Raw genomic sequence first — 288358 nt, forward strand, 5'->3', positions numbered from 1 at the left:
CCTGGTTCTGCTCACTTCGCTCAGCATCAGTTCCTATAAGTCTTTCCAGGTTTTTCTGAAGTCTACCTGCTCATTTCTTATAGCACAATAGTATTCCATTACATTCATATACCACAACTTGTTCAGCCATTCCCCAACTGATGGACATCCCCTCAATTTCCAATTCTTTGCCACCACAGAAAGAGCTGCTATAAATATTTTTGTACATGTGGGTCCCTTTCCTGTTTTTATGATCTCTTTGGGATACAGACCTAGAAATGGTATTGCTGGGTCAAAGGGTATACAAGGAGCTTACATTCTAATGGGGGAAACATCATATATAAAGTGGAGAATACAAAATAAATACAGAGTCAATTCAAAATAACCAGAAGGGATGATGGCACTAGTAGTTAGGGTGGAGGTGGGGGGCAGGTAGGGTAGTTAGAAAGGAAAAAGGAACCAGAGAAGGTATTTGAACTGAGTATTAAAGGAAGCCAAAGATTCTAAGAGTTGAAGGTTGGGAAGGAAAGCATTCCAGGGGTGGAGAAAGAACAATTAGTGCAAAGATACAGAAAAAAGAAATGGAGCATCCTGTGTGAGAGAAAAGAGAAGAAGCTCCAGTATAGAGCCTTACAGAACACTCAAATTAATGTATATGATATGGATGAAAATCCAGCAAAAGAAACCGAAAAAGAACAATCAGACAAGTTAAGAGGAGAATCTGAGAAGTCATAAAAACTCAGAGAGGAGAGAATATCCAGGAGGAAAAGGTGGTCTGCAGTGCCAAATGCTGTAGAGGTCAAGAGGGGTGAGGATAGAGAATATAATCTCTTAATTTAGTAATTAAGAGATCACTGGTTAACTTTGGAGAGAGCATTTTCAGTTTCTAGCTGGAAGCCAGATTGCAGAGGATTAAATAGGAGTGAAAAAAAAGGAAGTGGAGGAATGGAGTGTAGACAGCTTTTCAAAGGAGATTAACTTCAATAGAGAAGAGAAAATTAGAACAATAGCTGGTAGATATGGTAGGATCTAGGGAGAGTTGTCTTTGTGGTTGTTGTTTTTTATTTTTTAAGTATGGGGGAGATATGGGCATGTTGATAAACACCAGAGAAGGAGTTAGTAGTTAGGGAGATATTAAATATTAAAGAGAGAGTGAGGATATGATGAAGACAATTGGCTGGAGAAGATGGGAGGGAATAGGGTCAAGTGTGCATGTAGGAAAGTTGGCCTTGGCAAGCAAAAGGGCTACATCATCATCAGAGAATGGAGAGAAGGAGGAGGAAATGGAAAATGATGTCAGAGGGATGTGAGATGAGGAGGAGGAAGGAAAAAGATACTCCTTTCATGAACAGCCTCAATTATTTTTTTTCATATATATTTTTTTAATTTTTAAGATGTGTTTTTAAAACTTTGGGTTACAAATTTTCTCCCTTCCTCCCTCCCCACCCACCCTCATTGAAAAGGCCAGCATCTCGATGCAGTTTATAGATATGTAGTCATGTAAAACACTTCCACAGTAGTCATGTTGTGAAAAACTACGTATATTTCCCTTCATCCTATCCTACCCCCCATTTATTCTATTCTCTCTTTTGACCCTGTTCCTCCTCAGGTTTGCTTCTGATTATCCCCTCCCCCAATCTGCCCTCCCCTCTATCAACCCCTTGCTCTCTTGTCCCCTTCCCCCCGTATTTTCCTGTAAGGTAAGATAGATTTCCATACCCCACTGTGTATGTTATTCCCTCCTTAAGCCAAATCTTATGAGAATAAGATTCACTCATTCCCTCTCACCTTCCCCTACTTTCCCTTCCATTGTAAAAGCCTTTTCTTGTCTGTTTCATGTGAGATAATTTACCCCATTCTACTTCACCTTTCTCCTTCTCCCAGGATAATCCTCTCTCACCCCTTAATTTTATTTTCCAGATATCACCCCTTCATCTTCAACTCAACCTGTGCCCTCTATCTATCTATCTATACATAAATATAATTTTTTCCCTCCCACTACCCTAATACTTACAAAGGATTCCTGAGTTACAAATATCATCTTTCCCTGCAGGAATGTAAACAGTTCAACCTTAATAAGTCTCTTATGATTTCTCTTTCCTGTTTACCTCTTCCATGTTTCACTTCAGTCTTGTATTTGAAAGTCAAATTTTATATTCAGCTCTGGTCTTTTCCTCAGGAATGCTTGAAAGTCCGCTATTTCATTGAATGACCATTTTTTTACCCTGAAGGATTGTACTCAGTTTTGCTGGGTGCCTCAATTATTTTTTGATGAAATGTGAGTCAAAGTCCTCAGCAAAGAAAAGTTTGTGTGCTCCATTTTTCTAATGGTAGCTTTTAAAATATTTGAATATAGATATCACATCTTCCCCTAAATCTTTTCTTCTCCAGGTTAAACATTCTCATTTCTTTTACCTGGTACTCCTATGGCCTGATTCCCAGTACCTTAGTATTTAGGTGGCCCTCCTCTGGACTTTCCCAGGGTTGCGAATGTCACTCCCAAAATGTGGTGACTAAAACAGGACACAAGAAGCATTTAAACCCTTTGACCCATCAATAGCACTTCTAGGGCTGTATCCCAAATAGATCATACAAACAGGAAAAGGACCCACATGTACAAAAATATTTATAGCAGCTCTTTTTGTGGTGGCAAAGAGTTGGAAATTGAGAGGATGCCCATCAATTGGGGAACGGCTGAACAAGTTGTGGTATATGAACGTAATGGAATACTATTGTGCTATAAGAAATGATGAGCAGGCAGACTTCAGAAAAACCTGGAAAGACTTGTATGGACTGACTCTGAGTGAAGTGAGCAGAACCAGGAGAACATTGTACACAGTAACAGCCACATTGTGTGATAGACTAACGTTGATAGACTTAGCCCTTCTCAGCAACGCAAGGGTCTAAGACATCTCCAAAGGCCTCATGATGAAAAATACTATCCACATCCAAAAAAAGAACTATGGAGTTTGAATGCGAATCAAAGCATACAATTTGCTATTTTTTTCCTTCTGTTTTGTTTTGTTTCCTCTTTCTGGTGGTTCCTCTTATTAGTTCTAATTCTTCCTTACAACATCACTAATGTGAAAATATGTTTAATAGGAATGTACATACATAGCCTATATTAGATCGTGTGCTGTCTTGGGGAAGGAGAGGGAGAAAAATTTAAAACTCAAAAGCTTATGGAAGTGATTGTTGATAAACCAAAATAAATTAATTTTAAAAAAGCATTTAAATAACTAGCATTTATGTAGTACTTTAATGTTTACAAAACACTTAAAAATAACCCATTTTATCCTCACAGTAATTCCTAATGTCAATGTAATGCCAGGCACTATGGTAAGTGTTTTATAATTAATACCTCATTTGATACTCACAACAACCCTGAGAGATAGGTGCTATTATTATTCCAAGTTTACAGATGGGAAAACTGAGGAAAATAGGAGTTAAGTGACTTGCTCAAAGTCACACAATTAGGAAGTATCTGAGACCAAATTGGAACTTAGATCTTCCTGATTCCAATCCTAGTGCTCTATCTGTTCCACCTAGCTGCCCCAATATGAATGTCACCCAATATGGATTCTGGTTGGGTAGACATCAAAGTCCTTCACTGCCTGCCCCCAACTTACCTTTTCCAAACTTACCCCCTTTAATACACTCTCTGGTCCAGGCATCCTGGCCTTCTTACTGTTTCTCACACATGATACTCCATATTCCATTTCCATGCCTTAGACTGCCCCTCATTCCTGGAATACATTGCCTCCTCACCTCTACCTTACTGAATCCCTGGTTTCCTTCAAGAGTCAGTTCAAGCACCACCTTCTTTATGAGACTTTTACTCATCTTCCCAGATGGTACTGCCTCCTTCCTCTAAAAATCATCTTGCATCTGTCTATGCAAATATATATACATTTTTACTTTTCCCAATTTTTACTCGGCTCCTTGAGGCCAAGTCTATTTCTTTTCTTTTTGTCCTAGCATCTAGTACAAAACCTAACACATAGTTGATTATTGATTGATTGATAAAAAGAAGACAGAAGAGGTGCAGGAGTATCTTTAAAAACATGGGACAGTCATGATGGCTTCCTTTCCAGGTCCCAGGAAAAAGTCACTCATTAGCTTAAAGTGCTATGCCAAGAAGCCAGCACTCCCAATTCCTGTGGTTGGTTTCCCTTAGCACTTACCTTAGTATAAACTGACACATTCCCTCTCCTAAGGTATGGGGAGACAGAGTGCTTAATTGGAAGTAGTTAATAGTTCTTCCAGGAGTCATGGGGAGGTGGAGGTAGGGGAGGTAGTCATTTGGTAAGGGGCCCTCAATGTTTTTTTCACCTGATTCAGTTCCCTGTAATTACTTTGCTATTGTGTTTCATTAAAGGACTTTTGATTCATGTGTAATCTGGCTTAGTATGATATTGAAAGAAATCAGTGGGGGCACAAGAATGTTTTGTGGAATGACTTGTGGAAAAGATCACAAGATTGAATCGAGTCTATATGAACTCAGAGTTTGAGGTTCTAGGCCATAGGTGACACAAACTTAAAGTGATATAGAAATTGAAGCTGGCATTGAAATTTAGGGACTGATAGAGAGGAGGGGTATTTGGGGTCAAAGCTGAGCTTGCTGACTCCAGTCCTGACCTGGTTGAGTCTCAGTCTTTCTCCTCAGCTCCCTTTGTGGGAGTCTGTATTGCACCAGCCTCCTGGGGCCAAAGGGTGGGTCATCCCCACTTATCATCACCTGTGTTAATCTCCCATTCCAGAAGCACCCCGCCTGGCCAAGCATCCAACCTCTCCCTATTGGCAAGCTGGCTGACTGGCTGGGTTGGGTGATATGACTTGAACTGACCTGACCCCATCTTCAGTGTCATACAAGGTTTGGGTCACCCCAGAAAAGAGATGTGCAGAGGTCAGAGGTCAGTACCTGGGATATACACACATGTAATAAGACATAGCCCCCACCCTCTGAGAGTTCCAAATCTAGAAAGGGGTACAGGCCTTAGCCATATTCAAATAACTACAATGATAACTTATAAAGGCATAAGAGAGGGGCAAAACAAAGCATTACCTGAAGCTTACTGGAGTTGGGGGAGGATCATTATTGATGAGGGTAAATAGGAAGAACTTCTTGGAAGAGGTGATATTTGAACTGGGCTTTAAAGTCCTAATTTGAAGATGAACTCAGATAACTATTAAGTGTCTGCAGTGAGATCTGAGCCCCAGTCCTTTTGACTCCTAAATCCATTGGCCTATCCACTATGAACTACTGCTTCCATTCAAGCTCCCTACCCTGGATTTCATAAGAAGTTGCCTCAGGTAATTTAAATAACCTAGTTGCCCCAGAGGGACCAAAGAGTCCCCAAAAGACAATTGGGGGTGGGGGAGGAAATCCACAGTCGCTATTGAGTCACTAGAGCTTTAGGACGTGATGACTTGCTTGGGAGGCACAGTGCCTAGTAGCTTAGAGGAGAAGAAGGTATAGGACTGTGGAATCAGTTTGACCTGTCCTGGTATGAGGAATGGAAACACGCTTTGAGGTTGCAAGGGGAACTGTTCCTGATCATTGACAATGTTTCCATAAGACTATTACAGATCCCTGAAAAAGGAAGCCCTCTTAAAATCTGCTAGGGAGAGAGAACCAATTGTTAAATTTTCAGTGTGAGCATTTACACCTTTGTTGTTCTTGTTGTTCAGTTGTGTCGGACTCTATGTGAGTGAAGATCTTGGCAAATATACTGGAGTGGTTTGCCATTGCTTTCCCTATTTTACAGATGAGGAACTGAGGCAAATAGGGGTTAAATGACTTGCCCAAGGTCACACAGATTTGAACTCAGAACTTTCTGTCTCCAGGCCCTGTGCTTTCTCCACTGCACCCTCAAATGGGAAATTGGACATTGACAAACACTACAAATCAGAGCTTGATTTATTGTTTGGGGATTGTGTAGACCTAAGAAAAAAACGATGGAGAAAATGTCAGTCACATAGATTAAACTTAAAAGTGTTTTTCAGAAAGCCAGTTGTTAAATATTTACCAGCACATCTCTGTCCTTGAAGTTCTGTACTATAGATTTTCTTTAAAGTCAACTTCAAACTATTAATGACTACTCTTTGAGGCTAGTCATTCAAAAAGTTCTGAATCAATCAAACTGTACCATTGTCTAGGGAGTAATTTTATCAAATGTTTGGCTTGAATGTCGGTGAACTATATCTATAATCTTCTCTTAATCTATCAGTTCAGCAGCCCTGTCAAAAGCTGTTCTTGATGAAGTCATGCTGAGATCACCACTCCTTTTTCTAGAGGTTACGAACCTTTAATTGTATGTCCTAAAAAATTTCCCCAGGAATAGTAGTCAAACTCACTGGCCTATAGTCAGCAGACCCTACTCTCCTTTTTTTTTTTTTTTTTTTTTTTTGCAATGCTTGCCTTTCTCCAGCCCTGCAGCATACTGCTTCTTCTCTGCAAGAGTTCAAAGGCTTCTGACAATCATAGTTCTTTCAGTAACATGATACCAGCAAGTGTATCTGCCAGTTCTTTCAGGATCCTGCGATGTCATTCATCTGGGCTTATGACTTCATTATGACAGGAAAGCTAGTGACTCCCTTACCATCCCCCTACAACCAACTCCCAGTTGACCATTTTTGTTGCAGGCCTTCCAGTCCAAAGATTATTCTCTCTGACACAGAAAACAAAAGCAAAATGAGTTGAACAGCTCTGCCTTCTCTCTGTCATCCATTATCATCACCCCATTTACCATGACCACCAGTCCTGCAGGGACTATCTTTTGCCATTCTTTGTATCCCCATTGCTTAGCATAGTGCCTGGCACATGGTAGGCACTTAATATTTATTAATTGGCCCTTTTATTGTCAGCTTTTCTCACTAGCCTCAGCATAAGGTGAGCATTAGCATCACTGCTACTATTTTTACAGGACTATGCCGTAGTTTTGTATTCATCTTATGTTACCAATTATTGCTTCCATCTTTTGTACATATCTTTTTAAAAATATTTTATTTTTCCCCAAATTACGTGTAAAAACAATTTTTAACATTCTTTTTTTAAATTTTGAGTTCCAAATTCTCTCCCTCCTTCCTTCCTCTTCCCCCCTCCCCGAGACAGTAAACAATCTGACATAGGTTATACATGTGCAATCATGTAAAACATATTTCCATAGTAGTCATTTTGTGGAAGAAAACTCAAACTAAAAAAAAGAAAGGAAGGAAGAAGTAAAGAAAGAAGGAAGGAAAGGAAGGAAGGAAGAGAAGAAAAATAGTATGTTTTGATCTGCATTCAGACTCTATCAGTTCTTTGTCTGGAGGTGGACAGCATTTTTCCTCATAAGTCCTTCAGAATTGTCTTGGATCATTGTATTGCTGAGACTAGCTAAGTCATTCATCATTGTACAAGATTGCTACTGTGTAGAATGTTCTCCTGGTTCTGCTCACTTCACTCTGCATCAGTTCATATAAGTTTTTCCTGCACAAATCTTCTTAAAAACTTAGTTGTGCATCCATATTGGTCTCTTTAGATAACTCTTCATTTTTCTCCTTATTAGAATTTACTTTGTGTTTTCTGAATGTCATTCTAGAGAACTTCCAAATCTTACAGGGTTAATTTACCTTGTAAATTTTTAGGCCACAGGATCTTACCAGCTCTCAAATCCTAGCGTGCATGTCAGTTTATTCCTGGTTTTCCTTTCCTTCCTTCTCACAAATTCTAAGACGGAGGGGTCACTTCCTACCCTACCCTCTTGGTTACACGTCAACAGCCTGTTCCTTCTTGTTGGTGAGAATGAGATCCAGCATAAAAATTCCTCTCTTTGGTTTTTTTCCCCTTTGAAAGGTGGAAATGGTCATTAAGGCAAGTCGGGAAATTATCAAATGCTCTAGTTTTTGTATAGACATAGATATATGTGATGTATCTTCTTGATATAAAATACTACTTGTCTTCCTACCCCTCCCACCTCCTTTTACCTTTCTTGGTCCTTTTTGAGTAAGCTACCATATAAGCTCCCAGAATCATATTCCAGTCATAGCATCCACCCCACCAAGACTCAGTGATACCTGTTGAAATTAAATTTGCCTCTTTCTGCATTACTATATTTACTTTATCTTTACAACACATATTTTGTGTTTTTGATTTGATTATAGATTTGATCTGATTATAGATAACTAAGGCTATTGTTTTTATTGCTATCTTCTTTTGGAGATTTTTGTTTCCAGTAAATTCCTGGGCATCTCTATTGCTATTATTATTTTTTAAATGTAGCTTTTATTTTTTAAATGTATATATATATATATACACAATATATATACAATTTTTAAAATGTACATATATACACACACACATCTACATATATATATGTGTGTGTGTATATATATATATATATATATATATACTCACACATACACACACTCTCTCTCTCTCTCACCCCCTTCTTCCTTTTTAATTTAAAGTCCTTTTGTTTAGATTTGCAAGACATCAAGCAAATACATGTTTGCTAACCGTTATTAGACGTACTCCATTCCTGGCTGGAACCCCATCTAAATTCTGAGATTTGAAGCTATCAAACAAAAATCCAAAACCCATCCTTACCACCTATTAAACTATCTGTTCAAACCTGCCTTTCTTTGAAGTTCTTATCTCTTTAGAGCAGCTAGGTGGTACAGAGGATAGAGCTCTGGAATCAGGAAGACCTGAGTTCAAATCCAGTCCCAGACACTTAGCTGTATTAACATTGGCGAGTCACTTAACTTCTGTCTGCCTCAGTTTTCTCAACTGTAGAATGGGGAGAAATATAGCACTTACCTCTCAGGATTGTTAAGTATCAAATGTGATAATATTTGTGAAGCACTTTGCAAACCTCAAAGTACTACACAAATGTCAGTTCTAATTATTGTAAAGGTATGGGGATGGGTTGTGTTGAGTGTGAGGAACAGAAAGAAGGTCAGTTTGGCTGGATGTAAAAGTGTGGGGGGAGGAGTAATACCCAATGAGGCTGAAAAGAGTAGGGCCAGGATGTGAAGAGTTTTCAAAGCTAAACAGAGAAATTTATATTTGATCCTAGAGGCAATGGGAATCACTGGAATTTATTGATTGAGTAAGGGAGTGACAAGGTCAGATCTAAGCCAAAATTTTTTCTTCTTCAGAAAGAGCCTCAGATCCATTTAACACTTGTCACAGAGTCACAGAGTAGGGACACATGGATGGTGTTTCTATTGCAGAGTGTGTCACCTCGAACAGCTATTCAGGGTTCTAATATCCGTGCAAGCTAGCAGGTGGTACTCAAAACCTGAGCTATGCCTTTTCACTCACTGAGCATGTTTGAATGAACCTGCAAGTCTCAGCCTTAGTACCAAATGACTATTGAGAGAATTTGTGCAAATAACTTCGCAACAACTCTAGTCTCTTTCTAGTGTTCTAGGTTCAGCATTCCTATTTAAGGGTATGTTATAATTGGAAACAAATAACTTAGAATCCATTTGGCTTATGATCAGTTGGATCCCCAGTCTTCTCCCTTCTCAACAAAGCTAATTTGCTTGTTTGACTTATGGGCTCAATGGATTTTTAATAATGTAGAATAAAGAGAAAACTAATTTTGTTAATATCAAATGTCATTTAGTGAAGCAGTTTCCACAGTGATAGATTCTGAATTTACAATTGCCCTCTATCTCTGCCCCTTTGCTCTTTAAGTGGGTCAACACACCCAAAGGCTGTTGGTAGAAAAGTCCTGCCAGGCATTACGGGTTTTAAAAACAAAGAAATAGGGCAAATGCTCTCCATGTAATCACCTCACTAGAAGGATTCAGTACCTGGTCTCAAGGAACTTGCCTTCTGGGGGTACCTAAGTTAAGTAAAGGCACAGCACAAAGCAATTGAAATTAATTTCAGGAAAGATTGAATATTAGCTAAGGAGCTGAAGGGTATAGAGCATTAAGACTTCTGGTTAGAGGGGTTTTAAAGAAAATAAAGGATTCCTAGTTGAAGTGAAAAAGGAAGGAGTTCTAGACACATGCACTCCACCTCCTAACTCCCTGTATTTTCCCTGGCTGTCATCTATGTCTGGAATTCTCTCCCTCTTTGTCTTGTCTCCTGACTTCCTTCAAGTTTCAGTTGAAATCTCACTTTCTAGAAGAGAGCTTTCCTGGTCCCCCTTAGTCTTAGTTCAGTCCCTCTGAGATTACCTCCAATTTACCCTCAATGTATTTTGTTGGTACGTGGTGGTTTGCCTGTTATCTCCTCCCATTAGATTGTAAATTCCTTGAGGGCAAGGACTAGTTTTGTCTTTCTTTGTATCTCTGGGGCTTAGTATCCCGCCTAACACCTAACCTGCCAAGTTGTTATTGTTTATCCTTCTCTTGAAGAGGAATAAATATTTGTTGACTTGACTTTTACAAGGCCAAGAAGCAGTATCCCGTTTAAATAACAGCTAGTAGGCCAATTTGACCAAAATGGAAAGGGTGAAAAGGGGAGTAATATGAGACTGACAGAGGACAGAAACAGAGAGACCAGAGAAAGAGAGACAGGGAAAGAGACAAATAAAGACAGAAACAGAGACAGAGGGAAGAGAGATGGAGACAAACAGAGATAGAGACAGAGAAAAAGAGGGAGACAGAGATAGAGAGACAGAGACAAAGAGCTCCTTATTACTACTAGTTCTTTTTTCTGTGCAGAATCTTTTTTCTATCTATATGAAAGTCCTTCAAATTCTTGGAGGTAACTTATGTCTCCCCTTTGCCCCTCTGCCCCTTAGTCTTTAGGCTCAGTATTGTGTTTTCTTTCAGCTGACCCTCATATGGTGTGGTCTTCAGAATTCTTATGGTTCTGGCTAACCTCTCCTGGTCCTATTCGGGCTTGTGAACACCCTCCCTCTTCTATGGCCCCAGAACTGGAAAGTGAAGGGAGGCTTCTTCCGCAGAATTTGGACCAACGGAAGAGATAACAAACAAAATAGCTAATATTTATATAGCGATTTCAGGTTTTAAGTGATTGGCACAGGCTAGCTCGTTTGATGCTTATAACAACCCTAGGAGGTTGGTGTTAGTTTTCTGCTCATTTTACAGTTGAGGAAATGGATGATCAAAGAGATTATGTGAATTGCCCATGGTTGCCATGATTAATAACTACCAATGACAATTCAAATCCAGCAATCCAAGTCTAGTGTTCTACTATATGCCACACTGCCTCTTAATTATAGATAATAATAGTAACTATTACTATTATTAATGATCCTTCATATTTGTACAACACTCAAAGTTTACAGAGCCCCCAAATTTATAATCTCTGTTAACTCATTGAATCATCATGACATCTCTATGAAGTAGGTGGAGTTGGCAAGTATCTTTATTATTCTTGTTTTATAGATGAGGAAACTGAAGGCTAGGGAAGGAAGACAGCATTGTTGGTGGAGGATATAGCATGAATTCATTGGGAAGGAGGACTCATCTGTCTATCGATGGTCTAAGTTCGGTACTTTGTCAGTCCCTTCCTTTAGCTGGTTTTTTTCAGTGGGCCTGGTCTCACACCTGGTGGTTACTCAGTCATTGTTGTTTATTATTGTTGTTATTGTCACTGATTGCTGCTACTTCTGCGGTTATTAGTAATAGCAGATGGATTGCCTGGAGAGCAAAGCAAAGATAATTAACACACTATTATTTAGGGTAATCTAAATGCTGATTATATTATTCTGCCATGAGGCAGTCACTGTGTGGGAATCACCTGGCAAAAGGTAAAATTCTGGCCCAATCATTGCTGGTTGGTCCTCAGATTCTATTACTTATTAACCATTTGCCCTTGTACAAATAAATCACTGCTTTGGGTCTAACTTTCCTCCTTTGTAAAATGATGGATCTCATGATTCTATGTTAGCCCATTATTGCTATTTCAGACATTCAATTCAATTCATTTCAACAAATACTGATTAAGGGTGAAAAGCATTGTGAGAGATACTGGGATTACAAAGACAAAAAAAAGGAAACTTTGCCCTCAAGGAGCTCACACTCTAAGAAGGGTGAATACACCACCTACAAAAATAAGTAAATACAAAGTAAATCAAAATAATTCCAAGAGGGACTGAGCTTTAACAACTGAGAAGATAAGGAAAGGACTTGAGTAGGAAGTAGAGCCTCAGTTATGCTTTGATGGAAGCTAAGGATTCTACCCAGGAAGGGTAAGGAGAGGGAGGGCATTCCAGGGAGGAGAGCCCACTTATACAAGAGCACTGAGGCAGAAGAATATTTTCCTTTCTTCTCTAGCCTCCAAACTTACCATCTTCCTTGACTTCTCATTTTCACCAAAAGCCATAATTTCCTTCATCAGTCATTCAGTAAGGGACATTTCCTTCCTAACTCAGTTCCCTCCCTTCTCAGTTTTTATAGTTATCAGAAATTCTGGATTTCCCTAGCACTTTAAGGTTTGAACTATAACTTTCTCACAAGAGCTCTGGGAAGTGGAAAATACAGCTCTTATAATCCCATTTTATAGAGTAGGAAACCTAAACTCTGAGGGGTAAGTGACTCACCCACAGTCACATGGCCAGTCAAGTTTCAGTATACAGTAGATTATGAGCTCCTTCAGGGCAAGGGATGCCTTTTGCCTCTTTTTCTATCCCTAGAGCATAGTCATGGTTCCTGGCACATAGTAGATCTTAATGTGTATTGACTGATATTGATCAGTCTCAGAATTCAAAATCAGGTTTCCTGACTTCAAGTCTGGCACCCTACCTTTCCACTATACCTTGTGATATCCTGTCCTTTCCTCTTGGCTCAAAAAAGAGGTGGCCCTCATTCTTTTGAAGGTTCACACTTCTACCTATGCCCTAATTTCATCCCTTTCTGACTCCTGAGAGATCTTCCACAATTCTCTCTTTCCTTTCCAGTGACTTCAATGTTTCCCTCTATTTTCTCCTTCCCTTGTGCCTACAAACATGTGCTGATACCCCTATCTTAAGGGAATCTTTCTCTGATCCCCACTGCCCTCTGCTGCTTTTTATCTCCATGATATATCTGTTATATTTCCAGCCAAACTCCAGAAATGAGTGTTTTGTACCTACTGCCTCTATTGCCTCTTCACACACTTCCTTCTTCTCAGGTCCCTACAACCTGGCTTCCATCAGCCCCACCTCACCTAAATCCAATTCACTTGGAAGTCAAGACATCACCTACCTGATGCCATTGGTCCTCTTTGAGAAGGAAGGACAAACAACAACCTGTACCACTCTGTTCAAATTGCTCTCTCCGAGTCGCCAAAGATTTCGTAGATTCAAAGGGCTCTAAGGTACTTTAGAGGTCATCTAGTACAAATGGGGCCCCAAAGAAAGGAAATGACTTACCGACTTGCACAAGATCACACAGCTAACTAATAATAGTCCTGGAACTATATATATCTTGGTCTCCTGGCTATTAGGTGGATGTTTCCTCTACTTCCCCATGCAATGTCCTTTCTTCTGCTGGCATTCTCTTTGATCACTCTGCTTCCTCGTCCTCCTTGAAACTTATTATCCACATCCAGAGAAAGAACTATGGAGTCTGAATGCAGATTGAAGTATACTATTTTCTCTCTTTTTTCTCTCTCATGGTTTTTCCTTTTTGTTCTGATTCTTCTTTCACAACGTGGCTAATGTGGAAATGTTTAATATGATTGTACATGTATAGCCTATATTAGATTGCTTGTCGTCTTGGGGAGAGGGGAGGAGAGAGAGAGAGAAAAAAATTTGGAACTCAGAATCTTGTAAAAGTGAATGCTGAAAACTACTTTTACATGTAATTGGAAAAAATAAAATTCTATTAAGGAAGGGGAAGAAAAAGAAAAAAAGATAAATGTTTTGTTGGACTCTTGCCTCTGACACTTGCTTGCAGTATGACTATGGACAAGTCACTCAACCTACCTGAAAACTTGTGGGTCACAGGAAGCAATGGAGAATTTTAGTGGAGGGTGGGTGGATATGCATATTATGATAATAGAATAGAATGTCATATATAATTCAAATAAAATGGAAATCTACCAGAGTTCACATACACAAAGTGTGCCAAAAGTCTTAGTAAGCACCTACTATGTGCCAGGCACCCCAGGCTAAGCCTTGGGTATACAAAGAAAGGCAAAAGATAGTCAATGCCCTTGAGGAGCTCACAATCTAATGGGGGAGACAAAGTGCAAATGAGAATATACAATAACAAGCCATATACAGGATAAATTGGAAATAATTAACAGGGGGAAGACTCTTGAGTTAAGAGGAATGGGGAAAGACTTCCTGTAGAATGTAAGATTTTAGCTGGGTTTTGAAGAAACCCAGCAAAGTCAGGAGTTAGACTGAGAAAATACCTAAGAGATGGAGTGTTTCTGAAGAACAGCAAGCAAGCCAGTGTCACTGGACCTCAGAGTACTATTGGGGAGAAAAGAAAGTAAGGTGTACTGGAAAAGTGGGGGGTGGAGGGGGAAGAGAAGGTTATGAAGGGTTTTGAAGGCCAATTAGAGGATTTTATATTTGATCCTGGAGGTGATAGGGAGCCACTGGAGTTTACTGAGTAGGGGAATGTGTGTGTGTGTGTGTATGTGTGTGTGTGTGTCCATCTGTTTGCCTGTGGCTACTAGCACAACATGGTCAGACCAGCCTTTGGGAAGCTGAAAACTGCACTAAGACTTTTGAGACACCATGCATGTATAGATTCCTGTGTATAATTAGATGATACAAATGAGGCAGTTTTCTGTAGTAGAAAGAGAATTGCCTTTGGAGTCAGAAGACCTAGGTTCTTACTCTTTTCTGCTACTTACTACCTGTGTGACCTTGAACAAGTCATCAAACTGTCTGAATCTCAGTTTCTTCATGTCCGAGTTGTGAAGGTTGGACTCAATTATCTCTCTAAACCTATGAACTTATGAACTAGGACATTAAATAATATAGTGCATTGAATAATGTAGAAGGAATATCTTAGAAGGCACCTTGGTGATGATCTAATGAGACACTCCTGTCTGATGCCTTACATTTTTTAAAAAATACAACTTTTCAAATACATAACCTTATTTGAATTTCACACTCTTTGATGTAGGCAGGACAGCCTCCAATCGTCCCCGTTTTACTGGTGAGGAAACTAACCCCAAAAGAGATTGAGTGATTTGCCCCAGATCTCAAAGTAGGCAAGTTACTTATCAACCCCAGGTCACCTTGACTCAGAGTTCAGTACGCTTACCTGAATTGGACTGCTTATTTGTATCAACGCAAATATATCACGCTTAGTCTAATAGAGATGTATATACTCTTAGCCCCGATAAAGGGTGGAAGAGGAGGGGCGCTTTCATGCTTCCTTCCATCCTCGAAGAGAGCTGCACAGAAAAAGCCAGCCTCCTTATGCCTGCAGATGTAGCAAGAGGTGGGTTGCCTGCCAAGGACAGAGGGAGCAGGAGGGTTTGGAGACCAAGGCCTTGGGGGATTATTTATCCTCATCTGGAAGAAGGGCTTTGTGTGGTACTGCTGGAGTCCCAGACGGGGAAGGCAGGGCTTGCCCAACCTAGGTTGGGAGGTGGACTGCTTATGGCACAATAGGGGCGGGGGTCCTATTTATGGAAGGGGGATACCTTCAGGGAGGGGCGCTTGCCCTCCTTCTGTGGGAAGGGGAGAGGGGAGGAGAAGATAAGGACACTCAAGGGGTGCAAGGAGCTTGTTCTTGCTCAGTTGTTGGGGGGGGTTGTCTTGCACGCTCGGGGGCGGAGCTAGCCCTCCTTTCCTAAGATGGGATCAAGGGATCAAGGGGTGTATGAGTAAGGAAGGGAAGGAACATAGTAGGGGTGGAGCTAGCCTTCCCTCAGGTGTGTGTCTGTGTGTGTGTGTGTGTCTGTGTGTGTGTGTGTGTCTGTGTGTGGGGGGGGAAGGGGAGGAGAGAGAGAAATTGGGGGAACAGGCTAAAAAGGAGGGGGACAGGGGCGGGGCTTGCTGTCTTCACAGATCTGGCTAGGGGCGCAGGGGGTGGGGCATCTCTGGGCTGCGGAGCCAATGGGCGAGACAGAGCCGGGATTGGGGCGGAGCCTGCGCTATGGGGGCGGGACCGTCAACCCGAGGCTCCGCCCCGTCTTCGCGCCCCCCTCCCTTGTGCGGCCTGCGGCGGCTGCTGCATAGTCATGAGGAGGCGCAGGGGCTGGCGCTGCGTCAGCGGAAGCGGCGCGGAGCGGCTGTTTCCGACCCGATAAAGCGGCGTTGTCCCCGCGCGCCGGCCGCAGCCTCGGGAGCCGCGTCGTCGCCTCCAGTGCTGCTCCTGCTGCTGCTGCTCCTCCCCTCCCCCTCCGCTCCTCCCCTCAGCGCCGGGCGCGCGCTCATACAGACTGACCGACGGACCGAGCAAGCGGCCGAGCCCCGCGCAGCCCCCGCCGCCGTCCCGCTGCCGTCCCGCCGCCGTCCCGCCGCCGCGCCCGGGGGCTCCCCTGCTGGCCTCGGCCGGGGGCCGGGTGTCCGCGGAGCCGCCTTCGCCCGCTGTCCGCCTCGTCTATTTCCCACCGCGGCCACAGGAGACAGGTAACCGACCGGCCGCCCCGCCGTTCATTCCGTCCTTCCCGTGTCTGTCCGTTCTTAAGTCCGGCCCCGGCCTCGCCCTCGGCCGCCTGCGCTGGTATGTGTGTGTTTATGCTGCTCGCTCCCTCCCGCCTCCGCGGGCTCCGCTGCTGCCTCCGCCTCCTCCTCCTCCACCTGACGGGGTTGGGGGGGGCGGCCCCCCATCCCTTCTCGCTCCTGCCGCTCAGTCAGTCACCGGGCGCCCCAAGCGGGCTTCCTTCGTACGTTCTTCCCCTGGGGACAAACCTCCTTCCCAGATGCCCCCTCACTCCTCGAAACCCCCGAATTTGCCTCCCTGGATTTCTACCCAGGCCTTTACAACACTTACCTAGCTCCCCCTTTCCCCCTACACCTTAGAGCCTTCTCCACCGCCCCCACCCCCAGCTTCTGCAGGGGAGCCTTCTCCATTGTCCCCCCCAGTCCCTGCAGGGGAGCTTTCTCCACTGCCCCCCGCCCCCAGCTCCTGCGATGAAGGTACTGCCACCCTTTCTATTCCCCCCCAGCAGTGGAGCCTTCTCCACAGCGCCCTCCAGCCCCTTCAAGGGGGACTACCTCACTCCCCTCATTTATCTACTACTTGCCCCCAACCTCTGCGGTGAAGCCTTTTCCATCCTCCGCCTTCTCCACTGGTCTCCCTTTTAGCCACTGCGGTGGAACCTTCTCTATTACCCCACCTACTCCACTGCTGACCTTCTCCCCCAGCCTGTGCAGTGGAGCCTTCTTCACTGCCGGCCCCTCCTCCAGCTCCTGCGGTAGAGCTTTCTTCACGGTCCCTCACTTTCTCCATTGCCTGCCTTATTCCTCCCAGCCCCAGTGTGGAGCCTTCTCCGCTGCCTGTTCTCTGCAACCCCTGCAGTGTAAAGCCTTGTCGACTGCCCTCCCGTCTCCACTGCCTGTCTTCTTCCCCGCCCCCACCCTCAACCCCTTAAGTATGGAGTCTTCTCCACGGTCCCTTTTCCTCCACTGCCTGCCCACCCCCCACCCCCTAACCCCTGCAGTGTGGAGCTTTCTCCACTGTATCCCTGACCCCCCCCAGCTCCTGCAGTGGAGACTTTTCCACTGCCTTCTGTGCCCCTAGCCTTCATTACTGCCTATTGTGTTCCCTCTCCAAGAGCGTTTTCTTCACTGCACTACCTGCCTCCTCTTCCTCAAGCCCTGCAAGGGGACTTTCTGCACTTTTCACCCATCGCTGCCCCCTCCCCCACCTTCTTCTTCCCTCCCTCCTACCTCCAGGAGCCACCTTGTATTGTCTGTCCCCTCCCTATCCTTTACTCCACTGACCCTGCAAAGGGGCGCTAGCTTGCATTGCTTCTTAATTATCTGATGGGAACTTACCCAGCAAGAGTCTTTTTTCCTTAAAGGCTGGCATACTAACTCCCTTCAGCCTAGAATAACTAGCTTGCCCTTGAGTAAGCAAACCTGGCTCACATCTCTCCACTGAATCCTACCCAGTCAGACCCTATTTTCTACAGATTTTCCCAGTTCCTTTTATTCTACCCAAGAGACAACCACCCAAGAGATCCAACCAACGTTGTGTTGCCTTATCCCTGGATTTTTTCAATTCATTTCATAGTCTGTACACTGTTTCCCTTTCTCCCGCTTTCCCACATATAAACACACAGCCACACCACACTCTGACCTTAAGGGGCTTAGTGTGGTAGTAACCCTTCTCCCAGTACCTAAAGGGAAAAAGGAGACCTCTATCTAAATCCTTAACAAAAAGAGACCTCCAAATCCTAACACACACTCCCCCCTTCCTATCTTCAATTTGTCCAATTTTATTGGTATTGACAAAAGCCCTATCATCCATATCCTGGTTCTGGAGAGATTCTCCTATCTTCTCAGGTCTCATCTTACTGTCTCTTGGAATTTTCCTTTCTTTATAGTTAATAGGTAAATACTCTTCATTGATTAAACTATTTCATTTAATCCGTAGAATCCTTATTTCTTATCTATTAGGCTGCTCTTCTAATACAGTCCTTCATTAATTTCAGCAAATAAGAACCTATAGTTCTTCCATTTGCAATTACCCATACTGTGCTTTCTTAACCCAGGCTGGAGCATTGGAGAGAGGTAGAACAGAGTAGCTGAGGAGAGAGACACATATAGGCAAAAACACTTACTGGTCATGGAACAGCAGGAATGACCTAAGAGGGTTTCACTTGTTTTGAGTGTTAGAAAATCTAGGATTGAATCTTCTGAACAACATTGAATAGGTCAGGCACTTTCCTTCATATTTAACTCTATTTTAGTTTCAGTAGTATCTCTAGGTTGAGTATGGAAATATTGTCACCAATAGGAGTGGTAGGGAAAAATAAGAGTGTCTATTTATGTTCGTTATCTGAGGAATTAGTATATTTTTTATTGGGAAAAAGTATTAACAATATTGTGGTCCCATTCCATCTTGACTTTTGAATTATAATCTTTTTTCTGTTTTTAAAGGTAGTGATTTTCTTTTAATGTAGATATTACATACTATAAATTTGAACCAACACTTAGTGAACTTTTGCATGTGATTGTAGATGGTTGCATACAGATGAGTAGATTTGAGGAGTGTATCACTGAACTAGTGCAGGCTGTAAATGGAATGAAAGATTCAGTGATGATAAATAGCTATTAAGTGTTGCAGGCAAGACAGAAGTTCATTATCCAAAAAATTAGAGTTTTGGTCTCATTCAAACAGTTTTTAAAAAATTGAAAATGAATATAAAGGGTTTGGCTCATGCTTCTCCTAAAATCCATTATTCAATTGTCACACAGAAAAGATACATTATGTCAGAAAATTGTTCAAGAGGATGTGTCTGAAGTGGGGAGATGGTCATTACAGAGCAGTCTTAGTGAAGGAGATGGATAGGAGATTCTCCTTTACTTTGCATTGATTTTTTTTCCTCCTTTAAAAAAAATCAATTTTATTTTATTTTTAGTTCCAAATTCTCTGCCTCTCCCATCCATTGAGAAGTTTAGAAATGCAAAACCTATCAAATCACTTTGCATTGATTTTAATGTTGCACTTTCAATTTCATTTCCCACCCTTCCTTCCCTTTTGTAAAATGAAGGTTGGACTTGGATCTCTAAAATTCCTTTGTGCAATGGCATGTGGCAGGTACTGGGGTGATATCCTTAAATGGATCACTTCATTGATACAGAACACCGTTCATATCTTATCCTGTTTGATTCTCACCTGTTTTCCCCTATGAATCCTCCACAGAGGATCCACCTAACATCTGGGAAGCCTTCATTATCCTGTGGGCACTAGGGTCATGTTTGCCCTCATTCTTGCTTTATGAATGGCCTATGAAGTAGACTGGCTGTGAAATCCAAGGATCTGGGTTCAAATCCAGCTCCACTGCTTACCACCTTGTGTTTCTTTTGTTAATTAATTTTGTAATCAATTAACCTTAGGCTCAAGTTTCCTCATCTATTAAATGAGGGGGATAAGTGGAAAAGTCCTTTCCACTCTAGGTATGTGAATCCAGTCAATCAACAAACGTTTTAAGTGCCTGTCATTTACTTGCCGGACATTGTGCCAGGTGTTGGGAATACAAAGACAAAAGTAAAACATTCCTTTCATTTAAAGGAACTTACATCAAATGGGAGCGATAACATGCACATATATGTAGGTGTATACAAAACATAGCAAGCAGATAAAAGGTAACCGTAGAGGAGAAGGCAGCATAGCAGGTGGCAAGATCAGGAAAGGCCACATGCAGAAGGAGCTTGAACTGAGTCTTGAAAGAAATCTGGGATTCCTAGAGGCAATGGTGAGGAGTGAGAGTGTTCTAGTCTTGGGACATGTAAGCAGTGCAAAGACAGAATGGAGATGGAGTATACTGTGTGAAGAAGAGGAATGAGGTCATTGTGGCTGGATCTGTGATCCCATTTCTTGTATGTCAGTATGCAGCCAACTACCCACCGTGTGTACCTGTATGCCCTAATTACAAAGGGTAGATGGTGATGGTAGAAGTGTCACTGCTGCAAGTTTTGAGCCATCTCCCCATTTAACATAGTCTCCAGAACTGGAGAATGGGTCAGGAGTTGCTTACTTGTGAGGTAAAAGGAACAGGACAGGGAAGGTATGGAAAGAGAAAAGACAGACAAGTCTGTTATCCCAATCTTTTTTTTTATTAATTTATTTTGATTTATTGACAATCACTTCTATAAACTTTTGAGTTTAAAATTTTTCTGCCCCTCGCTCCCTACCTCCCTCCCCAAGATGGTGTGCAATCAGATGTAGGCTATACATATACATTCCTATTAAACATATTTTCACATTAGTGATGTTGTAAGGAAGAATCAGAACCAATAGAGGGAACCACAAGAAAGAGGACACAAAACAAAAGTTAAAAAAAACGGCAAATAGTATGCTTCGATCTGCATTCAAACTCCATAGTTCTTTTCTTGGATGTGGGTAGCATTTTCCATCATGAGACCCTTGGAGATGTCTTAGATCCTTGCATTGCTGAGAAAGGGCTATATTGAAATATGTGTTTATAGTTGATTTATTATCAGGCAGAATGGTGGTAGGGAAAGGGATGTTAGGTTGATTTTAGTGCTTAACTTTTTACCATTGCCACCAATCTTTTTGCCCTGTACCCTCTCCATCCTATCATATAGAGTCCAAAAACTCATCTTCATTGTGCAAGAATGGGTTATGACTAATACCAGTTAACACTGACCTTGTGTAAGTCTGTTAAACTTTGGGCTTTAGTGTCTCCTCCATAAAAAGAAGGGATAGGCCTAGTGATTTTAAAGGTCTCTCTCTAGGATCTTGTTAGTTTGATGTTCAGTGAGGTGACTTGGTTAGGACTTGTGGACAGTTTGTAATTGCTAGTGTAATTTTAAGAATACTACTTTTCAAAAGGGGTGTGTGTGTGCCCAAGTGCACATCTGTACATGCATGTGTGTGTGTCCCTCCTAAGGAGGATGAGAAATAAATGTGTTTTGTATGCTTGCTTCATGTGATTCAAAGACTAGTTCAATGCCACCTTCTCTTTGTAGCTTTCCCTGATCTCTTAAGCCAGAAGATTGATTCTGTTTGTTTTTTTAATTCTCATGGTACTTTGTTCCTCTCCTGTGTACTTTGACATTTTATTTTGTAGCATACTTATTTGTTATTAAGTGCTGTTCTTCTTCATTAACTGCTTGACATCTCAAACTGAACAGTTGGGAAATGAAACCCCCTGAACCTTCCAGATTTCCCTTTTTCTTGGTGTTTTTTTGTTTGTTTTTTGCTAGGCAATAGGGTTAAGTGACTTGCCCAGGGTCACACAGCTAGTGTCAAATGTCTGAGGCAGGATTTGAACTCAGGTCCACCTGACTCCAGGGCTGGTGCTCTATCCACTGCATCACCTAGCTGTCCCCAGATTTCCCTTTATCTGTTGAGAGAACTGCCATTGGTTGTCACAAAGGTAAAAACCCTGAAGTTATCCTTGACTTCACTGATCACACACTCTCCCTATATTCAACCAGTTAGCAAATGGATGTCAATTCTTTCACAATACTTCTTGCTCATTGTTCATTTTTTTTTTTTTTTTGAGGCCATCGGGGTTAAGTGACTTGCCCAGGGTTACACAACTAGTGAGTATTATGTATCTCTCTTGAGTCCACTGCGCCACCTAGCTGCCCCTCATTGTTCATTTCTCTCCACGTAGTGGCTATCACCATAGTTGAGGCCCTCTTCATCTCTTGGTCATTACAACAACAGTTACAACAACCATTACAACAAAATTTAACTCCTGACTTCCAGACTTTCCCTTCTCCACTTCATCCTCCAAAGTGACAATTTATAGTCCTGAAGCATGAATCTGATCATGGTACTCTCCTGCTTAAGAACTTTGAGTGACTCCCTCTTGCCATTAGGATAAAATGCAAATTGTTTTGTCACTTAAAGCCCATTACAATCTGGCTCCAAATAAACCTTTCCAGGTTTATTGCATGTTATTCTCTATCACCCTTTTTCTGTTCCAACCAGACTGGCCTATTTGTAGTTTCTTGACCTTGACATTCCATCTTCCTCTTCATTAGCTGTTCCCCGTACCTGGAATACACTCCCTTCTCATCTCTGCTTTTTAAAATTCCAACTTCCTTCAAGAAACCCTTGAACCCAATTTCTGTGGGGTAGTCTTTTCCCCCCTTAAAAAATTAACATTTTATTTTTTCCTAATTGCATGTAAAAACAATTTTTAACATTCATTTTTAAAAATTTTGAGTTCCAAATTCTCTTCCTCCCTCCTCTTCCCCCCTTTCTGAGACAGTAAGCAAGTTTATATAGATCATACATGTACAATCATGAAAAACATTTCCATGTTAGTCATGTTGTGAAAGAAAACGTAGGACCCCCTCCCAAAAAAAAACCCACAAAGAAATAAAATGAAAAATGGTATACTTTGATCTGTATTCAGACTCCCATTAGTTCCTTCTGTGGATGTGGATAGCATTTTTCTTCATGAATCTTTTGGTATTATCTTAGATCATTGTATTGCTGAGTGTAGCTAAGTCATTCACAGTTGATCATTGTACAATATTGCTGTTACTGTGTACCATGTTCTCCTGGTTCTTTTCACTTTACATCAGTTCGTATAAGTCTTCCCAGATTTTTAATCCTGCTCGTCATTTCATATAAGAAATAGCATTATTATATATGACACAATAGCATTCCATCATAATCATATACCGCAACTTGTTCAGCCATTCCCCAATTGATGGACATCCCCTCAATTTCCAATTTTTTGCTAACACAAACAGCTGTTATAAATATTTTTGTACAAATAAATCCTTTGAGGGGAAGCCTTTTCTGATCCCTCTGATTAGTGTTCTCTCCTTTCTCCAGTTTTCATTTACATAATATGTTCCTCATAGACTCCTTAAGGCAAGAATAATCTTTTGGTATTGTTTTCATATCTCCCGTGTTTACTAAATGCTTGTTGGGGTTAGATTTCAATATACTTCTCTTACTGTCCTTACTAGATTTACGCTTCACATGAGGAGGAGGAGTTTTACATAATGAAAATCTAGCAAGAGGGAAAATTACAAAAAGAATGATGTAGAAGGGAAGGAGGCTGGAGAGGAACATCTTAGAGTGTCAATACTTTATTGTCTGCAGTAGGTTTAATACATAATCTAAATCACCTCCCCCCTCTACCCTCATGGCAAAAAGCAAGGTCTCTTTAATCTAGATTAGTTTAATTACTGCACTGAAATCTGTGAAAAAACATCTTTTAGAATATGCCAGTTTCAAAATATATTTTGAGTGAGAAATTTTTCTTAGTCTTCTTAATGCTTAGTCTTTGCTCTACTAGATACTTATGTTGTTGGTAAATGACTTTTTAAAGAATTGAAATATTTACTGACTCAGGGTAAAAAATCACTTTTTTCTCCTTCCCTTGAATAATAACCACCAGTATTTGCATATGTCGTCTCACAGAGCTTACAGGAGTGAACAGCATCAGTCACAAGTTATCTGTTGAGCACCTAATATAGGCTCAGTCCTGTGTTTTACAAAGCAACATACTGATAATGCAAGTTCATATGCTATATAAATAACTGGTAAGGGGAAAAAAAAGAGTGATCAAAATGGGTTAAGCTTAATCCAGGAAAAGTCACTCTATGAGATGAAATAATTTACCTACTTTTCCATTCTCTTCCTTCCAGGTTTTAATTACTGTTGAATTGTTTTTAAATCATCCTCACTTCTCAATCCCTTCCAAAGCAAGCCAAACCTTATAACACAGAATAAAAGAAAAGAAGAAAGAAAAAATAAAATTAAGTAACATATCAAATAAGTCTGATTAGTATATAGCCCTCCACTTCAACAAGGAAGGGAAGGAGGGGTTTGGTTTTTGGAATCACATATCATATCGTTCTCATTTTTTCGAGTTCTTTTCTACTAACGTTGTTGTAGTTGTGTATATTGTTTTCCTGCTTATTCATGCTTATTTATTTATCATTTATTATTATTTATGCTTATTTCATTCTGCATCAGTTCATTTGTCTTCCTATACTTCTCTGAATGTCAGTCATCATTTCTTATAATTCAGTAACAATTATAATCAAATTCATTTATCACAACTTGCCCATTCCCCAGTCGATGTTACCTAGTCTTTCCAAGGTTTATATGTGTGTTTGTATATCACCTTAGAATCGCGGAATTCCTTTAAGAGCTAGAAGTGACACCAGAGGCCATCTAGTTCTATCTGTAATTGACCCAGAATGCCTTTACAACATCCTCTAAACTATGGTCGTGTAACCTTTGTTTGAAGTCTTCCCAATAAAGGAGAACCCACTACCTCCGAAGGCAGCTTTTTCTGCTTTTGAATGATTATTTTCACAATTCTTATTTCTTTCTTAAACCATTCAAGAATATTCTGCAATAGTTTCATGCTCTCTTGAGAATTCACAGGGTCATCTACCTCATCAGGTTATATATTAATTTCCCTTTGTCTTGTATGGCTGTCTGGACTTGTTTAGATATCTGGAAGTCATCTTCCCTTTTGTTAGTATATTTCTTGTTGGTTTATATGTGTTCAAGGTCATTAACTTAGTTTCCTTCCTCCTGAGATATCTTAGTTTCAGTCTTTTTTTCCTTATGTTCCTCTATACTTCCTGATTCCTTCCTCTGGATGGTTTGAGGCCTGGGCCTCAAAGTTATCTCAGTTTCCTTCCATATTGGGCAATTCAAGTTTCACCATTTTTGAACTCTGCCTCAGGTAGCTTCTGAGATGTACTGAACTGGTCTCCTTTGTTTCAGGGCTGTACACATATGCTATCACTGCAATAGCCTACTGGTGCAGCTCCTTGTTGCAAGTCCCTCCTCTCTCCAATCTATTCTCCATTCAACCACTAAAGTGTTTCTTTTAAAACTCAAGTCTGATCATGTCACCCCCACCACCACCACCCCCACCACCCCCAATAAACTCCAGTGGCTTCCAGTTGCCTCCAGGATCATATACAAAATGCTCAGTTTGGCATTCAAAGCTCTTCATGACCTAGCCCGCTCCTACTTTTCCTGTCTTCTTACACCATACACACCCCCCAATCCCCCATAGTCTTTCATCTAGTGATACTGACTTCCTGGCCGTTCTTGAACAAAATACTCCATCTCTTGGCTCTGGGCATTTTCTCTGGCTGTTCCTCGTACCTGGAATGCTCTTTCTCCCTCCTTTCTGATTACTGACTTCCTGGCTTTCATTAAGTCCCAACTGAAATCCCAACTCCTACTGAAGCCTTTCACAACTCCAATTCAGTGCCTTCTCTGTTATTTTTATTTATCCTGTCTCTAGCTTGCTTTGTATATATTTGTTTGCATGTCATTTCCCCCATTAGATTGTAAACTCCTTGAGGGCAAGGACTGTCTTTTGCCTCTTTTTGTGTTACTAGCTCTTAGCATAGTGCCTGGCACATAGTAGGTGCTTAATAAGTGTTTATGGAATTGAAGCTTGCCCCAAGTTCCTCTGTTCCTCAGTTTTCTAGCTCAGCTCTTTTGTGTCACAGAGCACTGCCACAACTCAGTCCCAGCCATGGCAAGCTTCTTGCCTTTTGATTTCTTGGGCTGCAGGAGGGTGTGGGGTTCAGAGTTGAGTTCTGTTGCAAAGTTGCAACAGAGTACTGTTAGCTGGTTGGGTAGGAGAGGCTGAGATAGCCTTTGGAATTAGGAGTATTAGCCTCTTCTGGTTTTTATCTATTTAGGGTTTAGGAGACAGCTTTGTACATATGTGGGCATAATTCTTATTTTGGAGGGGTTTTAAAAGGTGAGAATTTGAGAAAGTGTCTAGCCCGCTAGCTTATTAGTCATGTGACTTGGAAGTCCTGATAGTTATCATTGTTAAGAAGTTTTCTCTTTATAACAACTCTAAATTTCATGTTAATGTCTTACTCTCCTTTTACATGACAGCCCCGGTCATGCTATTTAAGTCTTTTCTTTAGGGTAAATACTCCCAGTTCCTTTACCCAAATCTTGCATGGCATGTTCTTTAGTTCCATTATCATCCTGGTTGCTCTCTCATAGACTCATTCTAGTTTGCTTGTGGTTTTCTTTACTTTTTTTTCATTTTTAAGAATAATTTTTCCCCAATTACATGTAAAAACAATTTTTAATATTTCGTTTTTTTTTAAAAGGGTATTTTTTGCTTTTTGGTGAGGCAGAGGTAAATGGCTTGCCCAGGGTCACATAGCTAGTAAGTGTCAAGTGTCTGAGACTGGATTTGAACTCAGGTGTTCTTGACTCCAAAGCCGGAGCTCTATCCACCGTGCCACCTCACTGCCCCTTGTTTTTTAGATTTTTGAGTTTCAGATTCTCTCCCTCTCACCTCTCGTCTCCCTGAGAAGGTAAGCAATTTGTTGTACATGTGTAATCTTGCAAAACTTAATATATCATGCATTAATCATGCAAAACAGGGGCAGCCAGGTGGCACAGTGGATAGAGTACTGGCCCTGGAGTCAGGAGGACCTGAGTTCAAATGTGACCTCAGACACTTGACACTTATTAGATGTGTGACCCTGGGCAAGTCACTTAACCCCAATTGCCACACCAAAAAGCAAAAAAAAAAAAGCGAAACATATTAATCATGTTGTAAAAGAAAACACAAATTTCCCCTTCTCCCCCCCCCCCCCAAAATAAACCCAGGAAAAAAAAAGGTGAAAAATGGTATAATTTTATTTGCATTCAGACTCCATCAGTTCTTTCTTTGGAGGTGTATAGCATTTTTCATCACAAGTCCTTTGGAATTGTTACATCATTGTATTGCTGAATACAGCTAAGTCATCATACAGTATTGCTGTTACTGTGTACAGTGTTCTGCTGGTTCTGCTCACTTCGCTTTATATCAGTTCATGTAAGTCTTCCCAGGTTGCAATGCTAAAGGAATTAATTACTCTCTGGTAATCTAGTCTCTAGTAATTGCCCCAATCTCCATTTTGAAGAACAGTTTTCCCTGTAATACACAAAAGTTCTTAAGCTGCTAAGAGGCAGACTGTAATTAGGAAGACCTGAGTTTAAATCCAGCTTACCCAATAGATATGTGACTTTGGAAAAGTCACGTAACCTCGCTGTGCCTCAGTTTCCTCAATTATAAAATGGGGCTAATAATAGTGGCCACCTCCCAGGGTTGTTGTGAGGATCAAATGTGATAATTTGTAAAGCTTAGCATGTTGTAGCAGCTTAATAAATGCTTGTTTTCTTCCTTCCTTCTTTCCTGTACTAAATATTTTTAGCTAAAAGTCCCAAAGAAATTAATATTAAATTAAACTTAAATAAGCCAAACTTAAAGTCCAGAAAGTTTAGTCAGTTGAATTTAACATTTATTAAACACCTATGATATTCACTGTGCTATGCTGGGTTGGAGGACACTAGACTGCATTATTATGTAATAATTTTATGACATAAAGGAGATTCTAACAATTTAGTAAAATCTAACAGTCCATTTTTATGAGTGAAGACAGGAAGGTATTTTCATAACACTGGATACTTGAAGTTTATATGATTCTTAATATTAGTTATATTATCCACTGCCTTCATAAACTGGCCTATTAAGAGTTGATAAAAAGTCCTTTTATACAAATTTTATGAGAATATTTTGGGAATATCAGTTGCTTGTAGTGTACTACTATAGCAGACACTGTAGTGCTCTGTGTGTGTGTGTGTTTTCTGTAAATGAAGATCATTGCTTTTTAGCAAGATTGTATCTGAGGAATCCTACATTCCTTCCTTTAGAGCAGGGGTTCTTAAATTTGGGTCTATGAGCTTCAAAAAAATTTTTTTATATAATTAATATTTCAATATAACTGGTTCCATTTGTAACTCTGTATTTTATGCATTTAAAAATATTATTCAGAGAATTGGTCTATAGACTTCACCAGACTGCCATGACACAAAAATAGTTAAGAGCCTTTGATCTACTTCTGGTATATGGTCTAGAGCAGAGGTGTAGAACCTGAGGACCACTTGAGGATCTAGAGGGCCGTACTTGGCCTCAAGGCCACAGGTTCCACACCCATGTTCTAGAGCTTAGGAAGGTTTAACCTATTCATACTTTTACTGTGGGATAATAAGACAAGTAGTATGAAAGAATTAAACAGAACCCCACATGAATTTAGGATTTTAAAAAAGTGGTTATTTCTAAAAATAAGCTCAGACTTATTCTCTTTGGTAATTACTGAACTGTTTCTCAGCTTTCTTTGCAAAGAACACCATTTGAAAGGTAAGTTGATCTGTTCCTGACAAGGCATTTGTGAAGCCCAAAAAACTGAAGAAAGCTCCCGTTTATATTTTAACTCTAAATATTCGTTGTGAATTTACAGAATTTCTGAGAGTAGATTTAGCAAAAATTTAAATGCTATCTTTTTTAAAGATTCTGTGCTAGGCTGTAGATCAGAGCTGTTGTTCAGTCCTGTCCGACTGTTGGTGACCTTATGGACCATAGCTGTCCATGAGATTTTCTTGGCAAAGATACTGGAGTGGTTTGCCATTTCCTTATCCAGTGGAGCCAGTGAACCCTTTTCTCTGACAGTCAGAGGTTAAATGATTTGCCCAGTGTCACACAGTTAGGATGTGTATGAGGCAGGATTTGAACTCTGGTCTTCCTGGCTCTAGGCCCAGTGCTCTATCCACTGAGTCACCAGATTCTTATAGGTCTTTTTATTTTTTTGCCTGTTTTTGGTGAGGCAATCACCAAAGGATGTGTATGAGGCAGTATGTGAACTTGAGTCCTCCTGACTCCAAGCCCAGAGCTTTATCTACTGTGCCACCCAACTCCCCTCCACCAGATTCTTAAAGCTGTTAGTTATAGTTCACATTTATATAGTGCATTTACCACTATATAGATTTTATTTGTGCTTTGTAAAAAGTGCTTTCCTTGCAAAAGTATGTGTGAGGTAGTCAGTATTAATGTTATGGTTAAGAAAATTGAGATTCAGAGTTGATAGTTTAATTTCAGTCCAACTTTCCCCTTACCAGGCCATCCCATATATGCCTATATTTCTAAACCACAGGTCTTCTTATCATGTCACTGGTCTACTCAAAGAGCTCCTGTGGCTTTTTTTTTTGCCTTTAGGACAAAATACCAACCCCTCTTTTTATAATTTAAAATCTTCCACAATCATAGTATCAGCCTACCTTTCTAGACTTTACACATTTCTGCTTTTCATTTGCTTTCTTGGTGGCACAGTGGATAGAGCATCTTCCTGACCTCAAATCTGGCCTCAGATACTTACAGTGTGACCCAGGGCAAGTTGCTTAACTTGGCTTGCCTCAGTTTCCTCATCTGCCAAATGAGCTAGAGAAATAAATGGCAAACCACTTTAGTATCTTTGCCACGAAAACCCCACATGTCACAGAGAGTCTCTAACAACAAATAGCAAGCTAATCTAGCCTACTTGCTGTTACTCATGTGTGACATTTCATTGTCCAGCTTTGACACAGGCCTAGATTCCAGTCTTTCTTCACTATTCCCTCCTAGCTTCCTTCAAGGTTACTCTAAACCTCTCCTATAAGAGGCCTTTGCTGATTTCCCCTTTCCTTCCCTGCCTTTCTCCTCCTCCCCATCTCCCCATTACCTTATATATTTTTTGCCTGTACTTGGTATTTACTTATATTTAGGGGGTGTTTTGCAGAATAGAATGTAAACTACTTGATCAGGGACTAGTTTGAGGGGGTTTTTTGGTGGGCAGCTAGGGATGATGGGCTGTTGTTAGTTTTTTGGTCTTCCATTCCCCAGCTCCCTAGTATACTGGCAGAAACATGATAATAGTTAATAAATATCTGTTCATAGGCTAACAAGTATAAGACTTGGGACTTTAAGTCTTTTTTTTTCTGTACCATGCTACTTTTAAAGGGAACTTTCCCCTTTAAATCTGAGAAATAACCTTGATAGCTGAAAGAAAATAGAACAGTGGGGGGGGGGCAGGAAAGTATCATATGACAAATAGAAGATTAACTGTACAAATGATCCCATTTGTAAAAATCCTACCTAACCTGAATTTTTCACTGGAAATTCAAATCCAGTCAGCTTTCCTTTTTGAAGTAGAAATACTTTAATAATACTTTAGCAGATTAGTTTCAATTTATGTAAAATGTTTTGATTTTTAAAGCAGTAAGGTCAGTATTAAAGCACACAGATATACACACTGCCACCCTTAAATGGATGAAATCAGCTTTTCTGGTGAATTATTGCTTAGGTGTGCTGCTGGTAAAATAAAGCTTTTTTTTTTTTTAAAGAAGTTGATAGGAGTCAATTCAGGTCCAAAAATTATTTTTGAGTTCCTTTTGTAAATAAGGACCATAGAAGTTGAGTTGGAAGCTGAGTGACTGCTGTGCCTGTTTTTGCCCTTGTTTTGCGGACAACCATGGATTCAGTAGTAATATCGACTTATGATTTGTAGCATTCTAAGACTTAAAAAACATTTTATTTGGGTATGTAGCATTACGGGTAGTTTAAAACTTTTAGAACCAAATTCTGTTACAGAGCTATCCACAATTATTTTAGTTTGGAAAAAAAGTTTTTGTGGAAATAGCACGTTTGTTTCTAACAGAATGTGTTATGCGCTACACAACCAAGTTTGTTCATCTAAGGCAATAAATGCCATTTCTTGTTATTACTTTCAGGTAACAGTCATTATAGCATGCAAAATTTGAAATGGCTGTTTGATTATATTGATTGTATACTGCATATGTGAAATAACTCTTCTCTGTGGTCAGGTACTCTTTTTTTGGCGGGGGGGGTGGCTAGGCAATAGGGTTAAGTGACTTGCCCAGGGTCATGCAGCTAGTGTTATGTGTCTGAGGCCAGATTTGAACTTGAGTCCTCCTGAATCCAGGGCGGGTACTCTATCCACTGTGACACCTAGCTGCCCGTCTTTTTTTTTTTTTTTTTTTTTTTTTTAGTTTTTTTTTTATTTTTAATTTTTTTATCAATTCCATAAGCTTTTGAGTTTTAAATTTTTCTCCCCCTCCCCAGAATGGCATAAGATTTTCACATTAGTCATGTTGTAAGTAAGAATTAGAACCAATAGGAGGAATACTCTTAAGTACTCAGGTACTCTTAAGTTTTTGAATTGATTTTTTTTTTTTAAACGTAAACTACATTTTCCAACATGTCCCTTCCCTCCACCTTCCCAGTCAAATCCCCTGTCTGGCACTTAGTAGCTGTGTGACGCCAGGCAAGTCACTTAACCTTTCTCAACCTCAGTTTCCTCATCTGTAAAATGGAGATAATAATAGCACCTACCTCCCAGAATTGTTGGAGAATCACATGAAAATGAGAGATTTGTAAAATGCTTTGCAAAGCTTAAAATGCTATGTAAATGCTATTGTTCATCTATTTTTTTTCAGTTTTGTGATTTTTGTTTTAATATTCCTTGTCTCATAAATTTCTGTTAGATCTATTCTAGCTTTCAGAGATAACATTTCTTGGTTATGATTTACTTCATTATCTTCCAAACTATTTTTTTTCCTCTTCCCTTGAGAACTTTTATTTGATTTTTATCTTTTACTTTATTTCTTCTAGGTGTTTATATAAGCCTTGTAGAAAAATCCATTTTTTCCTTTGAGAGTCACTGTTTGCAGTTACTGAAATACTTGCTCCTTTTTGGTGCATCTCTAGATCTATAATTTTCATACTGATTTATTCTTCTTGGTTTATTCATCTTTCCAACTTTTGTTCCTGGCTTGGGGCTTTGTACCAGGAGCTGGCTTCACCCTTGCTGTGCTTTTGGTGGGATGGTTGGCCCTGCTTGGTTGTTTTGGGTCACCCAGGTTCTTGGCTGATGGGTACTTCCAATGATCTTTCCCTCCCTCTCCTGGAGTTAGACCTCCCTGGACCTTTGAGATTTGATCTTGGGTCTTCAGAGCTTTCTATGGCATCTCAAAAGATAGTGTTAGTGCATTTGGAGCTCTGGGATACTCAGGTCAAAGGCGCTGCTTGTCATGGTCACTATTAATTCCCCCACTATGAATTTACAACCAACCTAGGGGTAGTGGGTGCTTCTGCTTGTGCTCCTTCCAGGCAGAGAGTCTTGCAGGGCCACAGAGGTTTCTGGCCTGGTAGCTGATGCTGCTGGAACCCTTTTCTATGGCCCTTGGGCTGCTGGCTGATATTTTTTTGCAGTGTTCCATGGTGGAAGAAGTTATTAAGAGGGATTTCTTGATCATACCTATCTGGTGTGAATTTTAGGTTTTTGCTGGAATAGGTGACGGGGGAGCAAGCTTGACAGCCAGATTCTGTCCAGGAAGCCATCTTGGCTGGCCCTCACTTTTATTTACTGACCTTGTAACCAAAATCAGTTAAATCTTCATTGCATCAGTTTCTTTACCTGTAAAATCAAGTATGAGAACAATTGTATCATCTGTCCTAGAGAATTGTTTTGTTCAAATGAGGTTAAACCTTAAAGCATTTTGTAAATGTCAGAGATTGTTATTGCCTTTAACTTGAACACATTTGCATAGTGTTTGCCAGTTTATGCACCAGTTTCCTTGTTATATAACAACCTCACAGATGAGGTAGAGTAAAATGATTCTGATCCCTGGTTTTACAGATGAGGAAGAAAGTTCCAGAGGGGTCATGACCTGTCCATGGTAACAGGCCTAATCAAGTGGTAGAGTTAGAACTTTAAACTCTTCTAACATAGGATCTAGTGTTCCTGCACTGTGATTATCTTTCTTTTGAATCAGTATTAATAAAATTTACTTTCTAGTGAAGTAGAAGAGCTGTTGTTATTTTTTAACTTTAGAAACAGGAGCAAACTTGGAGGTCATCTAGTTTAACTCCCATTTTTCTGATAAATAAGCTATGATCTTGAAGTGATTTGCAAAAATCCACACAGCCAGCCAGCTAAGCTAGTAAGTAGTAGAAGTTTGTAGAGCCACAATTTGAAACCAACTCTTTTTTTTTTTTTTTTTTGATAGACAATGAGGTAAAATGATTTGCCCAGAGTCACACAGCTAGTGAGTGCTATGTATTGAGGTCGGATATGAACTCAGGTCCTCCTGACTCCAGGTGCTGTATCCAGTGTGCCACCTAGCTGCCCCTGAAACCAAGTCTTTAAGGGCTTACTTACATGCTTTTTAGTAACGTGGATATTTTATGATTTTTTTGCTCTCTTATAGGTTTATATTTGTGTTGGCAATTTTTAATTGTAAGCTAAGGGTGGCATTTATCTTCTATTTATATAGTATATAGTATATGCAAACCCTAATTGTTTTTTAAAATAATTTATTATAAAATTGGAAATACTAATTTTTTTTTCCTTCTCAATTATGTCATCTCCAAAGTAAAAGGTAGCACATTGGGGATTCCATTTTGTGAAATATTTTGGCAGTCTTGACAAAAAAGATAAAAGTTTAAATGAAATTCTAAAATTGTGTTTTATGAAGAAATAGACCAGCTGTAATTAATGTTAACCATTCCAAAAGTATGGGAGAGGAGTTAAATATGTTGCATCTTACATTAGAAAAGTCTGTACAGCTTTCCTTAGGTAGGGATATGTAAAAAATTGTCACTAAACTGGTTCATCAGTTTTTGGTTAATTCTTGACAGTTTGGTTAACTACTGAGGCAGTCCAGCTGCATGTTGATAAGAGTCTTGTGGGTGATACCGGTTTACGGTTGTAAAATTCAGATGTTTTTTGATGAATTATTGGGGGAGAGAAGGGAGGAGAGTAAAAGCCAAATAAATTTTGATTTTTGTTTTTAAGACTGATAAAGGACCAGGAGTTAATTGATTTTCTCTTCTCTTTCCCCCCCTTCCCCCCATTTATTCATCAGTAATAACTTTTCCTTATCTATATTGGCCTGTTTGGAGAAATTCCTTTTACTTATTCCATAGCATACCTTTGTTCTTTAAAGGGCAAGTGTTTGTCAGTGGTTTAGCACAGACCAATACAAGTAGGTCTCTAATACTTTATTCATGTTTAGTAAGTGGGTCTGGGTCTAATGTTTGCATATAGTGTTTATTACATCCAGGTAAGGAATATTGGAATAATAGCAAAAGAATACTGCTTCTCCCCAGCTCTTAAGGTTGTATAGCAGATAACTCTTTTTTCAAGTCAGGTTGTTTATTTTAATTTTGCTGCTTTCCTACCTTTGTTCATGCCCCACATCAGATGCTACCTCTACTGCCAAGCTTCCCTTGTTCCTCTTTTTTCTCCCTTAATTCTTGAGCAACATTTTGTGTCTCTCTTTTTGTGTGTGTTTTTGTTTGTCTCTTTGTAGTTGTTTTCATTTGTATTAGATCACCATTATAGATTGTAAGCTCCCTGAAGGTTGGTAACTAATCTTCTTCCTCTTTATCTCCCCCAGGGCTCACAGTAGAGCATTGTGCTAAATAAATATTTGTCAAATTGACCTGCCTTATAGTCTTGTAAATGTCATACACTTAGTGACTTACGGTCCTTTGTGATTTATGAATCCATATAGCATTGCACAGCAACCTAGTTTCATGTATTTTTAATGTCAAAATAGTTTAGTATTTTCTCTTTACATTTGGGGGGGGAGTCTAGAAGGAGACTCACATCTTGATTAAAAGAATATGGTTATCAATTCATTCATTTGAGTACTCTATATTCATAGCTGTATGCTGTAGGGAATACATAAGGAATAAGACATAGCTCCTTCTCTTGAGGTAGCTAGGTGTTGAAGTGGATAGACCACTGGGCCACAAGATAGGAAGTTGTTTGTTCATTTTCAGTTGTGACCCCTTTTGGGGTTTTCTTGGCGAAGATACTGGGTGGTTTGTCATTTCCTTCTCCAGTTCATTTTACAGATGAGGAAACTGAGGCAAACAGGGTTAAGTGACTTGCCCAGGGCATCTGAGGCCAGATTTGAACTTACATCTTCCTGACTCCCTGCCGGGCACTCTATCCACTGCATCACCTAGCTGCCCAGGATAGGAAGACGTGAGTTCAAATAAGGCCTCAGACTCTTAACTAGCCTAATGATCCCGAGGAAGTCATATAACCTCTATCTGCCTCAGCTTCCTCAACTCTAAAATGGGGATAGTAATAGCACTTGCCTCTTCCAGCTGTTGTAAGGATCAAACAGGATAATATGACTGAAAGAATCAGACATACCACTGGGCAAGTGTGTAATGCAAGTCATTGATGCATCTCACATTACATCAGCAGACCATTTGATCCCGTGGTGAACTCCTGAGAGAGAATTGCTCTGGGGGTGAGCCATTTTTCTCCTCCCTCTCCTCTTAAACAGGTCATTTTATTCCTACTGCCTACAAACATGCCCTTGCCTCCCCATCCTGGAAAAAAAAACCTCACTTGACCCTTCTATCCCCATCAACTATCCTGTATGTTTTCTGCTCTTTGTAGCTAAACTCCTCAAAAAAGCCATTAACAATAGGTGCCTCAACTTTTTCTCCTCTCACCCAGCCCTTAATTTTTTAGACTTTACTACCTTGGATGTATCTCAGGTCACTCATTTAACCATTTCCACCTGTTCTTAAGTCCTAGGAGTCCAGTGATGTATGGGGTATTGCTGAGCCTGCTTTAATGTCCACCTTTCATCCACCTCTCACCTATGGGTCCACTAAGTTGTAGCATGAGCAGTGGCCACATCCTGGTACAACTGTCTAGGCAGACAGGCCAAAACCTGGTTGAGAACAGGTCTAAAACATGTTAGTGAATTGGGTGTATCGTGTGAAGACTTCCCCTGGCAGAATGGGCAGATGAGAACAATTTTTTCAGTGGCCATGAAGGCTGCTGAAGCAGGCTCTTTGTGGTGGAGTCCTTAGATCTTGGTCAGACATTGAAGATGCCATGGTCATCCACTGCATCCCTGGCCATCACCAGTCATCTTGACGTTTGTCTTGCCACTGGATTTTAATGACTGGAAGAGAGAATGAGATTGATGACTTGTGTAACTCACCTTCACTTAAATCCCGGTTCACACAAGGCTAGACATCACCCTGTGATATCTTTGGCCCCCTTTGAAATGAAGAACAACTAAAAGGCCAGTAAATGTGGTGCCAGGAATCATACCCCAGAGCTTACAATCATTGGGTCATTCATTCTTCATTGATGCTGTTGTGACTGAAGAAGGTAACCTGGAACTGGCTTCTCCCATCCATCCCCCTTCCCACCAAAAATACCTTTAGGTCCCTCTTTTTGTTGTTGTTTAGTCATTTTTTAGTCCTGTAACTCATGACTTCTTTTGGGGTTTTCTTGGCAGAGATGCTGGAGTGGTTTGCTATTTCCTTCTCTGCTCATTTTACAAATGAGGAAACTGGGGCAAACAGGGATAAGTGAGTTGCCCGAGGTCACACAGTCTGAGGTCAAATTTGGACTTCCTGACTCCAGGCCCAGCACTCTACTATGCCCCCTACACCTGTCTTTATTTGGGCCAGGACAAGAGGTTGCCTTTTCTTAAGAATGTTTTAAAGTTTTCCGGTTTGTTATTACACGTTTAGTGAACATTAATAAACTCGTACATTTTCCTGTACAAAAATACTGAAAAGGAGAACTGCATAAGGAACCATGAATTTGAGGGTCTTTTTTTTTTTTTTTTGTGAGGTAGTTGGGGTTAAGTAACTTTCCCAGGGTCACACAACTAGTAAGTGTCAAGTGTCTGAGGCCAGATCTGAACTCAGATCCTCCTGACTCCAAGGCTGGAGCTCTGTCCACTGTGCCACCTAGCTGCCCCCTGAGGGTCCTTTTCAACCATTGTATAGATCCTTGGCAATCTAAAAAAAATTAATTTACTACCCAGGGTTGAAAACCAGTGCTATGTATGTGCCCTTGTGTGCATGTGTGTGCCACATAGGCAAAAACTTAAATAAAAGATTGTCCATTTTACTTCCTTTTAATCTTCTATTTCATTTGGTTCCATACTCTTCCCATTTCTATAAATCTGACAGGTAATTTCTTCATTGCTCCTCTCACTTGTTTATGGTGTCACCCTTTATGACCCAAGTCATGTACTCATTTGGAGCCTCTCTTGGTGTAAGATATCTTTTGGTTTATTTATACCTAGTTTCTGCTAGATTGCTTTCTTATTTTCTAAATAGTTTCTGTCTGGTGTCAGATTCTAATGCAGTAGATTTTTGGGTTTCAAATACTAGGCTACTGTGCTTGTTTGCTTCTGTGTATTGCATATCTAATCTGCTCAACCTATCTATTTATTAACCAGTAGTAAATTGTCTTCAGGATTACTACTATGTGGTATATAGTTCATGATCTGGTATTGATAGGTCCACTTCTTTCCCACTTTTTAAATTTCCCTTGAGTTTATAGACCTTTTGTTCTTCCAGATGGATTCTCCCCCCCATCTCTATAAAACAATGCTTTGGTAATTTGATTGGTTTGACACTGAATAAGCAAATTAATGCATGCAGCATATTTAAAATGTGTTTTTCAAATTCCATGAGTAACTTAAGTTTTCAGGTTCAGATTGTTGAGCAGCTGCTTTTAATTCGACTCAACTGTGTATAGTTATACAGTGTTTTTAAAGTTTCAGTTTAAGGATTCCAGTTTGAGTCTTTTGATAGCTCAATTGTTAGCTGAGGTGTCAGCGCTATCACTTTCTTTGGCTTACAGGGAGAAGAAATAACTCTCACTTTCGTGAGGATCTTTAATGCTGATATATATATTTTTTCTATTCAAATATTACTGCTCAACTTGGAGCTACTACTGTCTTCTCTAGCTATAGAAAGGGCGGAGACCCACACAGGCTCTTCTTCAGCTGTACTTCTCCCCCCTGCTGCTTCTTGCCACAGTTAGTCTTTCTTTTAGGCCCTGTGATCTCAGTATCCTCTAAAATTTCTTCCAATCTCTAGGACTTATCTTTAGCTGCTGAACATCATTCCTGTGGAGGAAGTTGGGTTTGACTTTCTCAGTTGCCATTACCATAGTATTTGATTCTACAGTGAGCTAGCTAAACCTTGTCCAGCTTAGCAAACATAAAAAAAACAAAAACTAATTTTCTGTTGCTCTACAATTCAAAAAGAAATCTGACTTTAAAGTGGAACATAGAATACTACTGTGCTGTAACAAAGAATGAGTAGGTTGATTTTAGAAAAATATGGAAAGACTTGCATGAAATAATAGAGTGAAATGAGGAGAACCAAGAGAATGTTGCATACAGTAACAGCAATATTTGTTCAAAGAATAACTGAACAACTAAGCTATTCTGAGTATTATAAATATTCAGCTACTAAGGACCAGTGAAGGAAGATGCTGTCCACCTCCAGAGAAAGAACTGATAAATACATACACATACACATCTATCAAATTCTGGTCTTCTCTAGTGTGATGTGGGGTAGAAGGGGAGGGAAAGTTCAAACGTAAAATGTAACCAAAAAAAAATTTTAAAATAAAATGGAATACATACATAATATTCATACCAGTGGATCATGGTAGAGAACTATAATTCTCTAAGGTGGCCAGAGGCATTCCTAATGATAAGCCAAGTTAGAATTAACCTTTTATGTGAATCCTTGCATTCTTATCCTTGCACTTTTCCATTACGTATATGTGTATATATGTGTGTGTGCATGTGTATATATACATACTGCCTCTTGAAAATAACAATAAAAGTGATAATTATTCACATTAATATGTTTGTTTAAAACTTTTAAAACACTTTCCTCCACCCTGCAAAACAGTACAAATTTTGTACCTCTGAGTGATTGAACTTATTGCAGGATCACTTAAGTCTGAGGCAAAAATCGAATTAGATAGGTATGGGGGGGATCCTTTATAGAGAATCTTAAATGCCACAATCAGGAGGTTGGGGGGTGTTTTGTTTGTTTTTTGTATTTATGCTATGGACTTTGAGAACCAGAAGGCAAGAAGTATACTGTTCAATTAATCCAGATGGCTTACAGTGATGGCAGTGGAAATAGAAAAATCACTTAATAAATGTTTTTTCATTCATTCATTCACAAAAGAGAAATCGTTAAGACTTAATGATTTTATAGGTGATAAAAGAGAGGGAAAAGTCAAAGATAGGAACATTTTTAAGCCTAGGTGACAGGACAATGTTGCCATTAATAGAAATGGTTGAAGGGTGAGGGAGCTTTGAGATCAGCTGGTGGACTTCATTTGAATCTGATTAATAGGTTGACAGCCTTTGGAGTACAGTAGTTATATGACTGAAGGAAATGGATGTGAAAGCCACCTCTCGCAGTGTTTAAGAGGAAGTTTAACGCAGGATGTCATTTGAGAAGGATTTTAAAGGTTCTGTAGAGTCAAAAAAAAAGGAAAATTCTAAGGGAAGGTCTAGAAAGAAGTTGGTGATTTGAAAGTTGTAAAAAGAGCATGCTGTCTCTTTCAGGTTTAGGGGGAGATGCTTCAATGAATGAATGAATGAAAAAAGATATAAGTACTTAACATGTGAAAAGTGTTAGAAATATAAATAGAATAAAACTGAGTAGAAGGGATAATCATGTTGCTAATGAAGAAGGGTTTCTGAGACAGTTTTGTATAAGTCTATTATCATCCCCAGTAGATCAGAGATGATACTGAACAGTGGAAGAGGTGTTGAACTGTGCCGAAAAGCAAAACTAATTTCCCACTGTAGTTATTCTCAGTCCACATTCAATTTGAAGTTATCAATTATGTTTATTTAATAAACTCAGTTTCCATTGTTTGCTCTTCTTTGAATTTTTTTTTAAACAGACTGGCTTTTATTAGATTGGCATTGTTTTTTATGTTGTCACTACCCCAGTTCAGGCCTCAATTCAACAATTGTTAAGCAGCCTCCATCCTTGTCTATCCATTCTTATTCTCTCCCCTCTCCAAACTATTATTCATCTGCCAAAATAAAATTCCAGATGCGTAGGTGGTCTGATCATGTCACTTCCCTGAGTAGTATCCTGCCATTTTTTTGTGGGATAAAATACAAACTTCTTAACCTAGCACTAACAGCCTGACTCCAATCTGTCATTGAACACTAACCCCATTGCACTCTAAGAATTTTAGTCAAGCTGGACTCTTTAGCTATTACTTGATTACCTACCTGTCCTCTTCCATCTCCTTGTAGGCTGCTCCAATTTACCTACAAAATAGCATATCTCAAAATTCTTCTCTTTTGTAGCTGCTCTTCCCCCTCCCCAACTAGAAGAGATTTTTCCTGTCTCAGATTTTCACACATACTCAAGAGTTGGTAGGTAAATTAGGACGTCAAGACTAACCAAGACTAACCTGTATCTGAATAAGAAGCCACCCACGAGTGATCATTTAGTTTTGCTTTTGAATACTTACAGTGAAGGGGAACTCCCACTACTTTTGAAGGCAACCAATTTCACTTCTGGATAGCTCTTTATTTTTAGGAAGGGAATCCTTTATTTTAACCTCAAACCTGCCTAGAGAGGCAACTCAAACTCTTTGTTGGAGGTTCTGCTACCTGGGGCCAAGCTGAAAAATTTTTTTAAATATTTATTCCATATTATAATTCTTTATAATTTTTTAAAATAGTATTTTATTTTTTCCCAATTGCACATAAAATTTTTTTAATGTTCATTTTTAAATTTTGAGTTCCAAATGCTCTCCTTCCTTCCCTCTTTCCCCTCCCTCCTCCCTGAAATGTCAATTTGATATGTTATACATGTACAGTCACGCAAAACAAATTTCCATGTTAGTCATTTTGCCAAAGAAAACAAGACCAAGAAAAAAACAGGTGAAAAAGGCTTGGGTTTGCATTCAAACTTCATCAGTTCTTTCTCTGGTGGTGCATAGTCATTTTCATCATGAATCCTTTGGGGGAGTTAGAGGTTGTAAGAACGTGGAAAAGGTTTCAAAAGGAATGTGTTTGGAATGTGGTATGGAGGCAACAACAGCTAAATAAAAGGATTGTCTGTAGTAAAGAGGGTTCATTTGAGGTTATCTTGAATTTATAGTTTGTAGACTCAATTCAGTGGGATTTTATAACTTTGTCTGTCAGAGCCCAGAAATCAAGATGATGGAGTTATCCAGGATTAAAGATTATAAAGTAAAAGTTCAAGAAGGTTGGGGGTACAAAGTGGTAAAGACGGTGTTGAAAAGGTTGACCGTGAAGTGCAGGTTAGGTAAAGGCAGAAGGGAGGTGATGGACAAAGGTCATAAAGAAGACCAAAAACATGGTTTTTGAGAGCCAGGGAGGAGGAGAGGTGGAAGAAAAGAAGTCCAGTTATGAGCAAACTTCCAAGTGAAAAATATTTGATGCTTTAGTGTTCCAGAAGAGAACCTTAATAAGAAATTCTAAATATCAGAACTCTCATTTAATTAATCTAATTTTTTTCCCCAAATGGAGGTTATTGAAGCTTTGGCAGCTCTCTCATTTCATTTGTGTAAATTATAGGCCTTATTATTTCAGTATCTTGTGGGTAGCATTACAAAACATTTTATTCACATTAGACTTATGGGTAGATTAGTACAAGAATCACTATTTTTTTTTTTAATCTTTATTTTTTTTTTCTCACTGTCTTCATTTTATAAATGTAGATGTGTTAACTAAGACTGAGACAGAAAGTGAATTGCCCATGGCTACATAGCTGGTGAGGAGTAGAAGTAGAATGAGAGCCTTGCTAAGACTTGTGTTCTTTCCACTGAAAGTTAGGTTACCAATTGGTCTGTCCATCTCATGTCTCATTTTTGCTACATGACTGGTTATCTGTGTTTTTGTTCTTAGGAACATAATGGTAATCTTGATAATATTGCTTGCCACTTCTTATACATAATTCATGAGTAGTGTTCTATAGCCTGAGTAGTTCTGCCATGGGGATTTTCATTGTTTTCTGGCTTATTTGTAAATTTCATTCTTCTGAGACCATAGAGTGGTTTTGGTTTTGGCCATGACAATCCATAAATAGAAAGCCATTGGAGGGAAAAACTTGTGGCAAGATCATTTGTGCAGTATGTTCTCCCAACTCCAAATTTGTAGATTCTTTTGGATATTTCTTGAAAAGATTCTCTTTTCAAGTATGTAGAGCGAGGTGGTAAAATAGATAGAGTACTGGACCTGGGATCTGGAAGACCTGAGTTCAGATCCTACTGCAAACAATTACTAGCTGTGTAACTCTGGGCAGTTATTAATTTAATCACTTTCTCCTTCAGTTTCCTCATCTGTAAAATGGAAATAACATCTACCTCTCAGTGTTTGTGTGAGGATAAAACAAGTTAATACTTGCAAAGTACTTTGTGAACCTTAAAGCGATATATAAATGCCAGCTATTATTATAACATTTGCCTTCAGTTGTGAGCATTGGTAAACAAAAAAAATGTCCTTCCCATGGAGTACAACAGAATATAGTATAGTCTGAATTTTTGAAAAACATTGCCTAGGGAAAAACTGTAACTAAAGGAATCTAGTTCAAAGCACATGGTACATTGATGGTTCATTTTCTGTGTGAAATCAGCAGGTTGCTCTGTCTTCTGCTCTGTGTGTATGTGTGTTCATATATGTAAAACTTTTATGTGATTAACTTTGCATTTATAATGGTTGATAGGTTTCTTTCCCTTACTTTTATGCCACATTAAAAAAAGTTGCCCTAAAATGTCTTCTCAAGTGGTTTACTTTTGTTCACTCTTCTGCTTGAATGATATAACTCCAGAATAGCTGGAGGAACATTTGTGTATTCTTTAAAGCTCACCCCTTTCAACCTTCTTTACTAACCTGAGTGTTTTTATTAATAAAATGGTTGACAGAGTAACATTTAAAATTTATGTATCTTGGTTCACATGTGGTTTCTTAAACTGTTGCTTTGGCAACTTTCACTTCCTCTTTAAGCAAGTCACCGAACTAATATTTGTCCTGTAAAATATCTTAAAAATGCCCTAGTATAGCTTGTTTGTAAAGTATTTTCTTTTAAAAGAAAACTGTTACATATTAATAGACTTTTTTTTTTTTACTATAGTCATATAATGTTTGAACTTGGAACCTTTAATTCAACAGTTAATCTTTTTGTCAATAGATGGTATTTTGGCTATTTTTTTTTATAAAGGCTTCTTTATCTACTTATATATTTGTTACTGGCAAGCTTTTAGGATGCCTTTGGGGGGCAGGGTTGGAAATCTTGCCTTTTCTGTGATGTATTCTGTGATGTGTATTTCACCTTAGGGGCCAACGGTTTGAAGAATGTACCTCATCTACAAAATCTAATCTTCTATGAACTTTCACTATAAAACTATTCTTCTGTGGAGGAAAGTGGCTCACAGATGCTTAAGAAAATGTAAAAACCAAAACAAGCCATTAGCAAATCAATACTTAAAGGTATAAGTAAGTAGTTAGGGTTGATCTTTCTGTTGGTTTGAGGCTAAGAGTTTGTGACTTTGCCTAGTGTCACATGGCTGGGAAGTGTCAAAGTTCAGACTTGAACCCAAGTCTTTTTTTTTTTTAAAGGCAGTTGGGGTTAAGTGACTTGCCCAGGGTCACACAGATAGTACGTGTCAAGTGTTTGGTCTGAGGCCAGATTTGAACTCAGGTCCTCCTGACTTCAGGGCGGGTGCTCTATCCACTGCACCGCCTAGCTGCCCCTGAACCCAAGTCTTTTAATTCTGTCTAGTGCTCTTTGCATAATAAGCTGCCACTTTGTAATAAAATAACATAAAGTTTATAGAATATTAACAGTTGAGAGAAAGTGAAAATGCAATTAGTTTAAAAGAACACTCCTGAAAAAAATGATTCAAACCCACCTTCCACCATATTCTACCCTAGAACATGTTCCTATTTGGTGCCTTTAACCCTTCTTCTTGGCAGTTAATCATAAAGCATTTAGTAAGTACCAGTTGTGACAGGCAGTGTGCTTGGCATTAGGAATACAAATAGAAGACCTACATATAGCATCTTTACAGATGAGTAAATACAATATATATTACATGTATGTTATATAAAATTCAAAATTCATTTTTGGGAGGAATCAGGAGATTGTGGAAAGCTTCTGGAAAGAGGGGACCCTGAAAAGAGCTAGGCATTGTGAGAGGTCGAAGTGAGAAATAAGTGTTCTTTTGGGAAAATTGAAGATTCCTAAAAGAGAAATGGTGTAAAAGAAGGAGATGGAATGTCATCTGTATGGAGCAGCAAGTAGGACAGTTTGGCTATAATACAGCATGGGTGAGAGAGAAGCAGCTGATAGCCCAGGAAATAGAGCACTGGGCTTAGAATCAGGAAGACTGAGTTCAAACCCAGCCTCCAATGCTAAATAGCTGTGTGACCCTGGGCAGGTCACTTCTGTCTGCCTTAGTTTACTTATCTGTAAAATGGGGGTAAAAATAATAGCAGCTACCTTAAAGCATTATTGTGAAGATCGAATGAGATACTTTTTATAAAAAGTGCTCAGCACAGTTGGCATATAGTAGGTTCTATGTAAATGCTTATTCCATTCCATTCCATTGAGTAATGAGGTTGTGAGTCTGGAAAAGTAGGCTGGAGTTAAAATTGTAAATAACTTTAAAGGCAACAGAGGAGTTTTGTATTTTATACTAGAAGCAATAAGTAGCCACTGAAACATTTTGTAGAAGCTTCTGGCTCTTAAGCATAAACAAGTTTAACTTGGTTCACAATGAGGAGATAAATAAAAATGTATAATTACTTTTGAATGAAGTAATGGAGTACCCTTATTGAAATACTTGACTGTTGTAGTAGAAAGAATGCTGGATTTGGAATCAGGATCTGGGTTCTAATCTTGGCTGTGACTTGGTGGCTGTGACTTGGTAGCTGTGACCTTAAGCAAGTCATTTTAGCAGGTTCACTCTTAATCTCAGTTTTCTCATCTATAAAATGTATTAGATGTTCTCTAAGGTTCTTTCCACCTATCTGATTATAGGATAATTTTCATCTTGGGGATGCATTGGCATATTTGTAAGAGCACCAGATTTGAACCGGGGCTGGATGGTCTCCAAGTGCAGAAGTACTTAGAGAAGACTAGGTGTAATGTGTGGTAGGGATGAAAGTGTGATTAAGGCTAGTGAAGAATGCAATAACTGTCCTTCTGCATTGGAAGAGTTATTTTACTTGGTCTTGTAGATAAGAGCTATAGGAGGTATGGGGTGGAAAGTTGCAGAAGTGCAGATTTTGACATAATGTAAAGGAAAAACTTCCTAACTATGAGAGCTATCCCATAGTGGAATGTACTCCCCTGTGAGATGGGAAGATTTTCATCACTAAAGGTCTACAAGTAGAGGCTGCTTTTCCACTGTCAGGAATATTGTAGATCACATTCCTGTTCAGGTTTGGGTTAGACTAGATAACCTCTGAGGTCCCTTCCAACTCTGAAATTGTGGTCAAAAAGCCAAGTCGAAAGCCTTGGTTTAAATCCCAGCTCCATCTAGTTTATGAGCAAGTAAATTATCCTCATCGAATCTTAATTTTCTCATTTGTAATACTTAACTCTCCCAACTCACAGATTTATCGTGAAGAATAATGTTGTGAGGAAAATGTTTTGTAAGTGTTAAAATGCTATTTAAATACAAGCTATCACAAGCATGGCTGTGGGCAGGTCCATAGCAGGTGATATTTCTACCCCTTGTTTAAACGCTGACAATATATTTAAATTCTCCAGTTCTTCCATTTGGTCAGCTGATGCTTTTCCCCCCTTCCCCAAACACTATCTGCTGCTGACTCATGCTGATGAGCTAGGGTAAATACCTAGTCAGCACTTTGTGTGCTCTAGCCTGTTGAGAGCTTCTATCAAATAAATGACTCCCCCATTTTGGCAGTGAATGTGTTGGATAAAAAACTGAGCTTTCTTCTAGGTTCTGTTTTTCTGTATTCGTGCTCTTATACATAAATGTATTGACTGTACAACCATAAGCTTTCATTATTGGTTAAATGCTGGTCTTCTTGTTCAGTTGTATCCAACTTCATAACCCTGTTCGCCATACTATTTATGTTGGTTTTGTTTTGTTTTGTTTTTGTTTTTTTGCAAGGATGCTGGAGTGGTTTGCCTTCTCTACTGAGTACTAAAACCTGTGCTAAAAAGTTGTTTCCTGAATTTGTTGCATTGTGCTTCTGAAAGGGCTATATGGCATTGGATAAGTCCTTTAACTTAATCTGAGTTTATTTCTAAACTTGTAAAATTAGTGTAATACTTTCATTGCCTTGGCAACAAATTGGATATGAGGGGTGAGAAAGTGAGAAGTCAAGGATTGATACCTACATTGTAGCCTAGGCTGCTGGGAGGTCAGTGATGCCTCAGTAGCAATAATGGAGTGGGGTAGAGTTTGGGGAGAAAGATAACTCGATTTTGGAAGTGTTGAGCTTACAAGACCTGTGGGATATCCAGTTTGAGATGTCTAACAGCTGGAGATAGGAGACAGAAAGCTAGCAGACAGTTTTGACCTGGATAAGTAGATCTGAGAATCATAGAGATCATAACTGAATCCAAGGGAGCTGATGAGCTCACCAAGTCAAATAGTGTAGAGAAAAAAGGACAGGTCAGAGTTCTGTGGGACCCCCATGACATGTAGGGGGCATGACTTGAATGAAGATCCAGCAAAGGAGCAGTCAGACAGGTAGGAGGAACACCAGGTAGAGTAGTGTCTCAAAACCTCCAGAGAAGTATCAAGAAAAAGAGCATGACTGAAAAGTGAGTGTCAGAGTTGTAGAGAGGTCGGTGAAGAGAATTGAGCTTGAAAATTAACAGATCTGTTAGTAATTTAGGAGAGTGATTTCAGTTGAGTGGTGAGGTTGGAAGCCAGGTTGTAGAGAGTTAAGAAGAGTGAGAGAAAGAAAGTTGAAGCACATATTGTAGATGACCTTCTCCAGTGGTTTAGCTACAAAAGGCTTTGCTATTTGAGTTGAATCTATATGGAACATTAAAGTTAATAATATTCAGTGATTTCTATCCTGTCTCATGACACTATGTAGACTGGGAAAGTTTGTATAACATGAATTGTGTAGAGTTATGCACATGTTAATTTGATGCATATACGTTTGAATAGCCTTAGTTTGAGGGATTGTTTTCTAGATTCTGTTTTCGGCATAGTGACTTTAAACCCTTGTCTAGCCTGACCTCAGGAGTCTTACCCCAAGTCACCCCTGGCTTTTTCCTTGACATCATCTGGGATTGCAGGTGTCTTGCTTCTGACCTCAGAAACTGTGGCTTCATTGCCCAGACAAGACTGCTAGCCTCTTACTATATTTTTATGGCATTGCCTGGAGCCTCATTTTCTTGTTCGTTTTGTTCATGAAGGTGCAATTTGATCCTAGTAGAATATACTTGGATCTAGGAGACAATACCATCACTGAATATATGTATGATAAAAGGTAAATTCAGTTTTGTGCCTGTGATAAAAGCACAAAAGCAAGTTAATCATAGTACCCTTTTTCTTGACTGCAAAGAAATTCTTACCTGTAGCCATTGGAGCATGATAACAGAGTGACTGTTTCTCTTAGGTCTCAGTTGAAATCCCACCTTTTACATGGAGCCTTTCTGATTGACCTTAATGCTAGTGCCTTCTCTCTGGCATCGTTTCCAGTATATCCTGTACACATCTTGTTTGTATATTTTCTTCTCTGTTAGACTATGAGCTTCTTGAGGACAGGGAGTTTTTTTTTTTTAACCTTTCTTTGTATCCCCATTGCTTAGCACCTAAGTGCTTGTTAAATGGCTCTTGACTTGCTTGCTCCCTGCTGCAAGAATAAAGAGCACTGGACTTGATAGATCTGAGGGAGTCCTAGTTCCATGACTACCAACCCAGTTTCCTTATTCAACTGTTTTGAGGCTCAGATATGTAAAGTGTTCCTATAAATGTGAATTGTGTTAACCAGTCAGTATTATGTTCACTTTGGGTGTTTCTGATGTATATATGTCTATGTTATTGACTATTTAAAAGCATATATACATGACCATTGCAAGAATCTGGCTAACTTGTGGAATCTCCATACTAGGAGATGTTTTAAAAGTAAAGTCTTATGTAAATTGCTACTATGAAAGTAAAATGATTCAAAACAATAAATGAGAAAATTTAGTAATAATGAAGGTGGACTTTGGATAGATAAACTGGTAACTGATTGAAGTATGTTATACTAAAATTATTGTAGCTGAACTTTAACCACATTTTTATGGGCTTAAACAGTACCGTGACTGTCCTGTAAATAGCACAAATATGACTCACTGATTAAATATAAATTCATCAACCTTAGCGTCAGGTGAAGTTTTTGCTGTATAGGAGACTATTTCTTGCCACTTGGAAAGTCAGAATAGATTTAATCTGTACTAAAGCAATATTATATACACATGGAGTTCAAACTACTCTCCTTTCCTATAAAGCTATATACAAACATTGTTGAGGGGGGAATTAATGCTTTGATTTAATCTTAACAGCCCTCCTCTACCCAAAGCACATTTATAATCACTATGACGAGAAACTTGATTTAAGAATCACTTTTACAAAGGCAATCTGTCCTACATATGATTATGGAGGACAACTAACTGTAAAGGAAAGCTATGTGACTACATTACTAATTTACTTAGGTATGAAATTTATTAAATATTCTAAATGGTTTTCTGTGGATACCAGAATATTTAATTGAAGTGGATACCCTCTGTGAAATTTTTGTAACACTTTCCTCTCCTTAGCTTCTTCCTGAAAGTAATTTCTTGCTCATCTGATTTCATAACATTCTGTACTCTTCGGTATTTTAATTTGTGATGATTATTTTTGGGGGGGAGGGCTAGGCAATGGGGTTAAGTGACTTGCCCAGGGTCACACAGCTAGTAAGTTTTATGTGTCTGAGGCTGGATTTGAACTCAGGTCATCTTGACTCCAGGGCCAGTGCTCTATCCACTGTGCCACCTAACTGCCCCCTGTGTCCTCATCTTTAAAATGAAAGGATTGGACTAGATGACACTCTTTAGCACAGAAATCTAGATAATCTCCAGCTAAAGAAGCAATTGCAGTTACCACAGGGTTTCCAACATTGATTGCTACCTTTGACCAGACCTCTTTGGTGTTTTCAGTGTTCAGGATTCTTAGAGGCTGAGGTGTGTGTGTGTTTGTGTTTGTGTGTGCGCGCACGCGTGAGCTTTCTTCTATTTTTTCTTTTGTTTTATATATGAGCAAGGTCAGACAGTATGTAGAAGATGTCTAACTCAGATTCCCAGAATGGAAGTCTAGGTTTCTTTCCTTATATCACTATTTTTCTTACATCACAGATTAGGAAACTGAAGGCCTAGGGACTGACTAGTGGAAGGTCTTACAGTGAGTCTGTAGCAGAGCCAGAACTAGAACCTTAGTCATGTCTCCTGACAATTCCTGTTCTGTTTCCATTACATTTGATAGTGCCATCTGTTGGATAATGTTTGATTATAATTAGTTCTGTCCCAGTGAAATGTAAGATTCTTGAAGACAAGAACAATTTTGTCTTTTTCTTTGTTCTCAGTTAAAAACCACTTGCTCACCTGAATTAAATTGGACTTTTAGTAGACAAAGAATCAGGAAAAATTTTTGCAGATCCTTGACATCTACTAGTTCCTTACCCCCATCCCCTTTTCTCCCTTTTCCTTGTAGTGTCAAATTGCTAGTGCAGAGGGTCAAGATTTATTTTTTTGTTTGTTTGTTTTTTTGGTGAGGCAATTGGGGTTAAGTGACTTGCCCACAGTCACACAGCTATTAAGTGTTATGTGTCTGAGGCTGGATTTGAACTCAGGTCGTCCTGACTCCAGGGCCAGTGCTCTATGCACTACACCACCTAGCTGCCCCGAGGCTCAAGATTTAGAAAATAGCTTTGGTTTGATGCCTTGAGTGCTATTGAAGTGCTCTCTCTCATTGTCTTTTAGTAACTTTTGATTTTGCTACTTAGCTATTTCAACCTTTGAAGTCACTTCTTAATTCTGGTAAGGTTTTGTTGAAGTGGTTACTAGTTTTATATGGGCTACTTGTTTCAGTTTTCCATGTTGGCCATGTGATGGAAGTTGGATGTTTTTATTTTTCTTGGTATTTCAAGATCTCACATGAGGTTAAAGATCTAAATAAATACTAGCTTGTCTTAGAAATTGTGACAATTTTAAATTAATTTTGACCCTATTATTAGGCTGTATTTAAATGCAAAAAAGTGACTGATCTACCTCTGTTTCTGAACTGTACACTTAAAGTGGCATGTTGTTTCCATGGTTGAAAGATATTTCTGTAAGATGAGTGCGTTATACTGAGATTTTAGCAATTATTTTTTCTAATTGCCTTTCAATTAGTCCTGACCTCCACCCCTTACTTTGTACAAACAAGCAAACAAGCTGGCACATTTATTGAACCTTTTCAGTTGATCAGCAATATCAACTTATGGGAGTAGATTGGGTAGTGTTATTGTGAATCCTAGAAGAAGCTAGAAGTGTTTTCTTATGGGGGCAGAGGTTTGGGTTTTTTTGCCCTGTATATGTGTGTGTGTGTGTGTGTGTGTGTATACATATATATATAGTATGTATGTGTATATATATATGTGTGTGTGTGTGTATGTTTTCTGATAGGTGTTAGGAATTTGTTTCAGTAGATGAAAAGAAAGTATATTATAACCTTTAGGAAGCACTTTGTTCTCAACAACATTGGTACTGATATTCCTATTTTACAGAAGAGGGATTGAGACTAAGTGATGATTGAGGGAACAGAGGTAGAAAGGGTGGTGGTAAGAGTTAAACCCCAATCTCCTGATCCCAAAGGTAGTGGTTTTTTTTACATTGTACTTAGTACTATCCTGTTGAAAATCACCCAGGCAAATAGAGTTGTTTTGAGTGTATGATCTGTAGGAATGAGGCCATTTTTGCCTAACTCTTCTTGGTACCATCCCAGAAACTGAGAACGGGATTGCTCTATTATTTTTTTAAATTAATTTATTTTGAATTATCAACAATCACTTCCATAAGTTTTTGAGTTTTAAATTTTTCTCCCCCTCTCTCTTGACCTCCCTCCCCAATCTGATATAGGCTATACATATACATTCCTATTAAACATATTTTCACATTAGTGATCTTGTAAGTAAAAATTAGAACCAATAGGATGAACCACCAGAAAGAGGAAACAGAACACAAAAACAGAAGAAAAAAAATAGCAAATACTATGCTTCTATCTGCATTCAAACCCCATAGTTCTTTCTTCATATGTGGATAGCATTTTCCATCATGAGGCCTTTGGAGATGTCTTAGATCCTTGCATTGCTGAGAAGGGCTAAGTCTATCAACGTTAGTCCATCACACAACGTGGCTGTTACTATGTACAACGTTCTTCTGGTTCTGCTCATTTCATTCAGCATCAGACCATACAAGTCTTTCCAGGTTTTTCTGAAGTCAACCTGTTAGTCATTTCTTATAGCACAATAGTGTTCCATACCATTCATACACCACAACTTGTTCAGCCATTCCCCAGTTTATGGACATCCTCTCAATTTGCAATTCTTTGCCACCACAAAAAGAACTACTCTAAATATTTTTGTACATGGGGGTCCTTTTCCCATTTTATATGATCTCTCTGGGATATAGCCCTAGAAGTGCTTTTGCTGGGTCAAAGGGTATGTACATTTTTATAACCCTTTGGGCATAGTTCCAAATTACTCTCCAGAATGGTTGGATCGTTTCACAGCTCCACCAACAATACATTAGTGTTCAAATTTTCCCATATCTTCTCCAACATTTATCATTTTCATGTTTTGTCATCTTGGCCAATCTGATAGGTGTGGTGTGGTACCTCAGAGTGATTTTGATTTTCATTTGTCTAATCAATAGTGATTTAGAGCATTTTTTCATATGACTATAGATGGCTTTAATTTCTTCATCTGAAAACTGCCTGTTCATATCCTTTGACCATTTATCAGTTGGGGAATGACTTGGATTCTTATAAATTTGACTTAATTCTCTATATATTTTAGAAATGAGGCCCTGATCAGAGACACTGGTCGTAAAAATTCTTTCCCAATTTTCTACTTTCCTTCTAATCTTGGTTGCGTTTGCTTTGTTTGTACAAAAACTTTTCAGTTTAATGTAATCAAAGTTTTTGCTTTTCATAATGTTCTCTATCTCCTGTTTGGTCATGAATTCTTCTGTTCTCCATAAATCTGCTCTCCCAGTTTGCTTACAGTATCAGCCTTTATATCTAAATCATGAACCCATTTTGACTTTATTTTGGTATATGGTGTGAGATTTTGATCTATGCCTAGTTTTTGCCATACTCTTTTCCAGTTTCCCCAGCAGTTTTTGTCAAAGAGTGGGTTCTTATCCCAGAAGCTGGGACTTTGGGTTTATCAAATAATAGATTACTATAGTCATTGACCACTGTGTCTTGCATATTTAACCTATTCCACCGATCCACTGCTCTATTTCTTAGCCAGTACCAAGCAGTTTTGATGATTGCTGCTTTATAATACAATTTAAGATCTGGAATGGCTAGGCCACCTTCCCCAGCATTTCTTTTCATTAGTTCCCTTGATATTCTGGACCTTTTGTTCTTACAAATGAATCTTGTTATTTTTTCTAACTCTATAAAATAATTTTTTGGTAGTTTGATTGGTATGGCACTGAATAAGTATATTAGCTTGGGTAGAATTGTCATTTTTATCATATTAGTTCGGCCTACCCATGAGCAGCTGATGTTTTTCCAGTTATTTAGATCTGACTTTTTATTTGTGTGAAAAGTGTTTTGTAATTGTGTTCATATAGTTCCTGGGTTTGTTTCGGTAGGTAGACTCTTTTTTGTTTACAGTAACTTTAAATGGAATTTTCTCTTTCTATCTCTTGCTGTTGGGCTTTGTTGGTATATAATATATAGAAATGCCGATAATTTATGTGGGTTTACTTTACAGCCACAACTTTGCTAAAGTTGTTTATTTTTTCAAGTAGTTTTTTACTTGATTCTCTAGGATTCTCTAAGTATATCATTATATCATCTGCAAAGAGTGATAGCTTTGTTTCTTCTTTGCCTATTCTAATACCTTCAATTTCTTTTTCTTCTCTTATTGCTAAAGCTAATGTTTCCACTATGATACTGAACAACAGTGGTGATAATGGACATCCTTGTTTCACCCTCAGTCTTATTGGAAATGCTTCTAGCTTGTCCCCATTATGTATGATGCTTGCTGAAGATTTTAGATAGATGCTATTTATTATTTTAAGGAAGACTCCATTTATTCCTATACTCTCTAGTGTTTTTAATAGGAATGGGTGGTATTCTATTATTTTTTAAGTGCTTCTACATCCTCCAAACTCCCCACACCCTTTTGTAATTGATGAAGTCGTGTTTCATTCTTTACCCATTGATCTGTCAGCTTTTGGGAACCAGCTTTACCGTCAAGTTTTCCTTATTTTTTAGAAGAAATTTTATTTTGATTCAATGGATAGTTTCCAACAGACAACCAAGAAAATCCTCTTATCGAGTAAATTGTCTCAGATTATTTATAGGAGGGCTGTGATCTGTTAACTTGGGTAGAAACACTAACATTAATGGTAATGTTTTATCAGACTTATGTTGCCTTTCCACTTTGACTTCATTTATACTGTTGTAGTCATTGTGTATGTTGTTTTTCCCAGTCTGCTTATTTTACTCTGCATTGTTTAATAAAGTTTTCACATGTTTCTTTGAATTCTAACTATCCTTTTTGGTGCAGCAATAGTCTGTTTAATTTCTATACCATGATTTGTTCAGCCATTCCCCAGTATTTGGGTACATCTTTTCCCCCCAGCTCTTTGTTATCACAAATAATGTTCATATAGTTGGGGTTTGGGGGGGGAGGTGTGGAGTGCGTCAGTAACCTGCTTGGGATATGTAATTCTAGTGAAACATCTTGGGGTCAACATTTAGTAATAACTTTCAGAGTGTTTTTCAGAAGATTTGTATCAATTCATTGCTTAACCAGGGGTAAATTAGGATCACAAGAGGTAGTGAAGACTAGAGGAGCCATCAAGTTCATTCTTCTTCTTCCCCCGCCCCCATTTTACAGATGAGGAAACCAAGGCATAACAAAATTATTAAGTGATTTACCCAAGGTTACACAGGTAGGAAGTGGTAGACAAGTTAGCCTAACTGGCCTACTTACCTCTTTACTTTACACAGTATTTCATCTGTTCCTGTCATTCATCCTATCTCCCAACTCTTTGCTTCTACACCTTCTGGACTTCTCATAGAATCCCTGTCTTCCTTTCAGGACTCAGCTCAGATAATACTTCTTAAATTAGGCCTGAATTTAGCCTTCTAGGCAATCTCCACCCATCCACCCCATTTACTTAGTATTCATTCATTTATATATATACTGTATCCCTCATGTAAAATGTAGGTTTCTTAAGACAAAGACTGGGTCATATTTCATATTCATAGTAGTAGGCCATGTAGTAGGGCCCTGTAGTAGGCCCTTGATAAATGCTTGTTGAATTGACTACCAAAGAAGTATAAGATGTTAGAATTAGAAAAGGCCCTAGAGATTCTATTAAGAGAGATTCTCAAACTTTTTGGTCTTAGGACTATTTTACATTCTTAAAAATAATTGAGTATTTCCAGAGATTTTTTTATGTGAGTCATATTTATCAACATTTACTGTATCAGAATTTAAAACATTTTAGTTGTTGTTCAGTTATCTCTGACTGTTTATGACACCGTGACCATAGCATGCCAGGCCTTTCTATGTTCCACTCTCTCTTGAAGTCTGTCCCAAATTCATGTTTGTTGTTTCCCTGACATTGAATATCCATCTTATCCTCTACTGTTCCTTTCTCCTTTTGCCTTCAGTTTTTCCCAATGTTAGGAGCTTCTCCAATGAGTCCTGTCTTCTCATTATGTGGTTAAAGCATTTAAACTTCATCTTCAGTATTTGACCTTCCAGTGAATAGTCTGAATTAATTTCAGTATTGACTGATTTGATCTCCTTGCTGTCCAAGTGACTTTCAAGAGTCTTCTCCAGCACCATGATTCCAAAGCATCAATTCTGCAGCTCTCAGCTTTCCTTATAGATCAACTCTCACAGCCATATGTTGCTACTGGAAAAACCATAGCTTTGACTATATGGACCTTTGTCAGCAAAGTGATGTCTCTGCTTTTTCATGTGCCATCCCGATTTGCCATAGCTTTCCTTTCAAGGAGTAGGTGTCTTTTAATTTTATTGCTGTAGTTGCCATTTGCGGTAATCTTGGAGCACAAGAATATAAAATCTGATACTACTTTCATTTCTTCTCCCTCTGCCACGAAGTGAGAGGGCCAGTTGTCAAGACATTAAGTTTTTGGTGTTTTTTTATTTTTGTTTTTTTATGTTAAGCTTCAAGCCAACTTTTATACTCTCCTCTTTCACCCTCATCAAGAGGCTTCTTAATTCCTCTTCACTTTCTACCATGAGTGGTATCATCTGTCTGTCTAACCTAAGTATTGCTTAGCATATTCTCACCCTCATGGTCTCCTTTTTCAACATTGAAGGACCCAGAAATGCCATTAATATGTTAGGCATGTGACTTTGGCTAAGTTACATTTCCTTTCTGGATTTCTCTGTAAAATGAGGTCATTCACTGCTAGCTTTAGTGTGTCTCATGTGCTTAACATCATGTGTTAATAGTATCTACCTCTAACCTTTGACAATTCAATGATTTATCCAAAAGACTGGTCACTAAAAGAAGGAATATGGCAAGGTATTGCTACCAAGGCATAATCCATCTTGTAGACAGGAGAGAGTGGACCTGTGCAAAGCCACAGCATGACTTTGAAGATTGAGGGGGAGGGGGTAAATGTTGGGAGAGGTGTGAGGTCCTACAGATTGGTCTTAAGTTCTGAGCTCCAATTCTGTATCTTAATAATATAAGTAATATAATCTTAATAATATAAGTAATATGACCTCAGTGTCTACCTCTATAAAATCAGAGGAGTGAACTAGATCTGTAAGGCTTGTTTCATTTCTAGGATTCTAGGATTCTGTTTCACTTAGCTGCAAATGGCTGTCAGGGATACCCTGAAGTTCCTCATTCTAAAAGGGGAAGGTTGGTAGTGTCTAGGTGAGCTTAATGTTCCTGACTAAATCAGATCCCTACTTGTGGTGCTTTAAGCCATAGTAAGCAGCTTTTAGGGAATCCTAATGCTTGAATTTAATTTTTCCTTATGAAGATATGCTAATAGTTTCAGTCCAATATTTTCTCACAATATGTCTGTCTTAGTTACTTTCTTTCTGTTACCCAGTGTACTAGCTACTGAAAACACATAAGCTTATTTCAAATGCTACCTTGGAGAACCACAGGCACTTTGAGAGAGACTGGCATCTTATGTTTGTAAGGTATGAAATGAAAAGGAATTTCTATTTATTTCCTAAGCCACCAGATCTTGATGTAATTTCCCAAATGTTTCCTTGAGTACAGTAGTAATGTTTGTATACGTGACTATGGAATTGTTCGAGCTTTATTTAAAAATGGAGTGCTTTATTCAATGAAGTATTTTTTTTCTGAGAAGTTTCATATTTAATTTTAAATGAAAAAGTTTTAAATCTTTAAGCAAGAAAAAATGGTCATTTTTGTTGTACTTTTATAGCAGTGATGGTATAATGGAGCATTATGGCATTAGCTTATGAGACCGAAGATAAATTGTGCCACCTAGTAATGAACCTTATGACCTTGGAGTAAAGTCTCTAAGATCACTTCTAGTTCTAATAGTCTTTGAAGGCCTTGGGTGAGTCTGTACTCCAGCTTCCTAATCTCATTTCATGATGCTTAGAAATGCTTTCCTTGACACAACCTTGTTGTCAGAAAGATAGTGAAAGTGTTATTTTCCTCATTTGGACTTTGTTCAGTAGAAGTCCATTGAAAGTTCTTGACCAGAGGAGTGATTTGGTGAAAAAAAAACAACTATTTTAGAAAAATGAAACTGCCTGGTATTCAGAATAGTTTAGAGAAGAGAGACTATAAAGAAAGTACCTAGTTAGGATGCTAGTGAAATACAAAAGGGGAGTAGGGTTGGGGGGGAAGAGGGGAAGAATCTAGTGAGAAAGGACCAGATTGAGATGGAATGAAAAGGTAGAAGAGATGTTAAGAAGGAAAAAATAACTAGATGTGTTGCCTGGATATGAGGACAAATCCAAAGCTAACTCTGTAGTTAGTAACTATAAAACCTATCATTTTGTGTGTAAACTTATCCAAAACTGGTAAAGGGTGATAAATTCTTCCAATTAATGTGATTCAAGAAAACCTTGAAAAGAAGTTGATGGAGCCATTTTGTGCATTCAGTCAAAAACCACTTATTGAGTGCTTATTGTGTGCCAGGCACTGTGCTAAAGAACTGGGGATACAAAGAAAGATATACAGGAGCTCAGGATCTGGAGGGGTAAATAAGACTTGTAAATAACTAGGTAGAGGGGCAGCTAGGTGGTGCAGTGGATAGAGCACCAGCCCTGAAGTCAAGAGGACCTGAGTTCAAATCCAGCCTCAGACCAAACACTTAACACTTACTGGTGCGTGACCCTGGTCAAGTCGCTTAACCCCAATTACCTAAAAAAAGAAAATTTAAAAATAAAATAACTAGGTAGGACAAAATATATAAAGAGTAATTGGAAGTAATCTTAGCCAGGATTTTATATTTGATCTGCAAGGTAACAGAGAGTGAGAGATGGAGTCTTTGGAGGAGAGATGTGGAGAGATGAGGCAGGTAGAACAATTAAAATGATTACAGTACAGTAGATGGTGATGTAAACACTGTTAGCTGTGAGGGAAGGGAACATATGGGAGAGATATTGTGAAAGGTACAAATCATAAATTTTTTTTTTTAGGCAGTTGTGGTTAAGTGACTTGCCCAGGGTCACACAGCTAGTAAGTGTTAATTGTTTGGTCTGAGGTCAGATTAGAACTCAGGTCCTCCTGACTTCAGGTCCTTCCTGACTGTGCCACCTAGCTGCCCCCAAATCATAATATTTAACAATAGATTAGGTATGTGGAATGAATGAGGAGTCAGGGATGTCACTGAGGTTGCAAGCTTTGGTAACTAGAACAGTAGAGCCCTGGACAGTAATAGGGAAATTCTTCAGAAGGGATAATTTGGGAGAAAAAGGAGTTTTGTTTTAAACATATTGAGTTTGAGATACCTACAGGGTGTCAGATTTGACGTGTCTAAAAGGCAGCTCATAATGCTGGACTGGAATTCAGAAGAAAGAAGGTTTATATAAATTGGGGAATCATCAGTAAAGATCATCATTCAACTCATAGGAGTTGATCACCAAGTGAAAAAATATGGAGGGAAAAAAGAGGAGGCTCCAGGATAGAGCTTTAGGAAACAGATATGGTTAGTAAACATGATACAGATGAAGAAACCAGCAAGAGACTAAGGAAAATAGGCTCATAGGAGGAGAAGTAGGAGACAGTAGCATCACAAACCTAGAGGGGCTAGATATACAGGAGGAGACAGTGATCAACGGTAGCATATGCTACAGAGAAGTAAAGAAAAGAAGAAGATTGAGAAAAGGTCAATAGGTTTTTTTTGTTTTGTTTTGTTTTTGTGTTTTTTTTTTGTTTTGTTTTGTTTTGTAAAGAGATACGGGCTCATTTTGGAAAACGAATTTTCAGTTGAATGATGATATCAGGAGCCAGATTGCAGAGGGTTTAGAACAGAATAAGAAGAGGATTGTAGAGAACTTTTGTCAAAGACTTTATTTGTGAAAGGAATGAGAGATACAGGGGATTATAGGATCAAGTGAGGACTTTTTAAAGGGACTTGGATAAATTTTTAATGGGGGAAACTTGGGGAGGGTTTGTAGGCAATAGAGAAGGAACTAACAGATATGGAGAGATTAAAGATAAGAGCCAGTGGGGGTTGTACTGGGAATAATCTTCGGGAAATAGATGGGAGGTAATGGGTTTTATGATGCAGTATTATATAGCTCCTGTTTCAACTCCTGAATACTAGAATTCCCATCTCTTACCCCCTCTCCCCCCAAAAAATATAATAGAAGAAAAGCCTGGCCTGTAATTAGTTTCCCTTTAACAAGCCTTCCTTTTTGATTTGGTATAGTGGAAAGTGTGCTAGACTTGTAACCTGGGTTCAGATTCTAATGGTTAATAGCTGTGTGACTGTGGGAAAGTCACTTAAATTTTTTAGTTGAGCTTCAGGGGAGGGAGTCAAAAAGACACAAGTAGACAGACCAACCCTTCAAAGAACTTTCATTCTAATTGGTAGAATGAAGACATTTCTTTGCCATAAGGATAGTTTAAAAATTATATTCTTACATTCGTTCATTATTGAACATGTACGTTATGGGCAAGTAGCTTAATCCCAGCTGCTTCACAAAAAAAAAAAATGAATGAATGAATGAATCACAAGTATTTATTATGGGGCAGCTAGGTGGCACAGTGGATAGAGCTCCAGCCTTGGAGTCAGGAGGACCTGAGTTCAAATGCGACCTCAGACACTTGACATTTACTAGCTGTGTGACCCTGGGAAAGTCACTTAACCCTGATTGCCTCACCAAAAAGCATGGGGGGGGGGAAGTCAGCCTATTGAAGGAGTCTCTCTTGTTAAACAGTCCTTTCATCTAACTCCATTCCTCACACACATGTTGTGCCCTTATCAGTCATTTATTAAGTGCTTTGTATGTTCTATGAACGTTGCCTATGCTAAGATACATAGAAAAATGATATATGCCCTGCTTTCGGTGTGCTTATATTCAGGGTATTGAGGTTGGGGGGGTAGGGAAGAGACACATGTAACATCTATATATAAAATTAATGCAAAGTAGGTTTTTGAAGGGAAGACACTAATGGTTGCGAGGGAATTAGGAAAGGTTTCTTGTAAGCAGTGGCACTTGAGCTAAGTCTTCTGGGAAACCAGGCATTGTAGGAAATAAAGGGTAAAGGGAATATATTCTAGACATGGGGAGACAGCCATTACAAAGACAGCAGAGATGGAGCATACTCAATGCAGAAAGAATGGTGGGTGGACCAATATGTATGGATTACCGAATGTTAAGAGAGGAGTAATATGTAAGAATATTGGAAAAGTAGTAAAAGGTCAGGTTCTGAAGAACTTGAAATGTTAAATAAAGGATTTTATTTTTTTATCTTCCAAGTAATAATATGGACTCATTGGAGTTTGAGTTAGGAATACGGTGTGATCAGACCTGCGCTTTAGAAAAATCACTTCAGCAGCTGTGTGGAGAATTGATTGGAAATTAGGAGGCTCTTGCAGCAGTCCAGGTGATTAAGTAGTAAGGGCCAGAATTTGGGTCGTGGTTGTGTGAATGTAGAGCAGAAGTTCTCAAACATTTTCATCTTAGGAAGCCTTAAGAGTTAAAACTATTAGCCGTCACCCCCCCCCCCAATTACTGTATTAGAAATTAAAATATTAGTATTATGAAAACTTTCATATTAATTTCAGTTCAATAAACCTATCCAATTGATTGTATATATGGGATGAGTGAGGAGTCTAGGTGAAATTGAGGATGCAAACTTGCATCCTCAGTGGATTGGTGGGATGGTGCCCTTGACACAGTGATAAGGAGATTTGAAAGAAGTAAACATAATGAATTCAGCATTGGACATGTTGACTTTGAGATAGATATTGGGTATACACTTAGAAATGTTCAGTAGGCAGTTGATGATGGGAGTACTGAAGTTCAAGAGAGATTAGGGCTGAATGTATAGATCTGGGGTAAAAGTTATTCCTGATTTTGAAAGTGGGGGCCAAAACTGGAATTTAGAGAACATGCACCAAGCCTTGGGGAATGCTTCCACAGTTAGGGAGTAACAGGGAGAAGAGGAACTGTTATAAGAATTTTCTGGCATGCATGTACATTGCAGTTTATTTATCCACTTAAGTGAGTGACACACTCCATCAGTAGGTGATGGACATAAGTGTCTCACAATCTCTCTCTCTCTCTCTCTCACTCTCTGTCTCTCTTCTCTTGAATAAATAAATAAATGAAGTTAGTTACATTCTCTCAAATCTACTTTAGACAGAAACTTCAGAGGAAACAAAGGAGTAGCTCAAGTTAGGGTATTCTGGAGAGTGTAATTATGTAGAAAAGTAAAGAGTGCTTAAAAAAAGCAGGTGATATTGAACTGTGTGAATAATAGAAGTAAACTCAAGAAGAGAATCAGGACAGGAAAAGGCTACTTTGAATTTGGACAGTTTGTATTTATAGTAAGACTCCTTAATCCTACAGAGTAAGGCTGACTGACTACATCTCCCCTTCAGGGTATATTAGGGGCAATCTGGAGGAGATACGGGGGCATCTATGTGGTATAGTGGTGAGAGTGTCAGGCCTGGAGTCAGGAGGACTCACCTTCCTTAGGTTCCTTCACCTAAAATCAGGAAAGAATAGGAACAACAGAAATGGAAATAACAGTGCCGTACAATAACATGTGGCCCTGCTGATGAGAGAGGTCTAGGGCCTCAGACCCACTGCAGGCGTATTCTTTGTCTCGTAGAAACTTAAAGATAACTAGAAGAAGGTGAGGAACACACATTTTTTTAGTCAATTAGTGCCTTTAGAATGCATTCTCTAGTTCTTGTGGTAACTGTCCAGAATCAATTCTGTCTGTACACACTCCAGATCAGGACACTTCCATTGCATATCATAATGCCTTTATTGTCTCCCACCCCGTAACCCCATTACTTATGTGTACTTAGTATTTTACCTGTTTCTCTCCCATTAGAATGTGATCTTTTTGAAGATTGAGAATGCTTTTAACTTTTATTTTATTCTCTAATACTGCACTATTTATTAACTGCTTAGTAAATGGTAGTTGATTGATTCAGCGTGCTTGAATGTGTTGTTTTCAGTAAGAATAAATGTCAGCTATTTGTTTTCTTAATTTTAACAACTTCATGGCAATATTTTTGTACCTTAACCACAGCTCTATCTCTTTTTTTTCCTCCCCCTTTCTTCACTGGCTCCTGGACCTTAGAATTTTCTTAGACCAGATGATACTGAGAAAATTAAGGTGATTCTTTGAGCCAGCCGTAAAAGTTTAATGACTCAGCAATGTAACATGGCAATCAAAAACCCCCTCAAATTTCTTTTTATTATTTTGTGTTCCCTGGGGTTAGGGTAGTGCTTCATTCATAAGTGCTTAAGGGGCCGCTTGGTGGCACAGTGGATAAAGTAACAGCCCTTGAGTCAGGAGGACCTGAGTTCAAATGTGTCCTCAGACACTTGACATTTACTAGCTCTGTGACCTTGGGCAAGTCACTTTGCCCCATTGCCTAGCAAAAAAACAAAAACAAAACATAGTAAGTGCTTAATTAAATGCTTTTTTAATTGAACTTGAACTAGGCTCCGTTAAGAGAAAAAAAATGCCTGCAATGAAGATGATAGCCCTAGACTATTCTGTCCTTGTTAGACCACATCAGCAATATTATGGTCAGTTCTGGATGCCATATTTTAGTAAAGACAGGCAAACTGAAGCATGTCCAGAGCAGGGAAACCGGAATGGGAAATGGGATTCGTGGCCACAATATTTGAGCATTAGTGGAAGGAACTTGGGGAATTCAGCCTGGAGAAGACAGACATAGGTGGGGGAATAATAACAGCCTTCAGTTTTCGAAGACCTATCACATCAAAGTGAATAATCTTTCTTGTTTTACCTGGTCTTAGAGGTAGAAGGAGTAGGTAGAAATTTCAGTTCCATGTAAGAAAAAGATATGGAATAATTAGAATTATTCAAAAGTGAAATGGCGTTCACTGAAAGGTAGTGGATCTCCTGTGGCTAGAGGTCCTCAAGTGAAAGTTTGCAAGACCTGGAGGTGGAGACTGGAAGGAATTTTTTGTTCAAGTACTCTTCTGTGAACTGATCCTTTGAGGGCCCTTCCAGCTCTTGAGATTCTGTTATTTTTTCTGTCCAGATTGCTTTGAGAAATTGTGCTTTCTAGCAACCTTACAGAAAAGAACTTTATGTACCTTCAGGTATCTTTCATTTACTGTTCTTAACTCCATTATTTTAGTTACTGGTATGCAAATTGCGACAAGGTTATTCAACCAGTTATCTGATTAAGTTGGAACCATTTTGTGTATCCTATTGTAGCTGACCTACTTATTGACATCACAGGCTAATATGTAGTTTCTGTTCAGGAAGTGAAGATGGACTTACATCTCAATCAGAATTTCAAACTAAGGAATTTTAGAAATCATCTAATCTTAACTTGTTGCTTTTTACACGTATCATGATTGCTCTGTCCCCCATCTCTCAGTGAATGGCCTATTTGCATTTTACCCACTTCAGTGTTCTCGTATACCTTGAGAGAACTGGGGAAGAGGGGTCCTTTGCCATCAACTGAAGCTTCTGCCTGATGTTTTCACCCAATTTTTAGGGTGTCAGTGATTAGCACCCTAATTCCATTTAAATCATTTGCATTGGATTAATTTTTGCAAAAGGATTTTTAAGTCAACAACCAGTGTACTATATATCAGGCATTGTGCTAAGCCCTGGTGATACGAAGGATGGCAAAAGACAAGTCTACTCTTCAAAGGTTTACTGTTTAATGAAGTTAACATATGCAACTATGTACAAACAAGATATATGTGGAATCAATTGTGGATAGTCTCTAGAGGGAAGGCATTAACATTTAGGGATATTGGGAAAGGCTTCCTGTAGAAAGTGAGATTTTAGCTGGGATTTGAAGGAAGCCAGGGAAGCGAAGTGGCAGAGATGAGAAGGGAGAGCATTCCATGAATGGGGGAAAATGCCTGGAATCAGGAAATGAGTGTCAGAAGTAATGAGTAGCTGCAGGGAGGTCAGTATCAGTGAATTTCAAAAGTACATGGAGGGGAGAGTAAGGAGTAAGAAAAAGAAAAGATAGGGGAAGACAGGTTATGAAGGGCTGTAAAAGACAAAGAATTTTATATTTGATCCTGGAGGTAAGAGAGCCACTTGAGTTTGGAAAGAGGGGTCACATGGAAAGACCATTATGTATTCCTGGAGGAAGGAAGGAGAATATTCTGGAGCTGAGAATTCTGGAGCCCAGAATCTTGTTTGGGCGATTAATGGATTAAATGGTAGTAGGAGAGCCTGGAAATGGCAGTGGGGAGCAAAGAGTATTTCAACTCCTCCACCCTGGGAATATGAGTGAAAATTCTGAGAACAGTGGAAGGCCAAGTCTCAGTGAGTGCAAGAAGATGGACAGAACATTAAAGGAAAAGGTTTAACATGAAAGTAGTTTGTTTATTGTTCTTTGTTTTTTTGCTTTTTGGTGAGGCAATTGGGGTTAAGTGACTTGCCCGGGGTTAAGTGACTTGCCCAGGGTCACACAGCTAGTAAGTGTCAAGTGTCTGAGGCCGGATTTGAACTCAGGTCCTCCTGACTTAAAGGCTGGAGCTCCATCCACTGCACCACCTCACTGCCCCAGTAATTTGTTACCTATGGAGCAAGCATTCCAGAGAACATAACAGATGGGTATTAACTATTATTGTGGGAATGTGTTCCCATTGTGTCCCGAGACCATATCTCTGATGTTATAAAGGTATTAATGGGGAAAATAGAAATGCTTTGCAACTAATTTGGGGTGCTACCATTAGGATACCTATAACTGAAACATTTTGAAAAAGAATTATGAAAGTATAATAATGCTTCAGCCCTAAATCCAGTGATTCTAATTAAGGATAACGGCTAAATGTGCATTTAGTGTATCCTCTAAGGCTGAAATGTAACAGAGTTTGGATCAGTTCTCTGCTGCTTATATTAATTTTGACCTTAACAGTTAATACCAAGAAAAGAGGTTTTCCACCAGCCAGTACCACACCATCTATACATGGAACCTTTGGTTATACAGGAAATGGAGAAATTTTGAATACTGTGGATAAGTTCACTTACCTTGGCAGTATATTTTCCGAGGATGTACACATAGACACACATTGCCAGAACTAGCTCAGTGTTTGGGAGGCTCCCAAGCAAAGTGTGGCAGAGAAGAGGTATTAGATTGCCTACCAGACTGAAGGTCTTCAGAGCCATTGTGCTGACCTCATTATTGTAGCCTGTGAAAACGTGACAATATACCAGTGCAGGAAACTCAGTCACTTCCATTTGAATGGTCTTAGACAGGGGATAGGGAACTTTCAGCCTCTTGGTCATCAAGTATGGCCCTTTGACTAAGTCCAAACTTCACAGAACAATTCCTTTTATTCTGGCTTCAGGCTTCAGGCCTAGAAAGATTCTGAAGATTACCTGGCCAGATAAGGTAGCAGACACTGAGGTCCTTTCTTGAGTTGAACTGCCAAACATTCAAACTCTTACTTCAGAAAGCACAACTCTCATGGGTTGTGTTGTTCGAATGCCAAGCATAGGTTTGCCTAAGAACCTGTTTTACAAACAGCTCACATAAGGCAAGTACTCGCGTGGGGGTTAGAAGAAAAGACACAAGGACCCTCTCCAGGCCTCGCCGAGGAACTTTGGAATTGATTGTGAGAGATGGGAGGCACTGGCACAGGACCGCCCAGCATGGCATACCCACATCAAAGATGGCGCCTGATCTGTGGTAGAGCCTTCTGAGCTCACGCTGGTCTGATCATTTACAGTTGGGCACACTATACTGTACTTTGACCCCAACATAGTGATGTCATTTTGGTCTTCTTTGAGACCAGCTAACCCACCGCCTAAACATGGGAAGGGCCTTAGGTAGCTTTCATAGACTCAGTACTCTTGCACTTTCTTGAATTTGTGCATTTCTTCACTTTGGTCCTCAGGCTTGGAATGTCCTCCTTGTCCTTTTACCATTTAAAGCATATATTTAAATGCTAATTCTTCTAGGATGTCTTTCCTCAATTCATTTCCATACTATCACTAACCTTGCCTAGTCTTTTCCTTCCTGTATCTCATAGTGTTTTCCCCTGTAGTGCACTTGTAGCACTTTTATGTAGTAGTTATTTATAGATTTATAATATCCCCTTACCAGAATCCATTTTAAGATAATAATAGTTGTATTGTCTTAAGTCTCATATTTTTCCCCAGTGTCAAGTACACAAATAATAAATTCAAATAAAAATCAGATTTCTTTAGGCAAGCCATAATCAAGTCATTTCACCTCTCCAGGCCTCATTTCTCTCCAAAAAATGACAGGGTTGTTATAGATTTGGGATACTTAACTGAAGATCTCCAGAGGTATATGTGTGTATGTAGAGGTTTGTGAACTTTTATGGGAGAACAAATTACATTTTCACTAGGTTCTAATTGAATTTTACTAGCCTCCTAATTTCTTTTAATAATGAATGTAGGCACCAAACATTCTGAGAAGGCTTCACTAGACTGCCGGAAAGGGTTGGTCTTCAGCTTAGGGTTTTAATCCCAAAGATGAAGGTAAAGTTGGCATTATATGTAGTGTTCTATACTTTTATTCTTTTCACCTCCACAAAGATATGTACAGAGAGGTGCATTTTCCTACCTTTTAGGGGGGAACCAAGCTTGAACATTATAAATATACAACATTTGACAGCATCTGAATTTTTACAGATGAGGAAAAATTCTCCTCAGTAAATAACTGCCAAATAGATATTCAAAAAACAGATTTGATCATATTAAAATCTTCAGTAGCTTCAATATTGCCTCTAAAATAAAATATGAAGTCCTTAGTCTGGAATTTAAAGACCTCCACAATGAGGCTTAAGCTAATCTTTTCAGGCTTATTTAATGTTACTCCCCTTCCTGCCACTCTATGCCAGTTAGCTTACCCTCCTAATCATTTTCTTTATACACTATTCCATCTTCTGTCTTCCATTTCCCACTTCCCATCTAGGTGATCTTTGCTGCATATACTATTTTCTTATCTCTGCATCTGGTTTTTTTTTTAGAACCCCACTAATGTGCCAGTGGTTTCAAAAGTGAGGGTTAGACCCCTTGGCCATGGCCTGATCCCAAAGTGTGTAATCATTGAATTGGGTCAGGTGGGAAGATGGATCCATCACACCCTATCCCAATAAGGCTGGGCACTCTCCTTAAAATGGAGGTTCTGGGAAGAGCCAACTTATTAGAGGAAGGGACTGTAAACAAAGAATGAACTTCTAGGGTGAGAAGTTTACTGTAGCATGATGGAAAAAGTCAAGAGAGTGATGAATGGAGCTCAGAGAAAAATGAAGACCATTCATGGAGTCTGTCTGGAAAAAATATGGGACTCATATTAAGATAACTTAAACTGATCATAAAAAATTTTCAGCAAGCTTTTCCACATAACAAATTGAAGGAAGTCACATGTTTTGGCATTAGTTACCATGAAATTAGAAACAGGACAATAGAGGAAGTTGTTGATTTGAACAATTGTAGTTTCACTTGTCTGAGTGCATCTGAGAATCATAACAATTATTGTCACTGTTCAAACAATCATCGGAACAAGCTCCAAAGTTAGATTGCTTTTTTTCTTGTTTGGGGAAATCTGTGTTTCCAAGTTTTGCTGATCTGAAGTAGAATTTGGAAGAGTTGGTTACAGGATTACGTGTTACAGGGAATTTTAAATATAAGAAAAACTGATTCCAAAAATATTGGCACAGTTGTGGAAGAGAAACTTGTTCTTTCATGCTTTCAACATTGTTAAGGTTTTAATATAGTTGACCAAGAATTTGGGAGTGTATGTGGGTGGGCGGTATTATCTGTTCAGCAGTCAGTTGAACACTATGGTCTGATTTGTTTGAGGAGCATTTTCCCTTTACCACAATTTGCATATTGTGGAAAGAGTTATGGTTTCCTTCTTGTACAATAAAAAAAAATTTTTTTAAATACTTCTTTTAAAATACAAAGCTTTTACTTGGTGGTGGACTGAAGTATAGGCTGTCCCTCACTTGCCTATCCTAATGTTCGAAAAGCCCAGTGGTGTAATGTAATAAAAAGAACGATGACTTGGATTCAAAGTCATAGCATAGTAGGATTTAGAGACAGAAGTAACTTTAGCCAACTCCCTCATTTTACAGAGGAGACTGAAACTCAAAGTGAGTGACTTGCCAGTACAAATCTGTTACAGTTCAGATGTTGGCAATTAGTTGTTGCATCTGTGAGCAAGTCCCTTACTTTCTTTGTGCCTCACTTTACTTTTTCTGTAAAGCTGCTTTCGCTTCACTATTATGCTTGCCACTTTCTCCCTGTTCTTTCTCTCCCACTACTGGTCACAACTGGGATAAAATTACTGAGCTTTTAGAGAATCGTCTGTGTGTTTCTGGAGGTAGAAAGAGAAGAAATTGTAAAAAAAGATTGAAATGCAGTATAGACCTAAGTTGTCTGTCCTGTCCAGTCCATTGACTGGAATACATATATATTTTTATGAATGATGCCCCCTGTTCATACTCCCTCCCAGTCAGACTTCTCCCCAGGTATTTAAATTTTGCCACAAGTTTTATACTTTTTTTTTTTTGATAATTTCTTCAGTATTTCACAGGGAAAATACTGTTAATACTGATGTTCAATTGGATTCTTTTAATCAACACAAATCTGCCTTTTCTACCTTCTCTCCCACCCTCACTCCCAATTGAGAACAAAAGAAAAACAAAGCAGCTGTGAAACACAACAGATTTCCACGTTGGTTATGTCCAAAAACATATGTCTTATTCTGTACTCCAAGTTCTTCACCACTCAGGAAGGGAGAGGGTAGCATATTTCATCATTAATCCTTTGCGATTGTAGTTGATTGTTACACTGAACAGAATGCTTAATTCTTACAAAGTTGTTTGTATTTGCCATATTGTTGTCTTAGTATAATTTGTTCTCCTGGTTCTGCTTGCTTCACTCTGCATAAGTTCATATAAGTCTTCTCAGGTTTCTCTGAAACCAACATATTTTTTACATCTTTGTATAGAGTAATATTTTTCCAAGGGCTAATCCCTCCCTTAGCCTATTCTCTCTGGTTTCCCCTTTCCCTTTTTCCTCCTATTTCCCTGTTGAGGGAAATATATTTCTGTATCCTTTGTGAGTATGTGTGTATATATATTATGAATATATGTACATACATATATATGTACACTTATATGTATTCTCTCATTTGCCCAATTTACCTGAGAGAGAGGTTCAAATTTTGCTGGATTAGTTATTCTTGACTATAAACCTCTATCCTTTGCCTTCTAAAATTTCATGTTTCAAGTTTTCCACTCTTTAGGTAATCCTGATTATGGCTCCTTTGTATCTGAATTCTTTCTTTTTGGCTATTTGACCTGAGAGAGCACCATCTTTTGGCTGTAATTTTCCTGGGAGTTTTCATCTGGAGGTTTTTGTTTTTGTTTTTGTTTTTGTTTTTGAGGGTGCAACTGGTGTATTCTTTCTGTTTTATCTTTGCCCTGTGATTCTAAGTGATTTGGGCAGTTTACTTATTTCTTGAAATATGATGTTTGTGCTCTTATTTTGCTTATGGCATTCAGGTAGTCCAGTGATTCTTGAATCTTGATTTAATTTTCAGGTTACTTGGTTTTGCTATGAAATACCTTAAATTTTCTTTTTATTTAGTCTTTTGACTGTCTTTTACTTTTTTTCTTGTCTCACAAGAGTTCATTGACTTGTTTGTTCCATTCTAACTTTAAGGGAACTTGTTGCTTGGACAGAATTTTGTACCTCTTGTGCCAAGCCATTCTCTTTCCAATTATTTCTTCTATACTTATTTCTTTTTCAATTTTTTCCTGTAGTGCTTTCATTCTAAGAATTCTACTTGAATTTTTACCCAAGCCATGTTTTTCTTTGAGATTTTGCTGTAGTTGTTGCAGAATCATTCTCTTCCATTGAGTTTGTGTCTTAAGTGTCTTTGTCACTCTTAAAGCTTTTTAATGGGATTTTTATTTGTTCATTCTTTTAGCCTACTTTGTGACTTTAGGCTTGATGTTCATAGCACTAGACTGTGCACTTCTAGAAGGAATTTCTAGATTGGTCCTGTTGCTGCTTTCTTAGAGTATTGATTGTTGTGCTATTCCAGGATCTCAGGGAAAGCTTAGGCTAGGAGTCATCATTCTTTTAGTGCTTCCACATTAGTATGATATAGTGGCAAAATCTGATCACCATTCCTCCAGGCCTGAACTCTGCAAATTCTGTACCTCAGTCTGGGGCTGAGCAGCAATAGACTACTGTTGCTGAACTAAGCCAGTAGCAGCTAGCTGGGACTCTATGAGCAATAGAATTGCAGGCTCCCCTTTTGGTCTGGTTTCCTGCCCTGATTATTGCTCTGTGGGCTTCAGTCTAGGCTAGAAGCTGGAATTGAGAACCCTTTCTGCTCCTGATATCCAAGCCACACAGCTTCTGTTTGCTTCTGAACTTGTTCTTTCTATTTATGGAACCCAGGACCCCTGTTATTCCTGAGTGCTTGTCCTATTCTAAGTCCTCCCTAGATAAGTGACCTGTCACTGTGTAGTGAGTGATAAAGCTGCCAAATGGAGCTTATTATTATGGGTCTGAGTTCTACTTTTGCCCTGGTGTATAGCCTCTCCCTAAGTGTTAGTATGGTTCTCATGGCCACTCTTGGCCAGGCTCTATCCCTTTTGTTTGCACATAGACCTCTCTGTCTATCTCCTTATGCCACCCTGGGCAGGAAAAATTACTATGACTTTTTCTCGGATTTCCCCATCGGAATTGAGTCTGGTGCGTTTTCTAGATCTATTTGGAGGAGTCTTGTGAGTTGGTGATACTGCTTCTTGCTACTCTACCATCTTGGCTCTGCCTCCCTCTTTTTTTTTTCTCCCCAGAGGTGGTGTATTTCTTTTTTATAACAATTTTTATTGGGAGAGGAATAGATAATTTGGAACATGGACCACTTAAGGAAGTAGGGTTGTCTAGTGGGAATCTTAAGGTAACATGGGTACTGGAGTGGAGGTAATGACTATGGAGAAGTATCTCCCTTGATTTAAAAAAAAAGAAACTGGAGAAATTCAACAAACTTCTCATTTAAAAGCTCCTCCATTTCCCAGCTCTGCAGTTCTCAAAGGGTATGCCATAATTTTCAGCTAAGTATGCCTTGAAAACCTGTGTCCTTACCCCAGTTCCATTTTTTCCCTACCTATATTTTCCACTTTGCTATCTAGAGAATCAAAATAGCAGCCTCTGTATGGGGGGGCGGGGAAGCTATCTCTTCTGTTGCTCGTCCTGGGAAAGTAAAGAGGGTATAACGAAGATGGAGAGGTAGGGGAAGGGAAGGAAAGGTGAAAGAATCCCAAGGCAAAAATTTGACTGCCTTCTTAGATGTAACATTCTCAACTTTCCATTTATTTTAATGTATGAGAATTACTGTTCTCTGGACTGTTAAACTTATTTGTAATCACTGTCCATGAAACATTCATACATGAGTCAATGAAGCATTTATTAAATGTCTTGTTTTGTGTCAGCCACTGTGGGAAGTGATCGGGGTGCAAAGAGAAACAAGGAAACTGTCCCTACCCATAAGGAATTTGTTCTATGGAGGAAATATATACAAATAAATAGATGAAAATACGTGTGTAGTCAATACAGTGTGCCAGTCATACATTTATAGAAATCCTAGGGCTTTACAGAAATGAAATTGAGAATCATTGTTAGATAGAAGCAATAATTTGCCAAATAGAGTCTTTTTGATATGTTGGGGGGGGCGCTGTAGGGTGCCCCATATAAAATAAGGAACAGTTTAGGTATTGTAAACTGAATTAGTGTGGTATCTTTAAAGGAAGCAGCAAAATGCTTAACTGGGTTGAAAGTTATTTGTCTTCAAAGACATAGTTTAGGAAAGTTACCTAAGCTTTTTTTGAAAAAGCTTTACCTACACTTCTTGGAAACCATGCTGAGCTGCTTTTGTTCTATTGGTAAATATTGTCTCTCCTCAATTTGTAATATTACACATGATTAAACCACATACAGTTGCCTAGTTTTTGGTGAATTAGTATGTATATTTATTAATTTTTAAGCCAAAGATGCTAACAAGGTTTGTCATTTTCACCAATATAGATGACAGTGAAGTTACCTGTGTAAAAACTATTTACTGTGCCTCCACGTTTGCACTACTTGAGGAAGGGAAGCCAGCTGTTTTAATGCCCAGACTGCTTGAATGACAGGTAAACAAAAACCAAATTCATCCCATTTCATAAGTGCTTAACTAATAATACTGCTGGGGGAACCTGGGTATAATTTCCAAAGGAAGGTCACCTTTTTAGGGAGGAGACTGGCTTTGTCTTATTCCAGTCAGCTTCTACTTAACTCTCTTATTTACTGTGCAAACTAGCCCAGCAATCTAGCTGTAGCCCTGTTCTGTTCCTGCAGGGGGCTCTGTCCCTAGAAGCTGAGCTATATACTACCATGGAACCAAGACTGCCCTGTAGTAAAGGACACATTGTCTAATGTCCAACATTGTTAGAGCTGTGTCCCAATTTTTTATTGAAGTTCACTTGCCTTAGAAGAGCTCAGATCACCCAAGTGGTAAATGCTATAAAATAAAGTGTGAGAAATTTTATATATTCCTCGATAAAATGTATTTGATGATCATGTAGCACTTTACATTTCTATAATATTTTATTGAAGAAAATGTCAATCTTTGAAATCTGAAAAATGATGTGAAAAAGGAACAAATTGAAGTAAAAATGAAATATAAAATATATTTTAACATTTTCTTCAAAATTCTGAAACTTTCATGTTAGTAGGATTAATAATACCAAATTTATATCTAAAAGTTCTGTCATTGTGTCTAATACGATTGGAAAGCACAGGTTCTGAAAGATTTTTTATTTTTGTGCCCGTATCTTCTGCCTGTTTTTTACACCAAGCTATTACTAAATAGACTTTTCTTAACCATATGCTTATAAATAAGACCCTGTAAAGTGTTTATATATAATACCTGGTTCTCTGAATTCACATGTAATTGGAAAATTAGACGTGTAGCTAAGAACTAAAAATTTTAGTAAATCAGCAATATGAAATGTTAAGGATGTTGACAGAAGAGACCTTAAATGGGAGCTTGGTTGTTACTATATAAATCTTTTTACGACTTAAATATCTAGTGCTTTCTGTAAAATAAATCAACTGACTATAAAAGATCCTTGACTAGGAGTAGCACTGAGGTATCTTGCCAAATCAACATCATCTTTGTGCAGCTAATCTTCTCTTACAGGGAACTTAATAAACTAGTACGTCTTTTTCAGCTCTACATCAGAATCAGAATGCAGATGGTCATATAATGATAAAGAAATGTAAATTGTGTCACATATAAGGGAAGTTTCATTAAGAAATCTTTTTGAAAAATATAACATCTAAACTAGTTGTTAATCATTATAAAGCTGTTCATTAAGGAACACTGAGAGACTTTTCATATTCTATAACATGCACGGGTTAGGGAACTTTAAAAAACAAACACAATCCTATTCCTCCCGATTTCATAGCCAGTGTCATAACTGTGTATTTATAATTAGGGAGTGTTGCCTGCTTTTCATCTTCTAAAGAAATTAAGCTGGTCATCAGGAACCTCCAGCAGCTCAGTGGCTCAGTTTTCAGTAGATGGGGAAGAAGAAGATAGAACCTTCTTTGAACTATTTATTTGTTCATTAAATCCCCATGATCTCTTAGAAAACTAATTATTTTGTAGTTCAGACAAGACTACAGTTGATCTGTTTATCAGTGCAAATATGGGTCATTTTATTTGGAGGATGGATGTGATGGCTTTTTTCCTAATAATGAGCAGATTTTCTTTTATCCTTGTGAATTTCAAATTAATGTTGAATTCACTTGAGAATATGATTTACAGATAAATTCATAAGTTTTACTTTAAGGTATGAATGGTTCAAGAATTGTGGGTGTGAGAAGAGTAGGAAATCTTAATTTTGTTTGAGATATGTAAATGGAAGTCTGGCTTAAAAATTTTGTTGTTGTTCAATCAGTTTTTTCAGTCTTGTCCAAAACTTTTAGTGGACCCCATTTGGGGTTTTCTTGGCAAAGCTGCTGAAGTAGTTTGCGATTTCCTTCTCCAGTCTATTTTACAGATGAGGAACTGAGGCAGACAGGGTTAAGTGACTTGCCCAGGACCATTTGAGGCCAGATTTGAACTCAGGAAGAGGTCTTCGTGACTCTAGCACTCTATCTATTTTGCCACCTAGCTGCCTGGCTTAAAAAAATACATATTAGATATTTTGAAATATAGGGAAAGTGATAAGACTTGTATAAAATTTGGGAGACATAATAGGATCAAGAATGTCTCAGGAATGGTTGAGCTAAATAAGAAAAAGTAAGCTTAAATTAAACTTCATTCTGGTATAAAGGGTCCTTTTAGTACAGCGATTCCTAACCCAAAAAAGTTCTGAGTACTTTATGGCCTTCTCTAGGAATTTGTAGTTTAGTGGTGTGTTTATTCTAACTGAATGAAGCTTTAACTGAGTTAGAGGATATGACTGAAACAAATTTGTTTACATTATATTTAAGTGTTTACAGAGTTCTTCATAGAAACCCTGTGAATTAGGTGGTATGTATGACATCTTGAGGCATCTTGCATTTCTATGACTAGTATGGTAGAATCTCAGTTAAATGGAATAGATGTGAATGTGAGTTTTGCTTAGAAATTTTTTTTTGTTTTGCTGAAGGGGGAAAAACTTTTGACACTCTTTTCTTCCTAAGCTTGTAGTAATAATCATTTAATTTTCCTTTGAGCCAGAGTTTTGTCATTCTTAAAGACTGTTATCATCACTATATGGTTATCATTGTATGTGTGTGTGTCTGTATTAACCACAGGCCATGCCTCAAAGGCTTTTCATAGGTTCAGAGCTGGAAGAGGTTGTAGAAAGAAAGGTAAGTAACTTGTTTAAGGGCACACAGGTAGTAAGTAGCACAGCCTGAGATGTACACCCAGGTCTTCTGACTACAAATCCAGTGACCTGAGAAGGAGAGAGGCTTTAGGCTATCTTGGGTATATGTGAGAATACATTATCTTCTTGTTAGGAGGGAGATTTGCTTCTTCCTCTTAAATGCTGACTAAGTTGGGGGTTAACGTTTGGAGGAAGAGAGTTTTAGTTAGTTCCCATTCACTTAATCGAGGTTTAATTCTTACTGGAAGGTTTTTTTTTAATAAAGCTTATTTCCACAAAGTATAGAATGATAGGCCATTAAAGTGACATTTTTGTATTTTGAGATTGGCATAGCAGAGAACTTACCTACTGGCCACTTGAGTAGGCGTCAGGACTTGGTTTTATCTGCACCATACTTCCATGGAAGACCTAAAGAATTTTTTTCCTCCAATGTTGATAGGCATTGAAAGGATCTATTGTCTACTTAAATTAGATGAATATGTTTGTATGGTATAATACTTGTTTGGGGGGGCGGAGTTTGAAGGAACCCTTGCCCTCAGCAGGTTATTTCTCTTCTCCCATACTTCCTTTTTGTTTTCCATTTTCCTTCATTCATTATTTCCAGTGTAAGATCTCTGAATTTAAAGTGGGAAAAGGCCCCTAGAGATCCAACCCATCCTTAATATTTTGAGGAATCTGAGGCCCAGAGAAGTGAAGTGACTTGCCCTGGTCACATAAATCCCGTATTTTGGTTTGTTTTTTTGTTTTTTGTTTTTGTTTTGCCACCGTGCCATGCTCTCTTTGTGTTAAGAAATGGGTGTACTTCTTGTAAACGTTTGTCGTCCTCTACATATAGATTCAGCATGAGTTCTTGAGGCCAGAGAATATTCACCGGATAGCTTTTTAAGTACCTTTCTATGGACAATTTAGCCAGGTGGCAACTGGGGAAAAGAGAGGTTTCTTGAAAAAACAGTCCATTGAAGAGACACATAGGCCATTCTAGCTATTGCCTTTCTCACTGACTGTTTTGTTTTGGTTACTTTTTTCTCTTTTTTGCAGATTAATCAGTCACTCGATGGGGATTAACAGTGGACCGCCTTTTTGTGATACCTTTCCACCTGTCTGTAGCAAGAAAAATAATTTCAGCACCTCTTCAATAATAATGATGAAACTGGTATTAACTGAATGGCAATTATGGATTTTTAACTCTAATTCACAGTAAACCAGCAAGCCATATGTTTAAAGCCCTACCAAATATCGTTCTCTTTTGCTGCATGTCTCAGACATAGGTGAGAAGTTCTGAGATACCCATTTGTACAAAGAGGAATGTGTTAACCTGCATGAGGAACACGACAGAAGCTCAAAGAGAAGACACCTTAATTTATCATTAAAGATATATGATAGTATTATTTATATAGATAGAATACAGATATATATTTTGGTGGTAATGAAAATGGCTCCTCAGAATGCCGACTCGGAGTCTATACAAGTTGAAGAGCTTGCTGCACCAGCCCCAGACCTTCAGAAATCTGAAAATAAAGAGAGTGAGAACCACGATGAGACAGTTAGTGAAGGATCCATAGACCGCATACCAGTTCGCCTTTGGGTGATGCATGGGGCAGTAATGTTTGGCAGGGAATTCTGTTATGCCATGGAAACGGCTTGGGTCACACCAATATTGTTGCAAATTGGTAAGTGTTGTCTACCCGTGTGTATAATTATAAACGTGATGTAAATGAAATTTAAATAATGATTTTACTAGGTGAGTCACAAATCTTGTAATTTATTCTGCTCATTTAAGAAGTGGCAAAAGGCATGGTCATTGGTGTTAAGTCTAAAATACCATAAATCAAAGTCCTTGCATTGTATCACTTAGGCTTATCTGTGCTAAATACCCTCCTTTACCCATTCTCTTGTATTTTAAACTATGGGCAGGTCACTGGACCTGACCTTCACCCTGCACTCATTCTGTAGTGTGACTCATAGAGGCATGGAAAGTGATGGAAAGTGGTAGTTAGGCTATAGTCATAGGACTTCAGAACTGTATGATTATTTAAATGTGATTGACATCAGGAAGCTATCAGAAGTTTCCTTAATCGTGGTGTAGTTAAGTTGGATTTAGTAATGTGAATTGGAATGCTGCATCAAGGAAAAATGTCTATACATTTTTCCACAATAAATCGGCTTTCAAAGCATTTGTCTGCACATAAACAGACTCATTTGGTCCTTACAACATCTCTGCAAAATAGTCACATTTCTGTAGGGCTGTAATGTTTGCAAAGTGCAGGTGTGGCAAATGTTTCAACTTGCATATCTTACATATGTGGAAACTGATGTTTAGAGTACTGAAATGAACTAGAAAAATAGAGCCACAATGGCCAGGTAGATTATGATATATACAGGCTTAGTAGCTTGAAAAATATAATGTAATTTAATTCATTTACTATCCCCATTTTACTCCCAGAGAATGACTTAAGTTCCAGAAAGAATCTGGCTTACTATTTTAATTTTTCCCTCACCCATATATAAGGCTAGTATTTGAGGGCTAGTTTCTTTTTTCTTTTTTTTTTTTTTTACCCTTTTTCCCCACACTTAATTTTCTCACACAATTTTTCCAATTAATAGTATTTTATTTTTTCCAATTACATGTAAAGATAGTTTTCAACATTCACTTTTATAAGATTCTGAGTTCCAGTTTTTTTCTCCTTCCTTTGTCTTGTCCCTCTCCAAGATGGCACACAATCTGATAGAAGTCATACATGTACAATCATATTAAACATATTTCCACATTAGTCATCTTGTGAAAGAAGAATAAGAACAAAAGGGGAAAACCACAAGAAGAAAATAAAAAGAGAAATTAGCATGCTTCGATCTGCATTCAGGCTCCATAGTAGAGTGGTGTATCACTGGAATAGGTTAGGTACACAAGACAACAGTAGTCAGTGACTACAGTAATGTACTGTTTGATGAGCCCAAAGACACCAGCTTCTGGGACTCACTATTTGACAAAAACTGCTGGGAAAACTGAAAAATAGTATGGCAGAAACTAGGCATAGAACAACATCTCACACCCTATACCACAATAAGGTCGAAATGGGTACATGATTTAGATGTAAAGGGTGATACTATAAGCAGATGAGGAGAGCACAGAATAGTTTACCTGTCAGATCTATGGAGAAAGGGATAAATTTTTTTTAATTTTTTTTATTAATTTATTTTGATTTATCAACAATCACTTCCATATGCTTTTGAGTTTAGAAATTTTCTCCCCCTTCCTCCCCATCACCTTCCCCAAGATGGCACACAATCTGATATAGGCTATACATATATATTCCTATTAAACATATTTTCACATTAGTGATGTTATAAGTAAAAATTAGAACCAATAGAAGGAACCACCAGAAAGAGGAAACAAAGCTCAACAGAAGAGAGAAAAAAATAGCAATTCAACTTCCATAGTTCATTCTTTGGATGTGGATAGCATTTTCCATCACGAGGCCTTTGGAGATGTCTTAGATCTTTGTATTGCCGGGAAGGGTTAAGTTTATCAGTGTTAGTTATCGCACAATGTGGCTGTTATTGTGTACATAGTTCTTTTGGTTCTGCTCACTTCACTCAGCATCAGACCATACAAGTCTTTCCAGGTTTTTCTGAAGTCGGCCTGTTCATCATTTCTTATAGCACAATAGTATTCCATTACATTCATATACCACAACTTGCTCAGCCATTCCCCATTTGATGGGCATCCTCTCAATTTCCAATCCTTTGCCACCACAAAAAGAGCTGCTATGAATATTTTTGTACATGTGGGTCATAATTTTTTTTTTTTGAGGGAGGTGAGGCTAACCAGGTTAAGTGACTTGCCCAAGGTCACACAGCTAGTAAGTATCAAGTATTTGAGGCTGCATTTGAACTCAGGTCCTCCTGACTCCAAGGCTGGAGCTTTATCCACTGCACCACCTAGCTACCCTCAGAGAAGGTGATAATTTATGACCAGACAAGAGAGAATACTGTGAAATGCAAAATGGATAAATTTGATAACATTAAACTAAAAAGTTTTTGCGCAAACAAAGCCAATGCAACCAAGATTAGAAGGCAAGCAGAAAACTGGAAAACAATTTTTACTGCCAGAGTTTCTGATAAAGGCCTCATTTCTCAAATATATAGAGAACTGAGTCAGATTTATAAGAATACAAGTCATTTCCCAACTGGTAAATGGTCAAAGGATATGAACAGGCAGTTTTCAGAGGAAGAAATTAAAGCTATTTCTAGTCATATGAAAAAATGCTCTAAATCGCTGTCGATTAGAGAAATGCAAATTAAAACAACTCTGAAGTACCACATCACACCTATCAGATTGGCTAATATGAAAGAAAAGGAAAATGATAAATGTTGGAGAAGATGTGGGAAAATTTGAACACTAATGCATTGTTGGCAGAGTTGTGAACTATCAACCATTCTGGAGAGCCATTTGGAACTATGCCCAAAGGGGTATAAAACTGTGCATACCTGTTGATCAGCAATACCACTAATAGGTCTGTATCCCAAAGAGATCATAAAAAAAAGTGGAAAAGGATCTACATGTACAAAAATATTTATAGCAGCTCTTTTAATGATGGCAAAGAGTTTGAATTTGAGGGGATGCCCATCAATCAGAGAATGGCTGAACAAGTTGTAGTATGTGAATGTAATGGAATACTATTGTTCTATAAGAAAAGATGAGGAAGTAGACTTCAGAAAAAACCTGGAAAGACTTATGTGCACTGATGCTGAGTGAAGTAAATAGAACCAGGAAAACATTGTACACAGTAACAACAACATTGTACGATGATCAACTATGATAGAGTTAGTTCTTCTTCCCAGCAATACAATGATCTAAGACAATTCCAAAAGACTCATGATGGAAAATACTATTCGTATACAGAGAAAAACTATGAGATTAATCTTCAACAACAAATCACTTTGTGCCTCTGGAGTTTTGTAGGAAGAAAAAGGCCCTGCAGTTCAGGAACTTCAGTACTTATAGTAGAATTTCTGCATTTTTAAGTAGGCTTTGTTAAGGACACATACCAAAGCTCAGTGAGATAATCCATAAAAATACTAGGCTTGGAGTCCAAGAATCTGGGTTTGAACTCAAGTGTGTTAATTACTTGTGTGACTTTGGCCAAGTCATAGTTGGTAGAGCTTTTCAAATATGACTGCTTATGCCATATTGGTGTCTGGTTTGTGATTTCTATAATGTTTTCTTATGATGTATGTTAGGATGTATTTACATAATTCTTAAAATTTCACATTGGCAGATGGCTGTCTTTCAGGAATATAAATGGAGTAATACTGTTTCTTTCTTGAAAATTTATACATAGCTATATTAATGACTAAGGGTTTGTTAGGATCTTTATGTATTGAAAGCTTATTTTGTGCTCCCTCATAGAATCTGAGTTAGCATTCTGATACAGTATTATAAGGGACAGAGCCATAAGCACCTCTTCTCACTCTGAGAGAACCACTCAAGGCCATTCTCTTGCTAGGCAATTTAGAATTGGCTACTTTGTGTATGCCCGGATTTTTAAATTCTTTTCTCTTGCTTTCACCCCTGAAACCAGCTAAGACGCTGTCCCCTCTTTACCAAAAACAAGTTCATAGATAAATGTTCGTCTGGGCCCAAAGAGCTCCATATTACCAGAGATCATAGATGTGACATTTCACATGTCTCTGTTTTAGCCAGCCTCAAGAAATATTTCATTCTCATGTTCTCATGGACCTTTGACCATTTACTGGTCTCAAAGATGCCAAAGTATAGATCTTGAAGCAGAAGTAATAGATTACAATTTGCTTTCTACCAGTCACTACCCTGGAATGTCCCAAAAGTACAGAACATATCCAACATTTGGTCAGAAATGGGACTTTTCCTGTTCACAAATGTAAGCTGAGAGGCCATTAAAATTTTTTTATTCTGAACTTAAAACATATTTCCATGGACATAGCAAAACAGAAAAGATTCTGCATGAAACTATAAATCTTCATTTTATACCACTTGCTTTTTCAAAAATATATGTAATTCTACCTGTTATTTTCAAAACTGTCCTGCTTGTACTTTTTTCTCAACTTCTGTTCTCTTTTGTTTATTTAAATGTTAAAATGGCCCTCTTGAATTTTTTTTTCCCCTTGGCATTACTATCGCTCACATTTTTAATTAAAAACCTAGAAGGGGCAGCTAGGTGGCGCAGTGGATAGAACACTGGCCCTGGAATCAGGAGGACCTGAGTTCAAATGTGGCCTCAGAAACTTGACACTTACTAGCTGTGTGACCCTAGGCAAATAACTTAATCCCGTTGCCTAACCAAAAACAAAACCTGGAGAAAGAATTGGGGCTGGGGGATGGAGAGAGGGGTGGATTTGCAACAAGTAAGCATAGTCAAGCAAAATGAAATTCACCAAGTCCCAAAATGCATGTCAGTCAACGTGCATGCCTCTATACCTCGTTTATTACTTCTCTGTCAGGAGGTCTTTTACAGGTCTTTTGGAGATATGATTCATTATTGTATTGATCAGGGTTCTTACATTTTTTTAAGCTATCCTTGTATAAATTGTTCTCTTGGAACTACATTTTGTGTCAGTTCTTACTACTCAGGATTCTGTGGAACCATTTCTTCATTTCTTATGTTACAATAATATTCCATTACATTCATGTACCACAATTGTTCAACTGGTTGTGTAAAGGCATTTTTGAAGAAGCTGCCCCTACCCTGTCCTGGTCTGGATGCAAATTTGGAGAACCACTGTACCACACGACAGGCATCTATAAAGAATACTCTCTAATAAATCTCTTCTGGATATGTAATTCTCGGGCTTTTTTTTCCCCTTCTCTTGTGTGGATGCTATGTTAATTAACTCACTTGGAGAGATGTTTGTCACCAGATGTAGAAAATAAAATGGGTAGGAGAGATTGATCAAGTCATCTTATTTTAAAACTCCTTGAACTCAGAGTCATTATTCCAGTTGCTGTAGTGAGTGACTAATTTCACTCTTTAATAACCAGGGCTTCAGTTTCCTTATTTGTACAATAAAGGTAATGGACTACATAATTTCTTAAGTCTTTTACAATTCCAAATTCTATAGTGATATGATAAATGTAGAAAAATATAAATTATAGAGTTAATTATTAACCTAAAAGTGAGGCATGCTAGTCACAATTAAAAGCTTTTATCTGGGTACTTTTTCTTTTAAAAATATTTTAGTTTGCTGCCTATTATCTCTACATTGATCATTTCCTGCCTCTAGCCCCCTTACAGCTTAAGCCCTTCCTTGTGGGAAAGAACAATTAAAGAAAAAACATTGAATATGAAGTCCACATTTGGCAATATATACAGTATTTCTAGTAGCTCCCCATTTTGCCGTAAGAAGGAATAAAATATGTTAAGTCACCTTTTTCTAGGACCTCTGTGATTGGTTTAAAATTTTTTCTATTCAGAGTTCAGGTTCTCATTTGCATTTTTGCTGTCTTTATGTGGTTTTCTTAGTTCTCTGTGTCTTGCTCTTGATAATTCCTATAAATCTTTCCACATTTCTCTGAATTCTTCATTTTTTCTTACCGTACAGTGTTCTATCACATTCATAACCACAACAACATATTCAAATAGCTTTTACTTTTTCAAATTAAAATATCACTTCCTCGACTTTTACATAAAGACCCAGATCTGAGGTTTCACTATAGAAATCTTAACTATAAAAGTTAGTTGCTTTAAGAAAAATATAAATTGGCTCAGATTTTTACAATCTAGCCAATAGCTCGCAGATGCTTAGATTCCTTAAGAGTCTGGCTAATATGGGAGATCTTTAATAAACCTTTTTTTGACTGGAAAAAAAAAGAAAAATATAAATTATTTGGATAAGAGAAAGACAATGGTGATCTAGAATTTTAAATAATAGGGTTCTCTTTTTTTTGGTGAGGCAGTCAGGGTTAAGTGACTTGCCCAGGGTCACACAGATAGTAAGTGTCAAGTATCTGAGGCTGGATTTGAACTCGGGTCCTCCTGACTCTAAGACCAGAGCTCTATCCGCTGCGCCACCTAGCTGCCCCTGTAGTGTTCTATTTAAGGCATGTAATATTGTTGTTTAACTTTAGTGGAATGTGGGATACTTCTTCATTCACAAATAGCTGCTACTCTTACTGCTTATAAATCAGTGACCATGGGCCTCTCTGAGCCTCAGACAGCATTATGAGGCCATAAGTTATAGATAGGTTTTGATCTGCCTAATGGAAGGAGTTCATAGTCAATCAAATCAGACAATTGTCAGATTCTTATTTTGTGCCAAGTTTTATTGAACAGAAAAAAAAATTACCCCAAATAGACTCAACCTGAAAGAAGCATGCATTGTAAAGGGTGAAGAGGGTGATGCAAAAATACGAACATATATAGATAACAAACAAAATTTTAAAAAGGTTGTTTAAGTGGAAAAGGCACTTGAAGCTGGCCCTTAAAGAACCTTGAAGGAAAGTATGGAGCCATGAGGCAGATGAGGAGAGGATACATTCAAGACTGGAGGGATAGTCTGTGTAGAGGTACAGAGATGGAAAATGGAGGATCCTGTGTGAAGAACAGTAACAAAGAGTTAAGGAAAGAGTATAGTACTATGTCATAACTCTGCAAGGTTAGGTTAGGAAGGGCTTTAAATGCCCAACAGAAGAGTTTATGTTTGATCCTATAGATAACATGGAGTTAAGTGAGTAAAAGAGTAATGAGGTCAGATATGAAAATAGTTTTGGCCATGTATAAGGTGGGTTGGGATGGGCAGAGATTTGAGGCAGAGCCCTCAGGAGGTTCCTTATGAGGACCTGGAATAGGGTGGCAGCTGTCTGAGGGAAGAAAAGTGTTCAGTTCCAGATGAATGTTTACTCATTATCTTTGTTCTGTTGGGAAGTAGGAAGAGTACAGACAGATTCGAGCTTGGCCAAGTTATAAGGCACGTTACAAATTTCTAGTGCATAAAGAAATAATTGGACACACAAAATTTAGGTTTTAAGTATAGAAAACTTAATTCAGATCAAACTAGTTTGGAATGAAATCAGTTTGGCTCTTCAATCAGTAAAAAATGTTAAGATGACTTATGCAAACTTTTAATGTCTTTCTGTTTATAACATTAAAGTTCCATTTTTGAAGTTGTCTAATGAGAGTTATGATATTGAAACATCACGTATTGTCTGGTACAGTAATCTAAATCCTTCAATACTCTTCATTCTCTAAATCTCTATTTACCTGCCTTGATTTCTCTGTCAAGGCAAGTATGAGTCTTTAATTGTTATAGTTATGCCCTAGAAATTTGTAACTTGGCTTGTACTACATTGAAGTTAGCATGAGAATGAACTTGTTACTCCAGTAAACTTTTCCTTGGGCTAATTTTTCCTTTAGCATAGTGCCAGTCACTATGCTAAGTACTAGGACACAAAAGAAGGACAAAACCAATCCCTGCCGTCAAGGATATTACATTTCAGTGGAGGAGACATACAAATAATTAGGTACATCTAGGTTCTTACAGAGCTGAAAGGCATTATGAGAGAGGAAGACACTAGCAGCTAGGGGGACTGAGAAGAGCCAACTGCAAAAGGTGGGATTGAGTAAAACCAGAGGAACTAAGAGGTGGAGGAGACAGCCAACGATACCATGTTCAAGTAGAGTCACTGCAGCTGGACTTGATTGTAGATTGTATGGAGGGTAGTAGAATATAAGAAAACAAGAAAGAGAAAGGCAAATTATAAAGAGCTTTTAGTTCCAAACGGGAAAGAGGGAAGGAAACAAGCATTTACTAAACTCCTACGTGCTGGACACTGTGCAAAGCACTTTACAAATATCAGATTTGATCCTCACATCAACCCTGGGGGAGATAGGTACTTTTATTGTACCCAATGCAGTTGAGGAAACTGAGGGAAATACGGTAAGTAGCTTGCCTAGTGTCACACAGTAAGAGATGGCATCAACTCCTTCCTGATTCTAAGCCATTTTCTATCCACTGTACCACCTCATTGACTTCATATTTGATCCTGGAGTAATACAGAGGTCCTGGAGTTGGTTGGGCTAGGGGGTTGGCTGACATGATCATAACAACACCTTAGAACACAGAAAATCGCCTTAGCAGCTAAATTGGAATTGGGGAGAGAGATTGGAATGGGGAGGGACTTGCGGTAAGGTGTCAGTTAGAAGGCTGTTGCCACAGTCTAGTTGAGAGGTAATGAGGAGTTGAAGTGAGTTTGTGACTGTGTAAGTAGAGAGAAATAAATGTATACAACAGATGCTGTGGAGATAGAAACAGCATGATTTGGTAATTCAAGATTTTGTATATGTAGGGTGAGTGAGAAAGGAGATTCGATGATGATGCTGAGGCACCTTACTGACTAGAAGGATCGTATTGCCCTTGACTGAGATAGGGAATTTAGTGAGAAGAGAGGGTTTGGTTCTGTTTTGGAAATGTTGAGTTTGAGCTTCCATCTAATTCCAGATGTTCAGTGGTGATATGGGACTAAAGTTCAGGAGAGAGAAAAAGACTAGAAATATGGATCTGGGGTTTATCTGCATAGAGATAATAATTAAACCTATAGGAGCTGCTCAGATCACCAAGTGAGATGATAACTGAAAACATGTTTCCAGACAGACTGGAAGACTCTGCTCTAGTTCATTCTTCTCCTACCCCACCCACATAAACCCTAATAGCTCCTTTTAACTTCCAAGATCAAATACAAAATCTCACTTGGCTTTTAAAGCCCATCACAACTTGGCCCCTTCCTACCTCCACAATCTAATGGCACTGCCCTTTTTCTTCTTCCGACACCATACTTTATGCCTTTTCACTGGCAGTTTCCATGCCTCAAATTCTCTTCTATCTAACCTCTGCTTTTTTACTTCCCTGGATTCCTTCAAAACTCAACTTAAATCCTGCGTTCTAAAGTTTCCTCCCATTTACCCTGTTATATATCTTATATGTACATAGTTGTTATCTTACTGTCTTCCATAGTAGAACATAAGCTCCTTGGCACCAAGAATTGTTTTTGCCTTTTCTTAATATCCCTAGCACTTAGCAGAGTTACGTACCTGTAGTAAGTGCTTGTTGACCAACTGAGCACACCACTTGTTCATCTAAAATCAATGAAGGAAAGATAGAGGGGAAAGATAGATGTTGGAATAATGAGACATAAGTTACTTGAGAATGACCTCAGCTTTAAGGTAAAATATGAGGCAGGGTCCGCAGCTTATATGGAAGGGGGGAGGGAATACTTTAGTTGGCCTGAATAGAGAGGAGGTCAGTAACAACTGTGGAAAGCAGGATATCATATCAGGGAGGAAGAGAATGTTTTCCTTGCTGCAGTGAGGGCCTAGTTAATGGTACATAATATGAATTTGTAGGGGACTCTTCCCTTTTTTCTTCCTCCACATTTCCCTACCCTTTAAGATTTGTAAGTGCTATATAAATATTCTCTCATTGCATCCTCAAATCCTCACAACCATCCTGTGAAGTAAGTACTATTTATTTTCCCCATAATACAGATGAGGAAACTGAAGCAGACATAGGTTAAGTAATTTGCCTAGGGTCACACTGCTTGTGAGTTTCTGAGGCCAGATTTGAACTACTAAGAGGGATGAGGAGAGGCTTGAAGTTGGGTTCTTGCCATTCACACATTTTGGGTGCTAAATTGAGACCTTATCTCTTAAAATAAATATTAATAGTAATTTTTCTTACAGATTGTCACACTGGGTCTGAAAACTATTTTCCAATTTTTCAGTTCTCTTATAAGCTTAGCTTCACCTAAAATTTTAAATGATCTTGCTTTTTCACTTCCCGTTTTCTGTTTCTCTAATTCTGACTTTGCTTTTTTATTGTTGTTTCATCATTTTAAAACAGGGCTCTGTCCTTAAAATCACAGGATCTAGAAAATAGGGGACCTTAGAGATCATCTGGTCTAATAACCTTATTATTATTTTTTCTTTTTTTTAGTTTTCAGGCAATTGGGGTTAAGTGACTTGCCCAGGGTCACACAGCTAGTAAGTATCAAGTGTTAGTCTGAGGCCGGATTTGAACTCAGGTCCTCCTGACTTAAGGGCCGGTGCTCTATCCACTGCGCCACCTAGCTGCCCCCTAATAACCTTATTATTGATGAAAAAAAAAAAACTTGAGTCTGAGGAAAGAGAAATCAAATTTTACTCAGAGTAAGTGGCAAAGCTTGCAGCTCAGATCCAAGTGTTGCCCTCTGTGCAACAATTTACTGCTGTTTTTGTATTCTCTTTGAGTCATTATAGTGCACAAACTTATCTTTGAAGCCCAGATCAGGGTTTTGGACATTGTCTCAACTGACCGCCTCTGGAGATATAAAAAGGTATTTTCTGACCACATGCCTGAAGTGATATCTAACATGCCAGGCATTCATAAAAAGGAATAGCCATGTCATTGTGTGTGAATTTGTGTGTCGTGATTTTGACTGCACAAAATCTGACTCGAAGGGTGACAGAGAAAACTGGATACCTCCCGTGTCGCTCAGTAGCTACAGCCTCCTGTACAAGTCACCTTCTCCCATGCTTTTTAGCACGGGGCTTTCAGCAATGTTGTCAAATGCCTTCAATGAGGAAAAAAAAGTTACTGCACTGATGGGAAATTATATAATCCAAGAATAAAGTGGAAGGAGAGTTGGTGTGTGATTTTTTGTTTGCAAATGATTATGCACTCAATGCAGCCTCTGAGGTTGAGATACAACAAAGTATGGATTGATTGCTGCTTGTGCTAATTTTGGCCTAATAATTAACACCAAGAAAACAGATTCTCCACCTGCCAACACTACACCATCCATGCATGGAACCATCAGTTAAAACAAATGGCGAAATTTTGAATGCTGTGGCAGTATACTTTCAGAGATCTTCTCATAGATGATGAGGTTGATGCATGCATTGCCAGAGCTAGCTCAGTATTTGGGATGCTCCCAAGCAAAGTGTGGCAGAGAAGAGATATTGGGCTGCCTACCAAACTGAAGAGCCATTGTGCTGATATTATCATTGTATGCCTGTGAAACCTGGACAGTATACTAGTACCAAGCCAGGAAACTGAACCACTTAAATTTGAATTGTCTTAGGGAGATTTCTGAAGATCCCTTGACAAGATAAGGTACCAGACAATGAGATCCTTTCTTGAGCAGAACTGCCAAGTGTTTAAACTCTATTGCAGATAGCACAATTCTGATGAGCTGGCCATGTCTTTCAAATACCAAACATATGTTTGCCTAAGACCATTTATGGAGAACTCATGTAAGACAAGTGCCCACATGGAGGTGATCACAGAAGAAGTGATACAAGGACACTCTCAAGGTCTCTCTGAAGAACTTTGGAATTAATTGTGAGACATGGGAGGCACTGACGAAGGACTGCCCAGCATGGCGTGCCTGCATCAAAGAAGGTATTGTGCTTCTATGAGTGAAGCAGAATTGAGGTAGTTCAAAAGATATGTGAGAAGTGCACATTTAGAGACATCTCCTCTCCAAATGTTCATATAGACTATTTGTGCCCAACTTGTGATAGAGCTTTCCAAATTTGTATTGGTCTAATCAGCTACAATCGGATACACTGTAACACTGTACCTTGACCCCAACATAGTGATGTAATTTTGGTCCTCTTCAAGAACGAAGGACAACAATTAGCAAACCCAAGTTATTTACATGCTAAGCTTTATTATTTTCCTTTGGAAAATGGGAATGACATTTATACTGCTTGCCTCAGAGTTGCTGCTAATAATAATAGCTAACATTCATGTAGCACTTAATTTGTGCTATACAGGCAGTTACCATTTACTATGTGCCAGACCATGTGGGCAGCTAGATGGCACAGTAGATAAAGCATGGGCCTGGAGTCAGGAAGACTTATCTTCCTGAGTTTATATCAGGGCACTTACTAATTGTATGACCCTGGGCAAGTCATTTAACCCTGTTTGTCTCAGTTTCCTCATCTGTAAAATGAGGTGGAGAAGGAAATGGCAAACCACTCTACTATCTTTGCCTAGAAAACCCCAAATAGGGCCACAAAGAGTTGGGCATGACTGAAATGAGTAAACAGCCACAGCAAAAAATGTACCAGACACTGTGCTGAATGCCTTAGAGTTATGATTTCATTTTATCTTCATAACAACCTTGGAAAGTAGGTGATTTTTTTTTTAATCCCCATTTTAACAGTTGAAAAAATTTAGGCAAATAGGCTAAGTGTTTTGCCCAGGATCATAAAGCTGGGAAGTCTTTCTGATTCCAGGACTGGTGTTCTATCTTCTGCTCCACCTAAGTTAGCTGTTCCTCCCTGCTTTCCTCTTAATGAAATTGTTGGACTATATAAATCTTTTTTTTTTTTTTTAGAGGTAATCTGTACAAACTTTTACTTCATTTTCTGAGTTTGTCAGTTCTGGGCATTTTTCTTCTGTTATGTTGCATTATGGTGTTCCAGGTTTTGACTTTTTTTTGGGAGATGTCATCCTTAATTTGTCCCTGCCTCTTGTCTGCTTGTGTAGAGAACATTAATACTAATGCTTTTTGTTCTTTTAGATTGTTGCTCACTTCTATGTAGTTGCATTTAGTGTAGTTGTAATTAGTTGTTCTTTCTTTTGTTTCTTTGATGAGACTTGCCCTCACAGATTAAAGTTATTCTATTCTGTCAGTTCTACCTTGCAGGGCACAAATTTTACTCTCATAATTTTCATTTCTCTTTTAAACTACTCAGGAACAGCATGTTATGGTTCCATATTCTCTTCACATTCCACAGCATGTTAAGGTTCCATGTCCTCTTCGCATTCCAGAGTCCTCTGTCTCATCAAGTGTTGAGTCATTTTCCTTTGTTTTGCAGTACTAATTTACAAAGGTCTAAAGTGATTTGCTAGGTCTGCAGGCCATATTTCCTTCTGTTGTTAATGTTTTTCCTGTATATTATTTTCTAAGTCTTTGTATTTTCTTCTTCCAGTGATCTTTCATAATTTTTTTTTTTTTTTCTCCCTTTATTTCTCCCTGTTGCTCATTTTCTGACTTTTCCCCTCTGATATTGGTTTCCCTAGGGGCTGGATTTCAAAGCATCTCAGCCTCCTCCCATGATGGTGAGTCATGGTTCACCATTCAAGGTCTATGCCTCAAGTGACTTTTGGAAGAACAGATCTGGCCCTAGCTGGATGCTTTGCTCTTTTGCTCAGGGTTAGTGGAGTACTGAACAGCTCCCCATACAGAAAGTATCCTGTCCCATTCACTGTTATTACCTCGGTTTTTTGGCCTTGCATTTCATAGTACTGCCATGCTGGTAATATTGCAACTTGAGAGGATTTTTCTTTTTCTTTTTTTTAATTAATTTATTTTGATTTATCAACAATCACTTCCATAAGCTTTTGAGTTTTAAATTTTTCTCCCCCTTCCTCCCCTCCTCCCATCCTAAGATACAGGCTATCTGATATAGGCTATACTATACATTCCTATTAAACATATTTTCACATTAGTGATGTTGTAAGGAAGAATTAGAACCAGTAGGAGGAACCACAAGAAAGAGAAAACAAAAGAAAAAATAGCAAATAGTATGCTTTGATCTGCATTGAAACTCCATAGTTCTAAGTCTGTTAACATTAGTCATTGCACAACATGGCTGTTACTGTGTACAACATTCTCCTGGTTCTGCTCGCCTCACTCAGCATCAGTCCATGCAAGTCTTTCCAGGTTTTTCTGAAGTCTGCCTGCTCATCATTTCTCATAGCACAATAGTATTCCATTACATTCATATACCACAACTTGTTCAGCCATTCCTCAATTGATGGGCATCCTTTGAGAGGATTTTTCTAAGGAGTGTAGACATATGTCTTGCCACTTTCCTCTGTTCCACTGCTCTCTTGCAGAGACCTTTTGGAACATAAGAGTGCTGTTGTGGTGCTAACTGCCTCAGCAGATGTCTGCAGTTTGGAGTGTGAATCTCCATGGTAATGGAAAGGGGGTGGTGACTAAGATGTGAGGTTATCTTTTTGTTGTAAGTCCCTGGATTAGGTTAGCTAGTACAGCCTCAGTGCTGATAGCATGGTACTGAGTGAGCTTTAGGAGGTGTTAGTTCATGGAGTTTTGGTTTTTTTCCCCCCCTACCTTTGGAGTTCCTAGTGTTTTAGACCATAGAGACAGCACAACTTGTTTTATCTTTGATGCATATCTATATTGGAAGGTTTTGAGGGGTTGTGAAGATCAAAGAAAAGATTTGGTTCACTATCTTGTTGGTCACATGACCCAGCTAGTCTAGATAATTTTTAAAAGTCTCAGCTTTAAATCCAATAGGTTTACAGTCCAGCCCCCACAGGGAATCCTCCCCACAGTATTATCAAACACATAATCTCACCTTTTCTTTGATTAAAAGACAAATAGTGCTATAGAACTTTTTTACATCCTTTGAATGGCAGACTACTTTACTTGACCCTAAATAACTTATGCTTTTTCAGCAAGGAAGTGATATAATCAGAGTTAGGCTTTAGGAAGATAAATCCCATAGTGCTGTGAAGAATCTCCTTGAAGAAGCTACATTTAAGCAAGGAGACAATATATATTATAACATTTGGGAAAACATTGACTAGGACCTGGAAAAGGAGGGGTTATAATGACAATGCAGAAAGAGGGGAAATGGGAGAGATTGCTGAGATAGGATGCATGTGATTTGGTGATTAGATGTAGGGAATAAGAGGCCGGCTTAAAAATAGGTGTGTTGAACATTGGTGCTTTATGGACATGTCGCTTTGATGGTGGCATCAATAACAGACATAGGAATATCAAAAAGAGGGATATTTGGAGATAAAATGGGTGAGTAAGAGTTTTGAAATTCTAATTAAGCTACTCAATTATGACATACCCATTATATAGAACAATGATTCCCAAGTTTTTCTATCCACGAAAACCCCCTTTTAACATCAGATTTCAGACCCTTATAACCATGATAATAGTTGAACTATATGTATCTGCTGCTTGAAAAAATAAAGAGAAAGATGGCCAGAATCATGTTTGGTCAGATTGGAGATTGTTTACTTTGAGTACTGATTAAAGGAACCTGGAGATGTTTAGCCTAGAAAAGAGACTATTGACAGGTGGCTAATAATGGTCTTCAAGTATATGAGTATGTGGAAGGAGGCCTATGCTTCCTCTGCTTGGTCTCACCCACCCAAAGGGAATTAGGACCAAAAGTTGCACAAAGGTAAATTTAAGCTTGGTGAAAGAAAGCACATCCTTCTCCTCAGAGCTGTCCCAGTGGAATGTGGATACTCACACAGTTCCCTCTCAATGTAAGTTTTCAAGATTAGATGATCACTTGTCATCATATGTTGCAGAGGGGGATTCTTCTTCATATTGGATTGTAGAGGCTTTTAAATCCTTTCTAATTCTTGGTATGATCTTTGTCAAAGAGCTACAATGAATTTAATCTTTTTTTTTTTTTTTTTTTAGATAATTGGGGTCAAGTGACTTGCCTAAGGTCACACAGCTAGTAAGTGTCAAGTGTTTGGTCTGAGGGCGGATTTGAACTCAGGTCCTCCTGACTTCAGGGCCAGTGCTCTATCCACTGCACCACCTAGCTGCCCTGAATTTAATAATATTCTTAAATGACTTTGTATTTTATTAGTCACAGATATGAAGTGAAAAGCTTTAGTGCATCTTTAAACATGATCAAATCAGTTAATGTCTTAACTCCAGGTATCCTTCTAAGACCATTAAGTTATAGAAAAGTTTCAGATCTGCATTAGTAGATGGGTTTTCTCCATTAAGAGTTCCAATACTAATGAAATCATGGGTCAGGATGAAAAAATAACACTTAGTTGCTTTTTACTTATCAATAGTATATCTGTATGAGGTATTGCAGAGAAATGTGATTGTTTTAGTATGAAGCCTATATAGTTTGACCAGTAAGGTCATTTCTGTTATTTTCTTTTGCCTTCCTTCTCCCAGTATTATGTTGATTAGAATTTCTATGAGTGCTTGAACTGGGACTTGTTCATCTCTGCATCCTGTCCAAGGTCTAGCCCCAACATACAGTGTAGATACCCAATCAATGTTTGTTTAATGTAAATTGGATGTAATCTTTCCTGGAAGAGAAGGTAACTTCTTGTTCTTGTCACTTTTGTGGGGTAGGCTTATTCATTTAACAAATAGTCTCAGATGTTTAATCAGACCGGAACATAGGTAAAACTTTTTTAAAGTTTTTTTGGGAAAAATGCTATGGAACACTGGCTGATTAAGAATACTCCTCTTTGAATAGAAACAGTAAGTAAACTCAGTTTCTGTGAGTCATATTCAACATGAATTGGAACAGCCATTCTCAGATTTGTAAATCCTTCTGGGATTTTTTCCAGATAATATTTTTCCCTTGGGAAGGGGGAAGTTTTTCCCCATTTTATTGTTCTCATTTTGGACTCAGGAAATTGTGTGTGTGTTTGTGTTGGAGGAGGGAAAGTTAATGTTAAGAGGGAGTTGACAGGGAAAGAAAATTATATAAAAGGGGAAAAATAATAATTTGCAGTGGGTATTTGGCTAATGAATTAGATTGTCTTGTCTTGGTTTCCCCCAAAATGTGAAAAACTTATGTAGAGTAGTTAAGTCATATTCACATAGTAATCACCCAGTCAGTAAAATAGAAGTAGGGAACTTACCTCCTAATTGATTGTGTCTTATATTCATTTTTCATAGAATCATGTGTCAGAGATGGAAGAGACCTTAGAACATTGAATATTAAAAGTTAGGTAATCTAACTCCCACACTCTCAAGGGTAAAACTCATCTATCTTGCTTTGAACCTATGAAAAAGTGGAATTTCCCACAACTTTTAAAAAATTATGTGAACTTGATTGTATGAATAAGATTCTCAGGTTATGGCTCATTTTAATTTGCTCATGTGAAGATCTTAGTGGGAAAGGCCTGGTTCCTGACTTCAGGCCTAGCACCACCTACCTGACCAGCTTCCTGAAGTAGGACCAGATAATTTTGCAAATGAGGATTTGGAGTATGTTTGGTAGGCAGACAAGTATTTGTTATGCACTTAACTATATATTTGTATCTTGTGCTGAACTCTGGTGATGTAAATAAATATACTTGTCCCTCAAATAGGGATGTAAGACCCCCACAGATGTGAAAAACTCAATAACTGTAGGCCCCACCTCAGACATTTATTAATAATTCTGATTATTAATGAACAATAAACTGCACCTATAAAAAAGTTGTGATTTCTACACGAGAGAGATTAGGATCTAATGCACTATGCTCAGTCACCAATACTGCTTCAGATTTCCTTCTGAGAGCAGGATACAAAAAGATCACTGCATCACTGCAAGAGAACATCATGTAACTGAGTCTGGATGGTACAGAGACAAAGAAGAGGCATTCCTAAAGAGAGTCTATAGCTTTAGTGCACTGAAACTTTTGACAAAATTTAACTTCATAATACATATATGTGTGCATACTTATGGTAGTCAATGATAAACTAGATTAATATTAATTATATGGTATTTATATATTTATGTCTTAGTAAATTTTTTTGTTTTGTTTTCTTTACATAAACACTGTCCTATGTTGTTTTCCTTCGTATGCCACAAATCTCCAAAAACTCCCTTTTAATTATCAATGGCCAACCTGTGAATAATGGAAACCTTGAATGTTGAAGGATGACTGTGCAAATAAAAAGACAGTCCCTGTCCTTAGGGAGCTTGTGTTCTAATGGTGGAGAAAGCACATAAAAAGCAGTTAAAAAGAGGAGCTACCTGGGCTAGGATATAGTGTTGAACTTGAGGGTCAAGCGCAACCAGGAAGTGAATGAAAAACGATCAGCCTGGGTTTGGCCTCAAAAAGAGGCCCTGGAAGGAACTCACCAGTAGGAGAAGGGGGCAGGCATAGTGAGAGGGTGTTCCAGAGTAAAGAAGGCACCAGATGCTGAGGAAGATCTACTGTTTGTAAGTTTATTAATTGTAGTAGTTTTCATTAAGATGACATTTTACTGTCACAAAAACCCTTTGACATTCATTATTTGGTAGCGTTGTCAGTATAGCTGTGAGGTAAGTAGGGCATAGATTAAGCCCATCTCTGGAGCTCTGAATTAAAACCCAGGTCTTTTGACTTTTAAGTTCCCAGCTCTTTCTACAAGTCCTCTGGGGCTCCATTCACCATCCTATAATTTCACCCTTCCCTGACCACCACTCTTCATATATGTTTGTGGTCTTAGCTAAACTGCCCTTGCTCCGCTGTGTGTTTGTGTCCCCCAGTGCCCTGGCACAAAGTTAGCACCTAATTAACAGATGATTTTTTTATTCATTCTTGTTTACTTGGAGTCTGGAGCTGAGTCTTGAGTCCAGATGTGTTTTGTAGCTGTTGTGATGGAATTTGAGTTGGCAGGGACCTGAGGGAGTCCGTAGTCTGATCCCTTCTTACCCCAGCCTTTTTTCATTTGGACAGTGATGGAGCTGTACTGCATGGTCTTTCAGCTTTTTTCCGTTTTATATCTCATAATCTTATTAAACTAAAGCCCAGAGAAGTAAAATCACTTGGATTTGAATCCTGCGCCTTATATTCCTAGTTTGTGACCTTGGACATGTCATTAACCTTCTTTGCTACAGTTTTCCTCCTGGTAAATGAGGCTGCTACCTGCTTGGCTAAGGGTTGTGAGGAACAAGCTCTGCATAGTGCAAGGCAAGGTATAAATGCCCATTATTGTTACTATTGTCTGTGACTACTCCACTCTTTTTCATTTACAAGAATTATTATTGTTTGGAAATGCCCTTAGGGCCAAATACAGTTTTAAAACTCTTTTGAGTCTGATTGAGAAATATATATGCATACAATGTTCAAGTGAAAGTCTTGAGCTTACTCTTTCCAGTCTTTAATGCCAAGTGTTCATCACTCATGAGTAACCCTAGAGTATGTTCTCCTAAGAAGTTGCTGCATTATGCAATGAGAAGATTGCTTCTCTGTAGAAACATTTAGTTTGCAACTTCCTGTGAAGATTATAAAAAACTTTTATTAAAAACCACTTCACTATACTAAAAGTCCATTAGCCCCGAAGGCATTCAGATTATAGCAAAATAGTATGTTTCTATCAGCCAGATAAATTTATAGCCTGTGTTTAAGTCAAACACAACCTATATGTTGGTATTTCACACCCTTCTCTAAGAATGTTGTACCATTCTCCAATATGAGACTTTGCTTTGAGAGCTGTGAAGATCTATTTCTGATTCATCTGAAGGCGTGCGATGTTCTAAGGTGCTTTTTACAAACGGGCTTAGACATTTGATTTGTTTCCTGATTTGGAAAACCAGACCCAGCAGCTACCTAAGCCAAAGATAGCTTCTGGCAAGTAGGATTCCTAACAGACATGCCTATTCACCCTAGTCCCATGATATCACTTAATTACAACAATTTAGCTGAAGCTAATTAGAATAATAATAAAAGGAGGAGACCTTAGGGAACATCTCTCTCAATCTTTATTGTAAAGAGTGGGGGGGGGGAAGGGACTCTAAGATTTAGAGAGTAGAAATGACTTCCCCAAGAGTCATATAAAATTTTTATAATAGAACCAACATTAGAATCCATATCTTCTGACCCCTCCAGCATTTTTTTTTTACTATTACCCTAATAGAAAGAATAATAAGTACACTTATATAACACTTGATGGATTCAGTATTTTATTTGTTGATCCCAGTCACCCCGTGAGAGAGGAAGTGACTTGTCAGGGTCAGAAGGCTAAAAAGTAACAGTCAAGGCATGTACCCAGGTCTTCTCTCCAAGATTGTTATTGAGCATAAATTTTTATAAAGAAAATGTAAAAAAATTTCTAACAGATCTGATCCCTCTCAGTCTCTGTGTAGGAAAGTGATATTATAGTAAGCACCTTGTACTTAGTTTCAGAAGACCTTGTTTGAATCTCACTTGTCTTTTTGGTAGACACTGGACAAGTAACTTCTGTTGGATTAGTTTCGTTTTTGTTTCCTCATTTTTAAAGTGGAAATAATTCTCATGCCTCACAGTAGTTGTGAAGAAAGTATTTTGTAATTCTTTAAAGCATTAGAAAAATGTGTTGCTGTTTTAATAGCAAAGAACTACTATGGGGGAGGACTGCTCACTTCCAAATGTAATCTTATTGCCTAATACTGTTGATTTCTTCATGACATCTCTTGAATAAGGCTCCTTTCTTTCCTCTGACACTCCCACTTCTCTAGTATAGGTCCTTATCTCCTCAATCCTTGATTAGTGGCAGTAACCTCCTGGTGAATCTCTGTGCTTCAAGTCTCTCCCTACAATAGTTCATCAACCTGACTCAGCTATCATGTTGATCTTCCTCAGTTGCAGTTTTGGCCATGTCACAATAAAATTTAGAATCTCTCTTATTTAAAGCCCTTCATAACCTTGTTCCTTTCCTATCTTTCTAGTCTTTCTTCAGTTTACCAACAGCCTTCATCCAACACCTCTGCTGCTACTATTTGATCCAGTGACAGTGGCTTGCTTGCTATTCCTCGAACAAGACACTCCATCTCCCAGCTCTGGTCATTTTCACTGCCTGTTCCTCATGCCTGAAATTTTTTCTTTTTCATCTGGCTCCTGACCTCCCTGGCTTCCTTCTTGTGTCAGCTAAAATCCCACCTTCTCTAGAAGCCATTCTTGATCCCCTTAATGCTAGTGCCTTCCCTCTATTGATTATCTCCAATCTCTACTCTGTATAGTTATTTGCATGCCTTTAGACCGCAAATTCCTTGAGAGTAACCTCAACATTTACCATTGTGTCTGGCACATAACATAGTAGATGGTTAACAAATGTTTGTTGACTGAACTGACTGTGAAGCGATCCCTGATTTAGGCATGGGGAGATGGTGAATCAGAAGTAGACTGGAGAAGAATTAAGACGTAACTGGCTTAGACAGGTCTTAAAATGCAGGCTCTGGGGGGATGGAGCCAAGATGACTAGTAAAAGCAGTGACTTGCTTGAGCTCTCACCCAAACCCCTCCAAATACCTATAAAAATGGCTCTGAACAAATTCTAAAGCAGCAGAACCCACAAAAAGACAAAGTGAAACAAATTTCAGCCCAACACAACCAGGATGGTTGATCAGAAAGGTGTATCACGCTGGGCCAGGAGAGGAATGCAGTTTGGCATGGGCGTGCAGGCCACAGGGAACCTTGAGCAGGCCTCAAAGGACTGAATCACAGGCAGCTGTGGTGGTTTCCAGACTTCTCAACCCATGAACGCCAAAGACAACTTAGAAGGTCAGTGGGAAAAGTCTGTTTCTGTGGTGAGAGAGAAGCCCTGGGTCCCAGCCCTATTCCCCAAGCGTGGCCCCAGGGCAGCGGCTGCTTCCAGAGCTTCTGGCCCACAGACTGAGGGGGAATCCAGTAGCTGATCAGAGGGGGATTGCAGGGATCTCTCTCCTGGTATAGGATTCTCTTGCTTTGCCCGTGCTTGGGATCTGGGTCACAGTTCTGGGTGGCAGTCCTGGAGCGAGGAGGAGCGCTGGCATGGTGGAACTTGTAGTGGCTGTGGAGAGGAAATCCTTCTCACAGTTCTAAGACAGAAAAGAGTGCTCATGGTCCCTCATAGAGCAGAGCACAGGACAGGAAAGGAGTAAATACCTTGCCCTTGATCATAGTACCTTGGAAGAACTGAAAATTTACAGATCCCTAGAAGTATCTCTGAAAACAGCTGCACAAAACCCTGAAGCTTGGGACAGTACATTCTCCACACTGGAAATAGATTCCTACCTTAACAAAGAGTTTATAACTCAGGTAATTGGCTGGGATCATGAGCAAGCAGCTCAAAAAGAGTCAGACTATATTATCTTACTTTGGTGACAAAGAAGATCAAAACATACAACCAGAAGAAGACAACAAAGCCAAAGCTCCTATATCCAAAGCCTCCAAGAAAAATATGAATTGGTCCCAGGTTATGGAGGAGCTCAGAAAGGATTTTGAGAAACAAGTAAGAGAAGTAGAGGAATAACACCTTAAAAAATAGCCTAACCCAAATGGCAAAAGAGGTCCAAAAAGCCAATGAGGAGAAGAATGCCCTAAAAAGCAAAATTGGCCAAATGGAAAAGAAAGTCCAAAAGCTTACTGAAGAAAATACTTTTTTAAAAATTAGAGTGGAGCAATTGGAAGCTAGTGACTATATGAGAAATCAAGACACTGTAAAACTAATCCAAAAGAATGAAAAAAGTAGAAGAGAATGTGAAATATCTCATTGGAAAAACAACTGACCTGGAAAATAGATCCAGGAGGGAGAACTTAAAAATCATTGGATTATCTGAAAGCCATGATCAAAAAAAGAGCCTACACATTATCTTTCAAGAAATTCTCAAGGAAAACTGCCCTGATATTTTAGAACCAGAGGGCAAAATAGAAATTGAAAGAATCCACCGATCAGGAAAACTAGGAATATTGTAGCCAAATTCCAGAATTCCCAGGTCAAGGAGAAAATATTGGCAGGCAGCCAGAAAGAAACACTTCAAGTATTGTGGAAACACAATCAGGATATAACACAAGATAAAACACAAGATTTAGCAGCTTCTACGTTAAGGGACTGCAGGGCATGGAATACAGTATTCCAGAGGGCAAACGAGATAGAATTATAACCAAGAATCACCTACCCAGCAAAATTGAGTATAATCCTTTAGGGTTAAAAATGGTCATTCAGTGAAATAGGGGACTTTCAAGCATTCCTGAGGAAAAGACCAGAGCTGAATATAAAATTTGACTTTCAAATACAAGACTAAAGTGAAACATGGAAGAGGTAAACAGGAAAGAGAAATCATAAGAGACTTACTAAGGTTGAATTGTTTACATTCCTGCAGGGAAAGATGATATTTGTAACTCATGAGTCCTTTGTCAGTATTAGGGTAGTGGGAGGGGAAAAAATTATATGTATGAATAGATAGATAGCGGGCACAGGTTGAGTTGAAGATGAAGGGGTGATATCTGGAAAATAAAATTAAGGGGTGAGAGAGGATTATACTGGGAGAAGGAGAAAGAGAGAAGTAGAATGGGGTAAATTATCTCACATGAAACAGACAAGAAAAGGCTTTTACAGTGGAGGAGAAATGGGGGAGGGTGAGAGGGAATGAGTGAATCCTATTCTCATAGGATTTGGCTTAAAGAGGGAATAACGTACACAATGGGGTATGGAAATCTATCTTACCTTACAGGAAAATAAGGGGGGAAGGGGACAAGAGAGCAGGGTGTTGATAGAGGGGAGGGCAGATTGGGGGAGGGGATAATCAGAAGCAAACTTTTCTGAGGAGGGACAGGGTCAAAAGAGAGAATAGAATAAATGGGGGGTGGAATAGGATAAAGGGAAATATTCTTAGTTTTTCACAAGATGATTACTGTGGAAGTGTTTTGCATGACTACACATCTGTAACCTGTATCGAGATGCTTGCCTTTTCAATGAGGATGGGTGGGGAGGGAGGAAGGGAGAAAATTTGTAACCCAAAGTTTTAAAAACACATGTTAAAATTTTTTTTTTAATTTTTTAAACAAATGCAGGCTGTGGGAGGAACCAACCAGTCAGAGGAAGGGGATATGGGGTGGAATGTTAACTTCCAGTATGAGAAGGGCCAGCGGCAGAGTGAACTTGCAAGGTGAGGAAGCTCTCCAGTCTGGAGAGTGAGAAATGGGGCTTTAAAAAAAATTATGCTTAATAAATGCTGTAACAAATATATTGTTCTTCTTAGAGAGCAATCCCTTAGAACAAAGAGTAACGGGAAAAGTAACGGGAAAAAAAAAAGCTCACCTCAGAGCTTTGACAGTGCATATGTATCCCACCCATTGGCCCCCAAATTACCAGTAACAAAAATGAAAAAGGATAATTCAACAAAAAAAAATGAAGAAATAAAGGACATTATTAGAAAAGATTTTCCCTAGTTGGGTGCCAGTAAATCTTAAAATAAATATTTACAAGAACATAATACCCAGATTAACAGAATAAGAGAGAAAAATTTAAAACCCTCATCTCAGAAAATTAAATTGAACAAGTCGAATGAACTCCCAAAGAAAAATACCTGAGAAGCGTATGGATTATGAGCCAATACTATCAGATATTCAAAGAACAATTACGATGTTACACAAACTAAAAATAGCAAAAGAATGATCCTGTCTAATTTTTCTATCTTCAAATATGGGCTTGATGCCAAGTAGAGTTAAAAAAGAGAAAAGACTGACCCCTAATGAACATCGATTCAAAAATTTTAAATAAAATTTTAGTAAAGAGACAACAGCAACATGTCGCAAAACCTCTGTAACTTCGTAGATTGAGGCTCAGAGGGTTAAGTGATTTGGCCATGGTCATATAGTATGAGTGACAGGATTTGAACTTATGCCTTCCTTATTCCAGATCTACCACCATATCTACCAACTCAGGCTTTCTTATGTCAGATAAATCCAGGTGAGGATTCTGTTAGAATAGTGTCTTATAAGTAAAGTACTATTTGGCACCTCTATATGGTGGCTTAAGAATTACCAAGCACTTTAAGGCTAATAACTTGATCTTGTTCAGGTGGATATTTAGATGAAAGAAACTGAGGCTCAAACAGATGAAGTCATTTGCCAATGTTGTGCATCTGTGACAGTTAGCATCTGAACCTACAGCTTTTTATTTCAAATTCAGTATCTGTGCCAAAATTGGCGGTGCGGGTATACAGCTAAAAATGGAAACAAACTAGTTTTCTATCTTTTTTAGCTTAGTGAAGCACCTGGAAGGGTTTGCCCCATATTACAGATTAAATGGTAGTCTGCCTTTTTTGTAATGGAAAAGAAGTATTACAAACTAGAGTTTTTCATTCCCCAAAGTTGTGAAATACTTCTTAGGAAATAGTGATCCTCCAGAGGTTTCATTGTGTTTTCCAGAATTCGTTGAAAACTTACTGGGGGATGGGTGATCAGCTGTTTAAAAAAAAATGTACGTCAAGTATATGTTTATAAAAGCTTGTGAAGTTTTTGTACATTTTGACCTTAAAGACTTAGGAAAAGTTCAATAGAATTATAGAAAGTCAGATTCAGAAGTAATATACTTACTGGTGTTTTATGGCGTACTTAAATTACATTATTTATTTGGATCCTCACTTTAATCCTATGATGTAGGTAGTAATAATAGTATTCACTAGAGTGGCAGTAAGGGACAGTTGAAAGAGTCAGGAACCGGCATTCTTTTTTTTTTTTTCCCTGTTCTAAATTTGTTTTTAATAGAGCAAAATTTTAAAGTAGGATTTAAATGAAAAGAACTGTAAACTGAAGAGGAGAGAAGATTCCTTTCACACCACACAACCATTCAGGCCCAAGACTCTGGCTCTGTCTTCTCTCTCCTCACTTTAGAATATGGGCCAAGATAGCAAAGGTTTAGCAGCAATGAAGATAGAGGCCTCAAAAACATGCTTGAATGCAGGTCTTCAAAAACTAACCATGAATCCCTCAATGACAGATATAAAAAATCCCAGTGCAAACAGTAAGTCTAATTTAAATCTCATCTAGTCTCTTCCCCTCCCATCTAAACGAGGGGAGATCCAGTCATCCGGACTGGAGCCTTTTACAGAAAGGCTCTACAGTCTTCAAGATAGGGGTGTAAAGTGAGAAGCTAATCCTGACTTAATTTGGAGGGGGTAAGGAGTGGAAAATGCAGTCATAGCGGGGGGTGAAGGAGGACCTTTCTTTATTCCAGTTAAGTTTGTATTCAAATAAATCTTTTTTTTTTCAACATTGTTTTTCTAAGATTTTCAGCTCCAAATTTTTTCTCCCTCCCCCCTCTCCAAGACAGCAAGCAGTCTGATAGGTTATACATGTACAATCATGTTAAACATATTTCCACATTCATCATGTGGTGAAAGAAGAATCAGAATGAAAAGTTTAAAACCACTAGAAATTTTTTTAAGTGAAAATAGTATGTATTGATCTGCATTCAGACTCTATAGTTCTTTCTCTGGATGTGTATAGCATTTTAGTATCTTCTATCAAGAGTGTTTTGGACTTGTCTTGGATCATTGTGTTGCTGAGAAAGAGCTAAGTCTAAGATAGTTGATCATCCCATAATGTTGTTACCATGTACAGGGTTCTCCTGGTTCTGTTCATTTCACTCAGCATCGGTTCATATAAGTCTTTGCAGGTTTTTTCTAAAATCCTCCTGTCCATTTCTTATAGCACAGTTGTATTCCATTGTATTCATATTCCACAACTTGTTCAGCCATTCCCCAATTGATGGGAATCCCCTCAATTTTCAATATTTTACCACCACAAAAAAGAGCTGTTGTAAATACAGACCTAGAGGTTTGTTGCTGGATCAAAGGGTATGCACAGTTTTATAGCCTTTTGGGCATAGAGGACGTGGCATTCTACCTTTACCTTGTTGTGTGATCTTGGGTACATTATTTTCCTTCTGAATAATTTTCTCACCTTCAAAAATAGGGGAAGGAATAGTTGAACCAGATGATCTTTATGATACCTTGCAGATCTGGGCATCTGTGACTCTTAGAGTGAGAGATTAAGTGAGACAGTTTAGCATCAGATCCCTAAGAGTCATAGAATCTGAGAACTGGACGAGGTCGTTAATCTACCTTAACCGTTAACAAAAGCATGTATCCCCATGCATTATCTCTGTCATTTAACCTCCTCTTGGAAGCTCAGGTAATAGGGAATTCACTGTCTGAAGTACTTTCATTCTTAGACAACTTTCATTGATAGGAAGTTCTTTCTTTGCATTTATCATTTTTATTAATCATTATTATTATTATTAATGACCTATTATTGATGACCTGGGTCCTATGAATAACACAGTGTGTGGATATCTTCCTAAACTGTATGCTCCCCCTAACAGACAACCAGGAGACACATTTTTTTTAACAAAGGCATTTATTCAATTGTCAATAAAAATAGTGATTACAAATCATTCCCTCCTAATGCCAGGGGTACACTTTTCCACAAACACACCCAAAGTCCAAGAGGGCAGAGGAGGAAGAGTGAGAACAACTCCTAAGACTTAGCAGCACAGCTGGTCTTCCCCCTTGTATGGTGCACTGTCTGTGGTGGCTGTGCTGGACTGGGCTGGGCAACTTGCCCTGTTACTAGGCTTCTGCTGTCTTTATCTTATTCCTTTAGTCCCTTTCTCTTATCTTATTGTTCATACTAGCATTTCCAAAATCATATCAAATGGTAGTGGGGAGAGTGGACATCCTTGCTTTACTCTCATAATTTTAGTCAGTTTAATAGGATTTTTGTAAAAAAAATTTTTTTTGGCTAGGCAGTGGGGTTAAGTGACTTGCCCAGGGTCACACAGCTAGTAAATGTCAAGTGTTTGGTCTGAGGCCAGATGTGAACTCAAGTCTTCCTGAATCCAGGGCGGGTGCTCTATCCACTGCGCCACCTAGCTGCCCCCTAAAAATTTTTTTGAGTCAGTGTTCATTAATGATACTGGCCTATAGTTTTCTTTATCTTTTCCTGGTTTAGGTATATTTATCTCAAGGATCCTGGTAGGGTGCTTTCTTTCTTAGTTTTTGAGAATAATTTGTGAAGTATGAGTACAGACTGTTCTATCAGGACCAGATCAAATTATTTAAGATTCTATTTGTTCTTCTTATAGTTTGGGCACTTTATATTTTTGAAGGTGTTCCTCTATTTCTTTTTGTCAGTTTTGTTACATTATTACTGTGTGCAGTCTGTTCTGATTATTTTTATTTCTTCTGGTTTTGCTGTGATTTCACCTTGCTTATTTGTTATTTTAGGGTTATTTGTTTTTCTGATTTTAAAAAGTATACATTCACTTTATTAATCTCTCCTTTTCCTATTTTGTTAATATGATTGTAAGGATATGATTTTTTTTCCTCCTAAAAACTGCTCTATCTGCATTCCAGAAATTTTGGTATGATGTTTCATCATACCAAATTTCATAATTTTCTTTCACATAGTTGTTAAATGTTTCTATAGTTTGTTCTTTGACCCATTCATTTTAAGATTTCATAGTTAAATTTTCATTTGAATCTGGATTTTTTTGGTAGTCTGAACAATTTCTATTTTTTATTGAGTTATGGTATATAAGATTATATAAAAGTTATAAAGGACGTATTAGCTATTTCTCCCTTTTTGCATTTGTGTGCAGTATCTCTGTGGCCTAGTACATAGACAGTTTTTGTAAAAGTTCCTTGTGGTACAGTGAAATATTTATATTTTGCTGTTCCATTTTGAAGATGTCATAATGCTAAAGTCTCCAGAAATTTGTTCAGCTCCATATATTTTCTTTTGTTTATCTTTTGTTTAGATTTATCTGAAACTGGTAGAAGGGATATTGAAGTCTCCTGTCACTATTGTGTTATTGTCTTCTTGAAGCTCAGATAATGTTTCCTTTATCAATTTGCTAAGGTATTTGGAGGATATTATAAGTTTATTAATGTGTTTGATTTGTTGTCTATGTTTCCTTTTAGCATAATAGAATGTCCTTGTTTATCCTTTTTTATTTCCTTCCTTTGTGACCTTGGATAAGTCACTTAATCTCAGCCTCAGTTTTCTCACATAGAAAAAGTTTGAATAGATGATTCTAAAGTCTTTTTCTGCTATACATCTTTGACCTTACTTTTTATTTTTTTATTACTTATTTTTATTTTAAATTTTTTATTAATTTATTTTGATTTATCAACAATTACTTCCATAAGCTTTTAAGTTTAAAATTTTTCTTCTCCTCTCTTCCCCTCTCCCTCCCCAAGACAGCACGCGGTCTGATATAGAATATACATATACCTTCCTATTAAACATATTTTCAAATTAGTGATGTTGTAAGTAAAAATTAGAACCAGTAGGAGAAACCACAAGAAAGAGGAAACAAAACAAAACAGAAGAAAAATAGTATACTTCGATCTGCATTCAAACGCCATACTTTTTTCTTTAGATGTGGATAGCATTTTCCATCATGAGACCTTTGGAAGTGTCTTAGATGCTTGCATTGCTGAGAAGGGCTAAGTCTATCAAAGTTAGTCACAGCACAACATGACTGTTACTTTGTTTGACCCTACTTTTTAAAAGGAGGTGAAATACTTGGATCCCATCTTATACAGTCAATCAAGCAATAAGCATTTACTAAATTATTTTTAGATCCAAAGTGTACTTGCTAGGTGCTACAGACACAAATAAAGAAGAGAAATAGTCCTTATTCTCAAGAAATTTATATTCTACTGCAGATGTTGACAGATAAAGTACATGCAGAGCATACAAAATAAATATACAGTAATTGGGAGAGAGGGTAGCAGTAACCACTGGGCAAATAAGGGAAGTCCTCTTAAAGGAGATAGATGAAGGGAATAAGCCTTTATTAAGTGCCTTCTACATTCCAGTACTTTACAGATATCTCATTCGATCCTCACAACAGCCCTGGAAGGTAGGTGCTATTATTATCCCTACTTTACTCATTTGAAGAAATTGAGACAGACAGGTTAAGTGACCTACCCAGAGTCATACAACTAAGAATGGTCTTAGACAGAATTTGAACTCAGCACTTATAGACTCCATTCCCAGTGTTCTATCTACTGCATCACCTAGCTGCTCCCTGGTAGCACTAAGCTGAGTCTTTGAAGGGTGCTAAGGGTTTCGAGGCGCAGAAGTGAGAAGGAAAAGCACTTTCAGGCATAGGTCACAAGGTATGGAAAAGGGAAAGTACACCAATTTTGAATAGTGTGTAGAAAAGGTAAAGTGGAGTAATGTGCATTAAAAACATAGGTTACAGTAAGATTGTGAAGCTTTTAAGGGCAAAGCAGAAGTGTTTGTGTTTTATTCTATGGCAAGAGTTCTTGACCTTGAGGTTTGCAGCACCCAAAGAGGTCTGTGAATTTTGGAAGAAGAAGCTTTTGTTTTCACTCACCTCAAAGATATATTCTGAGATGGAGTCCGTGGGCTTCATCAGACTGCCAAAAGGGGGGTACATGAGACCGAAAGGTTAAGAACCTCTCTCCCAAGGGTAGTGGCAAGACACTGAAATTTTTTGAACAGAGAAGTGACATGGTCCAACTTATCTTTTAGGAATATTGTTTTGGCACCTGTGTGGAAGATGCGTTGGAGAGGGGAAAGGTGGAAACAGTAAATTATAAAGCTATTGAAATAGTTGAGAGGAGAAGTAATATAAGACTAAAGTAGAGTTGTTACGGTGTAAATAGAGAGAAGGATTTGGATGAGAGAGGAAGAATGGACAACATTTGGCAACTGATTGCATATAAAGAGTGAGAAAGAATGAGATTCTAGTTTGCAAACCTGAGTGAATGAAAGAATTGTGATGCCACCTATAGAAATAGGAAAGATAAGTTCAAGAGGGAAAAATGATGACTTTAGGTATGAAGTTGTTGATATTCAGCCAGTAGCACAGAAATCCTCATTTTTCATCTTTCTTACCAGGTTTCTCACTTTCTATCAGGTAACTTTGTACATCTTGGAGTCCTGTTTATTTTCTTAACTTGCCTTTCCAGCTAGAGAGAGGTGTGTTTTTTTATGACTGAGGAAATCTAGGCAGAGAGGTTAGAGAGAGACAGGCTCAATATCAGAAGGTAATTCAACTTAACAAACAAATTTTATGATGCACCTATTACAGGCTCTCTAACAATGGAATGGCCTGTCTCTGAAGGTAGAATGATTTTTTCCAGCACTGAAGTGTTTAAGCAGAAAATGGATAGCTTATCAGAGAGGAGTTTCATTCATATGGCGATAGTTGGATTAGGACATCTTTGAGGCCCTTTCACCTTTAAGATTCTGTTACTGTATGATCAGGGATTTATGAAAAGTGGTAACTCAAGACTCAGCACAGCAGTCTTTCTGATGGTCCTGGACACCAGTCAGCAAAATACTTTATAAGTTAAGTAAAGTAACTGAAGGATGTTTGTATTGCCTTTTCTTGAATTATCATATACTTAGTATACCTTTTTAAAATTGTCTTATGAAGAATTAGTAAAAACTGTTCTCATCCAGTTTGTTTTATTTTTCATCAGAAGTTCCTCTCCCTCTCCATCCCAAACACAATTTCTCATGTATTTAATTTTATTGTGAACTTGATTTTTGTCTGAGTATACAAACATATCTTAATATGGAAGGCTTTGTCAATTGAAAGAAAAAAATGTAAGTTCCTATTCCTATTTCAAATCTTTTGTTAAATATTGGTATGCAACTTTCCCGCACTTTCCCACCCCCCCAAAAAGTACAAGGTTATCAAAAAAGATGTTGTGAATAGAAACTATGGCACATGACTTAAGCTTTTCTCTCCAGTAGTTTGTGACCTCATACAGCCCTCTGACTAGTGGTGACACAGTCAGTATTTCCTGTGAACCGCTAGTCTGGCTGGTCCCACTATTGTTGTTCAACTTTTGCCTGGAAAAAAAACAAAAATTATTTACTATAAGCCAGTGTTCTGTTTGTTTATAACTTTGCTGGGAAATGCCATGTCCCAAGAGTCCCAGTGGCAGCAACTTGCTAGTAAAAGAAAGATTGTTTTCTAGTGGATTGTGTTGGAGACCGGATGTTAGTTACTCGCACCCTGTCTTGCTGAATTGACTTGGACGGGGCAGTGTGTACCACTTGCTTTTTCGTGTTTTCCTTTCCTTATAGGGGAAATGTGGTGCCACTGTGTGGTAGAAAGATCAATGGTGTTGGAGTCAAAAGGCCAGGGCTGTATTCCTAGTCTTAAACTACGTCACGTAATCTTTTTCTGTGCCTCACTGTCCTTGTCTGCAAAATGTTGAATGAGACCTTCCCTGTTTCCCTCACAAGGTTTTTGTGAAGATAAAATGAGATATGTGAAAGCATTCTTAAGTATCATATAAGGTTCTCTTCTTGTTACTAGTCTTGGTTAAATAGTCCATACAACCTTCAAGTTTGAAGGGATCTTAGAGGTAATCTGCAAACATTACTTGAAGCCTGTATCTCCCTCCCTTTTTCTATAATATCCCTAATCAGTTTTCATCAATTTCCTATTTGAAAACTTCTAGTAAATGGGAAGTCACTGTCACCTACCTCGGTACATTCTTTTCTTTGGCAGATCTAATGGTTAGTATAGTTTCCCTTATAAATAGAGTTACATCTTGGGAGCAGGTTATAGAGTTAGGTTCTAAAGAAAGTTTGTAATAAGATGAAAAGGCATATAATCAAAACTTATCCTCAAGTCCCTGAAAATGCCCATAAAGAACAGAAAGAGTTGCCTAGGCAACCCCTTCACCTTTAGGATAACTCTAATTATTAGGAAGTTTTTCTCTCTGAAAATATACCTTTCTACATTACCCCCATTATGTCTAGTTCTGCCTTTTGGGACCGAGCAGAACAAGTCTGATCCTTTCTCCAAGTGATAGCCCTTTCCATATTAAAGGCAGCAATCGTTTCCACTCTGGTTCTTAGTCTTCTTGATGTCTTGCTTTTGTGGGATAAAAACAGTGGATATGAATTCAGCGAACATGAGTTTGTGTGCCTATTCTCTCTATATGTAACCTTGGGCAAGTCCGTTTATAGGAGCTTCGGTTCCTCCTTTTGTAAAATGTACCCAGTACACTCTACCCTTCCTTGTTGGGTACTGTAAACAGAACTACAGTAGCTCAAAAGAAATGTGAGATGTGCAAATTAGAGACATCTCACTCCAAATGTTCATGTGGACTGTTTGTGCCTGACTTGTGATAGAGCCTTCCAAGCTCATATCAGTCTGATCAGCCACAGTTGGACATATTGTACCTTGACTCCAACATAGTGATATCATTTTGGTCCTCTTTGAGAAAAGACAAATGACCAACCAACCATTACAACTATTAAACCAACTATTAAAAGGTGAGTAGTTATTTAGTACTCCTCAGCTCTGTGCTCTGTTTGTAACTGAAGTAAAAGAGCAGCATCTTCCTCTAGTGTTCATAGAGAATAAGTAGGCATGTCAAAGTACCCAAAGTACTAAGAACTACCGTCACATAGGGAATAGAGCACAGACGTAAGCCTTAAGGGACCTAGGTTCTCTTCCCTAGGTCTGCCTGGGGAAGTCCTTTCCCTTCTCTGGCTTCAATTTTGTTATTTCAATTTTTTAATTTTGTTATTGTTGTTCTGTAAAATGAGTTGAACTAAATAGTCTTGTTAGATCTCATCCAGCACTTTGTACCCAGTACATTTCACTTTCAATGGCCTGACAAGTATAGTATGGGGGAAGAAAAACTAGATGCAGAATCATAACCTGGGTTCCTATCCTATCTCTGGCACTGACTGACATTTGTCACTTAAATCGTCTATGCCTAAGTTTCCTCACCTGAAAAAGGATGAGGATGTTGGGACTTTGTAAATTCAGCTTTAAATCTTAAATTCATTGTCTCTACATTGAGAGGGTTGGAGTGAAGAGAAAATAAGCATATAGTTGGTTAACCTTTGGCACTGGATGGTACCAAGCTTTAAAAATTACGAAGTGTGGATGATTTAATGAATAAGAGGCAACTTCCTTCCACAAATGTGCTTTTCTGATAGATTATTAGTGCCAGGGTGACTCAGCTTAGATCCTTGAACCTTCAAGAGTACAAATAGGTCTTACCTGAGCATAATAGACTTTGAGTATGCATAACTTTGAAGACCAGCCTAATTAATTCAGGAGTTAGACTTACTAGAGTAGGCTACCAGGGTTTGAATTCTTTCAGTCTTAGATACTCATTTATAATCTCTTTAAAATTAAGGCATAAAGAAATCACAGTATAAATGTTGGAGGGGATGTGGGAAGAATGAGACATTAATATACTGTTGTTGGAGTTGTGAATTGATTAACCTGTTCTGTAGAGCAATTTGGAATTATGCCCAAAGGGCGATAAAACCATGCATACCCTTTGACATAGCAATACCACTACTAGGTCTGTATCCCAAAAGAGATAAAAAACAAAGAGAAAAAGGACCTATACATACAAAAATATTTATAGCAGATCTTTTCTGGGGGTAAAGAATTAGAAATTGAGGGGATGCACATCAGTTGGGGAATGGCTGAATATAAGTTATGGTATGTAATTATGATGGCTGATGTGCTATAAGAATTGATGAGCAGGATGCTCTCAGAAAAACCTAGAAAGACTTACATGAGTTGATGCAAAGTGAAATGTACTGGGTACAAAGTAACCCCAATATTGTGAGATGATCAGCTGTGAATGACAGCCATCCTCAGCAATACAACTATCCCATGACAACTCTGAAGGACTTAAGATGAAAAATGCTATCGTCCTCAGAGAAAAAAACTGATAGTGTCTGAATACAGATTGAAGCAACTTTTTTTTCACTTTATTTTTCTTGAGGTTTTTTTTTGTCTATGTTTTCTTTTACAGTGTGACTATTGGATTGATTTTGCGTGACTACACATATATAACTTATATGGAAATGTTTGCCTTCTCAATGAAGGAGGGTGGGCAGGGAGAAAGAGAGGGAATTTGGGACTCAAGTTTTAAAAACAAATGTTAAAAGAAAATCACAGTATGTAGTAAAGGTAGTACTCATAAAATCACAAATCCTTAAAATGTTGAAATAAGTATAGCCACATTTTATATACTGGCTTATATTTTAAAAGCACTTGATTCACAACAAGCCTATGAGATGGGATAGGAATGATTATTAATTCTACTTAATGAACCTAGACTAGAAACCAAGAGGCTCAGAGAAATTGTGACTTGCTCTGGCCTATTGGGGCCGTGAGGCCAACAGTTATGGTATGGGAGGCATGTTGTGTAATACAAAGACAATTCATTGCATTGGGACCTGGATTTAAGTGCAGGTTCTGCCACTTATTAATAGTGTGAGCCTAAGTAAAATGTTTCTTTTTTCTCAGTCACAGTTTTTTCCCTCTGTAAAATGTGAGGTTAAGTTAAATCATCTCTAAACTGATTTTAATGATATTCTCTAATTCCAATAGTCTTCCTGTAGCCATAGATCTAACAGGTAATTTCTTCTGCGATGCACTAATTTGCTTATGATGGAATAAGGTATGAAATGCTGTTCTATGCCTAGTTTCTGCCAGGCTGGTTTTAAATTTTCCCAACAGTTTTTGTTGAATAGTGAATTTTTGTGTCAATAGCAGGGGGCCAATAGCCTAGTTAACACACTTGAAATTGAAATAAATAAATTGATATGGCTGAAGTGGTAACTACTGGACAGAAGTTTCAATTCAGTTGGGGAATTTTGTTTGTTTGAGCGAAACTTGTTTGTTGAAACAACATTTGGGCATATTTTAGATAATGTCTCTGTTCTGCTCTGTTCAATTTCATGTTCTTTTTACATTAACCCATCTTATACAAGATACCAGATTAATCACCTATTATAGCTAGGATCACTGCTCAAAAATTTTCACTTGACTTCTTATTTAATTGAGTTTTAATTCAAGGTCTTCTACAATCTGTTACCCAACTAATTCCCTTACCCTTATGTCTTGTCCTTCGTGTACAGTATACCCTAGTCAGCTATACTCTCATTGATCCTCCACATATATGCCACATTATCTTGCCTCCATACTTGGGTTCATACTGTTAACCTAACTCTGGAATACTTTCTCACAACCTCTTTCACAATGTCTTTCCCTGGGCCTTCAGTACTTAAAGCTGTTAGAATAAACCAAGCAATAGGCTTTCACTGTTTAAGCTGAAGCATTTCTGCATAATGAGAGAAATTTATAATACAAAGTAAAGTCATTGTCTTAGTCCTGCCATTACTGATGCTTTGTAGAGAATGATAAATTTAGAAGCTTTTTTCAGTCAATAAACATTAAGTACCTGGCTGGGTAGCTAAGTGGTACAGTGGATAAAGTTGCCACACCTGTAGTCAGAGAGACTTTAAATCTGGCCTTAGACACTTACAAGCACTCCATCTTGTTTTGTAGCGATCAAGAAGGGCATAGTAAAAAGAACAACAGGAAAATACTTGTATTTTAGGGTGCTCTTTTTAGAATCCAACAACTTGATTCTGCTGTGTTATGAAATGTCACACTTCTGTGAAGTCTTCCATAGCAGTAGTACCCGAAGGGAAGTATTGAAAAAGGCCATCACAAAGAGGCAAGTGAGGAGAATCTGGAAGGGAAGAGTCCAAGAAGCAGAGGTGACAAGAGAAAACATTCTAAAGATGGGGGACAGCAAAGGCGGGGGGCCGAAGAATTTCCTGAATTCTTTGATCATTCCAGCCCCTTAAACAAAAGAAAAATACAAAATACCCCTCAGTCCAATCTGGCTATCTTCCCATTTGTCACTGTAGTGACAGTGGTAAAATGGCAGAAAGAGAGGCAGAAACAATGACCTAATTCCAATTCCAGAAGACTGATGAAGTTGGCCTACTACCTCTTGACAAGGAAGTGAAGAATGAGACGCACATTTTGGGACAAGGCCGATGTGTGCATTTGTTTTCATTCACTATGCTTATTTGTTACAAATGAGAACTTATATTTGGGGGAGAAAGGAGAGGTGTGACCATGGATTGGGTCAGGGGTGGGGAACCTGTAGCTTTGAGGCCACATGTGCCCTTCTAGGCCCTCAAGTGTGCCCTTTCACTAGGTCCAAATTTCACAGAACAAATCTCCTTAGTAAAAGGATTTGAACTTGAATTCAGTCAAAAGGCTGCACCCAACGATGTGGCCTTCAGGCTGCAAGTTCCCCACCCCTGGATTGGGTAAATAGTAGTGTTGATGAAAAAAGAGAAGAAAAGAAAGAACCAGTGAAACATGGCTTTTAAATACTTATTGATAGATACATGCTAGTTGTTGAATGAATAAATGTTAAAAGAATAAAGCTTTTCTTGAGCTGATCTTCCTAGCCAGTAAGTGTTATAGACATAGTATTGGACTTGGAGTCACAAAAGCTGAGTTCAAGTCCTACCCCTACCACCTGACCATGTGACTTTGAGCACGACTTTAACCTCTGAGCCTCAGTTTCTTCCTGTGGTTCATGGAATGGTTCATGTGCTACCTGCCAAACTGGTGTTAGAATGAGCTTTGTAAACTTTTAAGCCATAAATAAAATGTGAACTAGTTATAATATTTTCAAATACCCACAGTACCCAGCTGGATGCTAGTAGAGACTTCCACTAACATCATAAGTAATTCTGTTTTAATCCAAATTTATCTTCGATTCTTCCGAAAATCTTTGATTTCTTTGGGGTGATCATTTCCTCCACTGACAGGTTACATTTCCTCCATGCCTTACTCATTTTCCTTCTTGAGTTTTGTGGTCATCATCTGGTGGCCATTTCATAAGCTTCTCTACACTTATTCGGGCAGGTCCTTAGATGACACAGACATGTGGCTACACTCAAAAAAGCTTTTCCATTTTGGTAAAATCTGCCAGAGTTTGTACTCTAACCAGAGTCACCTAGATGCTGTTTATTAACCTTTTTTTTTTTTTTAACCTGGTGTAGTATAATACAGACACAAGTTTCTCTCCTTTCATCATCCGTTTAGAATCTACTTCTTTGTGTCTATATCAGCAAACATTCAGTGAGTGCTTACTGTATACACGGCATTACAGAGTGAGTGCTGAGAATACAAAGGAAAAGCAAAAATGTTTCTCTAATAAATGCAAACAGCCCCCTAAGCTCAGTGTCAGGAATATTTCATGTCATGTTTGACACTTGGTTTTGTAACTGGTTCAGACTTCATATTATAAATATCATCATTTACCGGCATATTTTTCCCTTGGTCTGTCATTTATAGAATTATAGATTTAAAGTTAGAAGAGACTTTAGAGGCTATTTAGTCTCATTCTCTCATTTTACACATGAAAAAACTGAGGCCCAGCATGACTGTCATGCCAAAGGTGTGGAAGTATTAAGCAGCAGTGACAGAATTTGAACCTGGTCCTCTGACTGCAGAGCCTGTACTCTTTGTACTGCACAATGTTATCCCCCACCACCCCCCCCCTTTTTTAATGAGGAAGAATTCTACATTTCCCCCTCTATAATAGTATGTGGGCCAATTGACCTCGAAGGTTTTTTCACACCCTAAATGTTAATATTTCTTGTAGTAAGTTATTATGGGGGCAGCTAAGTGGCCCAGTGGATAGAGCACTGGCCCTGAGGTCAGGAGGACCTGAGTTCAAATTTGGCCTCAGAGCAAACACTTGACACTTACTAGCTGTGTGACCCTAGGCAAGTCACTTAACCCCAATTGCCTAAAAAAAAAAAAGTTATTATGTATGTCTCTGAGGGCTCCCTTGGGAATGGCACACAGCATAGCAAACCAAGAACCACAGGCTGAGACGGCATGACTCAAACCTTGTTCTTGAAACAAAGGCCAACCCACCTTTTTAACAACAGTTTGCTGGTGATTCTGTGGTTCTCCAAAGCTAAAAGATAGGGCTAGTTGGGCTGTTAAAGAGATCTGTTAAAGAGTAGGGCTTACACTTACTGAAGCCCATACTCTGCCATTTAAAGACTTAAATTGTAACTGCTTATGCACTCTAATACGTAGTAATAATCGACGTTCTTGTAGCTAGCTCTTAAGGATTACAAAACACTTTGTATAATTTCTCATCCTTTAAAAATGACCCTGTGAGGGAGTAGGCAATGCAGGTAGTATTTACCCATTTTGTAGATCAGACAGGCTCAGGGAAGTAGGAGACCTGCTTATAGTCAGCTCGTATCAGGTGGTTTTGAAACCAGGTCTAGCATAACTCTAAACTCACACTCACCCCGCTCTACTACACTGTATAATAGAATCCATCAGAAAACTGGATTTGAGTTTTAAATCGATACTTCCTGCTTTGGAACCCTGGGGAAGTCACTTATTTCTGTGAACAAACTTCACAGAATGGAGGCAGTAATACTTGTATTATCCATCTCACATTAATGAAGCATCTGGATAGTACAGTGGCTCTAGCACTGGGACTGGAGTTAGTAAGACCTATGTCTGATCCAGCCTCAGACACTTCCTACCTGGGTGACCCTGGGTGAGTCACTAAATCTTTGTTCAGTTTCCTCAGCTATAAAATTGTAAGAAACAAATGAGATCAAATTTGTATAGCAGTGCCTGGTAGGTAGTAGGCCTTGGTAAATGTTTCTTTTCTTCCTTCTTTCCTTCCTACAGGAAAGAAAACACTGAGATACTACAGAACTGTATGATAATAGCATGCTCACTTTTTGGCTAGCTAAGCCATTGTCCCCAACTCCAGAGTATAGGCTCACTTCACCATCTTTTTCCCTGCATAGCATGAGCATCATGCAGCAAGAGAAGCCACTGGATTTGGAGTTGGAGGTCCTAGCTCTCCCACTTACCTGCCTGTTTGACTTTGGCCACATGACTTAATCTCTCCAGAACTTGGTCTCCTCATTTGTATGCTGAGGAATTGGGACCAAGTAACCTCTTCCAACTAGGGTATGCTCTAAAAAATTGCCTTACTTAACTAGTGAGTAGGTGCTTAATATTTAAAATTGAATTGAATTGTTTTCCCTCCTTAGCTTTGGAGGGACAATGGTAACAACATTAAATAATGAGAGAAGAGTGGAGGAGCTTTTGTTGTGCTGAAACAGTTTGTCTCAATTGAAAAAGCTGGTTGTAACTGAGTGTATGATATGATTTATCATACTTTGAAACAGTTAAATGGTCTAGAATCATAGAATTTTTGGAGCCAGAAGGGACCCTTTGAACCCATCTAACCTTAACACTCTTTAAAAACAAAAACAGGCAAGGAAACTGAGACCCGGAGATACTTTTTTGCCCAACATCATACAAATAGTAAGTAGCCAAGTTGGATTAAAACTAATCTTCTGACTCCAAATCAAATGTGCCTTACGCAGAATTTAGTCACAACACCCTGATTTGTAACATTTAATTAAGATCCAGAGAAGGGAAATGACCTTGTTTTAGGTTACATAGTTTGTTAGTTATTGGTAGAGCTGAGGTTAGCACCTAGATCTCTTGATTCTTAATGCATTATCCTTGGAATTATACCACTATACCATATTGCCATGTCTATGTGTATCCAGAGGGTAGATTGAGACATTTGTTAATTGTTTTTGGATTGAGTCCTAACTTCTGTCAGCCATCCTACTTAAGCCTTAGGTAGGTGTGTGGAATGGTGCAATACAAGCCATCAACCCAAAATACTAGTTTAGCTAATGACCAAACTGAAGTCAGTACTGCTTTATTAATACAGAAACTACCATATTAATCATCACTGAAAGCATGTGCTCTAAACTACTAAGTGTTGTGCTGTACTGAACCAAGCAGCCAAATCAACATTTTTGCGTTCTTCGAATTTATAATGTTTAGTAACACTGACATAATTATATGTAAAGAAAATGAGTACACAGAATTGTACTAGTGTTGAACAAATACAGAATTGACAAGGAGGTGATTACTGAGGCCATTTCCAATTTGGATGTATGTTAGAAAGTTGAATGTTTAAAATGGACCTGTCCTTAGAACACAGCATGTTCAAAAGTACCTTGCAGCCTCTGGTTTTCAATTTCTTCATGTAAAATGAAAGGGTTGAACTGTACAATCTTGAAGGTGCCTTCCCTTGAAATCTATGGCCTTTCACCCCTCCCTGAGATCTGTTCTCTATAGTTTTAAGCATATTTATATTATCAAAGGCAAGTACAAGTATCAGGATGGTTACATAGAGCTAAGTCTAAATACTAAGTTTGTAAAGAGAGTGAATTCAGAAAGACAAGTCATTTTATCCATTTGAAAGGCTTTCTTAAGGTTTTGGGAACCCTTTGACAAAGAGAACTTGATGAATTGGAAAATGTGGATGGGAGGCAATTTAAAGAGATGATACAGGGATTGTAGGAAAGACCTGAATGCTATGCAGTCTACCTTTCCTAATTTTATAGATGAGAGAACTTTGGCTGAGGGAGATTAAGTGACTTGCCAAGGGAAGGCCACACTGGTAGTATAAGAAGCAAACTTTGAATCTAGGTCCTCTAGGTCCTGAGCCGTTGCTCTTGCTACTATGCCATGCTACTTCCTAGGACTGGACTAAATTACTGCAATGTGCTTTCATTCTGAAATTATTATGCTCTGGGTTATGAGATTCACATGTGGGTTAGATTTTTTAAAAAGTGATTTGTCTATCACTATTGTGTCTGGGGTAGAATAGATAGATAGGGAGCTAGATAGAGATACAGATAGCTCTCTATATAAAATATTCACATTTTTTGTTGCTGCTGAGTCATTTCAGTTATGTCTGACTCTTTGTAATTCTTTTTGGGGGAGATACTGGAGTGGTTTGTCATTCCCACCTCTAGCTTATTTTTCTGATGAGAAACTGAGGCAGTGACTTGCCCAGAGTCACACACAGTATCTGAGACCAGATTTGAACTTAGGAAGTTCAAACTTCTTAGACTTAGGAAGATGAATTTTTTTTTTCCTTAGGAAAATGAATCTTTCTGGGTCTAAGCCCACTGCTCTACCACCTAGCTTGCCCCCAAATACTCATATAAATACATTTTTATTTGGTTAAAGAATAACAGTTCAGAGATTTTTTTTCTTACAGTCACTTTTTCTTATAGTGAAGAACTGGAATCCAGTCTGTGCATCATACCACTCAAAAACATTTTGTCTTCTCACATTTCAAGACACAAGTCTGTATGCTCTGATCCAGTGATGCTTTAAATAGCAATGACATGAAAATTTCCACAACTATTGAATGTGACATTCTGGTTAAGAATTAGAGTCAACTTGTGTTGAAACCTAGCATCAGAAAGGATGAACTTGTGTTGGTTGTACTTTACCACGTTAACTGTCATTTCAAAAGGCAATTTCTCTTTTTTCCTCATCATCTACAAGAGTAATATTTTTCTTGCTGTTTGAATAAAAGTCTTCTCTGCTTTTGGGGCATTGTGGGAAGTTAGCCAAATGAAAGGATAGAGTACACAGCACAGCAGTTTGTTCTCTTGTACTTCTAGGTTCTTTGTGATGTTATGGGGGATATTATTGCTCCCTCACAGAGGTTCTCAGAGTTGGAAGAGGCCTGAGACACCGTAAGTCCAAGTAGTGCCTCAACAGCATCATCCACAAATAGTCATCTAGGTGTCACCTGAAGTTTAGAGACTTCCCAAGGTCATTCCAGTTTTACATGGCTTGTGTTGTTATTCATTCGTTGTTCCTACTTCTGCTTCTTAGGACTGAACAGAATGTCTAAATTCCTCTTTTATATGACAGCCCTTCAGATATTTGAAAAGAGCTGTCATGGCCCTGGGACATCTAGGTGGCACAGTGGATAAAGCACTGGGCCTGGAGTCAGGCCTCAGTCACTTCCTAGTTTAACCCTGTTTGTCTTAGTTTCTTCATCTGTCAAATGAACTGGAGAAGAAAATGGCAAACCACTTCAGTATCTTTGCCAAGAAAACCCCAAAAGGAGTCACAAAGAGTCCAACAGAACTAAAACAACTCATGAACAGTAACAAATCTTCACTTTCCCCTAGTCCTGTCTTCTAGGTTACATATTTCTTTTTTCTTTCTTTCTTTTATTTTTTTTTTGCTTTTTGGTGAGGCAATTTGGTGCTAAATGACTTGCCCAGGGTCACACAGCTATAAGTGTCAAGTATCTGAGGCTGAATATGAACTCACGTCCTCCTGACTCCAAGGCCAGAGCTCTATCCACTGTACCACCTAGCTATCCCCATAGGTTACATATTTCTTGTTGCTTCTCTCTATCTTTAGAAAGCATTGTCCACATAGCAACCAAGTTTACTAATTCTCGTGCTTCAGAGAGCTTCAGTGATTTCACTTTGCCTCCAGGATAAAATATAAATTCCCCTTGCCAACATTTAAAACTCTTCCACAGTTTGACTGCACCTTGCAGCAGCTGGGTGGGCCAGTGGCTGGGCCAGTGGCTAGAGGGCTAGACTTGGAGTTAGAAGGACCCAAGTTCCAATTTGGTCTCGGAGAATTAACTAGTTATGTGACCTGTGGCAAACTTAACTTCTCTCTGCCTTAATTTAGAATAATATTATAGCACCTACCTCCCAGGTTTTGTTGTGATGGTGCGGTGCTTTGCAAACCTTAAAACATTACATTAAATCGGTACTACCTGCTGCTGCTGTTGTTGCTGTCATCATTATTCCCCTTCATGTATTCTACCCTTCAGGCTAACCTAGGCTACTTGCTTTTCCCAGTGCATGACATTCTGTCTCCTACCTATGTATACACGCTGTCTCCTATGCCTAGGATTATCTTCCTCCTCACATCTCCTTCTTGGAATCCCTATCTCCATTATTAGCCTGAGCTCATGCCATCTCCTACGCAAAGCATACCCAAATAGTTTCTCCACTCCCCCAAAATTGTCTATTTATTTTGTTTTTTCTTACATATACTTCTTACACAGATGAGAAGATAAGCTCTTTGAGGTCAGGAACTTTTTATTTCCAGTGCCTGTCACATAGTAGGTGCTTAATAAACATTTATTAAAGTAATACTGAATTAAATCGAAAGTTTATCCAATCCCCTCACCACCTCCGTTATCCTTTATTGGACATTTTCTTTATTTCCCTCTCAAAATGGGTCTGAGAAATGAACCCAGCATTGCAAATGTTGTCTGACCAGGAAAGAGTATAGTGGGAGTATCATTTCCTATGTTACATTAGCTGCCTTGTTTTAAGAATAATAATAATAGTTATTATAATAATGCTTACTATGTGCCAGGTACTCTATTAAGTGCTTTATGATTATTATCTTATCCTCATCAACAACCTTGGGAGGTAGCTGCTGTTTTTCTCCCCAATTTGTACATGAGAAAACTGAGGCAAACAGGTAAAATGACTTGCCCAGGGTCACACAGTTAGGATGTATCTGAGTTGGAACTCAAGTCTTCCTAACTCCAGGCCCTATGCTCTATCTGCTGTACCACCTACCTTGTAATTCACTAAACCGCCCAGGTATTTTTTCATGTACACTGGTGACCAGATGTGCTCTGTCATTCTGTATACACTATCACTAAGTCCATAATAAAAACTTTTCCATATTCAAAGAAACTACCAACACTCTTCTAAGAGTACAGCCTATGAAGAATTCGTAGCAATAACAAGATAGGGATCTAATTGTATTAGTCTGAAGAGAGACTGAACTGCCCATTCCACCTTAAAGCATTCAGGGGATTGGGTGCCTAATGACATGTGTTCCCTTTCATGTTGAGGTATCTTAATACATGTCTGGTCAGGTTACTGTCAACATCCAAAGCACTTTGAAGGTAATGAGAGATAGAGAAGAACAACTTGCAGCCTCTAAGAGGGATGTGTGGAAGTGACCTAATCCCTTGTTTTTACCTTGGTATTATCTAAGGCTCATTATGAGCTTGTGATAGTGGGGTATTTTTTGAACAAATGACAAGCCTCCCTCTTGAGTCTGAACCTCACTACTGAGTCTTGCCACTTCCAGCCCCCTCTTATATTCCAAGAATGCTGACTACCACTGCATTTAATCTAGGTTTCAACTCTTCAGTATTCATCAGCAGGCATTTATTAAGCACCTACTACATGCCAGTCATGAGGAAGAATTCTTCATTTGCAAGCGTTGTCTAACTTAGATAACCTGTATTCTACCTTGACTCCTGGCCTGTAGAGTAGCTGGCAAAATTACATGACCTATACCCAGGGTGGTGTGAATGCTCTGATCATGGTATAAATGCTGTAGGTTCCAAAGTAAGTGTTACAAAACTGGTGACACATTTAAAGCCAGCACAACCCAAAGTAATCCCTACTCGTGTTTTTTATGTTACTTTTATGTTACTTTAACTATAGTTAACATTTATAGTCTTTTCATTCTTTTAAGTTTCTCATGCTTTAGTTGAAGGACAGTTTTAGATACTGTATTTGTGTGAGAAATAAGTACTATTAGACTTGGAGGAGTTCAGAATCTACAAATGTGGGGAAAAAAAACTAGAATAGTACCATATAGCCTGGGAGGCAAAGCCAGATTACATATTCTGAAACAGTCTGTCAAGGGCTTGGTAAGATTCACTAAATTTATTGTAGGTGGACTCCTAGAATTCAGCAGTTGAGTACCTGTTATTTTGTAAAATGAGTATGAGGTGCTATGAACAAAGTTCATAAGAGGCTTATCCCTGTTTAAAGGCATAATGTCTCCTCTACAAATTGACCAACTCACTCTGCTTAAGCCCAACAGGTTATTAGAACTGACTTGCCTCACAAAGTAGACCATTTCATTTAAAATTTAACGAGCTAGATGAAAAAGCTGGTATACTGACATGAGATTTTATCTAGCTTTTTCATTTGCATTCAAAAGATAAAATTATACAGTACTGTAGTTGTTAGTCACATTCTTTCTCAGGAATTGGGGTGTATAGGTGTATATGTGGGGGGGGGTTTCATAGTTGTAATGAACGTCTATGAAATACGTGCTCTATGTAGGACAGGTCCAATTTTGAGAAATAATAAAATTGAAACTAAATGTTTTATTAATTTTTCAGAATATCTTTTTCTTTTCAAATGAACAGGTAAGAATAGGTTGGTGTACATGGTTCTATAGGATAGCAAGTTACCACATTTGTTATAATAGCAAGTCATTCCCATCTATAGGAGCTAGTACTTGATATGTATGACTCCTGTGGGTACAACTGGAACCAGTGTATAGAATTTATTGCAAGAAACATTCTTTTTTGGTTTGGTATAAGAAAGAATAAGTAAGCAATTTGTAACAATTAGATCTTTCCCAAGATAAAATAATTTGCCTAGGGAAATAGTGAGTTCTTTGGTTAATCTGTTGTCTCCTATTAAAATACGAATTCTTTGAGAGTAGGGATTTTCTTTTCTACTTGTATTCCTAAGTAGTTAATTTAATTAAGCTTTTTCCATTTATTCCTTAAAGGTTGAGTAGAGGGCTAGTGGGATGACTTGAAAGGGAGTTTGGTATAGTGGGAAAAGCACTGAACTTGGAGATTTCCGAGTTCCAACTGGTAAGGTCAAGATCTTCTAATCCATGTTGTACATAATCAGAGGTAGAATGAACTTAGACCTCAGCAGGAATGTAACAGGAGTGTAACATCTGTTAGGGTCTAGTGGTGTCGAGAACCCCACAATTCAAAGGTAAGTGATGAGGGTCTTGCCTTGAATGAATTCAACTCAAGCCTTCTTTCAGTCAGAGACAAGGTTTATTAAAACGCCCATTGAGATGGGCAAGATTTTAAGAATCTGCCCTATTGGCCAGATTTTAAGAATCTGAGCCTCTGTCATGAGAATCAGGCCAGACTCTTAAGGAGTTTGAGTGATTTAATGGGGCCAAGATGGACGCTTGTATACAGTGGTCAAGGAGTAGCCAATAGCTTGGGTGACTAGGAGGTAAGGGAGAAGGACCCAGGAGGGCCAGGTGCCCTAGGTGAATGCCAGGGACTTGGGCCACGTGGGAAAGTCCAGGGCCTTTTAGGGTCCATCATTAGTGCGCCCCATCACATCCATGACAATCGTTATGCAGTTTCCACATGAGTATTTCTGTTCCTCACGCAGCTGTCTTTGACCATTTATAAAATGATAATACTATACTACAAACAAAGGTCATTTTGAGAATCAAGTGAGATGATTCATATAAACTGTAAAAGTACCATATGACTATATCCCATTTATTTTATTCTGAAGGGATTAGACTAAATGACCTCTCAGATCCTATGACTTTTTACCAAATTCAGCATACTGCATTATGGACAGTGGATGCTTAGTTTTTATTTTGGATGAATCAGTCTTAGCAATAAAAACCTTCTGGTGAGAGTAAGAAGCACGGTGTATAGAGATTTTCTTACATGTGTTTATTTCCTTACAGGTCTTCCGGAACAGTACTATAGCCTCACTTGGTTCCTTAGCCCTATCCTGGGCCTCATCTGCACTCCACTGATAGGTTCTGCTAGTGACCGATGTACACTTAGCTGGGGCCGCCGGCGGCCTTTCATTCTTGCTCTCTGCATTGGAGTTCTCTTTGGAGTTGCACTTTTCCTCAATGGTCCTGCCTTAGGTAAATATTAAGTGAATTTTCTCTTTGTTAAAAGATGCAGTTATGAAACATTCATGAAAAGGTTACTGAGCTTTACTACTTTTCTCATACATCATGACAGTGTCTCTCAAAGGCTTGAACTTTTTCTGGAGCTAGAACTGACTTCCCTTTCTGACCTTGGTCAAGTCATGTTACCATCAACCTTCATTTTCATCATCTGTGAAGTGTTTTTTTTAATATAACATCATATGATTATGTGAAGAAAGGACTTTGTAAACTGCAAAGCCCCTATAGAATTTTGAGCTAGTAGCAGTCTTGGTATAAAATGATTCAGTTTAAACAGGGAGTGTGTGAAAGTCCTTAGACTTTCAATGACTTATTTTCATTCAGAAAGCAGGTAACTGCTTTGAATGTGTCACAGAATTCTTTGCAACAGCCACTTCTTAGTTATGATTAATACAATGGTTACTAGCATAATATTTGCATGGTTTGCAATACATTCAGCCAGGCCCTCACATGGGAAAACTGTAGGAACCTGTTCACAGGGAAATGTTTCCTGTTGTGATCCATTTTCTTTTTAACGCATATCTAACAACACATCCTGTTTCCAGCATTATTTCAAAATTATCTTTTTTTTCCTTCTCCCTTTCTTATGTTTCATATTGAAAAATTCCAGAACCCAGCTTAATATTTGTTTTTTTATCTAAAGTAACAGTTTCTGGAAAGATGATTTTTGCTTTGGGAACCCTTATCAAAGAGAGCTATTTAAAAATAAATGCCATGTTTGAGGCAACACCTTTTACTGTCATGATCCTGAACCACTTTATACTCATTGATTCTCATAAAATACAGAGCTTTAAATTTTCCTTAACTAATACATCAACTTTATTTAGGAGTATGCAGTAAACATTTTCTTAGTGTCCTAATAGAAATTCAGTTAACAAATAGCCCTCATTTGGCAAATTGAGTTCAGTAGCAGTAACTGGGAGCTAAAAACAACCTTATGAAGTCGATAGTACAAATTCTAAAAGGATCAATTTATTTTCTCACTTTGCTGCAGCATCAGCCTCTCTTAGCTATATGTGTTCTCTCCTTTCTAGCCCAAATATTGTTTTTCTTAGCAGAAGCAAAATGAGAATCATGTAGCTCCATCTCAGTCTCTCGCCTTAGTCAGTTCTTTCTTTTTGTGCCCTTTCTGAACCATGTGATCCTATCTTCCCCTTCTTCTACCTGACTGCCTATTCCTTCTCAGCATCTCAGCAGATCTCTGTCCTAGAAATGCTTCTCCATCTCTAATTGTTCTTGGTAATCGATCAGCTCTTAAGCAGGTAACTTAGATCCAGCCCTCTCCTAAGTGCCAGACCTGCATCACCAACTAGCTGCTGGGTACCTGTACATGAGCATCGCACAGACATCTCAAACTCAACCAGTTGAAAGTGGAACTTACTATCTTTGTCCAAAACCTTCTCCTCCTCCTAAATTCTCTGTTTTTGCCCAGGGCATCACTGTCCTTCCAGTTTCTCAAGTTTGTCACCTCACTGTCATCTCTGACTCCTCTGGTTTCATCTCCCATATCTCATCAGTTCCCAAATCTTCTACTGAAAGGGACACCAAGCTGCCACTGTATTTTTCATATCTGTCTCCTCTCTATTCATGTGGCTGACACCTTAATACAGACCCATGTCACCTCTGATCTCGTCTCTTGCAATTGATCTCTTTGCCTTTAGTCTCTCTGCTTTTCACCCTGTCTTCCACACAGCTGACCTCATGGTCTTCATAAAGTAGGTGGGTTATGTTGTATCTCTGCTTTCAAAAAGCCTCAGGGATGTCCTTTTGGTTCTAAGGTAAAGTGCAGATGCCGTTTGTATTTAATCCTTACGTAAGCTGGGTCCACCCTACATCTCTATTTCACATTAATGCCTTGTGTTCCGTTCGAATGGGCCTACTAGGTGTTCCCGATTTATAACAATAACAGGACCTCTTCTCTCCTTTTCACGTAGACAGTCTGCCCCCCCGTTCGTGGAATGCTCCACCTCCACCTTTACTTCTCATAACCCAATTGCCACTTGTTTTTTTCCCTAATTATTAGCACTTCATCTTCCAAATTGTTTTGTATATACTTGAATTTTCTTACTTGTGTGTATGTTGTCTTTCTCCTGACCCTCACCAGCCCCAGAAGAACGTCGGCTTCTCGAGGACAGGGATCGTTTTCCTTCTTTCTTTGTATCCCTTGTTCTTTGTACAGTATGTTGCACAAAGCAGGTATTTGATAAAGCTTGTTGGATTAAAATGAAAGCATGGTACAGTGGAAAGAACACTGGCTCTGCAGTCGCGAGGTCTGAGTTCAGATTGTTCTTCAGGCTCTCATTACCTGGGCAGGTCATCAACCTCCCCTGGGACTCTGAGTCTTTTTCTGTAAGAGGAGAGGGAAGGTTGACCTCGGCGGCTTCTTGAGGTCCCTCTGGCTCTAGATCTCTGACACTGTGCTCTTAATCATGTCCATCGCTGGCCCCTGAGTAGCTTTTATTTTTATAAACTCTTCTTTGACCTTCCCTTTCCTTTTTACAACCAAGAAGTCCTTGTAGCCTTCCTTGCCAGGCCCAGCTCATTAAGTGCTGAGCTCAGACATACTTTTAATGAGTCTGCTTTTATCCTCTCTTCTCCCTGTCTCCCTGTGGGAAAAGGCCCTGAGCTTGGGCTCTTTTGGAGACCCAGCTCTGGTGCTTCATTGCTGGGTCTCTCAGTTACTAGCTGCATGACCATCATTATCTCTGAACCTCAGCTTCTTCGTTATTATCTGTAGGACATTTGGAAAGAATGGAGAGTGTACTTTTTTAAAAAATTAAATTTTTTTTATTTTTAGTTTCCAATATTCACTTCCGTAAGATAGCTCCATAACTCCATAAGAGTTTCAGTTTTTCTCCCCATCTCTCCCCTCCCCCAAGAGAGCATGCAAATTGATACAGGCTTAACATATACCTTCATATTAAACCTGACAGTGTTATTTTTAAATGTCATTCCTTCCAGTATGTTAGATGTTGAGTGCTCAGATTCTCTGATTCTATAAAGCAGTATTGATTATAGGAATTTAGACTTTCAAGCACATGATAACTGTGCTTTAGGCATTGAGAATGCAAGAGACATTGAAATGCAACCCTTCTCCTCTTTATGTCACATTAAGTCATAGTTTGTGAATAATGTACTAAAGAGCAGAGTCACTTCAGAAACTCAACAAAGAATGAAATACTGTATTTGTCACCCTTGAAAATTGGTGTTGAACTCTCCCTCCTAGATGTGTATCATTGCACAACTACAAAACTCATTTCATGATGTTGGAATAGTTAGAATTTCCGCTCTTTTTTGATGGAAGAAAATTTGTGGTATTATTTGAGGGGCAGCGAGCGTTTTTTGCAGGGGAGGAGTGAGCCTGCTGGGGGTAAACATAACCTTGCTACCAGAAGAAAGTCCAGTCCCAGCTACTCTGCTCTTCCAAGAAACTGTGCCAAAGAATGCAGACACCCTTGCTGTCTGTTAAAGATATGGTCCCAGTAAGTGTTTTCTTGGCGGTTTTCCTCCCAGAGATTAACTTTTAAGTACCCTGTTCCTTGAGTTAGCAAAGCCTTGGAGTTTGTTTTGATTCCTTTTCACATTTTGTTTCCCCAGGTCTGGCCCTTGGTGATGTTCAGAATAAGCATCCAATTGGGATCGTCCTCACGGTGCTTGGTGTTGTGGTTTTGGATTTCAGTGCAGATGCAACAGAAGGGCCCATCCGTGCCTACTTGTTGGATGTCGTGGACAGTGAAGAACAAGACATGGCGCTTAACATCCATGCCTTTTCAGCCGGTAAAAAGCTCTTTTCTCACTTGTTACTTCAGATTTTGTAAGAGAAAGTTATGTTAGAGCTAGGCAAGGGACAAAGAGGCAGGATAACTTGTATCCTCCTGAATCACAGTCAAGACAGACTCAACTTCCTAGCAAATGAGGGAAATGACTAGATGATAACCATCATGAATGTTCAAAAACCAACAGGAGATGGATATTGAAGAGTCTCAGCCCTCAAAGCCTAAAGACACCAGTGTTCCTCATTTTTAGGCAGTGTTACCTGCCCAGCAGCCTTAGATTTATATTCAGAAGATCTGAATTCCATTCTTGATTCTGCCACTTAATAGCCACATGAACTTTTTTACTTCCTAGTCGTTTTTGCTCAACTGTGAAATTCAGTTAAAAATAGTTGTACTTACCTGTGTCTCAGAATATTAGTTCTGTAGTATTAAAACCATTCAGCAATCTTGTGAGGGTCCAACAAGATAAAATAATGTATAGCACTTGCTAACCATAAAGTAAGAAATATAAATCCTTCCTTTAGAGGTTGTCTTCTAAAGCAGATTAGTAGAATCCTGACTGTGCATTGACTGCTGCTTTGTCTGTTCCAGAACTGGTAGAAGCTCTCAAGTGAACAAATCATGTCAGAAAACAGTATAGAGTCATGAACTTGGAAGGAACTCAGATAACATTTTAAAAATTGGGAAATTGAGAAACCAAGAGGTAAAGTGACTTTCCTAAAGGCACATGGTTAGGAGGTGGCAGAACCTTAGACTCAGGCCCAAGTGTGCTCACTCCCCCCTCCCCCAGTGTCCAAATGAAGCACAAATTCTCTTTTAGATAGTATCAAATGAGCAAAACCACAAGGTGCAGTCATTGTGCGGTGGTGAAAAGTGGAAGCTGGCTATGGGGTCATTTTCCTTCCTCATAACATGAATTGTTATATATCAGAACTGAAATTAGTTCCTTGCTCCCTTCTCACAGATAAGGTATTTAGGATGTAGTGAAAAAGTAATTGAGCACATTATACTAATACATAGCAATTAAATAAAAATATGTGTAATAGCCTGGGATTCTAAAGTGTCATATTACTAACTTTATTAAAATGAGAATTTAAGTTAAATGATGAGCTATTAAGCTATTTCTTCTGCATATTCATAAAAAAATCACTTCCAGTAAATTTAAGGGATTCACAACATCCTGAAATATATTTGGTGATATGGCAACCAGAATGGATGTCTCACATTGTTGTCATACTTTATGTATATTTCCAAAACATTAGAGAATAATACACTTTTACCTCCTACAAAGAAGGGGAAAAATACCTTTATCTCTACAGTGAGTAGGCTATCTGTTTGCTTTTTAATGTTTGTTTTTCTCCAGTAGATGTTATGTCTCCAATGTGCCCGATTCTAAGTTAAGCGCATATTAAAACTTAACCCTTCTCAATTGTGAGCTTAAAGACTTCCAAGCAAGAGATTTGATGCAAAATCACCACAATGTTTAGTCCTGAGAAGAATAAATATTAAGTTTGAAAATATTCAGTTAACTAGTTTCTGACTGTGTTCTAAGTATCATTTGTATTTAAAATAGCTTTAGGGCCTAAATTGATTTGGAAAAACCATGACGGTTGGCCTATAGTTTAATGTTTAGTAGATAAGGTATTTCCTAAAGTTGAAATTTCTCTTTTGCCTAAATTAAAAGTTTCTCCCACCATCCAAGATCATTTGTCATTAAAATTTGTTCTGAGATATTGTGAGGACTTTTTTTTTGGTCTATTTGTCACTGGAATATTATCATTACGCTAGTTTTTCTATAGCCTTTTGTAGTTTACACAGCATTTTCTTAGCCACAACCCTTTGAGTCCAGCTAGTGTAAATATTATCCCTGTTTTACATATTATATGTAGCTTAAGCTTAAACAGGTGAAATGATTTGTCCACAGTCAAAAAGCTAGTAAGTAGTAGATCAAGAACACAAATCCATTCTTCCTCACTCTTTGTCCATTGTTCTTTCTACTTGAGTATGTTGCCTCTATTGGAAGTTTCCCCTTATCTGAAAATAAAAATTCTGCAAGCTCTTTGTAAGACATATTTGAGATTCCTGTTTAGTTGTTCTTGACCCAGGCCCATGAATTTTCCCTCACGTTTCTGCTCTTCCATTTTTACAGACCTGTACAGGAATTCCTTTCTCAGGCTCAAAGAGATTTCAAACACAGTTTCATTCTTTTTTATTTTCCTCAGGTCTTGGAGGAGCAACTGGCTACGTGCTGGGAGGATTGGATTGGACACAGACCTTCTTGGGTGTCTGGTTTAAAACCCAGTATCAAGTCCTCTTTTTCTTTGCAGCTGTCATTTTCACAGTGTCTGTAGTCCTCCACCTCTTTAGCATCGAAGAAGAACAATATTGCCCTCAGCAAGAGCGAATTGAAGAAGCAGATACTCTCTCCAGCGGCAAATTCAGCAGCAGCCTCCCCCCACTCAGCCGCTTGAATGTAATTAATGAGGGAGAGCCATATGGGGTTTCTATGTTTGCTGATGAAGTACAGTCTGAGCATGAGCTCAGTCTGGATTATCTTGATGTGGACATCGTAAGAAGTAAAAGTGACTCTGTACTTCACATGCCTGATGCAACATTGGAAATTGAGCCAGAGCTACTTTTCCTTCATGACATCGAACCCTCCATTTTTCAGGACTCTTCAAACCCTAACACTCCCCGAAGCACCAGCCAGGAGCTTATGAAATGCAAACGGAGCCGTTTGTCCACTCTCCTCAGGGAAAATGAAAAAGAAGATGATATGTTGCTTGATAATCACTTGAATGAAGCCAAAGTCCCAAATGGCAGTGGCTCTCCACCAAAAGATCTCATCAATGGAAACTCTAAAATGGCCTTGAAGACGTCAAACACTTCAGGCTCCATTCGGAGGAGAAGGCACATGTTCTACCGCCAGGCATCTTGCACCTTTTCCTACTATGGCAAAGTAGGGTCTCACCGTTACCGTTTCCGACGCGCTAATGCCATTGTGCTGATTAAGTCATCCCGCAGCATGAATGATATCTATGATATACAGAAGAGGCATCGTCAGAGGTGTAGACAAAGGAACCAGAGTGGTGCAACCAATTCCAGTGGAGACTCAGAGAGTGAAGAAGGGGAAACTGAGACCACGGTCAAGCTGCTGTGGCTGTCCATGTTGAAGATGCCCAAGGAGCTAAAGAGGCTTTGCCTATGTCACCTCGTGACCTGGTTTTCAATCATTGCCGAAGCAGTGTTTTATACAGATTTTATGGGCCAAGTCATCTTTGAAGGTGACCCTAAGGTAAGCTAACAGAATCCATTATATATTTCAGTCTGAGACACTTTTCAAACAATTAAACCTAACACAACAGTTCTCAAATTTTTTGTGTGATGGCCCCCTTTAGCAGTCTAGTGAACCCTATGAATCCCTTCTCAATATGATATTTTTTAAATGAATTAAAATAAAATCATTAGATTTTTATAAAGGGAAACAATTAATATTGAAAGTGTTATCAAAATTTGTGTGTGTGTGTGTGTGTGTGTGTGTGTGTGTGTGTGTGTGTGTGTAGCAGTTGGGGTTAAGCGATTTGCCCAGGGTACCAAGGTAACACAGCTAGTCAGTGTCAGGTATCTGAAGCCAGATTTGAACTCAGGTGCTCCTGACTCCATTGCTGGTAATCTAGCCACTGTACCACCCAGCTGCCCCTAAAATATTTATTTTTTTAAAAAAAGTTCGCAGACCCCAGGTTAAGTACTCCTAAGCCAACATAGCATGTATATAATCATCTTCTAGTAATTGGATGCCAAAATGCTTAAGTTTGAATTATACTAAGATTTTTGGAATACCTCATATCTAAAAAGAACCATGTAGTTTATAGAGTAAACTTTAGTCTTTTCTTCCACTGATGCCCCAGGTTCTTGAAAGCTACTAGGAACACAAAGTCTGGCAGGTCTTCTAAGCAAAAAAAGGATTTATGTATGGACCCAGCAGTGTATGGCTCTGTCATTCTAGGTCCAATTTAACAGTTTAGAAAGGCTCATCAGAAGGCCAAGGATGTTATGTCAAAGGGAAGGAGAACTCACAGCAATGAAATCCTGGATTTGGGGTCAAACTAGAGTGGGTCTTGACAGTTGGTTTTATTGTAGCAAAGACAATCTTAGAAGAGCCAGTTTATAATTTCACATTACTCAAGGAGTTAGCTAGGTCCCATGGTCTAATAAGTGGGAGGCTTCTCCGTATCAGGTCTCCAGCTTGGATCTAGTAACTAACATTTCCCCTTAAATGATAAATTACTGATTGCCCAACATCAACACTTAGATCACAGTGAGGTGATCTGTTCTAATTAATCTGAAGTCTGAGAGGTTCTGTGTCACACTGAAAGTTTTACTACCTACAATAAGAGCTCACATTTATATAGCACTTTACAAATATCTTATATGATCCTCAGAACATCCTGGGATGCAGTACTACCATTATCTTCATTTCACAGAAGAGGAAACTGAGACCAGCAGAGGTTAATTGATTTGTCCAAGGTCACTCAGCTAGTAAATGTCTGAAGCCAAATTTGAACTCGAGTCTTCCTGACTTCAGGGCCAACATTATGCAGTAGTGGCACTGTGCTACCTAGCTGCTCCTCGGATGGAGAGCAGTTATCTTTATAGTTAATATAAATTACTAGCAAGTTTACAGTTTCAACTTAAAAGGAAACATCCATTTTTAATGCCTCTTAATACCCAATTCTACCTCTGCTTTTCTTGATCCCTTTCTCAGTCCCACATATATTTCATGCTGTTTCTCCTTCATAACTCATTTCAAAGCAAACATCAATGACAGTTGAAAAACTTTACAGTGAAGACTAGGAATTGACTAAAAATCAAAAAGGCCTTGTTGATATAAGCAAAGTTTCTGAGGTTGTAGCAACTGTATTTGTTTTTATCCCATTCTCCTAGAGGAGGAAAACCTTTTTAAAATGGTACCTATAGATTCAAGGTTGATGGTTAACAACAGGGCTGGTGGTCTGGGGTACCTGGCAAGATCTTTTCCAACAGTCTTCCTTGGTAGTCTGGAAGAGAGATACTAGGCTTGACAAGATTCGAACTAGCCTTTCCTGCTAACCAAAATTGTAGTCCTCTCTCTGGACAGTAAGTTTATAGGAGGAAGTGTGTCAGTACCTTTTTCTGTTTTCAGAAGGTTTTATTTTTTTTTTATTTTGGAGATTGTCTTTGAGTTTTATTTTGGATTTAGGGATGTGGAAGTTTCTAGACCTGATTATTTTGGGAGGGGGGTGTTTGGCATGGAGCATTGAACTGAGAGATAAATAACCTAGATATGCAACTGCATGATTTGAGTCTCTGGGTCTCAGTTTCCTCAAAGGTGAAGTAAGAGAGTTGGACTGCATGATCTTCTTTCCAGTAGTTCTTTCCAGGTGTTAAACTCCTTCTGTTTATTTAGAGTGATAAAAATACTGGGTTCAAGGAATGCTTGAATGCCGCATTCATTGTAGATGTTTGAATCTTAGGATCACTGACTTGTCTTTCATTTTAGGCAAAACACTTAGCCTGTCTGGCCCATTTTCTCATCTGCATGATGAGAAGAATAATCTTACTTCATAAGAAAATTCTCTAAATGCAGTGAGATACACCATTTCTTCTCAAATGTAGTGTTTAATATTAAAGTGTAATGTTAAAACATAGAATATACCTTTAAGCAATATAATACTAGAGTCCTATCCAATTAAACTCCAAATCTTTGCTTGCAATAGGCACCTTCAAATTCTACTGCTTGGCATGCATATAATGCAGGTGTGAAGATGGGCTGTTGGGGATTAGTCATCTATGCCTCTACTGCTGCTATTTGCTCAGGTAAGTGAATCTGCTTTTAAAGGGAACCAGTGGGTCATGTGTGGTAGTGTAGTAAAAAATGTTTGTAGATTGAACTGACTCGGCACCCAGGTAATTGGAAACAGGAAATCAGAAAACACCCCCTACCCCCAATAGAATCTGTTTAGTATTTTTTTTTAAAAAATCCTATGAACAGCTACAATAGCAAATAGAATAAATCCAACCTTAATCTGTTGGTAAGCATTTGGATGTCTTCTTAAAACTATATATAGGATATTTTATACCTATTCTTTATATGTAGGACCTGTAGTCATGAAGTTGGAGTTTGAGGTCTTCATTATTTCACCCAATACTTATTGAGCCTTCCACTAAAACCCCTCCTCCAGTACCTTTGTCATGGTACAGAGGTGACAGTGGTCTTGATGGTTAAACTAGCAACTTTCAAGCTGTGAAAAATCTACCACGATGTAAAGACTTTGAATATAGGCATAGCAGTGAAGTCTATGTTAGGTCATCCATGGACTAGCCTGACTTAAGTTTGGACAAATATTTCTTACCTGAAGATTGGGCGCCACGTAATTTCAGGAAGTGAGGAGAAAGGAAAGGAGGCACTCGCCACAAATGCATGAAGATTACTTATTCTAAGGTCTTGTGATCTGCATCGTTTTAGGAAAGACCTATAGAGATGGAACTACAGATGGTTTTAAGTATTGAATTGTGAAAAAAAAAAGTAGCATTTATTTGATGAGTACCTGTTGTCCTGGGTGCTACAGGAGAGACAAAGAATGACTTGTTCCCTCTCTTCTAGGAGTTTACAATATGCAGTACTTGGGGAGATAAAACTGAAAAGTTTAAAAAAAACAAACCCACAAAGTTCCCTAAGTCAGTATGTAGTTAGATCAGAGTGGACTAGAATGATAAGAGAGAGCATCAAAGAGGAGGCAGGCCCAGGGTTAGACCTTGAAGGAAAGCCAGTCCACTTTAAATAGTAGAACTAAGGGCCTACAGAGTATAACTTATTGTGGTGGGTGATAAGCAGTATATCTGTAGGCAGAGAGGAGGCAGAAGTAGTGTTTTGGACTAGTGAATTGTCTGTTATACCTGGAGCAGAAGACTTTTATAGGGGAGTAGGAGGAAATGAGGTTTGAAGAGATAGAGGATGGGCTTAGCTAATATAAAAAGTTAATATTTTATTCAACAAATATTTGAGCTATTGAGAGTTTTTGACAAGGGGAGAAACTTGGTTGATGTATGTCAGCAATATTAATCCAGTGTTATGGTACGAAAAAGCAGAGAAACCAGTCAGTTATCCTAAGAAACCAGTTAGGCTGTTATAATAACCTAGGCAGTAAGACCTTATAATCAGGTGATGGTGGTGGAAAGGAAAGGAAAGGGCCAGATTGGGTAGACATCACAATAGATGAGGGTCCAAGATGATTCCAGGATTTAAAGCCTGATTGAAATGGTGCCAGTGAATGAAATAGTTTAGTCAGGAAGGGAAGCTGGCTCTATAGAGAGTGTGAGTTCAACTTTAAGGCTGGTGAGCTTGAGCTGATAGTAGGAGATAGCACTGTGAATATCAACTAGGCATTTGGACAGAAAGAACTAAGTGTGTTTTAGTGTGTCCTTATCTGCCTGGAGCTGAGAACAAGTCAGATCTAAAAATGACATAGGAAAGTCATCAATCCATACGTGACAGTTGAAGCTTTGAGAGTGAAAGTTTTCTAGTAAAAAGAGTGTAGTAAGATTATTTCTTGTCACAAATATATTTGATAAAACTGAATTTTCTTTAAAAAATAGACTCATTGTAAAACTTTTCATCAGTATTGTTTTCATCAGTATTGTCCTTGAGAATAGGGGGACCAAAAGAATCAGTGATTAAATGTTGCATACAGTCTTGTTCACTGGACTTTTGAACATAGATTTTTGTATTCTTTTCAGCCCTGTTACAGAAGTATTTGGACAACTATGACCTTAGTATAAGGATGATTTACATCCTAGGAACTCTGGGTTTTTCGATTGGTACTGCAGTGATGGCCATTTTCTCCAACATCTACGTCGCTATGATAATGATCAGCACTATGGGCATCGTGTCAATGAGCATATCCTACTGTCCCTATGTACTCTTAGGACAATATCATGAGATTAAAGAGGTGGGTGCAGAGCCTACTCCTCAGATTATTAAATAGTACATGTCTATATTATAATGGGGAATACATATTATTGATAATATCAACTCTTCCAACTATATAATCTAGAAGCCAGGATTTTTTGAACTGAAAACAGATTGTTTCCATTGGTCTTAGTTCTCAAATAATCTTAGAATTCTCATGTTGGAGCTGAAAAGAGATCATTTAGTTCAGTCTTTTTACTTTTATACATGAGGAAAGAGGTTTGGTGATTTGGTGAAGGATATGCCAGTAGTTATAGCATAGCGAGGACTTGGATCAGGTACCAGAACTAACCCCTTGTGCATGCTTATCTTTTTTCCTTTCCTTTCCTGTAGATGCTCCATCAATCATTTTCTCTCTCATATCTTCAGTATCTCCCTCTTCTGACTTCTTCCTCATACCCTATAAACATGCTTAGGTTTCCCTTGCCCTAAAACAAGCATACATACAAATCATGCCTTGACTCAGCCATTCCCTCAAGCCATCACTCTGTTTCCAAACTTTCCTTTGACTTTTAAACTTTTAAACAGAATAGTCTCACTTTACACTTTCCCTAGGTCTCACATTCTCCATTCATTCTCTCCACTTCCTTACTACTCATTCCTCAGGCTCTTCCTATCCAGTTTCTGTCTTTACCACTTAAAATTAAAACTAATGGCCTTTTGAGGGATCTCATCTTCCTTGACTTTCTTTTTTTTCTTGCCAGTCACCAAATACTGTTTATTTTTGTGGGGTATTTTTATTTTGTTAAATATTTTCTAATTACATTTTTATAATTATACTTCAACATTCATTTTTAAAAATTTTGAGTTCCAAATACTCTCCCTCCCTCCCTCCCACCTCCCCCTCCCCCACTTATTGAGAAGGCAAGCATTATGATACCAATTATACATATGAAGTCATGCAAAACATTTCCATATTACCATGTTACCAAAAAACATTGTGTTACCGAAAAAATAAAGTAAGTGAAAAAGGTATGTTTCAGTCTACTCTCAGCTTTCTCTGAAATATCCAGAGATTTCTCTCTCTGGATATAGATAGCACTTTTTATCATGAGTCCTTTGGAATTGTCTTGGATCATTGCATTGAAGTCTTTCCCAGTTGATCATCATTACAGTATTGCTATTAACTGTGTACAGTGTTCTTCTGGTTCTGTTCACTTCACTTTGTATCAATTCATATGAGTCTTCCCAGGTTTTCTGAAACCATCCTGTTCATCATTTCTTATAGTGTATTCATCCATCACAATTTGTTCAGCCGTTTCCCAATTGATTGACATTCTATCAGTTTCCATTTCTTTGCCCCTACAGAAAGAACTGCTATAAATATGTTTGTACATATAAGTCCTTTTCCTTGTGCTTTCATCTCTTTGGGATTCAGACCTAGTAGTAGTATTGCTGGGCTTAACTCTCTTTACTGTTCACCACTATACCCCATCAGAACAGAACCGTGACTTTGTTGTCTCCTAATCTTCTGTGACACTGCCCTCTCATGGGTCTCCTTCCACATCTTTCTCCTTTCCTGACTTCTTATCCTCTGTCCTTTACACAAGGTTTTGTCCTTGGGCCCTCTTCTTGCTGCATCTTCTGCCATGGTGACCTCATCAACTCCCAGTGTTTCGGTTATCAATGCAGATGACTCTCAAATCTGTATCTCTACCCTCATATTTTCCATATAGCTCCAGTACTAGGTTTCAGACTACCTACTGAATATTTTTATCTGTGATATCACGTGAACATCTCAAATAATGTGTCATACCAGAACTTGATATTCTCTGTTAAATTCTCTGTTTCTGTGGATGTTCGAAGAGATCTCAGTAGCCATCTATTCAACCCATCCCCCCCAAACACATCCTTATTATGACCAGCCCCTTTTTCAGACAGATTGATGTCTAATCGTGTCTTCCCCATTTTGTACTTGTGAAATTGAATTCTAGAGTCCCTATGTACATTAATCCTACTAACATTTGCTTTTAGTTCTGTGATGCCCCTCTCCATTCTCCAAGGTGTTTCATATATCATTTGACTATTATTATGGAGTGGGGCCAGGTGACTTGAGTTTTTGAAGGAATGTTAAGGGTTCTGTTACTATGCCTTATCTTTGATATCAGCTGCCCTTTAGCCATTTTTATTCTGCTCTTTCCTATCCAGAGGTGATTCATCTTGTTTAGGGTTTTAAAAAAACAAACCCAGAAACGCCACCCCCCCAAAAAATGAGGAGTTGTGCCTTCTGCTTCTCCTTGGTGTTTTTCCAGGCCACCTAGAGCAAAGGTCCTTTCTCTTTTGTGATCCCTATTTATTGATGACATCTCTGCATTCACATCAGGCAGCTCAGTTTTCATCCTCCTTGGAATTATTTCCTTCTGTGTGTTCAAAAATTAATTCCAGAGAGTTTTCTATCCCTGTTGGGTTGACTTTTCCTATACAATATAGTCTGTGAGATTCTGCCTTTCATTCCTTTGAAATCTGTTCTCCTAAAACCTAGGAGGGCAAGTCAAATGATGCCTGACTTTCTTTTGCGTAATCACAAATTCTAAGAAGTAGTGAGGCCTTTCTCCCCGCCCCCCCCGCCAAGGTTCCCGTCATTTTCTTCTTGGCACAGAGTTCTTTCCTATATTAATGAGATTTGAATCAAAAAATAAAATTTCCCTTTTGGTTCCTCTACCTTTTAAATGATGAAATTATCGAGACAAGTCAGGTTATTAAATGCTCTGCCTTCCAGAGAAGAGAGCTTCCTCAGATGTCTCTATAATTGAAGACATCTCTAAAACCACTTTATCTTACCTTTTTTTCCAGACTTGTGATGTGTTTCCAGTCTGTGTACTTTACTCTTTGTTTACATGGTCATAAAATCACTTCTGCTTCTCCTTCCATTGGTATTGATCCATTCTTCCCCTTCCAGTGCATGGGTTTCTTGATGCATTTTAATAATGTCCTCTCTGCTCTCCCTGCCTCTGCTAGTCTCTCCTTTCTTAAATCTGTCCATTACACAACTGCCCTGAGTAATATTCCTAAGACACTTCTCTGGACACATTACTTTACTACTCAAAAGACCATTGCTTACCAAATAAAATACAGATCCCTGATTCCTTGATTAAGGCTTCCACAGTCCAGCGTAGACTATTCCCCTTTCTAAACAGTGTTCTAGCCAACTGGTTGAGCCACCCACAATCTCAGAAGCTGTGTGTTCTAACTGAAACCCAGCAAAGAGCCTCCAGCTTTCAGGCGACCACCTTCCAAGAGGGAATTCACCATTGTCCTGATATCGCCTCTTTTATTTTGGGACAAATCCAATCGTGTGGTAGTTCTTTGTTCCATCAGGACTAAATTTGCTTTTTTCCTTATACCTATTGCTCCTCATTCTGCCCCCCTGGGGCCAGTTCTGTGTCCTTATCATCCTTCTGGATGAAATATGAAATCTTCATATTTTTCGTAGCAGTTTGGCTGGGTCTCTCCTTCATGATTTCATTCATTATTGTAGCATGATCATTTCTGTGTATTTCTTCCCTTCACCCTCCCCCCCAATAGCATGTGTAAGTTTCATTACAGCAGGGTATGAGTCATATCTCTTCTATTCCTGGCATTGGGCTTTGCATAATAAAGGTGCTTAATAAATGTTTGCCTAATGGATAAAAGTCTTTTCTAAATCTCATCTGTCCTCATCTTTTTTTTTTCCTTGCAGTATGTGCAACATAGCCCTGGAAATTCACAGCGTGGATTTGGCATTGACTGTGCAATCCTCTCCTGTCAGGTTTATATTTCCCAAATCCTTGTAGCCTCTGCGCTTGGTGGAGTGGTGGAAGCAGTAGGTACTGTCCGTGTTATTCCAATGGTGGCATCTGTGGGATCATTCTTGGGCTTCTTGTCAGCAACATTCCTGGTGATTTACCCTGACTGTGAAGAATCCAAGGAAGAGCATAAGGGACTGTCTTCTCGCCACACAGCTGAGAGTGGCAACACCGAGGAGAAACCCAGTGTTTTAAAGCTCTTTCGGAAAGAGGAGTCCCAAGTCTCAGTAGAGGACGAGTCAGTCATCTGAATCTACCATTCTGATTTTACACACATTCCAAGCAGGAACTGGGGCTGAGTGTGGAGATGGTTTTAAAGGGGGAGGGGGGGGAGAAGTTACTGAACATTCTGTAATTGCTATTGCCTGAATTATGGCATAAATAAGATTTTGTGCAAAAATGTACTCAAAATTCATTAGTCTTAGGTTAAGTTTGAACCAGTAGGCAAATGTATAAAACTGATTGCTTTCTCCATTTTAAAAAACAGGGGGAAAAAACAAACAGAAAAACCCCACATCACTTATAAATGCCTACACCTTTTTTCTTTTTTAATTAAGATAAGACCTTTTGATTCCAACTATTACTCAAAATATGCAGGTATATTGTTCTGCATGTTTTTAACATGTTGCTGTATAGACAAGCAATTTAGAAAAAATTAAGAAATATTTTGCCTTTTTTAGATTGTAATTTCAAACAGAAAGCTATTTTGACAACTTTTATGAGATGTCATCTGAATCCCTCAGATAATGCCAGTTTAACTTGAATAAGACACTTTTATCAGAAATTTTTTCCACAGACAACTATTAGTCTGACAGCTATAGTTATTTGGTCAAATTTCACCTCATTTTTTGGTGCCACTATTATTGAATATTTTTCTTTGCAATCACTTTAGAAAAAAACGACCCAAAAGTGTGGTCTTCTTTTTTTAAAAATGCATTGGACGTTTTCCTCAAGTCTGACTGATCTAGGCCCAGGGGTTGGGGGTGGGAGATAGGGTTGGGAACATACCAAAGGTGGGAGGAGCAGCCCAGAAGGTAATCTTGTGTTTGAAATGCCCACTTGACAAGGACAGTTTGTTTTTAATGCATCCTCGGAACATGCTGTGATAGGACATTAAGAGAAGACCTTTTATTTGAACTGGCGAATGTGCTGCATCATGTGTCTGTCTGGGTGTATGGGCTCGTGTGTTTGTTGTGAGGGGTTTGTTGTTTTCATGGCATCTGATGCTGATCATCTCCGAAGCAACCATGAAGGGGCAGAGGGTGTTCTCCTATTATAAGCCAGCTTTATAGAATGGCGGACAGCCCTCTGGGGAAGGGAGGGTGGGGATTTTTATTTTTATTTTTTTTAATTGCACTTTTTATCATCTTGAACCTTTTGTTGGGGAAATCATGCGAGCTGAGTTGAAGGCCTAGCACCACAACAACATGAAGGCCAACTTCTGATTTGCGTGGAATTGTCTCGTTATAACAAAATCCATGTCTAAGGTGGCCTTGCGCCTTTACAGAAAAAAAGAAATGGATATTGGTGAGCACGTGTGCCTTGCCTGCTGCTGGGTGGGTGAGCAGTCGCACCTGCTGCAGCTCTGGGGTCTCTGCTGACCTCTCAGCCAGGGAATTCCATCCTGGAAATGGGACTTTCTTAGGTGACTTGCTGGGTTTGGGTTTTTTTCCTCTAGAACAAAAGGAAAGACTGCTCTGTTTTCTACGTTTAAGAAACCTTTAGTATTTCCGGTTTTCATATACAAGCAAAACTCAGAATGGGGGTAAAGTAGAAAATGCAGCTGCTATTGGAAACTTCTCTCCAACCACAGTTTCTCTGTCAACGAGGAAGCTCCTGCTCTTTCTTGTTAGCAGTGGCCACGATGAGCAAGCATATGGATTTCAGGGAAGAGAGCCGGGAGCCTGCTGCAGATTAAACTGATCAATTAAGACAATTGTGGTACTGCTGCCTCAAAGTGGTTGTTTTTAAAATAAAGTACTTTAAGATGCATGTGAATCATGCTGCAATATGATCATTCAAAAGCAAATATATATTTCAAGATGAAACTAAGAAGTTTTTAAAATAAATTACTTGAATTTTCAGTGTATATAAGAGAATGAATATGTTTTAATGTACTGATCTGATCTACATTCTTGCCAGTGTCTGTACAAGTTGTTGATGGGAATATGTTTCTTTTGTTTGTTTTGTTCTTAATAACTTTCTCAGTCTGTGTTCATTTAAGTTAGACTCCCATCAGAAACAGATGTACCGTGTTAAAGTTGCTGGAATTTCCTAGCTCACAAGGACACCAAATTGCACAGGACTTTTTCCAAGTCTCAAATGTTGCTTGACTGTTTTCTAAACTTTTGTTTTTTGTTTTTTATTTAGAACCATATGTGTATGTGAATTTTTTGCTCAGACAAAAAACCAACAGTACTACTGAAGGCATTTACAACCTTGCTCAAAACCATGCAGTTTGTTTGAAGTATCCTAGCTACCCTTCAGGGAGCAGGCTTTTCTATCACCTTTTATTCACTGGAACGGGTGCTGCAGACAAGGAGGCCATGGGGGTTTCTCTTGCCATAGGCAAGTTGTAATACATGATTCACTTCATATCACTTTACAACTGTAAAATACTGTTTATCAGGACTTTTGACTCTTGTTCTGGAGGATCATGGTCAGGTGGCTAAAGGCTTGTTGATCCACTTAGAGGTGCTACCCTTTTAACAATTCAGAAAATGGATGAAGGAGAGATTAGAATGAGAACACAATCTGTATGTTTATATTTTTGATCTGTCTTCAGTTTTTTTAATGAATTAGATGGACCTTTGCTTTCCAGAGCCCTGGTGCCTGTAGATTATTTCATTTTGCTGTTTGCAAATATGATATTTGTTGTGGCAGGCAACTTACGGAATACCAAGGGTGAACCGTATTGGTTTATTGACAGGGAAGGGAGACTGAGTACAGAAATCCTAGATTTCAGTTTTGTTTCTTGCCAATAGGTAGTTTCTACAAGGCTGTTACCTGAAGGATGGTGGCCACCTTATATCCACGTCTTGACCTTTAACAGTCAAGCCTTCACTCAGACCATGGTCTTTCAAGTAGAACAAAGGCAAAAAACTGGTATGTTCAGATTTTAAGGTCTTCTACAAGTAACTTGCATTTTGAGTAACATCTTTTTACAGAAAAATATTCATGAAAACATTTTCTAAATGTGCACTTAGTCACTGTCAGTATGTGCAGGTTTTTGTTTTTGTTTTGTTTTTTTTGGTAACATGGGCAGAAGGAAATTGCTGCACACTTTGGTAGAACTTTTAAGCTATAACTTTTTCAGATGTTTTGCAACCAAAGTATTTAGTACTATGTAGGCTAACTGATTTCTACATCAGAAACAAGGGGGGAAATGCCTTGCAGTTTGAGCTCAAAAAGATTATGGTAACTGTTGAAGCTCTGCAGATTAGCTTTCAGGGAGACAGACACATTAACTAGCATTACCTTGGTTCCCCTTCTATTCTTCCCCCTTCTTCATGCCTGGGATATAGGGGATAAGTGTCCTCTCACTTCCTAAGTATGTTGGGGAATCCTTTTGTGTCTCATCCCCTCAGTGGCAGTCAAATCACTTAAAAGATTGTACTGTTGAATCTAATAGAGTATAATCACCTTGTGTCTTAAGAAGTGATGGGAGAAAGGAGATAAGCATTTTTCCACAGCAGATTTGTTACTGCCTGAGTGAGGATGTTCTCTATTTTATATAAATATATCCTAAAATTACACTTCAGATAAAATATGTACTGTAGCAGATTTGATAATTAATCGTTAATGGTAGGGGTGATTTTCCTTCCCTTAAAATATCTCTGTATACTATTAACTTAGAAGAAGAGATTTTATTTCTCTATCAGTAAATCTGATTTGACTGTTACTGTACTTTTTGAAAGGTTCAAGTAGCTTAACATAAGCCCTCTGTACTGTGCACTGGGTAAAACACTTGCCAGCATCTGGCCTAGTGTTTTATGAAGACTCTGGTGGCTGAAGAACACATTGAGAGTTAAGCAGGGTGCCCGGAAAAAAATTATTTTAGCCAACAGAATGAAATTTCTCTGACTTGTTTCTTTCAGTGGCTTGACACCTATGCATTAGAAATACTCATTTCCAAAATATGTTAGCATTTGTCAGATTTAGGGATTAAGGCCTTTTTCTTCCCTCTATCCTATATGGGTGAGCTCCCACATAAAACAGTTTTTAAAAAATTTGTTCTAGAAAGCTTATCATCTTGTAATGGAAAGAGAAGAAGAACAGGGGGTTGAAGTATCCCTTAGAGTCATGAGTTTGAGGTCTTAAGTCCTTGGACCTTGCCTGTGCCCCCTTTTGCATTTCATCATGTTCCAAAGGGTCAAGTTTCAAGTCTTGACCACCTGAGTCTGATGAGCTGAGAATTCTGTTAACCTGTGTGGTGTCTTAGCTGAAGCAGGAAAAAAATTAGTCTTCTGTTAGCCTTTTCAGGTGCAATTTTCTGACTAGTTGTGCTAACAGAAAGACACTTGATATCTGTCTGCTGGTGTTAAAGAACAAAGCAATGATGAATAGAGAGGTTTTCATCTTGGTTTGAATCCCTCCTGTCATTAGGCCTAGTTAACCCTCTATGGTAGCACTCAAGGGCCAAGGAGGAAAAGGTGGTGGGTGGTACTCTTCTAAATTGTCCTGGTTAATTTGATGAGGATATTTCCCCTCTATAACTATTCCTCTTGCTTTGAGACATAGTTGGTTGTTTATAGCAGTCCTTTAAAAGATCCTTTTTTAAAAAAAGTAAAGGGTTAGCTGTTGTTAGGACCACATTCCCAATAGGTCTCTCCACATCATATTTACTGATGCATTTTCCAGTATTTTTTCCCCTAGGCTGAGTAGACTAGTCTCCTTAGGTACAAAACAGATAGATTAAAGAGCAGCAAAGTGAATGCTAACTTCAGAATGTTCATCTTTAGCTTGGAAAGTCTCTCAATGACAAGTCTCTTGCCAGCCAGCCCCACTACCAAACAAGTGAAAAGAGCACCAAATGTTGCATGAAACAGATCCCTGGAACAGTGTGTTTGTATGTATATGTGTGTGTGTATGTGTGTATTTGTGAAAAAAAAAATACCAAATGACTAACTTTTGGAAGACACCTTGCTTCTATGTATTTTGTGTCTGTATTTGATCCACCAAACTGTTATCTGGTAAGGGATCTTCCCCTGAAAGTGAGCTGGCCAGAGCATATGTGATTTCCATGTTATATTGGGACAATAGTGCTTCCTTCTGATGAAGTGCAGTATTTTAGCACTGGGTGAGGTAGAGTGCTACTGGGGAAGCTTTCCTCAGAAACAGTTTTTTCTTCCTTTTAGTGTTTAGGATGCCAGTGGTGGTCCCTGCTACCCCCAAATGAGACAATCCAAAATTATATTTAAAAAATCTTTTGTTACCTGAATTTTCTTTACCTCTGATGTTTGCTTTTCTCTGTACAAAAAGTTAAATTTTCCAATGTCCATTGCATCAGAGGAACAGCTAGTAAAAAAAACCATCCTCTGTTTTTCTCCTTGGCCTAAAAGCCTGGACTGAATTCTTCATTTACGGCTGATGAGTATGGTTGTTAGTGCTATACCCTCCTGGTATATTCAAGCACCCCAAGTTCAAGACTCATTCATCTGGCCAGAGAGGGCCTATTAACCAGTCAAAGACTGTTATCCCCACTCGCTTTGTGCCGGCCAAAGTTCCCAAACAACATTTGGGAAGCTTTTCCAACTGACAATAGATTTTTGTTTTATTTTGTCCTCTCTAGGGCACAGGGTCCATCACCCTTCTCACGGAGCTCTCTGGTCCCACTAATGTTTTCAAATAGAAATAGTTCTTCCTTTTGTAACATGGAAATGGGTGTTCTCCTGGGAGCTTGTTTAAATGCCTCATGTCAATGGAAAAGCTGCATATAGGCATCTCATAACAGAAATATTTAGTTCCGTTGTGAACTGGTGGTAATGACAACTACTTTTTATCAACTTATTAAGTTGGGGCACTATACTAGCTCTTGCTGAGTTTAGCAATGTTATATGTGTGTGTTAAACACATAATGTTGTTAAGTTTTATGAGGAAAAAGGGATTAAAAAGCAAAGTAATGTCACAGATGACGGATTTTTTTTTTTTAGTGCATCAATGGCACAATGTTGCATTTATTTCTATGCTGTTGAGCTTTTGGGGGATTTATTTTTTAAGGTAAAAGATTTGTTGCATGACCGACTGTTTTTACTGTTCTGCACTTTCTGTTTGTATTATCTAATTTCATTTATGAATAGAAGGGGAGTGGATTTAGACATACACTCCACATGTGTCCCAATCCGTTATTCTGTAGTTGAATCTTAATAAACATTTCATTAAGTTTATGAACTGAGTGTGTGTCCTTTCCACTTTCACAAGTAAAATGAAGAAAGTTTTGTGGTACTTTAACCTTTTAGGGAAGTACTTCCTCATCCCTTCTAGCCTTCTTCTTGATCTCCCTTCCCTGACACCTAGCCCATGTTTTCCTGCCCTGCTCCTGTTATCCCCTGACACAAGTACCCAAACTTCAAGGTTCATCTCAGGTGCTAAGTACTCCAAGAAGGCTTTCCTGACTAAAATACACCCCTCCCACCGAAACCAGAATGGTTTCCTCTCTTGATCCTCAAAGCACTTTGTTGTCAATTAGGTTAAGTTTGTATAAGTAACTCTTTTAGAAGACCTAGGTTCCAATCACTTCACCTTTCTGGGCCTTATCTAAAATCAGAGGTTTTAATTAGAATCAAATTTAGATTTTTTTTTATTCTATTTTTTTATTTATTTTGATCTATCAACAATCACTTCCATAAGCTTTTGAGTTTTAAATTTTTCTCCCCCTGTCTTCCCAAGACAGTGCGCAATCTGATATAGGCTATATATATGCATTCCTATTAAACATTTTCACATTAGTGATGTTGTAAGAATTAGAACCAATAGAAGGAACCACCAGAAAGAGGAAACAAAACACAATAGAAGGAAAAACAATAACAAATAGTATGCTTTGATCTGCATTCAAACTCTCTGGAGGCCTTTGGAGATGTCTTAGATCCTAGATCCTTGCATTATTGATAAGGGCTAAGTCTATCAACGTTAGTCAGTGCACGACATGGTTGTTACTGTGTACAACATTCTCCTGGTTCTGTTCAGTTCACTCAGCATTAGTCCATGCGAGTCTTTCCAGGTTTTTTTAAGTCTGCTTGCTCATCGTTTCTTACAGCATAATAGTATTTCGTTACATTCATATACCACAACTTCTTCAGCCATTCCCCAATTGATGGGCATGCTCTCGATTTCCAATTCTTTGCCACCACAAAAAGAGCTGCTATAAATATTTTTGTACAAGTGGGTCCTTTTCCCATTTGTCTGATCTCTCTGGGATACAGCCCTGGAAGTGCTATTGCTGGATCAAAGGGTATGCACATTTTTATAGCCCTTTGGGCATAGTTCCAAATTGCTCTCCAAAATGGTTGGATCCTAATTTAGATTTCTTAGCCCAGGGTCTGGGGAACTTCATTTTAAAAAGGTGTATTTTAGAAACTGCATTTCAGTGTTTTCATAATCCTATGCAATATATTTTATGCATTTAAAGGCCTTTTGATCTCCAAAGGTGACACAAGTTTAAAATCCACCAAACTAGATAATCTATAAAATCCCATTCCCAAATTCTGTTACTTTATAATCCTATCCGCTAAGACCTATGCTCAGAGAGAAACACTCAGTTGATCAGAAGCGTGGGCTTCCAGTTTCTCTTGAGATGGGGTAGATTAATAAAGATTGGTAAAAAGTGTTCTTGGGGAATTAAGTTGCCGGTGCTGAATTACCAGGTTCAGTGATTTCAGTAAATTACTGTAATTCAGTAAATTCAGTACCAGATTGCTGCTGGTAACCTTTGAAAAATTAGGGAGGAAAAGGGATCTACTGTATGGTTTTCAAAAGCTCAACAAGTTCCTGGCAACATCTTTAAAGAGATTGAACTTTCAGAAAGGTAAGCAAGAAAGAGAATAATCATTTGTAAAACACCTAGTATGTGCCAGGCACCGTGCTAAGGACTTTTTGCAAATGCTTTATTTGAAAAAGTGATCAGTAAGATGGTTTCAACAAGAGGTCACAACTAATCATATTGGCATATGGCTAGACATTATTTTTTCAGGATTTCAGTAAAAGACCATTTCACAATTGAGGATAAAATTGATAGATATGGGTTACACAAATGGACAACTATGTGGATTCACAACTGACCGATCAGACCCACAGGGTAGTCACTGATGATTCAAAGCCAACTTAGAATGGATTCCCTATATCTCTGTTTAACCCTGAGCTAATAAACCTTTTTGTCAATGACTTGGACAAAGGCATAGCGAGTGTACTTAATTAAAATTTGCAGGTGATATATTTGAAAGAGCCTGTAGAGTGAACACCATGAAAGACTTTCTCCCATTCACTGGATACCGAAGGCCTATACCTGTGTCACTTTAACCTTGGACTGGGGTTGAGATCCTACAAAGCTCAGACTAGAAGACGGTGATTAGACCGTTCTGTAGCTTAGACTGTTGCCTAGGGCTCTGAAGTCCCAAAGGACACAGCACTCAATACCTAGAAAAAGCAGTGCCAGGACCCAAGATGATACAGATCAGGAGCAAAGCCACACCATCTTTCCAGAAGTGCACATAGGCTGGACCTGACACAAAGTTCCAATTCAGGAAATAAAACTAAAAATGTGAATAAAGTGAATACTGGCAATAAATATTATTGATGCAGGGATACCTAAGACGCAAACCCTATTGAAGAGAATGATTTTTCAATGACTACCTGCAGTACCTCCAAAATGCAGCTTCGTCACAAGTCCTATTAGGATTCCTAGAAGAAGAGAATCAAGAGTTTTAAATACATACTTTACTGACCATGATGCAATAAAGCTCATAGGTAATAAATAGCCTTTGGAAAAAGGATTAGCAATTAACTGGAGACTAATAATCCCTTAAAAATTGGTGAATTGAAGAAACTATAGATAATTTCATCAAAGAAAATGAGGGTAATGTGACAACAGATCAAAACTAATGAAATACAGCCAAAGAAGTCCTTAAGGGAAAATGCATCTCTCTAATACTTGTATCAGTGAAAAAGACAAATAGGAAGCATACAATTTAAAAAAATAATAGAAAAGCAATGAATGATTCCAAAAACCTTATCTAAACACAAAAATTAAAACACTGAAAACTAGAGAAGATAATAGCAAGGTTAAAAGCAAGAAAAAAAAACAATAAATAAACTAAGAACTAATCAAATAAGCAATAAATCCTATTTTTACAAAGAAAAATCATTACTAATATCAAAAACAAACAAAATATCAAATGGAGATGAAAAAGGAAAGAAGTTATTCTGCCCAATTACATACCAATTGAGAAAGGAAATAGATTTACAAATTAATTGGAGATTAATTGATTAATTCAGGTTAATTGGAGAAGTTTTAATTGTTCATGGCTAGACCACGCCAACATAATAAAAATAACCATACTACCCAACCTTATTTACTTGTGCAGGACCATACTAAATTACTTTCCAGAGTTAGGGAAAAAAATAATGTTAATCTAGATAAGCAAGGTTTTTTTTTAAAATTCAGGGGAGTAACTTGGGAGGAGAGTGACAGTGATCAAGCATTTTAAAAGATAAGGACAAAGGGAGGTGTGGAGATTTGCACTTTCATATCCAGCCCCCTTTTCTCAAATTCTTTTTTTTTTTTTTTAGAAATTTTCATGTTAACTGCTGTTTAAGTATAGAATAATAAAAAAAGTGTTTTGTTTTTTAAAAAGGCCTCCAATGGGATGATCTGTGCTTAGCCTTGCACTTTGAATAATATTTGAACTGATGACTTAGATAAAGGTATAATTGGCATCCCCATCAAATTTGCAGACAGCACACAGTTGAAAGGGGTAGCTAACACCAGATGACAATATCCCCAAAAAAGATCTTGACAGGCAGGCCCAAATCTAGCATAGTTAAGTTGCAGTTTGTCTGAAGAAGATCTGGGAATTGTCATTCAAGTATGCAAACTGTGTGCCATCGGTAAGCATTTATAAAGTACCCACCTTGTGCCAGGCACAGTGTTAAGCACTGGGGATGCCAAGGAGGGCCTAAGATAGTCCTTTAGGCATTCAAAGCCACAAACGCTAATGGGATCTTGGGCTGCATTCTTCCAGGAAGAAGGCAATTGATGGTCCTGCTCTCAGACCTCAGCTGGAGTATCGGTTGCTCTGGGCATAACAGTTTATTCAGGAAGGACAGAGCAAAAAGAACAGTGAAGGACAACTCTAGTAGCAAACATGATAACTATTTAAAGTTTTGATCGTGTTACTTCTATCAGAACTACTTGTTGTATCCCAACCACGTGCAACTCACTTGGGGAGAACACTCCGCAAAGTAGAAGAAACTTTTGTGTTAAGTATGACCTGTTGTTGGCTTTTTTTTTTTTTTTTTTACTAGCTGTTGAGTCAATCGTTTTCTCTGAAGCCTAGCCACTTGGAATTTCTTAAGTTTGCATGCTAAAAGTTCAATGGGGTTTTTTTTTTCCTTGAAATTCCAGTACAAGGTTTTGATCTCCCCCCCTGCCCCCGCCAGCCCCCAGCAGGAACTTCTCTCAAGGTCATTCTCAAGATATTTATCAGTATCTATGGAAATGACCTCTCCAGCAATAATTGCCACTTCTCAATGTCATTTACTGTTAATCATCTTTAAGTTATATTATGAGACCAAATTATGAGACCAAATCCATTGTAGGTGAGAGAAATTATTAATAACCAATGATTAATATCAGGGTCCAGGTTTTTTTCTCCTTTTATTTCCTCATTTAAAGTCTAGTTCTTCTAGGTCAATCGGTCTCTGAAGGACAGGAGCTGATAATATTGGCCTAACCCTCCATTCTCCTCTACCTTGGGCAGGACTCCAACTAACTGGTGATGAAAGGGTAAAGAGAATCTAATGTGGGTGAATTCTGGCCAGTTGTTCAACTTAAGATGGATCCCTTTGTCCACATGACTGGAGATAGCTGAGTCCCATCTAGCCACATTTTCAGCAGGAAGAGGTGAAGGCTTTCCTGTGCGACTCTGGCAAAAGACCGCCCAATATGGCATGGCATACCTGTATCAAAGAAGGCTAGGTAGGGGCAGGTAGGTGGTGCAGTGGATAGAGCACTGGCCCTGGATTCAGCAGGACCTGAGTTCAAATCCGGCCTCAGACATTTAACACTTACTAGCTGTGTGACCCTGGGCAAGTCACTTAACCCCATTGACTAGCCAAAAAAAAAAGGCCCTGTGCTCTCTGAGCAAAGCAGAATTGAAGTAGCTCAAAAGAAACCCAATATGGGCCAATTTAGAGAATCCATCCCAAATGTTCAGATAGACTATTTGTGCCCAACCTGTGGTAGAACATTCCAAGCCTGTATTGGTCTGATCTGCCTTGATTCCAACATAGTGATGTCATTTTGGTCCTGTTTCAAAATAACCAACCAACTGATTGTTCGGCAGTCAGGCTTAAGCTGTATTCACTCATCTCTATCTTTCTCTTGGATATCTCAAACTAGATGCCCTTGTAGGTATCTCAAACTTGAACACGTCCAAAGCAGAACTCATTATTTTTCCCCCCAACTCTCCTCCCCTTTATAAATTTCCCTTTCACTATTGAGGACACCACTATTTCCCAGTTATCCAGATCCCAAACTTCAGTCTTCTTTTCTATTTCTCACTGTCATTTACTCCCCCATCTTTTCCATTGCTAAATCTTGTGTTTCCTTCCTCTACAACATCTGTCACTTATGTGTGCTTCTCTCCACTTGGACAGCCACATCTCTAGATCTCTTCTTACTTGGACCACTGCAGTGAACACTCAACTGGTCTCTCTGCCTTTCTGGAACTATAGATCAGTCAATGCTGCCATTGTTACTGGAAAGGTATGTCAATCTACTCTCCAGTGGCCTCACTCACTATCTTTGGCATAACTTTCCAAACAAAAACATCCCACCTTGACCACCCCTCCCCTAGCTGTAGTTCCTCCCTATTAGAAGACAAGTTCTTCGAGGGCAGTTGCTTTTGTATTCATATGCCCAGCACTTAGTAAGTGCTTTTTCATTCATTCATTCATGCATTCAAATAGCATAGCTGGAACTCTGACCCATGCCCTAGAACACATCCATTGCTCTTTCCAGTATTCCAGTGCAAGGATACTTTCATCTTTTTGGGGGGGGGGCGGGGAATGCAGTCCTCTGGCAGAGGGGGCAGGGCCAGGCAGCTTCCATATCTGCAAAGGCCTCATTTAGGATTGCAGAAAATCAGTGGAGTAGGTAGAGGAAGCAAGGTGCAGTGGATAGAGTGTGGATTGGACTTGGAGGCAGGAGGATTTAGCTTTAAATCTTGCCCCTTGCGCTTACCTTAGACAAATCACTACATTTCTCTTTGTCTCAGTTTCCTTATCTGTGAAATAGGGATAACAATAACTAGTTCCTACCTAGAAGGGTGCTGTAGGGCTCAAATGAGCTAATGTATGCTAAGAGTTTTGTAAACTTTAAAGCAATATATAATTGTGTAACATAAAAAGCTACAATTTTTTATTCCTGCAACCTATACTTTCAAATACAGAATGAGTGTATGGGGAGAAGAGCAACAGCGTCAGACCTGAGCCGGCAAAGCTAGAAGGGAACCCAGATCTAGGTCTGTGAATGCCCTTACTGGAGCCCTGCGCCAAGCAATCTAGTTTACTGGAGGTGGGTTTTGAATAGGGACACAGCACCCTCTACTGTCCAACTTGACAAAGGGCCAGAGCATCGGCTCTCCAATTTGGCCTGTCAACAGAGGACCTCAGGGATCAGCTAGTTCAACCTCTCCCTTTTATGCAGGGGGAGATTGAGGTCCAGAGTTAGCCCTATCACACAGGAAATAGCAGAGGCGAACTTGAAATGGAGGTCTTCAAGGCTAGGTGACCACTTGGGTGTATTGCATCGGGTGTAGGGATTCTTTTTCAGGAAGGCCTGGGTTAGGTGACCACTGAGCATCTCTTCCAGCTGAACTTCCATGATTCTGTGAACTTGGAGAGTTTACAGAAGGGGTTCATGTTCAAGTGTGTGTGGCACTGGACACCCTCTGAGGTCCCTTCTAGTTTGGGGATTCTGTAGGAGGACCCATCCTCCCACTGGGGTAGCTCTGTTCCCATCTTGGAGTGTCTATAAATTGCCCAGCCTAAACCTCCTGGCTTAAGGGAAATCTCATTTTTCCTAAAAAATTCACAACAACCCTATGAGATAGGCTCTATTATGATCCCCATTTCACAATTGGGGAAACTGAGGCAGATAGCAATTAAGTGACTCGCCCAGTGTCGCACAGCTAGAATGTGTCTGAGACCAGATTTTTTTCTTAAAATAGTCAAAGCCTCTGGACCTGGCAGCCAAAAGAAAGGGAGAAGTGGTCCCAACTCTCCCACAAGGAAATCCCCAGGCTTAGCCCAGTGGGAGATTCCAGACAAAGGCCTGAGACTTTATCAATAAGGGGAAAGAGCAAATAGAGATCCAGGAGGGGAGCCCTCCTCCCCACCCCAACCCCCCCCCACACCCTTCAGCAAAGGGCAAAAGGATAGAGCACTATGTCCAGGCACTGTGAGTAGTGATCCCCCTGCAGAGGTGCATTGAAGACCTGGGTTCAAGTCTCAGCCCCTCCCTTGTATACCACATAGCCAGGCACAGTTCCCTGGGGGCATTCTGCTAAAGGCCTGATATAAATCCATTAAAACTGTAGAGGCATATCTATTCAACCAAATCAGAACCCATCTAATTATTCTACCATCTAGTCCAAATCTCTCCATCTTTCCCACAAGAATTACATCACAACCTTTGTCAAATACTTAACTAAAATCTAGTTAAACTATATTTATGACATTCTCCTGCTCTACCAAGCTAGTTACCATATGCAAAAAAGTAAATGAGGTTAGTCCAACAAGACCTGGTGCCAGAGAACAGAACCAGGAACAAGGGATAGAAGTTATTGAGAAGAAAGTATACAAATAACATCTGAGCTGGGATTCTAGGCCAAAGGGAAACCTATAGTTCTATAACTCTGAACCAAGAGCTTTCTAGCTGGCTTATAGTGACTGAATCCATCATCAGTCTATTGAAAATTCAAAGAAGCAAAGCCCACAGTGCTCAAACCTAAACCCATGGCCTTGAACTTGGAGAACCCAGACCAGAAAGCTGCAGTCTTACCCTACATCAGACCATTTTGTGAGCACTGAAAGCTCACAGATCTCTAACTTAAGCTGTGACAGAGATACTAGAAGAACAGAATATACTCAATACCCTCAGAAAATAGTAATAAGACCAGCCCAGACTTTCTCTCCAGACATATGTAGAACCTGATCCTAACATCAAGCCTAAAGTCAGAAAGTAAGCTGGAAGAATGAGCGAACAAAAAAAAAAAAGAACCCCACCATAAAAAGCTATTATGGTGACAAGGACACTGAAGACACAAACGCAGAAGATAATGGCTCCAAAACATCTAAAAGCAAAGCCTCAAAGAAAAACACAGCTTGGGCACAAACTCAACTAGAATTCTTGGAAGAGATGAAAAAAGAATTTAAAATGTTTTTATAAATAGAATGCAAAAGGAAATGGTAGGGAAAGAAATGAGTGCTATGAAAGAAAGAATTGGAAAGGGGAGTAACAGTTTTGGTACAAGAGATACAAAAACTAGCCCAAGCAACAAACTTCCTTAAAATTAAAATGGACCAAATAGAAACGAATGACTCCATGAGACAAGAAATATTAAAACAAAGTCAAAAGACTGAAAAAAAATAGAAGAAAATGTAAGACATTTTATAACCAAACAACTAAACTGGAAAATAGGTCAAGGAGAACAAATTTAAGAATCATTGGACTAGCTCAGGTGTGGGGAACCTGCCGCCCTGAGGCCACATGTGGCCTTCTAGGTCCTTGGGTGTGGACTTTTGACTGAGTCCAAGTTTTGTAGAACAAGTCCTTTTATTAACACGACTTGTTCTGTGAAGTTTGGATTCAGTCAAGGGCCACCCTTGAGGACCTAGAGAGCCACATGTAGCCTTGAGGCTGCAGGTTCCCCACCCCTGGACTAGCAGAATGCCATCACCAAAATAAAATAAAACAGAACCTAGACATCATGTTTCAAGAAATCTTGAAACTGCTCAGATCTCTTAGAACCAGAGGGCAAAGTAGAAATAGAAAGAATCTACCAATCACCTCCTGAAAGATATGCCAAAAAGAAAACTCCCAGGAACATTATAGCCCAAATCCAGAGCTTTCAGATCAAATAAAAAATACTGCAAGCAGCCAGAAAAAAAAGGATTCAAGTCCTGAGGAGCCACCGTAAGGATCACACACAATTTACCAGCCACCACTATAAAGGAGCAGTGATCTTGGTATATAATATTCTAGGTAGCAAAGAATAACAGCTTACAATAAAGAATAAAGTACCCAGCAAAACTGAGTATAATCTTGGATGAGAAAAAAAAAAAACCAAAAACAAGGGCTTAAATGAGATAGAGGACTTCCAAGCATTCCTGAGGAAAAGACCAGAGCTGTGTAGAAACTTTGAAATGAAGAGATAGGCATCAAGAGAAGCATAAAAAATTCTTTTCACAGTGGCAAAGAATTGAATACTTTGGGGGTGCCTATCAATTGGGGAATGACTGAACATGTTATGGTATATGAATGTGATGAAATACAGTTGTATAATACAGTTATATATACAGTTGTATAAGAAATGATGAAAGGGATGGTTTCTGATAAACCTAGTATGACTTGTATGAAAAGGTACAGTGTGAAGTGAGCAGAACCAGGAGAACAATTTATACAAAGACAACAATATTGTCAACCAAACAACTTTGAAAGATTTAGTAACTCTGATCAGCATAATGGCCGACCACAATTCCAGAAGACTAATGATGAAAAATGTTATCCACCTCCTGATAGAGCCAAAAGAGTCTAACGTGCAAGACTGAAAGACTCAGAATGCATCATCAAAGAACTCTGCAATTTCCTGATGGTAATGCAACCTGCTCACTTCCTGTTCAATATCAGGCCCAACTCATTGCCCATTTGAACTGTCTGTACCAGATATGGACGTTAATTTGTTGTTTAGTCATTTTCAGTTGTGTCTAACACTTCGTAACCCCTTTGGGGGTTTTCTTGGCAGAGGTACTGGAGCAGTCTGCCATTTCATTCTCCAGCTCAGTTTATAGATGAGGAAACTGAGGCAAACAGGGTTAAGTGATTTGCCCAGGGTCACACAGCTAGTGTCTCAGGCCAGATTTAAACTCAATATTGCCACATAACTGCCCCTGGAGACTTTAATAGTCAAGCTCTATAGGTTGTCCATCCAACTGTATGTCATAATTTGGGCAAGAGATATTCTTCATCAACTTGATCTTTCGTGTGTGGATGATCAGGACACAGTCTTCTCAATGATTTTGGATCTCTTTGAGGACTACGAAATTTTACAGGGCTTGATGCAATGAAAATAATTCATCTACAAACAGGAATATCTAGAGTACTTCACCATCCATAGGGAATCTCTCTTCAATTTGGACCTGCACTGAATCTTCTCCTTCATGGTGGCAAACACATTTAATGAGCACACATTCCCTTGTTTTATGCTTTGCCTACTATTTGCGACCAGTGGATTTGTAAACACAGTTACTTCTATTCTATCTTTTAAGGTATCTTGAATGATTTTGGTGTATGGATAAGGGACATCTTGTTGTAAGAAGGCTTTCAAGGAAATATTTTGCTTTACTGAATCAGATATCTTTTTTTTATGCCTCCATCTGCATTCAGACTCCATATTTCTTTCTCTGGGTATGGATAGCAATTTCCATCTTGAATCTTTTCGAATTGTCTTAAATTCTTGCACTGCTGTGAAGAGCCAAATCTATCAAAGTCAGTCATCGCACAATGTGGCTGTTACTATGTACAATATTCTCCTGGTTCTGCTCATTTCACTCTGCATCAGTTCATGTAACTCTTTCCAGGTTTTTTTGAAGTCTGCCTGCTCATCATTTCTTATAGCACAATAGTATTCTGTTACATTCATATACCACAATTTGTTGAGCCATTCCCCAATTGATGGGCATTCCTTCAATTTCCAATTCTTTGCCACCACAAAAAGAGCTACTATAAATATTCATGTGGGTCCTTTTCCCGTATTTATAATCTCTTTGGGATACAGACCTAGAAGAGGTATTGCTGGGTCAAAGTGTATGCACAATTTTATAACCCTTTGGGCACAGTTCCACATTGCTCTCCAGAATGGTTGGATCAATTCACAACTCCACCAATAATGCATTAGTGTTCCACATCTTCTCCAATATTTATCATTGTCCTGTTTTGTCATGTTAGCCAACCTGATAGGTGTGATGTGGTACCTCAGAGTCATTTTGATTTGCATTTCTCTAATCAATAATGATTTAGGACATTTTTTCATGTGACTATAGATAGCTTCACTTTCTTTCTCTGAAAACTGCCTGTTCATATCCTTTGACCATTTATCAGTTGGGAAATGACTTGTATTCTTATAAATTTGACTCAGTTCTCTATGTATTTGAGAAATGAGGCCCTTACCAGAGACACTGGTTGTAAAAATTCTTTCCCAGTTTTCTGCTTCCCTCTTAATCATGGATTAGGAAGCTTTGTTTGTGCAAAAACTTTTCAATTTAATGGAAATGAAATTATCCATTTTGCATTTCATAATGTTCTCTATCTCTTGTTTGGTCATAAATTCTTCCCTTCTCCATAGATCTGAAAGGTAAACTATTCCTTGCTTTTCTACTTTGCTTATAATATCAGTCTTTATATCTAAATCCCGTCCCTTGGTATTTTGACTTTATCTTGGTATAGGGTGTAAGATGTTGGTCTATGCCCAGTTTCTGCCACACATTTTTTCCAGTTTTCCCAGCAGTTTTTATTAAATAGTGATTTCTTATCCCAGAAGCTGGAGTTTTTGGATTTATCAAATAATAGATTAGTGCAGTCATTGATTGTTGTGTCTTGCATACATAACCTATTCCACTGATCCATCACTCTTATTTCTTAGCCAGTACCAAGTAGTTTTGATGATTGCTGCTTTATAATACAATTTAATATCTGGTACAATATCTGACTTTATTTGTGTAAAAAGTATTTTGTAATTGTGTTCATGTAGTTCCTGTTTTCAAGTAGACTCCCAACTATTTTATAATGTCTATAGTAATTTTAAATAGAATTTCTCTATTTCTTGCTGCTGGGCTTTGTTAGCAATATACAAAAATGCTGATGATTTGTGTGGGTTTATTTTATAACCTGCAACTTTGCTAAATTTGTTTATTATTTCAAGTAATTTTTTACTTGATTCTCTAGGATTCTCTAAATATACCATCATATCATCTGCAAAGAGTGATAGCTTTGTTTCTTCTTTGCCTATCCTAATTCCTTCAATTTCTTTTTCTTCTCTAATTGCTACAGCTAACATTTCTAGCACAATATTGACATAATATAATATAACATAACATAATATAACATAATATAATCAGTTATGTATAGAAATCTAACTTACCCCATAGGAAGTAAGAGGGGAAATATATCTTTTCTTAATCAACGAATGATGAGAACTGTGGAATATTTTTGTTATCTAAATATTTCAGTTTATCACTTGATGGTAATGAGTAGTCCATTGCAGACTATCAATTGTGAAAGCTTGTTTGTTTACTACTCATAAACTAGTCAAGGATGACCTTAATGTGTTTGTGTAGAAGAATCTGATAAAGATTTTGTGTAAATGGAAAAGTAGGAATATAGTTCACTAGGTTATGGTCTGTCAGCCACCTTATTTCATTATTAGTAAGGTCCAAGATTTTTCTCCATGATTTTTGATATCATTCCCTCCTTTAGATACCTTGTGAATTAATCTCTTAATGCTTTTACAATTGTGTTGCCTCTAACATGGATCTCCTCTATGTACAACTGGTCCAATTTGGCCACCTTTCCCATCTTTGTTTCCCCCATTAGAATCCAAGTTCTTTGAAGACAGAAAAAATTTTTTTTTGTCTTTGTTGCCTCAATATCTAGCATAGTATTTGGTATATAGTAGGTACTTAATAGATACTTGTTGATTAATTGTTTGGTTGTTCCATTTCTATCCCTTCTATAAACATATTGAGACTGTAATGTCAAGGATATTGACTGTACTGTCTTTGATGGTGAAAAATTTGCTATAAAAAATCTTTGCCGATCTTTCCCATTTTTCTTGTTTATTGTCCTGCTTTCATTTTTGCCCTTAAAGACCCTTGGAATGACTGCTTAATTGTGTCTATTCCAAAGCTTTTTAAAAACTGGTTTCATCCTCCACTGCTTCTTGCTGCTTTATGAGGCAATACATTCATAATTACCTATGATCCTTCTTCATAAGTTTTCAAAAGTGACTTTACATTCTAAACTGGTTTTTGGTTGTCCAGACAGTCTTTGGCTGCCATCTTTTCACCTGGCAAATTAGTGAAGTATTTGGTGACTAAGGTACTTTCTGGAATCTTTTATGGCTTGTTAGGGCAAGTTATTTGAATCAATTAAACTGCATAAATTATCATATTAATATCATTTCTGCTGTCTATAGCCCATTTTCACAATCAGTTACTTATTTAAATACTTAATAACGATTGATCAATTGAATGTCACATCTCTCTCCTTTTTTTTTTTTTAAATTATGATTCTTTTAGAGCACCCCCTTCAGGGATAATTCTCAAATCTCACTTGCATTGGTCAGCTGGGTCCCCAGAGTGTGAGTAATTACTGCTCTCTTCAGTTTTCTCTCTCAGGAGCCTGACTCCAACTCTCAAACTGAAATCCTCAGTTCCCAAACTAGGAATCCACTAGGCTGGATCCTTCAGGATTGAATCAACTATTGAAGTTCCTTTGCTACTTAAAACCTTCAGGAGTCTGGCTGGCCCATTTAATCAACCAATCAAGTTACTCTTCATGGGCACTGCTATGTAAGATGACCAGATATTCCGCAAAATAATATTCTTCTTGTCTTTGGGCATACAATAAAGCCTACATCAATTCCTGCCTTTGCCTCTCCAAAGAATCCTTCCATTTAATTGCAATTTCCTTCTTTCTTTTCACAATGAAGCCTTTCTTTCATTTTTTTTTTTTGGAAGAACACTTCTTCCTCCCAGATGACCTAGAGACTAGAGGGACATTTCTTGAGTTCATTTACTTTCCCTTCAAATGTCAAGAGCAGCCTGCACTTTTGGCATAGATGACATTCATTAAACTTAAGTAGAAATACCAACATTGCTCACTATGCAGGTTACTAGAAACTATTCCTGTTCTCCATACTTGCTGGAAGGGAGATCCTTCATCTTTTTATTCTCACTAGTAGGATTGTGGAACTACCCTGGTAAACTCTATGAGGTTATCTTTTATTCAGAGTTGTTCCTCTTTTCACCACTTCCCTTCTAATCTCATGAACATCTCAATAGCTCCACCCAGTTTTGGCTCCATTGTATTGCTAACCAAAGGCATGCTAGAACCAACTCCTACCACCTGAAGACAGCCAATTGGGGAATTTTCAGAGTTCACACAGGTTCACATTTAACTAGCAAACACTTCAGTGAAAGAGTGTGAACAATTGTTCCATTGATTATCTAGATTAGGGGTCAGCAAACTACAACCTGTGAGCCAAATCTATCCCACCACCTTTATTTTATTTAAAGAGCTTACTTAATAAAAATAAATTTGTTTTAATTATTTGATTAATAAAGTTATTTATTGGGGCAGCTAGGTGGCACAGTGGATAGAGCACCAGCCCTGGATTCAGGAGGACCCGAGTTCAAATCAGGCCTCAGACACATAACACTTACTAACTGTGTGACTCTGGGCAAGTCACTTAACCCCACTGCCTAACCAAAAAATAATAATAATAATAATAATAAAGTTATTTATTTAAAATGTAAAAACTATTCTTAGTTCACAGATTGTATAAAAACAAACAGATATAGGCTTAAGAAAATAATGGAGAAAATGTCAATAATGCAGATTAAACTTAAAAGTGTGTCATGCATACTTTTTTTGGGGAGTTGGTTGCTAAACTTTTACCAACTCACCTCTGTTGTGTGTAACCTTTTCTTACCAACTACCTTCTCCCCCTGTTTGAGCCCACCCTCTGTCAGTTTAGGTTTTTCCTACTCAAGTTCTTCTCTTCTTGGAATCCTTCTATAAGGGCAGGGATTAATTGAGTTATTCAATCAATTATCCCATCCCATTTAAAGTAAGGATCTCTAAGAAGCTGTACTCTGAAAATTTCATCAGGTGAGAACACATCTTGGTTGTTCACTAGGTGTGAACAAGGCCTGAGCATCTCTGGCATTTCAACTAAGGGCAACAGGAAGTCTGTTTTGGAATGGTTGAGGGACTTGGTCATGCCCTTTGGGGCATGTAAGACACCAGTGATATAGCTTGGAATTGAGCACTTAAGCATCTGGCAGAGGCAAAAAGCCTCCAGTCAAGCCCCTAAGAAAAAATTGCTTGAGAAGCCTGGGAAGAAAGCACCTCAGCCTTTGCCTTGGTCCCTCCCTTTCCACTTTGGCTGGAGGAGGACTACAGAATTCAGATTTCTTTTTAATCATAAGCCTAGCAGTGTCCCTATAACAGCAATAACCAATGATCAATGGCAGTGCCTGTGTCAGGAAACTAGGGCAGATTGGATGGAATGCAGAAATATAGATTCAAAGCCCATAGGAAGCCCCACAGAAAGAGTACACTTAATCCACTCCAATTCAATAAACCTTTGTTAAGTGCCTACTATATGCCAGGCATTTACACCTAAGGGTAATATCTTGAGAACTTCCAGGAGCTATAAGTTACCACTTTGCTACATGTGCTCTCTAACCTTCTACCCACCTCTTACGCTCTAAATATATTTGCGGAAGGATGTGACACAGACTTTTGGAAGGAAGTTTTATACCAATTGTTCTTATCATGCCACCCTATTATAAATATCCCTTTTTAAAATGGACTAAATCTGGCTAACTGATAACAACTGATAATCATTAAGTGACTGCAGTGTTGGAGGCTCATGAGCTTTAGTAATAGAAAATACACGCTCCAACCTCTTAGGGTTATCCCTAGACTCTAAAGGGATGAGTAGCTACTCGAACTCTGTGACCTTGACCTGCCGGAACAAGCAGGGGGCTGAGAAAATAGTTTCAGGGCATGTGCTATACTTCTCTTTTAGCTTCAATTCTCCTGCACCTTCCACTTGAGTCATTAAATCATTCCCAGTTTTCTCTCTCCAAAATCAATCTCTGGTCTTCTTCACAATTCCAAAGCCCTTCAAATCACCATCACAATTCCTTTTCTTTCTTCAGTTTAAGTCTTCTCCCCACAAAAACAAGAAGTAGACTTTTTAATTTTTTTGCTAGGCAGTGGGGTTAAGTGACTTGCCCAGGGTCACACAACTAGTGAGTATCATGTGTCTGAAGCCAGATTTGAACTCAGGTCCTCCTGACTCTAGGGCCGGCACTCTATCCACTGCACCACCTAGCTGCCCCTAAGAAGTAGACTTTTCAAAGATGTCAGATCAAATCTTTGCTCTGGTACTTGCTACCTATGTGGCCGTGGACAAGTCAGGGCATGGGAGATGGAGAAGATGGTGGTACCATTCACGTAAAATGGGGCATTAGGAAGAGGAGCTCCTTTCCAAGTCCTTCTTAGCTGTGCTACAGCTCTTCCCCCATCTTTGCCTATGACCCAACCCTCTGGAGAAGGCCTGGTACAAATGGAGCAGGGTGTGACTATGTTTGCCTCCTCCCACTGAAATGCCCCTCTGCCTACACACATGTTCTCTCCACCAAATTTTGTCCCTCCCCTTCTTTAAGAGCTGGTTCAAACTTTGCAAGATATCAAATTCTGATTGAGGCAGTTTTGACCACTTAGACACTTTGGAAGACTGATGGTAAAGCATGCCACCCTCTTATTGACAGAGAGGTGATAGACTAGAGATACAGAATGGGATGTAAATTTTTGAATACCATCAATTGACTTCCACTGCTTGACTATGCATATTTGTTTTTGTTTGGAGGGCTGAATTAGTGGGTAACAATTAGAGTTACTTTTTTTTTTTTTTTGGTGAGGCAATAGGGTTGAGTGACTCGCCCAGGGTCACACAGATAGCAAGTATCACGTATCTGAGGCCAGATTTGAACACAGGTCCTCTGACTCCAGGGCTGGCGCTCTATCCACTGCATCATCTAGCTGCCCCTAAAGCTACATTTTTTAAAAAATGAAAAGAACATCAATAAAGCAGAATTAGCAAGAGAAAACAAACAAACAAAATTTAGAACAGGATACAAAGAGGGCAATTTTACTGCTACCATATTAAATTTAAAACATTTTTTTAAATGCCATATGAGGTGACAATTTATATACAATCTTCTTTTTTGCTTTTTGAATACCAAATGCTGAAATGTTCATGTTTGTTGATGATTAAGTCCACAATAAAAAAGAAAATAAAAAAGAACTAGCTCAAAATATATTTCTAAATATTTTCTGAGTACCAATTATGTGCTTGTTTCTATAAAAGCAACAGATTAAGGTGACAGTCTAGAAGGAATGAGATACAAGTTCATAAATGCCTAATTCAAGTTAGGAAGCTTTAAATGTTATGAGAGAATCAATCCAACAGATAAACATTTGATGGAAGCTGACTTATTTCCAGGAGCTGTATTAGGCCCTAGGGACATATAACTCTAGCAGCTTAAATTCTACTGGGGAAGCAACATGTAAATACAAGGTAAATCAGAAGTAATTTGAGGAAGGAGAAAGCACTAACAAATACGCAGGAGGTTTAGGAAGGGCTTCTCATAGGCTGAGATACCTGTGCTGAGCCTTAAAGAAAGATAAGTGTTCAGACTGGCAAAGAGGAAGATGTGCATTCCAGGGATGGAGGAGAGCTTATCTGAATGCAGATAGGAGAGGTAACGCTGAATTCACAGAAGATCCGTGGTCCAGTTTGGCTAGACCACAGATTAAATGTAGGGAAGTAATATGGAATAATATTAGCTAGGAGGGGTAGCTTGGAGCCTGACCCTGAGTGCCAAGCTAGGCGGTTTGTATTTTATTCCAGAGGTTGTTCTATCCTGGAAGCTTTTGACTAGGGATGTGGCATGGTCAGACCTGAGCTTTAGTTGGATATTTTGACAGGTGTGTGGTGGATAGATTGGAGAGGGGAGAGATTAGGAGGCTGTGACAAAAATAGTCCAGTCAAGATCGGACTTGCCTGGGCAAGGGGGATGGCCATGGAGATAGAGAGGAGATGAATGGGAGTGATGATGTTAAGGGATAACCAACAAGTCTTGGCAACTAATTGAATATGGTGATCAAGGAAGGGAAAGGGGTCAAGAATGAAAGAGGCCAATGATGCGAAGTTGGTGGGTGATCAAGGAAGGGAAAGGGGTCAAGAATGAGAGGGGCCAACAATGCAAAGTTGGTGAGAATCTAGGAGTGAAAGATCTTCATTGTTCAGATTATATTCCATTGGCTTCCTGTCTCATATGCCTCCTTAAACATCTATAAGAAAAAGACATGTTTGAAAGGTATAGCTGGAAACTCAGCAAAACTGTTCCCAAGGCGCTGTTATCCCAGCAACCTGGAAGGCAGTTCACAAGTAATTCAAATGTAACCATAACTTCTGAACTTTTAGCTGCAGTATGACCGCATCAAACCAAATGCCTTAAATGAGAAAAAAGCCAAGCCAGGCACATTTTCTGGGGCTGGTCATAAAGCCATTACTGTACTTCATCCTTCCAACTTCTACAGCCGTTAAATAAAATTGAGCACAAGCTTCTCACCAAGACCACCAAACAACTTCCTGCCTTGAAATGCAAGCTTTCTCCTCTCACTACCCATCTTGGGACTAAAACTAGATTCCTGATATTCAATTATGTTCTTCTCTACTTTAGGATAAACATATTCACCCTGATTGAGTCCAGATTTTTGAAGGCTGTGACCTTGAAAACCTCCTTAATAAATTCAAGCTCATCTCAATTCATTCCAGGACAACGCAATTCATAATGTAATAGTTCCAAAGTGCAAAAAGAGAGAATACTACAGGGACAGAAGGGGCCCTGTTAAAACAAAGCAGCACAAAGGATCGTGTTTAAATAAATACAGAACCTGCCAATTTTGGTCTTTTCAACTCAAACATTCAGTCCCTCATACAAAAGTCTTGAGATTTTTCTTCTTTGTGTAACTGATGACTTTCCTAAAAGCCTCTCATCTTCCTGTGTCATCTGTTTCAAATATAATCCCTGTGAAATAAGCCATCAAAGATCATAACCAAATGCAGGAAGTAAGGAAGTTGCTTGGAACTTGAGGATAATAAATCAGTACATGCTTCAGCCTAGAGGTATAAAAAGACCCCAGGAATCGGGGGCAGGGTTCAAGTTTCAGTTCCATCCCTAGTTATGTGGCTTTGGGCATGTTGCTTCTTATCTGAGACTCAGTTCCTCCATGTGTAAAGTCCAACTCAGTTCCTCCATGTGTAAAGTCCATATAATATTTATGCTGCCTGATTCAAAAAGGGTTGCTGGTAAGGGACAAATAAAATGCATATGAAAGCACTTTGTTAACCATAACGGTGCTTTGCAAATTGCAAAGCATGACAAATTTCCACTATATAATAACAGGTATAGTCATAATAGCTAGCATTCATACAGCGCTCTAAGGTTTGCAAAGTCTAGATATGTTATCTTATTTGATCCTCACAACTCTGTGAGATAGGTGCTATGATCTCCATCTTACACATGAGGAAACTAAGGCTGAGAGGTTAAGTGACTTGTCCAAAGTCACGTAGCTAGCATCTGAGGATGGATTTGAACTCAGGCCTGCCTGACTCCAAGGCCAATGTTCTCATCCATTGCACAACCTGGCTGTCTCCCAATTTGAATATATTCAAATTAATTGTCATTTGGGAAAACCAATCCAGCAAATATCAATTCCTCTTCCCCCCTCCCCCTTCTCCTCCTTTGCTTTAAGAGATTAATAGTTTCAGGGATGGTCATTCAAGGAACTGAAATTTGGTGATCCTTTAGATTTCTGAAGACCAACAGAATTCCTTCTCATTCATCGTCTCATTCATAGCCACTGCTCATTCCATGCTGATTTGCTAGTTCCCAATGAATCCATCAACAAGCGTTTATTAAATGTCTGTTATGTGCTGCGCCTTGTGGATACAAAGACAAAAATGAAACAGTGCCTGCTCCTAAGAGCTAACATTCCCTCTCTAGGTATGTATCTATTCTGTACAAAATACACACACAGTAGTTGAGTGGGGAGGTGCTACCAGTTGGGTGGACCAGGAAAGGTCTCATGTAGGAAATGGGGACGCAAGTGCCAGGCCTTCACAGCTGCTGTTACTGGCAGGAAAATGCATTTTGCCAGTGTTATCAGCAATAACAAATGTTTACACACACACACACACTCTCTCTCTCTCTTTCCTTCTCTTTATCTTTCTGTCTCTTCTGTCTTTCTCTCCTCTCTCTGTCTCTCTTCTTTGTCTCTCTGTCTCTCTCTGTCTTTATGTCTATTTCTCTCTCCTCTTTCTGTTTCTCTCTCCTCTCTGTCTCTTTCTCTGTCTCTCTCCTCTTTCTCACTCTATCCTCTCTCTCTCTCTCTCTCTCTCTCTCTCTGTCTCTCTCTCTCCCCCATCTCTTACTCCTCTTCCTGTCTCCGTCTCTTTCTCTCTGTTTCTCCTTTCTCTCTGTCTCTGTCCTCTGTCTCTGTCTTTTTTACAAGTTACAAAGAACTTATTTATTCTGTCTCATTTGCTCCCTATGACAGCCCTGTGAGGATATTAGGTATTATCCTCATTTTACAGATGAGGAAAATCAGACAGAGCTAAGGACTTAAAACGAGATCTTCTTACTGACTGCAAGACCAGGGCCCTTACCACTACAGAAAATAACACTATACAATTTAAAGACCTACTTGTGAAATGAAAATTGGAGAAAATAAAGAAACCAATGATCAATACTCATAAAATAAAAAATGTTCTTTATTAGAGAAGGCTTAATATATAAGTATATATAACATGATATTAAATAGTTTAAACTATTCAAATTTTATTTCTCTGTTATAACTGTTTATAAAAGCAATCATCTATCTTTAAAAAAAAACTATTTACAACCTTGGACACAATGGAAAAATTTATTTTCCTTCATCTGAAGATCAAGTAGAATCATCTGTAAGGAGGGAAGTCTGCAACACCACGTAGAAAGGCTAAAATACACCATATGTGCACAGAATCCATGATTTAAAATAGGGAATCTACACTTGCACTGAAATAGCATTCCCAGAAACACCTTTAAATCACTGGCTATCACATTATGGTAAATCTTAACCTTCAGATGCATTTACATATAAAGTTGCAATGCTCAAGGTCATCCTGCAGCAATATCACTTACAGTTATAACCAGATTTTACCATAATCTCACCAGAACGTTATAAGGTAATGCTCATTAGATTGTAAGCACCTTGAGGGTGGGGACTGTATTTTGCCTCTTTTTGTATCCCTAGCACTTAGCACAGTGCCTGGCACATAGGAGGTATTTAATAAATGTTAACTGATTGATTCACTGATGTGTCCATTCCTAAAGTTCTTTCTGGGGAACTAAGTTCCTGTAAAGCTACAATGATGATGACTTCACAATTATATAGCCTGCTAAGTTGCAAAGCACTTTACATCTATAATCTCACTGATCCTCACACTGACCCTATAGTAATATTACTATATGATGATGATTTTGATAATAATAATAATAGCATTTATATAACACTTCAGAGTTTTCAAAGTGCTTTACATATATTACTCATTTGATCTTCACAACAACCCTGGGAGGTAGGTGCTGTTATTATCATCCCCATTTTATAGATGAGGAAATTGAAGTTTAAAGGGGTTATACTTGCCTGGGGTCCCAGTTAGGAAGTGTCTAAGGCAGGATTTGAACTCATGTCTTCTTGACTCCAAATCCAGCACTCCACCCACTTTATCAACCAATGTCCTATTTTTGAGGAATCAATGACTGAGATCAGGCTGGGTAGACCTATATAGAAAGGTCACATCTCTGAAAACTGAAAATTCTGGATTCACTGGGGGGAGACGGTGGCAGGAGGAGAAAGAAATGGGTCAATTATTGACTTTATCTAAACACCTGGACCATGGCAACTGGACACATAGCCTTTAGACTCAAGATTTCAGTTTTCATCCATTATGTCTGACATAATGGAGAAAAAGCCCCAAACAGCTTGTGAAAAGAAAGTCATTTCCATGTACTAAAGAAATTTCATTAGGAACCCCTGGAATAAGAGGTGCCTTATTAGTGTGCGAATGGAAGGCCTAGTACCTGAGATGGATAGTCATAGATATACACACTCACTGCATGTGCTGTGTTCTCTCCAATGCTGCACATATGACATGCCCGAAGTATAAATCCTTCCAATGGACTGATAAAAGCATCTGTTTCTATTGTATTGACTTTGTCCTGGACTTTTTTTTTCTGCAATAAGAGAATGCAGTCCTAATGAAAGAATTATTTTAAATAATTTTCAATCTCAATGAAGGTCCTCCTGTAATGCCTCCTTGTGGCTCGGGGGTGAGCTGGGTGACTTGACGTTCACGTCAGAAAAAGGCGAGCTCTGGAAAGTTCCACACCAAGCTTGAAAAGCTGGAAATATGGGCCCTTTGGCTGATGGCGTTTGCAGTGTAAGGATTAGACCAGTCAAGTACAACTTTCATCACTAGAAAGTTGGCAGCCAGGTGATTTTTTTTTTGGGGGGGGAAGGGGGATTTTATAGGAACTTACGAAACTGTCTCCTAAAGAACAGAGGAATTTCAGTTTGTATGTATGAAGTACTAACGCTGATGAAAACACAGATAATTGTACTATTGAAATATAAACATTTTGAATGTTAATATGAAATTTCCCAGAACTTTTTTTTCTCCCTAATTTAAATAATGCAGCACCATATACATATGTAAGTAAGCACAGAAAAAACCCTGAAGTTGTCCCTGTATACCTGGTAGGCAGCTTCTATGGAGGTGAGGTTAACAACCAACCAGATGGCTATATAATACTTTAAAAGTATATTTTGTGGTGTGTGCTTTTTTAAGTGCTACCCTTACTTAAGAATCTCGTTGTTCAAGTAACAACTAGAGATACTTAAAATATTTATGAAAGTTTCTTCATTACATGAGTTAGGAGGTCATTAAGAAAAAAATCCAGGCATTGGCCACAGGTGGCCAGATCAGTCATTACTCTGCTGTCAATACAGGAGAGTCCTGAGACTGGCCACATACGTTGGTCATGATGGAAGTTTTAATGATAAAAATAAGAGTGCTCGCGAAATGCACCTGAAAAATGAAATACAAAAATAGAACATTTAATCACAAACCTGTGGCCATGCAGGTGGACCCATGTCATGCCCAATGACAAGGCAAATGGCATCACGCAAACAACCAGGAATCTCTATTGGGTTTGGTCAGAAGGTTTTCCAATTTGCTTTTACAAGTCACAGCACCATCATTACCGGGTTTTCAAGCACAGCTAAGAATTCACTGCACGGATAATCTTGGAGTTAATGGTTTTAGTTGGGAGATTCTAGGTAAGCGAGGTTTGGCTGCCTAATGCTGACATTCCTTCACATTCATAGTTAAGTCTTAGCCCACTTTCTATTCCAGATAAAGGACCAGAGTGTAACTTAGCCTGGCAAAGGTTGAGACTGTTTTGGCAACATGAATATAAAAATATAATGGTGGAGTTTAGCCACAGTTTTGTGACCTTAAATAAGTAATTTCCCTTTTCCGAGCTTCGATAAAATGAATGCATCGGACAGAAGGACTTCCAAAGTTCCTTCCGCTTTAAAAAAGAGTGATGAATGTATGATAACAGCAAACGCGTACATTTATTTAATATCACTCCCAACGGTCCTATGTTCTGCCCACCATAGTGACAGTTCGTGGGAAATACATTTCAAAGTGCTAAAACATCATTCAACTTTCCAAATAGCAATCTTTCCTTCCTCTTTGCCTGAGCCACTCAGCACGTATCGGTCCTCCGCTGAACACAAAGCCTTCACCGTGTCAGCATGGGCCACCAGCTCCTTCTCCACAATTTTCTTATCAGCATCGATCACGTAGATTTTTCCCTTGTATTTTCCCTGGGACAGTCCTTTGCTGCCCACCCAGATCTGAAGACGAAGAAGAAAAAATCAGTAGAGGACATTAAAAACTGTAATTTAAAATTTTTTCTTTTGTTTTTCTCAATTCCATGTACACAATTTTTTTCAAACATTCATTTTTTAAAATTATGAGTTCCAAATTCTCTTGCTCCCTCTTTACCCTCCCCCCTTGAGAAGGCAAGCAATTTGACATAGGTTATATACGTGAAGTCATACAAAACATACTTCCATATTAGCCATGTTGCAGCTAGGGGCGTAGTGGATAGAGTGCTGGGCCTGGAATCAGGAAGACCTGAGTTCAAAGCCAACATCAGACACTTACTAGCTGTGTGATCCTAGGCAGGTCACTTAATCCTGTTTGCCTCAGTCTCCTCCTCTGTCAAATGAGCCAGAGAAGGAAATGGCAAAATCAGTCCAGTACCTTTGCCAAGAACACCCTAAATGGGGTCATAAAGAATCAAATATGACTGAAAACAACTAAACAACAACAACAACATGTTGCAAAAGAAAACACAGAAAAAAAAGAGAGAGAAAAAAAGAGAAAAACGAAGTACAAAAAGTATGCTTCAATCTGCATTCAGACTCCATCAAGAACTATAATTTTTTTTTAAAAAAGCATTTCATACCTCCACCATCATCCAAAAGCGTTTTATCCATTGTACATGTGATACAGATCCTTCTCTACTAGCTACTTACATTCCAATTTTGGACACCACCAATACAAACAAAAGATATGAAAATAACTCTGGACTGATTAATTTTATAATTGTCTTCCACAATCAAAAGTGACATAGATACACTAAACCTTGAAGGTAAAAATTGTTATAAGTAAGAAGGTACCTTGGGAAAACAACAACAATGAAGCAATAATAAAAACAATGATAATTATAATGATGAAGATACATTTATAGAGCATGTCCTCACCACCTCAACCCCAGAGGAGAAAAGGTGCTGAGACCTAAAGAAGGAACAATTTCAACCTTTCGATCTGCTAATACTATGACTTAAGGGGATGGTATAAATACCTGGGGAAGGTAGAACTTTCAAAGGAAAATGATCTTTTTTGACTATTTATGGACTTGATTATGAGTCCTCTGAATTTCCTATCGGGTTAAATATAACCTGTCCTATATTCAATGTTTTGTTAGTCTGACTCTTTGCATGAGAACTGAAGGCCCTTCTTTTCCTTTAAAGGGAGACCTAGGCATGAGCTAAATTCTGATGTTCCAGTTGGGTGGTGTAGTGGATAGACCACTAGGCCTGGAGTCAGGAAGACTCCTCTTCCTGAGTTCAAATCTGGCTTGGACACTTACTAGCTGTGTGACCCTGGGCAAGTCACTTAACACTGTTTGCCTCGGTTTCCTCATCTGTCAAATGAACCAGAGAAGAAAATGGTAAACCATTCCAGTATCTTAGCTGATAAAACCCCAAATGTGGTCACGAAGTTTTGGACATGACTGAACAACTACTATACATATCCAAGAAAATTACTGAGAAGCCTCCAAGACTGAATCTAGGACATGTGAACTCATTTTGAGCTACAGGTTATACATAAATAAGACTTTTTAATAGATCCACTTAACAAAGCATTTTTTCTTAGTAATTCTGTAACATAAGATTATTAGCCCCATTTAACAGATGAGGAAACAGGCTCAGAGAGAGGAAATGATCTGCCCAAAGTCACACAGCTAGACAATATTCTTGCCCTTATATCATGGTTGCCTCTTCTAATTTATGAGACTTTTATAATTTTTCTAAAGCATTTTCACTTTCATCATCTCATTCTGACTTTCACGATGGCCCTCTGAATTAGGAAGAATAAGTATTTGATTTCTTATTTGCCAAATCCAATGACCTCTTCTCAATATAAATCCTTCTTGACCTCTCAACACTCTCCTACTTCTCCTCCTACTTGTCTGACTGCCCATCAGTTTTGCTTTTTTTTTATTTTTCTTGCTGGATTTCCAACCATGTCATATCCACACAAACAGTGGTTGTGTCCATGGCTCACATTATCCTGAGCCCTCTTATTTTCTCCTACTTTGAACAGGCATCTCAAATGCAGCATTTCAGAACAGAACTCATTTCTTCCCCAAACCCTCCCCTCTTATATCAACTTCCTTATTACTACCAAGGGTACCACCATCCTTCCAATCACCTAGGTCCAAAACCTTGGTGTCATCCTTGACTGCTTACTCTTTCGTCCCATATATATCTTCTCACATAAGGAAATTGAGGCTCACGAACAACAAGTGACTTAAGCTTGCTAGTAAGCATTGGAGCCAGTATTTGAATGCAGATCTTTCTACTCCATAAGGCTTACAGATGTCTTACATATCATAACTTTAACTCAGATGGGTTGGGTCCTTCCCCATGTTCTGGATCCCATCCTTTAAATATACACACAGAAAAACTTTTTGTGTTCCAAACTCCATCAGTATGGGTCTCTGCTGAAATGGACACTGATGAGCAGGCTGACTTCAGAAAAACCCAGGAAAACCCATATGAACTGATACAAAGTGAAGTGAGCAGAACCAAGAAATAATTGTACACAGTAACAGCAATATTGTAATGATGATTAAATGTGAAACACTTAGCTACTCTGATCAATACAATGATCTAAGACAATTCTAAAGGACTCATGATGAAAAATGCTATCTATCTTCAGAGAGAGAACTTATGAACTCGGTGCAAATTGACATATAACTTTCTCACTTTATTTTTCTTGCTTTTTTTTTGCATCATGGCTAATAATACAGAAACAGATTTTGCATGATTTCACTTACATAACTCATATATTGCTTGCCTTCTCAGTGGATGGGGGAGGGGCTGAAAGGAAGGGGAGAATTTGGAACTTAAATTTATTTTTAAATCTTAAAAACAAATAATAAATGTAAAAGAAAAAGAAAAAGAAAGGAATGCTGTATTGAGATTTGGGAGTAGATGGGAGTCTCTAAGAGGTAAACCACATCATAGCCACAAGATTCAAGTGGGAGGAAGATTGGAGGTCTTAAGTCTGATTCTATGTTCTGTTAGTATGGATTCTCATGGCATTCAAGTACTTTAGAAGTAAAAACAATAATATAGTACTCAGAAACATGGTATCCTGGGATGAAGTCAGAAAAGTTGAGAGGCATTTTACAAAAAGAAATGTATGTACCCTAAACAATTCAAAGAAAAAGGAAAATAACTTAATTGCACAAAAACATTTATAGCAACTTTTTGTAGTGTCAAAGGACTGGAAGGTAGGAGGATGGTTGAACAAATTATGGTTTGTAAATATTATAAATATTATTGAATGAATATTATTACACTGTAAGAATTATGAAAAGGACAATTTTAGAAAAATCTAGAAAGATCTGTATGAACTGATACAGAGTGAAGTGAGTAGAATCAGGAGAATAATTTATGTAATAAAAACATTATAAAGATAAACAACTTTGAAAGACTTAAGAACTGATTGATGCAATGTTGTTGTTTAGTCATTTTTCAGTCATGTCTGACTCTTTGTGACCCTGTTTGGGGTTTACCTGGCAAGGATATTGGAGTGGTTTGTCATTTCCTTCTCCAGCTCATTTTACAGATAAGGAAACCAAGGCAAACAGGGTTAAGTGACTTACCCAGGGTCATGCAGCTAGTGTCTGAGGCCAGATTTGAACTCAGGAGGAGTATTTCTGACTTCAGGCCTGGCACTCAATCCACTGAGCCACTTGCCTGCCCCACTGCTGCAGTGACCAATCACAATTCCAAAAGACCAATGATGAAGCATGCCACTCATCTTGTGACAGAGGTGATGAAGTCAAGATGCATAATGAGATGCACATTTCTGAGTATGGCCAATGTCAAGGATTTGTTTTACTTGACTTGACTATATATGTTTGATAAATAGTTTAGTTTTTTTTTTCTTTCTTCCAATGGGGGATGGTGGTGGGAGAGAGACAGAATAAATGCTTGATCATCGAAAGAATTAAATTAAATTAAATTAAATTTTAAAGTGACAGATGAATACTGTTCCTTAGCAGTATCATGCCTTCTATGAAGCTTAAACTTCAACCATTCCAGTCCAGCCCTAAAAGCACCATAAAGTACATTTGTTCCAGAGAACAAAACTAGCAGCTCCATGCATGAAAACTTTAAGGTGGTATATTTTGACTTGATATAAGGACACTCTAACAATTAGAATTTTCCAGAAATGGCATGGGCTTCCTCATGAGATGGATTCTCTAACACTGAGGTGCTGGTTGGGTGACTATTTGACAAGAAGGTTGCATAGGGAGTGAATGCTTTAAAAAGAGTTAGGGCAAGAGGTTCCCATAGGTTGCTTCAAACTCATGAATTCTACGCTTGCCCAAGGCCCTTCCCCACTTTACTGTCCTCATCTATAAAACAAGGAGGAGATTGGGCTAGATAGCCCAAAGGTTATTCCTAGTGCTAATACTCTATGGCTTAATGACTGGTCTTGGGACATGTGGTCATGGGCTAAGAGGTTTGTATTTGCTTACCTGTACATACACAAATACATCTCTAAACCTTTCTTTCTGCTGCCCTGGGCTGGGGATCAACCCCTATGACTTTGACAAGTTACAGTTACAAGGTTCATACCTGGTTCTTTACTTTGATCATACAGCTGATCTCTGAACAGTCTTGAAGCTGAATTTTATGAGGCAGTCTTGAGAAGTCCTTTATGTTCCAGACATATATGTCTCTGTGTCCAGCACATGCTGTCCAGACCTGGTCTTGCTAAAAATACAAGTGACAGTGTGACACTTTTATTCAGGCATTTTACTGCTAAGCAATATCAGACCTGCTGATAATGTTCCACAATGAATTGTTCTGAAATACCTCAAGAACCAGCTGGAAACAGAGGAAAGAGGCGAATATTTCCTTAAAGAGCTCGTCAATTTTCAGTTCTTGTCGAAGAAATCCGTTTGTTGTCACGACCATAATGCTACGGCCTATACCTGCAATGTTTTTTAAAAAAGCTGCTCACAATGGACATATCCAAATCACACATAAAGAAGCCATACTTTTAAGGAAACATAAAAGTGAAATATGGCTTAACTGCCATATAATAAACCAAGTGAAGGGTTCAGGGAGAAGTAGGCTAAGTGAAAGAAAAAATGTCCTCACTGTGCTTTGTGAAGCACTTGTTTATTTATTTATTCATTCATCCATTCATTTTACAAAGTGCTTTTCAAATCTTTATGCTAAATATCAAATTCAAATGTTTGTTAAATTCCTAGTATGTGCAAGACCCCATGAAAGGCAGCAGAAAGAGGGTTGCACCTGGAGTCGGGAAGACCTGAATTCAAATCCAGTCCAGACTCTTAACTAACTCTGTGACCCTGGGCAAGTCACTTAACTTGTGTCAATCTCAGTTTCCTCATCTGTAAAATAGGGATAATAATAGCATCTACCTCCTAGGGTTGTTGTGAGGATCAAATGAGATAATATTTGTAAAGCACCTGTCACACTGTAGGTGCTTAATACATGCTAGCTGTTAATATTATTGCTAGGGTAGGGGTAGGGGACAAGGATGAGTAAGATTAGGAACTTATGTTCTAGTGGGGGGCTTGCCACATACCCAAATATCTATAAAGTAAAACAGAATGGTAATTGCACAAGTAATATATTAAAAAATAATTTTAAACATTTAATTAGAATGCACTTATTGAAAAGGAGAGAGACCTATAGTGACAACTACGGGACAGAGGAATGAACTGTTCAGCCAAAAAATATTTAAGTGCCCAATGCTTGCAGAGCTCTATGCTAGGTATTGGGGCAGTTAGGTGGCACAGTGGATAGAGTGTGGGACCTGGAGTCAGGAAGACTCATCTTGCTGAATTCAAATCTGTCCTCAGACACTTACTAGGTGTGTGACCCTGGGCAAGTCCCAAACTCTAGTTTGTCTCAGTTTCCTCATCTGTCAAATGAGCTAGAGAAGGAAATGGCAAACCACTCCAGTATCTTTGCCAAGAAAACTCAAAACAGGGTCACAAAGAGTTAAATGTGACTGAAAATAACAAAAATGCTACATATTAAGAGAGAGAAGTTTAGCTGAGACACGACCTCTGTCCTCATGAAGCTATACAACTTAGTAGGGAGATATGTGGATCCAAGTAACTATAACATATCATGTAAAGTACATGAGAATGGTCCCAAACCAAACGCTAGGGGAGGCTGGAAGAGGAAGGTATGAGGCAGCCTCACGGAGGTGGTGGCAGAGCCCGATTCAGGCTTTAAAGGATGAACAAGACTGGCGAGTCTCATTTGTCTTATGCTTTATTTTGTAAAATATTTTGCAGATGCACTCTTCAGTTATTCCCCTAAACACCTGATTCCCTGAAGAATTTCCTTCCTAATTCATCAAGGCAAACTTCAGTTGGCTGAAGTAACTCAACAAAGTAGTATTAAGTTCAAATATTAAGAAACTGACCTTTTGATAAAGCTATTGAAATGTAAAAAAAAAGTATGAATTCAGAGGAGGAGGTCATAATGAGCGTAAGGAACAGCATAAGAAAAAGTACGAGGACGGGAAAACACAAGATATGTTCTAGGGGTAAAGGTTGAACTAAGACACAGCAGACATGAAGGAGAGTAACATGAGCGACAGGAGGCCTTGAATGACAAGCAATGGAGTTTTAATTTTACACGTCAGGCAATAAGGAGCAAATATGTGTGACCCTGGCCAAATCGCTTAACCTGTTTGCCTTAGCTTCCTCAACTGTAAAATGGGATAATAACAACACCTACCTGGCAGGGCTGTTGTAAGGATCAACAACAATGTTGATGAAAACAGCTAGCATTTATACGGCTCTTCCTATGTGCCAGGCTCCATGTTAATTGCTTTATAATTATCATCTCATTTTATCTTCACGACAACTCTGAGAAGTAGGTGCTATTATCATCCCCATTTTACAGATGAGGAAACAGAGGTTAAATCACTCGCTCAGGGTCACACAGCTAATAAGTGTCTGAGGCCGGATCTGGGCTCAACTTTTCCCGATTCTGGTCCGGCACTCTATCCACTGTGCTATCTAACTAACTCATGAGATCAAATGAGATATTATTTGCAAAAGCGCTTAGTGCAGCGCCTGGCACATAGTAGGTGCTACATAAATGCTTATTCCCCTCTTCTCTACTAAATAAATGATATGACCAGATCTTGCATAAGACTTTCCAGCAAGTTCCTGGAAGGTAAAGACTATTTCATTTTTACCTTTGTGGTCCCAGCAGCTAGTACAATACTTGGCACACAGTAGGTACTTAATAAATGTTTGTTGATTTGAATAAGGAAGAATAATTTGGTGGCATTAGGAAGAATAGATCAGAAGAGAATGCTTTCCTCCTCACCTCTGTCTCCTAGCTTCCCTCAGTGATTCAGCTCAAATTCCACTTTCTACAAGAAATCTTTCCCCCTGACCCCCTCCCCAGTGCCTTTCCTCTAGGGTTATCTTCCACTTATACCTTATATAGCTTGTATTTACCATATTTTGCTCCTTGCAGGCAGGGACCATGTTCTTTCTTACTTTTCTCTGTATCCTCGGGACTTAGCACAGCAGCTGGTGTGTAGTAGGTACTCAATAAATGTTTGTTGACTGACAGAGATTAGGGGCGAGAAGAACAATTAAGGAGCTACCCTAAGAAATCCCGCTGGGGGATGAGGGTGTGGAATGGTAGTGGTGGAGACAGTGAGAAGGGGCCCAGAGTGAGGGACGCTGCAGTGAGCTCGGCAACCTCAGCAAAGTGAGGATGTTTACAGCAGCAAATTCAGAGAAGACTGATGACTGTCTTTGGGGAACGGTTTGAGTAGATTCTCACCACTCTGCATAATGTTCTCTGACCAACGTTAATTCACAATAATGTCCTTAATATGTTATGACCCCCGTGATGTTGTGAAACCCTGCAGCCATTTTTAGAGAGATCCCTATTTATAATGTTGTTCCCATGGAAGCAACTGTCCCCTGTCATTCTGAGTAACGTCACATTTTCACACAACCAATTAATTATGTTAGGGACGCTTTGCCTGCCCCTACTTTGTTTCTGTGATTTTATGTTATGGACCTTTAATGAAAACTATTGGGTTAAAAATAACTGATTCGAAGCATTGAAAAATTAGCAGAAGCTAAATTTGATTAGGCTGAGAGGCAACATGATAAAGTAGGAAAAGGAGTCAGGGGAGACCTGGGTTTGAATCTTGCTTCTGATGACTATTAGCTGTATAATCATGGATAAGCCACTGAGCCTCGGGTTCCTCTTCCATAAAATGGGGTTATTAACACCTGTATTAGTTACTTCACAAGGCTGTTGTAAGGATCATATGAAACAGGCTTTGCAAACCTTAAAGCACTGTTATGTATTATTGCTAAAGCATGGGAGAGAAGAAGGAGAGAGGGAGAGGGGAAGAAGGAGACAGGAGAGAGAAAGGCAGGGGGAGAGAGAGAGCGAAAAGGGGAGGAGGGAGGGAGAGAGAGAGAGAGAAAGGGAGAGAGGGGGAAGAAAAAGAGAGGGGGAGTGAGAGAGAGAAAGAGAGAGGGAGAGAGAGAGAGAAGAGAAGATGGGAGAGGGGAGAGAGCAGAGAGAAAGGGTGAGAGGGAGGAAGATGGGGAAGGGGAGAGACAGAGAGACAGAGATATAGAGAGGAGAGAGAGAGAGAGAAGGGAAGAGGGGAGAGGGGAGGGAGAAAGGGTGAGAGGGAGGCAGACAGGGAGGGGGAGAGACAGACAGAGAGAAAGAGAGACAGAGACACAGACAGGAGAGACAGAAAGAGAGAGAGAGAGAGAAAGAGAGAGAGAGAGAGAGAGAAAGAGAGAGGAGAACCAGTTTTATGAAAATAAAAACAGAAAAAGAAGAAAACAAATACAAAGAGAATCTAAGTGCTAAGATATATAGCTTTTATATATATACACACATGCATGTACATATATATGTATATGTGTATGTGTATATATATACATATACATATCTATGCATACACATACACACACACACACACACCCTAGTGTTTTAAATGTTGCCTCCCTCCTCAGAATGTAAGCCCCTTGAGGGCTTTTATTTATATCCCCGGCACATAATAAGGGCTTAATCAGTGCTTGCTGTTTTGCTGACTGAAAAGGGAGAATGAACTTAAATAAAATCGCAATGCTGTTCGTTCCAAAATACGTTTTGACGGTGTGCATCATCAGACTTACAGCACCAAAGGCGGCCATTATGAAGCTTAATGGAAGTTAGATTTTGGCATGGCAGGTGAAATTTCCTATTCACTTTCAGGGTACTGACATTCCACGCAATGATTACTCCATCCAAACTGCATGAATAGACTTCACCGCTGCTGTCAAAAAAAATTACATAAGTTATCCTTAGATAAAACTATGTAAGCCACGAGAACAGGAAACAAATTACATGGAAAAGTAGGGTTAAAATATCAATGCTAAGAAATAAAAACAGCAATTTGATAATGCCAAAAGTTTACTTAAATTTAATTGTCAGGGCATGACTATCGGTTTGATAAGATGACTGCTGCTTCCTATCCCTGACTATTCCCCTGTCTCTCATGCTTACTACCTACATGTGACCTTGTATAAGTCACTTGGCCTCAGTTTACACATCTGTAAAATAAGAGGGCTAGACTGAGGACCTTTCCAGCTTCTGATCTATGGACCTATGATTCTAGGACTTGCTGCTGGCAGTATTCAATGTCATATTATAGGGACTTATTAAATTCTTGTGGTGATGATGGTGGTGATAAGAATAGTAACAGTTCCCACTTCTAAAGGACTTTTCAGTTCATAAAGTGTTATTCTCACAACAACCCTTTGAGACATAATATTATATGGTTAGTAGTTAGTAATATTATTACTACCCATTTTTAAGATGAGCAAACAGGCTGATCTTGTGAAGCGATTTGGTCGGTCACAGTACTGTGGAGGCAGTGGGGTAAGGTGAAGAGTGTTGGTCACAGAACCAGGAAGGGCTATGTTCATGTGCCCCTGGCACATTAGAGAGACAGCCAGCTTTGGAGCCAGGAAGGCTTGAATTCAGGCCCCTCCTCTGATACTTATTGGCTGTGTGACCCTGGGCAAGTCACGTGCTCCCTCACTGCTCTGCAAATCTCTGAGATTATAAACCGTATTAAAGGTGTTGCCTTATACGGATAGAGGGAGTTTCTGATGCCAATGAAAACACCAGGCTAGTCCCTCACTCCTCTCCCTCTCCATACCACCAATACATGGAGCAGTCAGACCTTCAACTCAGTTATCTGAAACCAGATATTGGAGGGCCCCTTCCACTAAAACAGGGATTCTGAATATTTTTTGTGTCATGGACCCCTCTGGCATCTGGTAAAGCCTACAAGCCCCTTCTCAGAACCATGTTGTACATTTATTAAACAAAATACAGAGGACTACAAAGGACGGTATTGAAACAGATTTATCAAAACATTTTTGTAAAAAACAAGTTCACAGATCCCAGGCTATACAAACAAAACCTTAAATAGCTGAAAAGCTAAAATACAATTTATGATGCTGAAGTTTAGTTTTTAACATGAACGATAACTAGATACCCAAAAACGAGCCTTATAGTATTAGATTCTAATGAAGACAACATATTACCTTTTTGCCTTGTTTTTGTTTAATCATCATGTGAATTTATATGAATAAACTTCCATTATCCAAAATGAAGATAGGACTACATCATGGAGGGAAGGAAGTTAAGTGTCATACAGTCAAAATAGCACACTGAAAGGTATTCAAGTTACTGGGCTTCTCTTTGTCTGGTTCTGCTTCTGATTTGTACAAGTCCCTTCACCTTTCTGGGCCTCAGCATCTTTATCTGTGAAATGCTGGGGTTGGACTAGATCAGAGGTGTCAAAATTGTGCCACTCTTGAATCAAATTAAAATGTAATTGGGAAATATTTAACAAAATATATAAAAATACACTACAGCAGATAATGTTAATTTGTAGTTTCCTAAATCAATATGCAGCCCATAGGGATGCATTTCTATTTGAATTTGATACCACTGGATTAGATGATCTAAGGTCCAAATAGAATAAAAAATTCTAAGATTTGTTGGCAAAGGGAAAAATGTTATTCAAAAAATTGCTGCCTATTTTTATAGCCATGAAGATAATTTAACTCAGATTATGACCTCTTTCCAGACATAGATTTTAAAACTTTTTTCTTGATTCTTATTAAAAGACACACCACTTATTTCAGTTCTTCAGCCTTAATTTACCTAGATTCCTTGTTTCCATCTTCTACAATTAAATCCATGATGCTAGAACGATGATCAGTGAGTTGCTTGTTACAGGACATACTATGAATGTTAATAATGTAAATAATGGAGTCCTGAGAGCCTATCCAAACTTGATTCTGTTCTGCCATCAGCATGCAATTCTGCAAGAGGCAAAGAGATTGAGAATTTCCTTAACAAATGAACAAAATTGAACATTCTGTCTGGAGATATGAGTTCAAGATGTTTTGTCTTATTTTATAGCTTTAAAACAATGTTCAAAAAATGAATGATTTTTAACTTGTATTAAATGGTATTAATTGATGCAAATTATGAAAACCAATAAAATACTGCATTTCACATAGCCATTTACACACAGTTCAATCTGGCCAAAGGACTGAAGTAAATAGAATTATTTCATTTTTGTGTTCCATGGTGCTTCTATCAAGTTTTAAGCTATTAATACAGACAATACGATGTAAAATTTGATCATGGAGCCAGTGGGAAACCAGTGGAGCTGATTGATTACGGGAGTGAGACAGTCAGAACTGCCTGTTTGGGAAGATCCCTTTGACAGCTGGACGGGAGTGAAAAGAGACTGGAGGCAGGCAGACCCACCAGCAGGCTATTGCCATAGTCCAGGCATGAGGTTATGAGGGCCTGCACCAGAGCAGTTGTGGTGTCAAAGAAGGTGTATATGAGAGATACTGAGAAGGTAAAATCAACCAACATAGGTAGAATCTGTGTGTGTAAGAGAGAATCAAAGATGACAAGTAGATCAGAAGCTTGGTTTTCTCCCCATTTTGTACTTGTGAAGCTGATTTTTTTTAACACCAAATGTAAAATGTGATATTAATCATCATTATATTTCATCTTAAGAGACTGAGTCCAAAGTTCTAGCTAACCAAGAACTTTTTGTATCCTGAATGTCATGTAAAGTCTCTACTTTGTATTGCTTATAAATACAGCACACATGCCATCTGTATAATTTACTTAAGTATCTGATAATAACCTCAGTAATAAATAATCTAATAACCTAAGTAATAAAATACTAAACACAACAGGGTCAACTACAGATCTCTGGGAAACTCAAATAAAGACTTCCTTCCAGGTTGACACCAAACACTCTGAGACAGGATTTTGGGGTGGGAGGAACAAGTGAAAGAAAGAAACGCTCCGGCATTTGTCCAGATGAAGTCTCCTTCCACAGTCGTATCATGTGTCTGTGTCAGGCTTGTTATCCATTTCCCCAAACTTCTTATCTATTCTTCTGTCCAGCGGATTTGCAGCGTATTTCCCCCACAACCTTCTCTCTTCTCTTCCTGCCCCTGTAGATGTTAACTTAAGAGCTCTCTGACTTGACAATTCTTGGATTGCCTCCCATGAGTATATTTTCTTTTTTTTCTTTTTTAATATATTATTTAATATTCTATTTCCCCCAATTACATGTAAAGATAACTCAACATTCGTTTTCAAGAATTTTGAGTACCAAATTCTCTCCATACCTCTTTCCCTTCCCTCCTTCATTGAGAAGACAATTTTATAGACAGGTGCAGTCATGCAAAACTTATTTCCCTATTGGTCATGTTGTGAAAGACACAGACCAAGAAAAAAAAAACCCAAGAAAAATAAAGTTTAAAAAAGGATGCTTCAATCTGCATTCAGACTCCATCAGTTCTTTCTCTGGATATGGATAACATTTTTCATCATATGTCCTTCAGAGCTGTCTTGCATCATTGTACTGCTGAAGATAGCTAAATCATTCACAGTTGATTATCATTACAATACTGCTGTTACTGTATACAATATTCTTCTGGTTCTGCTCATTTTACTTTGCACTAGTCCATGAGTATATTTTCTTTTTTTTCTTCTTTCTTTCTTTCTTTCTTTCTTTCTTTCTTTCTCTCTTTTATTTATTTATTTATTTTTTGCTAGGCAATGGGTTAAGTGACTTGCCCAGGGTCACACAGCTAGTAAGTGTCAAGTGTCTGAGGCTGGATTTGAACTCAGGTCCTCCTGATTCCAGGGCTAGTGCTCTATCCACTGCGCCACCTAGTTGCCCCAGTATATTTTCTTAATATACTGCAATTGTTATTACTGCAATTAATGGAATTGTTCACCATTACACTTCTCACATTCAGTCCCCTTGCACATACTCAACCTCACACTTATCTACTCTGTTTTCACTGAACAGGTTGTCTTTTCACACCTGGTATTCACTCCCCTAGTCACTTCTGCCTTCCAGAATCTTAGCCTGGGGGAGACTTGAGAAAATTCAATTCCCTCCTTTCTTTGCTGAGATGGGGGAACCACAGGGTGGGATACTGCATGAGTCAGGGAACATCCACAAGAAGGCAATCAGGTTAGCAAAGTGCCTTGAGATTATGGCATATGAAGGTCATTTCAAGGAAATGGAGATGGTTAGCCAATAGAAAAGAAGACTTAAATCAGGGGTTCTTAATCTGGGATCTGTGGATGGCTTACAGGGAGGTTCATGAACTTGGATGGGGAAAAACATTACATTGTGATTAAAAAAATCTGACAATTAATGCTTCTGTGGCCAGAAATAGCTGATGTTTTCCAAGCATCCAACTTGCAAGCAGTGGTATAACCTAGACCTGGAGAAAATGGAGCCTAATAACTATTAATATTCCCACCATGTTTTTCATTAGTAGCATGCTACTGTCATTCACTTACCTATTATTTGTCGTCAAATTTTTGGTCACTCATCACATCAAAGGCCAAAGGGTCCAGGAGACAACACCTACACTCTATCCCCCCCCCTTCCTCTCACAACTACAAATGCAAATTCACTATGACTAATGAGAAGATACTGAGGTTAAATCTGGGTTGTCAGAGCTCGTTTGGGTCCGGGAGGTATCACTGGTCCATAATTGCCTCATGCACTGCTAGTTTAGTACAACAGGTCTTAAATGGTGGCCCAGGATTTCCAGGAGCCCTCTAGGAAAGCTGTTGTCTCATCTTCTTTATTACATGTGTTTTTAATGGTGGTGGGTTTTTACCTTTGTTATTGGTGTGAATCAACATAATTAAACAGCCAAAGCTATTTAACATACATCCCTAAATACTTAACTTACTACTAAAAGCATGGGTGGTAGAGGAAGCGGATTGGGTTACCAAATATGTCAGCACATTCTGGGATGGACATTACCATTGGCTCTTCCCTGAGGAAAAGGAGATGGATAAAATGAGACCTAGAAAGATGACATTGACTTCTCCATGGTTATCAAGCCAACAAGTGAAGGACTCTGGGAGGAAAAGGGGAAGGACCAATGGTAAGTCTAATCTTTGGGTGTGCTGGCACAATAGCCAATGTTCTATGCCTGGGACCAAAAGAAGAGCAAGAATCTGACTCATTAAATTATCAAAGGCGATTCTTCAAATTAGAAGACAAGCAATTTCATTCGAGACACCAAAATACAAAAAAAAATGGACACAGTCTAACAGCATAAAAGACTGATGCTGCTCACTCATGAGATGATTGCTCCATTTTGTGAATTTGATTGGAAGCAGTCTGAGATTTAATCCTCAAAGTATGTAAAAGTAATTAAAATTTCTGTTTAAAATTACGGGACAGAAAAATATGAGCCAAGTGTTTTATATATATCATCTTATTTTATCCTCCCAACAATCCTGTGAGGTAGGGACTATTAGTATCCCCATTTTACAGATCAGGAAACTAAGTCTGAAAGAAGCTAAGTGACCTGACCAGGGTCACACAATGAGTTGGTGAGCAAGGCAAGATTTGAACTCAGGTTTTCATGACTTTTAGGTCCAGCACTCTACTCATGGTGCCACTTGGCTGCATATCTTTAGGTTTTGTTCCTTTTAGCCCATCATAGTATTCATCAGTAAGTATACTTGGTAGAGCAGAAAGAATTGCCAGACTTGGAGTTGGAAGCCTTAGATTTGAATCTCAGCTCCCACACTTACTGCACGTGTAATTCTGGGAAAATGATTTCATCGCACCTCTCCTTGCTCCTTTTTGTGAAAAAGTAACTTGTAGCATTTATAAAGTACAATATAAGTATAAGCTAGTCTAATAAGGCAGCTAGGTGGCATAGTGGATAGAGCACTGGGCTGGGAATCAGGAAGACTCATCTTCCGGAGTTCAAACCTGGCCTCAGACACTTACTAGCCATGTGACCCTGGGCAAGTCACTTAACCCTGTTTACCTCAGTTTCCTTATCTATAAAATGAGCTGAAGAAGTAAATGGCAAACCACTCCAGTATCTTTGTCAAGAAAACCCCCAAATGGGGTCACGAAGAGTTGGATATTATTGAAACAATTGAACAACAATCTCTGTCTTATTTGGGCAGCTAGGTGGTGCAGTGGATAGAGTGTTGTCCCTGGAGTCAGGAGGACTTGAGTTCAAATCTGGTCTCAGACACTTATTAGCTGTGTGATCCTAGGCAAGTCACTTAACCCTGTTTGCCTCAGTTTCCTCATCTGGAAAATGAGCTGGAGGAGGAAATAGCAAATCATTCCAGTACCTTTGCTAGAAAACCCCAAATGGGGTCATAAAGAGTTGGACACAACTCAAAATGACTAAATAACAACAACAAAAGTATAGTGAAGCCAACTTATATGAAGCAGAGTATTCTAGATTTAAGTTTGATAATTCAGTAAGTTAAAATGAGTTATATATTATAATACATTGTTATTGTTCATCTTCCATTTTTTTTTTTTGGCAAGGCAATCAGGGTTAAGTGACTTGCCCAGTTCACAAAGCTAGTAAGTGTCAAGTGTCTGGTCTGAGACCAGATTTGAGCTCAGGTCATCCTGATTCCAGGGCCGGTGCTCTATCCACTGCACCACCTAGTTGCTCCTTCACCCTTCATTCTTGAAGAAGATCAATGACAGCATGAGTGTGATGTCTTGACTTATGCTCAAACTGGATTTAAATGAGGCAGGGCTGCTAACGTCCTCATTCTCTCCTCCTGAGTCATCAAAGTCCAGTGGCAACACAAATGTTAAGATGACTGGCAGTGGCCCAGGATGCACTGGGTGACCTTGGCCTCCCAGGTCTCAGTATGTCTGAGGCAATGCCCATTCAATAACAAAGGGCTAGGTAAGAACTGAGATTAAAGACTTTCTAATTTACCCTCATAAAAATATCAATCTGGGCAGGGAAGATCCTTAAGGTTTCTGGCCAGAACAGAAAACAATTGCTATTTACATTCATTCTAATATTCTGGGGTGAAATGGATCCAATTTATATTGGGACCTTAGTTTAAAATTTCCAGAATCTGAGAAAAGAAATACTGACAAGTTGGAAAGTAGGCATGAGGAGAAAACCGAAGATGGGAAAGAATATGCCCTCCTTGTTACTCACCAACTTAGCGGTGCCTACTTTAAAGGACTGCTGATGGATTGTCCAGGAGGATGCATCAAATACAATCACTTTGCCTTCACTTAAAGCACACCACAGTTTGGGATGAGCATCTTCAATCTTTTCTGCTGGATCAAGATGTCCTAAAAAAAGGAAATCGATCCAGAAACTTCAAGAGGAAATTATTATTGCAGTGCACACAAAATAAAAATGCTAAATGATTTCTCATAAGCAAATCTTTTAAGAGGTAGGAATCCATCAATTCCTCAAAAAATTCTTTTTTTTAATTAAAAAAGGCATAAATCAGGTTTCTCTTTTATTTTATTTCCCAAGTTTCTTTTTAAAATCTTGTTCATCACTAACAGAGAAAATGATTAGTCACAAGATAAAAAGAAACGCAGCTGTTAACATGATGGTGATTCTGCTTGGCCAGGCAGTTGTGGGTACATATGTTCTGCCATGTTCAATCAATCAACATTTGTTAAGCACCTACTACGTACCAGGCACTGTGTTAAGGGCAGAGGGATACAAAAAGAGGCAAAAGACAGTCCCTACCCTCAAGGAGCTTACAATCTTAATGGGGGAGACAACATGCAAACAAATATATACAAACAAGCTGTATACAGGATAAATAGGAAATTATTAACAGAGGTAAGGAACTAAAATTAAGAGGGGTTGGGAAAAGTTTCCTATGAAAGAATGGGATTTTAATTTGGACCTGGAGGTAAGTCGGTAGGTGGAGCTGGGGAGGAAGAACACTCCAGGCATGGGGGGATAGCAAGTGAAGATGCCCAGAGCCAAGAGATGGAGTATCTTATCTGTAGAACAGCCAGGAGGCCAGTGTCACTGGACTGATGAGTACACGTTGGGAGTAAGGTGTAAGAAGACTGGAAAGATAAGAGGGCTAGGTTATGAAGGGCTTTGGATGCCAGAGTATTTTACATTTGATCCTGGAGGCAAAAGGGAGTCACTGTAGTTTATTGAGTAGGAAGGAGTGACATGATCACACCTGCGATCTAGGAGAATCACTTTAGTGGCTGAATGAAGCATGAACTGGAGCAGGGAGAGAAGAAGAAAAGCAGAATTTGGGGTTGAAGAATCAAGAGTACACAAATGCATCATTTACCAGGGAAAGTTATCAGAAGTTAAAAAAAGAAAATGAAATGTGAGCGAGGGAAATCAGATTTAACACAATGGTAAAACTGGTCACTTGCAAAATTTAGGGCTAGAAAATAATCTAAAAAATCACCTAGTCCAATGTTTTATTTTGCAGATGAGGAAATTGGGTTAAAAAAATCAACTTTATGGGGAGAATATGGGGGAAGCATGTTTATCTGGACAGTTTATCTGGAAAAGCACTGGGAGTTTTAGTTGATCCTGTCAGACCAGTGAGTCAAATATAACAGCTGAGAAAGCTGATAAAACCTGTGGCTGCATTAAGAGAGGCAGAGTGTGCAGGACTATGGTGGTGATAACCTCAGCCCAGTCAGACCACATCTGGAGTACTGTGTTCAGTTCTGGGCATCACGTTTTAGGAACAACACTGATAAGCTGTAGAGGAGCCCGAGGAGAAATAACTTGGGTGGTAAAGAGTTTATGATCAAACCAGATGAGAATCAGTTAAGGAAATGAATGATGGTTAGCCTGGAAAAGAGAAGACTTGGCAAGATGTACTGGGAGGGACCAATCAAGTATATGACTGTGGTCATGTATTATTCTTCTTGGGCTGCTAGGTGGCGCCATAGTGCAGAGTGCTGGGCTTCAGCAGAAGGGCACATCTTCCTGAGTTCAAATCTGGCCCCAGACACTTACTAACTGTGTGACCCTGGGTAAGCCACTTAACTCTGTTTGCCTCAGTTTCTCATCTGTCAAATGAGCTGAAGAAGAAATGGCAAACCACTCCAGTATCTTGGCTAAGAAAACCCAAATGGGGTCAATGAAGAGTTGGACACAAGTGAAAACAACTGAACAACACAAGAAATGATTCTTCTTGGGAATAAGAAGGGAAAACTAAGAGCAGTGAATAGAAGCTGTAAAGGGACAAATATTAACTTGAAAGAATACTAACAATTAGAACTACCTAAAATAGGATCAGCTCCTTTAGGAGGTGGTGGGTTCCCCATAACTGGGGGTCATCAAGCAAAAGCCAAATGAATGACCACTTGGGTATGTCATAGAGAGGTTCTTATTTAGGCCCAGGTTGGATTACATCATGGAGTCTCAGCCCAGGAATTCTGGTGAAGTCTATGGCCCCCTTCTCAGAATAACGTTTCAAAATGCTTAAAATCAAATGCATAGAATTACAAAGGAAACCATTTATAGGGAAAATAAAGCAGTAATATTTCCCCATCTAAGCTCATGAATCTGTTGGGTCTGTGTACCCCAGATTAAGAACCCCTGGCCTAGATGGTCACTGAGGTCACTTCTAACTGTGACGTCCAGTGACTCGATAATCTTTTATAGCAGGATGGCACAAGGATTTGAATAGGTTTCCTTTCAAGTTGTTGGACACGGCACATATATGCAAAATGAGAGACAAAGCCACAATTTATAAAAGTGTCCGTGAATGCATGCACCTCGGGTACCATACTACACTTACATGGATTCTCACTCATTTCCTTCACCATCCTCCTCCTCCTCCTCATCACTTACATTTCATAGTGCTTTAAGGTTTAGAAAGCACTTCATAAATATTATCTCATGTGATCCCCACAACAACCCGGGGAAGTAGGTAGGTGCTATTATTATTCCCATTTTATAACTGAGGAAAGTGAGGCAGAAGTCCCCAGGGTCACAAAGATAGTAGGTACCTGAGGCCAAACTTGAACTCAGGTCTTCCTGACTCCAGGTCCAGTGCTCGATCTACTGCAACACCTAGCTGTTCCAATTCTCCTCCATTCTAAAAGCAACTTTAACTGAACACGACACCTGTCTTTCTGAACTACTTGTTCTATTTGAAAGAATCAACTTCTTGTGGATTGAAGGCTCAACTACTTGTCTATTTGAAGGAATGCATGTGCATTGCTTCAAATAAAAATAAAATATAAAGAAAAGAAAAGAAAAAGAAAAAGAAATACTCTTTTTGAAGTAAATTTAATTAACAGAAGGTAATATGCTCCTATGACTTTTCATGAAATTGACAACTAAAATGAAAAAAATCTTATTAAGGTGACAGCAAGAAGCACTGTGGTATTTATCACATGCAGAGGGCCAGCCTTCAGCAGCTCAACAGAAGGACGAACACTGGTCTTGGAGTGAGGCAATCTGCACATAAATTCCAGCTCTGCCGTTTATTCCCTGATACCATAGGAAACGTTTCATCTCTCTGAACTTTAGTTTACCCAACTTTAACGAGGGAAAGCAGGACCTATTGACATCTGAGGTCACTCCAGCCCTAAATCTAGGGTATTATGATACTAGGCATAAGTAAGTGGTTATTAAATGCCCACCATGTGGGCACAGAGGGCCTGTCCCACTGGAGCCAGACTGTGAGAAGCTTTAAATGCTAAGCAGAAGACTTGGCATTTTATCCTAGACAAAGGGAGACACTTTAGTGGGGAAGTCAAACGTTCAGACCTGTGTTTTAGGAACATCAATTTGGTGGTTGTGTGGATGTTGGCTTATAGAAAGGAGTAACTGGAAAGCAGAAGACTAGTTAGGAGATTATTGCTGAAGTCCAGGATTGAGTTAGGGGGATGGCCATGCTGCTGGGGATGCAATAAGTGTTGTGGACTCAGAATTGATACAACTTGATGCCTGATCGGTTATGGGAGATAAAGCAAAGGTCTTGAACTTGGGAGAATAGAAGGACGATGGTGCTCTCAACATGAATGGGGAAGTGAGGAGGAGGGGAAGGTTCATAGGGAAAGATGAGTTTTGTTTTGGATATGTTGATGCCTGTGAGATATATGGTGGAGAAGTATAGGAGACAGCCAGGGATGTCTCATGAAAGAGATGAGGACAGAATATGTAGATTTGGGAATCATCTTCATAGAGATGATAAAGGAACCAAAGGAAACTGATTGAATTACCAAGAGGGAGCATGCAGAGAAAAAAGAGAAGAGGAAAATCCATGTTTGGGGATGGAACACGGATGGTGAATCAGCACAGGAGAATAAAGAAGGAACAGTCAGATGAGTCAGAGGAGACACACAGAATAAAAATATGAATAAGCAGGACAGAGTATCCAGGAGGAAGGCTGATTAAATTGTCTCAAAAGACGCAGGGAAATAAAAAAAGGATGAGAACTGAGAAAAGGCCACTGAATCTAGCAATTAAGAGTTTGTAGGTACCTTTGGAAAGAGCAATTTCAGTTGAGTTGGCAGGGTTGTGAACCAGATTACAAGGTACTGAAACATGAGTGAGAAGCAATGAAGTGGAGGGAATGAGTGTAGATAGCTATTTTTTTAGGTGTTTGCTTAAAAATCAGGAAAAATACAAAAGAGGATATAGAAGGACAGCTTAAGGCAATGGAAGATTCAAATGATAGTTTTTTAAAGATGGAGTGTAGGGGGAATCTGGGCATGTTTTCAGTCAGCAAGGAAGGAGCCAGTGAAAAAGACACTCAAGGTAGTTAAAAAAAAAAAAGTGGAGATGATCGAGGGATGATCAGAGCTCCCAGAGAAGATGGGAGAGGATGGCATCAATTTTACAGGGAGATCCATTCCGCACTGTTACATGACATTGTTCAGTAATATTCAGCAGCATGCAAGGAAAAGCAGAGGAAGTACATGGTGAGAGTGGTGTATGGAAAAGCATGAGCAGCAGTGGGCTAGGAGACAAGGCATTTAAAGGGAGGCATCAGTGTAAAGCTGACTTGGTTAACTACAGGGTCAAGAATGTAAAGTGAGGAAACTGAAGTCAAAACAGAGGTGACAGACTGGAAAGTTGGCAAGGATAGAGTGACTAGAGGTCGCAATAACCATGACAAATAGTTTTAGGATGAATGAAGAAGAAGAGAGGGACAGAGGGGAAGATAAGAAGTTGAGAGAAGCTTTTCAGAGTTTTGGATCATGTAGGCTGAATAGTGATGGGTGATGGTGAGACCAAAGGTATGATCATTTCTGTGCCTGGCTGGGGTGGAATGAAGGGAAGGCTGATGAAGTGGTAGGTCAGGATGCTTGAGGGCACATCAACATGTACAGTGATGTCCCAGACAGCGTGGAAAAGAAGAATGAGCCAGGGGCTGAACTTGAGAAGGTCAGGGGAAGACTAATCCAAGGGTCAGCAGACTAAAACAACCAAGATACGGGCAGGATGATACAGATAAACGTGAGCTATTGTCATCATTATTACAGATAAAATGAATATCAAAGGAGGAAAAGTTGCTGACTGATGTCAGCTAAAGGAGACTTTGGAAGTGGCGGGGGAATAATGAGCATCCCAACTCTTCCTTCTGGCCAATGGGTCAGGATTTTTAAGAGAGAAGAAGCAACTAGGACTGGAGAAAGTGCCTAAGGCTGCAGTGTCTTCTGTGAGGAGACAGGTTTTAACGATTGCAAGAAGATGGAAGAAGTAGGATATACAGAGAGGCAGGAACATCTTCCTCCAGAACAGACAGCCCTGCCCATGTTTATACAACTTTTTTCCAACTCTCCATCTCACCCCAAGGTTGCCCTTAACTTAAAATATAAACTAATGTTTGTTTAAAAATGCCAACCTCCCCTACCTCCCCCCTCCCGCCACACCCAACTCACCTGGTGTGTATAACAAGATATCTATGGCTTGTGGGCAAGTTTCTCCTAAGGAGGGATTTATTTTATGCTTCAATGTTTCTGAAGTTGTTTTTGGGACTGACATAGGCACTAAAATAGACAAAGCAAATGGTTTGAAAATTAGTTAAGTTTGCAAGAAGGGTATTTATTAATCACCTACTACATATGTGCAAGGCATGATGCTAGCTGCAGAGTACACAAAATCAAGGGAGGTGGCATTCTTTCTAGGGAAGACAAAACGTATACAGATAAGTTTATGAAAAATGATACAAAGTAATTTTGAGAAGGAGAGCACTCACTTGGGGGAATTGGTAAAGGCCCCCTGTAATACATAGGACTTAAGCTAAACTGTGAAGGATAATCCAATGATCTCATGATTTCTTCTTTCTCTACTGAACTACACTTTTTTTTTGTGGGGAGAAGAGAGGCAGGAAATTTGCTAAAAGGTCATATAATATTTGTATAGGAATAATTTGCATTATATATTATGTTACAATATTAATAATGTGTACTATAATTAATAATCCCAATATATGAGGGATTAGAAAGAATTGTATTTTATATTATGAAAAAGAATTGTATTTTATATTATGAAAAAGGCAGCTTAGGTGGCTCAGTGGCTAGAGTGCTGGGCTTGGAGTCAGGAAGACCTGAATTTAAATCTAGCCTCATACTAGCTGTGTGACCCTGGGCAAGTCACTTAACCTCTATGCCTAATCTATTTGCCAAGAAAACTCCACATGGTGGCATTTAGAGTCAGACATGACTTAACAAATGAACAACAACAACAGCAACAATTTCATAAAGTATCTAGCATTTATATAGTGGTCTAAGGTTTGCAAAATGCTTTATATACATTATCTCATTCAATCCCCACAATAACCCGGTGAAGTAGGTACTGCTATTATCCCCATTTTACAGATAAGGAAACTGAGGCAAACAGAGGTGAGATGACTTGCCCAGGATCACATAGCTAGTAAAGTGTCTGAGGAAGGATATGAACTCAGGTTATATATGATGACATGAACTCAGGTCTTCCTGATTTCCAGGCTCAGTGCTCTATCCACTGAGCCACCTAGCTGCCCAACACACACACACACACACACACACACACACACACTCACTCTCTCTCCTCCCTCTCTCTCTCTCTCTCTCTCTCTCTCTCTCTCTCTCTCTCTCTCTCTCTCTGTCAGGTTTAACAATCTAGGAAGATTCTCCATCATGTCATAGATTCATGCCTCAGGAATATAACAAACTTTCTATTGCTAAGTCCAGTTAAAAAACGGTTGCCTCGGCACCCTTCAGAAGAGAATCCCCAGTCACCACTCTCTGATCACTCTGACCCTTATGAGATGACCTCTTTGGTGATAGCACCTATGGATTTATTACTTGAAGGAAGTCCCAGAACCCTCTTCTTTAGGAAGTATGTTCTACTACTACTCTGTTCTGCGTGTTAAAGGAGGCCTCTTTCCCTTCTCTTCTGCCATATCTCTTTCTTCCTGACACAGGGCAGGACCCCCTTCTTCACTTTGTTTTTTACCTTGAAGCCCTGATTCTACTCCTTAAAGGAACATTTTATTCTCCCTGATGGCCTGGAGAGTGAAGCCTTGTTCCTCTCCTTCTCCTACAGAAAGAAGACCTTCCTGCACTTTGGGTACAAGTGGTAGTCACTTGATGAGCATAAAAATAACTATCTCATGCACATGCTATGCACGTCATTGCAAAATTCTCTGGGTCCTGCTGGAAATGAGATTTCCAGTGCTGAATCTTGAGAATTCCTGTGGTCAGCCCTCATGGCAAATCGTTCCAGCAAATCAGGACAGTCTTTAAAGAGTTAACTGTAGGTTTTAAAAAAGAAACAATTTCTATTCCTATTTTCTAGCTGAATTTGCTAATTTGCCTTGTTCATTGTACACCGATAGCTGTACAAAAAACAAAGAAGATTTTTCAGCGGATCATTTCACAAATGAGCAATAATAGCAAGTAAACTGCACACAAAATAAAGAACAAGACATTAAATTAATTCTAAAGGAAAAATAATCCCCCCTAACTTCAAAACCCCCTCCATTTAAACAATCCCTAGAAAAGATTTGAGACAATCAGGGCAATGATTTTGAATGATATAACAAAATGCCCATTAGATTAGAAACAGGATTGAATATTGCTATTCCAAAAATATTAATCTTACTTTCAGTCTTCATCTTATCAAAATAAGATAATTTGGAGGCAGCATAAATGGCATTCGGTGACTGAAGTGCACCAACCACAGCATCCATTAGCAGAACATTGGTCAGTGCTTGCTGGATATATTGGGGATCCTAGAAGAGAAAGAACCAGCAAATCAATGTCAAATTATTCATCTGTTTAAGGGTGGCAGTGCTGCATGAGGATGAGTCATTATTATTAGTAACCCACACAACCTTCCCATAACCAACATTAATTTGTAATACCATTGTTAAAAACATAATAACGAGGGTGGTGGTAGGAGGTCAACATGGATAGCATATCTAAACATGACTATGATAGAAAAACAAAAGGCATAAATAAAATTCTAATAATAATAATAATAATAAAAGCAATGACAATAGTCAGTATTCATATAAGGTTTTCAAATTTACAAAGCACTTTACATATGTTGTCTCAGTTGATCCTCACAAGATTAACCCCTGTGAGGTAAATGCGATTATCATTCCCTTTTTACAGATGACAAAACTGAGGCAGACAGAGGTTAGACAGTTTGTCCAGCATCACACAACCACTAAGTATCAGAGGCAGGATTCAAACTCTGGTCTTCCTGACTCCAAATCTAGCACTTACATTCATTCTGCTCAATCCTGCTGTAAGGTTAGGCCAATTAAAACCAATTAAAACCTATTCAGTTCAGTCCTTACACTACCTGCCACGTGGCCGACCCTCCCCAAATATTTTCTTTTTCTTTTGTTTCTTTAATTAATTTTTAGCTTTCAACACTCATTTCCATAAGCTTTTGAGTTTTCAATTTTCTCCCCCTTCCCACTTCCCAAGACAATGTGATATAGGCTCTACATACACATTCATATTAATCCAATTACTTTCATTCAACACAGCCTAGGTACCCTACCTCCCTCCTCTGTTCAGATAAATTCTTCTGGAATTAAGTATCTCCAGTAATGCTGTAAGCGACTTGAGGACAGGTTTATTATTTTGTCTTCTTTATCTCTGCCCCCCATGCCTTACACATAGTAGGTGTTTAATATATGCTTCTTGAAATGAAGATGTTTTTACAGAAACAATTAATAATATATTTCTATTTTTAAGGCATTAAAATAACATAGACTGAAATGTCCTATGCATTTGAGATTTTTGTATAGATTTTTTTCTTACTCTAAACTCAATACAGCCTACACTAATGAAAAAGAAAACACGTAACATAGTTAATAAAACCAAATGGATAACTTCCCAGCCGGATTGGAAGGTCACAGAGTCACAGAATTGTGAGATTCTTAGTACTCTCTCCTTCCTTTTCTGCCTCTCTACCTCCATCCCTACAGAAGCAGAAAAAGGGCTACAAGATAGGTGCCATTTTGTGGTTTTGTCCAGTTCATGCATAGCTGTAGCCAGAAATGTCATTACTTGATCAAGTACCTCTTTGTGCTTAGCTGGAACCACAGGCACACTTTTGAACCTAGGCACACACTCAAAGCCTTTCCCATGTGGTGGGGTCCACTTGAGCTTATTTTTGGTTGATTTCACTGGGTCACTTCCATGCCATGAGGAGGCATCAGAATAATAGGGAAAGGATGTAGTTGTGTATTGTTGGAAATAGTAACCAAGCTGCAGAAACCACATGTATAACATACCACAAGTCAAAAGATAGTTTTATACATTTAGTTGGAAAAAAGTAGACTAACAAATGTTAAAAGTATATGTATGGGGGGCAGCTAGGTGGCGCATGAATAAAGCTCCAGTCTTGAAGTCAGGAGGACCTGAGTTAAAATCCAGCCTCAGACACTTGACACTTAACTAGCTGTGTGACCGTGGGCAAGTGACTTAACCCCAATTGCCTCACAAAAAAAAAGTATATGTATGGGCAATTAATAGATTTGGGCATACAGTATGTTTCAGTGCAAACCTCAATGATTAGGTCTTTTAGAATGGGCCCAACACTGTGGACTGAAAAAACTTTTTTTTTCTCTTTTTTTTCCTTTTTGGTGAGGCAATCAGGGTTAAGTGACTTGCCCAGGGTCACACAGCTAGCAAGTGTCAAGTGTCTGAGGGCAGATTTGAACTAAGGTCCTCCTGACTCCAAGGCCAGAGCTCTATCTACTGTGCCACCTAGCTGCCCAACTGAAAAAAACTTTTAAGATTTTACCAATTATTTTAAGTGTTTACAGCCACCTCAAGGGAGAGAGGAATAAAAATAAAAAATAAAAAAATCTCAGATGAGATCTATTCTTGGTTGGCCAAAGCCAACACAGTCGAGCTTCTTTGTAACTTCTCCCTCTTACCCAGAACTAGAGCAATGGCAGCCACATGAGATAGTTATCCACCCAAGCGCTACCAAGTCTTTTTTTGGAGACAGACGGGCAATATGGTCTTTTCAAGATTTTGATAATTAAGACCTCACTGGACCTAATGCAGAAACAGCTTGGTTATCTGCAGGAGACTGCAATGTGGACATCAGGTTCAAATGACTGTATTTTATGGGACCAGTGCCTAAGAGCTCAGCAGTTTGACATTCTGGCAAAAGAAATTGATGTGATGAGATCAGCATTGATGAAAAGAAACAGACAAATAAACAATTCAACCTCAACTTCTCTGACCTTATAATCATCAGCCATTTTCTTCCCAGCCCACATCTCCTTCACCATCAGGTGCCAAAGATCACACTCTGTTTTAAGATTAGCTTCAAAGACTTCCTTTTTGGAAACAGTTTTAATTTTTAGAGTGGGTATCCTCAGAACCAGAAAGGCTACAGTTGTACTTTTCACTTCCTGTAATCAAAAGGGAAAGGAAAAAAGGTGGATTATAGACTTCCATTATTGTTGTTTAGTCAATTAGTGGTGTCGGCTCCTCATCACCTCATTTGGGGTTTTCTTGGCAAAGATGCTGGAGTGGTTTGCCATTTTCTTCTCCAGTTCACTTACAGATGGGGAAATTGAGGCAAACAGGGTTAAGTGACTTGCCCACGGTCATACAACTAGGAAGTATCTGAGGCTGAATGTGAACTCAGGTCCTCTTGACTGCAGGGCTGGTATTCTATCCACTTCATCACTCAGCTGCTCCATAGACTTCCAAAGCACCTCCCTTCATCCCCCAAAATCTCCAAGATAAAACCAAACCTTTACCAATTTAAACTAAATGGAGAAGAAAGTAAATTGAATTTTTGTTTGAATTAAAGAATATTCTTAAAGATTGCAGTGTTGCCATCTGTTAATTAATACATACTTGAAGGGTGGCCAAAGAGTTCATAGATTCTACAACTGGAAAGAACTTCAGAGGTCATTTAGCCCAGCTCTTTCATTTTACTGATGAGGAAACTGAGCTCCAGAGAGGTCAAGAGATATGCTGAGGTAACAGCTGGTTAGGGGCATGGCTGGGAGTAGCATCATTTGAGAGCTGCTTTAATAAGCAGGGGAAAATTACAATTAGGAGCATACCAGTTGTTAGCACATAATTGATTTCTTAGAAAGCTTTTTAAAAGAGTTTAGTTTCTTAAGTACTTAAATACTTCTTAAGATTTCTAGCAGGAGGTTTGGGAAGACTGGTCTCTGAGGTCTCTTTCAGTTCTAGATCCTATGATAATAATAATAATAACAACAACAACAACAACAAAATATTAAGGATTTGCATAGCACTTTAAGGTTCACAGAGTGCTTTGTAGATATTATTTCATTTTAGAATCACAATAACCCTGTGAGGTTGGTGCTATTATTATCCCCATTTTACAGTTGAGAAAACTGAGGCAGACAAAGGTTAAGTGACTTGCCCAGGTTCACACAGTTAGGAAGCATCTGAGGCCAGATTTGAATTCAGTCTTCCTGACTCAGGCCCAGAGCTTTATTTATCCACTGTGGCTAATTATACAAGTAGTATAAAGTTTCCCATTTCCTAGACAGAAAAAAAATAATTAGTTTTTGAATAAACTTTGAATTTAAAAGACAACTGTTAAACAAAGAATTAAGCTTGCATGCTAGAAATATAAATAGTAATAGTAACACTTAAATATGCTAAAAACTAATACCAGTAGCTAGCACTGATATTGCACTTTAAGGTTTATAAGTAAATTTCCATATATTATCTCTTTTGATTCTCACAACAACTCTGGGAAGTAGGAGTTATTATCATCATCCCCTTTTTACTGAAGAGGAAACTGAGGCAGCAGAGGTTAAGTGATTTGCCCGAGGGTCACACATTTAGTAAGTATCTGAAGCAAAATTTGAACTTAGGGTCTTCCTGAATCCAAGCCTAGAATTCTAGCTATTATTCCACTTAGCTGCTGATTTCACACTTTGACATAAAGTTGTTTCTTCTGATAAGCCTCACCAGAGATCAATGCCCTGACCACTTCATATCAACCAACCTGAAACCAAGAGTCTTGGCAATGGCAGTGACCACCAAACCGCCAGACCTGCTTCCAGTCCAGCTTACACAGTCATCACTGAGGAGTGGCCCACCTTCCTCACCCCCACCAGCAACAACTGCTGAATGAACACCAACAGGTAGATGAACAGCAGAGCCATGTAAATGGCAGCACTGTTCCTCTCCAACCTTGCCCCCAAACCACCAGTCCTGCATCTAGACAGGCCTTACAGTCATCCTCTGGTGGAGTAAATCCTGAGGACAAGGGAGCAGCCATGCTTACTGACTACCACTCAAAAGGCAAGCAAGCTGGCCTACCCGAAGCAGCAAGCCACACTGAGAGAGATAAGGCAGGCAGCGTGGGCCTGGCAAATCAGAAAGACGTCATGACCACGTCCACCATCTCCCCTCAGACCTAGATGGAGAAAGCACAGGGCCTTGAACCTGACAGCTTAGGGAACAGCAACATTTCCAGCCAAGGAAGCACCTAGAGATGCAGCCTGGCTACTGTTCCTGTAGCTGCTAAAGTCACATCTATCAAAGACCCAGAGAAGAGAATTCCAGTCACCAAAGTCCTTGGCAATGTCAAATGGTTCAACATCAGAAACTGATATCGTTTTATCAGTGGAAATTACATTAAAGAAGAGGCATGACCATCTCCTTTGATGTTGTGCCCTTAAGCTCATGGGACCCCTTCATCTGAATTGTAGTTGAAACCTTCCATATGTATTGTCTCCCCTACTAGAATGTGAGCCCCTTGAGACCAGGGACTGTCCTATTTTCCCATGTGTATTCCCGGCACTTAGCATAGTGCTTTGTATATAGTAAGGACTTAATAAATGGCTCTTTAAGGTGTGTGGGGGGGGTGGAGAGGTGATGCTTAAGAGTTCAACCTCTAGCTCAGACCTCTCTTAGACACCAATAGAGAGAATCTTAGTCTCAAAGGCCCTTGGGTTTCTTCCATATTCCCCAACTCTCTTGGATTAGCTGGTCTCATCTATCTGAGAGGAGAACCCACCTCTGTAGGAAGGACTCCTTGAAGGAACCTAGGGAAAGCTACAGCATCATCACAGAATCATTAGGATCACAGATTTAGAGCTAAAAGAGATCTTAAGATGTCAAGTGCCATCTCCTCATTTTATTATTGAGGAAACTGTAGCCCAGACGGCTGGGGACTTTACCAAGCATCTCACAGCCAGTAAGTATATGAGGAAGGACATGAACTTAGGTCTTCCTGACTCTAAGTACTCTATCCATTGTGCCAACTACTACTAAAGGAAGATCCCCAGCACTACTTCTTCATACCTCAACTGGAAGTCTCATCCACCACTGAAAGAGTCTGGTGGTGACCACGTTCATATTTGAAGAACTTCTTTGGGGCAGCTGCCATAGTCATCTCAAGGACCCTCCTCCTTGACTGCTGCTATGAGGGAAGGGTTTAGGATCTGCGAAAATCAACTGGGGGCTATGGGAAGTAAGGAAGACTCCTAGTGAGTAAGGTTCTTCTGGATGTTAGGAAGAGAGTTAGCCCCGGCTAAACAGAGCATCTTCCTGTCCTGAACCTTAAGCAGCACTCATTTAAAAAATATTATATTTAAAAAATATTTTTTAAAAAGTATTAAAAAATAATTAATTTTTAAAAATAGTTTATTTTTCCCCAGTTACATGTAAAGACAATTTTTAATACTCATTTAAAAAAATTTTTGATTCCAAATTTTTTCTTTCCCTGCTTCACCTCCCCCCTCCCTGAGAAAGGAAGTAATTTGATATAGGTTATCCATGTTCAATCATCTAGCACTCACTTTCATGAAGTGAAGGTGCCCCCTCTGCCTCGACTCAAGTTCCCCCCATCTCCTTGTGGTCATGGTTCTGTACTGTGATCAATTTTTTGACAAGTTCAAGTAAGACACTGGACTTATTCTCACACTAAGACAAGATGACAAGGTTACAATGACTTCCTCCTTACCTCGATATTTCTGAAGGTGGAAATTTCCACGTAGCCTCCTTCTGTAAGGAGGAACAAGCGCTTCTGAGTCATTGCTATCTTCCCCACTCCAAAGTTTGTTTTGACTGAGCTTGACAGTTTGTAGACACATTCATTTTTATCTAGGTGCTCGATGACCTCATGTGGAAGATTGACTTCTTGGGCCTCTGCCTCTGTCTCTTTCCAGTAGTTGTAGAAATCTCTGAATGTTTCAGGGTCAATTTGCTTCTGGTGCCCTTCATTTCAAAGAGAAGTCCCTCTTAAAATTAGAGCCATGATGACATTCTATGAAACCCAAAACTTCCATGGAACCTTACCAAAACAGCAAGATAATGTTCTAGTCAATCTAGTTCTATGAAAATGACATCTCTAAACGTTCTAGGCCAGGTCCTTAACCTGGACCCACGAACCTTCAAGTTCTATGAGAATGACATCTCTAAATGTTCTAGGTCAGGTAGTTAACCTGGGGCCATGCACCCTCAAATCAGTAGTTCTTTGAGGATGACGTCACTACAAAGGGCCTAGAATGGCCAGTAGTTGAGTCTATGTACTCTCAAGTCAGTAATTCTATACACGAATGCCATTGATAAATGTTGCAGGCCCAGTCCTTAGTTTGAGTCTACAGACCTTTAAGTTTATTTGATCTGAAAGTGACATCTCTAAATATTCCAGGCCACGGGTTCTTAACCTGGGGTCCACAGACCTGATAGATTTCAGGGGAGAGGAGGAGGAAGTCTGCAAACTTGGATGGGAAAAAATAATATTTTTATTTCAATATACTTGGTTTGCTTTGTAATTCTATGTATTTTGTTTTATGCATTTAAAACTCTTATTCTGAGGAGTCCATAGGCTTCACCAGATTGCCAAAGGGGTCCATGATGAAAAAAAAAAGGTTACGAATCCCTGCTCTTCTGCTCTAGGCTCTAGTGAAGAGCTGAGACGGCCTGTGCATAGGGCTGGAAAGAGTAACAAGATTAAATCTCTGAGCACACAGATATAGGAGTCAATTAGAAGCTGAATGCATGTTTCACATGTGGGATCTGGATGTATTTCATAGCCTGTGTTCTTTGGATGAGGCAATGGAACTGGCCCCAAGGGTGAGTTCTTTCAGGACCTGATCACCAGCAGAATGTACAAGGAGCTATCATGCTGCTTAAGGCTGAACTGGACCCATGTTGGCAGAGAACAGATCAAAGCTTCTGTGCTAATCAGTCCCTGCATTTCCATTCTGAGCAAATATAAAAACAAAATAAAACATTAAAGTAAAAAGATATATACAGAGGATGAAATCAAGTATAGATAAAAGGACAAATTTTAAAATGTGGAACGATCCTATAAGAATAATGCTAAAGTATAGCATAAGTTGAGATTGGCTAGGAAAGCTAAAGATAACAAAATGATGGGGGTTTTTGTTGCTTTATCTTGGAGAAGAGGAGGATCAACGTAGAGATAAGACAACTGATCAGGGTTGATGGGATGATAACTGATGACAGACAGCAGAGCTGCTCAGCTCGAATTTTGCTAGTTTGCTTGGGCCAAGGGAGAAAAAAAAAAGAACAAAAAGACAGATAGGGAGTTTATAAATAAGAAAATTGAGAAGAGAGTAAGGGACCACCTAGCTGTCCCTGATAAGAGCAATTCACCTAGCCCAGATATACTACACTACTGTGTGCTAAAAGAATCAGCACATATCAATGCTGAGTAACTAAACAAGTGAACATAGAGAATATGGAAGGCATCATGGGACTTGAAAAGCGCAAATACTGCCAATTTTAATAACAATAAGATAATGGAGTTCCGACCTTGATGCTTGGCCAAAATCTAGAATATATTACTAAAGGGATGATTAATGGACATCTAGAAAAGGAAACAGTAATTACAAAGAGCCAGTGTGACTTACTTGAGAACAAGTCATGCAAAAAAAAAAAAAAAAACTTTGAAAGATTTTGATCAACATAAGGACAAACTATGATTGCAGAGGATTTGTGATTAAGCATGCCACTACCCATCTAAAGAAAGAGAGGTGATAGACTCAGAATGCAGAAAGAGGAATAGCTATTTTTTTATATAGCTATTACAGGAATTTGTTTTGTTTGACTATACATGTTCATAATGGGTTTTGTTTTCTTACTTTTTTTTTTTTTGGCTAGGCAATGGGGTTAAGTGACTTGCCCAGGGTCACACAGCTACTAAGTATTATGTGTCTGAGGTCAGATTTGAACTCAGCTCCTCCTGACTCCAGGGCCGGTGCTCTATCCACTGTGCCACCTAGCTGCCCCATTTTCTTACTTTCTTAATGGTGGGAAAGGAAAAGTGGTAGGGAAAAAATTTGGAGCTAAAAATAAAACTTAATTTTAAAAAAATAACAAGTCACAACAGACTAACTTTATTACCCCTTTCTGTCTGTACTTCTAATTTTGGAAGATCAGGGAAATGCTGCAGATCTTAGTAAAGCACCTAACAAAGTCTTTCATGGTATGCTTTTGAAAAAGATGGAAAAATGTGGGCTAGATAGATATAGAATGAGTTGAATGGCCAGCCTCAAGGGGAAATTACTTGTGCAACATCAGGTTGGAAGATAGTCTTTAGTGAAGTGTTCCAGATTCTGTGCTGGATAGTGTCATTTAACATTTTTATCAATAACTTGGAAAAAAGCAAAGACGAGGTCCTTAACAGATTTGCAGATAACAGCAACCTAGGAAAAATAGCTAACACATTGGATGACAGGGTCCTGATTCAACAAATTTTTGTTGATAGGACAGAATACTGGGCCAATTCTAAAAAATTAAAAGTTTGATGAAATAAGTATAAAGGCCTATACTAGTGTTCAAAAAATCCCAATGAATCAACATGCATTTATTAAGTATCTACTATGTTCCAGGCATTGTTCTAGAAACTAGAGATATAAAAGTAAAAAAGAAACAATTCCTTCTCTTAAGGAGTCTACAATCTAGCCAGTGCAGTTAGACTGTAGTATATGTAGGATATGAAGGGAAGAAATACATAGTAAGGCTAGAAAGGTAAATGGAAGCCATCTGATCCTAGAGGCAATAAGACATTAGTGGAGTTTATATAGCAGAGAGCCAACACAGTCAGATCTGTACTTCAGGAAAATCAGTCTGGCAGCTATGTGGAGGATGGATTGGAGAGAGGGTAAGACAAGGCAAGAAGAACAGAGAGTTAAGGAATTAATTAGGTTAAGGAATCAGGAGGTCAGTTGAGTATTTCAACAGTCGAGGCAAGAGACGATAGGGACCTGAATAACGACAGTGACCAAGTGAGTAAAGAGAAAGAGGAATATGAAAGAGATGTAGATGAAGGAAAAAAAAAGATTTGGCAACTAATTGGATACATGGGACCAGGGAGAGTGAAAAGGTTGTGAACGTGGGTGGCTGGAAGGATAGTAGTGCCCTTGACAGAAATAGGGACGTTTGAAAGAGGAGTGAGCATTGGGGGAAAGATAATGAGTTGTTTTGGACATATTGAGTTTGAAATGTCTCTGAGACATTCAGTTAAAAATGCCTAATGGGCAGGTGGTGATGTGGAATTAGAGTTCAGAAAACAGATCAGGACTGGATGCATAGCCCTAGTCATTATATTGGGAATTAGAAGACCTAGGTTTAAATCCTGGTTCTGCCATTTACTACCTGTGTGAGCTTGGGGAAACCAATGAAATGATCTGGACCTCAGTTTTCTCAATCATACAAAAAGGAATTCAACTAAACAGAAGTTCCTTTCCATCCCTAAAATCTATGATTCTAAAAATTTTGGAAAGATCAGTTTCAGTTGAGTGATGATGCCAAAGCCAGATTGCAAGGGGTTTGAAGAAGTGTTCTTAAGTTTTTGAACTTAAGAAGTGTTTGAAGAAACACAGCATTCTTAATGAAAATATACGGAAGTTTTAGAGGACTACAAGCTTAGTGTAACTCAAAAGTGTGCTAAAATAGAAAGTTAATGCAAGCTTAGTCTACACTGAGAGACAGAGCATTCAAGAATAAGGAAGTAACAGTACCATTTGTACTCTCCTTGAGTCAGACCCTACCTGAAGTATTAAGTTCAGCTCTGGGTAACACATTTGAAGAAACACATTAATAAATTGGTGACCACTGAAGGAAGGTAATAACCGGGGTAAGGAGCCTTGAGTTTATAACATCTGAGGACTGAATGAATGAATTGAGAATATTTAGCCTGGAAGGGGAAAATTCAGGGTGAACATGACAGCTGTCTTCAAGTCTCTGAAGGGCTATCACATATAAGAGCAATTAGACTTGGACAGAACAAACAGCAGAACTGGGGATGATGGGTGAAGGTTACAGAGAGGCAAATTTAATCTTGATATTAGGAAAAACTTCCTAATGATTACAATTATCCCGAAGTGTAATGGTCTACCTCTGTAAGTGTTGGATCCTTCCTTCTATCCCAACCAACTTGAGGTCTTCAAACTAGGACTGGATGACCCTTTCTTGGCTATGATATAGAGGGAGATTCTTTTTTGAGGTATGGGTTGGATTAGATGGCTACTAAGTATCTTTCAAATCTGAGATTCTGTATGTGATTCTACATTGACCAACCTAGGTACCTAACTTTATCTCTTTGCCGACTTCAACCCTTTCCTATCTCCCACCCTGAGTTTCCAAGAATTTGGACAGAAAACAGTACTACCCCTGAAAAAAGGTTATCATAGGACAGTGGAATTAGGGGCTTTAGCCAAGTGGTACTTACTCAGTCCCATGACTAGAAAATGAACCTATTCCTTCTCCAATCTAGGTGATTCAAACCTGCCAGCTGCTGAGGCAAAACTTCCTTTCCCTCCTACAACTCTGTTCTCTCATGTCATATCTAGATCAACTATAATCCACAGTCTCTGCTCTCCTCTGACTTTTGTGTGTGTGTGTGTGTGTGTGTGCGCGCGCGCGCGCGCATGTGCCAAGACACTGTTAAACTCCCTTTCATCCTGAGCATCATTTTATTTTCTTTTGCTTATGGTCACTCTTTGTTGTTTATCAAAGAAAAAGGTTCTCCTGGTTCACAGTCTTTTTCTTTACCCCAACCTGTGGGTCATACCTGGGGATTTCAAAATAAAACCCATGCTAAACATCCTTTAAACTCCCTGACCTTCAATTCATCAACTTTCTCACTATCCATGACCTACAAACTCCAATCTACGTTGGCTACCTAAAAGGTTGATCATACTTACACATTCCCATTAAACATCACTTCCCTGATCCTTAACTCTGAAATTTCCTTTTCTGGTCATAATCTTTTGTTTTTCCATCTCTCCCTCTGCTTTGTTACTCATAAACCTAGTTTTCAGCCTCACTGTGAGCTTCAGTCATTCTACTCCTCCTTGTTCTCTCAGTCTATCACTCATTTTTTACTTTCCTCTTTTGAAAGTCTTGACGCTATAGCAGATTAGTTCAACTACTACCACTACCACTACTACTATTACTATTACTACTACTACCATGACTACTCCACTACTACTACCATTACTACCACTACTACTATTACTACTATTATTACTACCACCACCACTACTACCACTCCTCCTCCTCCTCCTCCTCCACACACACACACACACACACACACACACACACACACACACACATATCACATTCTCTATCCTTGATTTCCTTATCCTATCACTCTACTGGTTTGCCAGACTCTAAATCATATCCTTCTCCACTCTTGCACTTAGGCTGCTAAAAGATGGGCATGCTGGAGGAAGTCACAAAAATCTCCTGATGGGGTCAGCTATAAATTCAGGTGCTTATCTCAACTAGGACTTCTCAATGCTGCAGGATGATCCTTTTCTTTTTTCCTGATTGACTATCACACTCCCTAAAGCAACTGTTTCAAACTTTCTCCTCTTTCCTCAAATATTCTGCCAACCCTGTCCATCTTTCTTTCAGTAGAGGACTTCACCTCCTGCTTAATGGAAGAAATAGATGCCACCTTTTATGAATCTCCTCTCCACATCATTAAACCCCCATACAGCATCTCCCCATTCTCTCTTCTTTAAGGATGAAGGGGCCCTTCTTGCCAACACCAAGCCCTTTACTAGTAATCTTGATCCTATTTCCTTCCATCTTTTTGAGAAGTTTATTCTTCTGATAATTTCCTCTAATTCCTGTTCAATCTCTTCCTAGCTAACTCCTTTGCTGCTGCCTACAAACATATCCAATTCTCCTTCGTTCTTCAAAAATATTCACTTGATGGTATACTGACTCAACCATTCTGCAGAGCAATTTGGAACTATGCCCAAAGGGCTATAAAATCATGCCCTTTGACCAAGCAATATCACAACTAGGTCTATATCCCAAAGAGATTAAAAAAAAGGAGATCGACCTATATGTACCAATATTTATAGCAGCTCTTTTAGTGAGGACAAAGAATTGGAGATTGAGGGGATGTCTATCAATTGGGGAATGGTTAAACAAGATGTTGTATATGATTGTGATAGAATACTATTGTGCTGTAAGAAATGATGAGCAGGATGCTCTCAGAAAAACCTGGAAAGACTTACATGAACTGATGCAAAGTGAAATGAGTAGAACCAGGAGAACACTGTATACAGTAACAGCAATATTGTACGATAATCAACTGTGAATGACTTAGCTATTTTCAGCAATACAATGATCCAAGACAATTCTGAAGGACTTATGATAAAAATGCTATCTTATCTCCAGAGAAAGAACTGATGGAGTCTGAATACAGATCGAAGCATACTTTTTCTTCACTTACTTTATTTTTCTTTTTTTGTCTGTATTTTCTTTCACAACATGACTAATATGGAAATAAGTTTTGCAAGACTGCACATATATAACCTATATCAAATTGCTTGCCTTCTCATTTGGCTGGGGGAGAGGGAGGGAGAGAATTTGGAACTCAAAAAATTTTTAAAAACAAATGTTAAAAATTGTTTTTACAAGGAATTGGGGAAAAATGAAAATATTAATTTTTTTTAAATCTTCACTTGACCCTGCCCTTTCCACTAGCTATCATTTAGATCTCTTTTCCCTAATTAAATTCCTGGAAAAAATCATCTACACTCATTTCCTCTATTTCTTCCGCTCACACCAATTTCCAATATCACTGCTCTACTTGCTTTCTCAAAGGTCAGCAATAATAATCTTTTAACAGTCCCTGTTCTCCTTGACTTCTTGACAGCTTTTAACTACTTTTAACTCCTTTAGCTTTGGTGACACTACTCTCTCCTGATGTTCTTTCTATATATCTGATCACTTCTTATTCACTTTTGTTTGCTCATTCGCTTTCTCCTTCTACCTAAGCAACTGTATATCCCCAAACCTTGTTCTTGGTGCTCTTTTCTATTGTTATGGGATTGAATATCATCTCTATATAAATATCATACATAAGATATATATCCACATGTATGTATGTATGTTTATGTATTTAGCCCTCATCTTTTTCTGATTTCCAGTTTTCTATCAACAATTGCCCACTTTTCTCCACTGTCTTCACTACCATTCTCATTCTCTTTAATATATAATCTTTCTCTGTCTACTAACTCCTTCCCTGCTCCTACAAACATGCCCCCAAAAATTACCTGATCCAACCATAGCTATCATTACATATCTCTCCTCCCCCTCCTGTCTAAAGTCCTTAAGAAAGTCATCTACACTTGGTTCCTCCCACTTCCTTCCTCTCATTCTCTTCTAAAATCTGCGCACTCTTGCTTCTAACATCATCATTCAACCAAAACTGCTCTCTCAAAAGATACCAATGATCTCTTAATTGCCTAACCTAATGGCCTTTTTCTAAGTTTCATTCTTCTTGACATCTCTGCAGTCTTTGACACCACTCATCACCTTCTCCTCCTGGATCCTCTCTTTCCCCTAGGTTTTTGTATTTTGTGTCACTGCTTTCCCTTGCTTCTCTCTTCTCAATGACAGCTTCCTTCTAAGTCTCCTTTGCTGGTTCTTCATCCATGTTATGCTCATGAATTCCCCACTTTCACTCATTCACATATCCAATCCATTGCCAAATCTTGTTATTCCTTCTTCCACACTATATCTCTTATATCTTCCCTTTTCTACACACACACACACACACACACACACACACACACACACAGACAGCACTCTAGCTCAGACTCTTATCCTCTCTCTCTTCTGGACTATAGCAATAGCCTCAAGTCTCTCCTCAGTCCAATGCAACCCAGTCAGTCACACGTTCCTTAATAAGTACGTAAGTTCATATGGTGCCTTATAGTTTATAAAGCCCTTTTCTCTCAACAGCTCTGTGAGGCAAGTAGTGAAATACACTCATTTTACAGAAGAGGAAACTGAGGCTCAATAAGGTTGAATGACTTGCCCATAATCATGCAGCTATAAAATATCTGAGATGCAATTCAAACCCAGACCTCCTGACTCTAAGAGCATCACTCAATCTACTATGACATATCACCTCTTACACAACACACTCAAATGCACTTTTATTCAGACAATTCTATTTATTTATTTTATATTATTTTATATATTTATATTAATACTATATTTTTATTATGTTATATATTTTATATTATTTTATATTTATTTATTTATACACTTTTATTCAGACAACTCTACCACCATTATTCATTTTCTTTTCTTTCTTTTTTTTTTTAAGGCAATTGGGGTTAAGTGACTTGCCCAGGGTCACATAGTTAGTAAGTGTCAAGTGTTTGGTCTGAGGCCAGATTTGAACTCAGGTCCTCCTGACGTCAGGGCTGGTGCTCTATCCACTGCGCCACTTAGCTGGCCCATTATTCATTTTCTATTAAAAAAAATCACAGAATCATAAACCCTGAGAGTTGGAAAGGACATTGGAGTACATCTAGTTCAATCTCTTCCTTTTACCAAGGACAAAACTGAAACCCCAGAAAGCTGAAATGACTGGCTCACAGTCACTGGCTAGTCAGCTTCAGAACTAAGATGAGAATCTGGTTCTCTTGACTCCCCAGCATTGAAGCAATATGGCTTGAGAAAGATCACTGGTCTTTCAGTCCATAAACTTGGATGTGAGACTCAGTTCCAACATTTACTCAGGGTGTGACTTTGGGGAAGTCATTTAACCTCTCTGAGGTTAGTTTACACAGCTGTGAAATAGGAATAGTAATATTTTAACCTCTTATCTCAAAGGGTTAAGCCAAGGGAAGGACTTTGTAAAAGGACTCTATCAATGTGAGCTATTATTAACTGCTTCCTCACAAAATGTAGCCCACAATCAGGTCCATTTTGGCCTAAGTGTGATAAATGTAGAAGCCCAGCCTAAGCTTATTTCAATAGTAAAAATGAGAAATAATGGTGATTTATGAATAAGAACTGGATAATCTGCAGCCCAGTTTTTAGGTGTTTTTCTTTTAGTCTGGCGGAAGTTTTTCATTCATTCATTACCTTCTGGTGGCCAAAAGGTGGCACTGCAGTCTCTTCTACACAGAAGAAAGACAGATTCCTCAGCTTAGCAAGAACAAAGAACAGAGATTTTAGGACCACACTGGAGAAGAAGGAGAACCAGGGGTGTGCTGGTGGATGGTCAACAACTGGCTTGGGGTAGGTGGAAGAATGTATAAATGATACATTTCTAAGTTTAATCTGCATTATTAACATCTTCTCCATCATTTTCTTAAGTCTTGATAATCAAGAAAACAATACATCAAGCCCAGATTTGTAGCCTTTGCTGATTTCAGATGTATATGCTCAAAGTGAAAATTTAACAATTGGGTCAGCCAGTATGAGAAGGCTCCGGCATATTACTACCTAGAACCAACCAACCTCAATGGCTATCTAGCCTTTCAAGTCCTTCACTGACAGGAGAGGAAACTGAAGAGTTGAGAGGTTAAATACCCAGCTTAAGGTCACCCAAGTAGTAAATCCAAGAGCCAGGATTTGAACCCTGATTCAAACTCTTGATTTAAAATCCAGCAACTTTACCATTACACCTTTCACACAAAATAAATGAGCGTTAATATTAACACAGGAACCCTGCTGACAATTGATAAATGCAGAGAACTCCCCCCCCCCCACTTATGTAGACTACTATATCATCTGAGATTTGCCCCTTGTGGTCATAATCCAATATGATTATGTAAAATTTCCTCCCCCTTATGCAGACTGCTATATCATCTGAGGTCTCTCAAGGTCATAATCCAATAGGACTATGTAAAATAATGACAAAAATGTAAAAGGTGACCAGATTTCAGATGTGTCCCCATAGGGTATGAAAACAATTTAATGAATTCCATATCTACAGCTAAAGTATTGGGTGGGAGTAAGGGGGGTATTTCCTGGGTTAGAATGAAAGGAAATTCAGCCATGTGAGGGTAGAGGAAGCCAATGCAAAAGGAGATGTAGTCAGAGACAGAAGGCCCAGTCAGGAGACCCAGAGAGTAAATCTCAAGTTTATAATTCAAGTAAAAACTAGCTATTATGACAGAGAGAGGAAGAAAGGGGGGGGGGAGAGACAGAAAGAAAGAGAGAGAGAGAGAGAGAGAGAGAGAGAGAGAGAGAGAGAGAGAGAGAGAGAGAAAGGAGAGGGTAGAGGAAAAGTGAGGGCAGAAAAATGTTACCATATGTTCAAAAGGCTAACCTGCCTAATACAAGCCACATGTATATAGCCTAAAAAAGTCAAAATTTCTGTTGGAAATAAAAAAGAAATGGCACTTAAATGTCAGTGACCACAGAACTATTTAGCTAATAGTGTTAAGCTACCCAAGAGACTTAGATACATAGCCCATCCTTACAAGAAGACGAGGGGTATCACTACAATCAACAACAAGGAGCATTCTCACCCTGGCCCACCCTGACCTTTCTCTTTTCTGAATGAATGAACTCACTACTGGCTCTACTACTCTTTGGCCACCTATATCCAAATGTCTTGCATTATCATTCCCCTGCTTTGTGTATCTCTGCTTTCCCAATAAGACTGTAAGATCCTCAAAGGCAGGAATTAGGTTTAAATACTTCTTTTGTAAGCATAATAATCAATAATAATAACAATTATTGTTTTTGCTCAGTCGTGTCCAACTTTTCACAACCCCATTTGGGGTTTTCTTGGCAAAGGTATTAGAGTAGTTTGCCATTTCCTTCTCCAGTTCCAGGAACTAAGGCAAACAGGGGTAAGATACTTGCCCAGGGTCATATAGATACTAAGTGTCTGATGCCAGATTTGAACTCAGGAAGATGAATCTTCTTGACTCCAGGCCTGGCACTCTATCCACTGCACCACTCAGCTGCCCTATAATAATGATTAGCAGCTGAATTTCTACAGCATTTCAAGATCTGCAAGGTGTTTAACGTATATTATCTCCTTTGATCCTCACCATAATCTTGGGAGGTAGATGCTATTATATCTGCACCTGACAGATGAGGAAACTGAGGCTTAGAAAAGTTGAGTGATCTGTCCAGGGTCTGATAGTGTTTCTGAGGCAGGTTTTCAATTCAGGCAAGTCTAGCGTCATATCCACTAAGTCATGCTGCCTCTTATACCACCCCGTCCCATCCCCTCCTATCTCTCAAGGCGCATATGTAGCTTCTAACACACAATCCTAATCTTGTGCCAGGTGTTCAAAAAAATACTGAAGTCAACCATGCCCAGACTAATGATGGCAGAGAACTAATGGGAAGAGTATTAGAATTTATTTTGTCACTCCTTTCTCAGCAGGCTAATCCAAAATAAAAAAAGAGTTCCAGCATATTGTGAGGAAAGTACTTTGTGAACTGAAAAGTACTTTGTAAATATAAGCTATTATTATTATTACATATTATATATTTCCATCCATGTTATGCTATATGTGCACACATATGCCAGCCTGCCTTTAAGAGGATTACATCAATAGAAAAACAAATAAAATTGACATTATTTAATATTTCCCTTTCATATTCTACCTCGATACTACAAAAACTGTTAATGAAACACTCGATGAGACAGTGGCTACTTTCAGGGGAACCATAATGGCACTCAGGGGTGATTTCCTTCCCTACCCCACTTTACAATTTCCCCCTCTATTACTCCCTAACCCTGGGATTTATGATTTAGGAACCAAGGCTAGTTGATACAACATATCTCTTTAGTCTCCGCAGCGCTGGTGATTCCAACTGACAGCACACGTGTTACTGAATAACTTCTAAATCAGGTACAATTTGATAGGTATCAACCCACCAATACGATGTTTACATCGAGAGAACCATAATATATTTTTCCTCTTACCTACAGTCAATGCTTCAAACAACCGGTGGATAATTTTGATATCCTTCACAATTCCTGATTCCTGAATTCTCTTCACAAAGACATCCAGATGCATATGCTTCTTTGGTAACTCAAAATTTTTCACGGGGTCATCTACCTTGGTGACTTCTCTTGGTTTTTCCATTATTTCACTAATGAGTCTTTTGAGCTCAGGCTGCCGTTCAGCTTGAGAACGTTCAGAAGAAGACATTGACTCCACCATTCTATTTACGAGATCAGCAGGAAAAATACTTATGTCCGTTCTGTACAGACTCTGAAAATCTGAAAGTGCACCCAGGAGTTTCCCTTCCATTAAATTAATGAGTCCTCGAAGGTAGAGATACCTTGCCAGCAGCACAGAGTTATCAGATGGTGGGAAATTGATAGCCTTACTCAGAAGGTCGATAAAATCAGCATAATAGGAATGAACGCACTGACTCACCAGTGGAAAATGTATTTCTGGTATCTTGAATGTGTACACTGATTTGGAGGTCAGCTTTGGAACTAAAAGGCAACAAAAAGAAGTAAGGTTGAAAATAAGAAAATTATTGACATACAGTCTTAAAGTTAGTTATGTGTTCACCATGACTTTTAAGTGAAATATTTGTATGCCCTGGGAATCATGTCTACATGCCCCAATGTTACAACAAATCCAAATGCTGCAAAACCTGAAAATGGAGTGAGTTTATAATTTAGCATATATTGGCCATGGAACCAATCTCTGCTCATATTCCTAAACCCCACACTGTTTCAAGGAAGCATTTCAGAATCTGTTTTAATCAATCGGTGTTTATTAAGCACCTCACTGGTACCTGGTATTGTGCTAGGCATTGGATTTTTTTTAACTCAGATTTTTTTCTTTTTTTATTATAAAGTAGACAAACATCAAATATGGACATTTAAGTATGCAAAGGGCAGGAAAAAGGGAATGTACATGAAACTGTGGACTTCTATCATATACAGTTTCTTAAGTGTATATTAAATTTAAAACTATAGTAACAAAACTGCCCTGCTTATCTGTATCCCTTCTGAAATTCCTTCCTTCTGTTCTCTTCTGTGTATATTTTTTATATTTCACTGAAGTTTGTCTATTTTCCTTTTTAATTATTGCATCTCTATCAACTCCTCACCCAAGGCAAAGAATTTCAAAATAAATTCTTTTCACAAAATTGTTTTGGATATAAGTCAGTCAGTTTTCAGATCTCTCCAGGAGCCCCATCCCATCTACTCATGAAATACTCCAGGGATTCAAATGAAACTGGGACTCTCCCTCTATTTCCCACAGAGAGATCAAAGAGTACCTTCTCAAGCATTCTCAAGTCCCCACCATGGCGGCTTCCCTTGACTAAAAACAAGTCCAGCAGAGACTCAACTTGCCCCAGCAGTTCCAGACAGGGGTGAGTGTTCCAGCTCTTTTTAATACTTAAAGGGACCTCAGATGCTTTAAAACAAGCTGATGTTTGCAGAACCAAAGGATACAGTTGGCCCTCAGGCCAGTTTACAAATAGCTGATGTTACACTGGTGCATGATTTGCTGCAGCTCAGAGAGAAACAAAATGTGTCAAATGTCAAATTGTCAATTTATATTTTATTATAATTTATATTTCAAGGGTTCTTTGGATACTTCAAATTGACATTATGAGTTAAATTATTTTTACAAATTCAGCTATTTCACATAAGCAACCACCATGTCATTCAGTTAGGATATTTTAAAAATATTTATCTATAAAGTCTAGGATTGCATTTCTGAATTATAAAAGTTTTAGCAGCATCCATCAAAGTTTGGGGAAAGAAATGACACAGATAAATCACTTTATCACCTGTATTATAGCCTTTACAACTATCCACAGTTTCTATTTTCCGAAGTGAAGAATTCCTTGGGGGTAATTCAGGTATTTTTATGTCTTGTAGATTTGGCATGCTCATTACCATTCGTCTTTTAACTATGTGCTGAGAGGAAAATCTTCGAGAAGCCATTTTCTCAATTGTTGGTCTTCGTGGGCTTACGAGCATGACATTCATTCTGAAAAGACAAACAAACCTCAAGTAACCATATTTTATAGATGTTGCAATATGCTGAAGAATAACAAGTTATGATTCCTCAGAAACCAATATGAATGGCAGACACAGATAAGTAGAAATTAGAGCTGTTAATGAAATAGCAAAATATACTATATAATTTAAGTTGATCGATGACCATTTATTAAGTACTTACTATGTACAGTGTGCTAGACCATTTTAACTAACACCTAAAACTAAACCTGTATCCAAAAAGAAAATTCAGAAACTTAGCAATGGCTGATATCTTTAGCTCCAGAGCACTTTCTAAACAAGGGATTCTTAATATTTTTTGTGTTATAGATCACTGTGGCTATTTAGTGAAGTGTATGAACCCTCTCTTAAAATAATATTTTTAAATGCATAAAATAAAATACATAGGATGGCTAAGGAAACTAATTGATTTAATTGAATTTAATTAATTTAATTGAATTAAAAGATAGTCATCAAAATATTTTTTAAAAAATAATTTCATGGGCCCCAGAATAAGAACTGATATTCTAAACAAATCCAATTTAAGATATTTTGGGCTTAACATTTCAGCAGACTCTAGCCAAACACACAGTTGAACACTTTAAGTGTGATTATGTGTTTGTTCTGGGGAAATTCTAAAAAGAATTATTAAGAGAGATGGCTGGTGAAAAGAAAACTGGTAATTTCAAAGAACATGGTTTCACCAAGAACAGGCTATGCTATATTATCCTAATTTTTTTTTTTTTGGTTGACAGAATTGCTAAACTAATAGATGAAGGGAATGCTGTGGCTACAATCTCCTTAGATTTCAGCAAAGCTTTTGATAAAGTATCTCATATTATTCCTGTGGAGAAAATGGGCAAAGGGAGACTAGATGACAATACAATTACATGGATTCAGAGCTGAGTGGACGACCAGACTCAAAGAGTAGCCGTTAATGGTTCAGTGTCGACATGGCAGGAGATCTGCAGCAGAGTTCCCCAGGGATCAGGGTTTGGCCCTATGCTGTTTATCAGTGACTTAAGTAAAGGCATAGATGGTGCTCTAATCGAATTTGTCAATAAACACAAATCTGGAAGGGACAGCTAACACAGCAGATGATGGTCAGGACACAAAAGAGTCTTGACAGGCTAGAGCAGGGGTCAGGCAAACTCCTGCTTTCACCGACAAGCTAAGAATGGCTTTTACATTTTAAAATAAAGTTTAATTATATTTTAAAATGTAAAAAACATTCTTAGTTCATGGATTTTACAAAAACAGGTCAACAGCCAGCCATAATGTGCTGACCACCTAGGCTAGAGAGCATTGGACTGAACTGAATAGAATAAAAATATAGAGATAAATGTAGAATTTTGTATTTGGATACAAAAAAAACTACTTTACAAGTACAAAACTGGGGATGGGGAAGGGAGTGAGGAGGAAATGCAATTGTTCTGAAAAATAGTGCAAGGTTTTGGCAATCTGAAAGTTCAATGAGTTGGCAGTGTAATGTCGCAGTCAAAAAACCCCCCAATTATTATTAATGCAATCTAGGGCTATGTTAAGAAAGTCATAGCTCCCACGAATAAGGAGGTGATAGTTTCCCTGTACCTTGCCATCATCAGACCTCATCTGGAGTATTGTGTTTAGTTTGGGGAGTTTAAGAAGGATATTGATAAGCTTCCCAGAGGAGAGGTGACCAGAACCATCCAGAGTCTTATACTTGTCTTGGATCATACTGTTGCTGAGAAGAGCTGAGTCCATAGTTGATCATCACACAACGTTACTGATACGTAAAACGTTTTCCTGGTTCTACTCATTTTGCTTTGCATTAGTTTGTACGAGTCTTTCCATGTTTTTCTGAAAACTGACTGTTCATCATTTCTTAATGCACAATAGTATTCTATTACATTCACATACTGAAGCTTGCTCAGCCATTCCCCAACTGATGGGCATCCCCTCAATTTCCAATTCTTTGCCACCATGAAAAGCGCTACTATAAATATTTTTGCACATGTAAGTCCTTTTCCCTTTTTTATCATCTCTTTGGGATACAGACCTAGTAGTGGTATTGCTGGATCAAAGGGTATGCACAGTTCAGTCGCCCTTTGGACACAGCTCCAAATTGCTCTCCAGAATGGCTGGATCAGTTCACAACTCCACCAACAGTGCATTAGTGTCCCAATTTTCCCACATCCTTTCCAACATTTATCATTTACCTTTTTTGTCATATTAGCCAATCTGATAGGTATGAGACGGTACCTCAGAGTTGTTTTAATTTGCATTTCTCTAATCAAAAGTGATTTAGAGCACTTCCTCATATGGCTATAGACAAATTTGACTTCTTCATCTGAAAACTGCCTTCTCATATCCTTTGACCATTTATCAATTGGAGAATGGCTTGTTTCTTATAAATTTGGCTCAGTTCCCTGAGAAATGAGGCCTTTATCAGAGACACTTGCTGTAAAGATTGTTTCCTAGCTTTCCTTCTAATCTTGGTTGCTTTGGTTTTGTTTGTGCAAATGCCATTTAATTTAATATGACCAAAAGTATCTATTTTATATTTTGTAATGTTCTCTATCTCTTGTTTGGTCATAAACCCTCTAACTCACTTAACTTCTCCTTTAAGAATTTGGATGCTATACCACTTGGTGTATATGTTCAGTATTGATATAGCAAAATGTCGTTTCCTTCCTTTTATCTCTTTTAATTAGGTCTATTTTTGCTTTTGCCTTGCTTGAGATCAGGATTGCTACCCATGCTTTTTTTTTTTTACTTCAGTTGAAGCATAATAGATTCTGCTGCAGCCCCTTACCTTTACTCCATGTATGTCTCTCTGCTTCAAGTGTGTTTCTTGTAAACAATATATTGTAGGATTCAGGGTTTTGATCCACTCTGCTATCTGCTTCTGTTTTATGGGAGAGTTCATCCCATTCACATTCACAGTTATGATTACTAACTGTATTTCCCTCCATCCTATTTTCTCTCTTGTTTATCTTCTCTCCTCTCTCCCTTTCCCTCCTCACCAGTGTTTTGCTTCTACCTACTGCCTCCCCTGATCTGCCTTCCCTTCTGTCAGTCCGTCCCTGCTGGGTAAGATAGATTTATATATTCAACTGATGGTGTATATTATTCCCTCTTCAAATCAATACTAAAAAGAGTAAGGTACAAGTGATGCCCAATGCCCACCCTCCCATCTTTGCCTCCACTATAATAGGCTTTTCTCACCTCTCCATGTGAAATAATTTATCCCATTCTATCTCTCCTTTCCTTTTGTACACAGTGTACTCCTCTTTCTCATCCTTTATTTTTTCATGTATTCCCTCAAATTCACCTTATACCCATACACTCTGTATATTCCTTCTAGGTGCATATTTAGCACACAGTTTTAAAAATTAGAAGTATCATCTTCCCATGTAGGGATGTAAATAGGTCAGCTCCATTGAATTCCTCATGCTTTCTTTTCTCTTTTTTCCTTTTTAGGCTTTTCTTAGGTCTTGATACTGGAGATCACATTTTTGTTCAATTCTGGTCTTCTCTTTATGAAACTGAAGGATCATTTTTTTCCCTTGAAGTATTATGCTTAATTTCGCTGCATAGGTGGATCTTGGTTGTAGTCCTAGATCCTTTGCCTTCTGGAATATCATCTTCCATGACCCCTGATCCTTTAATGTTGCAACTGCTAAGTCTTGTGTAATCCTGATTGTGTCTCCCTGATATGTGAATTGTTTCTCTCTGGCCACTTGCTGTATTTTTCCTTGATCTGAGAGCTCTGAAATTTGGCTATAATGTTCCTTGGAGTTTTTATTTTGGAATCTCTTCCCTGATTGGTGGATTCTTTCAATGCCTATTTTGCCCTGTGGTTCCAGGATATCAGAGCAGTTTTCCTTGATAATTTCTTGAAAGATGCTGTCCAGAGCCTTCCTTTGATAATGGCTTTTAGGTAGTACAATGATTCTGACACTGTCTCTCCTGGATCTATTTTCCAGGTCATGAGGGATTTCACATTTTCTACTGTTTATTCATTCTTTTGAATTTGTTTGATTAATTCTTGATGTCTCATAGAGTCATTAGCTTCCATTTGCCCATTTCTAACTTCTAAGGAGTTGTTTTCCTCAGTGAGCTTTTGTACTTTCTTTTCCATTTAGCCAATTCTACTTTTTAAGCAGTTGTTTTCTTTTTTCAAGCTGTTGACTTTTTTTCATAATTCTCTTGCATCACTCTCATTTCTTTTCCCAATTTTTCTTCTACCTCTCTTATATGATTTTTAAGCTCCTTTTTTGAGTTCTTTTCATGAGTTCTTTCTAGACTTGAGACGACTTCCATTTTCCTCTAGGGCTTTGCCCAATTGTTTACCCATTGTTGTCCTCTTCTGAGTTAGCATCTTGATCTTCCCTGTCACCATAATAACTTTCTACGACCAGATTTTTTTTGTTGTTGTTTTTTGCTCATCTTTTTTGGCCTTTCCCTTTCTTTTGGAGGTCTGGCCCCAAACAGATGATTTTATATTTGATCCTGGAGGTAATATGGAACTACTGGAATTTACTGAATGGGAGGTGACATGATGAGACTTTGATTTGTACATAGATGGCTCATGTAAAGATTTTGTAGAGTTGGTAGAGTAGGCATATAGGTTGGTAGTTGTAATATTTTTTGGTATTAATAAGGTCGAAGATTTTTTTCTACACTTTTGGTATCTTCCTGTCCTTTGGCTACTTCACATATGGCCCCTTGGATCTGTCACTCTTGTGTTTCCCTCCAGTGGGGATCTCGTTTCCATATATTTGGTCCAGTCCAGCTGCTTTCCCCTTCATTACCATCACTTCTACCTCACCTATCACAACATCTTGGACTGTGAAAGCAGAAATCCAAGTAGTAGCACCACTGTCCTGGACGGTGAAGTTTGTCACCATAATCTTTACAGATCTTTTCCATTCTGGTCCTTAAATGGCCTTGGGATGACGTGGTTCAATTGGCTCTCTTACCAAGCTTTCCCTAAACTGGTTTTAGGCTCTACTGTTTCTCTCTCCTTCATCAGATGCTGCTGCTCATATTCATCTCCCACCTTTCTTCACAAGAGTATACAGACAAGTTTACCTTATAAACAAGTGTTGGCTTTGGCTGCCATCTCTCTCCACTTGGCAAGTAAGTCATTGTTTGCTGAAAAAGTTGCTTTCAGAGTTTTGTTGGTTTTCTTTCTGTAGCAACAATTTACAGCAGATCAATGTCCACATAAAATTATATAATCGGTACTGATGTTGTTCTTGCTGTTGAGTCATTTCAGTCACATCCAACTCTTCATGACCCCATTTGGGGTTTTCTTGGCAAAGATACTGGAGTGGTTCATCATTTCCTTCTCCAGCCCATTTTACAGATGAAGAATTAAGACAAACAGAGTTAAGTGACTTGCCTAGGGTCATCCAGCTAGTAAGCATCTAAGGCCAGATATGAATTCATGAAGATGAGTCTTCCTGACTCCAAGCCCAGCACACTATCCAGTGCACCACCTAGTAGCCCATGCAGTATTAATACTATTACTGAAGTCCATTCCCATTACTGATTGCTGGTACATTTTTAAATAGTTCAAGATTAAGTTGTTTCAACTGTTTAGCATTTACTTTTCTCATCATTCTTTTTGTAGCTTTTTATTAATTCTGATCTTTTCCCTGATAAGTCAGCTGTTTGACTAACCAAAGATTCAGAGACAATACTGCATCAGTAACAAATCTTTTTTTGTCTGGGTAGAATGCAATCTTTTTATACTTTTTTTAGTGTTATTTGATGCTTGCCATATATAGCACCTACCAATTCTTTTCTCAAAAAAAAAATTCACCACATAAAAGCATCAAGATTATGTTTTTTGTTGTTTCTGTTCAGTTATTTCAGTTGTGTATGACTCTTTGTGACCCCATATGGGGTTTTCTTGGCAAAGAAACTGGAGTGGTTTGCTATTTTCTTTTCTAACTCATTTTACATATGAGAAAACTGAGGCAAACAGTGTTAAGTGACTTGCCAGTGTCTGAGGCCAGACTTGACCTCATGAAGATGAGTCTTCCTGACTCCAGGTCTGGCACTCTATCTGCCCATGAGTGGTCTACAGGTCTTTGGTCTTTCTTTGGTTTTCTGTGAACTATGTTTTCCCACATATTTCTCACCATCCTTACCTTTACATAGAAGCCACTGAGTATCATAGTATACATTGATTTAATTTGGGGTGTATTAAAAGTTTTTGTAGAATTTCTCTATCTCTTCATACTCAACAACATTGGTTAGTGCATAAACTGAAATTAATTTCATGGTGGTCTTTTGTAAATAGTTGTCATCAGTACTACTATATGAGTTGATCAGCTGTCCCATGAAATAATCTTTTTTTTTGTTTCCTTTGGATGTACAATAAAAACAACTCTACCAACTCCTCTTGAAAATGATAATATATATAAAATTGCTTTTGAAATTATAAAGTATGACCCAAAAATAAAGTTATATTACTATTCATCATAATAAAAAGTCATTAGTAGTTGTAGTAGCTACTTCAATACATCAAGTATCCATGATTTCATTGTTACGTATACTCTCTTCCTACATACAAATGGCAACCTCTCCATTTCTTACCTCTTTCTAATTATAAGTGGCCAAACCAATACCTGGTGGCAAGTCATCTGATCACGAGTGTCTCTTAACTTGGGCTGGTCCTTAAATGCTAGATCATTGCTAGATGCAAAATTATCATTCTACAGGGACATATTCTTGGTCTAAGAAGCAGGAATCACTCTCAAACCACCATGGGACACAAGAATAGGACTTTAATGGAGGACCATTATTACAGTTTTAAGCAATAATAATAAAAATAATAATTCAAGATTAAAAAATGGGACTATCCTGAGACAAGTTTGAAATAGTTACTGACCATCTTATTGTATCATCTAATTGTAACTTTCAAATGCGAGCAATATATAATGGAGTTTCATTGTGATAATTAATCTTCAGCCATTAAAGTCCTACAGAATCTCTTACCATTGTACAGGGGTGGTCATCAGTCTCAAAGGCTATGCCAGGGAAACACAAGTTCTAGAAGATCCATCCTGCAAACTAGAAAGGCCTTAAGTATAGGCCCTGTGATCCTGGTGATCAAACATGTGTCTATTGTTAAGGACCAGCTTAATTAAACTCAGACAGACTCAAGTTGGTAACAGGGAGACTCATTTTTCAGCCACAGCAATTCTTGAAAGGTATTTGTTAAATTACAAAATGGCTGAGATCTGCATTGGTGGAAGGAATACCTACATCAGTGAAATGACAAACTCTTGAAGGATTGAAGTAATTGCTTATCTTATCATTTTCTTAGCTTTGTGAATCTGAATTGGGCAATTATCATTGGAGAGAATTAATTATAATGAATATAGAATTATTCAACATTCCCTTAAGAAATTAGGCTATCCTAAGGTAAGTTTGAAGTAACTGCTAACCATCTGATTTTGGATTCCAGATAGGAACAACAGTTTTTGCAGTAAATATACTATGAAGTATAAAGTTTTTTAGCCAAAATAAAGAAATGTTTCTTTCCCATTTATTATCCGAATAAGTGACAAATTATGACTCCAAAATCCAGCCACAGAGTAAGCCACAAAGGGGGGGAAAACACGTACCTGTCTTCTTCAGACTCAGTGCTAAGTTCCATTTGAGCAAATGCATCCATTCTTCTGTTAAGACGAGCTTTAAGAAAAGAATGAAATATGTAGGTCTCTAATACCTGGAATGCACAAAAAAATTTCAGTTACAACTAAGCAAATTCAAGTGTACCAAGTTTCCTTCTCCACTGACCACAGTTCCTAGCACACAGACACTTAATAAGCATTTGCTAATTAATGAAATATCACATCTAAACAACAAGAAATGGGGGTGACTACAGAAGATTTGACTCAAACGACTGAAGTGAGAAGTAAGAATTACAGAGGCAAAGGCGCAGAGGGGATAACCAACTGAGGAGACTTCATCTGGGGGGCGGACATTATAGAGGTCTCCTTCAATGCAGGATTGTCTTGGCTACAATGAGCCTTGGCCTGGCCCTCTCCTGTCCCATTACACTCAACTGAAGGGACCCCACCTGAGAGCCCTTCCCTAGCCTATGACTAGCAAATTCCTTTCTCCTGTTGTTCTAATCCCTAAATCTAGTAAGTGAAAACCTCTTCCCCTTGCTACCTCTTTCTCCAAGTTCTTATCCCCATTCAGGTGAGCATTACAATTCTCTGGTTCAAATTCTCTTATTTCATTTGGAAGCCTCACTCTATGACTAACAAGCTCCATTTCACCCTCTATCCCTTCTTCTTACACTCCCATCTTCAGGCACTAACCATTCTCCAGTGATGCCCACTCCTCTCAGACACCACCACACAGGACCAGAAGTTAGCACAGTGTTTGCTTTCTTGCTGCTTTCAATAAGTTCTCTTTATTGAGTGCACATAATCTGACTATAATACCCCATCCAGATCTTTGCTGCTGTTATGTAGTGATTTCTAGGTCATTCTCTTTCCTTCCTCAATGAATTCCACCTCCTCCTACTATCAGGGGTGCCTTACACTCCTAGCCTTATCCCACTGGCCCTGGACCGTCCAAGAATTGACCTGACATGGCCAGGCAGTAGGAAGAGCCTCCACCACCACTGGGGGGTGCTCTATCTCCTTACTTTGCCCCTCTCCCAATTCTCTTCCTGGGCTGTTCCAGAACCCACCTGAGATGACCTTAACATCTGTCTGGCCTCTATGCCCTGCAGTCCCTCAGCATTGCCATCTTAACTACTTAAGTAACTCAAGAATGTCTGGGCCTTGCCATTGATTCAACCACTGAAGGCTGAAGACTTTTGGACCTTTCCATCTGCCCTGGAGCTAAACTAATTGATAAGCAATATTTATGAGAGCAGGGATTCTCTACCTTTTTCTATTTCCATACCCAGTGCTTAGCATTGTGTTTGGCCCAAAGTAACCACTTAATAATTTTTCCCTCATTCATTCATTCATTCCTCATAGAGAATCCAAACTCTAATACCTAAACTAATTGGTACTAAAGTCATACAAAATATTTTTCAAACATCTGGACCTCCGAGGTCCAAATTAACACCTTCTATTACTATGACCTCTATTATCATCTCGCCTTAGTCATCTACGTGAGTGGACCAGCCTTAGATCTCACGTCACCAAAACCTGTTCATCCTCCCAAAATCTGAACTCTGCAAAGTCCTTTCTCTGATCACAACCTCTGGTATGCCCACTTCTCCTAGGGCTCATCCCACCTAAGCCTTCTCTTGGTCCTTACCATAACCTACAATCTCTCCATCTCTATTTTCCAAGTCCATTCTCTTTCTTTTGGCTTCACATTCTCCCCTTCACAATCTTGATCCTAGTTCAACAAAGCATTGTCTTTCACCCTGGAATTCCCCCATGCCTTTGTTTTCCCATTCTTCAAGGGCTGCTGATCCTCCTCCATGAGTCACACTCATATCTACTTTCTCTGCTTTTACTCCTAATGCACTGAACCCTAAAAGGGAAGCCGTAAAATCATAGGAATTGGCTCCACTACAAATTCATGTTACTTAATAATATCTGGCATTGACACAGCATGTTATAAATACATTATCTCACTTGATCTTCACCACAATCTTATGAGGTAGGTAGGAAAGGTCTTATTATCCCTATTTTATGGATGAGGAAACTCCCAAGAGTATGTGTCTATTGCCACACAGCTAACAGGTGTTGGAAGCAGGTTTCAAACCTAGGAGTCTCCTGACTCCAAGCTCAGTGTTCTTTCTACCACACCACATTGCTGCTAAATACAATTGAGCCCTCGCTATTGTACGGAAATCTTTTTATTCACCCAAACCTTCTCCTCTTTCCTTAAATCCTCAATTTCAAATCCAATCCCCTCTACCTCGCTTTCTACTTTGCTGAGCTCTCTCATATTCCTTCCTCTTCTGCAGTGGTGTACTGTAGTGGGCTCATACTGGCTTAATAGAGCTGATAATTAAATTTCAGGGTGAGCATTTACACCTCAGAAATCAGCAAATGCTACAAATCAGGTCTTGACTTATCATTTCATTAAGAAAGTGATGGAAAATATGTTAATAATGTTGATTAAACATAAAAGGTGTTAGACATACATTGTTTCCCATAAAGCCAGATGCTGAACATTTACCAGCACACACTACCAGCTCCATCCCAGCTTTCAGGGGAAGAAGTGGGCTTTCTTTTGGCCAAGGCTAACCCATTCACTTGCTCCCCCGATCCCATCTCTTCCCTTTCATGAACTTAATCTCTGTCCTCCTCTCAACTTCGATCTCTCTCCATCTACTTCCTTGCTGTCTACAGACATGCTCATATCTCCCTAATACTTGACTTTAAAAAAAGAAAAGAAAAGAAAACATCTTTACTTTACTGCCTACCTAAAGTTGTTGTCCTACAGATCTTTCTCCTTTCACTGATAACCCCTTAGTAAGAATAGCTGACAGTATCTCTACTCTCAGAGTTGCAATGACCATATCTGTGCAGATGACTCCTAAAGCTATATATCTAGCCTTAATCTCTCAAATATATTCTGGTTCCGTATCTCCCACCTCCTATTATACATGTCCATGTGGATCAGGGGTGTGCTGGAGCAAGGTCAAACCATCTTAGGAGAACTAATTGTTAAATTTTCAATGTGAGCATTTAACACTCCATCCACCATGCTGCTGGATGCCTCTAAGTGGGGCTGGAAACCTATCACATCTGAGATTCTATAAATCGAGAGCTGTCCAAAAGTATATTGGGCTACCCCAGGGGGTAGGGAGTTACTGTTACTGAAGGTCTTCAAACAGACACTGTATGCCCCACTTTTGGGAGGATTATAAAGAGTGGATTCTTATTCAAGTACAGATTTGGTTTATATAACCTTGGTGATCTTTTCCAGCTCTTAGATGCTATGCTTCTATGATACACCTCACAAAGATGGTGGCTAGTAATACTCCCACATCATCAGGTAACTATAGAAATTACAGTTGGAAGGAACCTTACAGATTATCTAATCTAAACCTTTGTTTTACAGAAGAGGAAACCAAGGTCACATATTAGCTTCATGGCAGATCTGGGACTAGAACACACATATGAAGATCAAATAAGATATCTGTATGTAAATCATTATATCAACATGAAAGCCGTTGTCTAGCCCACCACAACAAAACCCTCTAGAAAGAAACCTTATTTAAATATATATTGTGTAAATAAATGTTGTTGAACTCAAATAGAAACTAAGCCCCCTACTGACTTAGAAAATCACAAATTAACATTATCCATGTTGTATTGTATTTGTGTTAGCTATTGTTCACAAATTAACAAATTCCCAGCTACACTTTAATCTGGTTCAGGCCTTATTTGAGTTTTGCCAATAGAGTAGTCCTCAGGCCCCTATCTACTCTGACACCTCTGATGAGAGCTGTCTCTTTTCAGAGGGTGTGGGATAGCAGAGAGAGCTGGCTCTGAATCCCAGAGAGTTTGAGTTCTGCCTCTGACACCTCCTGATTCTGTGGTGCTGGGCAAGCCAATTAACTAACCTCTCAGCACTGCAGGAAATTCTATAAGGCTCTAAGTTGCAGAGGGACTTTTGGTGCAGGGACTTTTCTTCATCCAGGAGTTCCCCTTATTAATGAACTCATAGGTCTCTATATCTTAGTTCTCATCTTCTCTTAACCATTCTTTGTATTTGAAGAATTTTCCTGCTCTAATCAGTTCAAAACACTGCAGAAAATGAAATAAAAATTGCTAGATTGCTGTTATGATAACAAACACCCTCAATCAGGAATTTTTAATTGGGTTTCCACCATACGTATACTTTCAAATAATTCTTCCTACCTTCATGGATATCCATAGATACCTACTGGCTCTTGAATCCCTAACTCACATAAAGTTTATTTGCATTTATTCATTTAACCTATCAATCAATAAACATTTATTAAGCACCTACTATGTGCCAGGTACTTTGCTAAGCATTGGGACACAAAAAGAAGCAAAAGACAGCCCCTACCTTCAAAGAGCATACAACCTGATGGGGGAGAAAACATGGAAACAAATACAAAGCAAAATATATAACAGGATAAATAGAAAAAATTAACAGAGGGGAGGCATTAGAATTAAGAGGGGTTGGGAAGATCTTCCTGAAAAAGATGGGATTTTAGTTGGGACTTAAAGAAGCCAGGGAAGTCAGTGGGAAGAGCTGAAGAAGTGCATTATGGGCATGGGAGATAATCAGAGAAAATGCCCAGAACCAAGAGATGGAGTGTCAGTTGTTTGTGAATCAAGACTCCAGTGTCACTGGATTGAAGAGTACATGGTGGAGAATAAGGTGTAAGAAGGCTGGAAAGGTAGGAGACTTAGGTTCAAATCCCCACAGTGAAACTTACTAGCTGCTGTGTGATAAACCTCAATTCCTCTAAGCCTCTTTCCCCATTTATAAATTTGAGATAATTCCATCTTCCCTGATTTGTTGTGAGATTCAAATCAGAAATTCTATCCAAAACTCTGTAAATGGCAAAGTATATTGGCAGTTTCAGCTACCACTATTTTTATTTCTTTTTTGATACTGCTAGCTGTGAGTAAAGTCTCTTCTGACCTATACATCCAAAACAGAATCAAAGAAGAAAAGGACCCACATTTACAATATTTATAGCAGTTATTTTTGTAGTGGCAAGGAACTGAAAACTAAAGGGGTGCCCATCCATTGGGGAATGGCTGAACAAATAAAGGTATATGATTATAATGGAAGACTCTTGTACTGTAAGAAATGAAGAAAAAGAGGATTTCAGGAAGACCTGCAAAGATCTGCATGACCTGATGCTGAGTCAGCAGAATGAGGAAAACAATTTATTCTATAACTATTGTAAAAATGAACAATTCTGAAAGACTTAACTCTCATCAACTAAATGATCAACCATAACTCCAGAAGACAGATGAATAAGAATGCTGCCCACCTCATGACAAAGATGAAGAACTAATAAATAGAATGAGAAACATGTTTTTTGGACTTCATGAATAGGTGTGGGGGTGTTTATTTTGCTGAACTATGTTTATATGAGTTCGGTATTTATTTTCAGGGGGTGGCAGAGGGTGGGAGGTAGGAAAAAAGTATGATCATTGAAAAAAATTATTTAAAAAATCTTTTAAGTCTAATATTTTAGTCTATTTGCAATGCTATCAGAATAAGAGATTATACACACACACACACACACACACAAATTATGTTGATGAGGCTAATATATGTTTTCTTATGTGCCTGTGGCATCCTGTTAAGCATATGATGGTCCTATTCCTTACTATTCAAGATATTTATATCTAAAATGAGAACACAGGCAGGCATTTATAAACATAAAATCTTTAATTTTATGAAAATAAAAATACGCTAAAGAAGTTGAATTCAGTTTTAAAGATGACTCAATCTAGAGATTTGTTGAGTTTTCTTGATCAAAAATTAATATCATCCAAAGCATATGGGATTAATGGAAGAATTCTTGTAGGTAGGAAGATAAAGTAACAATAGCACTTTAAAGGTTTTCAAAGCACTTAATAAATATTATTTGCACCTCACAATAGCCCTTGGTAGAGCTGTGTGACCTTCTCAGCCTGGAGTATTCCTGCCCCATTAGTGCCTATAGTGAGTTCTTTCTGGAGTTTCCATTTCACGGAGGGGCCCAGGCCTGGCTACCTTTATTCCCCCCCTACCATTGCCCTGACTTCCTGAACTTCAAAGCCAAAACTAATTTACATTTGTATTCATCTTGTCTCATCAAAGTACTGGGTCCACTGTATAAATACTGGGTGTTCCAAACATCTTACTATAGTTTTAAGTTTTAATATGTTTAAAAGTTTTAAGCTTTAATATGTTTAAGGCTTAATTAAGCTCTGCCTGCATGAAAACTTTTGGGACATCCTGTATATGATGGAATAAATAATACTTCTAAACTATAAAATAAATAATTGTAATATCTAAGAGTATCAATAAAATTATTTTAATTAATCTATTTTACATGTAACATAAATATTTATAGATGCTACATAAATTAAAAAGTTTTTTTTTACCTTTTTATAAAATGGTTGATCCCCTGGTGCTCTTGTTTTGAGAAATTCTTCACTATTGAACACTCTATGTTCATAATTAAGATGGTTTTTTACTTCTCTAATAAGAGAAAGTACATTATAAGTCATGAAACATCTTAAAATATATGAAACATATTAACAGAACAATAACTACCGAAAAATATATACTTTGCAAATATCTTCTTCAGAAAGTCAAGCCCTATCTCCCAGTGACATGGTTTAGATGACATTGGGTACTTGCTGTTTTCTAGTTGTTTCATGAACACAACATGGCCTTCTTACAAAAACAATAAGGTCATAAGCTCCTTCAAGGTAACGACTGCCCTTTTTTTTCTTAGTTCCCACTCTCATTTCAGAAGTAGGAAATCAATGAAGACTTATTTATTCAGTACATTTTAAGAAGGCAGAACTGACAGTCTTTTATATATATATCTTATACATTATAGAGTATACCAGAGGTGTCAAACTCCTGGCCTGCAGGCTGCAAGCCTCCCTCTAGCACTTCTAGAACCAGATTAAAATGTAATTGGGAAATATTTAACAAAAATACATAAAAATACAATACAACATAGATAATGTTAATTTGTGGTTTTCAAAGTCAACATGAGAACAGGGATTAGTTTCTGTTTGAGTTTGACACCACTGGAGTATACATTTAATCTACAGTTTCTTTTGCACAGAGGAAAATTATACAGCATGATTTTGGCTATTTGTGAATTAAGGAAAGCATCTAATTTAATTTAGTATTAATAATAGCTAGCATTTATGTAGGACCTTAAGGTCTACAAAGCATGAACATATGTTATCTCATTTAATCTCCACCAAAGACTAAGATTTTTGGTGATCTTCAGGGTTTTTTCCCAGGAGATTTCTCTGAGTTTTCTTTGAACTGTGACATGACTGAAACAAAGCCCCATTTTTAGCAATCCCAATATTTTAAATGTGTTCCCCTTCTTTTTAAAGATTCTAATTATAAAGTCATACTAGTTAAATACATTTCCACATTTCACTCTGGCTTTCTCAGCTCCTTGAAAATTAAGTCCTTCCTCACACACATATACGGATATATTGAGGAAAGTTAGAGCAGTGTAGGATAGTGGGAAGAATCCTAGATTTGGAGTCAGTAAGCCCTGGATTCCAGTCTTGGCTTGGCCACTCACTAGCCATGTGACTGTGAGTCAAGTTTCCTCATCTGTAAAAGGGGTAATAGCTCTACAATTTCCCTCAAAGGAATTTAGTCATAAACAATTTATGATCAAGAAAGTTCTATACAATATGAACTAAAGATCAAACACTTATACATGAAGATATGCTAAAAAAAGCTTCTCTCATTTAATTTCTCTAAATTTTTGCATTAACTTAATTTATAAAATAAATACTATTTAAAAGTTTTGCTCCTTCAGAGAACAACCAAAAAAAAAATACATGAGAAATGGACTAAAACTTGAATTGTAAGTATATTTGGGAATCAGAAACAGCATGAACTGTCTAAGCTGAAGAGTCAATTTTTTTTGCCATAATAATGAATCATTTTTTGGTTCAAAGAAATAAATGCATAGTCAGTCAATAAACTAACATCTGTCATGAATCTACTATGTGTCAGGCACTGCACTCAGTGACAAATAATGCATAGCGAGCAAAGGTTAGCAAAAGTTACATGATGATAATCATTTTGGGTATTTTGAAGTAAGAAACCTCTACTGTAGCATCCAGAGAAGTGACAGATCCCTCCTGGAACAGGACACAAAGTGACAGCAGGAGCTATCAGGACAGAGTACATCAAAGAGCCTGTTTTTCTCTGCTAGAGGACTCTGGTGGATGAGAAAGCATTACAGAATGAGAAAAGGAAGTTCTGGAAAAGAAAAGGAAGAACAGAGAGTTGGAAAAACGAGAGACCCTAAATTCTCTGGCAAAAATCAATCGGATTGAAAAAAATATTTCCAATCAATATTTAGATTGCATCACTTTATCAAGTATTTAGCATGCTTTTCTTTATAGGGTATAAATTGAACATCAGAAAGAACAGCTGCCGGATCCCTGTACTGGCCCAACAATGATCCCTGTAATGACTGATCATCTTAAAATAACTCTGCTTTACTAAATTTACCTTAGTACTATGTACCTAATGGAAACTCAGATTCTTGATGATAATCATCAAAGAAGAGAAACACAAAAAATATTCGCAACAACAATGAAGCAGGAAAATGTTAATTCATAGGACTACAGTCGACTCAAATTTCAGGGTTGGCTTATCCAGTTTTAGAATCACGTGTAATTTTTGCTTCTTCACCTGTTGACTGTCAATTATTAGTTAGACCAATTAATTGACTATTAGTCCCTCTGCCCTCCACTGCAGTCCTCCTCCAATGTTTTCCCCAGTGACAGGAAAGCGACCCTACGGTAAATTCTTGAAGGCTGTGTCCATGAAGCACAAGTCCTAACAGTTCCTACACCAAACTGGAAAAGCTTCAAAAGTGCAGCTCCAGCAGCTAAGACATGGAAGGTTTGTCTGCCCTAGTAAAGGGAATATCCACACTGATGAAATAAATCATGGATATTTTTAAGAATCCAGGAAGCATTCTATCAATGCACACAGTGAGAAAAGGGCAAAATGCCACCCAGTTTTGTTAACACTTAACATTCATACTCAAAAGACCTGGTGAAGAAGAGATATGAAATTCATAACTAAAATGAGTTTCCCTGACAACTGACAGCTTTAATTTAACCACAATCCCTCATTATCATGTACAATTGAAAACAGGATGTAATTACATAGTTTTTGTAAATGACTCAGTTATAAGTGCATACCTGAAGATGTTAACAATTAGTTGTAAAGTAATTTGCTGCATTTCAGAATTCTGTTTTTGTTGCCATGCCCTTCTGCGTGCTTGGACCTCACCTAAATCTGTGCTGGCCATTAGATGGGAGAGTTCTAGATCATAGTGCAACTGAAGGCCTTCTACCCTAGAAGAAAAAAGGAGATTTTTTTGAATAACATCACATTTTTAAAAATAATACTTTATTTTTCCCCAATTACACATAAAATAATTTTTAAATTCATTGTTTTTTTTTTAAGCTTTGAGTTCCAAATTCTATCCTTCCCTTCCTCCCTCCCCTCCCCACTCCCTGAGATGGTAAACAATCTGATATAGGCTATACACGTGCAATCATGTAAAACATTTCCAATTAGTCATTTTGTGGAAGAAAGAATGAAAGGAAGAAAGGAAGGAAGGAAGCAAGGAAAGAAAAATAGTATGCTTCAGTCAGTATTCAGATGCCATCTGCTCTTTCTCTGGAGGCAGACAGCATTTTTCATCACGAGTCCTATGGGCTTGTCTTGGATCATCATATTGCTGAGAAAAGCTAAGTCATTCACAGTTGGAGAACGTTACATTTTAATAATAATTAACATTGCATTTAATAGTAGCATTCTCTCTATTAAAGTCAGATAACTATTAAACTATTAAATGTAGACAAATCAGAAAGGCATGGAGAAGGCTCTCAGTTTTCAAAGGTGCATTCATTCTGGTGGATCCAAACAAAGTAAAAACAAGGCCCTGGTAATGGTGCATCTCTGCTTTCCAGTTTAAGTTTAAAGAGGTTTATCATCAAGTTTGTCACAAGGTGATTAATTTTTTGGCATAGCAACTCTTGAAGACCATCTACTGTATTATATAGGGACTTCAATTAATGTAAAGAGTTCTCATAATCAACATTTTCAAATTCTTAAAGTAGTAAAGAAATATTTTTATTGACTGCGTTGATCTTGTTTAACCATTTTACAAACGTATTAAATTCCTGTTATGAATAACACTACTATTTCTTGGGAGACAAACTTTCTGCCCTCAAAAGAGTTTACAATCTAATAATGGCAATATGGCCTTCTCTGGAAGCAAACGGTTTACTTTCCAAATGTAAATTAGCTATTCTGGTATATCTGAGGGTCATTCAAGGTATGGATGAAGAGGGGGAAATCACTAAAGGAGTTCATTCCCTTTCAAAAATGAACAAATTTACTTTTACAATGTGGATTGCTTATTATAGAATCTTCATTTATAAAATGGGGTTAGGTTTAAGCAACCTTTAAGGTTTCCTCCAGTTCTGAAATTCTGTGATGGTGATTCAACAACTTAATTGTCAAAGCAAAGACATCCCCCCTAAAAATTAATTTTTTAACCAAGCTAAATACTCTTTTGTTGACCAAAAAAGTTAACTTTAGATATTGGCTATAATAATGTTGTTGATGATGAAGAGGAGGAGAAGGAGGAAGAACAGGACTAATAAATATTCTCAAAGCAAATGAGAAAAAAGGAGCTATAAGATGCCTTTCCTTTTGCCTAGGCTACCTGCATCCCAGCCCAGTTTTTATGTAGAGGGACCCATAAGTCCACGAAAAGCCTTTTCCTGCCCTCCCCTAACCTTCTTGCCAATTCTCCCATTCCCTTTCTCCTCCTGACTGTCTGCTGACCTTCCATCTCCACACCTGTGGGAAAGAACCCAGAGTCCCTACTCTATTCCAGCTTATGGGTCCACTCCTCCAGATCCCTTGCCATATGGATATAATCCTCAAATCACTTGGATGAGCATGGAGGCACCCACTTACAGTAAGATGGAAGACCATTTGGCGTTAACATTTGCCCTGTTACTGTGCCCTAAGGTCTACCACACCTTACTACCTCATACCCATCAATAAAGATGACAAAAGAGGAAAATGATAAATGTTGGAGAGGTTATAGGAAAACAGGCACAATAATCCATTGCTGGTGGAGCTGTGAATTGTCACAGTCATTCTTGAAAGCAATTTTGGAATTATGCTGCAAAAGTCAGTAAATTGTGCATATCCTTGACTCAGTAGTGAGAGTACTACTAAGTATATACACAAGAGAGATTTTTAAAAAGACACAAAAATCCATGTATGCAAAAATATTTATAGTAACTCTTCTCATAGTAGCCCCAAACTGGAAACTAAAGGACTACCTCCCTATTTGGGAATGACTCAACAAATTATGACATATGAATATAACAGAATATTATTGCCCCATAAGAAATGACAAAATCAACAGTTTCTAAGGAAACTGGGAAAACTCATATGAACTAATGCAGAGTGAAGTAAGCATAATTAGTATAACAATTTCTATAATGGCAACAAAACTATACAGAAAAGTAGCTTTAAAGGACTTTAAAATTATGATCAGTACAACTGCAAACCATGATGGTTCAAAGATGAAGCACACCACCCACCTCCTTACATTGAGGTGATGACCTTAAAATGCAAAGTGAGACATAGATTTTGAAATGTGGGCAATGTGGGAATTTGTTTGATATGCATGCTTGTTATGAGGGTTTCATTTGTCTGTTTAAAAATTGTTCAATAGGGGAAAGAGAAAAATAAATGCTTGTTAGTTGGAAAAAATAATAAAATTAAATTTGGGGGAAAACTTGAACACTTGTAAAACACTTAGAAAAACATGATCAAGTGAGCAGAATTATATAACAGAAGTATTTGATTCTTCATAATCCAACAGAGGACATATCACTGAACTACATATACAAACCTCAAAATCTCCTTGAGAATTTAACAAAAAAATTGTACTATAACCAGTGCATTATCAAATATAAAATTTTTCACCTATAATTGCTCAAGCATAATTGTGATCCACAAACATCTAAGAATGACGTTTTTGGAAAGATGTTTTGAACATCTTCAATGTTTTAAACTTATAATATCCAAATCATGCAGAATGGAAATCTTTCAAAGTATTGGGAGCCAATGGCAGTAATAAGAACCAAGTAAGAAGAGAAAGTAGTTCTCATTCATGTTCTTCTATCTGCTACTTCAATTATCCCTAAAAGACTTTTAGTGAGTTTACAGAAATTAGCCATGAGACTACTACTTTCATTCTATTATAAAAACCAATTATTTTATCTACCTATAGAATAGTTTCACCAAGCACTAGACTTAAAAGAATGGTAGATAGTGACTTATCCTAGGACTATTTCTGAGGACCATCAAGCTGAAAGATTAGACGAATGAAGTTAATAATAATAATAATAATAATAATCAGATTGGTGGTAAGTGTGTATATAGTTGGATGGAGGGTCAAGAAGGCCTATTTCCAAGTCTTGTCTCAAAACAATGGGACCCTGGACAAGCCAATTAACCTTATAGTTCCACTGAGAATTCACAAGGCTAAAGGCTGCAGAAAAATTGTCCATATGCATTGGTAGAAGGAATGTCCTCACAGGGAGTTCCTTATACCAATGAAATCATAGGTCTGAACCAAATAATATTAACTAATCTTTTTACATGTCATAATAGTATGCATACATAACCCCATCTTCTACAGGAAGCCTTTCCCAACTCCTCTTAATTCCAGTCCCTTCTCTCTGTTAATTATTTCCTATATACAGCTTGTTTGTATAGATTTGTTTGCCTGTGGTCTCTCCCATTAGATTATAAGTTTCTTGAGGGCAGGGATTGCCTTTTGCTTCTTTTTGTATTACTAGCACTTAGCACAGCCCCTGCTACATAGAAGGTGCTAAATAAATGTTTATTGACTTACTGACAAGTAATATCACATTATGTATATTTATATATCAGACACTTAATATCTGCCAGATAATATACAGGGAGTAACAGAAAATGGAAGGCACATATATTAAAAAGGTATACGTGCATTTGTTTACTAATCTCTTTTAAAATTATATAGAGTTTTATACTTTTCAAATAATTTTCATATTCACTATCTCCCTTTTCACAACAACCCCATGGGTTAAGTAGGTCAAGGATTATTTTTGCACTTTCAAAGATAAGCACAAAAAGATACATGATATACTTAACGTCATACCATACATTAATAGTAGGTCCAGGAAAAGAACACAAGTCCCCTAAGTTCTAGTTCAGTGAGACTTTCCATCGTACCCCCTGACTTTTGTAGTATCATGGGCAGGTAACTGGTACCCCTCATTGGCAATTCTTTCTATAGTGCAACTTTGGGAGACAAAAAGCTGTCCACAGCAGCCATCTTGGAATTTTGCTGCTGATGGGGATCCATTTTGTGTTATGTCTTTTCATTCATTGCTAATGTCAGATAATGTTCTTCAAACAGCTAAATGTATTATGTATACTATATAGTACATAAAGCATGTTTTCACTACCAATTCTCGTGATTAATGGTAACAGATAGATACTTCATTGTGCTTTTAGTGACTGCTTGCATTATTTATCAGAACATCTGACAAGCTGGCCACAGAAAACGGAATTAGCCTTTGAATGTTTTCCACACAAGGAACCTGTGATAACATTAGTGTAGGTTAAGGCTGACAAAAGGGCCCATAAAAAAATCAGTCAGCCAGATAATTCAGAAATAGCATTGGGTTTTAAAAAATTAAACCCTTCAAATTGAATAAAACCATAAGAAAGAGCCCCCGAATCAATATTTTTAAATGGTGATATTATAGACAGTAATATTTAAACCCTGGTACACAGAATTTAGAAAGTGAAACTTAATTCATAATCAAACAGGAAAAGGGAACAGGGCAGTACACATCAAAGAGCCTTCCTGGGAATGTTGATAGTACTAGAGTCTAAATCTTTTCTAACAAAATCTCCTTCTCCTCCTGTCCCCCATAAACATAGGCACCTACTACAAGTAAGGCACATTTAGAAATTCATTCAATACATGCTAAGGGGCTACCCTGTATAAAGCACTGTGCTAGGCACTAAGATGAAAATGCCATCATCTACTGTCAAGAAACTTAAAATTTAGTAGGAGATTTACAAAACATATAGCTGTAACACAAGGTTCAAAACAGAATGTAGGAATTGGGTTAGAAAGGCACAAGCAAAGAAATCCGTCCTCTTCAGAAGAAGAGGTAGTGACTGAATGGTCACTGTGAGCTAGAAAAGCTTCATGGAAGAAGCAGTATTTCAGCTGGGCTTTGAATGACCAGTAGCATTTCAAGATTTGAAGGAGGTATGGAGGGAAGAAGAAGGTGAGTTCTAGGCAGAGAAAACAACATAACCAAAGACACAGGGGTTAGGAAGAGCTAGAAAGGACAAGACGAGAGGAGTGAGTTTGGTGAGGACCGAGAACAGAAGTAGATAAATACTAGGAGATAAGATTAAGTTAGTGTCAAACTACCGAATGACATGAAAAGTTTTTACTTTTATTTTGAAAGCAATGGAAAGCCATTCATGATCAAAATGACATTTTGGGAAGATCACTGTGCCAAAATGTCCAAGATGAATTGGAAGGGGAATAGCTGAAGGAAGGGAGACCTGAAGGATAGGACTGAAACAGCCCAGGTTCAAGAGGTATGAGATCTAAAGTAGGGTGGCAGCAACAGGTATTAATAGAAAGTAGGTGTAAGAACCTTTGGGAAGGAACAAAGGCTCTAATTATTGACAGGATGTTACAAGGGGGTTTGAGGGAGGAGGCAAACATGATTCTAGTTTTGCATCTATAGGTAAATAGGGAAATGGTGGTACCATTGAGGGAAATAATAAGGAAGGGCTAGTTTTAGAGAGAGATGAGAAGTTCAATGTTAGCCATGTTAGATTTGAGTTAAGAGATGAGGCAACCAGGCAGAATCAGCCAACTGGAGAATGGGAATACAAGACTAGCTAAAGCTTTGAAAACATGTTAGAACTATAGAGATGGAAAGATACTCATCTTTTCTGACCAGTAAGGAACAATTTAGTGCTAAATACTATACCAAATACTTTGAACTTTAGACCAACATTTAGAATTCTAGAAAAAAAAATTAGAATTTTTCACAAATTAAAAATAAAAACTAGTAATCCATGAATTCAGAAAACATACCCCAAAGCATATGACCACATAGCCTAAAATTAAAAAAAAAATTAAGTTTTCAAATAGAACATTACCCACTTTTACCTTTGAATGAATGTCTGGGCAGCTTGTAAAGGGATGTCTGGAATATCAATATCATTATTATCATCATCCAAGGCTTTGGAATAGGTAATGTTTCCACTGTCAATATTTATTAGGATTAAGCCATCTGCTTCCTTTTAAATAAGTATTAAAATCAAAGGTTATTTTATAATGAAATATTTTCATATAAAACCTTGAACATTCAAATATAATACATTTTGCTGTCAAGAATTTAATTTTATCAATGTACTTTGGTAAGATAAAATTTCAGTAATTTAACTACCTTTCATTTATAGGCTTTTGCAGATCTGACATTTCTTCCATGAAAAGTTAATAATATATCAGAAGCTGTTGATAACAACAGTTAACACAACTGAACTCCCTTCCTTCTTCTCCTCTGAACTGGGAGAAAAGATACTAATAAATGTTTGTGGAAGATTTTTTTAACCTGTTCAAATCCTATAATCTTATCCACCAAATCCAGCCAAGTGCATTTTTGATAACCTGAAATGCATTTAATTCTTTTTTGTCACTAGGATCTTTGCAACTGATGTCTAAATTAGCAGAAAGTCCTTCTTGCCAATACCCAAGCCCTCCTTTCATCTTTATGGATGTGGAAAACAAACAAGTATAGTATAGGGGCAGAGTCCTAATGTAGATTAAGATAGAGCAAATAATTTTATTTTAAAAGATCTGTATTGTTTTTACATTAAAAAATCAGTGAGAATCATTGGTAAATACAAGCCTATACTTGCTCACTTCTTATTTCTATACTCCCTAAAAGTCAATTATATAAATATTAGAGAGATCTACAAATTAAATAGTTTGTAGTACATAGCTCCATATTCTTTTTAAAGTTTTAAAATGTTTAGAATCATTCTGGTTCAGCAGTCTTGAATAAGGCTATGTTTTCATATGATATATACATTAGCTTTAAATCCCAGTTCTTTTTCTGGCCTCGCAGTTCTTGGAAGTAAAATAAAATATAAATCTGAAAGCTAAATAGAGGTGTCTTTTGTCTTACTGGTGGAGGTGGGGGTGGGAGGAACCACACATAAATATTTAGATATTGTAAATATCTCTAAGATGCTGTTGGAATTCGACTTGGTTCCTTCCCCTGGCACGAGAATACTGGTGAATAAAATCAGAGAACCAAATTCAGAACTCTGTTAGCTAAAACATTTGTCTTCAGTTCTGAAAGTTTCCAGAGTCATAATATGTGTAAGAGCCTTCTACTAATGGGATTTACTTAACTACAGCCAGCTGGAAAAAACTGTCAGTAAAAAAGCCAAAAAACTGTCAGTAAAAAAGCCTTCCCTTTTGAAAATTCTGGAGACAGGGTTTTGCTCACTGAGGGCTAAAAATAGAAACAACACATTAATACTATGATGTGTTTTTTTTTTCCCCCTTTACTACCCGGACTAGATGACGTCTTTTAGTTTCTTCCATTAGTATTTGAATAGCCTTTTCTTGATGCCTAATTTTTTTTTCCTGGTGAATCATACATTTCAGCATCAACACTTAACTCCACCCAATTATCCCAATCACTCATATCCTTAAGTATGATTAGCACTAGACACACCTCCTATGGTCACTGCTGGCTGGTAAAAGCACTTTAAAAAATGACTTCACACCTATGCTACCTTACCAATCCCAGTAGATTAAAAAAAATAATGACTCATACTTACATGGTGGTTTTTTTTTTTAAGGCAATTGGGGTTAAGTGACTTGCCCAGGGTTACACAGCTAGTGTCAGGTGTTTGGTCTGAGGCAGGATTTGAACTCAGGTCCTCCTGACTTCAGGGCCAATGCTCTATCCACTGCGACACCTAGCTGCCCCTTACATGGTGTTTTTAAGTGTAATAAAAGCACTTTCCCCACAAAAACCATGCAAGAATATATTACCTTACAAATGAGGAAATTGAAGCTCAAAGAGGTTAGCTGATTTTTTTTCCCCATGGCTATACAAATTAATAAGTATAGCACTAGAATTCCAACTCAGGTCTCCTGACTCCTTGTCAAATGCTCTGATGTCAGACTGCCTGCTCCTCCAAGTTACCTTTTCTCCCATTTAGGGTAATGTGTGCTCTAACTGAATCCCATGACCTGCTGTGGAGGCTGTCTGCAGTGAAATATAAAAACATAACCTGTCACATACTAAAATATGCTACAGAACATTCATTTTTAAACAATTCTTTTTTTATTTTTGGTTTGTTTGTTGGCTAGGCAATGGGGTTAAGTGACTTGTCCAGGGTCACACAGCTAGTGTCATATGTCTGAGGCCAGATTTGAACTCAGGTCCTCCAGACTCCAGGGTCAGTGCTCTATCCACTGCACCACCTAGCTGCCTCTATTTTTAAAGAATTCTTTATCAGGAAATAAGTAACTTGAGTAAAACTTGGAATGTTATATATTGAAGTGAATATAAATAGATTTAAAATGTATGTATCATAACACTACTGGGCTGTCAAATAAAAGCAAAAAAATAGGGTTTGATTGATAGAGGCATAATTGATTTACATTACTACATGCCCTCATTACTATGTCTGACTATATTACAATCAGTTTCTGTAATACAAAGGGGTAACATTTTTGTCCACATGTCTAAAATTAATTGTTTTGAAGATATGTTTAAATTAACCTGACTAGATGATGATCTTCCCTCCCCGCCCCAAAGCATCTGTCTTCTGAAGAGTTTGGCATCCTTTCAAGTATATTATCATTAACTCATGAGTCCTAACAACATTGTTCTCAGTAGTTAAAAGATATAGTCAGATATTCTATTACTCACCTTGCTAACTTCTTCAAAGTGATCAAGATGACAACCCATAAGGAAAGACGTAGGCGCCATTACAAAGTCTAGCATCTGACTGGAAAGGATGGGTACAAAGGTGTGCTTCCACTGAATAGGGTGAAGGTAAAGCATAAAGCACTCAGCAATGAGTGTGAGTAAAGCCCAGTCCGAAGAGAAGAAGACAATCCGCTGTTCAGTTAAAATGCAGGTTATGATCTAGGGGAAGAAAAATAGTTTTGAGAATCTACTCATTCACTGATGAAATTCTTAGATGGAGCTATTTTCATTGGCTGTTCCCCATGCCTGGAATGTTCTTCCTTTAAAATCCCACTAAAATCCTACCTTCTACAAGAAGACTTTCCCAATCCCCCTTAATGTAAGTGTCTTTCCTCTGCTGATTATTTCTAATTTATCTGATCTCTTATTTGTACAAACTTGTTTTTGTGTTGTTCCCCCATTAGACTGTGAGTTCTTTGAGAACGTGGACAGTTTTTTGCCTTTCTTTCTATCTCCAAGCACAGTGCCTGGCATAGAAGGTGCTTAATATATGCTTGCTGAACTTATTTTATGTAAATGCAAGGCATTTGACAAAAATAGCACCCTGTAAATATCTGTCAAATAAGTACAGGCTATATCCTAATACTTTGTGACAAGGATACCATTAAAGACCCCTATTTACATATTACATTTTAAACAAAAGAAGCCTAGAAATGTAAGATGCTGAACAAATCACCAAGATAGGGAATAGCCTGTTTATTATGGACAAGCAAGATATAAACTTTTCATAGAATTACACGATCTTAAGAGGTGGGAGGGACTTCAGATGTCATTTAATCCAACCTGTCTCTGAAAAAAAATACTCTCTACAGCAGTGGTTCTCAAAATTTATGGTTTCAGGATTTCCTTGAACTCTTAAAAACGATTCAGGATCTCCAAAGACCTTCTGTTTATACAATATTATTTTAACCATATTAGACTATAACCATGTTAGAAATTAACCAATATTTATTAAAACATATTAGTATTATTATGAAAATCGTTTTGACCTTGTAGACCCCCTGAATGGGTCTTAGGGACACACTTTTGAGACACACTGCAATACAACATCCTCAACAAGTATTCAACAGCCTTTGCTGGATTTGGAATAATAGCTAATATTTATACAGTGCTTTGAGGTTTGCAAAGTACTTTACAAATATCTCATTTGATCTTCGCAACAACCCCGAAAAGTAGATACTAGGGAATAATAATCCCTGCTTTACATAGGAGGAAACTGAGGCAGACAGAGGTTAAGTGACTCATCTAGGATCATACCACTAGTAAGTGTCTGAGTCAGGATTTGAACTCTGGTCTTCCTGATCCCAGGTCCAGGGCTCTCTAACCATTGTGCCACCTAGCTGCCTATATATATTCCTAGCTCCTAAGGCAGTCTATTTCCTTTCTAGATAATTCTAATTATTTGGAATTCTTTCCTCACATCAAAATATAACCCACCTCCCTACAACTTCCTTTCATTAGTTTAAATTTTGCCCCTGAACCTCATATAAAACCCATCTAATCTCTCTCCACACAAAGGCCTTTCAAATACTTGAAGATAACCATCTTCTCTAGACTAAGTATCTCCAGTTATTGCACCCTGGTCTTTTTTGGTTTGGTTCAGTTGGATCAGGGATACTCTCTTGATCTGCCTGAGTTCTACGATCAGTTTTCAGATGGCAGACAAGAGCAATACCTCCTAGGTCAAGGTTCTAGTTGCAGACAACCATTTTTCTTGCTCATCCCCCAGCACTGAAGAATACAAGTGACCTTCCTCCATTCCTTCCAGTCATAACAATAATATTGTAAAGCTCACTGGCAGGCACAAATGAGCGAGGACATTTCTATCTACAAATACATTTTAAGACAATTGCATGGCTGCTAAAAATGCTTAAAATAGGGTTTTAAAATAAGGTATTAATACAAAGATAAATATCCACCTTTGGTTCTGGTTTCCATTGAGTGTCATACCACATAGCTGACATCAAAACTCTATGTCAAAGTATCAACTACCTTATGGTCCTGATTAGGAACACTTCTAGACCTAAAATGCTATGAGTCTAATTAATAATTAAGCTTTACTATTATCAGCTCTAACCACTCTTTGAATCCCCCCCATTCCAAAACTCCTCTTCTGGAAGTTTCTAATAGTGATAATACTAGAATCACGGGATTTAAAGTTGGGGCCTCAGAATTTCATCCAGTCCAAGTGGATGAGGATTCATTCACAGATGAGGAAACTGAGGCCCAGAGAGGTTAAATAATACAACTGCAATTTTGATGCTGCATTAAATGAATGAGAATGGTATTTGGCTGACATTAAAAGATGCTTACCTGTAATACCTTCTCAGGTTTGAAGCACAGTAAGGGAAGGTGAAGGTCTAGGTCTACAATGGGACTGTCAGGATCCGCACGGGAAGGAAACACTACTTGTAGTGGCTTCATGTTAAATACCTGGGAAAACCAATATTAAGGTTTAACACTGATGCTATGACTCAGTAGATTCTTAATGATAATCACGACAGGTTAAAAATAATAAATCAAGAAAATCTAAAGCAACATCATCTCACTAATCTACTGGTAGGGAGGGAGGAGAGTCTGCATGAGAAGATATTTCTGGGGCAGCTAGGTGGAGCAGTGGATAGAGCACTGGCCCTGTAGACTTGAACCTGTAGAGTTCAAGCCTCAGACACTTACTAACTGTGTGATCCTGGGCAAGTCACTTAACCCTAATGGCCTCGCACACACACACACAAAAAAAACTTCTAAAAAAAATACTCACAATGCTATTGTATTATGTTCATGTTATAACCCCCATTAAAATGTTAGCTCCTTAAGAACAAAAATGATTTTCTTTTCTTGTATTCCTGGCACTTAGCAAAGTGCCTGGCACAAAGTAAACACTCAATAAATGATTGTCAGTCAATTGGGTGACTTAAGCACATGAATTAATTCAAACTAGGCTAACTAATATGTCACCACATAGAAGTCTTTGAAAACCTGCTCTAATAGGTAAAGATGATTTATAAATGCCATATCAATTGTTGGCATGCAAAAGAATTCTCCTAAAGCACTTAAAAACTCTTTTGCCTCTTAAAAGGTTGAGTATGCTCTATAAATATTTACATTTTATTCATTTGCTTAGCAAATCCTTTGTCGCATAGTGAGAGCAAAAGTAAACTTCAGATTAGCTGCTTGTCCAAATTATCACAAAATGAGTGAAGTCCAAATTTATCAAATTACTATTCCTAAAGTATTTCAGTTATAGTTTTGTCATTTAACATTTCTTGAAAACATACTCTACAAAAAATGCTCTAAGAATGAAAATGTGATGCGCTGTAGAAATGTTTACAAATGTCAAAACAAAGGTCAAAAAGCTAATTGTTAATTCATCTGACAGAGATGAGAGGTAGGTTGCCTGATGAAGTCCAATTTCACTTTAGAAAACTTCAACTAGGAACAGCTGAGTAACTAATTCAGTTACGGCACAGCAGGAACAACTATATCAAGGAGGGTTCCCCAATAACGCTGTATTCAGAATCTTTTTTTGTTTTTATCAAGTATCTGCCATCAGAGAAACAAAGAATTCTAAAGATGAAACAAAGCAAAATACTACCAGGTATGGCCTATCAATGGTTAATCACAAAGGCTGTGTGGAAAACGATCCTTGCAGGTGAGAAGAAAAGTTCCTGAAGAGTTTTCCACACAAAACAAATTATGATGCCCAATGGGAGATACCAGCTAACTTCTTCCCAAATTCTTTTTGATAGCCTTTGGCAAGCCTACATTCTCGATTTAAACCTCACAATGTTAGCAAGCACAACGGCACTCCCCTTGGTTATATTTATCAGGAATCTAAGATGAACTTAAAATATGCATGTGACTCCTTTTTTGGAAGCTATGTTTTGATTTCAGTCGAATGTTGTTTAGAAAAAAATCAACCAACGATAAACATGGAAAGATTTTATACTCTGTTCTTTTCAGTCAACTGAGTAATCAGTTTAAGGTGGAAAAAAAGAACAAAGAATGCTACAGAAAATTGTTACAAGCATGCTAGTTAACCTTCTCATATTTTCATCAAGGTTGTCTTCAGTATACGTGCAGATCATTTTCATAATGATTTTATAAGTTATCTGCTACTGTTGTATAGGACTGGTCTGTCCCTTTCATTTACAGATTATATTGGGGACAAACCTGGGGATTGATACTGACCACATCAACTTCCAGAACATTTCAGGGCTTCTTCATTGAGATATGTTATTTTTTCAGTCAGTCAAATAAGCATTTATTAAGTGCTTACTACATGCCAAGCATTGTGCTAAGTACTGAGACTACCAAAAAACCCTCAAGGAGCATACATTCCAATGAGAGAGACAACATCGAAATAACCAGGTCCATATAGGATGAATAAAGATGGAAAGAAATAGATCCATGCTAAAGAGATAGATACAATAATCCATAAAGAAAAAATTTGATGAATAATGCTTATTTTTCAAATTTCTGATAGAGTTGGATGCCCAGTTCATTAAATTAGAGTGTGTGTGTGTGTGTGTGTGTGTGTGTGTGTGTGTGTGTATTTAGGACACTATAGATGGACAGTGAATTGGGCTCAGTTGAATAAGAACAAGCTAGATTGTATTCAGGAAATTGTGCAGTGTTTCCAATGATTCCAAGCTGATCCCTGGTCCAAAAATCTATCTTTTTTAATGCAAATGTTCTGGAATTGCTTTCTAGCTGTTAATTCTGGAATATGTTAATCACTATAGAATTGAAAAAGTCATGAGTAATACAAGGGGAAGTGGAATGATATATGATAGGCATACTTCTAAAGATGATTTACATACAAGATGCAGCCAGGAGATGCTGACTAGGAAATACTAGATGGGATAATTATGTAGGCCAGCCATGTGCCAATAGTAAAGGAGATGAATGCCCAGAGCATGGCCCTTGGAATCATGTAATGTGAAAAAAACAAAAACAAAACAACTTGGAGGAAGGCCTCAAGTACATTGGGTAGATGGATCCTCTTTGGAGGACCTATGGCACATATAATATGAAAAATCACTGCATGGATGAGTTGTCAACTGCACAAATAGAGGAAATAAATAATAGTGAATGGCTAGAACTTCAAGCTTGCCAAAGTGCTTTACACATGCAAGCTCACTGGATCACTGAAATCACAAATTCAATGAGATAATGAAGACATAACCCATGTTTCAAATGACCACACTAGATTTTAGTTCATCAATGGAAAGGGCCTCCGGCTAGAACCAAAGGGCCTACTAAAGCATTTTCTCACTAAGTTCCTGGGGTTCTAGATCCACTTGTGACGCTGATAAAAGTGTGTGATCTTGGGCAAATCACTTAACTTCTCTAAAATTACCCATTTTTCTGGAATGAAAGAATTTTGAAACTGGACAGAGACCTTAGAGATCACTTAGTCCAACTTTTCATTTTACAGATGGAAAACACTAGGACCCCAAGAGATAAAGTCAAAAGTTCTTCTGACTTTCTCAAGCCAAAGATAGGGGTCTCGACACATCTCTCAATAAGTGGCTAGTCACGAATCACAACCAGAATCTGAGTCTCCAGGCTCCCAAATCATGATTGTCATTGCTTCACAATCATGATCAATTATCATTAACATACATCTCTACAGAGGTGCTATCAAGATTTTTGGATGAGAGAATGCTAGACCAATCAACTTTTATGGCATTCATTTAGGTATTCATTAACAGATTTTTTTTCTTCACAATTTTACCCTCCTGACATTGCTTCAAGTAATGCTAAAACATGTCCTCATTCCTGAGAGGTGATGTGCAATACTGAAAAGAGTGTGAAAAACCACACTCTGGTTCAGATACTTTCTAGCTGTGTGAGCAACAGTAAAACATGGTGTGCCTCAAAAGTCTTAGTGCAGTTTTAAACTTAATAGCTTATGTGCGTTATTAATAAACTTTAATAGCATAACACAGCATTAAAACTTTTGAGATACCCGGTATGAATTTCCTCATCTATGAGTATAATCCTTGCACGAAACACATTACAAGGTTGCTATGAGGAAACAGCTTAGTAACTTAGAAGGAAAAAAATATAGGATTACAGATTTGGAAAAGACTTTGAGAGATTATGTAGTACAGGAAGTCTTAACCTGGGTTCTGCAAACTTAAAAAAAATTCTGATAACTGTATTTTGATATAATTGGTTTCCTTTGTAATTCTATGTATTTTAGGCATTTAAAAACATTATTCTAAGAAGTTCATAGGCTTCACCAGACTGTCACAAAAAAAGATTCAGAATCTTTTGACCTAGTCCAATCTCATCATTTTACAGTTGAAGAAACTAAGGCCCAGAAAGTTTAACTGAGTTGCACAAGTTTACATAGCTAAAAGACTGCCTAAGAGCCTGAACTCAAGCATCATTCTGACACAAAATCCAATGTTCTTTCAATACATGCACTGTATGTTCCCTCCCTGCTAAGAACCATTAATTTGTCATTAATACAGCATGGGTCACATTTCCAACAATTTTTTCATGCAGACTTCATCTTCCGAAATGGCACACCAAGCAAGGTTTAAGTATAGTCCTTGTAAGTGTTTAAAACAAAACATTTAATTTATCTGAACATATCTAGTTCATGAAGTGCAAGGTTAGATTGCAATAGGTGAGATGGTATGCCAGGTATCATAAAAGGATTGTTAATTCTTTAGCTAATTACCAGATGGAGCGGTCCAGGTGGAGGACTGGGGATTAAAGACAATTTTGCAGCAAAATCTTTTATTCGCTCATCAACATCAAAATCCTTACAAAGTTTCAGTTGTGCCAATAAACTGAAAGAAAATAGCCATTTTTGTTAATTTAGTGAGGATAAAAAACTAAAATCAAACACTCCTGGTTAATATCAATTATATACCATGGCCTAAATTTTAACATAATGTTATCATCTGAAAAAATTATATGCCTTATCCTAACTGCATGTCTCAGAAGAAAATTATCAAGAAAATTTACTTAAGGTTTTATTTTAATACCTCCATGCACAAAAAGCTAAAATTTTTACTACTAACAAGGAATGCAATTTTAAAATGATTATGGCCTAAGAAGGAAGCTTTTCAAAAAGTAACTAAAATAAGACATTACAATTTAATAATAAATGGTGATAAAGGATAATAGTCACTCTAGACTTTTTTCAGATGACTCCTCCTTACACACTCAATCCTCCAGCCAAATCAAACTACCTGCTGTTCCCCCAAATCTGAATTCTATCTCTCACCTCTGTGTCTGTTCTGCTGGCCTAGAAGAAACCCTGCCTTTTTTAAACCTGTAGGTTTATTCAAGACCCAATTCAGATGCTTCCTCTTAGAGGAAGCTTTGCCTGATCCTCAGAGTGCAAATTACATTTATTAGTCTGTATAAATGCTGTCCTCCTCCCCTTTCCCCCAACAGAATATAAGCTCATCCAGCAAACACTATTTTTCATTGTCCCCAGCAGAGAGGATAGTGCTTTGCGCACAGTAGGTACTTAACAAACACTTGCTGAATGAAGACTCTTAATTACAAAATGACCATAACCACATTATGGCTGCCACATGACAGTTATGACTCACTTGAGGTTTGCAAAATTATGGTCTAGCCACATCTTCTTCACCTTGTATTTATGAAATTAGTTTTCTGAACCCAAGTGTAAAGCTTTACAAGGACTCCTTTTAAATTTCATCTTTTTAGATTTGGCCCAATAATGTAACCTATCCAAGATTTTCTGAAACCTAAATGACATCCAGAATTAGCTATAATTAGAGGTCAGGAAGTAGGCCTGACTTGAATAGAGTGCTGACTTGAATTCAAGGAGATCTGAGTTCAAAACCAGACTCAGACACTTAGTAACCAGGTGATCCTGGGCAAGTTACTTAGCCTCTGTCCACCTCAGTCTCCTCTACTGTAAAACGGGCATAATAATAGCACCTACCTGTCAGGGTTGTTGGGAGAATCAAATGAGATAATAGCTGTAAAGCACTTTCCAAACTTAAAAGTGCTTTATAAATGCTACCTATTATTATTACTCACTAGCTTCACATCATCGGCAGATTTGATAAGTAATATTAGAGTAGCATTTAATGTGATGTGTCCCAGCTAAAGTCTGAACAGTGTTCTGCATATGAAAATGTACTATCCAATATATTATTGTTATTAATTAATTATCTGTTATTAAACACGCCTGTCACTGTCCAAAGTGAAGAACAGTAAGGTTGGTCTCTCTTATGATTACGTTCTTCAACATACATGAGTAAAGGAAAATGTACTTCACCTTCATATGTCTTACATTTCATAAAAGGGTTCTACCCACTCCCAACTAAGCCCAACGCACTTTGCATGCACATTCTAGTTGTAAAGAATTACTTTCATAATGAGAGATCAAACAGGTTTTAATTCAGAAATGTATTATATTTTCTCACTATAGACACAGGCTGGTGTTTGCTTTTAAGAATTAACAAATTTGGTCATTGTTTTTCTCACCATGAACATTTGTCTACATTCAGTCATTAGTTAATAACACTAGAAATTTTCATAATGGAAATATGGAGGAATCATAAATTCAGTCAAATTCATATGTAGAAGAAGTGTAACTGTAAATTAATAAGGCTCTTTCATATGTGGCTCAAGATGTCAACCTCATTTCTCTATTATTGAACACTGCCAATAAAACTCTTCTTGTGATATGCATTTTATTTGTTGCATTGCTTATTGTATTTTGTTTTTTAAATAAAATATAAGTGGACAATGTATAAATTATTTGTATCAAAATAAAAACTTCAAATTGTGACCAGAAAAAAGGCAAATAAAAGTCAAGAGAAAGTGGTGCTGTGATTAAACAGAGTTATCACACAATCTTTCTGAATATTTGTCACTTACTTTGATACTCTAAAACCTTTTACTACTAATATGAAAAAAAATTAGCCATAGTTCTTACCAGGAAAGACAATCTCTGAGGGCATTATAATATGGATATCTAGATATAAGACAAATAGCAAAAGGCACAAAGCAGCTAACGGCATGTGTGGTCTGCCCAGGTATTTCGAAGTGTGCTTTGCCATTGTAGAAACAGTGTTCATCCTGAAAGTAAAGTCACACAATTATTATCTTGACCTTTTCTGACACTAGACCTCTCCCTCTCCCTCAATAATACATTTCAGGTAATTTGTGACAAGCCAAGGAAGGTGAGATAGTACAAGCCAGGCGTGCCAGACATCCTGACACGGTAGAGAGAACACTGGATTGGGAGTTAGAGGAAACCTGGGTAAGAATCCAGGCTCTGTTGCTTTCTGTGTGACCTGAAGCAATGGCCTCAGTTTCCTTACCAGAAATCAATCAGCAAGAATTCCTTAAGTACATACTATATGCTGGGCACTATTAGAAGCTGGGGATTCAAACATACAAAGCAACAGCCCCCCTCTCTTAATCCCCCCCACATATGTGTATGTATATGTATATGTGTATTTACACATATTCTATTAGAAGAGGTAACATATGTGTATGTACATATATGTACATGCGCATATTCATATATGTGCACTTCTATATGCATACAGAAATATAAATATGTGCACAGGTACATAAATGTGTATAATCCACATACAAATAAAATATATAAATACACATGTGTGCACATTTATATGCTTCAAGATACACGTGCACACATGCATATCAACATAGGCATGTATAATTATACATGTATGGATATACAGGTGTGTGCAGTGTATATATCATGTATACATATGAAATATGCATACATTTGTAGATACCTGTATATTTATATGCACATATGTGCACATGTGTGTATATGTGTGCATTAATATATGCCTTATACACTCATAGAAAAAGACATATGTGCACATGTCTATATTAATGTTTTATTTCTATGTGCATGTAAATTATACATACATACACACATGTGTACGTTCATATATATCTGCATATTTACATGCACACACAAACACATGTCATTGTGTATACAATCATGTATCAATACATTTATATGTGCACATATATGTACATATATATCCATATATACAGTACCTAAATGGACATACATAATTTGTATATAGACACATATATTTATATATAACATACAAAATAAATACTTAAATAAAAGTGAATTTAGAGGAAGGAACATGGAACTGGGGGTGGGGAGGTCAGCAAAGGGCTCATAGAGAAGGTGATGCGGAAATCTGGGATTCAGGAAGGAGGGAGGTGAGGATGACATGCACAAGGGCCAGCCTGTGCAAAAGGATGGAGACAGGGAGATAGAACGTTGTTTGTGAGAAACAGGAAGGTTAGTTTGGCTGGACTGTGAGAGTATGAAGGAGGTTAATGTATAATAAGGTTAATAATAAATGCTCTTCGGTTACATAGGGTTTTAAAGACCAGAGGAGTCTGCATTTGACTTGAGACTTAATGGGATGCCCCTGCAATTTATTGGGCATGGAAGGGACACGGTCAGACCTGAGCTTTAGGAAAATCACTCTAGTAGCTAGATGGAGGATGGATTGGAGAGGGGAGAGACTAACAGTGAGGACCCCAATTAGGAGACTATCGCAATAGTCCAGGCAAGAGGTTGTAAAGACCTGAATAAGGGCCGTGATGGTGTGAGTGGAAAGAAAGAAATCAATGAAAGAGAAATTGAAGAGGTAGAAATAATAAGATTTGGAAAGAGATGCTAAAATTACAAACCAAGAACAGGTCACTTAACCTTAAGAAGTCTTGGTTTTCTTGTCTTTAAAATGGAGGTAATACCTGCAATGTTTCCCTTACAGCAAAGGTTCTTAACTATTTTTGTCATGGATTGCTTTGGCAGCCTAATGAAATCTATGGACCCCTTCTAAAAATAATGTTTTTAAATAATTGAAGGAAATGCTAAATTTCAGTTAGAGGTTAATGAAAATAAAAATGTTACCTTTTTCCCATCTAAATTTTTGGATCCCCTAAAACCCATCCGTAGACTGGGCAGGGGGAAGAGAACATAGGATAGAACTCCTTGACTTACAGGGTTGTTGTGAAGATCAGGATAATGTCCGTATAGTACTTTGCAAACCTTAAAGCGCCCTATAAACATGAACCATTCTCTTCAGAACATGCCTCAGTTGAGGTGACATGTTTAAGAATCAATTTACAAAAGAAACAACACCAAAAGTCAACTACATAGCTGGGGGAAAAGCACCCAGGGTCGCTGGACTTTTGTTTTATTGCTACCTTAAGCAGAGAGTGGGGCAGCTAGGTGGCTCAGCGGATAGAGCATCAGCCATGGAGTCAGGATGACCTGAGTTCAAATCTGGTCTCAGACCAAACACTTAACACTATCTGTGTGACCCTATCTGTGTGACCAAGTCACTTAACCCCAACAGCCTAAAAATAAAAAATAAAATAAAATAAAAAAGCAATGAGATTACCTCCTCTAAAGTAGGGCATAAAAATCCTTAGGTAGTTATGTTTCCCTTTTGAAAATGCTTTAAAATAAGAAAATTCCCCAAATCTACCAAAATGTCAACAGAAAATGTAAAACATATAACAACCTACTTGTACAGGTCTGTAGTATTGTGCAACCACACCATACGTTCTTTTACCACAAACATCAGTAAGGACTAGGAAATGTACCCGGTCTTCCTTGGGTTCAGGAGCTACACAGAGGCCTCCTGTAAAAAGAAGGGGGGGGGGAATTCTCATGAGTCACCTACACAGCACAAATTCTTAGAGAAATGGCACCTATACTTAGTATAGCACAGGAGTATTAAAGTACTCTCAAAGCCTTCCTTTATAGTGGACCAAAATTGGACTTCCAGATCCTCTTTTCTCCATCTACAGATGATACAAAGCTAGTAAATAATAACAATAGGTAGCATTTACAAAGCACTTTTAAGTTTGGAAAGCGCTTTACAAATATGATCTCATTTGATTCTCACAACAGCCTTGCTATATCTGGTTTGTACGCAGTTTGCATCTTGTCTTCCCCATTAGATTATGAGCCCTTTGAGAGCAGGGACTGGTTATTGCCTTTCTTTGTATACTGTACTTAGCACAGTGCCTGTGCTAAATCCTGGGGCTACAAAGAAAGAGAAAAAACAGTGCCTGGCACACAGTAGGTGCTTAATAAATGCTAACTGACTATTTTTGCTTTTGCATTAAGTAAGGAGTTTCTGTTTCAGAGCTGTTAGTGCCATGGTAGCAAATTTTGTTGAACTGGGAAACACAATAATAGGGGCTCAGGAGCTATAGTGCTAGAGTATTAAGAATGCCTTTCTTCTCCCCCTAGTACAAGGTTACCTCTAGGACCCCAAGAGAGTTTGATTCCTGGCCATGAGGTGACAGCCCACTGTTAAGAACCCCAGACCTGCTGGTGAGAGGGCAGACTGGGGTGAACAAGCCAGCCCAGAAAGAGAGGAGGTGGCCACATCCACACTGTGGCTACATAAGCATAACACTAAAGTCTTACAGACAAAATTTTTTCCAGAGCACAAAAGGAGTGAGGAAGGTGGTACTCTGGATGAACTCCAGATCTACTCAACCCACAGTCATGGTCACTGTAGCCAGCAGGGATCTGGCTTCACCTTCTAGATACGATCAGAGTAAAACAGAGGAGGGCAGGTAGAGATAGGTAGTTATACTTTTAACAAGAAGTGCTTAGCCTTGGTTCTCTTCCACTAAGCACTTCCTCTATTATTAATAACAACAAACTGGTGCCTGAAATACCATGCTCCTTCCATGGGAATCGGTGCACCAGCAGGACAGCTCTGCACAGAACTGCTACAGGAACACCTTTGTCTTTATTTGTACTAGCATCATGAAGAACAGTTGGAAATGGGCAGTGGGCAGTGGGCAGCAAGCAGCATAGGTAAACATGGCCAAATCAAATTCTACAAGGTGAACAGCATTTGGGTGGATGTGATGACTTTTAAACCATCTGCTAAGCCTTCTTGAGAAATATTCATTTATCAAAGTAATAGAATTTAGATTTGTTGTTTTTGTTTAGTTGTTTCAGTTGTGTCTAACTCTTCGTGACTCCTTTTGGGTTTTTCTTGGCAAAGATACTAGCCTGGTTTTCCATTTCCTTCTCCAGCTCATTTTACAGATGAGGAAACTGAGGCAAACAGGATTAAGTGACTTGCCCAGGGTCACACAGCTAGTAAATATCTGAGGTCAAATATGAACTCAGGTTCTCCTGACTATAGGCCCAGCGCTCTCTATCCAGTGCACTACCTAGCTGCCCGAATGCAGATTTTATTACCACAAAGAATGACACATATGATGAACATATAAAAATATGTAAAATGTCTAGAAAATAATGCAAAGTAAAAAGGTACAACTAAGAGAATTATACACACACTAACTCCTTTATGCCAAAACATTTGGTATAGCGTGTATGTAAATGTAGCACCATAAGGCGGTAATAATAATTATTATTATTACTATAGCTACCATTATACAGCATTTTAAGGTTTGCAAAGAATTTTATATGTCACCTCATTTGAGCCTCACAACAACCCTGGGAAGCAGGTACTATCCTTGTTTTACACATAGAGACTGAGAGTAGCTAAATGACTTCCTCAGGGTAACATGCCTTGCATGTATCTGAAGCAGGGTTTGAATTCGTCTCCCTCATTCCAAATGCAACACTTTACCTACTGTGCCACATAGCTACTCTTGTTCTAAAGAAGTTAGTTCACTTCTAATCCTCATTATCTGATAATTGTTGGCTTCCTGACATGCTGATCCTGACATGTGCATAGCACCAGCACAGGTTGGTGCTATGAAAATTGTGAGCTTGTTTAAACACGGGCTGATTTCTTACAATAAATTATTTTATAAGACTAAAAAACATACATTTTTAAATTAAAAAAACCTACAATAGAGATTTATTTAAGTGTTAAGCATGATATAGGATTGTGATGGAATACAATCATGATGTAAGAAATGATAAGCTCAATGATCTTAGAAAAACATGGAGCTTGCATGAAATAATGAAGAGTGAAATGAGCAGAACCAAGAAAACACTGTACACAGTAACAGCAATATTGTTTTAAGAATAACTTTGAGTGAATAAGTCATTTTGACCATTATAAACCAAATTAATTATAAAGGACATATGAAGAAAGATGCTATCTGCATCTGGAGAAATAATTGATAAAGAGAAGTATACATAGAATAATTTTACATATATATCCCTATTTGTGTCTAATGGTAGTCATCTTTAGGGCAAAGGGGGGGAGGGAAGAAAAATGGGAAAAAAAAGGAAATTTACATGATAACTTTATTATATATTTAAAAGGAATAGCAAGTTATACATAATAGATTTGCAGTTGCATGTGCAAATTACCTTTTTTATTATATTATATTATGGAAATGGTGGTTTTATTCCAGAAATTAAAAATAAATAAATAAAGTAAAGAGACCATACCTGGAAAGCACAGCTGTGACAAAGCACTCAGATCAACACCATTTGGAACACTAACATGTTCTACATCAGGTACTTTCTGATCTCCATGGGGGTTCTTCCAGTTCTCAGTCCTGACCTTGTCTCTTTTTTTTCTGAAGGATCGTCTTCTTGTTTTATTCAGATTACTACAACTGGCACTAGCTGTTGAACTGTCCTCTTTACTGAGGAACGGAGGCACAAAAACAGAAAGAACCTCAGGGTCAAGAGGAAGAAGTTTTTTCATTCCTTTCTTCTGGGCAACCTAAAACAAAAGCAAAAATAAAAAAGGGAATAAAAATGTGATTTGTCTTTTGCATGGTACTTTACTGTTTTGTCTTATAGCTTTCAAAATTCATAAAATCATAAATAACTCTGGAAGTCATCTAGAACAACTCCTTCATAATTTACAGATAAGGATGATCATCCACCCCCAATTGGCACGGTCCTATATCTCTCTTCCCTCTAGTGGCTAAATGCCTTTAGAAGACCATCTGTAATAGATAAAGATAATCTTCCATCCCTGAAAGCTTTGGTCCTATATCTCTCCTCCTCCTTCTGGCCAAATGCCTTTAGAAGACTATTGGTAATAGATGTTTCCACTCCCTCTCCTCTCACTCTCTGATACAATCAGGCTTCCAAACTCATTATTCAACCAAAATTGCTCTCTTCAAAGTTGGCCAGATCCAATGGCCTGTCTATAATCATCATCCTTCCTGAACTCTCTGCGGTATTTGAAAACTATTGATCATCCCCCTCTTCTGGGATGCTCTCTCCTCTCTGGATCTGCGTAACCATCTTCTTTGCCGGACTACTCCTCCTTTGTCCCCTTTGCTGGATCTTTACCCAGGTCTCATCTATTAACTGTGGGTGTCTCCCAAGGCTCTGTCCTGGGCTTTATATTATCTTGACTGGTGATCTCATCAGCTCCCATGAGTTTAATAATCATTTCTATGCAGTTAATTCCTAGATCTAACTAGCCCCAGTTTCTCTTCTGGACTCCAAACACATTATCACCAAGTTCCTCTTAGAAATTTCCAACTAGATGTTGCACAGATATCTCAAACTCAACACATTCAAAACAGAACTCATTATCGTTTCTCCTAAACTCCACCTGCTTTCAAACTTCCCTACCTGCCAGCCTCACTTCTTGAAGTCATCTTTGACTCCTCATTTTCACTCACCTCATGTATCTCTTCCCTAATCTTATTGTTTCTCCCTGAACAATTTATCCCTTAAATGTCCTTCTCTCTACTCACACAACTCTAGTTCAGGCCTTAATTACCTCATTACCTCTCACTTGGACTACTGCAATAACTTGTAAATTGGTCTTCCTACCTTAAGCTCTCCCACTTCAATCCATCTTTTGCTGAAACGATTTCCTAAAATATAGGTTTGACTGTGTCATTTCTGCTATTTCAGTGAGCTCGAGCGGTTCCCTATTATCTTCCAGAACAAATACATTTAACAAATTCAACAATGTGTACCTTTTGCCAGCCATTATTATTGGTGAAATGATGTAAGTTTGTTTCAAAAAATACTTCTATAGGCTTTTCCATTGTTTATCTTCTGCTCCATCTTCCTTCTCTTTTTTGACAAGGAATTGTTACTCCTTCCACAGCTGTTTTAAGTCCTAGTTTAATTCATATTAGATGTATTTATGTTACAGGGGCAGGTGGGTGACACAGCAGATAGAATGTTGATCCTGGAGTCAAGAAGACTCATCTTCCTGATTTCAAATTTGGCCTCAGATACTCTGTGCCCTTGTGGGACTTGCTATAGGCAAGTCGCTTAACCCTGCTTGCCTCAGTGTCCTCATCTGTAAAATGAAATGGAGAAGGAAATGGGAAACTACTTCAATATCTTTGCCAAGAAGACCCCAAATGGGGTCATGAAGAGTTGGACATGACTGAAATGACTGAACAACAGCATTTCTGTTAGGATGCTTTCCATATTGGTTATGGTCTGTTTTACAGATCTGAAAGTGCAATGTAGTAGTATAATATAGTAATATGATATAATACAGATATTAATTGCTTTAAATTTGTTCTTCCCATTTAGCTTTGGTTTCAGGACTACTAACTTTTCTTTGACGTCTTTAGGCTCAAAGTGTCTTGCCTGGAGAAGATAAAGACATTTATTTACTGTTTCACTGTGACATCTGGACTGAAGCACAAAATCTTTAGTCTCTATCTTTCTTTGGCATGCATCAAGAATTTTACAGTTAACTATTTCAAAAGCCATTTTTATATCATTGGAAGAAGTTTCCATAAGCTGTTTAATGCGTTTTTTGGTGGAATCATATAGTTTGAAGGTATCCACACATATTAAATGATTAATAAGGTAGTTTGATTTGACTTTCTCTTAAATCTGAAAGCCACCCTTAGAGTTCTATTTAGGCGATATTATAATGGGTTTTACTTAAAGCAAGGCAGAAGCATACCTTGTTTAAATCATTAACTTGAAAGATGCCACGTTTGAATGTTGGTAGCATGTTTTAAATAGAGAACAGTTTTCCATGTGGCCAACAACAACTCTAATATTCTCACTATATTTTGGCCCATTCAATATATTTGCAGAACATGAACAAACCGTAAGTGTTAAAGTAAAACAAAGGTTTTTGCAATAATCAACAAGGCCAGTTTAATGTTCCTGAATTTTCTGGTAACTTGTTCAGTAATTACTATATTGGTAATAAATTGTTCTCTACACGCTCTGGAATTTTTTGTTGTGGGTCAGTCATGTTGGACTCTTCATGACCCCATGGTCCATATTGTCCATGGGGTCTTCTTGGCAAAGATATCAGAGTAGTTTGCCATTTCCTTCTCCAGTGGATTAAGGCAAATAGAGTTCAACTGACTTGCCCAGGGTCACACAGCTAGTAAGAATCTAAGGCCATATCTGACATCAGGTCTTTCTGACTCTAGGCCCAATGCTCTATCCACTGACCCAGCAACATGCCTCTTAGTCAAACAGAGGCCATGTGATACAAGCTGTGAATGCATTGCATAAAATACATAAACATGTAACTGTTCTGTATTTGGATGTGTCATTGGTGTTCTCATCTATTGGTAGTAAATTTGCAATCCTTCTGTTAAAGAGGGAATCAGGCTTGCGTCTGAGAGGAGGCTGGTAAAGTTCTTTGCTAGAAATTCACCCTGTGAATCATTTGCAGCTTAGAGACCCTACCCAGCCCTGTCACTTCGCAGTTTTTCAGAGAAGCTTGAGTTTGAGTCACTTTTCTAAACATAAATGCTCGAGCATTCATGAAATTAATTGTGTGCAAGCTTTATAATTCATGTTTGATACAGCTGGCATTCTCATTGCATTCTCATTGGACTTCTTGAAAACATACAGATCACCAGAAATTTTCCATATCCATTTTCTTCCTTCTCCTTCCACTAATTTCCCTGCAATTCAAGCCTCTCTAGTGAAGATTTTGATTGATATAAAATTATTTTTTTCTTCTTCACATCGCTTTAATCTCTTGACTTTGAAATTTTTTATCTTTTTTTTTACATCAACAAAATTGCTCCCTCCCTCATTCCACAGAGTCATCCCATATAATATTTTTAAAGGAAAAAAAGAAGAGGTTGAAGAGAAAAAAACCAGCAAAACTGATCAGTACACAGAAAGAGCCTCAAAATATATTTAGTATTCCATGCCCAAGAAACTCCTATCTCTGCAAAGGAATATGGAGGGTCTCATATGGATTCTTTGGGGCCATGTTTGTTTTCTGTAATTTTGCAACATTCATTCTCGATTGTGTTTGCTGCTCTTTCTATCTACACTGTTATAGTTATTGCTTATATTACTATCTTTTGACTTTTATATTCAATTACTGATTAAGTAATTCTAGAATTTCAAATACACTTTTACTTTCCAAATTCCTTTTTATTGCCTTTAACTGGGAGAGATGGCTTTGAACTTTTCTACTGTGTGTACATGTTAGATATTGATATAATCTTCTGATGTTTTTCTGCTAGTCTTTGGAAGCTTTCTCAAGATGATTTTTCCATGGTGGTATGTGATGCTTCTCCCTAGGAGTATTCCTTGATAATTCTACTTTTCTTCCCATTGTCATTATTGTTATAAAGGCCCTGAACTGACTTTACACTTTGTCAAATATTATAGGAGAATGCATTCGTTGATGGAGATTACAGCTAATCTCAGCTTTTAAAATGACTCTATTTTTAGTACAGTTGGTCCACTAGTTAAAATTGTGCTAATTCAAAAAGGCTTTTCAAAATACTTGCCCAAATATGACCATCTCCTCTTCAAAATAATTTGAGACATCAGCATTGTTTTACCATTTCTTTCATTATTAGGTACTGTTTCTGGAATTTGCATTAAGTGAAGATTATCAATGACCTCAACTGTTCCTCCTTCAGATTTCAGTAGCTCCTCAATCTTATCTCACCTAATGTGGGTTTAGGGTTGAAATGATTTCTTGTGATCACCAGGTACTGGCTAGAAATACATCGTTGTGTGACTTGGAGCTTAAAGTATTGTTCACAAAAGGAGCACGAAGAAGTCTTTGCCTGCAACCGGTAGAATCTGTTTCTAATTTTGTCATGCGCTAGGAGAACTCTGTTTTGTTATGCTCTCATTGGAGAACAATGAAAGCATTCATAGATTCAGTCCATTGAGGTTTGCCTGCTATAGTGGTCAGCATCATCGGCACTAAAGAATTTCCAGCTAGTGAGGAATAGTTATTGTTGATTTCTTCTGGTACGTCTTGACTTTTTGTGGCACCAGAACAAGAACGAGCAGCATTTTTTCCTGCTATCTTCTGTGTTAAGATGATCACCAAGACCCTACCAAGTAGGGCTAGCAATCAACCCTGTGTTGCCCCATCCATTTCTTTGATGGGAACAGTTGTAGCACTTTGACTGTGGTGCTGTACTGTCAAAAGCCCAATTCTCCGCTTTTGGGGGTTCCTGAGTATAAAGTGTTTCACAGCAGACATTCAAAGTTATCATAATAGTCTCAGGGTACATGAAGTCCAAGTTGGCTGATATTCCCCGGCTTTGGCATTCTGGCCTTCCTGGCCTGCCAAGGCATGGAAGATGGGTTGACCTTTGAAGGACCTATTATAATCATAATAATTATTATCATCATCTCGTTCTCTTCATCTTTTACAATGGGTTTTAGAAAGAAACAGTCCTGGGATGTCTCCATTCGGCTATCTTGCTATTATTACTATTATTATTGTTGTTGTTACTATATGCACTGGAGGCTATGTTGTACAGTCACTCACGGAGGAAAAAGGGAGTGCACAAAGAGGTAAGGTAAAGAAGAAACTGAAGATACTGAGGTTGTGTGAGTCTAAGCCTGAGAGAGGTTACGTGAATTAGATAAGATCACATACTGCCAGGCATGGAGTCAGGAGGACCTGAGTTCAAATCTGACATCAGACACTTACTAGTTGTGTGACCCTGGCTTATTTGGTTGCCCAGAGAAGTTCATCAGTATTGTATACCACTTTCATGACAGCTTGCTTACATGGGTTCTGGATAATGGACAATGCTCACATACTTTCCCAGTCACCAAGAGAATGAAGCAGGGTTGTGGGCTTGCACCCATGCTTTCTTTTTTTTTTAGCAAGATGTTTTCAGTGATGCTGTCAGATGCCTTCAATGAGGATGAAAATGGTATCAAGGTCAACTAGCACACAGATGGTAAATTATTTAACTTGAAAAGGCTACAAGCCAAGACTAAAGCGGAGGGAGAGTTGGTGCATGATTTTTTTTTTTGTTGTTCACAGATGATTGTGCAATCAATGGAGCCTCTAAGGCTGAGATACAACAAAGTACAGATCGATTCTCTGCTGCTTGTGCTAATTTTGGCCTAACAATTAATACCAAGAAAACACAAGTTCTTACCAACCAACACCACACTATCCATATGTGTAACCATTTGGAGAAGTATTGAATGCTGTGGATAAGTTCCATTACCTTGGCAGTATGCTTTCCAGGAATGTATACATAGATAATAAGGTTGACACACACATTGCCAGAGCTAACTCTGTTTGGGAGGCTCTGAAGGAAAGTGTGATAGAGAAGAGGTATTAGACTGACTACCAAACTGAAGATCTACAGAGCTCTTGTGCTGAACTCATTGTTGTATGCCTGTGAAACCTGGACAGTATGCCAATGCCATGCCAGGAAACTGAACTGCTTCCATGTGAATCATCTTAGGAAGATTCTGAAGATCACCCGGCAAGATAAAATACCAGACACTCAGGTTCTTTCTTGAGCTGAACTGCTAAGCATTCAAAGTCTACTACAGAGAGCACAACTCTGATGGTCTGGACACATTGTATGAATGCCAAACATACATTTGCCTAAAAGACTACTTTATGGAGAACTCACACAAGGCAAGTGCTCATATGGAGGTCAGAAGAACCAATACAAGGACACTCTCAGGGTCTCTCTGAAGAACTTTAGAATAAAGTATGAGACATGGGAGACACTAGCACAGGACCACCCAGCATGGCACATCCACATTAAAGAAGGTGCTGTGCTCTACAAGTGAAGCAGAACTGCAGTAGCTCAAAAGAAATGTGAGATGTATACGTAGAGCCTTTATCAGATTGAACGCCATCTTGGGGACAGAGGTGGGCAAGGAGAGGGAGAAAACTTCAAATTCAAAAGCTTATGGAAGTGATTGCTGAAAACTAAAAATAAATGAATTAATTAAAATAAAAAAATAAAGATTTTTTTCCTCCCCCCCAAAAAAAGTGAGATGCACAATCTTAGAGATATCTCAACTCCAAATGTTCATGTGGACTATTCATGGCCAACCTGTGATAGAGCCTTCCAAGATCCTATTGGTCTGATCAGTCACAGTCAGACAAACTGTACCTTGATTCCAAGAATGAAAGACAACAACCAACCAGCCGTGTAACCCCGGGCAAGTCACTTAACCTTGTTTGCCTCAGTTTCCTCATCTGTAAAATGAGCTGGAGAAGGAAGTGGTAAACCACTCTAGTATCTTTGCCAAGAATACCCCAAATCAGGTCACGAAGAGTAGGACACAACTAATTGATTAAACAACCACCACCAAGATAAAATCTCAGCTCTTCTCCCTTTTCTAACCTCCTTCATAGTTCCTGGCTCATGGATTAATACCTAGCACTAAAGAAACACTGTTGACAGTAGAGTGACTAATTTTAAGAGATTTTTTTTCAATGAGGGTACATGGTATACAAACCCTTTCAGAACAGGGAAAGTGCACGGGGCACCAAATTAAGAACAGACATCACTGACAAGCTGTTGCAGTGCAGACAACAGGCAATTAAGAAGACTTCAGGGAGGTCAAAAATTTTTGAGAGGCCTGATGATGGATGTTAAAATGAGAATGAGATGGCTAATGAAGGAATTTGTTATGCTTGACTAAACATTTCTGTAACAGGTTTTATGTTTCTCAGGAAGAGCTACGTGGTACAGTGGATAGAGTACAGGGCCTAGAGTCAGGAAGACTTGAGTTCAAATACTCTTACTAGCTGTGTGACCCTGGGCAAGTCACTTCACCCTGTTTGCCTCAGTTTCCTCATCTGTAAAATAAGCTGGAGAAGGAAATGACAAACCACTGCAGTATCTTTGCCAAGAAAACCCCAAATGGGGTCATGAAGAGTCAGAACAACTGAAAAACAACTGCACAATAACAACAAATTTGCATTTCTTGCTTTCTCAGTGGTAGGAGAAAAGAATGTGGGAAGCAGAAAAGTCAGAAGTGAAAATAAAATTGAATTTTAAAATGAGAAAGAGAAAATTGCCTATGAAAGAAGGGAAGTGGGTTAAAGAGACGAAGCAGTTAAAATTTCTAGGACTTTCAGCATTACAAAAGCAGTGCTTAGTAAGCTATTCTAAGCAAATGAATTCACACAATAATCACTTTATACCTCAGTGGCTCAAACTATGTACTATACTCTCATGTCATTAGGGTTGTTTTTATGCAGCACTCTTTAAATTTAGTCAAAAAACTTTTCTGCTTCTAAAAGAAGTATTTAAACATGTCAAAGTTCATTCCTTCATCTCCAGAAAGAAGTGATCAACTAGAGGAAGTCATTCTTTTTTTTTCATCACTAAAAAAGGTCATCAATACATCATTCTTGGAAGCAATCCATTTTAATTGTTGGCTGAAACCAAGAAAGGTCATCGATACATCATTCTTGGAAGCAATCCATTTTAACTGTTGGCTGAAACTCAACACTATTCATCAGAAAGTCTGGCTTAATTACTCATAACTATACATTTCTATATGGATTTTTACCTCACAAAAGAATCTCTCAACATTAGTTGAAATTTGAAATATAAATATAAAGGGCTGAGCCCTTTTACAACGGATAAGCAGGAATAATAACATTGTAAAGAGAAAAAACTCTTAAAAGACTTCAGAACTCTGATCAATGCTGTGATCAATCAGGATTCCAGAGTGGTGAGGAAGGACAGAGTATTTCCATGTCTAGCAGTGGTGTGGAGTATATGAAGGCCAGCGTATGAGATAAGGCTGCTTCAAGTTCTGCTTTGGACACATGGAAGTTGTGTGACCCTGGGAAAATCCTTAACCTCTCAAAGCTCGAGACAAGCACTTCTCCCAAGGACTCTTGGGGTTCCCCAAAACCACTCCAATAGATCCTTTAGGTCAAAATTATTTTCATAATAATACTAAGATGTTTTTTTGCCTATTAAAATATTCTTCCCTTTTTCAACTTATAAACCTATGTGAAGCCAATTTTCTTCATAAACTTCAACCAGAACAATAATAAACTGAACGCAGAAGCATATATGAGAATCCAGTTCAATTCTATTAAGGCAGACATTAAAGAGATTTGCAAAAAAAAAAAAAAAAGTTTTTTAAATGCCATTTTTCTCAGTTACTTTTTTCTTTTGGAAAATACAGTTTTTTCATAAAATATATTATTTATGCCAACATGAAATGGATTTAGTGCAATTTTTAATTAATAAACATTTTTAGAATATCAGTCTTAATTTCTAATGCAATAAATATCAACAGATATAACCAGAAGTGCATTGGAGCCAGATTGTACTGATTCTCAAAAGCCAACTTTAGGGCGGAGCCAAGATGGCAGAGGGAAAGCAGTGACTTGCTTCAGCTCTCCCCCCAAACCCTTCCAAATACTATAAAAAATGGCTCGAAACAAATTCTAAAGCAGCAGAACCCATGAAAAGACAGAGTGAAACAAATTTCCAGCCAAAGACAGCCTGTATGGTTGATCAGAAAGGTATATCGCGCCAGGTGGGGAGAGAAGCACAGTTCAGCATGGGTGCGCAGGGCGCAGCGACCCTGGAGCAGGCCTCAGAGGACTGAATCTCAGGCAGCTGTGGCAGTTTCCAGACTTCTCAACCCACGAATGCCAGAGACAACTTAGAAGGTCAGTGGGAAAAGTCTGTGACTGCACTGAGAGAAGGAGCTAGGTCTCAGCCACCCCGGGGTGCCACGGCTGTTTCCTGAGCTTCGGGCCCACAGACTGAGGGGGAATCAAGTAGCTGATCAGAGGGGGATTGCAGGGATCTCTTTGCCAGTGCTGAGGCAGGAATCTCTTGCTTTATCAGCACTTGGATCTGGGTCACAGTTCTATGGGGCGGTGCTGGGGCGAGGAGGAACGCTGGTGTGGTGAAGCTTGCTGTGGTGGTGGAGAGAAAACACCTCGCTCCTTATCATAGCACCTTGGAAGAACTGAAAATTTTCAACTTCCTAGAAGTGTCTCTAAAAACAGCTGTACAAACCCCCAAAGCTTGGGACAGTACATTCTCCACATTGGAAGCAGACTTTTACCTTAACAAAGAGTTTAAAACTCAAGTAATTGGCTGGCATCATGAGCAAACCTTGCAAAAAGAGTCAGACTATACTATCTTACTTTGGTGACAAAGATCAAAACACAATTGGAAGAAGATAACAAAGCCAAAGCTCCTACATCCAAAGCCCCCAAGAAAAATATGAATCAGTCCCAGGCCTTGGAAGAGCTCAAAAGGGATTTTGAGAAGCAAGTAAGAGAAGTAGAGGAAAAACTGAGAGTTTTGCAAGAAAATCATGAAAAACAAGTCAACAGCTTGCTAAAGGAGACCCAAAAAAATACTGAAGAAAATAACACCTTAAAAAATAGCTTAACCCAAATGGCAAAAGAGGTCCAAAACGCCAATGAGAAGGAGAATGCCCTAAAAAGCAAAATTGGCCAAATGGAAAAGGAAGTCCAAAAGATAAGAAAATACTTCCTTAAAAATTAGAATAGAGCAATTGGAAGTTAGTGACTTTATGAGAAATCAAGACACTGTAAAACAAATCCAAAAGAATGAAAAATTAGAAAACAATGTGAAATATCTCATTGGAAAAACAACTGACCAAGAGAGAGAATATAAAAATTATTGGACTACCTGAAAGCCATGATCAAAAAAAGAGCCTAGACATCATCCTTCAAGAAATTATGCAGGAAAACTGCCCTGATATTTTAGAACCAGAGGGCAAAATAGAAATGGAAAAAATCCACCGATCACCACCTGAAAGAGATCCCCAAAGGAAAACTCCTAGGAATATTGTAGCCAAATTCCAGAGTTCCAGGTCAAGGAGAAAATATTACAAGCAGCCAGAAAGAAACATTCAAGTATTGTGGAAACACAATCAGGATAACACAAGATTTAGCTGCTTCTACATTAAGGGACCGCAGGGCATGGAATATAATATTCCGGAGAGCAAAGGAAATAGGATTACAACCAAGAATTACCTACCTAGCAAAACTGAGTATAATCCTGCAGGGGAAAAAAATGGTCATTCAGTGAAATAGAGGACTTTTAAGCATTCTTGATGAAAAGACCAGAGCTGAATAGAAAATCTGATTTTCAAATACAAGACTCAAGTGGAACATGAAGAGGTAAACAGGAAAGAGGTAATCATAAGAGACTTATTATGGTTGAACTGTTTACATTCCTGCATGGAAAGATGATATTTGTAACTCATGAGACCTTTGTCAGTATTAGGGTAGTTGGAGGGGAAAAAATTATATGTACGTATATATAGATACACATAGATAGATAAATAGAGGGCACAGGGTGAATTGAAAATGAAGGGGTCATATCTGGAGAATAAAATTAAGGGGTGAGAGAAGATTATACTAGGAGAAGGAGAAAGGGAGAGGTAGAACAGGGTAAATTATCTCACAAAAAAGAAAAACAGAAAAGAAAAGGCTCTTACAATGGAGGGGAAACAGGGGAAGGTAAGAGGGAATGAGTGAATCTTATTCTCATAGAATTTGACTTAAGGAGGGAATAACATACACACTCAATTGGGGATGGAAATCTGTCCTACCCTACAGGAAAATGGAGGGGGGAAGTGGACAAGAGAGTAGGGGGATGATAGAGAGGAGGGCAGATTGGGAAAGGGGGTAATCAGAAGCAAGTACTTCTGAGGAGGGTCAGGGTCAAAAGAAAGAATAGAATAAATGGGGGGGGTGGGATAGGATTAAGGGAAATAGTTTTTCACAGCATGTCTATTATGGAAGTATTTTGCATAACTGCACATATATAACCTATATTTAGTTGCTTGCCTTATCAATTAGGGTGGGTGGGGAGGGAGGAAGGGAGAAAATTTGGAACCCAAAGTTTTAAAAATACATGTTTAAAAAAAATGTTTTCACATGCAACTGGGAAATAAGAAATACAGGAAATGGGGTACAGAAATCCATCCCGCCCTACAGGAAAATTGAAGGAGAAAGGGGGGGAGAGATAGAAGGGAAGGCAGACTAGGGGAAGGGGTATTCAGAATTCATGCTATCTTGGGGTGGGGGAGGGGCAAGATGGGGTGAAAATTTGCAACTCAAAATCTTGTGGAAGTAAATGTTGAAAACAAAAAAAATAAATAAAAATTACCATAATAAAAAAATAAATTATTTTGCTAAGGAAAAAAAAAAGATAAAAGCCAATTTTAGGGCAAGCATTTACAGCTCAGAAATCAGCCAACTACAAATCAGGATTTGATTTACTGTTTTCTTAATTGTTTTGACTTCAGAAAGTGATGGAGAAAATGTTAATAATGCAGATTAAACTTTTGGTTTTTTTTGACGGGGGAGCAATTGGGGTTAAGTGACTTGCCCACGGTCACATCAAATTAAATATAAACGAATGTCCTGAAATATGTTTTGAATGACTTCACATGTATAATTGATATCATATTGCTTGCCTTCTCAATGAGTGGGGGAGGGGATGGAGGAAGGGAGAGAATTTAGAACTCAAAATTCTTAAAAGTGAATGTTAAAAATTAATTGATTGATTTTTTTAAAAGACCAAAAAAAGTATGTCCAAAGCACCTTTCCCCCACAGAAAGCCAGTGATTATACAGTTACCAGCATACTCCTGGATATACTTCATATGAACAAAAGGTCTTTGGAGTCCTCAATAATTTTTATGAGTATCGGAGGATCCTCGATAATTTTTAAAAGTATAAAGGAGTCCTAAGACAAAAAAGTTAGATAACCACATGGCTCTCTAAGAATGTAGGTTGCAGAAAAAGTGTGGACTTGCATTGATAGAGTTAGTTCCACCCCCATAATTCTCAAAATCAATGAAATCACAGGTTCCATCCCTATTCTTCCCTGCCCCAACCCTGACTCCACATACATTCACTTAAGATCTAAGCCAACCTAAGGAATTCAGATCGTAGGAAGCAGTATGAAGTCAGAAAAATAAATAGACATCAGTTCAAACCTGCTTCCTGCTACTTATTACGTGACCTTGGACAAAAACACTACATCTTTCTCTGCCTCGGTTTCCTCATAGGTAGTGGGAAGACACTACAACGTCAGCGCCTTATGATGGTAGGGTGTGGGCCCCAAGTCCTCAAAGACTATGCCGGCAAAACATGAATTCTAGCAGTTCCTATCACATCCGAAAGATTTCAAGTCCAGATTAAGTGACATACATCTGTGCTCCAAGGATCAGCCCAGATTCAGAAAGGATTGCCACCTGGCTGGCTTCAAAGTAATGAATTCTTCAACAGAAGCAACTCTTAGAGGTTATTCCCTTAAGTCATAAAGAGGTTATAATTTGCCTAGTAAAGACTACCACACCAACAAAACCAATTACAACCAAAAATCAAAATCAAATACAAAATCAAAAACACTGTTTAAGCATAACATTTGCATTATCTAATTCATGGAGGAATATAATTTGTAAATTATAAGGTTTACAAACATGTAAACATAAATTATATATAAATTATATAAAGCCATAAATTGTAAAACATAAATGGAAACTGTTAAGAACTTTTGAGCAGCAAAGTGACAAGATCAGCTCTCCGTATTAAGAAATACTTTGCACACTGTAAGAACTCTATAAATATGCATTGAATTTATTTGTAGAATTAAAGATTAATAGAATCATAATTTGAGAGTTGGAAGGAACCTTGTAAGCCAGCAAGTCCAACCTATACATGAAAAAAAAAACCCCTCTAAAACAACCACAACAGTGGGTTGGTTGGTCATTCAGCATTTGCTTTAAAATCTATTCACTGTTGGATAGCTCTAGCAAGGAAAGAAAGATCAAGCTGAAGTCTTGGGATCTAAGTTCAAATTTTGGCTCCGTTATTTACTACCTATGTGACCTTAGGCAAGTCACCTAATTTCCTGTCTCTATTTCTTCATCTAGAAAATGAAGAAGTCTCTTCCAACTTGAATTTTCTGATCCTATGATCCCAATTATTGGGAAGCTTTTCTGTAAATCAAGCTTAAATCTGCTCTTCTGTAACTTCTACCCATTGTTCCTAGTTCTTCTTACTGGTGTCAAGCACAGCAAATCAAATATTTCTTCCATAAGACGATCTCTCCTCTTGCTTTCAGAAAGACCTGGAAAGACTTACATGAATTGATGCAAACTGAAGTAAGCAAAACCAAAAGAATATTGTACACAGTAATAGCAATATTGTATGATGACCAACTGTCAATGACTTAGCTCGTCTCAGCAAAACAATGATCCAAGACAATTCCAAAGGACTCATGATGAAAAATGCTAGCCACCTCCAGAGAAAGAACAAATGGAGTCTGAATGTAGATCAAAGCATACAATTTTTCATTTTTTTAATCTTCTGTTTTCTTTCACATGACTAAATAATATGAAAAATATTATTATATTATGAGTAATATTATTATATTATATTATAATAAATAATATGAAAACTTTCCTCTCTTACTGCAGGCCATCCTCAAATTAGGGCCATATAGTAAGCACTGTTCACTCACACTGAGTCATAATCCACCAACCCTTGTCTAACCATGCTTCCCTATCTTGTGTATGTGTAGCTGACTTTGATAAGTGTGCCATCTTTGTCTTCATCCAAGTCACTGATAAAAAATGGAACAGCCCATGGCCAAGGACAGCCCTGGGACATTCCACTGAAGATCTTTCTCCAAGTTGACACTGATATTAATTACTCTTTAGGGTAAGTCATTCAACCAGTTCTGAACCCACCTAACCGCACCATTTGACCCTAAGGATAGCATAAGGGGCTTTGTCAAGTATGGCAACAATGTGTAAAATGGATTAGAGAGGTAAGGAGACCTACTGAGCTAATGAAATTATCCAGAAAAGAGGTGATGTGGGCTTGGACTAGGGAGGTAAAAATGGGAACTGAAGGAAAAAGAATTATAAGAAAGATACTGCAAAGATTTAGAAGGTAAGACTTGACATTTCACCATGTCAGGGAGTACAAGTAGTTGAAAAAGTCAAGGTTGCCATGTTTCAAGCACATATGATTGGAAGACTGACAACAACATTAGTTGTTTAGCGGGAAATAAGAGGTCAGAATCTCTAATATAGTTATTCATCTCTGATTAAATACCTCCAGCATCAGGAAGCTCAGTCCTTTAAAAGGCAGCCTCTTCCACTGTTGAATAGCTCTAATTTCTTTCTTGTGTGACTCATGGCCAGTGCTTCAAGCTCTGGATTTATAAAGACAAGGTTCAGTCTTGGAGGTACTCACCTCCCCTTCAAAATTTTCTCTCTTTAGTTTTCTTTGTCCCCACCTACAGTTTCCTCTGTGAAATTTCAGTGTATACATTGAATAGAGCTGTTGAAGACAGGTCTCCAGAGATGTGGGTAAAAGTCTCTAACTTCCACACAAACATTCAAAGTAACGATGCATATCAGGCACAGGATAGCTTTTACATCACCTCACAGAAAATGTAGGTAATATTTAAAAGTCTCACAAGAGCCAACAAATCATCAATCCAATTCTCCTACTTCTCCAGTGAGTCCCAATTTCCCCCTAGGGATCTCTATAGTTCTTCACACTCAGTATTACCTTGTGATTTAGATTCTCTTTATGAAGGAAATGACTTCAGGGTTGCCAAAAACGCATCCTCCTGGTATCAATAAATCAACAAACATTTATGAAATACCTACTATGCACCAGGTACTGTGCTAAGCGCTGGGAATACAAAAGAAGCAAAAGATAGTCCCTGCCCTCAAGGAGCTTACAATCTAATGTCATTCCAGTGAGGTCCTTTGTCACCCTAGGAATCCATACAGGCCTCTAGTGTTATGGTGCTACCAAAGCCTAGGACTCCCCTGGAAATTAAAATTGGGTAGATGGGTTGTTACAGAGAGAACCTTCTTCCTATCACCACTATACTGTCTCAATAATTCACAGTAATAGTGTAGGATAAAGTACTGGTCTCCTCCCGTAGCACTGTCTTGTTGTGGTGGAGGGGCTTGAGTAATTCAATGAAACTATGAGCTATGTCACGCAGGATTACCCAAAATGGACAGGTCATAGTGGAGGATTCTGACGAAAGGTGATCCACTAGAGAAGGACACGGCAAACCATTCCAGTAACTTTGCCAAGAAAACCCCACGGACAATATTAAAATGATAAAAGAAAAGATATCGAAAGATGAGCTCCTCAGCATACTACTGGGGAAGAGCAGAGGACAAATACATGTAGCTCCAGTACTAATGAAGTGTCTCAGCCAAAGCCAAAAAGAAGCTCATCTGCAGCTGTGTCTGGTGATGAAAGGAAAGACCAATGCTATAAAGATCAATATTGCATAGGAACTTGATCTATAAGATCTATAAACCAAGGTAAGCTGGATGTGGTCAACAGGAAACATTGACATCTTGGGTGTCAGTGAACATGAATGGACAGGACTAGGTAAATTTAATTCAGGTGATACTACATATACTACTGTGGGCAAAAATCCCTTAGAAGAAATTGCCCTCATAGTCAATAAAAGAATGAGAAAAGCAACACTGGTGTATAATCTCAAAAATTGCAGAACGATACTTGTTCAAATTGTTCCACATCACAATAATACAAGTCTACACTCAAACCAGTGATGCTGAATAGGCCAACAGCTGTATGAAGACCTACAACATATTCTAGAAATAACACCAAAAAAATATGTCACATTCATCATAGGAAACTGGAATACTAAAGTAGAAAATCAAAAGATAATTGGAATAACAGGCAAGTTTGGCCTTGAAGGAAGCAGGGCGGAGACTAATGGTTTTGTCAAAATAACTGGCTAGTTATAGTAAACATTCTTTTTCAACAGCCCAAAAGGTGACTCTACACATGGATATCACCAGATGATCAATATCAAAATCATATTGATTATATACTTTGCAGCCAAAGGTGGAAAAGCTCAATATAGTCAGTTAAAAAAAGATTTGGAGTTGATTGTGGGTCAGATCATGAGCTTCTTGCTGCAAAATTCATATTTAAATTGAAGAAAGTAGGGGAAATCATTAGACCATATAGGTATGACCTAAATAATATCTATTATAAATATGAAGTGGAGGTGATAAGTAGATTTAAGGAATTAGATCTGGTAGATAGAGTGCCTGAAGAACTAGGGACAGAGATTTGCAATATTGTATAGGGGGCAGCAGCAAAAAACATTCCAAAGAAAAAGAAGAACAAGAAAGCAAAATGGTTGTCTGGTGAGGCTTTCCAAATAGCTGAGGAAAGAAGGAAAGTGAAAGGGAAAGAGATACCCAACCGAATGCAGAATTCCAGAGATAACTAGGTTTTCTCAAATGAGCAATGCAAAGAAATAAAAGAAAACAGTAAAATGGGAAAGACAAGAGCTCTCTTTAAGAAAATTAGAGATATCAAGGGAACATTTCAGGGAAAAATGGGCATGATAAAAGATGAGACTTAAAAGAAGCTGAAGAGATTAAGAAGTGGCAAGAATATACAGAAGAACTATACAAGAAAGATCTTAACGTCACTGACAACCACATGGTTACTGATCTTGAGTCAGACATCCTAACGCATGAAATCAAGAGGGCCTTAGGAAGCACTGCTAACAATGGTGATGGAATTCCAGCCAAGCTATTTAAAATCCTAAAAGATGATGCTGTTAAGATGATGCACTCAATCTGCCAACAAATTTGGGAAATTCAACAGTGGCTACTGGGTTGGGAAAGATCAGTTTATGTCTCAATCCTAAAGGACAATGCCAAGGAATGTTCAAACGACATAACAAATGAGCTTATTTCATACACCAGCAAGGTTATACTTAAGATTCTGCAGCTAGGCTTTAGCAATATGTGAATCAAGAATTACTGAAGAGTAGGCTGGTTTTCGAAGAGGCAAAGGAACTAGGGACCAAATTGCCAACATTCGATGGATTACGGAGAAAGCAAGGGAGTTGCAAAAAAAATTGCTTCATTAAAAGCCTACACTAAAGCCTTTGACTGTGCAGATCACAACAAAATGTGGTAAATCCTCAAAGAGATGGGAGTACCAGATGATCTTACTTATCTCCTGAAGATATACAGGCATGCAGGTCAAGAAGCAACAATTTGAACCAAACATGGAATAACATGGAACATGTTTTAAGATTGGAAAAGGAGTTCCACAAGGCTGCATATTGTCACCTTATTTATTTAACTTACATGCAGAATACATCACACAAAATGACAGGCTGGACAAATCAAAAGTCAGAATTCAGGTTGCTGGGAGAAATTTCAACAATCACAGATATGCAGATGATGCCATTCTGATGGCAGAAAATGAAGAATTAAGAAGACTCAATGAGGGCGAAAGAGGAGAATGTAAAAGCTGGCCTAAAGTTCAACATTAAAAAAAAAACCAAGATGATGGCAACTGGTCCCATCATTGTCTGGCAAACAGAGGGAGAAAAAATGGAAGCAGTGTCAGATTTTATATTCTTGAGTTCAAAGATCACTGTAGATGGTGACTACAGCCATTTGATTAAAAGATGCTTGTGCCCTTGAAGGAAAGCTATGGTAAATCTGGACAGCATACTAAAAAGCAGAGATATCACCTTTCCTACAAATGTCCATATAGTCAAAGCTAAGGTTTTTCCAATAATAATGCATGACTGTGAGAATTGGACTACAAGAAAAACTCAACACCACAGAATTGATGCTTTCAAATCACGGTGCTAGAGAAGACTCTTGAGGGTCCCTTGGACAACAAGGAGATCAAATCAGTCAATACTTAAAGAAATTAATTCAGACTATTCATCAGGAAGTCAAACACTGAAGCTGTAGCTTAAATACTCAGGCCACATAATGAGAAGACAGGACTCAATAGAAAAGCCCCTAATGTTGGGGAAGATTGAAGGCAAAAGGAGAAAGGGATGGCAAAGGAGAAGATGGATAGACAGTATCATGGAAGCAAGAAACATGAGCTTGGACAGACACTGGGAGATAGTGGAGGACAAATGGCCTAGCAAGATATGGGGGTCACAAAGAGTCGAGCACAATTGAATGATTGAACAAAAACAAAAAAAAGTATTGGTGTTTTGTTCCCTTGCATCGTGGCTCAGTCCCTTGCTGTTCTTCCACTTTCAGGGTCATGTATACAGTTATCTTCTCCCCAAAAGGCTAGTGCTGCCCAGAACTTCCCCTTTTCCTTTCAGAAAGCTGTGTGCCTTAATTCTCCAGGAATTGACTCTGCCTAGGAAATTCTCATGAATTTATCCACAAGGTTGGGTCCCAGAATTCACCACGAACTCAACACTAAGAATTCCATCTCATCTATTCAGAAGGCTGGGGCTTTGGAATTTCTACTATTGAGGACACAAATTACATTTCTTTTTTTTATTATTGTATTTTTTTCCTCGGTTACATGTCTAGAAAATTTTTAGCATTCATTTTTATAAGATTTTGCGTTCCAAATCTTTCTCCCTCCTTCATTCCTTCCCTCCTCTCCCCTCTTCTGAAAATGGTGGGCAGTTTGATATAGTTTATACGTGTGCTATCACGTCACACAGATGACATTATCATACCAGGCAGCAAGGTTGCATGGTGGATAGAATGCTAGACTTAGACTCGGGAAGAACTGAATTTAAATCCTGCCTCAGAAACCTACTGAGTGACCCCAAGCAATTTTTTAAACTTTTCTCAGCCTCAGTCTCCTCATCTGTAAAAGGGTGATAATAACAGCATCTATCAAGGGGGGTTGTGAGGAACAAATGAGAATATATGAAAAACACTTTGCAAACCATAAAGCACTATATAAATGTCAGCCATTATTACTCCTAGTCCTCTCCTCTGGAGCCAAGAAGAACAAAGTTAATCCCTCTTCCAAAAGAGTTGGCAAATGAAAGAGAGCCACCTTGAGCCCAAGTTTTCCCTTCACCAGGCTAAGTGATGAACAAAGCATTTATAAAATACTTACTTTATACAAAACACAGTGCCAACCAATAGGGGTACAAATAGCAAAGTAAGAGATTGTTCCTGCTCTCAAGGAGCTCACATTCTAATAGGCTGTTGTTGTTATTGTTGTTGTTCAGTAATTTTTCAGTCATGTCCAATTCTTTGTGACCCCATTTGGGGTTTTCTTGGCAAAGATACTGCAGTGGTTTGCCATTTCCTACTCTAGGTCATTTTGCAGATGAGGAAACTGAGGCAAACAGGGTGAACTGACTTGCCCAGTGTCATACAGCTAGTAAGTATCTGAGGCCAGATTTTTCACTCAAGTCTTCCCGACTACAGGCCAGGTGCTTTACCCACAGCACCCTCTAGCTTCCCCCACATTGTAATAGGGGAGAGATCAAATATGGAAGGATTCAGCTGTAAGTCATGTGGAAAAGTCTCATGGTCCTTAGGGTACAGCAGCAAAACAGATGGTCATGATTTTTCTTTAATGACATTTCCAATGACAACATGATATCAGTTTCTTATGGAGAACCTTATGATAGCACCAAGAACTTTGGTGGCAAGAATTTTGCCAGGCTGCTGGCACCACCTCTGGTTGTTTTCCAGTTTGATGGCTGAGGACACTGATCTGGAAGCATTGCTATTCCCAAGGCTCGGGTTCAGGATCCTAGGCTCTCTCCAGGGTCTGAGGGGAGACGGTTGACAAGGTGGTAATGGTAGTCTGATTTTTCTGAAACATTAGGCTCTCTAATCCCCTCAAAAACTCTGTATATGACAGTTTCCTACTATTCTGTTCTCCCTTAAATATTCCAGTTTGTCAATATCCACCCCCTAAAGTGAGGTTCTTAGAAGTTAGCACAGTACTCTAGATGCAGTTTAACCAGGAGGGAGTAAAACAGCACTATTGACCTGGACACTATACCCCAGAACTCATCATCACAAGCAAACGCTCCACTTTCTTGATCAATAACTTTGAAATTTCTCTGGACATAGCCTACCCTTCTAGCACTCTCTATGTCTCAATCCTAATTCTCTCAGGAAGCTCACATTCTAATAGGTTGTTATTGTTCTTGTTACTTAGTCATTTTTTCAATCATGTCCAACTCTTTGCGACCCCACAAAATTTTCTTGGCAAAGACACTGAAATGGTTTACCATTTCCTTCTCCAGCTCATTTTACAGATGAGGAAACTGAGGCAAACAGGGTTAAGTAACTTTCCCAGGGTCATAAGTATTCTTCATCCTCACTGCAACCTCCAATCCCTCCACTGCTCAGTATTCTCCCAGTTTATCATCCTTGTTCTGGATTCACCTTCCTCCCTTCCCCTTCCCAATCTTGACACTCTCCCCCAGCCCTGATTCTCTTCTCCCCTCGTCCTATCACCCCTCAGGCCTTGCTAAATCCCCAACTCCAAGTTACCCCAACTACCCATCTTCTCTGCTCATACTCAAATGCTTCTGAAGGTGCTAGAGAAAGCCACTCAACCCTGCTGACTAGGTACATCACAAATTTATGCTACTTGGTCTTAACTGGCCAATCTTTTTACTAGCTGATTCTCAATGCTAATTGGACTGTTTATTTAAATATAATTGTTTTCCTTTGTAGTCCTATGTATTTTATTTTACATAATAACAAATTATTCTGAAAAGAGGTCCACAGGTTTTACCAGACTGCCAAAGGGTTAAGGTTAAGACCTCCTGCACTAATGGATTTAGAAAGAAATGAGAATTACCCTAGAAAGCAAAAAGAGTTCTAATTTGTCTCTACTTCAGAAGGTAATAATGTGTTACCTTTGTGTGTAATAATGAGACTACTGAACAAACAGACATATTCAATTACTTAATAAATGAGCATTCATTAAGTGAACTATATGCCTCAAGTTGCAGGGCAACGAGGTGACGCAGTGGATAGGGTGTAGAGCCTGGAATCTGGAAGACTTGTCTTACTGAGTTCAAATCTGACCTTAGACATTTACTAGCTAGATGGCGCAGTGGATAGAACACCTGCCCTGGATTCAGGAAGACCTGAGTTCAAATGTGGCCTCAGACACTTGACACTTACTAGCTGTGTTTATTCTGGGCAAGTCACTTCACCTCATTGCCTCGCAAGAAAAAAAAAACCCAAAACAAATAAGTCCTTTGACACTTTCTAGCTGTGTGACCCTAGGCAAGTCACTTAACCTTGTTTGCCTCAGTTTTCTCATCTATAAAATGAGTGGATGGAGGAAATGGTAAACCATTCCAGTATCTTTGCCAAGACAATCCCAAATGGGGTCACAATGAGTCAGACACAACTGAATAACAACAACAACATGCCTCAAGTTATTTTTCAAGTAAGGGTTGTGGATTTGCATCCATAATGCATCCTAGTCCTTGTTAACCCAGAAATCATGACTTCATGAGACATTCTTTACCCCTTTATGGGATTAAAAAAAAAAAAAGGCACTGAACCTAGTGTTTAAAATCCTGAATTGTTGTCGTACCTCCACTATCCATTAGTCATGTGACCTTATATTTTTCGTTATTCAGTCATTTCAGTTGTGCCTGACTCATTGTGATTTCATTTGGGGTTTTCTTGGCCAAGATACTTGAGTGGTTTGCCATTTCCTTTTCCAACTCATTTTACTGATGAGGAAATGGAGGCAAACAGGGTTAAGGGACTTGCCTAAGGTCACACAGTTAAAAAGTGTCTAAGAACATATTTGTTTTGGGGTTGTTTTTTTTTCTTTCGAGGCAATGAGGTAAAGTGACTTGCCCAGAATAACACAGCTAATAAGTGTCAAGTGTCTGAGGCCACATTTGAACTCAGGTCTTCCTGACCCCATGCCTGGCACTCTATCCACTGTGCCATCTACATACTAAATAAACATATGTATGTGTATAAACACATACGCACATATATATGAAAAACCTCTATAATAATAATTATAAAACAAAAAAATAGCTAGTATTTGTATAGCTCTCTAAAGGTTTACAACATGCTTTACAAAATTATCTCATCTGATCCTTACCTGTGAGGTAGCTGCTATTATTATTATCATGCCCATTTTACAAATGTGGAAACAGAGGCACATAAAAGTTAAATGACTTGCCTAGGGTCACATAGCTAGTAAGTGTCTAAGACTGGAGTTGAATAAGCCCCAGTGCTCTATTCACTTAGCCACCTACCTACCTCTAAATAGTCATACCTAAAATAACATAGAAAGGGTGTACCAGAATTGATAAGTTATTTCACAGTCTTGTGGACTTCAGCTCTACACTGACATAAGGTTGGAAGACTTGCCCACAATGTTGTGGAGAATTATGACAAAGCCACCAAAACAAATGGAAATGATTTAGCCACCCTGATTAATTGTGTTATAAAAACAAAACCAAATAAAACGTTTCATGAACAATGGCATTTATGGCGGCTTTAAAAGCCAGCGGTTGCCCATCCACTGCCCTTTCTCCTACTACTTGGCTACTTCTGCCCCTCTTAACGATGTAGAAAAAAAGAATAAAAGGGGCTTTTCTACTTATGCTGGCAGCCCTTTCCATCAAATGAGAAGGGCTCCACAGTCGGCTTCAATTTGTCATGCACCACTTATAGACATTTCAAATGGATTCATCCTACTCTCTGGGAATGATGTCCCAATCCAACACAACTAAGTGGACAGGCTACAACCATCCAAAAAGCAAAATACTTTAGATCTAGTAAGAAGTACAGTAATTGAAAGCATGTCATTTCCTATTTCAAAATACAAAGACATGGGAAAGATGCCATTTTGGCATGTTTGAGGAAGTGAGACAGCACAAAGCTGGGGGGGGGGAGGAGAAGGGCAAGGGATGTATTTCTATTCTGGGAAAAACAAAAGAAACAGAGATAGTTTCTTAATAGAAGACAGCTTTTTTCACCAAGATACAATTAGAAATAATAAACTGAGACATTAAGATGAAATGACTCATTTCAAATTCATTAATTTCTATTAGAAACGCAATGTAGTAAGATGCAAACTGTGCTGTACTTGGAGTCAGAGTTCTGAGTTGGAACCCCAGCCCTGATTTGTATAAGCACTGTGATTTCAGTGGTCTTCATCCATAAAACAGAGATAATAATATTTGCCCTACTCACTTCAATAGGTTTATGGGAAGAAAATTGGGAAAGAAGGAATAAGCTTTTATTAAGCACCTACTATGTGCTAAGTACCTTATAGGCATTTTCACATTTCATCCTCATGACAACCCTGAGAGGTAGGTAATATAATTATCCCATTTTACAGTTGAGGAAACTGAGGCAGAAAGAGGTCTGCTTTGAACAGGGTCACACTGTTAGTAAGTGTCTGAGGCTAGATTTGAACTTTTATCTTCTTATCTTCTATGACTCTATCCACTATGCTTCCTAGTTGTAAAATGCCCCCCCAAAATGGATGTTATTTCCCTATAACCATTAGACCATGAGCATTTTGGGAGCAGGGACTGTCTTTTGCCTTTCTTTGTATCTCCAGTGCTTAGCACAGTGCCTGGCACATAGAAGGCGTTTAATAAATGCTTATTGACTGACTATAGCCTCCATTTTCAATTGACAGCCCCCTTTAAAAATTAGAATAATTTACAGATGATTAAATTAAACCATAAATTAAATGACAAGCATAAAGATTCAGTGGCAGAGTCAATATTGAACCTAACTAATACATCAAAAATATTGCTACTATTCCCACACCACTCACCCACTAAGGAAAAATTACAATATACCCAGCTTTGTGTCTAATACCAGCAAGAACAGAATAATGGAGAAGTTCAACTAGAAATCTGAATTATTAAGAACTCTTAAGAATTAACAGAGAAAGGGTAGGAAAGGAAGGCAGCATGGAATTAGAGAAATCCACAGCAGAATGGACATATCTGAACCTCTATAGCTTCCACAAAGATAGTGACAGACATTCCCTTGGCAGTAATGAGGTGAGGTAGAATCAGAGAAAAGGGGATTGCCATCACAAGTGAGAAAACCAGCTTACTTTAGTCCCCAAAGCACCGGACGTCCTGGATCTTAGACCTGACTCTACAAAAGTAACTCTCAGACAAACTGAGACTTGGGAAAGACCTTCACTGAGAAAGGCCAAGGTCACCCACTGCATGCAGGGCCATTGCCAGTCCTCTTCATTTCTGTCTTGCCACTTTAATGACTCTGGAGGAGAGAGTGAGGCTGATGACTTAAATCCAATTCACTCTCAAGTCAAGACATCGCCCATGTGACGTCATTGGTTCTCTTCAAGAATGGAAGGAGGAACAACAACAAAAGTAATTAACTACGGGACAATATATTGATTGATATTTGCTGGAATAGGAATTCCTCACAGATGATAATCTCTGAGCATTAAGCAATTTTGAGATGTGAGTGATTTGCCCAAAGTCCAACAGGGTATAGTTAGGCTCCTATCAGTGAGAACAATGAACCCCCTAAAGCAGCTGCATGTATGTGAATTTACACTATTCTAAATAATAATAATAATAAATAACATTTATATAGTGCCTCTGTGGATAGAGTGCTGGCCCTGGAGTCAGGAGAACCTCAGTTCAAATACAGCCTCAGATACTGTGTGACCCTCGACAAGTCACTTAGCCCTGTTTGCCTTAGTTTCCTCATATGTAAAATGATCTGGAGAAGGAAATGACAAATCACTCCAGTTTCTTTGCCAAGAAAACCCCAAATGGGGTCATGAAGAGTTGGATGGATTAACAACAAAAATTAACTGAATATTTAAACAAGATGTTGCACTGTGCTACCAGTACAAAAAGACTACAGGTATTCAATCTGACTTAAATGAACTTACAATTCGTTTGGGGTGTGATGACAGATGCACATAAATAAGATAATAATAATGATAACAATGAATTTTTTGATAGCGCTTTGAAGTTCGTAAAGTGCTTTACAAAGTTATCTGGGTAATCTTCACAATAGCCTTATAAGTGACTATAGGAATTATTATTATGCCTATTTTGCAGATGAGTAATTTGAGGCTCAAAAGAAGTATGACACACTAGGAAGTGTGTGAGGTAGGATGTGAACCCAGGGATTCTTAAATCTAAGACTTATTCTCTCTCTACTACGTGACCTCAATACAAAGCAATAAAGAATAATAGATCTCACAGGAATATTTACAGGAAAAAAAGATGCAAATGAATTTAGGAAGTAGCAGGACCAAATACAAGTAATTGCTATCCTGGTGGTAGGGGTAGGAGAGGGATGTGAGTTAGACCAGTGATTTCAACAGTGTAGGAACCTCCCAATGAGAAGCTTCCTCTTCCCCAATGCAAATGACACCTTCTTTGTAACTTGGAGAGCTGACTCAGGGATATTGAGGGGTTAAGTGATCTGCTCTGAGTCACACAACCAGCATAGGCCAAAGTTGAGACTTGAATCCACAGCTTCCTGCCTCTCAGTGCCCTCCCCTGCCTTCCAGGTAATGTTACATTACAGGCATCATTGCTGCAGTTGAGGAATCACATTGGTAAAACCGTGCAAGTGACTCCAACTGTCACTATGAGGGGCTGTCCATGGAGAAGACTGAAGAAGAGAACTAGGGGACATGATCATTTGCTCATAGAATCCCAGAAAGTTAGGGCTGGGAGGGACTTTCATGATTATCTCCTCCAATAACCTCATTTTGCAGACAAGGAAGCCCAAGGCCTCAGCGGTCAAGTGTCTTATCAAGGTTACACAAGCACCTAGTTCCAGGGCCAGGTCTCCAGGCTCCCATTCTAAGGTCCTTTCCATTTTACTCATATCTCTAACTATAGTGGGGAATGGAGCCCCAGAATGTAAAGTCTGGAAAGCTAATCCCCCAAGTCCAACCCAGTCATCTGACAGATGAGGAAACTGTTTAGTGGGCACAGGGCTACTTGTCCCTATTCTTGACTTTCTCATACTACAGCAACCTCAGAATTAACTTTGATCTGAAAAGCAACTCTCACCTCTTTCCCACCCCCTCTATCATTCACATGCTCCTTACGTGTTTCCTACCTCCACTAAAAACCATGTGGTTTGCACACTCTATCCTCGATGGTCCTTTCTTGTTCCATAACTCTCCAGCTGGCAGAGGCTAAGAGACAACCTGACCTAGGGGTGCAATTACTAAGGTAGGTTTGTAGTCCATGGAGTGAATACCTCTGAGGATGGTCATGAGGAAAAGACCCAAGATGGGGTTCAAATTCAATACATATCTATTATGTAAATGTTGCTTTTTTTTTTAGAGGCAGCATGACATATTGTATACAGCGAAGGTCTCTTGATCAGGAAGGCCTGTCACACCTATAGGAAGTATGACAAGTTATCAATCCTCTTCATGCACCAGGCACCTCTCAGACACAAAATCAAATTTAAAAAAAAAATAGTTGCAAAGGTGTTTGTGCCAAAGGAAGTTCCACACCCTAAGCTCTCCTACCCTAATGAAATCAGTACAAACACAAAACAAAAACCCATTAAAAACCAGAACTTTTAAGCACTGCAAAGAAAAGTCAATCTTAAAGGCTCTCCAAATCCAAAGGGATTTTTATTGGGACTATAGGTCAAGGTGGAAAGAATGTCATTTTAAGGAGACTCAGAAGTGGCAAAGATCATTTCTGGCTAGATGAGGGCGGAAAGCTTCAGGGAAGAGGGGGGTCTTACAGAATTTCACCAGGCAGAAAAAATGGGGCTCTCTTACAGAACCATCCACCGCGAACAAACCCACCAAGTCAGGGCGCATCCCTACGATGTCCAAGGCCTAACAAATAGACGGTGACAGTCAGAGCTGAGATCACCTTGGAGATGATCTGGTCTAAGACATCCTGTCTGGGTTCGAGATCAGTGTGTCCCCAGTGTGGCTTATACAATGCAAAAATAAACAACTCCTTGGACAAGGAAGGAAGAAGAGGGAGGGAAGGCACCAGGGGAGCTTGGGGGATGGGGTGGGAGAAGATGAGTATCCCAGTAGCAGGGAGGTCGGTGGAAAAGAAGAGCATCAGGAAAAGGTTGCAGCTGCTGTTACAAGGTTAACTTTGATAACAAACAACAAGGAAAACGAGTGTCGAGAAACAAAGTGTTACCGAAAGTCCGAGACAGGGAGTTAAGAGAAGTGAGTTTTCTACTCTCACTCGCTGTGTGACCTTGGGACAGTCCCTTATTGCAACCGCTCCGGACATTCCCAGAGAGTGCCTCTCGGGGCCTCAGTCTCCCTGTCGGCAAAATGGGTCGAGGTGTGGGTCAGAGAAGGGACGGGCTGCACTGGGGGCCCCCACTCCATTTCATCCCCGCGTCGGTCCCCGCTCACCTGCTCCACATCGCGGAGGCTCTCCCGGGGGGCTCCCAGCAGCACGCACAGCTCCAGCAGCCCCGGGGGCAGCAACAGGTGGGGCGGCACCGAGCCCGGCTCCGCCATGGCTCCGAGAGGCGGGTGGACCGGGAGCAGGAGCAGGGGCAGGAGCAGCTCCGGCCGCCGCGACCCAGACGAGCCCGCGCCCGCGCCCAGCTGGACCAGGATGCGCGAGCCCGAGGGAAGGGGCGGGGCTGGAGGAGGAGGAAGAGGGCGGGGACGGGAGGGGGCGGAGACGGAGAGGCGCGTATGCGCCCCAGCCCCCACTCGACCCGAGTGGTGCTCGGTCCAGAGCCAAGAGGGGAAAGCCTTGGGAGCTGATGGGGGAGGGTGTGTGTGTGTGTGTGTGTGTGTGTGTGTGTGTGTGTGTGTGTGTGTGTGTGTGTGTGTGTCTGTCTGTCTGTCTGTCTGTCTGTCTGCGTGTCTGTGTGTCTGTGTGTCAGCGTGTGTCTGCATGTGTTTGTGTCTGTGTGTCTGTCTGTGTGTGTGTGTGTGTCTGTGTGTGTGTCTATGTCCGTGTGTGACTGTTTCTGTGTGTGTGTGTGTCTTTGTGTCTGTGTGTCTGTAAGTGTGTCTGTGTGTCTGTGTCTGTGTGTGTGTGTCTCTGTGTCTGTGTCTGTGTGTCTGTGTCAGTGTGTCTGTGTGTCAGCGTGTGTCTGCAAATGTTTGTGTCTGTGTGTGTCTGTGTGTGTGTCTGTGTGTCTGTGTCAGTGTGTCTGTGTGTCTGTGTGTCTGTGTCAGCGTGTGTCTGTCTGTGTGTGTCTGTGTGTGTCTGTCTGTGTCTGTGTGTGTCTGTTTCTGTGTGTGTGTGTTTGTGTGTGTCTGTGTCCACAGGCCCTGGCTCCATCTCCAACCCTGCCCTCTTCCCTTACCTGAGGAACATGGGTCTGGGCTGCAACAGATCTCAGAGGCACCTTAGTCCAGCCCACCTTCATTTTACAGATGAGGAAACTGAGGCCTAGAGGTGCAGGGATATGTGACTTAGGGGCCCCAGAAGTAGGATTTGAACCCAGGTCCACCCACTCCACTGCCCTCTGACTTCAGAGCCCCTGGTCTTTCCCCTGTGCCAAGGTGCCTCCCCTCATTTCCTTCTCTCTGGCAAGTTAAGTGTGTGTTGGGGACAAGGTGAAGAAAGCAAGGGTTGGTGTAAGTGGAGAAGTCCATTGATGCTTTAGACTCTGGAAATAGGTCATATAGTGGAGGCCCACAGAGATGTTAAGTAGCTTGCCCAAGGCCACAGAGCAAGTCAGTGGAAAGAGTGAGACAGGAATTCAGATCTTCTGACTGATTCATGTGTCTTTTTACCACACCAGGCTAAAGAAGTGTGTGATCACACTCTAATCCAGAGTGTGAAGGATACAGAGTAAGATGAGGAAGAAATCCGAAACAGAAAGTCAACTGAGTCTGGGCAAGTTTTATAACAATGATAATAATGATGTTCATAGCTGATGTTTGGATAAGGCATTAAGCTATAGACCAGTAACCCAGAACCTCAGTTCTGGGTTAACCAAAACTAAATTCAATCTTGGGGGTTACTTTCTCATCCTGCCCTTTGACTTGTGTCTCTACAAGGTTTAAAATTTCCACCATAGAAGTTAACTAGTATCTAAGTCTCCACCAGAAAAGAAAAATGCCTTCAGTTCCCATGCAAGCACACAGGCTAACAAGATATTAAATATAAGACAGACTTTATTTTATCTGATAGAATACTCAAAGGGACTCCTGCCCAAGCCTGTCCCATTCTGATGGGTCTCCACATCTCCCAGGGACTTGTACAGTCTCCCAGGTTGAGCTCAATCCACTCTGCCACACCTGACTCAAAGCTCAAGCAACTTAAGGTTGTCAGAGAGTTAAGCCACCTACCCCCTCAAATGAGCCTGATCCCCCCCCAGAAACCTATACAGTCTTCCAGATTTATAGTACTACCTTGAGGTAGAGGTCCCTAACAAGGGGAAAATGCTCAGGATCACTAAAAAGTTGACCCTTTCTCTCCAGATCTGCACAGTCCACATAACAGTACTAGTAAGAGGTGAGGTTTTGGTTTGCTCCCTACACAGTTGATGATTATTTTTTATCTTCTGCTCCAACTATTGCTATGAGAAGTTGTACAGGGGCAAATTTAGATTTATGGAAACCATCTTAACAACCAAAACTATCCCAAAGCAGAATGAGCTGCTTGGGGAAGTAGCGGGTTCTCCCTCACTAGACACCTTCAAGAAAAGACTGAAGATCACTTGTTGGGAATGTTGGAGAGGAGATTCCTATCAGGTACAGAGTGGACCAGATACTCCCTGAGGTCTCATCCAGCTCTGAGATCTTAGAATTGTGTTGAATTGCCCTTAGTCACATCATCTATAAGTCAGAGACAGCATAGTCCAGTGAAAGGAGTGCCGGCTCTAGCTAGAGTCAAACTCGTTTGAATTTTGGCTCTGTCGATGACTTTCCAGTTACCCTGAGAAAGTCACTTAATCTCTCTCTGAGCCTTAATTTACTTATCTACAAAATGAGAGGGTTGGACTACACCAGAGATGTCAAACTCAGTGGACGGGATAAGTGTAGCCTGGATAGGATTAAAATATAGTTTCAAGATGCTTACCGTGGTTTTCTAAGTCAATTTGCCATGAAAAGATCATTTCTGTATAAGTTTGACACCACTGAACTAGATGACCTGTAAGATCCCTTCCAGCTCCAAATCTAAGCTCCTTTTAAAAAAAAATGACCTAAACCAGGGTCTTTTAACATCAGGCTCTAATGCTTAACACAGTACCTGGCACATAGTGGGCACCTAATTATTATTGACTGACCTACTGACCAAGTTCATTGCTCCATTTAACATCCTGGGCATCCCAAAAGTCTTAATGTAGTTTTAAGCTATTAAAACTTTAGATCTTTTTACGTTATTAAAGCTTAAAATTATACTAAGACTTTTAGGCCACTGTACCCCAAGTGATTCAAATGTAGGTTGATACATCCTGAAAGATAGCACTATCAGCTATGGGTATCAGGCAAGGAGACACAAAAACAGAGGGGCACCCGAGCTGGCCTTTGAAGGAAGATAAATATTTTGACAAGTGGAAATGAGGAAGGAGGCTTGGAGGCCAGAGTTGGAATGTTTAGTTTGGAGAACACTTAGTCATCTGATTTGCCTGGAGTGAAGGGGAGTAATATGAAAGAAGTTTGGAAGGGTAATTTGGAGACCTATCGAAAAGGATTTTAAATAGCAGGCTAAGCAATTTCTATTTTATCCTTGAAGTAAGATTTTTGAGTAGGGAAATAATACGGTTGGATAGAACTGTGCCTCAGGAAGGTTATTAGGAGCTATACTGAAGATGTATTAAGGAGGTTTGGTACTATAGGAATAGAGACCATTTAGTATTCTATTACAGTGGTGAATATAAGACTTAATGGGGGGAAGAATTAGTGTGGTAGTTGCGTGAGTGAAGTAAAGGGAGAATGGGAGAGATGTTGTGAAGGTGGAATTGCTGGGCCTAAGTGATGGATTGCTGTGGGGAAATAAAGGAGAGGATACAGTCAAGGATGACTGCGGTTTAGGGGAAAGATTTAGGCTAGATATATGGATGGACATCAGAGTAGATATCATATCTAAGTTGTCTGAATAGAGATGATAAACCATGGAAGTAGATTTAATCACCAAGGGATGAGTATAGGAAAAGAGGTAAAGATAGCCTAGGATATTGCCTTTGGGGATGCCTATGCTTAGGGGCCAAAGTATGGATGATTATCCCGCAAAGGGAACCAAGGAGAGATCAGATAGGTAGGAGGAAGAGTCAAGAGAAGGCACTGTCACAGAAACCAAAGGATGAGGAAAGTACAGGCATGTTGTTTAGTCATTTTTCAGTCGTGTCTGACTTTTCATAACCCCATTTGGGGTTTTCTAGGGAAAGATACTGGAGTGGTTTGCTATTTCCTTCTCCAGCTCATTTTACTGATGAGGAACTGAAGTAAATAGGGTTAAGTGACTGGCTAAGGGTCACACAACTAGTAAGTGTCTGAGGTCAGATTTGACCTCAAGAAGATGAGTCATCCTGACTCCAGGCCTGGCACTCTATCCACTGGGCCACCTAAATACATGCATATCTCAAAGATATTGAAGGTTCGGTTCTAGACATTCACAATTAAGCAAATATCACAATAAAGCAAGTCACAAATTTTTTGGTTTTCCAGTATATATGAAAGTTATGTTTATACCAAACTGTAATCTACTAAGTGTATGATAGTATTATGTCTAAAAATCCAATGTAAATACCTTAATTAAAAATACTTTATCATGAAAAAATGCTAATCATCATCTGAGCCTCCAGCAAATCGTAACTTTTTTGCTGGGGAGGGGGGCCTTGCCTCATTGATGGCTGCTGACCGAGCAGGGTAGTGATTGCTGAAGGTTGGGGTGACTGTAGCAATTTCTTAAAATAAGACAACAATGAAGTTTGCCATATCGATTGATTGACTCTTCCTTCGACAAAAGATTTCTCTTTTGATAGCATTTTACCGGCCATAGAACTTCCAAATAAAATTGGAGTCAATCCTCTCAAACCCTGCTGCTAATTTATCAGCTAAGTTAATGTAATAATTTTCAATAATGTTGTGTCATAGGGAAGCCTGAGGAAGAATGGGAAACGATGAGCTGATGGAGCAGTCAGAACAGACAACGTTTATCAGTTAAGTTCATGGTCTTATGGTTTGTGGTGCCCCAAAACATTTAAAATAGTAACATCGAAGACTCTGATCACAGTTCTCCGTAGTAGACATAATAAATAATGAAAAAGTTTGAAACGTTGGGAGAATTACCAAAACGTGATGCAGGGATACAATGTGAGCACGTGCTGTTGGAAAAATGTCACCAATGACTTACTTATACTGGGTTGCCACAAACCTTCAATTTGTTTAAAAAAAAAAAAGCAACATCTGCAAAAGACAATAAAACATCTATAAGCATTGAGAGATGATTTTCAGTAAAATGTCGCAGTCAGAAGCCTGATTACAAGGGGGTGAGAAATAAGTGGGAGGAAAGGAAAAGGAGATTATGACCAGAGATGACTTTTTCTCTGAGTTTGTCTGTGAAAGGGAAAAGAGATATAGAAATATACCCCGAGGGGATGTCAGAGTCAAAGGAAGGCTA

General features: G+C 38.6%; 2 protein-coding genes across 5 annotated transcripts; one reads left to right on the forward strand and one right to left on the reverse strand.

The window, feature by feature from the left end:
• The first annotated feature begins 16394 nt into the window (after nucleotides 1-16394).
• SLC45A4 (solute carrier family 45 member 4) lies at nucleotides 16395-140488 on the forward strand. 3 transcript variants are annotated; one of them, XM_027844756.1, is made up of 9 exons: nucleotides 16395-16475; nucleotides 72209-72315; nucleotides 76084-76715; nucleotides 123749-123937; nucleotides 127580-127759; nucleotides 129981-131053; nucleotides 133515-133614; nucleotides 135535-135746; nucleotides 139446-140488. In XM_027844756.1, the coding sequence occupies exons 3-9, from the start codon at nucleotides 76472-76474 to the stop codon at nucleotides 139800-139802; spliced, it is 2355 nt and encodes a 784-aa protein (XP_027700557.1). In that variant the 5' UTR covers nucleotides 16395-16475; nucleotides 72209-72315; nucleotides 76084-76471; the 3' UTR covers nucleotides 139803-140488. The 3 variants fall into 3 exon arrangements, with proteins under 3 accessions (XP_027700557.1, XP_027700575.1, XP_027700567.1); XM_027844774.1 differs by lacking the exon at nucleotides 123749-123937; XM_027844766.1 differs by lacking the exon at nucleotides 72209-72315 and having other exon boundaries at nucleotides 16401-16475.
• A 29073-nt stretch (nucleotides 140489-169561) lies between these two features.
• Nucleotides 169562-283284, reverse strand: DENND3 (DENN domain containing 3). Of its 2 annotated transcripts, none has more exons than XM_027844952.1 (23): nucleotides 283177-283284; nucleotides 255229-255508; nucleotides 252354-252469; nucleotides 249751-249893; nucleotides 247504-247615; nucleotides 243120-243239; nucleotides 240747-240965; nucleotides 237959-238089; nucleotides 231867-232022; nucleotides 229041-229137; nucleotides 222591-222694; nucleotides 214755-214957; nucleotides 212917-213438; nucleotides 200689-200942; nucleotides 196964-197134; nucleotides 194350-194479; nucleotides 192144-192251; nucleotides 186451-186590; nucleotides 181097-181257; nucleotides 179053-179189; nucleotides 174704-174822; nucleotides 174464-174601; nucleotides 169562-169870 (listed from the first exon to the last, which is right to left on the reverse strand). In XM_027844952.1, exons 1-23 carry the CDS (start codon nucleotides 283282-283284, stop codon nucleotides 169670-169672), a joined length of 3870 nt encoding a protein of 1289 aa, XP_027700753.1. In that variant the 3' UTR covers nucleotides 169562-169669. The 2 variants fall into 2 exon arrangements, with proteins under 2 accessions (XP_027700753.1, XP_027700743.1); XM_027844942.1 differs by having other exon boundaries at nucleotides 179053-179192.
• Nucleotides 283285-288358: the final 5074 nt, after the last annotated feature.

Source organism: Vombatus ursinus, unplaced genomic scaffold (genome assembly GCF_900497805.2).
Source record: "Vombatus ursinus unplaced genomic scaffold, bare-nosed wombat genome assembly UNPS02005236.1, whole genome shotgun sequence".
Classification (NCBI taxonomy): domain Eukaryota; kingdom Metazoa; phylum Chordata; class Mammalia; order Diprotodontia; family Vombatidae; genus Vombatus; species Vombatus ursinus.

Excerpts from the sequence above, each read along its gene's own strand:
- SLC45A4 (XM_027844756.1), top strand. The coding sequence starts at position 76,472 with ATGAAAATGGCTCCTCAGAATGCCGACTCGGAGTCTATACAAGTTGAA. Across the intron at positions 131,054-133,514 it reads TCTTTGAAGGTGACCCTAAG|GCACCTTCAAATTCTACTGC; the intron begins GTAAGCTAACAG and ends TGCTTGCAATAG. Across the intron at positions 133,615-135,534 it reads TACTGCTGCTATTTGCTCAG|CCCTGTTACAGAAGTATTTG; the intron begins GTAAGTGAATCT and ends TATTCTTTTCAG.
- DENND3 (XM_027844942.1), bottom strand. The coding sequence starts at position 283,284 with ATGGCGGAGCCGGGCTCGGTGCCGCCCCACCTGTTGCTGCCCCCGGGG. Across the intron at positions 240,966-243,119 it reads AACCTGAGAAGGTATTACAG|ATCATAACCTGCATTTTAAC; the intron begins GTAAGCATCTTT and ends TTCTTCCCCTAG. Across the intron at positions 169,871-174,463 it reads TGATCAAAGTAAAGAACCAG|ATCTGGGTGGGCAGCAAAGG; the intron begins GTATGAACCTTG and ends CTTCGTCTTCAG.